The sequence below is a fragment of the Hemitrygon akajei genome, chromosome 6, assembly GCF_048418815.1.
Source record: "Hemitrygon akajei chromosome 6, sHemAka1.3, whole genome shotgun sequence".
NCBI classification, from domain to species: Eukaryota; Metazoa; Chordata; class Chondrichthyes; order Myliobatiformes; family Dasyatidae; genus Hemitrygon; species Hemitrygon akajei.
Window position 1 is genome coordinate 151,241,884 of NC_133129.1, and position 288,358 is coordinate 151,530,241.

The 288,358-nt window shown below is 40.1% G+C and overlaps 5 protein-coding genes and 1 long non-coding RNA gene across 10 annotated transcripts in view; 4 read left to right on the forward strand and 2 right to left on the reverse strand.

Annotated features, from left to right (window-relative positions):
- Positions 1-2,721: 2,721 nt before the first annotated feature.
- Positions 2,722-36,229, reverse strand: tmem41b (transmembrane protein 41B). Of its 2 annotated transcripts, none has more exons than XM_073049570.1 (7): positions 35,933-36,229; positions 20,205-20,319; positions 17,555-17,683; positions 13,809-13,902; positions 10,035-10,139; positions 7,280-7,418; positions 2,722-4,712 (listed from the first exon to the last, which is right to left on the reverse strand). In XM_073049570.1, the coding sequence occupies exons 2-7, from the start codon at positions 20,288-20,290 to the stop codon at positions 4,543-4,545; spliced, it is 723 nt and encodes a 240-aa protein (XP_072905671.1). In that variant the 5' UTR covers positions 20,291-20,319; positions 35,933-36,229; the 3' UTR covers positions 2,722-4,542. The 2 variants fall into 2 exon arrangements, with proteins under 2 accessions (XP_072905671.1, XP_072905670.1); XM_073049569.1 differs by lacking the exon at positions 35,933-36,229 and adding an exon at positions 26,544-26,786.
- Positions 36,230-36,364: 135 nt separating this feature from the next.
- ipo7 (importin 7) lies at positions 36,365-89,906 on the forward strand. The gene is made up of 25 exons (XM_073049571.1): positions 36,365-36,680; positions 40,156-40,237; positions 53,722-53,875; positions 55,400-55,558; positions 55,999-56,155; positions 59,944-60,033; positions 61,311-61,405; positions 61,972-62,056; positions 62,757-62,891; positions 64,710-64,809; positions 65,607-65,683; positions 72,234-72,350; positions 72,835-72,924; positions 74,720-74,885; positions 77,311-77,471; positions 77,668-77,796; positions 77,963-78,029; positions 78,109-78,234; positions 79,189-79,286; positions 80,640-80,735; positions 81,604-81,824; positions 84,572-84,777; positions 87,235-87,438; positions 88,503-88,619; positions 88,765-89,906. The coding sequence occupies exons 1-25, from the start codon at positions 36,597-36,599 to the stop codon at positions 88,860-88,862; spliced, it is 3,114 nt and encodes a 1,037-aa protein (XP_072905672.1). The 5' UTR covers positions 36,365-36,596; the 3' UTR covers positions 88,863-89,906.
- Positions 77,958-97,080, reverse strand: LOC140729613 (uncharacterized). Its single transcript, XR_012099369.1, has 3 exons — positions 97,005-97,080; positions 86,037-86,353; positions 77,958-80,304 (listed from the first exon to the last, which is right to left on the reverse strand). It is a non-coding gene; the product is annotated as an uncharacterized lncRNA (long non-coding RNA).
- On the forward strand, positions 96,452-149,498 carry LOC140729611 (zinc finger protein 143-like). Of its 2 annotated transcripts, XM_073049573.1 has the most exons (17): positions 96,452-96,498; positions 97,671-98,073; positions 108,735-108,845; positions 109,528-109,620; positions 110,198-110,281; positions 115,100-115,180; positions 115,268-115,464; positions 115,802-115,876; positions 122,966-123,088; positions 126,687-126,762; positions 130,485-130,610; positions 135,389-135,568; positions 137,059-137,283; positions 138,799-138,953; positions 141,951-142,112; positions 145,329-145,511; positions 148,165-149,498. In XM_073049573.1, the coding sequence occupies exons 3-17, from the start codon at positions 108,737-108,739 to the stop codon at positions 148,252-148,254; spliced, it is 1,959 nt and encodes a 652-aa protein (XP_072905674.1). In that variant the 5' UTR covers positions 96,452-96,498; positions 97,671-98,073; positions 108,735-108,736; the 3' UTR covers positions 148,255-149,498. The 2 variants fall into 2 exon arrangements, with proteins under 2 accessions (XP_072905674.1, XP_072905673.1); XM_073049572.1 differs by lacking the exons at positions 96,452-96,498; positions 97,671-98,073 and adding an exon at positions 97,482-97,624.
- Positions 149,499-163,046: 13,548 nt separating this feature from the next.
- On the forward strand, positions 163,047-181,176 carry wee1 (WEE1 G2 checkpoint kinase). Of its 3 annotated transcripts, none has more exons than XM_073049574.1 (11): positions 163,047-163,757; positions 167,392-167,618; positions 169,273-169,342; positions 170,201-170,373; positions 170,760-170,881; positions 171,034-171,180; positions 175,281-175,379; positions 177,097-177,182; positions 177,697-177,867; positions 177,966-178,111; positions 180,305-181,176. In XM_073049574.1, exons 1-11 carry the CDS (start codon positions 163,281-163,283, stop codon positions 180,456-180,458), a joined length of 1,872 nt encoding a protein of 623 aa, XP_072905675.1. In that variant the 5' UTR covers positions 163,047-163,280; the 3' UTR covers positions 180,459-181,176. The 3 variants fall into 3 exon arrangements, with proteins under 3 accessions (XP_072905675.1, XP_072905676.1, XP_072905678.1); XM_073049575.1 differs by having other exon boundaries at positions 169,285-169,342; XM_073049577.1 differs by lacking the exon at positions 177,966-178,111.
- Positions 181,177-199,402: 18,226 nt separating this feature from the next.
- swap70b (switching B cell complex subunit SWAP70b) overlaps positions 199,403-288,358 on the forward strand; it is a 116,628-nt gene continuing 27,672 nt past the window's right edge. The window contains exons 1-7 of the mRNA XM_073049578.1: positions 199,403-199,584; positions 217,492-217,632; positions 226,238-226,414; positions 231,078-231,305; positions 253,565-253,711; positions 269,523-269,631; positions 275,812-275,993. Of these exons, the coding sequence (XP_072905679.1) occupies positions 199,489-199,584; positions 217,492-217,632; positions 226,238-226,414; positions 231,078-231,305; positions 253,565-253,711; positions 269,523-269,631; positions 275,812-275,993 (1,080 nt within the window). The 5' untranslated portion in view covers positions 199,403-199,488. The remainder of the gene's footprint in view (positions 199,585-217,491; positions 217,633-226,237; positions 226,415-231,077; positions 231,306-253,564; positions 253,712-269,522; positions 269,632-275,811; positions 275,994-288,358) is intronic.

Sequence of the window (288,358 nt, forward strand, 5' to 3'; positions counted from 1 at the left end):
AAAAATGTGTTCATGCAGCAAAATATTCAATTTTGCATATAATCCCAAAAATGAGCTTGCTGATAATGTGAAGGGAAGGTCTAGGTATGATCTCCAGAAAGCCATCTGACAGGCAAAGTGGCAGTTCTGAACTAAACTTGAATCAACGAAGCTTGAATGCTATCACCTCTTATAAAGTAAAAATCAAGCGACATAGGTGACAGCAAAGCTTTGCTTCTAGATGGGCTCAATGCTTTCCATGCTCGCTTTGACTGTCAAAACATAATGAGGAATAATGACAAACTCCCACAGCCCCTGATAATCCTATGATTTCAGTCTCTGAGGTCGTCGTGTGAGCAGCCTTCAGGAGGGTGAACCCACAAAAAGCACCCAGCCCAGTTGGGGTACCTGGCCAAGTACTAAAGACCTGTGCTGATCAATTGGCTGGAGTGTCCACTGAGGTACTTAATCTCTCACTTCAGCAGTCTTCACTTATACCTGTGCCTAAGAAGATTGTGGTAATCTGCCTCAATGATTACTATCCAACAGCACTTAAATCCACAGTGATGAAGTGCTTTGAGAGGATGGTGATGAAAGACATCAACTGCTGCCTGAGAAGTGACTTAGATCTGCTCCTATTAGCCAACCAGAGCAACAGGTCCGCAGCAGATGCCATCTCATTGACACTTCACTCAACCCGGTAACATCCGGACAGCACAAATGCATACATCAGGGTGCTCTTTATCAACTAGAGCTTGGCATTCAATACTATCACCTCCTCAAAACTAATCATTCAGATTCAAAACTTTGGCCTCAATACCTCCTTGTGTAATTGGATCCATGATGCTAACACAAGAGGGCACAGTTTTAAGGTGCTTGGAAGTAGGTACAGAGGAGATGTCAGGGGTAAGTCTTTTACACAGAGAGTGGTGAGTGCGTGGAATGTGCTGCTGGCGACAGTGGTGGAGGTGGATACAATAGCGTCTTTTAAGAGACTCCTGGATAGGTACATAGAGCATAGAAGAATAGAGGGCTATGGGTAACCCTAGGTAATTTCTAAGGTACGGACATGTTCAGCACAGCTTTGTGGGCTGAAGGGCCTGTATTGTGCTGTAGGTTTTCTATGTTTCTGATTTCCCACTTGCAGACCCCAGTCAGTTCAGATTGGCAACAGCATCTTCTCCACAATCTCCATCAGCACAGGTGAAACACAAGGCTGTGTACTTAATCCCCGCTCTGCTCACTTTACACATGACCATGTGGCTAAGCAGAACTCCAAAGGCACACTCAATTATTGACTTCAGGAGGAGAAAACCAGAGGTCTATGTGCAAGTCCTCATCAATGGATGAGGTGGCGAGGGTCAGCAACTTTAAATTCCTCAGCAGACCTGTCCTGGGACGAGCACACAAGTGCAATTATGAAGAAAGCATAGTAGCATCTCTACTTCCTTAGGAGTTTGCAAAGATTTCACATGACATCTAAAACTTTGACAAACTTCTATAGATGTATGGTGGAGAGTATATTGACTGGCTGCATCACAGCCTGGTATGGAAACACCAATGACCTTGAAAAGAAAATCAAGGCCCTTAAACAGAAAATCCTACAATTGTGAATATGGTCCAGTTCATCACAGGTAAAGCCCTCCCCACCACTGCGCACATCTACATGAAACATTGTCACAGGAAAGCAACATTCATCATCAAGAATCCCACTACCTAGGAAGTGCTCTCTTCTCACTGCTGCCATCAGGAAGGTGGTACAGGAACCTCAGGACTCACAGCAACAGGTTCAGGAAGTTATTACCCCTAAACCATCAGGCTCTTGAACCAAAGGGGATAACTTCACTTGTCCCATCATTAAAATGTTCCCACAACCTATGGACTCACTTTCAAGGACTCTACGTCTCATGTTCTCAATATTTATGATTTCTTTCTTTTTTGTACTTTCACAGTTTGTTTTTGTATTGGTTGAATGCCTAAGTTGGTGCAGTCTTTCATTGATTGGATTATGGCTATTATTCTATTATGGATTTATTGAGTATCTTCACAAGAAAATTAATCTCAGGGTTGTGTATGGTGACATATATGTACTTTGATAATAAGCTTACTTTGAACTTTGAACCTATCCCTAGAAAGTGTTCAAGCAAAATTTCTCTACCACATGGCATTTTTTAAACACATACAAGGGCATTCAAGCCAGGGATCCCAAAAAAATCTGCTACTTTCCCAGCAATATTTGCATTTATATGACACTTTCTGAATCAGTTTTGCAATATTCCAAAACATTTTATAGCAGTAATTGAAGTACACTACTAAATGTGGGAATTTAAATTGCCACAGTGTTAATGACCAGGTAACTCAATTCAGTAATTGACTGAGACATAAATATTGATCAAGGCACTGTGTATAACTTTCCTGGTTCTTCAAAATGGTGCCTTCAGCCTGTTGAGACCAAGTTGCACTAAATGAGATACTGCATATGGATAACACCTCATTTGAAAGGAGACACCTCCAGCAGTGCAGCATCCCCTGCGTCTCATACTACACTGCAGGTCACTTAAATGAGATTGGAGCTCAGAATACTTCAACTTTCTGAAGGACTGCTAACAACTGAAGTGCAGCTAAAATAAACCAACTTAAAAACATCCATACAGCTTTCCCTTTCTATCTCTATGTCCAATTAATGATGAAGGGATACGTAGAAACCACAGTGGTCCAACAAAATTCCAATCAACTCAGCAGTGGCAATTATAATATCACAATACAATGTTTATTCTAAAAGTCCATCAGATTGTATCAGATTATCATTAAAATCACATTGAAGACAGGAGCCTAGTTAGCACACTTTTATATTAGCTAGAGTTAATGACAACAGGCTGGTTTCTGAATGCTTTTCAAAATGTACAATGCAGGGCAACACACACTGAATGCTGAAGGAACTCAGCAGGCCAGACAGATCCTATGGAAAAAAAATAAATTGTCTACGTTTCAAGCTGAGACCCTTCATCAGGACAATGCAGTACTTGGTTTTCTTCAGTTGATTTGACCACAATTGTTAAGATTTCCAATCAAAACAGAAATGTTAGAGCAAAGCAGGAAACTTATCAGCATTAACAAACTTGAGCTTTTTTTTAAGCCATTATCTTTTCCCTTTTAAGAAGTCAATTGCCTTGCTGGAAATTCAGGCAGTTTGATATTTGTTTTCAGCATTTACAGTTTCTTCCAGGATTAAAAAGTGGTCTCATTCTGCAAGAATCATTAAGAATCTGTGAATCATTTCCATGGAATATTTGGTAGTTTGACAATTAAATCATAGAGGTTATTTGTTTTCCCTACAGATATACAGCTACAAAGCTTGTATTGTAAACTCTCAAGTATCAGTTGTGATACTATTTTTATTTTATTCCATTGTCTTTGTTCATTCATACACCAATTCTCGAGCAAAATGGTCCTCCTCAGACCCTTTCAAACTGCAAATTGATATTATGGGAAATTGACTGAATTTGATTTTTTTCTCAACCCCCCCCACCCCTAACTGCCATGTTTGAAGGAGGAACATCAGCTATTGTGTCATACCTCCTCCCAATTAACTAAGATTGGATGAAAAATTCATCTCATGACTTTTATTACATCAAGTTTCTGGAATCACATGCCACCTAGTGGGCATTTAAAAATTTCAGTACAGAAGATAATGGATTTTTAAGAAATATTTTGTGCACTTTTACTTATTCTGTACAAGTCAATAGACATGAAAATTTACATTCCATAGCGATATCTGGGGTAGAGAACAAGTCACATATAGTACATGGGGACTGAATGCAGAAACAACAGTAACCAATTCAGCCATCATTCTTTCCAATAAATACTTGCATCAGAATGTTACAAGTTGTGATAACATGTAAATAATTGAAGTTCAAAATCATGTATGATTTCAAATAATTATACACCATGAATGTGAATTTATTGCCATTCTTAATACTGTTAAAGGCATATGTTTGCAGATAGCTACTTCTTACATCTAAGAACCTTGCATAAATGTTTCCACAACATTGAACCACAAAAACCAGGGGGGAAAAAATGTTAACAAAGTCATCCTTCAACATAGTGTTAAAATGGAAAGCAGTAGCAGTCCACATTTCACTCCACTCCTCCAAAATTCTATTAGATTGACTTCAACCGACACTATATTGTGCTTTTAGCATGTGGTCAAGGAAAAATTTATTTCTTTGAAGTGAACTGATTTTGGTGCATCTAGAATTGGAAGAGACTTGCTGCAATCATGTGCTTCACTCTGCTTAGCTACATTATATAATAATTTATATGTCCAATAATAAAAGCAAGTCATTTGCAGTATATTATGTGACTTAATGCCAATGCTGAGAAAGAAAAACGGAAAGGGCAAGTTTTATAAAACTTAAGTCACATTTTTGTATGTGCACATTGATAATGAAAAAATGATTAACCTATTAAATCCAAATATATTCTTTACTACAACCCACTTAGTGGACATTAACTTAAAGATAAATTCTGAGGCAAGTTATGAATAGTAAGACCGTGTTGAGGTTATGAAAACTTTTGCTTCAGTTTTTTCTGGAAAAATACTGGAAGTAGGGAGACAACTGCCAAGAACATGAGAACAAAGACTGAATTCCAAGAAACAGCTTCTCCTGCTGTTGTCAGTTGATAAAGGGTTGTGCCAGCTTTGATAGCCACAAATGATGGAGGTGCTACACCTAAAGGGAAACAGAAAACAGTATTTTTAAGATTTTCTTCCATGGCAATAGTCTATAATACCTCTATAATGTGAACTTTGATAAATAAGTTAAATGGTTAAGATTTTTTGGATTAAAAGTTGTCCACAACTTTCCAAGCTTCCATGTTTGTGCTGGATCAGCTAATCTCAGACACGGGAATGAGAAGAACACTGCAATTAAATTTGGTATCTTGGACCAGCAGAGCAAAAAAAATAGAATGCTTGATCACTACCATTGCAGAGGAGGTACAGAAGTCTGAAGACTCACATTCATCTTTTTAGTGATGATTTCCTCCTCTCTGCCATCAGATCTCTGAACAATCCATAAACACGACCTCATTATTCTTTGTTTGCACTATTTAGTTTTGAAATTTAGAGTAATTTTTATGTCTTGCATTGTACTACTGTTGCAAAATAACAGATTTCATGATAAATGTAACAATAAATCTGATTCACTAATTACTGAAGAGTGAACTATAACAACTGGTATTACTGCAATTAGGCCTAATCTCTTTTCAGTTTCTTAGGACACTTTCCTTGGCTAACCATCTTTGGCAGCTTCCTCTATGACCTTCCTTCAGTAATAAGGTCAGAAGTTAGACTGATCGCCGATGATTGCTCAATATTCAGCACATTCTTGACTACTCTGATAATGAAGTCATCTACTCCCAAATGCAACAAGATGTCGACATCATCCAAGCCTTTGCGAACAAGGTGCAAATAATATTCATGCCACGTGCACTAGCAATGATATTCAGAAAGAGAAAATCCAGCCATCACCCCAATATTCAACCACATTACCCCCACTGTCAATATCCTCAGGTTTGTAATTGATCAGAAACTGAACTGGAACAGACACATTAACTTATTTTATTTAATTAGCAGTACAATGCAGACCAGGCCTTTCTAGCCATTCAAGCCACACCGCCCCATAACCCCCTTCAAATCCAATTAGCCCTAACTTAAATGGGACAATTTACAATGACCAATTAACATACCCTATACATCTTTCGACTGTGGGAGGAAAACGGAGGACCTGGAAAAAATCCACACATTCCACAGGGAGGACGAACAGACTCCTAACAGAATGTCACTGGAATTGAACTCCGAGCTCCAGAGAGCACTGAGCTATAATGATGTTGCACTAACTGCTACACTACCGTGGCAGCCACAAAAGGTCAAAGGCTAGGAACTGTGCAGCAAATAAATAAAATAACTAATTGGATGGATGAACAAAATGAAATGTTCTTCATAAATGGCTATTAAAGAACAAAACCTAATTAATAGTCAGGATTCTCTTTATTTGGGACACTAATTGGGGCAGCAGACTGTTGCCAAACATTTTCCAACTAGTGTGGCCATTAGAAACTACACCATGCTTAGAGCAAAGTTTTTTTAAATAGCATCAGTTGCGTGTGCTTATTTTCAAAAAGCAATGATTATTGTCAATGAAAGTTGGCAAAAAATAAATAAAACAATTCAAAACTGTTTTGCTCACTGCAGTTTAAAGCGTTCGGGCTTGGAGATGCCAGAAAAGAACAGGAGTGAAAATAAAACGACTTCAGTATTTCAACAAGTTAGGATCTATGAAGAATTTGAAGGCATCAACACCATCTTGAATGTTACAATGAAAATGAAGATTTGGAGGATGCAATCGTTGACAGCACTGTATGAAGGCAGTCCATTATCTGCACTGGGTGTCTGCACTGATTTTGTTCATTTACAGTCAATCAGAAGAACACGGCAAATGAATTCCTCCATTGATAACTTTTAGAAGCTAATACACAGTTTTATAATACTGTAGTAGTATTAGTAGTGTTCTAATTTGTTCTGTATTTAATTTAAATACATAATTGTTACTTATTTAAATGATAGGTGGTCTTTTTTTTTATACCTTTTTAACTATTACCATGAAAATTTGGATAATTAGAGCAGCTGCTTAAGTGGGCCAAAATGTACTGGCCCTAATTAAACAGGATCCACAGAATATAAAAATTACAATAAATAACTAGTACAAAAAGAGAGCAAAAAAGAGGTATCGTACATATAGCAGAGGGGAAGAAGCTGTTCCTAAAACGTTGATCGTGTGAATTCAGGGTCCCACACTTCCTCTTTGATGGTAGCAATAAGAGAGCATGTCCTGGGTAATGGGGGTCCTTAATGATGGATGCAGCCTTTCTGAGGCATCGCCATTTGAAGATGTCCTCAATGCTGGTGAGGTTAGCACTCATGGTGAAGCCGGCTGAGTTTGCAACTTTTTGCAGACTTTTCTGATTTTGTGCAGTGACCCCTCCATATTAGACAGTGATGTAATCAGTTAAAATGCTCTGCATGGTACATCTGTAGAAATTTGCTAGTCTTCAGTGCCATATCAAGTCTCTGCAAATTCCTAATGAAATATAGCTGCCGTTGTTCACTAACTAAACTGGCTGGGTTTGATGGATCAAATCGCTTCCTAACTTTGTTCAAAAGTTCCATTCTTTTCTAAAAAGGAGCACCATCAAAGCCATGATTAAAAAAATCTTGCCATAGATCATATGCACTTACCTAAAAATGTTCCAATGAAAAATACACCCAGAGGTACATCTATTACAGGACTTGTTATATTAATGAACCAGTTTGGCAGGAATGGAGTTATTCTTAAAAAGATTATATAATTAATAAGGTGATCCCTGTGCTTGTCAACCTGCAAAAAATACATTAAAAAAGGCAATTTTAAATTATCTGCAGTTCACTGCTTTCAGCCATGAATATTTCTACCGCATTCGCTTTAGTAATCAGTAACTTATGTAATAGATTACAAAATATCAATAGTATTGTCACACTGTACAAACAGCAACTGATGCCTCCATGCTCAACATAACACCCATGCCTCACAATGCCTGACAACAGATAAGCCAGGTAACCCAAGGCCCAACCTCTTCTGATGCCACTTTGATCATTAGAAAACACCTCGAAACAGAGCAATGATTTCACACAGTTATAATGTTACTATGAGGAAGCACCCAGGATTCTGGAAATTTGTTCATTTGCTTCAACCGACAATATTGTGAAAGTCAGCAACACATACCACGCAGGTCATCAGGACTGAAGCCTAATTTATGCATGTGCAAGCTCTACACAAATTGCAAATTGAATTGCAAAGTTTTGTAGCTGAGTTATGGATAGGACAGACAAGTCTGCAGCAATAGAATAATTAAATTTGGGAAGTATTTGGGAAGTAATGTTGGGAAACCCAAGCACAAGATGCAGACCTTTTAGATGCGAAGTTAGGAAACATGCAGTGAGAAGTTTGGAACACTCTTACTCAAACAACAAATAATCAGTAGTTCATGATTAGTTTTAGGGGTTGGTAGATTTTTGTTAACTAACAGTAACTTCACCCTGAGCTCTAAGATTGTCAACAAAGTAAACAGGACAAAGCAAATAGCAGAAGTCAACATGAATAACGCTCTCATGAGGCATCCATAAAACAGAGAAAGTACTCAAAACACAGGTCATCTGTAAAGAGGCCAGAGAATTGCATTTGTGGATGTAATCCTTCACAACTGTAAATGAGTACTGGTGGGAATGTGCTTGTCACTATAAAACACTGGGGTACAGTACTGGTTTGGATAGGTCTGTCACTTAATAGTAAGAAATTGTCCCTCATAAATCAAGTTTTTTTCCCCAAAGAGGAGACAAAAGGAATGACAAAGGCAGGGCAATAGACATTGCCTGCATGGACATTGGCAAGGCCTTTGACAAGGTTCTGCATGTTGGCTGGTTGAAAGGTTAGATCACATGGGGTCCAAGATAAGCTAGCCAATTATATAAAATTGCTTTGGCGGAAGGAATCAGAGGGTGATAGGAGAAGGTTGTTTCTCCAATTGGAGGCTTCTAATCAGGGGAGTGGAGTAGACATTGATGTTGGGTCCTCTGTTATTTGTCATATATATTGATCTGGATAAGGATGTAATTGGCACAGTTAATAAGTTTGCAGATGACACTAAAACCTGTGGGACAGCGGACAGTGAAGAATACTGTCTAAGGATCTAAATAAACTAAGAAAGTGGAATGGCAGATGGAATTTAACTTAAAAACAAGTGTGAAGTGTTAAACTAATGTAGACATACACAGTGAATGGAACGGCCCTAGGGAGTGCCATAGAAAAGAGAAACCTAAAGCCTAAGGTTAAAGTACATATCTTCCTGAAACTAATGACACAGGCAGACATTGTGGTGAAGGTGTATGGTATGCTTGCTTTTATCAGTCATAGCATTCAGTACAAGAGTTGGGACAGCTGTACAAGGCACTGGTGAGACCTTGCCTGGAGTATTATATGCACTTCTGGTTGCCTTACTATAGGAAGGATGTGATTAAGCACAAGGAGACACAGAAAAGATTCACAAGGATGTTACCAGGACTGAAGGGCTTGAGCTACAACGCAAGGCTGGATAGGCTGGGACTTGTTTAACCCTGGCATGAAGGAAGTTGAGGAGTAACCTACTCATGTTTATAAAATCATGAGGGTCATTAAAAAGGTTGATGGCCGTAATCTTGTTTCCATGATGGAGGGGAGGATATAAAGGGGACCCAAGGAGCAGGTTCCCCCCACATTGGGTGGTGTGTGTATATGGAAGGAGCTGCCAGATTAAGTGGCAAAGATTGTACAATTACATATAAAAGACATTTGACAGCATTACTGTAGAGGCCAAACTCAGGTAAGTGGGACTAGCTCAGGTAGAGTCATTAGTTGGCACAGAGGAGTTGGGTCACAGGGCCCATTTCCATGCTATATAACTCTATTATACTATTTTGAAATTTTTCAGTATTTGGTTGTAATGGAATGAAGTTATTCCACCTCTTTCTCAAATTTTATCAGTATGTCTCTGTTTTACAGTTTGACAGGTTTACAATGGAAATGTAAACTCACATGTTTACTCCAGAATTACTGACTGATTTTCTATTTTTCTGCTCACATTTCAGATTTGCTGAGTCAGTAGAATTTTGCTTTTGTGCCAGAGTGAAAAATGTTTCTTTAGCTTGCAGTCTTATAGCTACTAGTTGAAAAATGGCAGATCAGATAAGGCAGTATAAATAATTTCATACGATGCACAAATACAGTTCTTTAAGAAGATTAAACAGATCCTCAATAAGCAGTCTCACAAAAGCAATTTCTAAAGCATCAGGAACCATATCTTTCCATTATCTCCAAAAATGTACTTAAGCTCTTAAATTTTTGAGCATTTTTTAAAACTACACATTTACCAACTTCACTCAGTATAAAGTCCAAGTTAAAAAATAGATTTAAAAGGGTTACCTGTTGTGACCACTTTGTTGCTTTCTCTTTTAAATATTTATAAACAATTGGCCGACCAACTAAATATGACAGCAGGTAGCAGAAGGAAGCTCCAAGACCGGAACACTGGAATTCAATATTGGAGATAGCATGACTCACATGGTTTTAAAACAAAGAAGTTAATTTACAAACGATGGTTAGCAAGGATATCAACTTGGTTGTTCTGCAGGAATTATTCTTCTGTTTAAGTTATTCACTTACCTTTCCACATGCAAAGCAGTTATTAAACCTCTATTTTCCCTTTTACTAAAAACTTATGTTACATGTGAACATACATAAGTTGGCAGTAATTCAAGACTTTCATTTAAAAAGCCAAATTTCAAGAATGAAGTGCTACCCTCAAACACAATCCATGAGTCAAAGGAGAGAAATACAAGAAAACTATTTTCAATGATGAATAACAAAGCTCTAATTCTAGACCCAATATTCATATTACACCTGCAATTTTTATCAACAGGCATAGAATTTTAAAAATTCTAACTAATTCTCAATATAGCACATAACACAAGACAGCACGTTAGAATTATAACTGTTGAACTAAGAAAATTAAACAAAGGATTGAGATATAGGAAATTAGAAATTTAAACCAGTTTCTGGTTTACATGCTACTTTTACACCACATGATACTTGCACTGGCCCTGTCAGTTTCTGACAACTGTCTGGGTAAACATGCTTGCTCAATCTGATAATAAAACAGCTGTTGAAAACCCTACTTGCAGATCAGACTGACCAAAAAACTCTCGTGTTATTTTTGTGTGATCACTCAGATAAGAACTGAAAAAGTGACAAAATAATCAGAAATTTGCTCTTTAATGTCTGCCCACTGTTAGAATGTGCACAGTTGAACTTTGCATAAGTAAAACAATTGAATTCAACAAGGATTTTACAAATGGTGCATTTAAACAGTTCCTTAACACTTATAGCTGTATCAAAGTTGTGAAGATAATATTTGTTTAAGACTGTCATTGGAATTGTACCCCAGCTTGATTTGAGGCTCTCTGTTAGTCAGGGTTAACCATGGATGTGGAGCCCCAGCGGTCTATGAGATATGTAAGCCAGCACAGAACATTATTGAGAGCTAGCTGTTGCACATGAAGCAAGCTCCTTCGCTCCATGCAGCTGATGAATCCACAGGAACTACAAGGACTGATACAGTTTGGCACCAGTGGCATTGCAGGAATTGCCAGTCAGTGTTGAACTTAATGTAGGAACCCTTAGGGAATCCAGCTCTGGATTTTTTCCTCAAGGTTTATTCCCAAAGCCTTCCCCATGAGTGGGTATTTGAAATTAAGAGTTTTCCATCTCCTAGCTAAGCTGCCAACCATGGCTGACGAGTCCCATCTGCCCAAACTGACTGGTTTTAAGACACCAATAACTCACCTTTGCCCCATCTCCTGTCAGTAGAAGTAGTGCCACTGATCTTAATAGCTAAGTCACATGCGAAAGCCAAGAGCTGGAATTAGTGGTCAGAGGCTATTTGAGACACTGCATTCACAACGCAAGTTAGAGTAGGGAAAGAAAGCACATTTCATTCTGAATTACATTATTGGAGAACTGCTGTGCAATCATGCACCAGAAAAAGCCAAGTATCTGAATTAGTATTTAGTTCAAGACCCAACGAGAAGGTGAAAATGAAGATGGAAGAAGATATCAAAGTCATATGAATGCCAGCATGGACTGATTGGGTTGAATGGTTCATTTCTATACAAGCACAAGAGATTCTGTAGATGCTAGAAATCCACAGTAACACACACAAAACGATGGATGAATTCAGTTGACATTTCAGGCTGAGACCCTTCATCAGGACTCGTAATGAAGGGTCTGATGAAGAGTCTTGGACCGAATTATCGACAGTTTATTTCTTTCCATAGATGCTGCCTGATCTGCTGAGTTCCTCCAGCATTTTGTGTGTGTTGTCCTTCGCTACTGGATTGTCATATAAATCTCACGGTTTGTTAATGCCCTACAAGGAAGGAAATCTGTCATTGATACCTTGTTTATATGCATTTCAGACACACCTGTGCAATTGACCAGTAACTATATGCACAGTTCAAGGGCCATTATAGAAGAAATAACAAAAAATGCCAACAATGCCATGATATTTTAAAAAAAGCTGTCATTAAAAACAATGGAGCATAAATACCGGCATGAAGGTGCTGGGTAGAACAGACTACTTCTATGCTGTAGATAAATGACATTTCTCAAAAGAAATTAAACTTTGCTTAATCCAATACATATCTTTTAAAATGTCGTAGGGATAGAATTAATGTATATTTGAAAAGGCGGAGATGAATTAGGGATAGTCAAAATAGCTTTGTGCAGGTGATTCCTATTTAACTAATTGAGTTTTTTTGAGGTACTAACAAGCAGGAATGATGAAGGCAGGCATAAATGTTGTCTAAATGGATTTTAGGAAGGCATTTGTAAAAGTCGCACATAGTTGACTGGTCCAGAATGTTAAGGAAAATGGGATCTAAGGCAAGATGGCTAATGGAATCCAAAACTGGGCTGATGATAGGAGACAGAGCATAATAACTGAAGGATGTTTATGTGATTGGAAGTCAGCGACTGATGGTGTACCACAGTGATCAATGCTAGGACTTTGCTGTTTATGAAATATAATAATGACTGTATGTGAATGTAGTAGGTATTATTAGTAAGTTTGCAAATGACATGAAAATTAGCAGTAATGTGGATACATACAAAATTGTTTACGGCTTCACAGGATATAGATCAGAAGGAAGGTTAGGCAGAGCACTGACAGGTGGAAATTAATCCTGACAAGTGTTGAATAATGTGTTTCAAATAGCAGGGCATATACAGTAAATGAAAAAGCCCTAAGAAATGTTGAGGAGCAGACCTTAGGGTCCAAGTGCTTTCCTTGAAAGTTGCGTAATAGGTCGATAGGTTAGTTAAGAAGGTATATGGCAGGCTTGCGTACACAGGTCAAGGCAAGGAACATTAGAGTTAGGATATTATGCTGCAACTTTACAAAACACTAGTAAGGCTGCCCTTGGAGTAACGTGTGCAGTTCTGGTTGCTACACTGCAGGAAGGACAATACACTCAAGGGAGAGTGCAAAGGAGATTCACCAGGATGTTAGCTGGATGGGTGGACTTTAATTTTATGGAGCGATTGGATGGGTTGAGGTTTTTTTATTTTTACAGTGAAGGTGGCTGAGAGGTGACCTGATAAAGAAATATATCTGGTTCTCAGAGGCACAGATTGAGAGTCAAAAATCATTGTGTAGATAAGATTTCTACACAAAAAGTGATTGACATCTGGAATGCACTGCTAGAAGAAATGGTGGAATCAGACAAAATTATGTTTAAGAGGCATTTAGATAGACAAGGTAGAAAAGGATAAATGGGATTCGTGTCAATGGGCAAGAAGGTTGCCATGGTCAAAGGACCCATTTCTGTGGTGTATGACTCTGACTCCAGAATGTTTATCTGTATTCATGAATGATCTTACAAATTGGTCACATAGGGAATTTCATTTTTGATGGTGCTACTTTAATTATTAATGAAACATGCTGGCCATTTTCTGACACACTTGTCTCAATGAACAATATCCTTAGTCAACAGCTGTTTTACTGCAAGGTGCAAGCAATAGGTATTTCTTAAATGCTCCAAATATTTAGGTAAAATAAGATCAATCTACTGAACAGATAAAACAGCACCTGATTCACTATTCCAGGATGACAGAAGATATATTTTTGAAGCTTCAACTTACCAGGCAGACGAAGAAAAGTGCCAGTGGGAAAGGGTACAGAAACCCAGAAAGGATGCTGAGAAATATGGACCCTGGTATGGCAAATGTTTGTAAACTGGAGAGAATGAAGTCAAGGATTGTTTCCTTTAAAAAAAATGCAACTGCTGTGCCACATTCTGATCACAAGATAACTTCTAAATCTGTTTTACTATTATTGTCACAAGTGCCAAGGTGTACACCATCCTGCTGTACATTATAGCATGTTTCAATTCTTAAATATTGCCATATGCATAAGAACTGGAAATCACAGAAAGTTTCCTTATTCTCTCAACCCAAATGTATTTATGTTTGCAATACAATTAGAACAGTTACCTGATCATTGTTGAATCAAAGTTAAACAACTTTTTACATAATGTCAAAGTGCAGATAATGAAATTAAAGTGTTTAATCAAATGAGAGTCTCGTGGGCAGCATGGTAACATAGTGATTAGCACAACGCTTTACAGTACCAGCAACACTGGTTCAATTCCTCCTGTTACGATCCAGCAACAATGAATATATAATTGAGACAGGCTTCTTTTATAACAAATAAAACATTTATTAAACACTGCAAAAAAAAAACCCAAAAGTAAACAAATGACTAACTTAACCGGAAGTCAGCTGCTATACAGCTTGAACAGTTCTTGAAGCGATAATGCGAAAATAGTTCTTAGTAGTAGTAATGCGGAAGTTCAAAGTTTACAGTCACTTAGGAGAGACTTTCCTTGGAATAATAAATTCTCTTTCGTGGCATTACTGCTGATCCCAGATGAAGCATGCTTTACCGAGGGATTTACAATTGAAGGAAATAAAACGGCTTAAAGGCACTAACCTTTCCTTGGTGAAACTCTGCATCCTACTCTTTCTGGGTTTTTTGGCAAAGCTGGAGTAAACACGGACACAGGTTACTAATTCCTTGTGCGAAGATTAAATAAAGGTTGAACCTGCTTCACAGCCGACATCAACTTTCCTCGAGCTTTCAGCTTCCCAAACTTTGACAAATCTTCACTCTCCGACTACTTTTTAACTGGCAGTATTGTAGCAAAACTGCTGGCAATAACCCCTGACTTAAGACAGAAAGTAAAACTCCACGTTTAAACGAAACTGCATCATAACATTGGAATACACAGCAACATGGAGTCAGTCGCGAATTCAGCCACGAACTGCCCCACCTCACAGGGAGGGGTTCTCCTTTTATACCCTGTTGAAAAAAAAACTATCACATGACCTCTCACTGGTGGGAAAATAACAGTCACTCCACCATCACAAGACCATTACCTCATGCCCAGCATAGCCTCAATTACATCATGGTCACGTGACAGGTACAAGATACCCACAGGTCTGTAACACTCCACTGACTGTAAGGAATTTGTATGTTCTCCCTGTGACTGTGGGGGTTTCCTCCAGGTGCTCCAGTCTTCTCCCACAGTCCAAAGACATACTAATTGGTAGGTTAAATGGTCATCGTAAATTGTCCCGTGATTAGGCTCGGGTTAAACCGAGGGCTGCTGGGTGACGTGGCTCATAGGGTTGGAAGGGCTTGTTCCACACTGTGTCTCAATAAAATAAAATAAAATTACCCTCCTAGGTTTTCCCTTTCCTCTTGTCTTCCAGATTTAGGTGAGAGATCTTGTACCATGACTGTTAAAAGTAAAACCACTTAACTACCTGACACATTAAAAATATATTTGAAACTAATAACCACCTTTATTCCTGCTTTCATACAAACATATGAAAAACCAATAAAAGAACTACCTAAACAGTAAACCCAGTCTGAAACTAAACAAAAATGAAGAAAGAAATCTGTGTTACAGCAATAAAGATCAAAACTCAAATACTAGTACAGGTAGTCCCCGAGTTACGAATGTCCAACTTACGGACAACTCCAAGGAAGGAGAACGCCGTCCGCCATTTTAAGTCATTGCCATTGACACTGTGTTGAGTGTGTAACTTTGTATTTGGCTTAAATTTTTCTTAGTAAGATTCACCCTGACCCTGGTCCCCCCCCCCCCCCCCCTCCCGTTCCGGTTGGCTGGTGGTGCAGTGAGATCAGCGAGTTCGATCTAGTGACAGACCGCTCCCGTGCCGGGTTGATGTCGATCCAGTGACTCCCGTACCATCCGTGCTGGGTTGATGTCGATCTTGCAACTCGATCTCGTAAAACAAAACACTGCCACCTCCAGTTTAAATACCCGTGTGGAATATCGTGGAGGATCAAATTCCCAAACCCAGCACAGCCCCCACTTGTCCCATTTAGCCTGTCTCAGTGTGGTGGTCCTTAGGACCCAGCGGACCTTGGGAGCTGGTGGAGGCCGGGACCCGCCGCCCGCAGTGTTTCTGTTCCATTGACAGGAAGCAATCGGGATTGAAAATAAAGTGGAAATAATAAAGTGTTTGGAAAGAGATGAAATGCCATAAGTCATTGGAAAAGCGTTAGGCTACAGTTGGTCAACAATCGGAACAATTTTAAAGGATAACGGATAAAGTGAGAATAATGGAGCATGTGAAAGGCCCTGCCCCGATGAAAGCTACAATTATTACTAAGCAACGCAGCGGTTTAATTATTGGAATACATATGTCTCTTAAGTTTTTTATATGCATAAAGAGGTAAAATATATACTATATACTAAGACAAACGTTTGACATAGAAACATAGAAAATAGGTGCAGGAGTAGGCCATTCGGCCCTTCGAGCCTGCACCACCATTCAGTATGATCATGGCTGATCATCCAACTCAGAACCCTGTACCTGCTTTCTCTCCATACCCACTGAACCCTTTAGCCACAAGGGCCATATCTAACTTTGACGAACTGACGCTAAATAATACCGGATGTACTTGTTCTGACTTACGTACAAATCTGACTTAAAGCCGGACTCAGGAATGGAACTGGTACGTAACTCGGGGACTGCCTGTACATGTGTCCTCCCGCTTTACAAATGTTTGCTTTACGCCACTTCGCTTTTACAAAAGACCTACACTAGTAACCTATTTTCGCATTACAAAGAGGATTTTTGTTTTTATGAAAGTTTTCCCCATATAAATTAATGGTTCTTCGCTTTACGCCATTTCGGCTGAAGAAAGGTTTCATAGGAACACTCTACCTTTGTAAAGGGGGGCGGGACACCTGTAAGTTACATTGACCCCCGAGTGCACCAAGTTTTTATACTTGGCCACCAAGCGCATCTGGCATGTCACACTATTACACATTCAGCACCGAATCAGCAGAAGTCTCTGCCAATTCAATTTTAGATTGTTTCATTATCTATCAAGCTTAAACTCCTCTGATGCCATTCCTTTCCTTGGCTACTCTGTAGGGCTGATGTGAACAGGAGATGTAGTGGATACTCCCCACCTCACTTCAACCCCACACACACAAAAAAAACAATTTAACATATTCTTTTAACTTTCTCCAAAACACCATCTAGCTTCAAGGGTTTTACCATTACTACCTCATCCTACTGCTCAGAATTGAAAATGTAAGATAGATTGTTCAGCTACCTTTTCTGCAACCCACAGAGATACGCCTCACATCTGCTCCAGGCATCCCCCAATTGCATCAACAAAATCTGGAACTTTTCTGTAGTACAAATCCTTACATTCTAAAACGATACATTAGACATAAGCACATTACACACATCAAAAATGACCAATTATTTAACAGATAGAGTTTCTAATGCTCCACTCTTCTGCTACATAAACATTGTCCTAACTGCACATGAAAGGATACAAAATATACGTGGTAAAGTACGCCACTAACACTTGTACATAGTAAGTGTCCTTGTATTTGGAAAGAACTTTCCCCAATGCCTTGGCATCATCCATGTCCTTAGGAATTACAATAGTTTTTCGTTCCTCTCTATTAAGATCCAAAAACAAATATGATTAAAGTTCAAAGTAAATGTATTATCAAACTATGTATATATTACCATATACTACCTTGACATTCATTTTCTTGCAGGCATTTACAGAAAAAAATACAGTAGAATTGACAAAGCTATACATAGACATACACAAACTAACAACTAATGTGCAAAAGAGGACAAAGTGTACAAATAAGATTGAGAATATGAGTTGTAAAGACTTATTGAACTGTAGGGCATAGGATCCATTTAGACTAATAGTGATTGAAACTATCCATGCTGGTTCAGAAGCCTGATAGTTGCAGGGTCACAACTGTTCCTGTATCTCGTGGTGTGAAACCTAATGCTTCTGTACCACCTACCTGATGGTACCTGTGAGAAGAGAATGTGTCCTGGATGGTGAAGGTCTTTAATGACGGATCTGCTTTCTTGTGGCAGTGCTCCATGTAAATGTATTCAATGGTTGGGATTAATATCCTTTTTAATATGATTAATAAATAGTTTAAAGGCAAATATTCTTAAACGCAAATAAATATTTTTCTAAAAAGTTTTCCAGCTCGTCAATGTGCAAAAAAGGACAAATATGTGCAAATAAAATATGAGAATATGAGATGTAACAATTCCTTGAACGTGAGATTAATTTGCAGATATAATGAAATGTTAAGATTGATTGCTGATTATTTATTCTGATTAATAATTATCTGGAATACAATGTAATTTAGGGCTGGAAGGGTGAGGGGAAAGAAGGGGGAAAATTATGCAATACTCAATATAGCAAAACTTAACAATTTACGTGAGTCAATCAAACAAAAAGCCTGTGCTATAGCAGAGGATGGAATTGAATAGCTTTTTTTCAAAAAGTTAGCACAAAAATAATGTGCTGAATAATCTCTTATGACTGCACCAAGCAATTAATCATTCATATAATCACTTGTAACAAAGACATTCAAATCAAAGGAAATTAACAAAGTGGGAAGGAAAAGACAAACAAAAATCAACAGAAAATACGGTAGTAAAGATAAAAAGACAAATTCTGTAAAAGCTTAAAAAAAGCATTAAAATAGGAGAGTGAGAGGTCATTTGATATTGATAGAGATAAGGGCTTGTCACTAAAGGCATAAAGAAAGGATAGGTATAGAATGTACAAAAAGATAGATTTAGTAGCCCAACAGTCAAAGACAGATATGGAAGCCTGGGGGAGTTTCCAAGGAAGGGTGCTGGAATGGCATAGTAAGGCTTGAAAATGAGAACAAGGAACAGAAATTAACACTTCAGGAACAAAATGATTAGTTAAATAAGCTTAAATAGCACTAGTTAGCAAATCATAGCAAAACAAAGCTACGTAACAGTAGGAACGTCACAACAGTGTGTGGTTCTGATTTAATCTTCAAGAATATAACCTTGCTAACTTAAGTTATTGGATGGAATCAGAAATTATATGCCAGTTGGATCTGTATCTTTCCTGAGTTACCAGGTTCAGAGCCATCACAGATCACTAACCTGATCAAGAGTAAATAACTTCTGGCTAAGATCATCTCTTATTTCCGGTAAGACATTTCTGGCTTATACTGAAGTAATGACCCCATGAAAGTAACTTCACTGAGAAACAATTCTTGCAGATGGTGGCATAGTCTTTAATTTACACAGTACTTTTAGTAACATCCTTAATGACTGAGATCCAAGTTTTAAGGAGCTTGCAGAATTAGATTATACAGCACCGGAATAGATTTGAAGAACAAAAATCACATTTTAAATTGTTCTTAACACAAAGATGGCCTGCACGTGAATGACACGAGACATGCTCAAAAATATTGGGCCAACTAATTGTAGAATTATACATTCTACAATTGCTTATGGATACTATTATTACTTACTACATTTCTTTTGGCTAGGCATCGTAACAGAATAGAAACGTTTAACCAAGTTCCTCGTAAATCTTTTGTAGAAAGGGTACTCCTTTTGCTTAGCAATCCGTCATTCACAGATTTACACTTGAAGAAATAATCTGTTTGTATTTTGCAATTATTATTTGAATTGTAGTGCAAACATTCAGAGGAAGAATGCAGAAGTGAAGCAATTTTGAGAAAATACACCCCAAACTTAACTAAGTTGGAAGCATGCTCATCTCTAGATCATAAGCATGTTTCTGACCACCCTATCAGCATTTAGAAAAATAATTTGTATCAAATCCAATGCAAAATGGCACATTGCCTGAAATATTATCATTGGTGGGAAACAATAAACCAATAAGTGAATGTTAAAGGTAATTTGGTATTACCTAAAGAGCAAGTTATTACTTTGGCTGGCCACTGATCAGTTCTACATTAATCGATAGAATAACATTAAAAAAAAAAGGTCCATCAGTAATTCGATTGTACAGAATGATCATTGTTCTTCCCTTTGAAGCAGTAAAATTAAACAATTCTTCACAGGAAGTGCTTAGTGTTTTAAATTGATAAATTCAAATTCTGTTAACTTGGTGATCAGACTTTTCTTTGTAATTTTATAGATACTTACTCATCAAGTTCTGGAAAATTCCTGTACACTATGTACATAACAAAAGCAGCTGAAAGGAAGGTAGATAGAAGAATGAAGAGAGACATTCGAGTCGAACCCCCTTCTGATGTTTTCTCTTAAACAAAAGCAGAAAAAAGACTATCGTTAGGAGGAAATAACATGACACATTAAAAATCACATGGCATTATATCTACAGGTCGAGTTAAAAGACTTAAACATCCAATGATAGATATGCTCAGTTTCTAAAGCAGAGCCCATTGGTGCATTCCCATTTTCCTCAACACTTTCCCAGATCAGCAACATTCATTGCTCTGGCCATAGTGATCAGGAAGCCAGGCAGCAAGCCTTTTAGCAGCCCCAAGGCCTTGAAAGATGTAATGGGTGATATGGGCAAACCAAATGTGCGCTAACCAAACAACATCCTGGATAATTTAATGTGGATAAATGTGAGGTTATCCACTTAGGTTGCAAGAACAGGAAAACAGATTATTATCTGAATGGTGGCCGATTAGGAAAAGGGGAGGTGCAACAAGACCTGGGTGTCATTGTACACCAGTCATTGAAGGTGGGCATGCAGGTACAGCAGGCGGTGAAAAAGGCGAATGGTATGTTGGCATTCATAGCAAAAGGATTTGAGTACAGGAGCAGGGAGGTTCTACAGCAGTTGTACAAGGCCTTGGTGAGACCACAGCTGGAGTATTGTGTGCAGTTTTGGTCCCCTAATCTGAAGAAAGACATTCTTGCCATAGAGGGAGTACAGAGAAGGTTCACCAGATTGATTCCTGGGATGGCAGGACTTTTATATGAAGAAAGTCTGGATCGTCTAGGCTTATACTCACTGGAATTTAGAAGATTGAGGGGGGATCTTATTGAAACGTATAAAATTCTAAAGGGATTGGACAAGCTAGATGCAGGAAGATTGTACCGATGTTGGGGAAGTCCAGAATAAGGAGTCACAGTTTAAGGATAAAGGGGAAGCCTTTTAGGACCGAGATGAGGAAAAACTTCTTCACACAGAGAGTGGTGATTCTGTGGAATTCTCTGCCACAGGAAACAGTTGAGGCCGGTTCATTGGCTATATTTAAGAGGAAGTTAGATATGGCCCTTGTGGCTAAAGGGATCAGGGGGTATGGAGAGAAAGCAGGTACAGGGTTTTGAGTTGGATGATCAGCCATGATCATACTGAATGGCAGTGCAGGCTCGAAGGGCTGAATGGCCTACTCCTGCACCTATTTTCTATGTCTCTATGTTTCTATAACTTTGACAGATGACAAAACCACACCCTGGTTTTGCCATCTGTCAAAGCTTTTAACATGCTTTAGAAAGATATTCATAAAATTATAAATGAACAATTCTTGTAAAAGCTAAAAAAACTAAAATCACAAAAAAACTCAAAATAATTTAAAATTCTGTCAAAACACTCTTAGCTATACCAAAACAGGATGATCTTTTAATATCTTTATCTTAAGATATTTGAAATTAAGAGAAATGCAAATCACATGCAGCTTTTTAACAGAACCATGATATATGAAGTAAATACAAACATAAGGCAGTAAGAAAGACAGCCAATACTTAGTTTTTAAGTGTCTGAAACAGAAGGCGGAAACCTAACTTTATCTTGTAAAAATATTTGTTATGAGATCCGATGAATGGTTACTGTCTTGATATCAATATCCTTCCCCCAAAGCTGTCAATCTTTTGCTTCTCCCATTCATATTTCTGAAAACTCAGGACCAACTCCTACAGGGCTACCAAGGCACAGTATTACTACAGCCCAATACTTACCTGATAGCTTCATAATCCATTCAAGACCACAGCCATTCAATGCATCTCATAACACAAGTACTTGCCAGATTTTTATCAAAATATCTCTTTCAGAAGCAGTTAAAGACTGTAAGTATTAGTTTCCTGACAATGGTTTCATCACACATATCGTATCACATCACACATAATAGCTCCACGAAAAAGCTGCATCAGATTTGCTATTCCTCTTGATTTTAAGCCTGACGTTTGATTTGAGTTAAGCTTTCAAGCCCATATTCACTCCCTTCTGCCAAAAGTTGCTGAAACTCTCACCTATTGCAACCAGACGTATCTACACAGTGTTGCCCTGTCTGACTTCCAACCGTATCCCTCTACACAAAAACTTGCCATGAGTTAGAATACTAGTAGCTAATGCTCATTCATTCATTACTTCAAGTTTTGACCTCCACCAGCTCCAGGCCTAACAATGTCTTACTTTTAAAGTTCTCATTGTTTTCAGTTTTGTGACTTCTTGTAAGACCATAAGATATAGGAGCAGAATTAGACCATTTGGCCCATCAAGTCTGGTCCACCATTTGGCTCATCAAGTCTGGTCCACCATTTTATCATGGCTGATCCTTTTCCCTCTCAGCTCCAATCTCCTGCTTTCTCCCCATATCCCCTCATGCCTTGATGAATCAAGAATCTATCAATTTCTGCCTGAAGTATACCCAATGTCTTGGCCCCCACAACCATTTGTGGCAATGAATTCCACAGATTCAACAATCTCTAGCTAAAGAAATTCCTTGTCTTCATTCTAAATGTTCATCCCTCTATTCTGAGGCTATGTCCTTTGGTCTTGGACTCCCCCATCATAGGAAACAACCTCTTCACATCCACTCTATCGAGGGCTTTCAACACTCGATAGGTTTCAATGAGATTCACCCCACAACATTCTTCTGAATTCCAGTGAGTACAGGCCCAGAGCCATCAAACGCTCTTCATATGATGTCTTTCAATCCCGGAATCATTTTTGTGAACTCCTTTAAACCCTCTCCATCGTCAGCACATCCTTTCTTAGACAAGGGACTCCAGTCCTAGCTCCCCAGTTTTCTCTGGAAGAAGAAAGATGGAAGAAGAAAGCCTTCCAAATGTTTGCATCCAATAATTCATTTTTGAACTATCAATTATCCAGATAAAAACAGCGACGAGAGAGATATATCTATAACCAGACTGAGAGATACATGTTCCCTGGTCTGTATTTCTTCAAACAATGCCACATAATAGTTTATAAACGATCAGCCTTAATTCAACCATACTTTTGAAGAGTGGCATCTAGAATACACCACTCCCTTTGCTCTGCACTGTGAGTTTAGAATAAGTGTTTAAGTTCTGAACCTACAATCTTCTTTGCCAAGTGCAACAATATCGTTAATATACTTGTAAAGTTTACATCCCATTTGCCAGTTCTAAATCAGTAATACCACTAGTTGCATAGAAGTTGTTTTGCAAGCTGTGTCACACTTGCAGTTATTCCCTTGTCTGTTTCTAAGAAGTCTTGTGACCAAGAATCTCAGGTGTAAACATCAAACTATAATAAAAACAAGATAGTTATCCAGCAGAAAGTGAGTCGTGAATTCCTTTATTGAGAGTTAGGATAAATTTTGAATCTTCAAAGGGCAGAAAAAGGAGGTTGCCCATGGTGTTTTGGAAAAGTCACTTCTCGAGATAACAAGAATGTTGATGAAGGTTTCAATACGCACACCTAATCAGGGATGGAGTCAAGCAATGCTACAGAGGCAGAAGTATGTGATCCTAACTTTGTGTCTGAAGATCATCTTGGGGTGAAATGAACAGTTCATAATCAATTACTTAGGAAAAGGTTACTAACTGATGGTGAAACAGAGTTTGTGATGGTGACTGAATCAGAATCAGGTTTGTTATCACTGGCATGTGACATGAAATTTGTTAACAGCAGCAGTTCAATGCAATACATAATATAGAAGAGAAAAAACAGTAACTAAATAAGTAAATCTTATTCCGTATACTTTTTATGGTATACATATACTGAATAGATTAAAATCATGCAAAAATCAGAAATACTATATAATTTTTAAAAAGTGAATTAGTGTTCAAGGGTTCAATGTCTATTTAGGAATCGGATGGAAGGGGGAAGAAGCTATTCCTGAATCGCTGAGTGTGTGCCTTCAGGCTTCTGTACTTGCTACCTGATGGTAATAGTGAGAAAAAGGCATGTCCTGGGTGCTGGAGACAACAGCATTTATCTTTCCAATATAAAGCTGAAGAAAATTTCTGCTGATCCACTAGAGATAAAAGTGAAAAAAAAAACTCAGACAGCAGAGGAAAAAATAAATTAGCGGTAAGGTTCCACTGGCTTCTATCAGCATAAATGGGGAAATTAGTATTTGGATTATGGATGATGTGATACATAATGACTGGCCCAATTCTTCTGTTATTCTTGAAGATTCTGGCCAAGCATTTGATGACTACAGTTGTCCTTCACTGTCATCAGAAGGGATTTGTCCCAGCATCCTCAGATGCAATGAAAACATTGCTATTTTAAACAATTTCATGAATAGGGTCAAGAGGAACCGTAAGAGTCTAGCTATAGTTGTTAATCTTGCCAAGGCATTTGACTCCATCGGCCATGTTGTGATGGAAATAACTGGTTCTTTGAGTCTCAACAGTAGAGGCCTGGACACACACAGTTTTAATAATAAGGAATTTATTATTAAAGGGGAAGTCGGGTCAACACAAGCAACGACAATACACAGGAAACGGTGTGGGGACAGGGTACGGTTACACAGACAAAGAACAAGGGAAAAGCACTACAACAGCTATCCCCCTTGACCTTGGATAGCTGCGGCTCCCTTACCAGGACAAATGATAGACCTTCCCAAACATAAATCAATGCACTTACCTTCAATGTGGTGGTCTGAAAGAGAGACCGAGCCAGGGACAAGTCTCACCTTTTATAGCATGGGGCTGGGCAAGATAATCCAATTAAGTTGACCAATAATTTAGGTGTGTATTGATTAGTTAGGAGGGACCAAATGTTGATTGGCATGTAGTGTGTCCTCCAACCAGCAAGGTGGCAGTGCGTCTGTCACGTGGCCGGTATCTCCGGATACAGGCCATAACCTTATTGTTAAAGCTTTAGGCCAGAAGGTGGCTGGTGCCCATTTTGTGAACCTCATTGTGGACCTACATACTAATACCAGGATAAGATCTATTCCCATCTGAAGAGGGGTTAAGCAGGGAGACCCACTTCCCCTCATTTTAGTTAACATTGTAATAGACATTCTCTTATGTTCATTATGAGCGACAAGAGCACTGTCAAAAATCTCAAGGTTTTATAATCATTTTTGTAGGAAGACAGGACTTGAGGTTAATCTCAAGAAGACTGCTGGATTCTATATGAAATACAAGAACAAAACGTTCCTTTTTAATTCTGCCAACAATTGGTCTTTTAATGGTGTAGTGTAGAGAAATATCTTGGCACCAGGACTGATTCATGGATTGGGTGTTCCAGTCACGACTGGATTAATAAACTCCAGTTATAGGGTATGAACATCTTGAAGGCCAGGCTGAAACCAACCCAAAAGGTGGAGATTCTGAAAACATACTCCATACCTCATCTTTATTATTCTTTAATCCTTCATGAGGCATCCCAGAATGTTCTATCTGAGTTGGATGGATAATCCAGGCCTTTGTAAAGGAGTTACACCTCCTATTTTGTTGTAATTACAGTATTTTATAAATGAGAAGTAGAGACAGTGGATTGTCAATCCCTAAATTTGAAGTTCAAATCCCATTGGCTATTACTAGAAAATAATAGAAGATTATTACTAATTCAAGAGATAGCATGATTACGTTGAGCTTCGAGTTTGCTAGAACTGACATTTTTGACAAGATTATGAAGTACAGAAAACTCAATTGTCTTAATGTCACCACCTAATCAATGATATTGTGAAGAATGAGGAAGACAAGGTTCCAATAGCAACTGAGCAAAATAATTGGTGAGTTCAACCAGTCATGCGGGCAAGGTCGTCTGGGGATTGGGGTTCATTATTTTGGTAATGAGCCCCAATCTCATAACTGGCTCAAAGACTTTATGCCTTTCAGGCATTCTAACTTGATGACTGGCCTGAGAAAGAGGCTTGGCAGGCAGAGGGGAGAGGAGAGAGGGCTCAGCGGGCGGGGGGGGGGGGGCGAGAAGGGGAGGATGGGGGGGCACGGCGGGCAGGAGGAGGGAAAGAGGGGGGCATGGCCGGCAGGAGGAGGGTGTCACGGCGGGTAGGAGGGGGTCACAGCGGGCAGGGGGGGAGGAGGGGGTCACAGCGGGCAGGGGGGGAGGAGGGGGTCACAGCGGGCAGGGGGGGAGGAGGGGGTCACAGCCAGCAGGGGGGGAGGAGGGGGTCACGACGGTTAGGAGGGAGACGGGGACACGGCGGGCAGGAGAGGGACGGGGGTGGCACGATGAGCAGGGGGCTTTCATTTCTCTGTTGGGTTCAACAAGATCCGCCGTACATTCCCGTTAACGGAAAGCCCGCCCTGCACCCGCACTCCGCTCACCTCTCACAGCCTCTTGACTGATTCGGGCGCTCGGCTCGCTCGCCGGCTCCGTTTTCTGCCGGTTCACGGTGTTCACGACCGCGCTGGACTGACTCTTGGCATCATCACTTCTCTTTCTGGCCATTTTCGTAGTGCGGTCGAGGCCGAATCGACGGACTGGTGAACTGACGGCAGCAATCTGGTCACAACCCGGCACTTGTGCCCTTTCACCCTCCGACCGAGGCGGCGGCAAGAGAAGCAGGTTGGAAGTGGCCGTGTCGGCAGCTGTGGCGCCCCCTCTGGCCTGGCTGTACCACTGTCAGTGTGCATGCTCTTTCTGCTTTGCAAATGCAGCTCTCACCACACAAGACCACAACATTTTAATTCTCAGTATCACAATATCGCAGGCGCAATTAGGAACTAGAATGTCTTCAGACAGGCAACGCTGCTTTTTTTTTGCAAAGGTTACTCGTAAAGAGTTTAAAGAGGTAAATATTAAATAAGTGAAGTGAACAAGACGAGTAGTTAACATGAAAAAGTATTCATAAATCTGAATACCTATAAACAGAAAATGAGGCAACTAGTGGTGAGGCGAATGATTCACACCCCCAAAAAAAATATTTCTTGCATATTCCTACATTCCTTGGTCCCCTCAGATTCAGAAATTTGTTCTCTCTTTTGCATGAATTCATTGACGGCATGAAAATCAGGTTTACTATCACTGGCATATCTCATGAAATTGGTTGTTTTGCAGAATCAGTGCATTGCAATATATAATTTAAAAACTAAACATAACAAAAAGATAAATATATATATAAAAATTAAGTCAATAAGTACAGCACAAAGAGAGCAAATTTCACTCGGTCTTATAAAAAAGAACCAGAAAAAGAGTGCAACGCCCACAATATGCTGGTGGAACGCAGCAGGCCAGGGAGCATCTATAGGAAGAAGTACAGTTGACGTTCTGGGTCAAGACCCTTCATCAGGACTAACTAAGATTTGTTCAAAGAGAAAGACATTGCTAGTAAGGAGAAACACTTCTAGGATGGGAAGCTGCATCTGATTTACAATTTCAAATTTCATTTTTATACAAGTTTTCAGGCAATTCTTTGGCTGTTACAAGTTCTGGAAGTCAGCTCCTCTGCTGCAGTACTTTAGGCCAGTGGTGTATGAACCTCCCCTTAGTTACACAGTGAACAATGATCAGGACATTACATGCCTCTTGACACGTACACACTTAACTTATGGCAAAGCACTTATGGATTATACAGGTTCCATTTAGTCACATTACAAGATTAAATACATAACAATCTCAAAGCTTTGAATATATTTCTACAGAAAGCTGTTCCTGAAATATTGAACGTGCATCTTCGGGCTCCTGCACCTTCTCTTTGATAGTAGCAACAAGAAGAGGGCATGTCCTGGTTGCTGGGGGTCCTTAATGGTGGATCAGAATCAGGTTTAATATCACTGTTATACATTCTTTGAATTTGTTGCTTTTGATGCCTCCTTTTTGAGGCATCATCTTTTGAAGATGTTGTCAATGATGGGGAGGCTTGTGCCCGTGATGGAGCTGGTTGAGTTTGCAAATTTCTGCAGCCTTTTCCAATCCAGTGCAGTGGCCCCTCTATATCAGATGGTGATGCAATCAGTTAGAATAGTCTACACGGTACATTTGTAGAAAGTTTGAGAGTCTTCTCAAACTCCTAATTAAATATAGCTCCTGCCATGCCTTCTTTGTAATTGTACCGATAGGTCGGGCCCAGGAAAGATCTTCAGAGATGTTTACACTCAGTAACTTGAAACTGCTCACCTTTTCCACAGCTAATCCCTCCATAAGGACTGCTGTGTGTTCCCTTAACTTTCCCGACTTGAAGTCCACAATCAATCCCTTTGTGTTACTGACGTTGAGTGCAAGATTGGCGTTGTGACACCACTCGATCAGCTGCTCTATCTCACTCCTGTACTGTATGCCTCCACGTCACCACCTGAAATTCTGGCACAATAGTTGTGCCATTGCTCGGCAAATTTATAGATGGTGTTTGAGCTGTGCCTAGCCACACAGTCATGGGTGTAGAGAGCGTAGAGCAGTGGGCTAAGCAAACATCTTTGAGGTCTTCACAGTGCTCCAGCTTGGGAATACCATCCTCTACCTAAAGAAACTTATTATTATAATATATTCTCAGTCTGTGACTGCATTTACAGGGCAGTGGTGTGAGAGTGCAGAGGGAGCATCTGGCTTACTCTGGCAGAGAGCTAGCAGACATTCAATGGACCTTTCCATCACCCTTCTGCAATTCCAGAAAGCGGAGCAAATTTAATGTTCCACCAACACTTGATGTGTTGCACTTTGGGAAGATTTACACAGTGAAAGGTACAGACTGAGGGGGATGGTAGAATAGAGGGAGCTGGGAATTTGGATCCATAATTCTTTGTGTAAGGTTTCACTGCAGCAGTGTTTGGGTTATGGCCAGAGATAACAGGGGCTTTGGAATGTGTGCTGGCCAATGAAGAGAGATGTTTTTCTTTCTTGTGTGCCCGAGCGAAGATTTCGCGGGCTTTTGTTCGGCAGAAGATGGAGAGAAGATGCCAGAATGGGGAAGTCATAGTCTGCAGGATGGAATAAACTTGGAAAGGGGTTGGGAGTCCATGGCTGTGGTTTAAAAAAACGATGGAGAATGAACAGACAGGAAAACCGTGAGCTCCAATGTTGCGCATTAGACTGTTTCATGAGAATGGGCCCTTTTTCTTTATTGTCTCTTTACTAACCCTACAGCCAAATTAAGAATTAGAAAGCTCAATCATTTAATTGCATACTGTGTACTGTTTATTTCATGATACTGATTTGTAACAGGGGAACACATCATGCAGAATCCACCCAAACAAGATCTCTCAAGCTTGGCCGGGCTGTCTTCCCCTCGATTAAGCTGCTGGCTGAATCTGAGGGTTACGATTGTGGGGGCTTGTCTGGGACAAGCTCTTCCTACTCTGCCCCCCACCAAATTTTGTCATGTCCTCATGACATTGAGATAATTCGCCAACCCTTCCTGCAAAGCACAAAGTCCAATTCAGGTGTAAAAGGCAGAGACATGGCTCCCTAAAATGGTAGGAGCCACACTCTGTTCCCCTGGTGCAACATAGGCCAGCCTATCTGGTGGTCTCCTAATTCTCTGAGACCTCTATTCCCCCTCACCTAAGTCTTCAGGTTCCGACGCTACTAGGGATACTTCTGGTCTACCTGGCGAGGCCTCCCTCAGTCTATCACTCGTGCCCACTGGCAACTCGGACCACTCTGTCCCGTAGTCAAGCCTCACTTCATCCCTTACAGGGTCCTGCTGCAACCCAGGCTGTCCACAGATAGACCCCCAATTTCACCTGACTCATCTGGAGAAGGGCTGGGAGTCTCTTCCTCAATTGATGGGGAATTAGCAAATGGCAGCATATACCACACATCCAGGCCCTCATCCTCCGAATCAGCATCCCTCTCAAGAGTGGGGGATGGCCTAACCTCTCCCGCTGTGGGTCCTGAATTTCCACAGAGTTCTCTTATTAGGTGTAGTCTCCAACTCAGGCTCTGGGTCTGCCTGCACCTCTTGTCCTGGGGCAGCAGGTGTTTTCGATGGAGAATCTTGACAGGCCCATTCCCATCCTCTGGTTTCACCCAGAAAACTGGTAGGTTTGGCAATTGTAACCCTCAGGTTCGGCGAGCGGCTTAAACGAGGGGAAGACAGCCTCCATCCCAGCAAACTTGAGAAATCTTGTTTGAGTGGATGCTGTGTGATGTGTTCCCATTACACATCAGTACCATAAAATAACAAACAGTACACAATATGCAACTAAACAATTGAGCTTTATAATTCTTAATTTGGCTGTAGGGTTAGTAAAGAGACAAAAAGGAAAGGGCCCATTCTCACGAAACAGTCTAATGCGCAACGTTGGAGCTCACGGTTTTCCCGTCTGTTCGTTTTCCATTGATCTTCCCACCGGGCGTCGACTCCCAATGCCATTCCAAGTCTACACTGTCTTGCAGACTATGACCTCCCCATTCAGGCATCTTCTCTCTCCATCATCCGCCGAACAAAAGCCTGCTAAACCTTCGCTCAGGCGCACAAGAAAGATAAACATCTCCCCTCATTGGGCAGAGCACATTCCAAAGTCCACATTATCTCCAGACATAACCCAAACACTGCTGCTACAGAGAAACCATTACATTAGCAGTGAAACATTACGGAGAGGCCATTACATTAGCAGTGAAACCTTACAGTGCGTCGCACTTGAACTTGTCGTCACAGGTTGGTTGGGTCATACAGAGTGCTTTAGGCACATTGGCCTTTGTAAATCAAAGTAGTGAGTCCAGGGATTGTGATGTTATGTTGAAGGTGTACAAAACGTTGCAGCGCAGAATTTGGAGTATTTTGTGCAGTTCTGGTCACCTATCTACAGGAAAGAGATCACCAAGACGGAAATTACACAGAGAAGATTTATAGAGTTGTTGCCGGACTTGATATAAGTATACAAAAATAAGGGGGGTGCATAGATAGGCTAAATGCAAGCAGGTATTTTCCACTGAGGTCAATAGAGACTAGAATTAGAGGTGACAGATTTGGGGTGAAAGCTGAAATATTTAAGGGGAAGCTAAAGCATAACTTCTTCACTCAGATGGTGGTGTGAGTATAGAATGAGCTGCCAGTAGAAGTGGTGAATGTGGGTTTGATTTAAACATTTAAGAAAAATTTGAATAGGTACATGGATGGGATGGGTAGGGTCCAGGTTCGAGTCGGTGGGACTAGCTGGAGTAACACTTCAGCACAGACTAGATGGAGCAAAGGGTCTGTTTCTGTGATGTACTGCTCCAAGACTTTCTCAGAGTTCTGATGGTAGATTGTTGACACAGATACCGCCTAATCTCTTCAGCGCTTCCCATTCTTCTGTTTTCACTTTGAAATTCACCTTCATTTTTCAACAACAAATTTTTTAAACGTATATTAAAATAACAACTTTATTTATTCACCTCTTCCATATCACAAATACCTAAACGTTCTTGCGAGCCGAAACATTCAAACACAGTCCTTCCAGGTGAGGCAACGTTCACCTGCAAGTCTGCCAGGGTCTTCTACAGTATCCGTGCTCCTGGTGTGCCCTCAACTACATTGGTAAAAACCAACATAGTTTGGGGGACCGCTCTGTCAAACACCTTCATATGTCCGCAGCAAAAGGACAGAATTTCTGATGGCCACCCGTTTCAATTCTACTTCTCACTCCCAGTCGTGTTGATCCAGCATCTCCTCTACTGCCACGATGAGGCCGCTCTCAAGTTGGAGGAGCAACAACTTATGTTCCATCTGGGCAATTCTAACTTGACAGTATTAACAATGATTTCTTTAACTTCCGGTAATTACTCCCCCTCCCCCTTCTCTCTACTTCCATTGCCCATATGCCCCTCCTCCTCCCCTTTCTCACGTGGTCTACTATCCTCTCCTATCAGATTTCCAATTCTTCAGCTCTTAACCTTTACCACCCATCGCCTCCCAGCTTCTCTCTTCATCTCCCCTCCCCCCACCTTTCACCCAACACCTGCCTGCTCGTGCATCTTCCCCTCTCCCCACCCCACCTTATTCTGGCTTCTTCCCCCTTTGTTTCCAGTCAAGATGAGGGGTCTCGGCCTGAAACAACTGACTGTCTATTCCCCTCCATTGCTGCTGCCTGACCTGCTGAATTCCTCCAGCGTTTTGTATGTAGTTCTGGATTTTCAGAAACAGCAGAGTCTCCTGTGTTTAAACTTTACGTGACTTCATGTGTTAGGCCATTATCAGCTCAATAGTTCAACGATGTTCACTATAAGATGCCAGATAAAACAGAACCGGAAGACCTGTGAGAAATGTCATTAAAGGAGTTTGGAGTGCAAAGTGGGGGAATGAAACAGTGGCTGAGAAAAGAGAGATATCTTTTTTGTCACAGCAGAGTGCAGCAATACATCACATTCCAGAGTAGAAAATGAGTCATCAAGAATGAACGGTCCCAAGGTCAACTTTCATTGTGTAGAGTTGGCTGATCTTTGCTGTGTCAGTGGTAAGGGTGAATTCTGAGTCAGTAAGGTGAAATCTTCCAAAATTATACTTTAAAAATCCTGTGAAACAATACTTCAGCATTTGCTATCATGATGAAGTGAGATAAAATTCTAACATTTATTCTCCTTAATGGCTCAAGCTCTGACTAGTTAATTCTCTGTTCTCTTGTGACCTGACTCAAATATGCATGATGAATTACAATTCTTACCAATGATTTTAATTTCAATTTTAAAATATAGGATCTTTCATTCTATTGAAAATATTTGTGTCTGGAGTATGCTTTCAGATTGATGACACATTTTAACATAAGAATTGAGTACATTGAGACTGCTTGACCATTGTTTTTTAAAAAAAATTTGAATTCCCTGCCCATTCATTATATTGGGTAATAACCTTCTTCTTAATATAACAAACATCACCATTTCAAACAGCTTAATTTGTATCTCTGATTTTGTGAAACAATGCATTTCACATCCTCTGACATGAATGTAAAATTCCAGCTGGTAAAAATTAGAAATTTAAAACAGAAAATCCTACAAATATTTAGCTTGTCAGACAGCAGCTGTCGAGAAAGGAACACTTTCAGACAATGAGCTCTCATCAGAAGCAAGTGCAATTTCTAGTCTATATCATATTTGCTTCCTTGGTTTAATGTGTGTCTCTGGCACAGTATCTTTGTTTTCATTGGGAAATAAACAAGCAAAATATCCAATTAAGAATGATTTAATTCTTATGTTCCAATACTGGAATATCCACATTTGTTTTAAAACAGGGTCAAAAGCTCCTTAACATGTTTGACATGTTTATTGTCCAACCAGCCAAATAATTTTAACTTTCTTTCCTCTTTACTTCTACTGTTTCATTTAATCACTTTCTACAACTTTCTTAAACCTCATTACTTTTCTCTGAATGATGACCTGAATCCTTGGGCTCCTAAAGGAATGTCTACAGAGATTTCATTGAAATTAATCTTCTCAAGTTCCCTGGACTCTAAAAACAAGATGCTAGTGGATTACTAATCAGAAAATGTAACATCATAATACAAGAATTGAATACTGACATTCATTATGAAGGAGGTAGTTAGATTACAGAGATTTAGAAAACCAAATTAATCAACATGGTGAAAGGGAAATATGGTAAATAAGTGTATTGCCCTTTGAGGTTGTTGTGTATTTGGATTAATAGAAGGCGCACAATCGGTACTGCAAAAGTTAAGGGTTTATTATGTTGATTAATACATTAGTAAAGATATAGTGATGTAAAAAAAGGAACTGGAAGGGAAAACGATTGCAGTCCCTGAGGAGAGACTGGGTGAGTGGGACCAGCTTGTGATCAGATCAGCACCTTACAAAGTCTCAGCCTTGCTTTTACATTCTAATTTTCTCAAAGTTAACACTAACATTGCATTTGCCTTCCTTACTACCAACTCAATCTGCAAGTTAACTTTTAGGGAATCCTGCACTCGGAACCCAAGCCCCTTTGCATTGCCAATTTCTGAATTCACTCCCCATTGAGAAAATAGCCTACACCTGCATTCCTTCTGAAGTGCATGGCCATACACTTCCCTACACTGTGTTCCATCTGCCAATTCTTTGCCCATTTTTCAGATCTCTCCAAGTCCCTCTGCTTACTCCTTGCTTCCTCAAAACTACTTGCTCCTTCACCACTTTGTATCACTCACAAATTTGGTCACAAAAAAATAAATTCTGTTGTTCAGATCATTAACATAAGATTGAAAAGCAGCGGACCCAACATCAACCCCGAAGAACGCTACTAGTCAGTAGCAGCCAAACAGAAAAAGACCCCCTTTATTCTCACTCTTTGCCGTCTGCCAGTCAGTATCTTTCCTGCTTCTCATCTTATTTAGGAACTTCATGTGCAGCACCTTGTCAAAGGCCTTCTGAAAATCCAAGTAAGCAAAATTCACTGACTCTCTTGTCTATCTTGCATGTTATTTCTTCAAACAATTCCAACAGATTTATAAGGCAAGATTTCCCCTGAAGGAAACCATGGTGGCTTTGATCTATTTTATCAAGTGCCTCCAAGTACCCTCAAACTTTATCTTTAATAATCAGAATCAGAGTCAGGTTTAATACTGCCAGCATATATCGTGAAATTTGTTGTCTTTGTGGCAGCAGTACAGTGCAATACATAATAGAAAAAGAAACCATAAATGACAGTGAATATATATAGTTAGATCAGTTTCAGTGGTGCAAAAATATAAATAACAATAAGTAATGAGGCAGTGTTCATGGGCTCAATGTCCACTCAGAAATTGGATGGCAGAGGGGAAGAAACCATTCCTGAATCAACTCCAACATCTTGTCAACCACTAAAGTCAGTATAACTAACTTATAATTTCCGGCCTTTTGCTTCTCTCCCTTCTTACAGAGTGTACATTGAACCCATGAACACTACTTACTTTTTAAAAACTATACATTATTTCTGTTTTTGCACAATTTTTAATCTATTCAATATACATAATACTGTAATTTATCCATCTATTTACTTTCTTCTATATTACTTATTGCATTAAACTGCTGCTGCTAAGTTAACAAATTTCATGACACATGCCAGTGAAAATAAATCAGATTCTGATTGATATTTGTGATTTTCCAGTCATCCAGAATTATTCCAGAATTCAGTGATTATTGAAAGATCACTATTAAGTGGATTTCTTCTGTGTGCTCCGGTTCCCTCCCATAGACCAAAGATCTATGTTAGTAATTAGTAGGTTAATTGACCATTGTAAATTGTCTTGTGATTAGGCTGGGGGCTAAACTGGTGGGTGGTACAGCTCAGCCTGCCAGAAGGGCCTGTTCTGTACTGTATTTCTAAATTAAATTAACAATGCCTCCATAATCTCTTTCAGAACCCTGGGTATCCAGTAAATGTAGATGCGACCAAAGTTAGTTTTGTGCTTAGACAAATAAAGATTTCATAAAATATTTAATATTCTTAAGTAAACTTTCAGGCTAGAAGTTGGGCTGCCTTTTGTCTGATTGGAGGATTCAGAGCTGGAAGTCACACCTAAAGGAGAGCAAACTCCTCAGAAAAATAAAACATTTCCACCACTGACAATCAACAACTTTACCATTACTTAGGATCACACCATAAACATCTCAGGGTCACTACAATAAAATATTGGGCCTACAAATGCAAGTCACAGACTAGTTATCCAGGAGTAAGTGATTCACCTCCTGACTTCCCGAAGTATTTTGGACACCTTCAAACCTGAAGCACAATACTGTACAACATTCTCTAGTTGCCCAAACCTGTGAAGCTCCAAAACATTAAGGAAACTCAACACCATTGTGTACAAGTAGACAACTTCTTTATTACCTCATTCAATACCTTAAACGTCCACTCGTTCTTCCACCACCATTACTACCAAACACGATATGCAGTGAATACCACAACTGCACACCCTAAACCTGCAACCTCTGTCACCAACAAACACGAGGGCTCATTGGAAGCGCCGGGTCCAGGTCTCCTTCGAAGACCCCTGACACGGAAAGGTAGGGCTCTGCCTCCATCGTCGCAATTGCAGAACACCCGTTACCCAGTATCTTCAGCAGGACTCCAACAGAGGAACCAAACGCCGCCTTCGTCCAAAGCACGTCCTGCATGAAAATTTTCTGTCGTCCTTCAGCCGGCAGGGGCGCGCGAGGGATGAAAACTACATTTCCCGAGCGTCCCTGCGCCGCGTTATCACTGGCGGAAGCGGAAGGCGGTGAGTGGGTGGGTGGGCTGGCTGGTGTCGGGCCGCCTCGCGCCCATGTATCCGGCCTGGGCGCGCGACGCTCTTCCCTTTGGCGCCGGCGGCTGTTGAAGCGCAGCTTCCATGTGCGCATCGGTGGGCCGCTAGCCGAGAGGCCAATTTAACAGCAGCCAGCAAGGTTCCAGCTCCTGTAAATTTCCTTTCAAAAAGGAGAGGGACGCGACGTTTTTAATATATTTTAATTGAACCTCAGTTTTCCTCGAGAGCGCGGCGGAGAAACTTCCCATGGATCCGAACAACATTATCGAGGCCCTGAGGGGGACCATGGACCCTGCGCTCAGGGAGGCGGCCGAGCGCCAACTTAACGAGGTAACGAAAGAATTGCTGCCCAGGCCCCGGTTCCTGGCAGGTGACGGTATGCGCTAAGGATGAAATCAAGGCTTGGGAGCAGCCGACCAGGCCTCGGCGACAGCGCCAGCGCCGTGTTCGGCCTGGGCCCGGCAGTTGCGGCAGACCTATCCCACCAGTGTCGCTTTAAATGTTCTAGTAGTCAATTTACTGGCCTTTGATCTGCAGATATATGGTCGTTGTAGTAAATGGAATGAAAGTAAAATTTGTCCTTTGGGGTTTGTTCTCACTCCAGGCCAACAGTTTCGCATTTCTTGTTAACGTATCCAGTGAATCATGAGTTTTAGAGCGAGCATAGCATTTGTCCCTGAGCTCTGGCACACATACATAATCACTTTCTCGCTCGTCTATATGAGGCAAACTCATGGATTTTAAAATGTTTTAACCACGTGTACGTTTCTTGCATCTCTTGTTTATCTCTCGTGTAACTTTTTTCCAGTTCTATCAACGCATTAATGAGTAAAGAATACACCTCGACTCCTCCTGCCCATAAAGCTTTCATTGTTCAACGGTAATGTTGGTTGATGGTGTTAGTAGTTGGGGTAAAAGAAGGAAGTGTCAGGTTCTGAGCAGATCTGAATTAGTAAAATTGTCGCTGCACCTTCTCTTGACAGTTTTGATAGTCCGTTAGAGCAAGCTAAGTTTTTTTTTGCTGAGTACATCTTGATGTCAATAAGGCATTTCGGAGCCTCTGATTCGTTATCTTTTGTTATTCCACTGGCTTCCAATAAACAATGTTTATTAAAATTTGTTGCAATGTTATGGAGTCTGAGTTGTCCTTGAGGACAATACTAATTTTTCTTCCAACTGCAATTTTTAAAAATTGGGCTAGGTTGACACCATTTTTTTAAAAGAAAGCTCATCAAATTAACTACTGCACGAATGAATGCTGGTGATCTTTGACCATAATGATATCCCTGGTGGTCGAATTTGAATTGGCCATTAAGGATGGGAAGCATAACCTTGATCTGTATATAAACATACAAGTGGGGGATAAAAACAGGATATATTGGACTGACTTGGGTTGGCAGCACACCTGTGGAGAAGTAATTAATATTTGATGACCTGATAAGAAATTATTGCACATTCGGTTCTAGTACTTGCATTTTGTTACTAATTCCTAGTTCTCAAATTCATGTTAATCTTTGATCAGTGTTTTGCCTCAACAAATTGTGTTTTGGAGAATTCTATTTATTCTACATGCATTCTGTTAAAGAAGGCACTAAATAACCTACTGATTTCAAACCACCAGTTCATATCATACTTAAAAGCAGAACCTGCCAACATAATGTAAGTTGATTAGTCATTTAGTGAAGGTTATATTCTGATTTTTAATCATTATATTAACACTAAAATTAACATTAAATATTTTGGGTATGTGATTGCTGCAGCCTTGTTAGATCAAAGGAGCTGGATATTTCAGTAACATTTTCCGAGGTTTCCCTCTTTTTGTTTAACAGAATTAGGTGTGTTGGATCAAGCTGATTATGAGAAGTACGTTTTTACAATAAATGTTTAAATGAGATTAGTGCAACTTAGCTTTTGGTTGCATTAGATTTTAGCTGTGTGCTCATCATTAAATTGTCTAACTGCATTGGATGGATGTTTGGAATTGCCTTTTGGGTTTTCTGCTTTATCTGTTGTTTATTTTGTGAACCACAGGTGGCTAATTTTGGTTACTTGTCTTTACAATGCCTTTCTCATTGTTTTAATGTATGTCTGTTTACTATTCATTTTTGGGGGGAAAAAGTCTGTACACGTGCAGTAAATGGAAGGATATGGGCATTATGTAGGCAGAAGGGATTAGTTTAGTTCGGCATTTGGTTCCTAATGTAATTAGTTCAATGCAATATTGTGGGCCAAAGTGTCTGTTCCTGTTTACACTTATGTTCCATGTGCATTTGAAATGCTAAGTTGCCTTATATTTGCACAGAATGATCTGTTTCTATATTCTGTTTTTCCTTTCAAACTGACTGCTTAGAGTGAGTTTGTACTAAGTTAGCATCCCTCAAACAAGATTATGATTGCAATGTAAACCTTATTCCTTCCATTCCTGTTAGAAATTGTGCCCATCTGATGGGTTTGAAAATGAATAATTTGAATAATAATTCAAATAATTTCTTAATCCTCCACTGTCAACCTCTTAATTAATTGCTACTCACTGTTTAACACATCTAGTAGTTGTAGCCTTAATCAGTAATTTCATAAGGCAGAATAATTTGGTTTTTAATATTTTATGCAAGAGCAGATCAATCCAGTAAGAAGAATCAAAACTTGACTGGCAGGTGAATTGTTACATTTTTTCAGTACTTTCATAGTCCACTTTAAGATTTGTTTTAGTTAATGTTGGGGGTGACAGTCTTTTGCACTGTATTTTGTAACTTGTATTTTTTTATGTATTGTGCTGTACTGCTGTTACAAATCAAAAACAATTCATGGCATATGTGGTTAACTTGCAGTTTGAGTCAGTGTTAACATTTATTTCAAGAGGTCTAGAATACGAGAGCAGGGATGTGATGCTGAGGCTTAATAAGGCACTGATGAGGGCTCAGCTTGAGTATTGTGAACAGTCTGGGCTCCTCGTCTAAGAAAACATGTGTTGGCATTGGAGAGGGCTTAGAGGAGCTTCACAAAGATGATTCTGGAAATGAAAGGGTTATCATACGAGGAACATTTGATAGCTCTGGGTTTGTACTCGCTGGAATTTAGAAGGATGAGGAGGGATCTCATTGAAACCTTTTGAATGTTGAAAGGCCTAGACATTGTAGATGTGGAGAGGATGTTTCCTATAGTGGGTGAGTTTAGGACAAGAGTGCTCAGCCTCAGGATAGAGGGGCGTCCATTCAAAACAGTGCTGTGGAGGTCAGGTCGTTGGGTGTATTTAAGGCAGAGCTTAATGGATTCTTGATTGGATGCAGTATCAAAAGTTACAGGAAGAAAGCCAGGGAATGGGGTTGAGGGGTGGCGGGAGGATCAGCTATGATTGAATGGTGGAATAGACTTGATGGGCCAAATGACCTAATTATGCTCCTATGTCTTTTGCTCTTGTGTCAGTGACAGTTGATCTGATTCTGAAGTGAGTTAAGGATTATTGATCTTGATCTGGAGAAGAAACTAGTATAATAAAAAGCTGACAGTTGCCTCTCTTGAGGCAAAATGATTACAGATTAGGAAGTAGAGAAAAGTATTACATTGGTATTGTAGAGGCTGCTTATTTAATAAAATTAAGGTTAATGTTCTTTAAGATTGCAACATATTGGCAGGATGGGTTAAAACAGAAGGTTTGCAGCACGATCAGGTTTCCTGGAGGAATGGTTGGAACTTTGTTTATATCTAGTGTTTCCACCATTGAGTCCTCTACTGTTTTTTTAAACCTTTGGCCTGCACTTCTCTAAGTTGGTATATTATTAATACATTGTTTTTTTTGTTATTACAGGCAAACAAAGCCATTACATTTGTATCGACGTTGCTTCAAATCACAATGTCTGATCAACTGGATTTGCCTGTGAGACAAGCAGGTATGTGGTCAAGACTAGTTCAGGAGTCAAAGAAGATCTAAATTGGATATTCCATTTTATTCATTATGTATTTTCTATCTGTTCTTCATGTTGCATCAGGTGATGGTCAAAAGCAAAATAATTAGGAATCATAAAATAGTTTGTATATTTGAAATTTTCCACATGTAAGAGTGAAATGTTTAAATTAAATGGGTCTATTGTCATATGTACTCAGGTACAGTGAAAACTTTGTTTAGCGTGCCACCTATACAAATACCACATCAGTGCATTGAGGTAGTACAAGGGAAGACAATAACTGAATAAAGTGTTAAAATTTTAGAGGAAGTGCAGTTAAACAGTAAGATGCAAGGCTATAGTGAAGTAGGTTGTGAGGCTAAGAGTCCATCTTATTGTTCTTGGGGACTGCTCAATTGTCTTAGATCAGTGTGGGATTGAAGCTGGTGGTATGCACTTTCAGGCCTTTGTATCCTTTTGATTGGGGGGGGGGGGGCAGAAGAGAGAATGCCTAGGCTGGATTGGGTCTTTGGTTATGTTGGCTGTTTTACTGAGGCAAATCCATGGCTGGTTTTCATGATGTGCTTAGTTGTGTGCACAACTCTCTTCAGTTCTTTCCACTCTTGGGTAGGGCAACTGCTTTGCCCAATAGTCCAATTAAAAGTTAGAGGTGCAACAGTAAATGCTACAACCACATAGCTGCAGGGACTTGGGTTCAGTTTTGGATACTATTAAAAAGCTGTTTGCATGTTCTCACTCTGACCAGATGTTCTGGTTTTCTCCCATATCCCAAATGTATATTAGTAGGTTAATTGGTTACTGTAAATTAATGGCTAAAAGAATCAAAAAAGATAAGTTGCAGTTTTCCAGAGAAATAAAAGGGGAATGTGTCTAAATTGCACCCTGGTAGTTAACACAGTCCCACTGGACCAAATGTAAGTAGGTTGGGATAAACAAGTACGTGTGCCAAGAGTAGATTTTACTTTTTAAACGATCACATTTTACAAATAGATTGTTTAGAAACTTTAAGTCTCTATTTGTCTCCAGTTTTCCTTGTTTGTTTTCTCATTTTTATTTCATATGTATAATTTTATTCTCAAATCTTTGCTACTCAATTGTTAATTTTATGGGGTTTTTTTGCCTTCTGAATATCTATTTTTGTAAATATATTCTTAGAAGAGGTAAATACTTTCCAAAATAAAAATTATTAAGTTGGGAAAGGTTTGGAATTAATTTATCTTAAAGATAAACTCTAAAGACTTGGAAGAATTTTTCTCAACTATCAAATTGCTGGCAATCAGTAATGTGTAGTAATGCGTTTGGCTTTCACATTGCTGTACAAGTCCTTCAAAAACTATGTTCCTTGTGTTAGTGGTGTGCTCCAGTGGGTGGGGGGGGAGGGGAGGGTAAAAGCATGGGCAAAACTGGGGCAAACGTGTAACGTTATGTGTGATTACATGAAAGACAAAAATTTTGCTGGAATTGTTTAGTTTAATGAATTTATTCTGGAGGCCGTGTTGCCTAGTAGAAATTTTATAATCGTCTGTCTTATCCAACTGGGCACTCAATAGCTTGGTAAAAGAAAACCAGTCAGACATCATGTCTGATGGGATCACTTTTCGTACTAAACCTATTTTGGAGCTAATTGCAGAATAGGCTCACTTAACTCCTGTACATATTTCAATAGAGCACCAGCGTGAGTAATGTAATCCATTGCTGCCTCAAAGAAAGAAGATTTAAATCTACTTTTTATTGTGGTAGCTAATGTTGCAAGTGACCTGCATAGGTATTCTGAAATCATGCTAAGCATATTTCAAAACTTGCCACTTCAGCAAATGACTTTATGAATTTGTTAAACTTCACAAAAACAATATTACCAGGAAGAGGGAATTGTATTGTTTAAAATTTTTGTGTTAGCCATTATTGTATTCCCATTTTTGTTCTTGTCACTGGGACTCCCAAAGCCAGATCACCATGCATATCAAGAGTTTTATCAAATGGTTTATAATACTCTCCATTGTTGTTTGCTGTTGAAATCATTTTCAGACGACTGGCAATTGTTTGTCGTAAAGTTGCTACATGGGCAGTTTTGCAAAATCACTCAGAGGCACTTCTGCTTTATTCACCCTTGTTCCTGATGCACTGTTGACTCATTAAATTCACAAAATAAACCTTCCTCTTGTGCTTTGATTTCATTTTAATTTCTGTAAGAAATTGTTGTTCTCTCAAATCTGAGACTGGATTAAAAAAATTAAATGTGATGCTTTAAAAATTGGTGGCACTGAAATTCTTAATATAAGGAAATCTGTTGAGGTACGAGCAATTAATTAAATTTTTGTTTAATTTTAAATTTTGTTATGCTTGGAGAGGCCAAAAGATAGTACTCCTTATTGATTGAAGTTTTTGAACAGTCAACAGTAATCCATTTTAATACCCCCTTTAGAAAAAACTGAAGCAGAAGTAAAAATATGAAAATCTCTCCTAATGTTATGGAACCTTAAAGGTTAAAATGAGATGGGGAGAATACTTAATTTGATGCCCATTTTTAGTTACAGGCATGGTCTATTGTAGCATTGATAATCAGCCAAGTTTAGTTTCCAGTCTTGAGTTGACTGCTTAAACTAGGATTTGAATTCAGCAGCTGTGTAAATGACCATGTTGATCTTTGAAACTGATCACTTCCTGCCATGCTTTATCCAATTCCATCACAGTAGAAATAAATGCCATTGTGTGGCTTGCTGCTATTCTTCCTATTAAAGTTTACTTTTGTCAGTGTGGAAATGTATTTTTCAGGCTCATTAAGACATATCTACTTTTGTTCCCTGTATTATCTACATCGACGGCAAAAAAAATAGTTGCACGTTTAAATTTGTACACCTGATTACCAAGCCCAAATACTTTGTATACATAGTGACCAATTTCCCCTTGAACATGTGGGATTTCTCCAGCTGCTCCAGTTTCCTCCCACAATCCAGACATGGTGTGGCTCATTGTGCTGGAAGGGCCTACTCCATGTTGTATCTCTAACTAACTATAGTGTTCAGTACTAAATTCTTCCTATTTGCTATTGAACTGAACCTTGTTGAAAACTCCCAAGTAAATGTTTTTAATGTATCTATGTTTGGGTGTTGAAAATGACCAGATCTTTGTCTTTCAGTTCATTTGCCTGTTGGTGACAAAAGAGTACAGCTTGGACAGAATTTGTGAGAAGTATTTTGTGGATTACTGATTTTATTCAAGTTCAACTTTATTTATCACCTGTATGTTAAAACATACAGTGAAATGTGTCATTTGCGTAATTTACTTTTTTGGGGGGGATTTTAGAATCATCGGTAAAGAACTAAAGTTACTGTAAACCTTGTTTAGGAACTGCATTTTGACAAAGTCATTCCAGTTTCATATAGTGGTGCAGAGGCATCATTAAACTCACATATTAGAGCCGGTGCTTGAACTGTGAAGCCAGAAGTGTACCTGCTGATTAGACTGTGCTACGTCCCCTGCGTTATTGCAATTAATGTAATATTGTGTATACAGAAACTGCACACAGGCAGCAAATCAGACCAGGCTCATGTAACCTAACTTTATTGGTTTTTCCCCATTGTAAAATGACCACTGATTCTCACTAAGAACTAGGTTTAATGGAGCAGTTTAGAAATCTCCTAACAGATGACATTTTAAATGGAATTTTCAAAAATGGGGAAATACATCATCAGTCATTAGATTTTCATATTGAAGTCTTTGACAGTCTCAGAGTGTGAGGGGTTTGTGGGCTCTGAGGTGGCCAATGAAGTCTCTATGGGAGCTGCAGAAGCTTTCATAAATTGGATAGTTCATTTGGGGGGTGGGGTTGCTGCAGGCAGTGAAGGGACCATTCTGTATAGCTACTGGATAACCTCAGAGTTCTTGGTTGTATCCCAAATGCTACTCCACTTCAGGAAGTAGTGACCATTTTCCAAATGAAAAACATGACTACTTTGTAAGTACTGTATATAGCCCAGTGCATGATTAAACAAAGATAACAAACAGGATGCCAATGATAAATGGCATAATGAGTTGAATGAATTAAACTGGCTAACGGGATCAGAAATTGGACTGGAAGGAATTAATCTGGGCGAAGGACAACTGAACTTAATAGTGAAGATAAAAATCAGGTTTAATATCACCAGCATATGTTGGAAATTTGTTATGTGGCAGCAGTACATTGCAATATTTAATAATTAAAACTGTAAATTACAATAAATATATATTAAAAAGTTAAATAGTCCAAAATGGGCAGGGGAGGAATAGTGAGGTAGTGTTCATGGTTTCAAGACCCATTCAGAAATATGAAGGCAGAGGGGAAGAAGCTATTCATGAATTGTTGCGTGTGTGCTCCTGTACCTCCTCTCTGATGGTAGCAATGAGAAGAGGGCATGTCCTGGGTGATGTGGGCCCTTTTTTGAGGCATCACTCCTTGAAAATGCTCTGAATGATGGGGAGGCTAGTAGCTCATAATGGAACTGAGTTCACAACTTTTTGCAGCTTATTTTGATCCTGTGCAGTGCCCCACCCAAATTCCAGAGGGTAATGCAGCTGGTTAGAATGTTCTCCATGGTGCATTTGTAGAAATTTGCGAGTGACATACCAAATCTCCTCCAACTCCTAATGAAGTATAGCTGCTGTTGATAACTTTGTAACTGCATTGATATGCTGGGCCCAGAATAAATTCTCAGATGTTGACACCCAGGACCTTGAAATTGCTCACTCTTTCCACTGCCGATCCCTTGATGAAGACTGGTGTGTGTCTTACACAGTGGTAAGAGTGAGCTTAGCAACAAGACACGAGGTGCTCACCCTGCATCAGCAAGTTGTAGTCCAAAGCAGAAATTTTGCGGCAGACAGGAATTTCAAGATGTGCTGCCTAAGCTCTTCTGAAGAAGCACAAAGAAATGGGCAATGTTGGGGATCAGAAATGCAGTGGTTGGCTACAGAAACTTGAGTGCAGCAGAGAGACACATCAAAATCAGAAGTCATCCTGCACTGCTATCAGCTCTGTACTCACAAACTATTAAAAACCAAGTACCCCCCCCCCCCCGTCCTGAGAGCTCATGTCAGAAGTAGTCTTCGTGAAAGAGCTGCTGCTAAAATGCCATTCCTCCAAAATTAAAACAAAGCCAAGAGACTCGCCTATGCTCAAGTACAGTAGGACTGGGATGTTGAACAATGGCAGCAAGTGCTTTGGTCTGATGAGTCAAAATTTGAAATTTTTGGCTCAACAGTAGACCATTTGTGGAAGAGCTGGAGAGTACTGCATGAATGAGTGTCTGTAGCCAACAGTGAAGCATGGCAGACGTTCCCTACAGGTTTGGGATTGCATTTCTGCAAATGGACTTGGTGATCTGGCTAGAATTAATGGAATTCTCAACCCTGAGAAGTACAAGCAGGTCCTTCTCTGTTACATAATACCATCAGGGAGGCATTTCATCGGTCCCAATTTCATTGTTCAGCAGGACAGTGACCCCTAACACATGGCCAAGGTCATGAAGAACTATCTTTGGTGAAAGAAGAACAAGGTGTTCTGTATCAGTTGGTGCAGCCTCCACAGAGCCCTGATCTCAGCATCATCGAGGCTGTCTGAGATTACCTGGAGAGACAGAAGCAAGTGAGACAGCTAAAGTTTGCAGAAGTACTTTGGCAGGTTCTCCAAAATGCTTGGAACAACCTACCAGACAATTTTCTTATACAACTGCATGGCATGGTAGTGTACCTAAGAGAATTGATGCAGTTTTAAAGGCAAAGGAGGGGGTTTCACACTAAATATTAATTTGATAAAGTTTTTTTTTACTGTTTACTGCTCTCTAGTATTAGAAACTTCACATTGTTATTTTTGCTTTATGGATTTTTTTCACATATTGTGACTTCTGCACAGTACTGTAGGTTTGGATGTGTTCCTGAAATGGAGGTTGTGATCTTAGTTAGCAGATGTGTACTAAGAAGTTGCACTTGAGATCAGCTGTGACCCTAGGTGCAATTGCTAGCATGAGGAATGGGTGGGTTCGGGAAACAGTTTTGTAAGAGTCCAAGTGGTCATGCCTGTGGCTGTCCTGTTCCCCAATTCAAAGGTACTAACATAGATTGAGAATTGGTTATTGGGCTGATACTAAAGATGGGAAATAAACCATTTGTTCTTAAGTTGGCAGGTTGTGATCAGGTGGGACAACAAAAACTGGTGTTTAAGTCCCAGCTAGTCATAAACTATAGCTGGCTGGTATAGTGGTATCAGTACTGGACTTTGAGGAGAATGGTCCCGAATTCGAGTCCGGCTGGTCCCTTGTACCGTTTCCATCTGTACTGGGCTGAGCATTGAGCTAGCAACTCTGTGTATCATTTAAAAAAAAGTCAAATGCTACGAAAACAGTAAAAATGCTGCCCGATGAGCCACAAAGCGTGAAAAGAACAACAGCAATTCATAATCTATATTAACAAGTGGTTTACAGTGTGACAGGTGGAAAATAAGTTTATAATTTTGACACAAAAAAACAGTTCTTGTTAAATATTGACATGTTGGTGTGTATAAGCACATCTAAGTATTTTAAATAAGTTACCGTTGGCCAATTTGTAGATGCAGTAAGTAATTGGGAGAGAAAATGGTATTTTAGCTTTTGTTATGAAGGCGTTTCATTATGGAAGTAAAAAAAGCTTATTGCAATTGTGTAATAATTTTTGAGACTGCATCCAATATATCTAGTGCTGTTTTGATCTCGTGCAAGAATTGATAAACTTACTGTGGAAGGAGAATTTTGCTGATGTCACTTTTTCTACTTTCAGTATTTGCAGTTTTACTTTGGAGCTTCACTTCCATATCTGAAAGTTTATCTGCTTTAATATAAAAGGGTTATAAACATTTTACTTTCTCTTAATTGTCAACTATTGTGGCATCCAAAGAACTTTTGTTTCAATGGCCAATTTTTATGTGTAAATCACAAGGTGATTCTTATGATCATTACCCACACTGAACTGTCTATTCAGAATAATTGTCTTGAAACTACAAACAGATGTGCCTATACATAATGCAAGTGTGCTTTGTAACTCCAATATCCTCTGTTTCAAAATTAGGTCTAAAAGTACAAGAGACAGGAATGAAATTGTGATTATCTAAACTGTGGCACACTGCAAAAGACCTTTGATAAAATTGACCAGAGCATTCTTGGAGATGAGCTAAAATGGAGAAAGTTCCCAAAGTGTTTTCTGAGTTTTAAAAAAAAATTCAGTTTCAGCTGATGGAATGGCACATGCACGTGGGTTTGTTATACCTCTTGTGCACAAGATAAAATGGTATTAATATACTGCATATGTGAAAGACAGACTGAATAAGTACTCAAATACGAGGAAATCTGCAGATGCTGGAAATTCAAGCAACACATACAAAACGCTGGTGGATCGCAGCGGGCCAGGCAGCATCTATAGGAAGAAGTATAGTCAATGTTTCAGGCCGAGACCCTTCGTCAGGACTAACTGAAAGAAGAGATAGGAAGAGATTTGAAAGTAGGAGGGGGAGATCAGAAATGATAGGAAAAGACAAGAGGGGGAGGGATGAAGCTAAGAGCTGGAAAGGTGATTGGCAAAAGGGATACACAGCTGGAGCCCTAGGGAGAAAGAAAGGGGGAGGGGAGCACCAGAGGGAGATGGAGAGCAGGCAAGGAGTGATTGTGAGGGGCAGAGAAAAGAAAGAGGGGGGGGAAGAGAGGATAGATAGATAAATAGGGGATGGGGTAAGAAGGGGAGGAGGGGCATTAATGGAAGTTAGAGAAATCAATATTCATGCCATCAGGTTGGAGGCTACCAGACAGAATATAAGATGTTGTTCCTCCAACCTGAGTGTGGCCTCATCTTGACAGTAGAGGAGGCCATGGATAGACATATCGGAATGGGATGTGGAATTAAAATGTGTGGCCACTGGGAGATCCTGCTTTCTCTGGCAGACAGAGCGTAGGTGTTCAGTGAAACAGTCTCCCAGTCTGTGTTGGATTTCACCAATATATAGAAGGCCGCACCGGACGCAGTATATCAGACCAGCTGACTCACAGGTGAAGTATCGCCTCACCTGGAAGGACTGTCTGGGGCCCTGAATGGTGGTGAGGGAGGAAGTGTAAGGGCAGGTGTAGCACTTGTTCTGCTTACAAGGATAAGTGCCGGGAGGGAAATTGGTGGGAAAGGATGGGGGGGTGTCAAATGGACAAGGGAGTTGCGTAGGGAGCGATCCCTGCTGAAAGCAGAAGTGGGGGGGGGGGGGAGATGTGTTCGGTGGTGGGATCCGTTGGAGGTGGTGGAAGTTACAGAGAATTATATGTTGGACCCGGAGGCTAGTGGGGTAGTAGGTGAGGACAAGGGGAACACTATCCCTAGTGGGGTGGCGGGAGGATGGGGTGAGAGCAGATGTGCATGAAATGGGAGAGATGGGTTTGAGAGCAGAGTTGATGGTGGAGGAAAGGAAGCCCCTTTAAAAAATGAAGACATCTCCTTTGTCCTGGAATGAAAAGCCTCATCCTGGGAGCAGGTGTGACGAAGATGAAGGAATTGCAAGAAGGGAGTGGCATTTTTGCAAGGGACAGGGTGGGAAGAGGAATAGTCCAGGTAGCTGTGAGATTCTGTAGGCTTATAGTAGATATCAGTAGATAAGCCATGTCCAGAGATAGAGACAGAAAGATCAAGAAAGGGGAGGGAGGATTTGGAAATGGACCAGGTAAATTTGAGGGCGGGGTAAAAGTTGAAGGCAAAGTTAATGAAGTCAACCAGCTCAGCATGTGTGCAGGAAGTAGCACCAATAGTACTGATGAGATATATCTTGATATAGGTTAAATTTTACTGCAGAAAGCAACTTCATTCATAGAGCAACTTGTGTTTGACTCACACTTTAAAAACAAACCAATCTGACGAAGTATCAATGTTCCCATGCTTTTCTTACTTTAGAAGCTTTTTTCAAATTGAGAATATCTGTGGGTTTTCCTGCATTCGTAATCTTGTATCCAATGTTCATGCGCCTGCTTGTGTGTGTTGCTCTTGTTATCTACGCCTATAATAAAAGCTCTTTCCAACTCCTCCATTATTGGTTTGGCCACTTTTTTTCTGTCAGTACCGTAGCATGCTAATGTGCAAATAAACACTGGTTGTTTGCATATGTGTAAATCAAGCTGTGAAACATTCACTAACCTGTGCACAAATAGATGGTAGTCGGTGAGCTTTTTCAGTGTTCTCAGTTGCAAAGGATTTAACCCTGCCAGGGTTACATTGTGAACGTTGAATGAGGATGCAGTCCTGTGATACCTGAGAAAACCAGATCCTCGTTTAGTTATATTATGTGTTAATAAATAATATGTTAATAGAAGTGAACTTGAGTAGCAACATGGGGGAGGTGAGAAGAAATATTGTAGGTGTAGGAAATCTTCAAAAACAAAAATAAAAGAAACACAAAATGCTGGAACTCAGCAAGTCAGGCAGCATATTTGGAAAGATTGGGTCAGACAAGATCTTTATGAATAAAGTGTTAAACATTTCGGGTCAATATCCTTATTAGAATTTGTCAAGTATAAAAGTTGATGTCATAGTTTGTCTTTGCTTTTGTTTTCATTCTCTTGTTCTTTTACAACTGAGGTTCAACTGTTAAAATCAAGAACTTATGTTAATTTTTATGTCTTATTCTGTATTGCTGCTACAAATCAAAAACAATTCATAGCATATGTGGTTCACTTGCAGGTTGAGTCAGTGGTGAGGAAGGCAACTGCAATGTTAGCATTCATTTCAAGAGGTCTAGAATACAAGAGCAGTGCTATGATGCTGAGGCTTTATAAGGCACTGGTGAGACCTCACCTTGAGTATTATGAACAGTTCTGGGCTCCTCATTTATGAAAAGATGTGCTGGCTTTGGAGAGAGTTCAGAGGAGGTTCACAAGGATGATTCCGGGAATGAAAGGATTATCCTGCGAGGAATATTTGTTGGCTCAGGGTCTGTACTTGCTCGAATTTAGAAGGATGGGGGGTGGGGGGGGGGCATCTCATTGAAACCTTTCAAATGTTGAAGCGCCCAGACACAGTAGATATGGAAAGGATGTTTCCCTTGGTGGAGTCTAGGACAAGCGGGCACAACCTCAGGATAGCGGGGCATCCATTGTAAACAGCTGCGGAGAAATTTCTTCAGCAAGAAGGTGGTAAATTTGTTAACACAGGCAGCTGTGGAAGCCTGGTCATTGGGTGTATTTAAGGCAGAGCTTGATGGGTTCTTGATTGGACACAGTATCAAAGGTTAGAGAGAGAAAGCCGAGCAGTGGGGCTGAAGAGGACTAAAAAATTATGTCATGATTGAATGACGGAGCAGATTTGAATGGCCAAATGGCTAAATTCTGCCCCTATGTCTTATGTGATTTACCTCTGATTCATTCAGCATAATCAGTTTTAAGGTCTTGAAGGCCAAGTAATCATGATTGTCGTCATTCAGAGTTGAATGACAGTATGTACCATTTACAGACTTATTTGTGCTTCTGCAACAGCACCTCAAAGTTCAAAGTAAACTTATTATCAAAGTACATATATGTCGCTATATATAACCCTGAGATTCATTTTCTTGGACTTAACCAGGGACTTTGAAAACACTAAGAAGGACAAAGTTGGCAATATATAGAAACACCATCACCTGAGCGTTTCCATTCCAGTCACACATTTTGACTTGAAGAATGTTGGTTTTTTTAATGGATCCAACTTTTGGAACTCCCTTCCCAACAGCATTCATTGGTGTATTTGCACTAGGAAGGCTAGTGCTTCAAAATGGTGGCTTACCATCACCTTCAAGGACAGTAACTGCTGGCCTTGCCAGCAGTCTTCACACCCTAAAGAAGAAATGAAGAGTTAACTACTGAAAATTATTCAAATTCTTTGCTCTTCGATTTAAAGTTTTATTTGCTTGCAGAGGCATCTGGCTGTTTCATAGTATTTGGAGCATTTATTTCAAAATTAGCTTTTACATAAGCAATCTCAATTTTGAGATTAGTACAGCTCTGCATAAAGATCAGTATCGATGTTGTGGGCTATTTAAAAAACACTTCTGTACTCGACAACATTGGTACAGTGCCTTTTCATTTTTATAGAACATAGCATAGTACAGCACAGTAAAGGCCCTTTGGCCCACAATGTTGTGCCGACCCTTAAACCCTGCCTCCCATATAACTCACCACCTTAAATTCCTCCATATACCTATCTAGTAGTCTCTTAAATTTCACTAGTATATCTGCCTCCACCACTGACTTGGGCAGTGCATTCCATGCACCAACTACTCTCTTGAGTAAAAAAGCTTCCTCTCTTATCCCCCTTGAACTTCCCACCCCTTACCTTAAAGCCATGTCCTCTTGTACTGAGCAGTGGTGCCCTGGGGAAGATGCGCTGGCTGTCCACTCTGTCTATTCCTCTTGATATCTTGTGTACCTCTATCATGTCTCCTCATCCTCCTCTCCAAAGAGTAAAGCCCTAGCTCCCTTCATCTCTGATCATAATGCATACTGTCTTAAACCAGGCAGCATCCTGGTAAAACTCCTCTGTACCCTTTCCAATGCTTCCATATCCTTCCTATACTGAGGCAACCAGAACTGGACACAGTACTCTAAGTGTGGCCTAACCAGAGTTTTATAGAGCTGCATCATTACCTCATGACTCTTAAACTCTATCCCTCGACTTATGAAAGCTAACACCCCATAAGCTTTCTTAACTGCCCTATCTACCTGTGAGGCAACTTTCAGGGATCTGTGGACGTGTACCCCCAGATCCCTCTGCTCCTCCACACTACCAAGTATCCTACCAAAGTCTGATTTTATTGATGTTAGCAAAGACAAAGGGTATTTTCCTGTTTAAATCATATTGTTTTGCCTTATAAATACAATGTGGGTTTTAATGTTTGCTTTTCAGAGTACCAACCTTTAGTACAAGTAGCTAAATTTTATGTAAGCCAAGGGGAGATGAAAAATGTGATTTAAAAATTGAGCAGCAGCTGACAGAAACTACACAAGCTACTGCCTTTCTACCCAGAGTTTCCTTTGCAGTGCGTCTTTGTGAAGAGAATTAGGATAGAAACACATAGAGCACAGTACATGGCTGAACTTGTGTGATTTCTAGATAAGCTTTCAAGAAAGCTGGGACATATCAATTCAGGTTAAGTCACCTTTTAATGTGATATTCACTCTTTTGAAAATAACAAAAATGCTGTCACCTTCCTTCAGTATTTTATGACTGTTGCAGCATTAGAGTAAAATCCTGGCTTTCTCATCTGTTTTTTTACCACCGTCTTTCCCTTTTTTTCTATGATTTGACATTGAATTAATTGTTCTGACTGGTATTTCCTGGTTCATACCCTACGATGCTCATTAATGATTCTTCTATCAGCCTCCTAAAGTTAGTATACAGTTGCTGAACCTGTTTGCACTGGTTTCAGATTTCCAATAGAGGGCTCCTTTCTGAAATGGTATTTAAATACAGTAAATTGCATTGCAAATTCTTTTAGACTCATGATGCACACAACAGGATCTTCCTACTGAAAATGGTAGTTCCTATTGAGCAAAGCTTTGACAGCTGGTTAAATCATGTTCTAAGACTTGCCAGTTGTTAAAAGACTTCAAATGTCTGGATATTCATAAACATTCAAAATAACCAAAAACTGTTAATTCATCAGTTTTGCTACTTTTTAAATACATCCAATTGAAATTTAAGTGTATTTAATTATTTTACTTTATTAAAATTAGTTTAAGAAATTTAAATTATTTGAAACTGCCTATCATCATAGAGCTGTTTCTTTTGAAATGAAGCTTTGAAACTATGCTGGGTTAAATTGGTGAGTGGATTTCTTGGTGTAACTTCTAGAATACACCAGAAGTATCGAGGACAGTGAGAAGATTTAGTCTTCAGTCTTTGCATTAAATGCACATTTGTATTTTGGATTGATGATATGGCCTTCCCTATTCTTAAAAAATATGCCATTGTGATAAAAGGTCTGGATAAGCAGATTAACAATGAGCGATATTTAATTTGTTACTGAGAACTAAATGCAACATGTAAAAGATGTGGAAATTTCTGATTCACTCAAATAATTTAAATCATTATGATTTTTGGGTCTGTATGTTGATCTGCTTCTGAAATTACCAGATTACAACTGTGGTTTTACATCTTGAATTTGGGTCCACTCCAGAGACATAAACATATTCTGGTGTTTCAATTCTGCATGAGTTTGCATGAAGAAACTGGTTGTGAAGCCCAACCGATGTATTATTTAATTCAGTTTTACTTTCTGTCATCTTTTTTTACATAATTTTTATATTCCTTGTTCGTTTGTGGGGTTTTGATCAATTCACATGCAAATGCAAATATTTAGTACCATATGTAGTCTTTTCTACATCATTTTTTCTACTTCTAGAACTAGAAATCATTAACCATTGGTTGCTGATGTGATATAATTTCAAATCTATTAAATCTCTCAGGTGTAATTTACTTGAAAAATACAATTACACAATTCTGGGCTGAGCGTGAAGCTGGTTCAAGTGATGTACCATCATTTACAATACCAGAGGAAGATCAACAGTTCATCCGTGACAATATTATAGAAGCTATAATTCAGTCACCGGAGTTGATAAGGTTGGTAATTTAAAAAAAACTTTATTTGTAGTAACCATACTACGAGGGGTGATTGATAAGTTTGTGGCCTAAGGTAGGAGTCAATTTTAGAAAACCTAGCACATTTATTTTTCAACAGTCCCCTCCTACATTTACACACTTAGTCCAGCGTGGTGCATACGGATCTTGGACCTTCAGAAAGTGTCCCCAGCAGGGGTGATTGAGGAGTTCATGGCCTAAGGTAGAAGGAGATGAATTATACAGCTCTCATTACATGCACGTGCAGTTCAACTCTGAGTGATTATGCAGAAAGTTTGAAGTTAATAACTCATCAGGGTGATTGATAAGTTTGTGGCCTAAGGTAGAAGGAGTTGTACTGCATGTGAATGTAACAAGAGCTGTATAACTCATCTCCTTTTACCTTAGGCCACGAACGTATCAATCACCCTTGCTGACGACACTTTCTGGAGGTCCAAGATCTGTATGCTCCACGACCACTGGACTAAGTGTGTAAATGTAGGAGGAGACTATGTTGAAAAATAAATGCTAAGTTTTCTAAAATTGACTCCTACCTTAGGCCACAAACTTATCAATTACCCCTCGTATATGTGCGGCTAAAAAAAATAGGAAGAGTAAATTGTTGCTATGATGCTCTCTAAGTGCTTGATAGATTTAGGCTCTTACTGTTTGAAGTACTTTTCAGCTTGGACCAAAATGTCTTCTATCAAAGTATAAGAGAAACAGTGGGCAACTTTTAAGCTGATGGAGTTGAATTTGCTAGTGGCAATCTTAAATATTACTTCAAAGCCACCTCTCCTTGAGTCCTTTTTTACCTTTCCAAGGTCCATAATGGATCTTCATATATCTTTTGGCAGTAGCTTTTATGGTACATGTTGAAGTCTTGTAGCTGGAGGTCAGGGCCTGATTTGACCACATTTTTTTCTGATATTGTCATACCCGCATTACTGTAGAAGTCATGGCCAGAAGTCCTGATTTCTTTTTATCTTCACTGGCTTGTTATTCTATTACTGCCCGTATCCAAATCCATAAGCATGTTTCATTGCAAGAAATTTTCATTCCACTGCATGTTGGTTGGAATGACAAGTTGATGGAAGTAGCTTAATACCCATAGTCCCATGCTCTTTCAGCCAGCCAAGGCCCTATTTCCCCACTCCCTTCAAAAGTATTTAGCAGAATGGCTACTTGAGATGGACACAAGAAATACTTTAACTGGCATAAACTTTTTGTAAGCGATATGAGAAAAGTATGAAAAAATAAAATGACGAAAAAGGATTTTAAAAACTGCATCCAAGCTGAGTGTAATTTGTACTTGGGGTAGTGGGCAAATGCCGTAACTATTTTTGTGACATTTGTTATTTTGAATGTATTGGGATTTAGAATTTAAATGTGATTTATCAATACTAAAACAGTTAATTTTGAATTCCATATTTTGTTTAGCTATAGAATTTAGATGCAATTTATTCTTGAAAATAGCTTGTGTTTTCTCAAATATTTTGAATTAATGCTGATCTATTTTTGTTTTAGGGTACAACTCACAACATGCATTCACCAAATAATCAAGCATGACTATCCTGGCAGGTGGCCAGCTGTTGTTGATAAAATTGGCTTCTACCTTCAATCTGACAACAGTGCCTATTGGCTTGGGATCCTTCTCTGTCTTCATCAGTTAGTGAAGAACTATGAGTAAGCTCTAGTATATATATTTGTTTGGAATGGTCTTGCTATGGTTATTACAGCTGATAGTATTTAGTTTAGATCTGTGTGTAAAAGATCTACTTAACATATTTCCCAACCATGTACTCAACTTTCTCCAACCCTCATTTCCCAAAGTAACATTTCCAAGCAGAATGGGCTAAATGGCCTAGCATAAGTCTGCTCCAACGTGTTATAGTCTAATGACATTTTGGTAGGTGGTTATTATTCATGCCATTGACATTTAAAGGATGCAGCTGTAAAGATTGCTGCAACCTCAGGCTCAGCCAGGACACAGTCTATGTGGGGAAACTGTTCAAAATGGCAAATTGACCCTAAATGAGAGAATGCACATTGCACATGTCTGAATAATGATATTTTTATGGTGTTGCTTTTCCTTTAATGCTGAATTATATTATGTGTGTTAACAGGTACAAGAAATCAGATGAGCGCAGTCCATTGGTGGCAGCTATGCAGCACTTCTTGCCAATGATGAAAGATCGATTTGTCCAACTTCTCCCAGATCCTTCAGACCACTCTGTCCTCATTCAAAAACAAATCTTCAAAATTTTCTATGCACTTGTTCAGGTATTAGAATAGAAAATGAAATGGCTTTATTAACACTATATATTTCCTCAGTTAACTAATCCAGCAACTTTGAATATGGTTACTCTCTCCATACCCAATTAACAAAATGTTTACTTAAAGGAAACTGTCAGTCTTGAGTATGCACGGACCATCCCTAGTTCATTGTTTTGTGTAAGTTCCTCCCATCTGTTTATGAAAGGCAACTTCCATTTGGAGTAAAGGTCCTTGAGCCATGGGGCATATCTGGTAATGTTCCTTGTCCTGTAGTCACATCTCTGTCAACACATTGACTTGCAATATTTTTTAGCAGGACAGTTGAAAAATTTTGTGTCCTACACCAAAAAAGTTATTTGAGGTTATGTCATTTGTATAATAATGAACAGATACTAATTTTGGATGACATAATGGTCTAATACAATGTCTAGTGGTCCAGGGGATCACCTGCTGACTCTTTGCTCCATCTTTCTTAGAGGTTTGCATAGATGCAGCATGTCACCTAAAACTTTGACACACTTCTATACATACACAGTGGAGAGTGTTCTGATTGGTTGAACACAGCCTGCTATGGAGACGCCCAAGTCCAGGAACAGAAAAAGCTTTAGAAAGCAGAGGATACAGCCCAGTCCATCACAAATAAATCCACCCCAGCATTGGGCACATTTACATGGAGTGTTGCGACAAGAAAGCAGCAACCATCATTATGGACCTTTACCATCCAGGCATGTTCTCCACACCAACAAATTCAGGAATGGTTATTACCCTACAACCATCAAACTTTGGAACTGGCATGGAAACTTCACTCACCACAACTCTGAACTGATTACACAACCTACAGGCTCACTTTCAAAGACACCACTGCTCATTCTTAGGATTATTTAGTTTTTTATTTATATATTTTCTTATTTTCCACATTGGTTGTTTGTCATAAATTCTACAGCATGTCTATATTTTTCTGCAAAAACTTGCAAGAAAATGAATCTCAAGATAGTATATGGCAACATATATGTACTTTGCTAATAAATTTACTTTGACTCAGTAAGGGACACCTGCTCTGGATGTTCTGTTATGTGATGAAGCTCACTTTTAGGATGACACACAAGATTTCTTACATTTTTGTTGATTATTCTTAGTGTCTGTTTCGAGCATTGAGAAAGCAGAAGGTCTCTTCAGTCCAAATAGCACTTTAATTTCACTTTACATGTGAAATTACTAAACTTTGGGAGATGAAATGGAGTTTGAAACTAAAAAAGGTCAATTTAAAAGAAATTGAAATATGTATCGTGCATGCATATTTACTTAATCCAAATTGCATGTATTTTCGTAAAATTGTAAGACCAAAATAACATGAAAGTTGTAATAATTATGGAGAAAGGAATGGAATATGTTGATGGAATGAAATGTGTAGTCAGAGGAGACTTGTCTGGGCATAAGCACAGGTATAGATCTTATGATGTTACCAATCTTAGTCTGTGCTGTAAAATTACATGTGTTTATATACTTGATTCTGTTTTTAGATTACTTGCTAGAATGGTGAGTAATAATTCAAATCCTGGGCTTGATTGTTAAATCACCAATGTATGAGTAGAGAATTCAGTTAATTTTTTGGTAACTGCAGCTGAACTAGCAAACAATGTATGGATTGATAACAAGAATGCTTAACAATCCTGCAAGAGGACCACAACCTTGTGGTTTGGAGGCCTGTGTGCCTTAATGACCAGTGGCTGGAGTCGGGACTTTGTGCTTTGCTCTTGCTAGGGTCACTCAAGTCAAACAGGTCAAAGGGTAGAGGCCAGACTAAGAATGGTCCAACGATCCTCCAGGTTCGGGAGTTCAGCTCAGGACTAACAACTTCTACATCTATGTGCAACGATATTCCTGAGTCTCAACTTGGGACTTGCATGAATGGCAGTAAACTGAGAGGGAGCTACTGACAGGATGAAGGAAGCCATGAACACTAGCAGAGATGGAGGCTCATTGCTGGCTCTAAACACTAGTGGCGTAGTGGGCAAAAGAAGAAGAAAGTGCTCAACAATGAGTTGGATTTTTGAACTGTGTGGGAGTAAAGGATCATGGGACAGGGTGCAGCAAGGTGATGATCAGATCACTTATTTGTATTGTGATTGTAGTTGCTTGGTGTCGTTAAACTAGGGAGCTTGCCTTGGTGTGTCGACATTATTCTTCTATGCTGCCTCCTGCTGCTGTTTATAGAATCTGGGTAATACTGGCAAAATCAGTATCTATTTCCCATCTTAGGCTGAGGGTGGTGGTGAGTTGTTCCCTTGGATTGGTGTAGTCTTTCTGGCAATATGTTCATTATGTTGTATCGTATATACAGTGGATTCCAGTTAATTGGGGCACATTAGGATCAGTACATTTTGGCCTAATTAGCTGAAATTTCATGGAATTAGTTAATGGTATAAAAAAAGACAAAACAAATTATGTATTTAAAAATACAGAACAAATTGGAGCGCTACCAATACTACTAGAGTACTATAAAACTGCATGCGTTCCTAATAGTTGGAGGAATCCATTCAGTGTATGCTGCCATGTTCTTCTTACCTGCTGTAAATGAACAAAATCAGCACAGGCACCTATTGCAGATAATGGACTGGCTTCATACAATGCTGTCAATGATTGCACCCTCCAAGTCTTCATTTTCATTGTAACATTCAAGATAATTGTCAATACCTTCAAATTCTACATAGTTCCTAACTTGTTAAAGTAGTGAAATTGAATCATTTTACTCCCAGCCATTTCTGCATCTCTAAGCCTAGAATGCTTGAAGCTGCAGTGAGCAAATTGTTATGCTGCTTATTTCTCGTTAACTATCAGTGACAAAAATAACTGCTCTTTGAACACAAACACATGCAACTGATGCTATTAAAAGCTGTTTGTTCTAAGCATGGTGTAATGTTTAATGGCCACATAAGTGCATGCAACTGAGGCTAGTTAGAAAATGTTTAACAACAGTCTTCTGACCCAAATAAATGAAAGGAATCCTGGCTATTTTCTAGATTGGTTTTTGTTCTTTAAGGGCTGTCCCAAATAAGCGACTGCCCCGATTATCCAGAATCCACTGTAGTTTCAGCAATTTGGCGTGGTAACTGAAAAAGCAGTGATTAATCTTGAAGTCACATGAGGAACTTGTAAGTGCTACACTGCATCTACAGCATTCATCATTTTTGGTAGAGGTTGCAGCTCAGGAATAGATTGGCTATTTCAGTGAAAATGCTTGAGAATAAGACTCGTCAGTAGATGAGATATTTACCACATGATACCCTGCTTCTGAAGCAAAATGCTGAAAATACTCAATTGGTCAGGCATTTCTCTGTAGAGAACAATAGTTAACATCTCAGGGCAATGGCCCTTTGAATCCTGCCTCCGCTCTTCTTGGCACAATATTTATGTGGCGAATCAAGTTTTTGATTAATGTCAGGAGCAGGTGGTTTGATTCCTCCTTATTGGAGATAGCCAGTACCTAAAATTTATATAGCACAAATGTTACCTTGCACTTATCATCCTGTGCTTTACACCCTGGTTTGGAGAAACGTTGACTTGTTTTGATATACATTATATGGTTATACACGTTATATACATGTATATAGTTAAATGACAACAAATGCACCATGTAGCAGGCCCATTTTGACTTGTTCTGTTGTGTTTGTGCCATGGATCAAAAGTGTAATGGGATATTTACGGTAATTATCCCATCAATTACTCATTTTGAATGAGGTGAAGAGTACGGACTGAACTTGAAACTTCTAATGAGTTTTATTTTCTGATTACAGTACACTCTACCATTGGAGCTAATAAACCAACAAAACCTTACAGAATGGATGGAAATTCTGAAAACAGTTGTTGATAGGGATGTTCCTCCTGTAAGTTACTCTTTCGTTTTTATTTCTCTTCCTTTCTTAGTTTGCTGAAATATACTGTACAAATTGTATATTAATACCCTCTTAACTAAGGTGTATGGTTACTGAATAAGGGTGAAGTGAAATTTTTAAAACAACTTTTTTTGGGGGGTGTAACAGAATTTAGATTTTAAAGTTTTGAAGCCATCATAATGAGGTTAAGTTCTAAGTTTGTGGGAAGGTGATAATATTCATTAAAATGTTGTTAAACCTCATTAAGTGAGATTTTAACTATGGTGTTTGTAACACTCACCCAACAGGCTGGTATATGTCTAGGGGAAAAGGAGATCCAGCCACTCACCAACCCCACCTCCTGCACACACAGGTGCTGTGGGAATCAAGTTTATGTCACGCGCACACATACACAGTATCAAACTCACACCAGATACCGTTATGAAATACACTTTAAAGATTTTACTAAAACTAAAAGAGTACTATGCAATACAGTATATATGAAAGAAAAGAAAAAGTAAAAGGCGCCAACTTACCAAAGTTCAGTCAGTTTAGTGCACATCGTTGGAGCTCAACCATCGAAACATTCGACCCCTCGTCACTTTCCTCCAACCTCCATGTCCTTGCACCTGGGACCACCCCGGTGGTCAACCAAGCAGTGCAGCGCACGTCCACCTTCCTCGGCGTCTTCTTCTCGACTCCCCTGAAAAAACCGCGAAAACCCCCCAAGCTCCCAGCCTCACAAGACAAAATAATATTCCCCATTGGTTAACAAATGAATACAATCCCCATATCAGCAATTCTAAAGCTAAACAACTGCGAGAGAAACACTTATCAGACAAAGAAGCATTCCTACTCTTAACAAACCAAAGAAGCCATTTTGAGTAACATACACAGGACATTGTACATGTTTTTCATTCCCAAGTAACAAACTTATACTAACAATTAGTTATTAATACAAGTGAAGTGAGCTTATTTTTGAGTGACCCTGTTGACCAGTCTAGTACAAGTAAAAACTAGCATTTTAATTTTTCCCTCTTTTCCTATAATGTTTCTTAAATAACTTTGAAATGCCATTTTTTATTTAGAAGTAAGTATTCCTTGGTTTTTCTTTTCTCATTTTCTAAAAATAAGCAGTAATACATAAAATAAACTTGTTCTTAATTGACTTATTTGCTCTAAAGATTTATTTAGTAGTCAGTTAATGAAACCAAGCATTGCATACTATTCAGACATTTTGGTGGTATGGGTGTGTTTTCTATAGGCATTTATAATTTGTTTATTTTAAGGAAACACTCCAAGTTGATGAAGATGATCGACCAGAGCTTCCTTGGTGGAAATGTAAAAAATGGGCATTGCACATCTTGGCCAGATTGTTTGAACGGTGAGAGTTCTCAGTGCGCTGTTTTGTGAATATGAAGTTATACAAATTTGTTTCTTTCTCCCAATTACATCACTTTTACCCAAAATAATAAAACAAGCACTTGAATCAAATTATTCATTCTTGTGTCAGATTCAGGTTCACATTTATTTATCATGTGTACATCAAAACATACAGTGAAATTCATTATTTCTTTTAACTACCAACACACCCAAAGATGTGCTGGGGGCAGCTCGCAAGTGTCACCACACATTGTGGCATCGACCGAGCACACACACAATATTCAGAACAACACAAGTAGCAGCAATAGCAAAATAAGTTAAGAACAGCAAAACAAGCCCCTTTCCCATCCTTCCCACTCACAACTACAGAAAGGCCTCCAACCTCAGGACAGTCCATCATGTCAAACTTCAGTGTCCACATTGGAGCCACAAGAGTCCCTGAGTGATCAACAAGCAAAATTGGTATTATACCGTCACTTGTTGGTGAACTCCTTTCAAATGAACTGCATGAAAAACTCAAAAGGGTATTTAAAAGAATCACTTCTAAAATATGTTTACATTCACCAGATATGGAAGTCCGGGTAATGTTTCCAAAGAGTACAATGAATTTGCTGAAGTATTCCTCAAAGGTTATGCTGTCAGTATCCAGCAGGTATGGTGTCATTTCAACCTTCTATTTCTTATTTTTCATTTTTCTGAGAAGTGATGCTTTGTCCTGTTTTGCCTTCAGCTTATCCCTCCCAGTTAGTAAATACCTTAGTATTTTTCAGAGTAAAAAATATGCAGAATCATTTGGTGGAGAATCTGCTTTCAGAGCTTGGTGTTTATTTTCATCCAAAGCTGTTTGTGGTTAAATTAACATACGTCTACTTAAAACTTACACAAGCTGTAACAGCTGTCATGCCATGTTGATCTTGTTCTGGTATTCATGGAGACAGTGAATGAAGGAAAGAGTCTGATGTTTGTGCGGTGGCTTTTGTTTCGGTTTCAGAATGTCCCAAAATGCTTTGCAGGTGATAATTTTAGTTGCAGTCATAGATTATGTGCAAGAGTAGTCTATTCTTACACAGCCAGTTCCCACTAAGCCTTGTGTTAATACACAGAAAAGTTGTTGGAAGAATAAAATTTGATCATAACTCCAGGTAACTCCAGTTTTAATTTAAAATATTTTCATTTGATGCACTCATCAGGTACGCTGTTATATGTCTTATGTCTGTATTATTAGACTGTCCCAATGCTCTCCCAAATTGTTATTCTGGATTAATCTGTTTTGACCATGTGATTTCAAACTTCCATACTAAATATTATTATAGTATGTGTAATAATGATATTAATCATTTCTCCTGTTACAGGTACTGTTGAAAGTTTTGTATCAGTACAAAGAGAAACAATATGTAGCTCCTCGTGTATTGCAGCAAACACTGAACTACATTAACCAGGGGATTGCTCATGCTGTTACTTGGAAGAATTTAAAACCCCATATTCAGGTGCTTGTACTACTTTTGTAGTTTAATATGTTTTCTAATTGGTTCTGAACAGTAGCTATATAGAATACACTAAGTATTATTTTAAAATATTTAGTTTTTATATGTTTTTATTTCTACGTTCAAATTAAGTACACACGACTACACAACATTGAAATTCTCAGCTCCAGGTTCAGGTTTATTGACGTGGGCATTATACCCAGCATATAAATTCATTGAAAATTAGTGTTTTGCAGCTGCAACACAGTACATTAGAACCATGAAAAACATAAATTTTATAAATGTAAATTAACATGGTTCATAATCTAGTGTTAGACATATGAGCCCTGTGTACAATACAACCTTGAACTGTAAAAGGAAGTGGTGAGCACATAGAGAACTTGAATTAACTGACTTGAGAATTGAATCCCAAACCTCGTCGGACAGAGGAAAATTTAAATCATGCTCCCAGGCAGTTTTAATTTTGTCAAAGGAGGCACACCTCAACATCGCTAACATATCTCAAATAGTAGATATTAAACCTTTACCCAGTGGGTTCATACGAAGAAACAAGTCCGCAACATTTTTATCGGGTACCTCAGGAAAGTTTGGTATTAAAGGGTTGATTAAAATGTCTAATTTGGAGATATCTAAAGAAGTGAGTGTTGGGTAGGCCAAACTTCACAGACAGTTGTTTAAAAAGTAAACTAAATTAAACAAAAGATAACTAAATTATCACGGTTCTATCCTAATATTTGTCCCTGTTGCAACAAGTGTAAAGGGAGCGAGGCTTCCCTTATTCATATGTATTGGGCTTGTCCTAGTTTGGAGAAATTCTGGAGAGAGGTCTTTAACTTTATCTCATATACTTAATTGCTACTTGGAACCTAACCCTCTGATTGCTCTTTTCGGCACTTCGGTAGAAGATGACACGTATCTGATTCTGACTAAACGTCATACGTTGTCTTTCGCCTCTCTTTTGGCCAGACGTGCAGTCCTTCTTAGGTGGCGAGGTGCTGCCCCGTCCACTCATGCTCAGTGGCTCAGAGACATTATGTCTCGCTTAGACTTTGAAAAGATTCATTATTCACTTCTTAATTTGGACATAAAGTTCCAAAAGGTGTGGGGACCTTTTCTTGAATATTTTCATAATTCCTGTTTAGATTAAGGGTGCATTCCTCCCTTTTTTCTTTTGCATTTAAATCCCTTACTTCCAGTTTCTTTCGGTTAAGATTTACGGGGTTTTTTTATGTGTAAACATTATAGTTCAGGTAGTAAGCAATGTACTTTTTTATAAATACAGCTCTGTGGTGATAAAAGTTCTGATCAGCTTTTTTATATATCATAAGGTTGACTTGGAGTTGGGTAGCAGGAGGGTGGGGTGGTAACTAACTTTATATGATTCTACTATGGGTGCTTTCTCTTAATTGTTATGAACTGTACATTTGATAACGTTTGTTTTGCACTGTATAAACCTTTTTACTTTGTTTTGTCAAATTGTAGAAACTTATTAAAAATTAATTTAAAAAGACATGGTTCATAATCATGGCTCTGAGGAACAGTAACTGCTTTCTGAGATGAGGTTTCTATTATTAATCAGATAATTCTGGTGAATATATTGAGCTGTGGTAATGTTAGTATCTATTTTCGGAAAACTGTGGGCAGTCGTGATTTGCTCATGAGGAATTTGTGTAAGTTATAAAAAGGCTCTGATATTGGTTGTGCTGTACCTCAGCAAGAATTGTCTTTAGGAAATTGCAAGCAATACTGAAATTGTTCATTAGTTTTACTAACTGCTGATTTTTATTTTGTTAGATTAATTTAATCTATTTGATTTCATAGGGCATTATCCAGGATGTTGTCTTCCCCTTGATGTGCTACACAGATGCTGATGAAGAGCTCTGGCAAGAGGATCCGTACGAGTATATTCGAATGAAGTTTGGTAAGTGATGCTGTTTACTCAACTTGTGGGAATGAAAATTAAGTGGCTTTTTGAAATAATGGCTTTTGCATCAAATATCTTAAAGTTTTAGCTTTACCAATTTGCTACTGAAATTATGATTTCTTCAGTATTGGTTTGGTTGTTCCCATCTTCATCATTATTGACTGTAATATGGTTTCACTTGCTATGTGTTGCTAATGGAATTTTTTTAAATCCATGTAGGCTTAGTTCATGTTGAGTATAAACAATGTGTAGCAGTAAGGTCTCATTCTCATTTATAAGAGTTCTTTACTTTGAATAATATTGAGCTCCAATATATCTTCAGCTCTAAGGAAGCTAAATTTGTCTGATCTCCAAGACAAGCATGATCTCCCTGTCTCCGTTTCACCATCTGCTCCTATCCACACAATCCCGGGGGTGGGGGCTTAAGACCCATGTGACATTTTAGAATTGATAACTCAGCTCTGTTAAAACAAGCATTTGCTAATTTTTTAATTAACCCCAAGAAAAGATAGTTGCCACAAATAGTTTAGTATTTACTGTTTATGTATGGAATAGCCTTACAACTCTTCAGTTGTTAAATTTAAAGCTGTTTAACAGACCAGTATTGTATAATGCAGTTAATATGTATAAATTGTAGAAGTAATTTAGTTTGAGTTCGGCTCATTTCATGTTGTACTTAAAAAGTTAAAATTGGTAATGAGATTGGTGTTATTTTAACATTAAATGTTATGTACTTAAACATGTTTAATATGTAAACTGGTATTTAACCAGAATTTAAATTACTTTTGATATAGATGTCTTTGAAGACTTCATCTCTCCAACAACAGCTGCTCAAACTTTATTGTACACAGCCTGCAGTAAGAGGAAAGAAGTTAGTATTTTGAATTAGTGTTCTGAAGTTGCTATTACACCAAGGTTTACAACAGTCCCTGCTATATACCATAATATTTTACAAAGTAATTTAAAATTGTACTGAAAATACAGTGGATTCTGGTTAATTGGGACACATCAGGACCAGTACACTTTGACCCAGTTAAGCGGTTGTCCTAAGTTAGCCAAAGTTCCTCATGGACATATTTAAAGAGGTATAAAAAATAAACTATTGTTTAATTGAGTAACAAATTATGTACAGTGCCTTGTAAAAGTATTCAGCCTTCAACTCTTTGTTCACATAAATGTTATCACAACCAGGGATTTTGATCAATCTAACTGAGCATTTTTATTTTTGAATCACATGCAGCTTTTTTACACAGTAGAGCTCAAAAACCAGGAAAAATTGTAAAGCATGAAAAACTAAAAAAAAAATCAAAAACTGCAATGTCAGCAGTTGAAAAGTCTTCATCCCCCTTTGCTCAGTACTTAGTTGAACCACCTCTCGCAGCTATGACACTCAGTAGTCTTTGTGGTAAGCTTATTAGCTTTGCACAACACAATGGCGCAGGATTTGCCCAATCCTCGCAAAATTGCACAAGCTGTGCCAAGTTATTTGGGGAGTGGCAGTGGACAAGAATCTTGAGGTCTTGACGGAGATATTTGGTTGGATTAAGGTCAGGACTGACTAGGACACTCAAGGACATTAATTTTCTTCATTTGAAGCCACTCCATAGTTGCTCTGGTTGTATGCTTTGGGTCGTTGTCCTGCTGAAAGGCAAACTTCCTCCCCAGTTTAAACTTTCTGGCAGAGGCTAGCAGGTTTTTATCTAGGATCTTTCTGTATTTAGTAGCATTCATCTTCCCATCAATCCTGACCAGATTTCCCGTCCCTGCTGCTGATGTGCAATATTAGATTTACACCCTTTCTGCTGCTTAGTTCTACCTTAGTCTCATTTGTCCTCAAGACCCTCTTCCATATCTACAGTACCTTCTAAGTGATGCTTTGCAAAGTCTTTACCGGCAAGGGTATGCTTTTTTAGCCTGGGCTGCTGCTTTGCCACTCTTCCATAAATTTATCTTTTTTGTGCAAGGCCTTAGAGATTGCGGAGCCATGAACTTCATCTTCAGTTGCTGCCACTAACTTCTGCAGCTCACTCAGTGACTTTTGCTGCCACAGTATCCTCTCTTACAAGTGCCCATCGTCTCTGGCAACTAACTTTAGTGGGGTGGCTTGAAAGATGCAGTGTGGCTGTGGTTTCATAATTTTTTCCGCTTTTTCACAATGGACACCATGGAGCTCTGAGTTATATTCAGTACCTTTGAAGTGATGTTGTACCCTTCCCCAAAAACGTGCTTCTCTATAATCATTTCCCTGACTTGTCCTGAATGCTCGTCAGTTTTTATTTTGGCTTGGTCTGTTGAAAATTTACCATATTGTTGAACCTTGTAGAGAGATTTATTCTCAGTATTTCTCAGGAATTCATTGAAAACAGGTGATCCTCCAATTTTCTGCATCAGATTGAGTGAGTTGGTAAGGTAATATATTACACCTGAGGAAAGTTAGTGAGGTAATTATGAAGGATTTTAATACTTTTTCAACCTCACAATTTTGTTTTTTAATTTTTAGTAAATTGACAGGTTTTGTAAGTTTTCTTTTGACATGATCTACAATTTTTGTAGATTAATTTAAAACTTCTGACTTCAATATATTTTCAATTTTAAAAACTGAGAAAATACAGGTAGTCCCCGAGCTACGAACGTCCGACTTACGGACAACTCGTACATACGAACCGAGGTAGGAGAATGCCGTCCGCCATTTTAAGCCGGATCACGATGCCTTCCGCCATTTTAAGTTGTTGCCATTGACACTGTGTTGAGTGTTTAACTTGGTAAACTTTGTATTTGGCTTAAATTTTTCTTAGTAAGGTTCACCCTGAACCCCCCCCCCCCCCCCCCCGGTTCTGGTCAGCTGGTGGCGCAGTGAGATTAGCACCGTGCTGGAGAATGGAGGTTGCTGAGTTCGATTTAGTGACAGACTGCTCCCGTGCTGGGTTGATGTTGATCCAGTGACTCCTGTACCATCCGTGTTGGGTTGATGTCGAGCTTGCAACTCGACCTTGTAAAAAAAAACACTGCCACCTCCAAGTTAAATTCCCACACGGAATATTGTGGAGGATCAAATACCCAAACCCAGCACAGCCCCCACTCGTCCCATTTAACCTGTCTCAGTGCGGACCCGGGGAATTCAGTGCGGTGGTCCTTAGGACCCAGCGGACCTCGGGAGGCAGCGAAGGTTGGGACCTGCCGCCCGCAGTGTTTCTGTTCCATTGACGGGAAGCGATCAGGATTGAAAATGAAGTGGAAATAATAAAGCGTTTGGAAAGAGGTGAAACGCCATCGGTCATTGGAAAAGCGTTAGGCTACAGTCGGTCAACGATTGGAACAATTTTAAATGATAACGGATAAAGTGAGAATATTGGAGCATGTGAAACGCCCTGCCCCGATGAAAGCTACAATTATTACTAAGCAACACAGCGGTTTAATTATTGGAATACATACGTTTCTTAAGCGTTTTATATGCATAGAAAGGAAAAGTACATACTATATACTAAATCAAACGTTTGACTAACTGCCACTAAATAATACAGGATGTACTTGTTCCGACTTACGTACAAATCCAACTTAAAGACGGACTCAGGAACGGAACTCCTATGTGACCCAGGGACTGCCTGTAGTTTTGGTTGCTGAATAATTTTTCAAGGCACAGCGTTTAAATGAAATGCAGAACAAATCAGAATATTATAAATACTGCTACAATGCTATAAAACTGTATTAGTTCCCAATAGTTGGTTTGGTGTTTGTCCGTCATATGTGATGATGTCAGAAAACCTGTGCGGGAGAACTTTTAAAGTAAAAAGAACAGTTGCACTGGGTCAGTTCCACTCTCTTGACCTCAAGTCCTTGTCCAGATTGTCACAACTGGGGTCTTCCTTGGTTGTGGTTGACCATGACTACTTCTAGGTAGTCTCAAATGGATATTTTTCATCAGTAGTTATCTTGTAAGCCAGTGAGTTCAGGGGAGGGAGTAGCAATATCCTGAAAAATATGAACATTATGTAGAGGAGGTGTTGGGCATCTTGAAGCACAAGTCCCCAAGACCCTGTGACAAGTGTATTGTACGATATTAAGGGAAGCAAAGGAGAAGATTGCTGGGGTCTTGGCAGAGACTTTTGTATCTTTTGTTAGTCACTTATGAAGTACTGGAAGATAGATGATATGCCCTTCCTAAATAAAGAAAACAATCATAAGCTATGGTACCTTTCATCAGTGCTGGGGAAAGTTTCTGGATAGGATTCTCATGGGCATTGTTTATATTTGAAAGAGGTCTGGTTTAGGGATTGTTAGCATGGCTCTATGGGGGCGGGGAATAGTTTCACAGATTTGTTGTTTGTGGAAGTGACCAAGGCGATGGCAGGGTCGTAATTTTTGTGTACGTGTACTTTAGTAAGGTTGCTTAAAAAATGTTAATTACACTGCACTTGGAGTATTGGGTGCTGTCTGGTTACTACACTGCAGTAAGGATATGTGTCTTAAGTTAGAGAGGGTGCAGAAAAGAGCAACAAGAAATTTGCCTCAATTGGAGGCCTTGAGCTATAAGAATGGATAGCGTGGATCTGTTTACCCTGGGCTGAGAGGTGACGTGATAGGGATAAACTGTGTATAAAATTATGAGATGCATAGATAGGGTTGCTAGCCAGTGCCCCTTTTACATGGTACAATGTCTAAAACTAGAGGTCATGGGTTCTTGGTGAGGGTGTGAGGGGAAGTTTAAAGGGGATTTGAGAAATAAAATTTTCGCATAGAGAAGTTGGTAATTGGAATGAGCAGCCACAGTAACAATATTTACAAAGCATTTTGAAAAATATTTGGCGTGGCATGATTTGGTATTAAGGTAGACAAGTGAGATTTGTATAAACGTGCAATATGGTTAGTATAAACATGGAGAGCTGAAGGGCCTGTTTGTGTCCTTTTGTAGCGGTATGATTGAATCACAATGCTTTTCCCAACATTGTTGATGGTAGGGAAGTATTATATAGTCTGGCAAGTTGAAACACCATCTGAGTTCCAGCATGCTCTCCAACTTATGTAACATTAACCTCTTTAAATGGTCAATAAATTTTTGGAATGCGAATTGCCAGAATAGCTCGAATGTTTCAATAAGGAGGGTTTTGAAAAATACTTCCAGTTTATAATTTGGCTGTGATGGTGATATTAAAACAATTGAACATGAATAAGGTGCCTATAAAAAGTATTCACCTCCCTCAGAAGTTTTCATATATTATTGTTTTACAGCATTGAATCACAGTGGATTAAATTTGTTTTTCTTTTTGACACTGATCAACAGAAAAAGACTTTCATGTCAAAGTGAAAACAAATCTCTACAGTGATCTAAATTATAAATTTAAAACAAAATAGTTGATTGCATAATTACTCACCCAATTTCAAGTCCGTATTTAATAGATGTACCTCTGGCTGCAATTACAGCTTTTGAGTCTGTGTGGATAAGTCTCTTCTCAGCTTTGCACATCTGGACACTGCAGTTTTTCCCCATTCTTCTTTACAAAACTGTCAAATTTCATGGAGGCTGTGAGTGAACAGCCCATTTCAAGTCCCACCACAAATTCTCTGGTCTGGTCTTTGACTTGGCTGCTCCAGGATATTAACTTTGTTGCTTTAAGCCATTCTTATGCAGCTTTGGCTTTATGCTTGGGATTGTTATCTTGCTGGAAGTCTTCTCCCAAGTCGCAGTTCTCTTGCAGACTACATCAGGTTTTCCTCAAGGATTTTGCTGCATTCATTTGACCTACCTTCACAGGTATATTTTTACTACAATCAGTTGAAACATCTTGACTGCTCACGGTGATCTCCGTTTAACTAATTTTGTAATGTTACGAAACCCCGTAACTGGGTCACTTACCAGCAAAGATAGAGAGGTCCGTGGAAGTCTGATGGTACTATTTTTAAACGTTTTTATTTATAAAGTGGCACAAAAGTAAGGTTAATACAAACATTCAGATAATATACGTCATCAATACTCAATCTAAAGCGCGGGTATAGTAATAATCAACAATAAGAAGTAGCTCTATCGTTTGTCTAGGGGTAAAAATATTGTCCGATGGAAATATCAAAGTCTCTGGAGTTCATGCAGGCTTTTAGCCTTTTCGGGACCGCTGGGGTTTCACGTGTTGGAGAGAGAGAGAATTTTTGGTGAGAAAATAAACTTGCCAGCCTTTTGGACTCAACTCGTTGAATCGGGAACGTGGGTTCCCCGTTGTCAGTTCGAAGTCCTTTTCGGGGTTATCAGCCACTCGTTCCCCAGGTTAGGGGAACCGAATCACACGTGGCTCCCGAATAGCCTCCCGTCATCACGGGAGCGATGAGCGATGGTGTCTCCTTCTGGTGCGTCGTTGGGGTACTGCCTCCTGCAGTCCCCTTTTTATCTTGACTTGCAGAGTTGTAGATGTCAATCAAGGTAGGGTGATACAATCCCCACCCCACATTGCCCGAGGGTGTCCATGTAGCCATGATAGCTGGCACGTAGTATAGAGTCGCTATCCACACAGGTGTCTCTAAGAACAATGGTCAAAATCCGTTGCATTGTCTCTCATTTCCTGAGTCCAAGGCCCGAATTAATAGCGATCTGGCAATTCTCAGGAAGGAGGGGGCTGGTATCATAACAGTAACTTCTAAACCAATTGGCTACACCAGGGTTGATATGGTGTATCATATTAAAGGGGTGAATACTTATGCAATCAATTATTTTGTATTTTATATTTCTAATTAATTTCAGTCACTTTGTAGAGATGTTATCACTTTGATATGAAGGTCTTTTTCTGGTGTTCAGTGTCAAAAAAAAGCCAAATCCACCATAATTCAATGTAAAAACAAAAGTTTTTTTTGGGGGGGTGAATACTTTTTATAGGCACTGTATATCAGATGAAATGAATTGCAACTTTTAATAAAGCACAGAACTCAACTGTAGGGTGCTGACTCTGGTGCATGAGCAATACAGATTATGGTTTAGATGGGTATTTGGAAACATTACAAATGAGTATCTGGTTAGAAAATTTTATTAGTTTCTCCTTAGACTTGATTAGTTGAAACCAGTGTATTATCCACTTATCATTATTGGTGTAATGTATTTATTCCCAAATTTCTATTTAATAATACAGCACATTAATATTATCAACTTTATTGAAGCAACACAGACAAAATGCTGGAGAAAGTCAGCAGGCCAGGCAGCATCTATGCAAAAGAGTACAGTTGAAGTTTTGGGCAGAGATCCTTCTGCAGGACTGGAGGAAAAAGAAATTAGGTGTAGAGTTAAACCTTTTAACTGTATTTATTTTTTTCTCCAGTTCTGCCGAGTTCCTCCAGCATTTTGTTTGTGTTGCTTGGATTTCCAGCATCTGCAGATTTTCTCTTGTTTGTGATTGAATTTCATTAAAGGCTTTGTTACAAGTATTAATCTTTTTCTTATGATTTAGGTGTTGCAAAAAACAATGGGATTCTGCTACCAAATACTGACAGAACCAACAGTTGATCCCCGGAAGAAAGATGGAGCTTTACATATGATTGGTTCCCTAGCAGAAGTACTACTAAAGGTGATTAATATGCCAGCATGATAAAGTTGAACAGTACTTATTTGCCTAGTTATCTGTGCTACAGTGTCTGTTGTGTAAAGAATGTATTCTGCTGCTTTTGTTCTATAAAAAATTCAAGGCTTGGTTTTGTAGAATACTGCAATTATAACTTTTGCTGAGGAATGCATTCATATTTCTCTTTTGTATGTCACACATCACATTATCACTTTTCCCCTGTTTGGGGGTATGTTAAATGGATAACAGCTGTTGTAAATGTGTAAACCAAAAATGAGTCTGAATCTATTCTCATTGGGCGACTCTTGCACGATTCCCAGAAAAAGGATTTGTTTTGGCAGGTGATGTTTTTGTTTAGATTTGTGCTGGAGAAGGGTCATTCAGTTTAAATAATAAAGCTGGGTTTCATAACATGCATTTCTTCCTTTATTTTGTGTCCATGGTCTCATCATCAAATCTGCTGAATCTACTTTGTTTGCTTCTGAAACAGAAAAAGATTTACAAAGATCAGATGGAATTCATGTTACAGAATCATGTCTTCCCTTTGTTCAACAGTGAGCTGGGCTACATGAGAGCAAGGGTGAGTTACTCGAGCATAACTCATTTCATCCCTTTTGTAATTGTCCCAAACATTAAGCAAGCTAAGATCAGTTCAATCTGTCCCTTTATTGTATTCATGTAGCATTCATTGAATTATTTACATGAAAGCTAAGATGTGACACAGCTATGATCAGAATCATATTATTGTAATAATTGGAAGTATTACAGGATGTTCTCAAAATCTGTTCATTATTTTAAGGTTGAACTTGTTTGGCAAGAAACTTATTTGTGTTTTGTTTTGCCTTTCCTTTATACTTGCAAAGATAGTTCAGTGTGGATTTTGACATTATTGGGTACAGCTCTTGAAGTTCCTGAGATAGAACATTTTGAAATTAGGCAGCCCATTGCTTTTTATCTTGGAAAAAGTTGAGATCCTGATATCAAGTTAGTGGATCCTTTATTTTAAGAATCAATGATCAAAGTGCTCTTTGATTCTTGGTGATACTGGGAGGTGGTGAGCTAGAGGTATGATGAAACCAGGACAAGGTGACCAGCAACCTTGATGTGTATCTCTCTCTTACTCTGAGTGAGCTGGAACTTGCCAGTGCTGTTAACTTAATTTTAGTTGTAATTACAGATCTTGGAGGTGAGAGGGATGGCTGATGGGGAAAGTTGGATTAGTAGTTACAGCGTAACCAATTTGGGAATTTTATGTTATCTGATATGCAGGAAGTTATTAGGTTAAATTTTGGATTCTTTTAAGCATGGTGCATTCAGCAATCTTGGGTATGGAACAGAAACAAATAAATTTCAAACATGAAAGTTACATCTTTCATTATTTACAATCAGCTCAACATTATAATGCATTGTCATTTCCTATTAAAGCCAAGAAGTCGTATTGCAGTTGCTTAAAACTTCAGTTAGGCCCCATTTGGAGTACCATGTGGAGTTCTGGTTATCACATATAAATTGGGTTATTGTCGGTAAGTTGGTTTGCCATCCATATAGAATCATTTCATTACAACAGTAAATTCAGGTAGTACAAGGGAGAGCAATAACAGTGTGTTACATTTTCAGAGAAAGTGCATTACAAGCAGAGAATAAGGTACAAGGCCATACTGAGATTAAGAGTACATATTATTGTACTAGGGGACCAGTTAACAGTTTTTAATAGGTTTCTATGTGGTGCTGAGCTGTGTTCACAACTCTGCAGTTTCTTGTATTCATAGGGAAGGCAGTTGCCATATTGTTCTTTTGTTTTATCTTCAATTAAAAACTTGACATAAGTACTAGCTAATCTGCACTTCTCCCCACCTCATCACAATTTAATTTTTCTGATAATATTGTATTAAATCCAATCTATGTTTAAGACACTTTTTAAAGTGTAGTGAGCAGAATTAATCATAATTCTGCAGTTGAAGTTGAACTATCAATAAAATTCCAGTTAATTTCTTTGCATTTATGTTGTATAAAGTACAGCTCTTTTATTTAGGGGAAATTAGGAAATTCCAAAACCATGTTTTTTTTAATCAAAAATCTTGTACTCAACCTGAAGTGGATAAATTTATGGTTATATACAACCTAATAGTGTTCTACTCACATCAATTTGCAGTGTTAGTCATATTTTAACTTAGCTGTAGAGGATAGAGCCAATCATTTATAACAGATAACCTACTTTGGAAATTATGGTCAGAGGGCTTAGCTCATGAGTTACTGTTTATGTTAGTGGAAGTATGATTATGATTTAGGAGTATTTTCTATTTTTAATTCAATGCATTTAATCGGTGGGTACCATAACAAAGGTTGTAAAAACTTGTGGATCTGTGTTACTTCAGGCTTGTTGGGTGCTTCATTATTTCTGTGAGGTTAAATTCAAGAATGACCAGAACCTTCAAACTGCACTGGAGTTGACACGAAGATGCCTGATTGAAGATAAAGAAATGCCTGTGAAAGTAGAAGCAGCTATAGCTCTTCAAGTTCTCATCAGTAACCAGGAGAAAGGTAATGATAAACTAGTGAGAAATGAATTTTTCTTCCTTTGATGTGCATTTATATTGAGGGAGAGATTATTCACTACTTTATTGAAAAGGCTATTATTCTATGTAAATGTTCCACTAACAAGTAAGTACCTTCTAATTAACATTAGTTCACTGTTTGAAATTAGAATTAATGCTGTCAAAGAATTTGAGCAGCTGCAAGGTTTCTCTCAGTTTTACCTTGTACTTTAATAAAAGTGAATTTGCAATTCATTGAAATTTGTTACAAATTGAAAAGTGCTTAGATAAATTACTTTTTAAAATATTATTAAACGGCTCTGAAACAATTATGGATTTTGAAGATATCTAGGATGCTATCAAAAGGCTTCTTTTTTCTTTTCTCTCTCTACTGATAAGAAGGGTCATCTTAACTGGCTTCTTGTAAATCCAGGTAGGATTCACTGGAGTCTATGCCAAATCTGCCTCTTTTTTAAAACTGGTTTGAAAGGTTAAGATTACTTACTGTTTGGCGTATTCTGTATTACAATTCATTGTGGCGCAGATTGTTTTCTTGATCTTCACATTTCGAAGCATAGAGGTAACCAGACAGTCATTGGCCACTACAGTGCAGAAACAGACCCTTTGGACCATCTAGTCCATACCAAACTATTTATCTGCCTAGTCCAATCAACTTGCACCTGGACAATAACTTTCCAACCCCACCCCCCCATCCAAGTATTTATCCAAATTTCTTTTAAGTGTTGAAATTTAACCCACATTTAACACTTATGCTATCAGCTCATTCCACACTCTTGACTACCCTCTGAATTAAATTCCCCTTCATGCTCTCCTTAAACATTTCACCTTTCATCTTTAACCCATGACCTCCAGTTCTAGTCTCATTCAATCCCTGTGGGAAAAGCCTACATGCATTTACCCTATCTATATCCCTGAATTTTGTGTACCTCTATCAAATCTACCCTAATTCTTCTGTGCTCTGGGAAATAAAGTCCTAACTTATTCAACCTTTCCTTAGAACTCAGGCCCTCAAGTCTTGGCAACATCCTTTTCAATTTTCTTTGTACTCTTTCAGAAAGTCTTATTGACATCTTTCCTGTAGGTAGGTGACCAAAACTGCACACAGTACTCACCAATGTCTTACACAATTTCAACATGACATCCCAGCTCCTATACTCAGTACATTGACTTATGAAGGTCAATGTGCCAAAAGCTTTCTTTACAACCCTATCTACATGTGACATCACTTTCAAGGAATTATGGATCTGTATTCCCAGAATCTCTCTGTGAAAGTCCTATCCTGGTTGTCCTCCCAATATGCAACATCTCACACTTGGCTGCATTAAATTCCATCTGCTGTTTTACCAGCTGATCCAGATCCTGCTGCAAGCCTTGATCATCTTCATTGCTGTCCACTACATCCCAATCTTCATGTCTTATGCAATTTGCTGATCCAGTTTACCACATAATCACCCAGATTGTTGATATTGATAGCAAACAATAATGGACCCAGCACTGATCACTGTAGCACACCACTCATTACAAGCCTTTAGTCAGAGAGGCAACCATCTACTACTGTTCACTGGCTTCTCCCGCAAAGCAAATGTCTAATCCAATTTGCTAACTCTTGTTGAATGTCAAGTGACTGCACCTTCTTGCCCAACCTCCCATGCAGGATCTTGCTAAAGTCCATGCAAACAGCATGCAATGCCTTGCTTTCATTAACTTCCCCGAAAAACTCTCTTAAGTTTGGTTAGACAAGACCTACCATGCATAATGCCATATTGACTATCTCTAATCAGTCCCTGATTATCCAAGTACTTGTACATCTGGTCCCTTGGAATAACTTGTCTACAAGTGATGTCAGGCTCACCGGCCTTCAATTTCCTGGCTTTCTTAACAACAGAACAGCATTAGCTATCTTCCAATTCTCCAGCCCTCACTATGGATGTTTTAAATATCTCTGCTAGCACCCCTGCATTTTCTGCATTAAGGGCATACTTTGTCAGGCTGTGGAGATTTATCTACCCTAGTTTCCCTCAAGAATCCAAAGACCTCTTCCTCTAATCTGTTTCTGGTTCATGACCTCATTGCTGCTTTGCCTCACTTCTATAGGCTCTATTTGTCTCCCAAGTAAATACAGATGCAAAAAATTCTTGTAAAATCTTTCCCATCTCTTCCGGCTCCATGCATTTCACTAGAAAACACTGGAATACTGAAGAGAGTATCCTGTTAATAATATCTGTGATTGAAATAATCCCAATAGAAAACTGCTTGTATTATGTGTTTAATGCTAATTTGTTTAAACAGCTTGCATAATCTTTCTTATCAGCTATAAGGAGATTTGACATGGAATGCATATGTTTAAACCTTTACCTTTGATTGTCGAATCATTCTTTGCAGAATAAACTATATGTTAGTTTCCTTTACAGCCAAGGAATACATCAAGCCATTTATCCGACCTGTGATGCAGGCCTTATTACATATTGTGAGGGAGACTGAAAATGATGATTTGACCAATGTGATTCAGAAAATGATTTGTGAATATAGTGAAGAGGTAACCCCCATTGCTGTGGAGATGACCCAGCATTTGGTAAGCAGTTAAGTTTATTATGCTCCCAGATAAAATATTATGTCTATGACAATAGTAATCTTGTGACCCTTAAGTGCCTTAATCAATTCACTGTTTTATATAGCTGAACAGTGACAATAAAACTGAACTAACAATGGCCATTTCCTTTAAACAGATTTTTTTTAAAAATCTTAACGTTAGAATCGTTTTGTTCCAGGCAATGACCTTTAATCAAGTCATACAGACTGGCCCAGATGAAGAGGGCAGTGATGATAAGGCAGTCACAGCAATGGGCATCCTTAATACTATTGATACTCTCCTAAGTGTTGTGGAAGATCACAAGGAGGTTAGATAGTTTTATTGGAATCTTTAACTTTTGCCAGTATTCTAATATGGACATATGCTATTGAAGTCTTGAATGGGATGTTTTCCCCCAGTGTACAATTTTAATTCTATTCATATCTATCTCTGAGCAAGGTAATAGGATTTTAAAGTTTTGCATTTTTGTTCAGATTACACAGCAGCTGGAAGGCATCTGTTTGCAGGTTATTGGAACAGTCTTGCAACAGCATGTGTTAGGTATGTGATACCTTCAATCATATTAGACCAGTTCATTGGGTCATACATTTATGTAATGCTGAGTTTATTTAAATTCCAGAATTTTATGAAGAAATCTTATCTCTGGCACATAGTCTAACATGTCAACAAGTCTCACAACAGATGTGGCAGCTTTTACCTCTTGTGTTTGAGGTCTTTCAGCAAGATGGTTTTGACTATTATACAGGTAAGAAAACACAGTTCTTATGTGTTTGAACAAGGAATTAACCTTCAAAACAGATTTATCAAAAATGTCTTTATAATAATAACAATGATTGACATGAGTTCCAAGTATTTTGTAATCCCAATAAGTTTGAGTTTCCTGAACTGAGGGGAATTATGAGGGAAAACTCAGTAAATTTATCCCAGAATTGTCATACTGAACTTTATAGAAGAGGATAGTTAGTTGTATGTTGAGCATGTTTTTCATAGGTGTACTAGTAGGTTTGTTTAAAAATACTTCTATTAAACCAACTTTTGTTGGCAGTGTAAATTTACCAAGCCCATGTTTCTAGTTTACTACTTCTCAGCATAATTTTGAAGTTGGATTTTTGCAAATATGCAATTCAAATGTTCCCAGTGGAAGAAAGTAATATTTTGGAAATCTAGTTTCATTCAAGCTTAAAATAGTTAAAATAGAAACGGGGAACCAATAAATGAAAACTAAATACATTCAAGTTCCACTGCAGCGTAGATTAGTGCAATGTTATTACAGCTTGGGGTGTTGAAGTTCGGAGTTCAATTCTGGTACCGACTGTAAGGAGTTTTTTATGTTCTCTCCGTGTCCGCATGGATTGCCACCACGTGCTCCAGTTTCCTCTCACAGTCCAAAGTATACCGGTTAGTAGGTTAATTGGTCATTTTAAATTGTCATGTGATTAGGCTGGGGTTAAATAGATGAATTGCGGCGTGGCACGGTTCGTTGGGCTGGGAGGGCCTGTTCTGCACTTTATCTCTAAGCAAAGTAAGTAACTGGATCCTGTTCAGCCCACTGTGTATTTACAGAATTGTTGATATTCTTACCTTCCCTTTGTAAGTTCGTTAAAATGTTTTTTACTACTATTTAAAGCTGCGTGTCAAAGAAGGCAAAGGCATTAATGAACTTCAGTGGATTTAGTTTGAAGCTTTTTTGTGTTTTCAGATATGATGCCTCTATTACATAACTATATAACAGTGGACACTGATACACTACTTTCTGATACCAAATACTTGGAAATGATTTATAGTATGTGTAAAAAGGTGAGTTATTTTGTAACATACAATTGTGTAATTTTTCTGAAGTGCGATTGTTGTAGATAATTCACTTTTATTTTGCTCAACAAGGCCATGCCGTCCATGGTGCCCACCTGTGTTTAGTTCATTTTTCTCTAAGCCACACCCTTCCATGTACCTGCCTGAGTGCATTTTAAATGATACTCTTGTACCTGCCTACTACTACTAGCAACTTATTCCATACACATTCTGTATTTAAAAAGCCCCTGGTGTCCCTTTTAAATCTATGCCCCCTTATTTTGGACTCCCCCTACCTTGGAGCAAAGACTGTTACCATCTATTTTGTCTACCTCTCATAATTTTAAAACATTTCTATAAGGCTGTCCCTCATTTTCCAATATTCCAAGGAATAAAGACATAGCCTGGTTAACCTCTGCCCTTAACTTAGGTCTTCTAGTCATGGCAATATCCTGGTAAGTCTTTTCTACATAGGACATGTTTAGACATGGGATCTGGGTGTGGCTAGTTAAGCCAGTATTTTAGTGAATCCAACTTCAGACTGACTGGCTAACATATTGTAACCTAGACCAGGACAGAATATTTCATTCTCAATCTCATGGGTAATTCAGAATTCTGGTAGTTTATTATTTTGTTTCTGATATTAGCTTATTCATTCTAGATTGAACTAAATCTCCCAGCTTCTGTGATGGGATCTGAATTTGTTTTTAAATAATTAGTTTAGCCCTTTGTTTAACAGCTGTGCTAAGGTGTTCCAATACATGCGTTCCAATACATGCCTTCCAATGTGGGATTATCTACAAGTTTCAATGTCTCCATGCTTTTATACACAACTAATCCAATAATAGAACTACCTACATTCGAACACATAAGAACACATGCTATTGTTTTCTCACAATTTATCAGTTTACTCATTTCAATTTATTTTAAATGTTTTCTTCCCATTTGTTAACCTTTGATTTTGCATCCACTGCATTTTAGTGTACGTTACTGAGTTCTGCTATAAAAAATTCAGATCAAGCAGCATCTGTGGAGAGAGAAAGTTAATGTTAATGATTGACCTTTAATCATTTCTCTGTATTAACTTGTTTCCCTTTCTACAAATCCTGTACTGTATTTCAGTAAATTCTTGCTGACTTGCTAGCATATTGCTTGAGGGAAAAAGAAAGATTAGCAGAGACCTGGCAAAGTTGTCTGACTACATACTTTGCTGAGGTATAATATTTAGCCTGAGAAATCTTTTCTGGGTACAAAGTAAGTTGTGGAAGGTCAGTCATTTTATTGGGGGCAAACAGGGAACCTGTCATTTCCACAACACTAATTTTGCAAGTTTTTTTGTGTGCTGTTTTATGTTTTATTCAGGTGTTAACAGGGGATGCAGGAGAAGATGCAGAATGTCATGCAGCTAAATTGCTTGAAGTGATTATTCTACAGTGCAAAGGGCGAGGTATTGATCAGGTTAGTACAGTGGAAACTGCACTCGAACCTAGAATATCTTCTAATATTTTTGGACCAAAGCATCAATTGTAAAATGCAGTAGTATTATTTCACTTGGTGTTGTTTTCATTAAACTAATAGTGAGAATTGTTTTGGCTTATTTTGCTCTAACTATAAGGGGGGGGGGGAGCTTCCTTTTCTGGACGATGGACTTTGGAGGCACTCTGTTACCACTGAATGTGACATTTTTACTGGCTGTGGTAGCAGCGTGCGGAAGTTTTACCAATGCATCTTTGTCTTGTTGTTTGAGTATTCTTTTAATTCAAAAGAAAAACTCACCTGAATCTTTAATTTTCTATTGGGATAAAAGCAATAATTAAATTTAAGTATCATCCAATAATAGAAGTGCACTGTACTTAAGATGGCAGTACATGCTATGTATAAGTGCACTGCAATGGGTCTAGGTTGGTTTTAACTTCTCCCAAGCCTGTGACTCTTTTTATTCTTGCGAATAAAGTGACAAATTAGTGTTCCACTACCGCCTAGTTTCCCTCCAAGTTTCACACCAGTCTATTTAAGACATATTATTCTTCACTGTTGTCAGATAAAAATCTGTAGACTCTCTGAATGACACTGGGAATTGCTTTGTGTGGAGGACTGCAGTAATTGAATGAAGTGGCTTGGCAGCATTTTAAGGGTAAATCTGAAATTGTCAGCATGTCCAAAGCATAAATTCAGTTGCTTGTCCATTTTGGACCATGTCTACGTATTTACAGTACAGATTTAATGTTGCATAAATAATGGGATATTTTGAAATACTGGTTTGTTGTCTTAATATTTTCTGGTTCCCATTTAAATCTTTGAAACTTACAGACTTTTTTTTTTCCAGTGCATACCTCTGTTTGTGGAAGCTGCACTTGAGAGGCTGACAAGAGAAGTCAAAACCAGTGAACTAAGGACTATGTGTCTGCAAGTTGCCATTGCTGCTTTATATTACAACCCACACCTGTTGCTGAGTACCTTGGAAAACCTGCACTTTCCCAACAATACTGAGCCAATCACCACCCAGTTTGTTACTCAGTGGCTGAATGATGTAGACTGCTTTCTCGGGTAAGGCTTTAGAGAAAACAAGACAAAGTTAGATTTGCTGAAACTTGAAGAAGGTGCGGACTGTGAAGAGACTTGAAAATGAAAATGAGAGTAGGCTGTTGCTTAACCAGGTGAAAGGCACATTGAGTTATGATATGAATAGCAAACTCTTTGGTTACCCCAGCATACAGTGAGAGGTCATACAGAAAACCTAGGAACAGTAACATCCAGAGATATTTCTTGTTCCTGAACAGGGTTAAATCAATATATTAGGGTGCAAATATACAATGTCTCCTTGACATTTAATGAATAGGTTTTGAAATGCTAAGAGATGGGGAGCAGTTGTCTTGGATTGAGATTTCACTGCGGCAGACAAATGTGTGTGGATATTGAAGAATGAGCATTGTGTTAAGGTATCTTGGTGTTATTCCCTGGATAATTGTGAACCCCTTTGCATCTGATCACTAACACGAGAAAATCTGCAGATGCTGGAAATCCAAGCCCTTCACACACAAAATGCTGGAGGAACCCAGCAGGCCAGGCAGCAAGTGTGGAAAAGAGTGAACAGTTCACGTTTCGGGCCGAGACTCTTCATCAGGACTGGGGGGGGGAATGATGAGGTCTGAGCAAGAAGGTTGGGGGAGGGGAAAATGTAGTACAAGTGGTAGGTAAAACTGGGGGGGTGAAGTCAAGAGCTGGGAAGTTGATTGGTGAAAGATAAAAAGCTGGAGAAGAGGGAATCTGATAGTAAGAGGGTAGAAGACTGGAAGGGGAGGAGCACCATAGGGAGGTGATGGGCAGGTAAGGAGATGTGAGAGAGGGAAACAGGAACAAGGGAATGGTTGGGGAAGTGGGGGTTACCAGAAATTGAAGAAATCGATGTTCGTGCCATCAGGTTGAAGGCTAACCAGGCAGAATATAGGGTGTTGCTCCTCCGACCTGAATGTGGCCTCATCGCAGCAGTAAAGGAGGCTGCAGACTGGCATATGGGAATGGAGTGTAGAATTGAAATGGGTGGCCACTGAGCGATCTCGCTTTTTGCGTATGTAACATGGGTGCTTGGCAAGGCGGTATTCCAATCTACATTGGGTCTCACAAATATACTGGAGGCCACACCAGGATCACCAGATACAGTAGATGACCTCAATAGAGTCACAAGTGTCTCTTTACCTGGAAGGACTTTGTTTGGGGCCCAGAGAGAGGAGGCGTAGATATAGGTATGCCACTTGTTCCACTTGCAAGGATAACTACCCAGGAGGGAGCTCAGTGGGGAGAGACAATTGGACAAAGGTGTTGTAAAGGGAGCGATCCCGGTGGAAAGTGTGCTTGATGGTGGGATCCCATTGGAGATGGCCGAAGTTGCAGAGAATTATGTGCTGGATGCAGAGGCTAGTGGAGTGATAGTTGAGATAGATAGATAGATACTTTATTCATCCCCATGGGGAAATTCAACTTTTTTTCCAATGTCCCATACACTTGTTGTAGCAAAACTAATTACATACAATACTTAACTCAGTAAAAAATATGATATGCATCTAAATCACTATCTCAAAAAGCATTAATAATAGCTTTTAAAAAGTTCTTAAGTCCTGGCGGTAGAATTGTAAAGCCTATCCCTGGTGGGGTGGCAGGAGGATGGGATCAGGGCAGTCGTGCATGGAATGGAAGAGATATGGGTGAGGGCATTGTTAATGGTGGAGGAAGGAAAGCCCTGTTCTTTGAAGAAGGAGGACATTTCATTAGTTCTGGAATGTAACACCTCTTCCTGAGAGCAGATGTGGTGGAGGTGAAGGAACTGATTGAAGGGGGTGGGATTTTTACACTGACAGGAAGAGGTATAGTGCAGGCTATCACTAAGTCTAGAGATATTTAAATATAACTGTCTGAACACACAGTTGAAAGTCTAATGACACTATGTCAAAACATGCTGAATTTAGTGCAACAAACTTTGAGGTGCTGTATAACCAGTACACTAATTTAAACTTGTTATTTACAGCCATTAGTTTAAACAATAAGTTGCTTTATCTTTCATCTTGCATCAAGCTGTGTGTTAGCTCTGAATGCAGCAAGAGGCACAAAATTCTTTTAATGAATGCTCCCATTGTTTCTGAAGTCCAGGTGAGGAGGGAAAGTAGCAGGGTTGGCAGTGGGAGTGCCGAAATAGAAATGGTGAGGAGATAGTCTGTTTTAAAAAAAATAAGATTGATATGTATTCTGGGTAATGCATTTTATGCAGTCAGACCAAGATAGGGCTCGTACAGTGCAGGGCATTGACAAGTGCTGTGGAATAGAAGAACCTAGTACGGTGCATAGTTTGCTGAAAGCAACTGTACAAACAGGTGTTTAGCATGCTGGTCTTTATCAGGCAGGGCATCACATTTAGGAGTAGGGACATTATATTGCAGATATACAGGTTGGTACGGCCACACGGAGTATTGTGTATAGTTTTGGTCACCCTGTTGTAAGAAAGACATTTTGAGCTCCACAAGCTGGAGAGGGTATAGAAGAGGTTTAATTTACAAGGATACTGCCTGGACTAGAGGGCCTGAGTTATAGGGAGAGGTTGGGGACCTGGAGCACAATGTTACTTAATTGAGTAATTTTTATAATTTTTTGTTTAATGGTGCCATCTGCTAATATTGTTAGCGTCCAATTACCTTTCGTTACTTCCTGTTCACTGTCGAAATGGAATATTGTGCTTTTGAACTGAACTTGATATCCAAGGATTTGTTTGTACCTAGTCAATGACTTCCTCTTCCTTTTATCAGTTTGCATGACCGGAAAATGTGCGTCCTTGGTCTTTGTGCATTGATTGAACTTGAACAAAGACCACAAATTGTGAACCAGGTTGCCGGACAGATTTTACCAGCTCTGACCCTTCTCTTTGGTGGACTGAAGAGAGCATATGCATGTCGCGCAGAGCATGAAAATGATAGTGATGATGATGATGAAGGAGATGATGAGGACGAAAATGGTATGGCTAAATTCCATTTGAATTTTCATCTCCCATTTAGAATAATTGATACCTGGTAATAAATTACATAGCAAACCTGAGTGACAGTGAGTTGACATGTTCAGGTGCATAGTAACTGTAAAGTAATCTAAGAATGCTAACCTTGAGGAATTTTACACTGAGACAGAATTATCTGGTTCAGATTTTATACACAAGCTTCTCATTTTAAATTGTAGTTAACAACTCTTGGAAGCTGATAGGAAGTGTCACTTCAGAATTTTTATAGGTTAATACACTTGTATTCTGAATATTTAATATAAAAATACTATAATATGTTACTCATAGCCATTGAGGAAGGTTTAAAGGTGCTCTGTGTCCTTTTGAATTCCACTATGAAGCTGTTGTTGCGTTATGCTGAGTCAATGCATTTGCTTTTGTTATGTGACTAGTTCTTGAAAAATATTTAATCCAGTACCAGCTAAAATCTAAAGTGGATAGTCATGTGCTATTTGGCCATTCCTACTGAAACTGATTGTGATCTGTAACCCTATTCATTCATTCACTGCTAAAAGTGCAATGCCAACACTCTGGCAGCTGAAGCTGGTCATCTTATTTGTGATTTCTTTTTTCCCCCACTGCTGTTGTCATTCTGTTGCAATGGAGTGTATCCAGTCTTATTGCAGCTAAGACACAGGTCAAGTGTTGAACTTTATCTTCTGTGCTTGTGCAACTCACAGCTACTCATTGAATAAATTTTATTAATCACTTATTACTCTTAAGAGTGTGTAATGCTTATATTATTTTCATTATTTTATGAGAAACTTTTGCAAGCAAAAGAGTACCAACAAAAGTCTTTAGATGGTGTGGCTTCACCATTAACTTTTCTCAAATGTTTTGAAGGTACATTTAATATCAGAGAAATGCATACAATATACATCCTGAAATTCTTTTTTTTCATAGACATCCACGAAAACGGAGTGCCCCAAAGAATGAATGACAGTTAAATGTTAGAACCCCAAAGCCCCTGCAGCTCCCCCCCCACACATAATCAGCAGCAAAGCAACGATTCCCCCCTCCCCCACCGGCAAAAAAGCATCTGCACCCCCCACTGAGCACTCATCCATGCAGCGAAGCATCAATAAAGACACAGACTTGCAGTACCCCAAAGAATACTCATTTACCCGGTAATTCTTCATACCACAGGAACTCTCTCTCCCTAATAAGGGAAAAAGAGGTGACCCCGTTTTACAGTGAGAGGGGTGACATAACAAACAACTCACTGATTTATGATGTTAAAAGTCTGTTGCATTGCTTCTTCCAGGCTCTGTGCACACGGGTCTCTGGCACATAGCCAGCAGCACGCTTGCTGCTTTCGATCTTCCATCTCCCACGACACACCAGTTTTCTGCAGTGGCACCAACCTCGAGTCTCCCCGCCTACAGGGCCACAAAATTCCAGAACCCTGAAGGCATGCGTCTTCTTGCCCGCGTCCCTGGCATATCAAATAGTGGCCAGTCGTGAGACTCCAAGAGCAGGTCCCATTCCCACAAAGAACCGAAATGAGTGGTAACTCCAGGTCAGGGTCTTCTAAAGAACCCTGAAAGGGAAAAATTGAGATATTAAAGATAGAAATAGAGCTGTTTCCAAAGATGCAAGCAAAGAGTCGCTGTTAGGCCCCATCATTCTCCTAAGCTCCTCCTCCTTTGTCACACTTCCTGTTACAGGATCATAAGTGATTATAAGTTCCTTGCCATTCATATTCTTGTTCTTCTCTTAACCTCAATTATTTCTGAAATATAAGCAGAAAATAAATCTCAGGTTATCTGCTTTGTTAATCCTCCCCCACTGGAACTCTTACTCTTTACAGAGCTTGCTGGGAGTGGGTAGACACTTCCTGTGTGGCATTATGCCAAAGATATAAAAACAAAACTATTTACTAGGAACAAACAGAAAAACATATGTTGCCGTATCCAGTCTTTTAACTTCAGTAAGTTTTGAAACAATCTTGTCAAGGGAATCTATTTCTTGGCTGATATCTTAAGTGATGATACGCAAATATTACAGACCATATTACTGAAGAACAGTAAGATGTTGATTAGTAAATTTGAGTCCATTGTATAGATTCACTTTGGCAAGTACTCAGGAGGAAAAAGGTTTAAGTTCTCCAGCTAAGGTATAATGATGCACTATCCTACCACAGTTATGGAAATGATTTGCTATGAAATGTTCCCTTACTATGTTATCTATGTACTCTGCCCCTTGGATCAACTGAGGACTTGGTCTAATGTAAGCTATTAAACTATTATCTTTAATTTCTATGTGTGGTTTGAGGGGGGTAGAAATTTAAGATAGAGTTAATCTACCTCATTGACTTTGTAATTTCTTCAAGCAATTCAAAACAAAAATTAAACCTTACAGATTTCGGTACAAATTCATTATTTGTAGTAGAAAAGCCAACAGCTTTATTTCTTTTGTCAGAACTGGGCAGTGATGAAGATGATATTGATGAAGATGGACAGGAGTATCTAGAAATGTTGGCAAAACAAGCTGGGGAGGATGGTGATGATGAAGAATGGGAAGATGACGATGCAGAAGAGACTGCTCTTGAAGGATATAGCACCATTGTTGATAATGAAGACAGCAATATTGATGAATATCAAATATTCAAAACCGTACTGCAAAGTATGTTTGGCTTTTGAGTTTACTGTTTGAGTAGTAATCTTTTATGTATAGATTATATTTGCCAAAGGAAGCTCTGCTGTTAAGCAGTGCACATAAACTCAATACCAAATAAAATTGTAAATAGAAACAGTAAACATCAGTACAAGAAAATTACAGATTCTCTTCCTGCCTATTGGGGGGAGCTTTAGGATCTATGTGCAGTTTAAATGGATAGTTTTGATTTTGAATGTAATGTAAAAATGATTGGAATGATTAAGGTATCTTCAAGCCAACTTACCAATTTTGATGCACCCTGTTTTTATAAATACTCCCAGTACCAATTCCAAATATTACCAGTGACTTGAGAGATCTTCATTAACAGGTGGGGGGTTAGAGAGCACAGTATTAACCCAACTGTGGCATTTGAGATTTCTTGATAAACACAGATTATGACTGGTGGCATCTTCATTTGAGCAAATCGTGACCCGAAATAACTCCCATGGTGTGCTCCACAAATCACTTTGGCTGTTAGATGGGCACTTCTATGAATAGCAGGGAGTGAAAAGAAAATGTTTCTCAGCTTCTGCTAGTATATTGTGTGCAATATGGCTGGGGTTTAGGAACAAGATGGATTTAGATTGTGTTTTGACTTGATCTTTTGTTTTTCTTTGTAATGAGCACTCTAGTGAGTATTTAGCTGTTCCATTTAACTTTTTGTTTCCAGTTAGATTTATAATTATCATTTTAACAACTAGTTTATGTTAAAAATGCATACAAGTAATAATTTTCAACTCAACTGGCATTTTGGGGGTTGGAGGGGCTACCTTTTTGTTTCAGATTTGTAGCATACAAAATACAGGAAACAGCAGATCAGGCAGTATCAGTTGAACAAGAAAAAATAACAGTTCAAGTTGAATATCTGCATTCAGAATTACTTCAGTATATTATTGTAAATTTTCATGAAATGTTTTGTACATAGATCTTAAAACTGTTGCTTAGTTCCTCATTACTGTTGCAGTGATCTCTAATAGTATTGGAAGAGTGACTTAGTGTGCCATGTAAACAGTCTGACTTTCCTTACACAGCTATACAAAACTGTGATCCTACCTGGTACCAAGCTCTTACATGCAGTCTTACTGATGAACATAGGAAGCAGTTGCAAGACATTGGAACTCTTGCAGATCAGAGGCGAGCTGCACTAGGTATTTATGCTCCTTACTCCTGTTTCAACAGGATTATAATTCAGATAAATTTTAGTGCATGAACTTTGTATGTCAAATATTAATTCCTCCAGCCTGTTAATTCCTAAAGAAATCTTATTTATGTTTGTTGTTTCCCCAATTACAGAGTCCAAACTGATAGAAAAACATGGTGGATACAAGTTCAATGCTCCAGTAGTGCCAACTTCATTTAATTTTGGCGGTTCTGCTCCAGGAATGAATTGAGTTCGCTTTTGATTCATTGTACTGTGTGACTGGTTGTAGTAAAAGCTTGTGTTGTTCCTTCCAGTAGTGGTTCCAAACAAACAAAAAATCAGTTGTATCATCCACAAAATCCACTCAACTTCCTACTACGTGGAATGGACAAAATGACCGGAGAAGTGGGAATTTGATCATGAGAGCCCTCTGGAGAAGAAAAACAAGTTTCAGAGGAACATCGGCCTGAGAGAGACTAATGTTAAGAGAAATAAATGTCTCCAACCATAGGAAACTGAAAAGCAAGGAAAAATGTCACGTTGACAGCTTATCCTTGATTTCATTTCAGGCAGGGAAATCATTGGCTTCTGGAATAATTTCAACACATCTGTAGTTTAGGCTAGCAGGCTCCTTCAGTGTTTACATCCCATAATAGTGTTAGTATTAGTCTGGTTTTCCACATTTCAAGTTAATTTTTAATGTAAATACAACAACAGGTAGATAACGCTCAATTGTCTCCAAATTTTCCTGTTCATGCCAAGATTAAAAATGATTGTATTCAGATGTAGATTATCGGACGCTGAACATAACACTACATAATGGCAGGTGTGTATTTGTAAATGCATAAATAGCACTTTGATAATACTTAAGCCTTCTAGCCTTCTAAATTGAACAGCAAATTTGTTGTTCTACAAGTTCAAAGAATATATGATCTAAATATAAATGGAGACATTATGTTTTAAAAAAAAAGGTGTCTTGCCTGTAGCCACCATTTCCATATTTGATTGGGATTTTTGGCTATGTGAGAGTCAATGATATTTCCATTGCTGCTGAAAATGGCAGTGCCCTCAGTGCCCTTTTTTAAGCTCTCTATGTACAAGTCTTTTTTTAAATAATAAATAAATTTGAATACATTGATATCATAAGCACTGAGTATTTCAGTACAATCTAGAAGCATGTAAAATGGACTTGAACATAAAGCTCTAATCTGAGGAAAAAGTACTGTAATTGGTTGAGTGTATGGATGAGCCATCTGTATATGCAACAAGCTATTAAAACAAAATTGGGTTGAAATTTTGTTGTTTAAAAAACTTGTCTTTGTTTAACTTTTAGTGTTAAACTTCAGATCTTCACAATTAGGAGAAAATACATTGGTTATCCTTTTCCAGGCACTTGTTTTCTCATGAGTAAAGAGTTCATTCTCAGCACACAATTCTAATTGCAACTTGCACTGTTAACATCACAAATTGTAGATGTGCTTGTGTTAAATAAATGCACGGTGTGGCTTGTGTGCAAACTGATATTTAAAAATCAAATGGTTATCTGTGTGGTTGGCTTGCAGAACAGTTCTGGCTGCTCTTTGATTTGGTGAACAAGATAACTTTTGGGGTTTCTTTTGAACACGTTTATTTAATGTTGCATTATGCTGCACTTTAACACAGGTTGTGATCAAGATGTGTCACAATTGAGCAGTGGTGATGATTGTGTGCTTCATTGCAATAAAGTGGCAGTTGTTTACAGAAATGAAAAAAACGAAGGAATAGTGTTTGGAATGCAGAAAATCATACTGGAAGGCTGATGAGGAATTGGATGGAAATATCAAACTGGTTGAAATTGACAAAACTATTGTTGAAAATAGTCTGGTGAAATTCAGAACCAAGGATGAAAAAGTTGGAACTTTGAGTATCTACTGTTTTTTTTAAAGAAAAAACATGCGGTGATATCGCAGAGCATTAATAATTTTTGCAGATTCCTGTAACCCTGTGGTGATATTCTGTTACAGAACTTTAATAAAAAAAAATTGAGCATTCAAGACCAAACTTAAAGTTAATTGTCATTTGTCTGCAATCAAATGAAATGAAGTGAATTGACAGTGCTACCAGATATTTCAGGAAGTTCACTATGACTCTTCATACATGACTGTCAAACCATTTATTATTAAACTAGTAAAGCACATTGCTTGTTGTAATATTAGCTTATAAATTTAATTTTAATTACACTAGCACAATGTATAGGGTATTTGATTATTTTACTTCATTAAGAGGCACTTGTTCTATTCTGCCTTTTATATTTTGCCTTTCCTCCTAAAATTTGACCACTGTCACTGCTGCAGAAGAATGTAAAGAATTCTGGTCACAATTATGACAGGATTCATTATACAAGCTTTGAAGAAAAACCCATGGATCTTGTTTTCTCATAAATTGGTCAGTTTTAGAATCTGAAAGTTAATTTGTTTTAAACTGAGGTGATATTATAATAAAAATTAGCCCAAGAAAATGGAAGGAATTTTTACAATTAGTCTAATTTGTAACTGCTTAGGAGGAGCTTGGATCCAAGTTGGTAATGGATTTTAATGTGTATTGTAGTGTCTAAATTCGGCAGAGTAGTAAAATTCTGCATGGTTTTATGTATGTGATTCCTGTCATTGGATTGTGACCTTGCAACATTAATGCATTTCAGGTTTGCATGCTTAATACTTCCACGAGTCACAAATGTGTATGTAATTCTACTATTGCTCTTCCTGATTTTCCCTTCTATTCCTACCATTGTTGAAAGAAAGGTTGGAAGGAAATTGAAAAAACTTTGAATTGTTGCATTATATAGATATACTTTTATGCTCTACCTATGGCTCTTTGAAATCTTAACTTCCAAGGTTAAAATGGATCTTTCCTTACTACCTTTTTTACTCGAGGGGTACTGTTCTTTTCAATCAGATTCCAGGCAAGCCTTTGCTATGGGAACCGAGCTAATACATGTTGACAAAATTTCCTTCATCTTCAAAACAATTCAGCTGAGTTCGTAATGTTTCCAAGAAGGGCTTGTGGATAGTGACATGTAGTGTATGGCTTGAGAAATCATAATTAATTAATACAGCCCACTTTTGATATGTGTTGAAATCAACTAAATGCAATCTATTATGTATTGTTTTTGTTAAATATGACTATTTTATAATTCTTTACTGGTTTCTAACCAGGTATACTGGATGGTAATTGTTGCAGAAGAGTTATCTATTGCAGAAGCTACACCAGAAGAGAGAAAGTTTTTAATACATAATAGTGCTAATTAGCGAGTTGCTGAATGGGAGATGGGTAGTTGAAGGGACAAGTAGGGACCTACTATAAATGAGAACGTTGGTGGAAAATGAGTTGATCTAACCTGGGTATGTTAAATGAATCTAGTCAATGGCCCTGTCAGAACTGGGGGGGGGGGAAATTCAATATAGTTTCAAGTTTCAGAAAAGTTGGGAAGAAAGAAAGAAGACAAAAGGAACATCAAAAATTTTCAAGTAGTAATGATAGATCCAATGTTGTATTGCCTTGCTCCATTACAAGAACAGTGTGGACCCTTTGGAAAAGCGTCCAGAGTAAGGTTTACCAACATGTTGCCTGAATTTGAGCTACATGGGGAGGTTGGTTGATTTTTCTATGGAATATTAAGAGGCTGCAGGGAGACTTACAAGTTTATACATTTATGAGAGACATGGATAGGGTAGATGGTCAGTTTTTTTTTGCTAGGCTAGATACATCAAATACAAGAGGACATGCATGTAAGGTGGGGATAAATTTCATTTTACGTGATAGTTGTAGGTACTTGGATATGGCTATTAGGAGTATTGGTGGAAGCAGAAATGATAGGTGTTAAAGGGCTTTTTAGGGACATGAATAGAGGGATATGGACTTGTGCAGATAAGACTTAGTTTGATTTGCTTGGCATAGATGTGGGCTGTAAGGCCTGTTCCGGTACTGTTTTATTGATTCATTTACAGTATGCTAATACAATTTTCCTTTTTTTTTGCAAACGTAACATCTTCAGGTACTGATTTATATAACAGGCAATTTCTCCCATTTTCAGTGAGATTTTAACAGCTGATTTATCTTCCCCTGTCCTTTCAGCATTTAAATGGACCATTCACTTAATGATCTACTCTTAGATCTTCACCAACCGCTGTCCTTTAAAAACCACCCTTCTGTATAACTAGTCATTTTATCTGTTCCTTTCCTGCTAACCCAAGACCTAAAGAGTTATTTAAGGTAAAGTAGCAATTCCAGTTGCATCATTTGCAAACTATTGCATCGCATTAGGTACTCATGGTGTGATAGTATTTGCATTTGGAGAAATCAAACTGGGTATTTGCAGAGCATCTTTCTCAAATTGCACAAGTCACTCTGATATTCCATGAACTGTCCCTTTAGTTTAATTTACCATACTACTATTCCTTTAAACTATGTGACTCACTGCGCTGTTCCAGCAAGGTTCATTATAAGTTTGATGAATAGTGCCTGTCTGAGCATATTAGATTCCTTTGAGACCAATGATAAGTTCAATTTTGGGTAACTCACTTTCTCTAAATGTCTCCATACTGGTAATTTCTGATGGTCATTTTGTCAATATTTATTCATGTTTGTTTCTATGTCCCTTTGTTTCAATCCGTCTTTAATCTATCAATGGTTTGTCACTGTCAATCCTTGCCTTGGCCCATCAGAGACATTACTTTTATCCTTTTAAAATCCCTCTCCCTCCTGCAATTTAAAACCAAATGGTTTTTTTTTCTCATTCAAGATTGTTTAATGTCATTTCCAGTACATAAGTCTAAAGGAGAGTGAAATAATAGTTACTCTGGATCTAATGCAGCATAAAAAAGCGCACTAAGATGAACACAAAAAACCTCAATAAATATAAATATGTAAGATAGCTTATACATTGATAATATATTCATAAAGTGATGTGAGGCACAGGATTCTGTATATAAAGTGATGGACAAGAAATTATAAAGTGGTGGTGGGATGAGACAGTGGGTGGAGGTGTTGCTCAGCCTTGCTAACGGAAAGTAATTATTTTTTAATCTAGTCGTCCTAGTGTAAATGCTACGTAGCCTCTTAAGAGAGTGGGACAACCTGTCCATCAGCATGGTGGGTGAGATCCTTCATGATATTGTTGGCCTTTATCCAGCACCTTTTTGTATATATGTCAATATTTTCCCATTTGTGATCATCTTCAACCTGAAATGTGTCCACAGATGGTGCCTGAATGTATAATACTCATTTCCTACTTTGTCTATATTCCACTATAAATGCTGCCTGGCCTGCTGAGTTCCTCCAGCATTTTGTGTGGGTTAGCACAGTTTCCATCAATTTACAATCTCTAAGCACAATGAGTAAAATTTCTCAAGTTCACAATTGTTTAAAAGGAATGGATAACTAAAACTAATTGGTGGAAATAGTAGCAAGGTTTCTCCAAACTTCCTTGCATGCTGTACATTTCCTCTGGTATTTCTCTTAGTAATCCATAAGGTCAAGTATTAACACATACTACATTGGAGAAATTCCCTGCAAATCTGAGGTTTGTTAGCCACTTCCAAAAGGAGTCTGATGAATCAATGGAAACTAGATTCCAATGGAGTGCACTTGCTGATTTATGCTGACTTTAAAACATTTATTGACATCCCACTGGTTTCCTGCTCTCTTCCCCACACACCCAATTATAACCTCTGCAGTGCTTCCAGATTTTCATGCATGCTTATGTAATTGGCTCTGCATTCCTTTCCTGGACCACCCTCCTTTCCTCATTTAAAGTGCTTCTAAGACATTGATGCACCATCAATAACTCTCCGAGATGTGAGGCGAGATAAAGGCTTTTATTGACTGGAAGAAAGAACAAGCAGCAATTGACCACCATGCTACATCCTGGAGACTGAGGGCAGGGCTCAGGCCCCAATCGCCTTTATACCGGGGTCTGTGGGAGGAGCCACAGGAGCAGTCAGCTGGGGGGGGGGGGGGGGGCGTGTTCAGACAGGTATATGTAGTTCACCACAGACGTTATACCCTGAACAAGCCTTAATATCTCAAAGTGTGACCCAGTGTGATTTTTTAAAAAAATCTTTTAACCAATTGGATAACTAGACTTCCTTGGTTGGGGAGATTGAGACAGCAGCACAGTCCTGGTCAAGCAGTTTGATAGAATAAAGACCTGATGAAGCTGGCAGAGTTTGTTATCGAAACATTAATTATAATCGATACATGTACCCAGCTGGAAACCTGGAGGTTTATTCACCATAGAAGGTTTTCTAAATTTTTGGGGCCCCTCTATGGAACAAAGGGTGTGCTGGCATTTGGAGGTTTATGAGAGTGCTGCAAGAATGGAAGAGTTAATGCGTGAGGAATGCTCTGGGCCTGTACTTGCTGGAGTTTAGAAGAATGAGTGGGAAGGTGGTTCTCAATGTTGAATATTGAAAGGCCTAGTGGATGTGAAGATATTTCCTATGGTGGTGGTGGTGGTGGGGGTGGAGTCTAGGACCAGAACATCAGAAATAAGGGAGCCTCTTTTAGATTAGATGAGGAACTTCTTTACCCAATGGGTGGTGAATCAGTGGAATTCATTGTCACTTATGGCTCTGGAGGCCAAATAACTGGGTATATTTAAAGTCAAGTTCGATGGTACCCTAATATAAGTTACCCTAATATTCCAATGAATCACTTTTACAATCAAAACAAGCTGAAGAGTCTGTTTATCTAGTTGTTAATAAAGACTGAATACTCCCACTAGTCGGAAGAAAGATGTCTCCACTCTGCCTTTGATGTCAATTTCTCACCAAGCACTGTTAGCATGCTGCACAACTCACCTTTGTAAAATTTCTCTCTTGAAGCTGAGCTTTTTAACTTCCTACCTCGTGGTTATGTCGGTAGACACTTCCACTATGGATATTGTTAACCTAAGAATCTAAATGAAATTATTCTGTTATACTTCCTATATTTGTTGCTCTACTGCAAAAGCCACTTCTACTTCCTTCTTTTGTATCTTGAAACTTGTTTTACTGCCAACCTCTTCTAGTTCTGATAAAGGTACAACTTCCTGCATAGGCAGGAAACTGAGCATTCAAGCAAAGAAAAAATACAGAAAGTGGGAAACAGACAAAAACTAGATAGTAATGGAAATACTTAGCAGGTTTTGCATTTTGTGGAGGAACAATGTTAATATATCAAGTCAATAACCCTTCACCCGAAGTGAAGAATGAAAATTTACATGTTTTAAGATGCCTGGTAAGAGAGATTCAGAAAAAATCAGGTGTCTTGATATTGTGGAGACCAAGGTCTCAGTAACACAATGCTGCAGAACATCTATCTAGGCACATTGTAGTCATTGGGACTTAAAAATTTTGGATAACCTACTTTTGCTGACTATATCTAAACCAGCTCAGGTAACACACAAAATGCTGTTGAAACTCAACTGGCCAGGCAACATCTATGGAAAAGAGTACAGTTGACGTTTCGGGCAGAGACCCTTCAGCAGGAGCGAAATATCCAGACTTAAGTGCGGTTTTTGATTATGTTAACAACACACACAAAATGCTGGTGGAACACAACAGGCCAGGCAGCATCTATAGGGAGAAGCACTGTCGACGCTTCGGGCCCTTCGTCAGGACTAACCGAAAGGAAAGATAGTAAGAGATTTGAAAGTAGTGGGGGGAGGGGGAAATGCGAAATGATAGGAGAAGACCGGAGGGGGTGGGATGAAGCTGAGAGCTGGAAAGGTGATTGGCAAAAGTGATACAGAGCTGGAGAAGGGAAAGGATCATGGGACGGGAGGCCTCAGGGGAAAGAAAGGTGGGGGGGGGGAGCACCAGAGGGAGATGGAGAACAGGCAAACAACTAAATATGTCAATGATGGGGTAAGAAGGGGAGGAGGGGCATTAACGGAAGTTGGAGAAGTCAATGTACATGTCATCAGGTTGGAGGCTACCCAACCGGTATATAAGGTGGTGTTCCTCCAACCTGAGTGTGGCTTCATCTTGACAGTAGAGGAGGCCACAGACAGACATATCAGAATGGGAATGATTATGTTGGTCGCTTTACCGAGGCAGCAAGAAATGTAGACCAGTTTACCTAGAGGATAAATGCCACGAAAATGCCCTTTTTGCAGCATAACCGCAGCGCAAATCATCCCAAACGTAACCTTTCTAATGAAGGGACACAGGCCGAAACGCAATTCCTCTCCATCGATGCTGCCTGACCTGCTGAGATCCTCCAGCATTTTGAGTGTGTGTTACTCAGGTTTACCAGCATCCGCATAATCTCTTGTGTTAAACTTGAGCTAACGTAATGTGTGTAATACCGATGTGGCTGGATGTATTCTCATATTTTCAAAGACTGAGAAAAAAGAGATTCCTCGCCTCACCCGTCCCTGCAACACACGGGGCCGCGCGTGAAGCGCGGGCACGCGGTCGCCGAAGCCAGCAGAGCCCCGTCGGGTCACGTGCACTGCCGTTGACGTCACAAACGGCGGCCGAGCCTTCGCGCACCGCCATCGGGTCCGCCAAATCGGCAAAGAATTGGGCCTGACATGCTGCTTTCGTTCGCTTTAATTTGTCAAACACTGTAAATGCACATTCTGGGAGTTTTTACGCAGCGATTATGAATTGAATTAATCTTGTCGCATCCCAATTTTTTTAAAATGGCGTCTGGTAGCACCCGGGAACCTGAGTAACTGTGATCAGGGCAGCCATCCTTTACGGCACCAAGTCCCAGTCGAATTAAATATGCATGACGCGACCCTGAGTGACGTACGGTAGCGACCAATGAAATGTGCGTCTGTTGAATAGTTGGCCAGCGTCCTCCGTCGAATGAGAAATGTGGATGGCGTGGTCGAGCCCAGGGTGGCAGCCAATGGGAGTGGCCGAGGGAGGCGGGCACGGCGGGACGATGTGCGATTCAGGGTGCAGGGCGGGCGCGGGACAGCAGTGTGTTTCCGCTCCTGATGCATGGTGGTCGAAGGGAGGAATTGTTGGAAAAAAAGAGGTTAGTAATTTTTTTTTACCCAGTGTGCCCTATTTCTTTTACCCAGCTCGGCCAAGGTTTGAGCTGTGAGAGGGGCAGATGTGTCCGGGAGCCGTGCTGCCGTTCCCCGGTGCTGGCGAGCTGGTGTGGAAGTTGGTTCCTGCAGCTAAATGATGAAGGGTCTCTCGTCTCTGCCTCTGGTGCTCAGCTCATTTTCAGAGCTGTCCCTATGTTCCCGGCCGCCGGCTCAGGGGCTGCCTTGCTTCTCATCTCCAAGCCACCGAACACCACCGTCCCCGGCTGCTCCCTCTCCCTATCTCTCTCGACAGAGGATTGCCTCTCACCACGCCGCCAGCAAATCCGGGAGATGTCTTTTGTGATCGGTAACTTCATGGATCGAAATGAATCAGCTCGCGCCTTGTAGCCCTTAAGAACTGCTAATGTTGAAATAAAAAACGATAATGTGCCAGGTCTGTCACCAACTGTACTGATGGAAGCTCGGTCATTTTGTTTTACTTCCCAGGTGTTTACTGTGCAACAGTTTTGGGTTCCGTTTTTTGTATGAAATTTGTGTTTGATATCTCCGTTTTCGTCCTTGCCATAAACTAGATAGAAGTATTTCCTGATCAGAAGATCGTTTAATCAAATATTCCAACGTGGTGTTGTCATTGATGGTAAACTTCAAAACTTTACAGCGAGAACTTTCTGGTTCTTTCACTGCCAGAATTATACTGGTATCGATTTGTTTTGCGTTCAATTGACAAAATCTGTATTGAACTACTTGTAGGTTAATAGTTATTTAATATCACCTTCAATATTGGTATTTCATCGTAGTGGACCTTACAGAATTTTGTGCAACTATCTCGTGGTCGAAGTTTGTAAATAAAGTGAATTCCAGGAAAAAAAAATATTTAAAAAGCAGTTCCCACGATAGCCTGCCTTCCTTTTATACAAGGTAACAATAGGGTTAGTCATGCGGTCCATACAGTTCAGCTAATTATAACTTGACTCTTTGTGGAGTTTAACTCGTTGTCTTGGATATAAACAATATTATTAAGAATAATTTAAAGAATTGATTTTTTTGGGGGTGGGGAATATGTGACATGGATACCAGGAACTTTTCATTTATGATATGATGTTAAATCAGGGTCCAATTCAACCTGACCTTAATATGGTTAAGGACAATTAACATAAACATGTGAATGAAGGACTCATGTTGATATTAAATTATCAGTATTAGGACATTGACAGCTGACAAAGTTGGAATCAAGGGTGAAGTTAAACACAAATTACACTGCAGATGCTGGGGTCAAAGCAACACGCTGGAGGAACTCAGCAGGTCCGGCAGCATCCATGCAATGTTTGTTTTCATAGATGCTGCCCTACCTGCTGAGTTCCTCCAGCGTACTGTAAGGGTGAAGTTAATTTTGGTTGCATGTGACCCAAAGCCTTGTCACCACTGCCTGAGTTTTCAAATCACTTTTCTAAGAAATACTGGTAATGCAACTTTGAGGCACATCTGTTTAGAACAGTGAGTACAGGAAAATCTAGGTTTTTTTTGTCATATCTTAGGCATGCCTACAGTTATGCTGATTTGGGTACCTTCTGAGGTTTCTGATCTAACAGCAGTGAGGTCACAATTAGAAGAACTTGAGGAGTTATGTTGTTGGGAAACTGGTGCTGGGCAATTGTTCAATGCTGTCTAGTTTTACCATGCCAAGACTTTGTTGAATCCATGTGGGTAGCAGGAAAAAAGTTACTTCATTTCACCAAATATTAGCCCTAAGTGCGAAGAGCAAACCAACTCTCAGTAGTGTAACCATGCAGCATCTTGCAAAGAGAAACTAAACCTGTCGGATTAGTGACCTTCAAGCAGAATTAACCATATTATTTCAAATCAACTTCAAAGAAAAAGAGAGTCAGTAGAAACTGGAAATAGGCTAAAGTGGAAGCAGCCAAGGGAAAAAAAATGAAACAGTTATGTGTGGAAAGAGAAATTGAGCCTATATTTCAAGTACAAGAGAAGAAACAGTTTGAAGTTGTGAGACATGGAGGACTTGAGAGAATAAAGGGGATGTCTGTATAGTGTGAACGCCTAAAGTGAATGAGGAAAGTGAAAGAATACACCGGAAATGAGAGGCTGAACATAACTGTTTCTTACATTTTTATAATTTAAAAAGATACGCCTTTCTAAGGAAAAAAACACCCCCTGAGTAACATAGATCAAGGAATCATGAATAATTTCTTATTTATCAAATCGTTATTAAAATTGTTAGTGCTAAAAGGGAGTCTTGAGCAGGCTGAGGATTACTGAAATCAGTTGGCTTTGTGCGGTTGCAAGAAAAGGTTTGTGAACCCTTTGCAATTAACTGGTTTTCAGCGTTAATTACTCATAAAATGTCATCTGATCTTCATCTAAGTCACAATAATAGACAAACACAATCTGCCTAAAACTATTAACACAAACAGTTGCACTTTTCATGTTTTTATTGAACACATTGTTTAATCATTCACAGTCCTGGCTGGAAAAAGTATGTGAACCCTTATACAGTCGGCCTTCCTTATCCGCGGATTCAACCAACTGTGGATCGGGAAAACCCAGAAGTTCTCTCTCCAGCTCTCGTTGCTTGAGCATGTACAGACTATTTTTTTCTTGCCATTATTCCCTAAACAATACAGTATAACAACTATTTACATAGCATTTACATTGTATTAGGTATTATAAGTAATCTAGAAATGACTTAAAAGTACAGGCAGTCCCCAGGTTATGAATGAGTTCCATTCCTGAGTCCGTCTTTAAGTCGGATTTGAAGTCGGAACAGGTACATCCAGTATTATTTAGTGTCAGTTAGTCAAATGTTTTTCTTGGTATATGATACTTATTTTACCTTTGTATGCATATAAAACACTTAAGAAACATATGTATTTCAATAATTTAACCACTGCATTGCTTAGTAATAATTGTAGCTTTCATCAGGGCAGAGCCTTTCACATTCTCCATTAAAATTGTTCCTATTGTTGACTGACTGTAGCCTAACGCTTTTCCAATGACTGATGGTGTTTCACCTCTTTCCAATCGCTTAATTACTTCCACCTTATTTTCAATCGCAATCGTGATTATTTTCGTGAACAGAAACACTGCGGATTCAGAGCTGCGCCACCAGGTCCTAATGTCCACCGCACGGAGACATGTTAAATAAAGTCCGGGATTCCGCTGGGTCCTAAAGACCACCGTGTTGCTACGTGTTAAATAAGGGACTTGAGCATCCGCAAATTTTGGTATCTGCAGGGGGGTCCCGGAACCAATCCCCCACAGATAAGGAGGGCCGTCTGTATTTAAAAAGTGGTAGAACCTCATTTAGCAGTGATAACCTCTATCAAACATTTCCTGTAGTTGATGATCAGACTTGCACAACATTGAGGAATTTTAGAGCATTCCACCTTACAAAACTTTTTCAGTTCATCAATATTTCTGGGATACCTTGCATGAACAGCGCTCTTCAGGTTATGCCACAGCATCTCAATTGGGTTAAGGTCTGGACTCTGATGAATCTTCTTTTTAATCCATTCTGCTGTTGATTTATTTACTCTTGTGTTTTGATCATTGTCTTGTTGCATCATCTGATTTCTATTAAACTTCAGGTGATCGACTGCTACCCTGGCATTCTGTCAAGTGTCTTGATACAATTTTAAATTCATTGTTCCGTCAATAATTGCAAGGTGTCCAGGCCCTGGGGGAGCAAAGCAGCCCCAAACCATGATGCTCCTTCCACCATGCTTCACAGTTGGAAAAAGGTTTTTGGTGGTAGTGTGCAGTGTCCTTTTCCCTCCATGGCAGTGTGCATTTCTGCCAGGTTCAACTTGTGTCTCATCTGTCCACAGAACATTGTCTCAGAAACATTGTGGAACACGGGATCAGCCATGATGGAATGGTAGAGCAGACCTGATGGACTGAATGGCCTAATTCTGCTCCTTTGTCTTATGGTCTTGTGTAAACAGCAATAATTCAGGTGGCCTTTTGCAAGCTTGAGACATGCAGCAATTTTTTTGGGAGGTGGCAGTGGCTTCCTCCATGATGCCCTTCCATGACACCACCCTTGTTCAGTTTTTTTCTTACTGTGGACACATCAACAGGTTCTAGAGATTTCAGCAGGTCTTTTGCTGCTGCCCTTGGGTTCTTTTTCACCTCCTTCAGCATTCATTGATCAGAACATCTGACTCCAAATAGCTTTTGTAGAAGGCAATATCCCAGAGGTTCACGAGCATTTTTGAACCTATGATTGTTTAAATGGTGTAGTCAGTATTGATAAGGAGTACAATTGTTAGTGTGTTATTGATGTAAGCAGATTTTGTTTGTCTATCATTGTGACTTAGATGAAGATCAGACCACATTTTATGAGTAATTAATTGCAAAGGGTTCACAAACCTTTTCTTGTAACTGTGGATAGAAATTGTGGATTAGAAGATTATGATTTTAAATTTGAACAAAGGTTGGAACAATTTAGATCAATTTGTCTTGCTGAGTGATGCAGCAGTCTGAAGCAAAACAACGTCAATGAAGAGGCTCATGGTTAAATTTCTAGTTTGTGCTCAATTATCTGATCTCTGACTCTGGGACAGCAGTGCTTCTATGTTAGTGAGCTCCCAATGGATAATTGGGTAATTGCTATTGGGAAATAAACATGTATGAACAATGGATGAAGGCTTATTCTGAAGGAAAATGTGTCCGTCACCATCTCTAAACCTCTTAAGTCAGCACTTTCTGGAAAGAAGCATGAATAAAGAGACATTTTGTAAAAATAGAGAAAAATAATGTGAAAATGAGTAGTATTCTATATCTTTCAAGGCAGTCTGATATCCTACTCTAAAAATGCACATTCTGGATTTGGTGCAATATATTACACTGTCCAATCACCTTGAAAATGAGGCTGTATTCTAGCTCCGGTTTGTTAGGTGTCATATAAAGGGAAATGCAAATACTGAAGAAGATGCATAAATGATTCTCAAAGATACTAAAACAAAGATAATATATTTTCCAGGTAAGTTAAACAGGCTAGAGTTTCATTCTCGCTCAAAAGACTGAGGATAAATAACCAAAAGAGTTGTAATGATAATGGAAGAAATAATTGCTAGAAATTATTCCTCCTTTGGAATACTACAAATCCAGAGGTCATATAAATGTATTTGTAAAGTGCAAAGAATTCATAAAAATGTGGATATACTACTACAAGGAATATTTAAGAGCAAAGAGAGAAAGGATGTAGAAGTGGGTTCTTAATTTTAGGGTATCAAGCCAGGGAGATGATGAACTCTGACCCCTGGTCTTCCTCAAGTACACCTTCATTTTGCACAATGTCATGAGGTCAGCTTTCATGTGAACACTGAAGTCTACCCACAGAACACATACTGAAGGGAAAAGTACCTAGTAGATGAACAAAAACTTATGGACACCTTGAACTGTCACAATTACTGTGATATAGCTGTCCCACATTTGTGTTGAGCATGGAAGGAGCAATAATATCTATGTAACCAAAATGGCATGGAATATGAAGGAATGTTTCTTAGGCAGTTACTTGGGTTGAGAGTGGCTTGTATCCACACCAGTTCAGGAAGTCCTCAGAATTTGCAAACAGCCAAATGCTGCTTGAAGTGGCTGATGAGTCGTTGGAGAAGTTGTGCCTGTTCTTCTGTTTACATATGATCATTGGCAGTGTGGTATAATACAAACTTTAGAGCACTGTTGAATTGAGGGAACGTACTGCTCTGTGGTTTCCACAGTACTGCTTTGAAGAATAGAATAGTTGTCCCACAAATCCAATTTAATTAAAGCATTTTACATGGTTATCACATTGTTGATTGCAGCAATAAATTAGCTGCTACAATTCCTACAGCAATGATAAAACTTAAAAGTTTAAAATTAGCTGCAAAGTGTTCTAGATATCTTGAGGTTGTGAATGTTGCACTCTTCACATTCTGCAACCAAGTGCAATAGAATGTGGATATTAAGCTCAGGGATAGGGTTGCTAATCAGTCAAACCATGTTGAATATTCCTTACAGATGGAAGATCACAAACTAAGAAAACAACCTCTCCCTCAATGTCGCAAAAACAAAGGAGCTGGTTGTGGACTGCAGGAGGAATGGAGACGGGCTAACCCCTTTTGACATCAATGGATCTGGGGTTGAGAGGGTAAACAGCTTAAAGTTCTTCGGCATCCACGTCATCGAGGATCTCATTGTCTGTACACACCAACTGTCTGGTGAAAAAGACACAACAGCACCTCTTTCACTTCAGACAGTTGAAGTTTGGTATGGGCCCCCAAATTCTAAGAACTTTCTGCAGGGGCACAGTTGAGAGCATCCTGACTGGCTGCATCAGTGTCTGGTATGAGAACTGTACTTCCCTCAATCGCAGCACTCTGCAGAGTGCTGCGGACAGCCCGGCGCATCTGTAGATGTGAACTTCCCACTATTCAGACATTTACCAAAACAGGTGTGAAAAAAGGGCCCGAAGGATCATTGGGGACCCGAGTCACCCCAACCACAAACTGTTCCAGCTGCTACCATCCAGGAAATGGTATCACAGCATAAAAGCCAGGACCAACAGGCTCCGGGACAGCTTCCACCAGGCCATCAGACTGATTAGCTCACGCTGATTTGAGTGTATACTATGCTACATTGACTGTTCTATTTATTATAAATTACTATGATGGCACATTTAGACAGAGATGTAACATAAAGATCTTTACTCTTAATGTATGTGAAGGATGTAAGAAATAAAGTCAATTCATAACCTACTCACTACTGCTTATTTGTCATCCACGGTTCTCCAAACTGGAATGGCTGCTCATGCATTTGAGCTTTTACAATGCTTATTTTTTGGGATGATAGTAGTGGTGGAACCATAGAAGATTAAGGAGAAATTGTGCAGCCTTGTATTGTTTGGTATATAGCCATTATCTGATTAAGAGAACTAGTAGCCAGCCCAGCCTTCACCCTGAAGTTGTGCTCTTGTGCACGAGGGATCATTCTGCCAGCAGTTGAAACTACAGCTTCTATTAGGAACTGAAATGCATTTTGATACTGTTTCTGGCAAATATTGGAGTGTGAAATTAATAAGAATATCTGTAGAGTAATTAAAATAAATATTTTTCACTCGTTTTAGCTTAAAAATGCATCAAACTGACTATTTGGAACAGCAACCAATTAAATCTGTGACCTAGGTATTTGAATGTTTGCAAACAGGAATTTCAATAGATTGGCTAGATTATTGCCTTCTCAAACACTGTCTAAACAATTCCAGTTTTATTAAATTAGATGGAATGGAACTGTAATAATAACATTTAACAGCTGAAATAAAAGGCATTGGACTTAGTTTGTATGCCTACTGGCTTATCAAGTCTTTTTAAGGGCTAAAACATATGAAGAAATCTGATGCTGATAGTCATTTTGTGCCTTTTATCTTAGTAAGAACTCAAAAATAGAAATAGAGTACCAAGGTTAATTGTATCTTCATTAATGCTAAGTGTGGTAAACCCTGAGAAGCTATACCAGTTTGTTATTGTGAATTATCTGTAGTATAAATTCAATGTAATTCTTAATTGTGGTCTTGCAATGTACAACCTTTTTATTGAAATCTGAAATACTTCCAAAATTATAGTGGAAGTAGTTATAATGTTGTCAAAATCAGAATCGGGTGTAATATCACCGGCGTAGAGGCAGCAGTACAATGCAGTACATGATAATATATTTTTAAAATGTCATTTAGGGTATATTAAATGTATATTAAATAGTTAAAAATAGTACAATAACAGAAATAATAGTTTTTAAAAAGTTCAATGCCCATTTATGAGTCAGTTGGCAGAGGGGAAGAAGCTGTTCCTGAATCGCTGAGTGTGTGCCTTCACTCCTTCCTCATGGTAATATTGAGAAGAGGGCATGCCCTGGATGATGGGGGTCCATAATAATTGATGTAATATTTTAGCATTTATTGCACTCTTGTATGAATCTCATGAACTTACATACACAAAGTAACTTGATTCTCCTATTTAATTTTGGGGCTTTAGCACAAGGCACGTTAAATACATAATTAACATAAAATACTAGTATTTTAGCATTTTCTATTTCAAATGCATCAATTTTTTCCTTCCATTCCCGTTGACTCAGACAAATACTTGTTGCCTTCATCTGTAGGATTTTGAGAATTTTAGTACAAGCTTTACAGTGGTTTAGAAAGCAATTAAATGGTTAGTGTTGAGCTGTAAAAATGTGGTAATTTTACCCTTTTATTAACCATTGGCATGATTATGCTCACAATATTGTAAGCAATACAACATTGCAATTCTTTCTCTGATACAAAGAGAGTAACCCATTAGTTGTTTATCCACAAAACACAAATGCTGCCAGAAAGACTTGAACTTAGCATATTAGTCATTTCAGAGGATGGTTAAAATGGGACCTGATGAAGGGTCTTGGCTCAGTGTCAACTGTTTACCTTTTTCCAAAGATGCTGCCTTGTCTGCTGAGTTCCTCCAGCATTTTGTATGTGTTGTCAAAATCAACTACTTTGCTGTGTTTCTGGAACCACATGTACAGCAGACCAGTTAAAAATGATGGATTTTCTTCCCTGTAGGACATTAGTATATTTGAAACTACACATTTAATTCTAACTATTTAATTGGTTCAATTAATTTATAATTTAAATTATATTTAATTTGAATTTCAGCATCTAGATTATGGATAGACAACATAACTGACATACCGATTGAATTGTGTGAAATAATCTGCTCATTGGAAAGAATACATAGTGATTGGATCAGATTGATTTCTTCAAAGAATTCTGAAAGATTTAAAAAAAAATACTGGCTAAGATTACTTCAACAGTGGCAGTGAAGCGGAAATTCCAAAATTTGGCAGTACAACAGGACTAAGTCACATTGCACAGTAGGATAAATCTTTATTCTGCATCATGGAAGTGGAATTTAGTGAGGAGGTGGTGTATGGAGAGGATTTTATGGGGGATTTGAGTAGAGGATCGTCACTGGAATCCACATGATCACACCTGTATGGAGCTACATGAGTGGGGAAGAGGTGCCCAGAAAGTAATGGTTGGTTAGTAAAGCACGTGTAGGAGGAAGGACTGTGCTGATAGTCAGCATCAAAGTTGTGATGACAATCATTTTTAATGAAAATTTAAAGCAGCACATTTGTAGGAACTTTTCTGTCTGTGGACCATGTGGGGTGGAGTTGTTTAACACAGGCTTCAAACTCCAATTAAAGCTGTGTTCTTTGGCTTGGTATTCTCTGTAAAATTTTATGTAAATAGTATTGAAAGACACTGTTGCCATTATTCATATGCCTGTATTATTAATATTCAAATCTGTAAATATTTTACTGTTTCTAAATGTAATTTCAAAAACATTAAAAACCTTTAATAATGGAATAAAGTGTATTTTTACATTTAAATTAAAAAGTAAAATCTGCTAAACTATTCAAGACAGTAAACATTAAAACCAACATGATTTTTTAAAAAGTCGATTATTTCCATTTCATTTCCATAGCTTTACAATCCCAATTGAAATCAGCGGGATCTCAGATCCCACCTCCATTTTAACATTGTACATGCTCTAGTAACTGTTTTTCAAACCATAAGTGCAGAGTCTATCAAGACTGAGTTCCGCTGCTCGATTTCACTTGAAATCTAGTAATGAAGACTTTTTGGCGGTAGTGCTTAAAGGTATAATGTGTATGAAGAGGGGATATGAAATTGCATTGAAGGTAAGAATAAGGAAAATCCCAAAGTGATTTATGTATATTAAAAGCAAGAGGGTAAACAGAGAAAGAATAAGGCCTATTTGAGACCAATGATGCAACCTCAGTTGGTAGGTTATTTGGTCATTGTGATTGTCCTAGGATTGCTGGGCAGCATGGCTCGGTGGGGTGGAAAAGTCTATTCCATTCTGTATGTCATTAATATATAAATAAATCACTTCTATATTCTATACAGAGAAAATGTTGCATTTGGGGAATTACATATCTTAGCAAATTTAGAGATCAGTAAATCCCTAGGACCTGATTAGATGTATCTTAGTCTGTTAAGGGAGGCAAAGAAAGAGATTGCTGCTGAGGGACAAGATTAATCTGCAGTAGCAGAAACAACATGGCTTTGTTAATGAGCAGTCCTGTCAGACTAATGCTGAATTTTATGGTAATTAGCTGTGTTGGTGAGGGTGTATTATTGATGTTGCCAATATTGTCTTAAAGAATGGAAGATCCCATTCATCACAGGATACCCAGCCTCTGACCTGTTGTAGTACACTAGTTTGTGTCTAATCCAGTTGAGTTTCTGGTCCATGGTGATCCCCAAGACGTTGTTACTTGTGAATTTGACAAAAGTAATGCCATAGAATGTCAGAAGTGATTAGACTTGCAGAGATAGAAGCTGGAAATAGGCATATAGGAAATATTTTTATATAAATGTAATTAACTTTAGATTTCATGAATTCAAGTTTAATTTTGTCCCTCTAAATAAATATGTCACAATTTATTTATTCAATACGACCAAAAATATTTTGGTATCCAGATGTAGCTCACCTGATCCTCTTTTGAATTTGATTAATGAATATTCATCCATGCCTGGGGTTCCCAACCTGAGGTCCACACGCCCCTTGCTTAATGGTATTAGTCCATGGGATAAAAATTGTTGGGAACTCTTTGGTTTCCACAATAAATGCAAGCTGGCTGCTGGCTGATTGGAAGGAGGCCTGACCCAGTTTAGAAACTGACATGGCACATCAAAAGAAAGTTGAGGCGTTGGGTCCATGAAAAGGGTTTAGTGGTTGATGCCAGTTGTAGACTTCTTGCCATGGGACCTCCTCTGTTATGCCCTGCCAAAGCATCTTTAACCAAGCATTAACTGTTGTGATACAGTTTATTGAACAGAGGTAAGCATAGGTTTGAAATACGTTCCTGAACAGTTTGTTGAAGTCCATCTGCTAATATGAGGGGGAGTGATTTGATTCAGAACCAGAATACATGCGTGATGAACTAGTTTGTGAATTCTTATGCTGTGGATACTTGAGTGACTTGCTCTTGTTAATCAAAGAAATCCTAATTCATGTGTTATTTTATTAGATATGTTATTGGCACAAATAAACAGAGAAGCCCAGAGTATGGCAGAATTCCAGGGAGTGGGTGATGGTCAACATGTCACACTGTGCCTGACAGAAACTGTAGCAGTAGCAGGTAAATTGTTATAACACTTGCTTCTTCTGATGATTTTGAATATTTTCACATTGAGCAGAAAAAAATAAGAGAGAACTTTCAAGCATATTTTACCGTACTATTCTAAATAATATACAGTGTGTTTTATCTCAGCAGGTGTTATATTCACTTGTTTAAAATTTTACTTCCAAATAAATAAATGTTAGTATCAACTATGTTCTTTCAGTGCAAAGTTCTTTTAGCTGTAATTTATGTATGTCACTGTCTTTCATAAGTCTGTTCTCCAGTTGTCTGGGCGATACCATCAACATTGTTGATTGAACTGGTGAAGGAAGAAAAGGGAAAAACAATATCCATTGACAACTTAGTATCTGACAGTTTCTCAGGGAGATAAGTGAAAAGAGGAATGATGCAACTTCCATGAATGGAGTGGAATTTGACATACAAGGTTGAGTGCCTATAATCAACAGTAAAAATGGCACCAGCATAATCTTTTGATTTGCTCTTTTGAGGAAACGTATGTTAAATGAATCAACTTAACAGGCTAAGACAAAAGAATTATTTTGTTTCTCATTTCCTTCAATGGCCTTTTCTCAGTGAACTTGACTTCATGTGTTAATAGAGATAGTGAGAAAGCCGTTGGATTTCTATGCATTGATTTGTACATTATGTATCCAGAGCAGTAATGAATCTTTTTATTTAGATGGTGATCGATTGGAAAATATGGATGGTGTGAGTTTACAAGCCGTTACCCTTGCAGATGGCACAACAGCATATATTCAGCACAATCCTAAAGGTGTAAATTTTCTTAGCAATATTCTCTTGTGCAGCAGTTCTATTGTTTAATGAATGTGGATTTTATGTAGATTGCCTATTGGCATGACTTTGCCTGCAACTCTATAAGTATTTTAAGTTGAGATTAAACAATATATTTTAACATGCAGGAATTCTGAGGAAATATGTACTCATCATAGAAAAATAAAGTATAACCTCTTACCTTTCCCCACCACCTCCCTCCCCACCTCTCCCAATTTTGTTTGTTTTTTGTTTCAAGCCTTCTGTTGGGGTTCAATCCCAGAGGCACCAACCGTATCTCATTCAATAGATGTGGGCATTAAAACACATCTGACCCTTTCCTGTAGGTGTTTACTGATTAGAGGAGGAAAAAAAATACAATTGACTTTCTTTACATCATTTTACTGTTCAGATGGCACAAGTTCTTGAACCCCATTTGTTCTTAACTGAAAGTAGATGACTCAGACCTGATTGATTATTAATAGTGGTTGTCTTCCTGATCCATATGGCTCAGTAAGACAGCTGCATTTGAAAGACCCTATTATGTATTGTGTGATTACGTACATCATCTATTGCAGATGGAAAGTTGATTGATGGACAGGTTATTCAACTGGAGGATGGTTCTACAGCATATGTACAACATGTTTCAGTACCAAAACCAGGTGAGTGATAATATAATGGTCTACTCAAGAAACCTATATATCTTGCTATATATGAAGTTTGGCAGCAGCTACATGCCTGATTGTTAACCATGAATAATACTTTTAAAATATTAAAAGCAACATTTGCTGTTCTCTCATTGACCTTGCATTTGCAGTCACTGACATTGTTTCCCATTGAAGGGAAAATAAATAACCCCCCACAAATATTCTGCAGTATTTGTGGAAATTACTTGTTTTCGAATGCCTCATGGTTTCAGACTGGGTCCTTGCATTCAGCTAGATATCTTTACACTGCAACATTGACAAAAACTTAAGAATTTTCACCAGCATAACTTAATGTGGAAAACTCAAGGGTTGACAGTAACTGTGCGCCTGTTCCTTTAAAAATTGAGTTTTAAAAATTTGGAAGTGTACAAGAATCATTAAAGATGTATGTGACTATCAGGTGTAATCATTTATATCAAGTATAAGGTGGCATAATTGTAAATTCCATCCTTGGCTAGATGAAACTTAAATGCGATTTTATTGGCGTGCCAAGCCATTTTTAAGTGTTTTGGATTATTTTATGAAAATAGTCAAGTTTAATTTATTGACATATGCACAATTACCTTTATGCACAAGTGCAGAGAAAAATGCAGTATCATTACAGGCACATGATATTAGAGGCACACATTCAGAAGAAAATGTCAATTAAACATAAATTATACATGAATTGTACAAGAAAAGAACACAATTACAGCAAAATCTAAAGTCCAAAAACAAAAGTACTACTTCATATAAGATCTAAACTCTCATCTTGCAATTTATGTTAAATCTGGAAAAGAAAAAATATAATGATTGCAAACTGCATAAGCAGTGAAATTCACACTGTCATTATCAAAGTTCATAAGATTTTTAAATTAGACTAAAAATAATGAAATCTCACTGCTGTCAGTGTCACAGTTATAGTGTAATAGCAGTGATCAGCATACTTCTGCTGTCCCGACTGTCACAAAATCCAGGTCAGCATTTTGAAATCATTGTATAGATCATAATTCTGATTTAGACCAGAAAAGACATGAAGTATGGCACTATGGTATCATGCAGTGAGCCAAATGATAGTGGGATTAGGGAAAGTTCAGTTAACCTCTTCTGGTATGGGTTTCAGCTGTCAATAGTTGGTGACTTCAGATTATTTTGGAGACAATCACTACCTAGCTTTTGTTCTCTAAGTTACTTACAGAACCTAAAATGAGAAAAAGATAAAGTTATCAGTTTTGAGTAATTGCCCATACTTTGTGACCTGGATGTAACATAATACTGCAAGTATCAATTTATTATAATTAATGGTAACCTCATGCTTCTGAATCAAAAGTTAGTAGGCTCAAACTCAACTAAGAATCTGAGTACAGTCGGTCCTCCTTATCCGCAAGGGATTGGTTCTGGGACCCCTCACGGATACCAAAAAATGCAGATGCTCAAGTCCCTTATTCAACCTGTCTCAATGTGGTGGACCTTAGGACCCAGCAGAACCCCAGACCTGATGTAACCTGTCTCAGTGCGGTGGACATTAGGACCCAGCGGTTGAGCTCTGAATCTGCAGTGTTCCTGTTCATGAAAATAATCACGATCACAATTGAAAATAAAGTGGAAATAATAAAGCGATTGGGGGGAAAAAAGGTGAAATGCCATCAGTCATTGGAAAAGTGGTAGGCTACAGTTGGTCAACAATCGGAACAATTTTAAAGGATAAAGTGAGAAAGACCCTGCCCCGATGAAAGCTACAATTATTACTAAGCAACACAGTGTTTTAATTTTTGGGGTTTTGGGTTTTTGATCCTCCGCATCAACCAGGCACAGATGGAGAGTGCACTCAGAAGTGGTCTGTCACTGGGTGGAAAACGGGAACTCCCCGAGCCCGGCGCTGAAACATACGTTCTGAAGTGTTTTGTATGCATAGAAAGGTAAAATATATACTATAAACTAAGAAAAACGTTTGACTAACTGACACTAAATAATACCGAATGTACCGGTTCCAACTTGCATAGTAAGAACTTCCGAATTTTTTTTGATCCCAATCCACAGTAACCTACACACATCCTCCTGTATACTTTAAATCATCTCTACATTACTTATAATACCTAATACAATGTAAATGCTATGTAAAATAGTTGTTATACTGCATTGTTTAGGGAATAATGACAGGAAAAAAAAGTTTGTATATGCTCAAACAAGTGCTGGAAGAGCACTTCTGGGTTTTCTCGAGTCACAATTGGTTGAATTCGCGCGTGCGGAACTCGAGGATAAGGAGGGCCGACTGTATATGATCTGTTTTGACTGCTGTAATACTGAGAATGCTGCATGCTGGAAATGTTGCATTTTGGTTGCAAAGTTAAATGAGGTTTGCTGACTCAAGTGATAGTAAACCAACCTAGACTTGCAGGGAAATGGGGGTTCTCTTTGTGTCATAATCAAGTAAGAATCAAAAACGAAGTTATTAGTTTTTAAATGTGACGTGGACAACCATTGCACAGGGATTAGATAATTAGCATAATTGACGATAGAAACTATAGAAAACATCAAATGGATACTGGTCCTCGCTCAGTTCTACCTATGATACTTACTGCTTGTTACGCTGCTGCGTTTAGGGCAGCAGTGAAGTTTCTCAGTCTGTTCTTTGCTGTCTTCTCTATTATGCCCCAGGTATGGTTCAGGGTCCTCATTTCTGCCTCTATGGTACGGTGCCAAGTTGTCTTTGGTCTCCTGCATTTCCTCCGCCCTTCGGGGGGTCAGCTGTCTTGATGATGAATTTGGCCTTAGCCTTCTCCCCATAACCTTTGATGCCATGTCCAATCAAGAACCTATCAAGCTCTGCCTTAAATACCCCTATTGACTTGGCCTCCACTTGCCTGTGATAATAAATTCCACAAATTTACCACCCTCTGGCTGAAGAAATTTCTCTGCAGCACTGCTTACAATGGACGTCCCTCTATCTTGAGGCTGTGCCCTCTTGTCCTCAACTCCCCCACGATGGGAAACATCTTTTCCACATCTACTCTGTCTAGGCCTTGCAACATTTGAAAGGTTTCAATGAGATCCGCCTCAACCTAAATTCCAGTGAGTACAGACACTGAGCTATCAAATGTTCCTTGACTGATGACCCATTCATTCCTGGAATCATCCTTGTGAACCTCCTCTGAACCCTCTCCAATGCCAGCACACCTTTCCTCAAATGAGGAGCCCAAAAATGTTTGCAATACTCAAGCTGAGGCCTCACCAATGCCTTATAAAGCCTCAGCATCATATCCCTGCTTTTGTATTCTAGACCTCTTGAAATGAATGCTAACACGGTGTTTGCCTTCTTCACCACTGACTCTACCTGCAAGTTAACCTTTAGGGTGTTCCCAAGTCCCTTTGCATCTCAGATTTTTGGATTGTTTCCCCATTTAGAAAATAGTGTGCATATTTATTTTTACTACCAAAGTGCATGACCATGTATTTTCCAACATTGTATTTCATTTGTCACTCTCTTACCCATTCTCTTAATCTGTCTAAGTCCTTCAGTATCCTACCTGTTTGCTCAACACTACCTGCCCCTCCACCAATCTTCATATCATCTGCAAACTTGGGAACAAAGCCATCTATTCCTTCACCTAAGTCATTGATATACAACATAAAAAGAAGCAGTCCCAATGCTGACTCCTGCAGAACACCATGAGTCACTAATAGCCAACCAGAAAAAGATATTTTTATTCCCACACACTGCCTCCTACCAATCAACCACTGTTCTAACTCTGCCAGTAACTTCCCTGTAATGCAATGGGCTCTTAACTTGATAAGCATCCTCAGGTGTGGCACCTTGTCAAAGGCCTACTGAAAGTCCAAATATGCTTCCACTGAGTCCCCTTTATCTACCCTACTTGTAATCTCCTCAAATAATTCCAGCAGGTTGGTCGGGCAAGTTTTTCCTGTAAGGAAATCATGCTAACTTTGTCCTATCTTGACCTGTGTCACCAAGTACTCCACAACCTCATCCTTAACAATTGACTCCAACATCTTCCCAATCACTGAGCTCAGGTTAACTGGTCTATAATTTCTTTTCTGCTGCCTTCCTCCTTTCTTAGAGTGGAGTGGCATTTGCAGTTTTCCAGTCCTTTGGCACCATGCCAGAGCCCAGTAATTTGTGAAAGATCATTACTAATGCCTTATAGCCAAAGTAGGCTATAAGGACATTTCAGCAGTTATTTGTGCTAGCATGCCAGTGTTGCACATGGTTAATACATTCCCGAAACCAATTTTGGTCTGGTCTTTATGGTTTTCAGGGCCGCCTTCATCATGCCAGTAGCTTCCTCTTGGTTTTCACTACTGTCAGCCATGTAAGTGGCGGTTTAAGAATACAGTCGCACACGGATGTAGAAGCATTCTTCATTACAGTGTCTGCACTAGTCTTGTTTGACCAGCCAGAGTTATTAGCCATGAGCTGAACTCCCGAACCTGGAGAACCAGTTGATTAACCCGTTGGGTTATGGCCTCTACCCATTGATCTGACTGGCATAGGTAACCCTACCAAGAGCATAAGGCTTTGACTCCAGCCAGTATAGCTCTCCAGGTCATTGAGGCACGCAACCCTCAAACCATGACATGGCTGTGGTCCTCTTGGAAGATGTGACACTTTAACCTAGATATTATTAGATAGTAGTTTGAAGCAGAGGCTCAAGCTGACATTTTTGTGAATCTCTAACTCAGTGGTATTAACAAATGCTGTTATGTCTCAATAATTTTTCTGTAATCCAGAAGAATTAATCAGAAATTCCTTATACTGAATTTGCCCTATTACAGGAGATTGTTTACGTTTTGAGGATGGACAAGCAGTTCAACTAGAGGATGGATCAACTGCATTTATTCATCATTCACCAAAAGGTAACTTTGTAAAGATTTATATTCTAAAGTGATTATTAGAGAAAATTAAAACAATTCATTATTTACTTTGTTCTCTCCATGATTAAGATGGCTATGATCCAAGTGCAGTGCAAGCAGTCCAACTGGAAGATGGAACCACTGCCTATATCCACCATACAATACAAGTTCCACAATCTGACACCATCCTCACTGTTCAAGCAGATAGTACCTTGGCAGGACTACACACAGGAGAAGCCACAGTAGATCCTGAGACCATCAGTGCGCTTGAGCATTATGCTTCAAAAGTAATTGTCTGTTTAAATCTCAATTCTGTAAAATTACCCGATGCCTCAACTTGACTTTGAATTATTTTTATTTTTGTTTTTAATTTAGGTGTTTAGTATAATGTTCAAAAATTCACTTGCTGCATGGTATAATCTTTAATAATTATCCAATAAACACCATTGGAACATCTGAGTTTAAGGGACAAATTTAATTTGGGTGAGGACTGAAAGAGTGAAATATTAGTTAGTTGGGTCAATGCCAGCAGTTATGGAAAGTAAAATCATTAAGCATAAATGATATCACCTTTTTGAAAATTGCCCATTTTGTCTAATAGCATACAATTTTGTTTTTCTAAAGGTAACTGCTGAAGGAAATGATAGTGTCAGCAGTACAGGACTGGTGAATGAAAACGATCATGAAAAGAAAATGCAGGTAAAGAGATCATTGCTTTTCAGTAAGCACTAGTGCATTAACAGTGATACCATATCTTATAGTGCAGTGATCCTATGTGTAATACTCGAACTGCAGAATAGGGTTAATTTATTCTAGGCTTTCTAAGCCAATAGGCAAGTATTTTTTAAGTAAAAAATAAACACTTGGTGAGAGCTGAGTAAACATTCTTCAGAAATGAATAACAATGGTGTTTTAGTGGCCATTCCAATGGAAAGGATGTGTGGAATAGAGAATCTAGAATCTTATCAGTCTTCTGTGGACTAGGTGTATAAATCTGATTGGGATGATGTTCAGAAGAGTTGTAAACTCATCAGTATTGGTGAATATAATGCACATCGAACCTTTGAATTGTTTTGAACTTTGCAGTTAAACTCATTTGGTGGTGATAAAGTATTTGACTTAAGTTTTTAAATGATCAACTCATAGCTGTCTACATGAAGAAGAGGAACTTTTATGTGAACTGGGGGTTAATACTTGGTCAATTTTTGACTACTTGTTCTGAGTTCTTCTGAAGCAAATTTTGAGAAAGAAATTTGAAAATTAAATATGCTTGTGGCTAGGCCAAGTAGAAGGAAAGAATAGCAGAGTTTATTTATTTAGAGATACAGTGAGGAATAGGCCCTTCGACCCTTCAGGCTGCACTGCCCAACAATCCCTGATTTAACCCTAACTTGGTCACGGCGCAACTTGCAATGACCAATCAGTTTACTAACTGATACATCTTTGGGCTGTGGGAGAAAATCCACGCATTCTATGAAGAGGACGTACAAACTCCTTATAGAGGACAACAGGATTGAACTCCAAACTCCAATGCCCAGAGCTGTAATAGTATCACACTAACTGCTAAACTACCATGGGGCTCAGGTTGTTTATTAACAGCTTTATGTTAAAATGTTTGGGTCTTTTTTAAATACGTACTGTTGGGCTTGAAATTCTGCCCTGTGTTCGTTTAGGAAGAGAGACAACCAACACCGGAATATTACAAAACTTGGGTTTATTGCAGAATACGTAACTGGCACAGCGAATCCACGGAGTCGCTGGAGAAGGCGCGTTCCGACTTCCCCTTACAATCTGCTCTTATTTATATCCCTTTTCCCCCCAGCACAACCCCCCGCTACATATTAGGTAATATCGGGCACTTGTGTCCATCTTATTGGCCCGACGCCATACACTCACGAGTTACCTGTTTCTTTTGTTTACTGAATCGCGTGACACTGGTAGTTTCGGTGTAGCGGAGTCCCCAGTTTCGCTTCCCCCCTCCCTCGCATTACGTGAGCCACTCCTGACCTGTAATGGCAGTCTCGAATTAACCCTAACATTAACCCTAACACTCCCTCCCTTGGCCTCCCAGAGGCCACATCCCTTACAAGCTTTTCCGCGGCTGTCGGGATCAGGCAGGGAGGTGAGCGTCCCCCGGCACTCTTTGGCGTGTCCTCCCTATTTGCTTATCCTGATTTGTCCGACCTAGGGTCACAAAATATGGGTAGGGGTTCCCTAAACATCCGCAATTTTTACAAGTAGCATGCAACATTTCAGAAAACTTATTCAAGAACAAATTCACAATCCCCCCCCTTGCCATGGTCCATTTCAGTCCGTGTCCTCCCATAGCGCGTCCGCTTTCCGGGAGGGCCGTGTCCTCCCCTTCCACCGGGAACAAGGGTGCCTGGTACGCCGGTGGAGGTCCATCCTTTCCGGTCAAGGCTCGATCTATAGTCCCGCAACAACAACCACACGTAATAAAGATAGCAATTGAAATAGACAGTCCTAGAGCCGACTGTCCCAGAAACGCTCCCCACTTGCCAGAGGTCTTATTTAGCCAGTAGAAAATGATGCCAGTTATTGTCCCCCTCCCTTCTTACCTTTTAATGCCCTGTTGGAGAGCTCGGTGACAGGGTATGGACCATGCCACCGTTTTCCGTTCCAGGTGAGCTTCCCCGGGTCTCGGAGGAACACTTCCAATCCTACCTTGATGGTGTCCGACCCCTGCGGCTGCTCACTGTTAGATTATTGAACTCGCACAGTTATCAATTTTACCATATTTCTAAAAACTCTCATATACTCTGTTACTCAACACACAAATGTCTGAGTTTCGGTAACTCGAAATTGAAGTGCTCCATGGCTCCCTAGTACACAGAGAGGATCAAATGTGGGACGGTCGCCTTTCAAAACCTGACCTTCGCGTGGGAGATTTCTCCTCTTAACAACCAGTCTAAGGTAGGCGCCGTCAGTATCCCTGTGTACTACGGTGTACCGCGACACTTTTCTCTTCTCCTCCTCACTCCTGAGACTTTTATGCCCATCGTGGGCGGCGGGTACCCTCACTCAGAAGACTTTTCCACGGGCGGAGGATCTTCCTAAAAACAGATAAGAGTTAGTACTTACCAGTCACGATTCTGCACCAGGAATGATCTCTCCCAGGGTAATTTGGGGTTGGTGAGGATCCGTCAGCAGACAAGATCTAACTCAGTGATTTAACTATCTAGTGGAAGTCTTCGATATAACAGGCACTTCCTGACCTTAGTCGAGCTTGCGGCCGCAAGTTGTCTGCTGTCAGACCCGCCAGCCTGTGTTGTCTCTCCCTCCCCACGTCGGGGTCACCAAATGTTGGGCTTGAAATTCTGCCCTGTGTTCGTTTAGGAAGAGAGACAACCAACACCGGAATATTACAAAACTTGGGTTTATTGCAGAATACGTAACTAGCACAGCGAATCCACTGAGTCGCTGGAGAAGGCGCGTTCCGACTTCCCCTTACAATCTGCTCTTATTTATATCCCTTTTCCCCCCAGCACAACCCCCCGCTACATATTAGGTAATATCGGGCACTTGTGTCCATCTTATTGGCCCGCTGCCATACACTCACGAGTTACCTGTTTCTTTTGTTTACTGAATCGCGTGACACTGGTAGTTTCGGTGTAGCGGAGTCCCCAGTTTCGCTTCCCCCCCTCCCTTGCATTACGTGAGCCACTCCTGACCTGTAATGGCAGTCTCGAATTAACCCTAACATTAACCCTAACAGTACCTACACAAAGACATATTTTGTAGTGAAACTTAGCAAAGAAATGAGCTAATGTTGGTTTGTAAAGAAAAATAGAAAGGGACAAAACATAGGAACCTTTTTCTTTAAGGCTTAAATGTGGAAGATTAGAAATAACTTTGAGGGTGAGCAACACTAGGGAAGATTGTAGTGTGTTGCCTTTGAATATTTGAGTTAATCATGTGGTATCTGATTTAAAATATGTTGAAAGGCAAAAGGAATTGAATACTAAAATGGCTTGCATGTCTCTGGCTCAGCTATCTACAGTGAAAAATAATTGGGTACTGGCATTTAAAGTTATAATAACAAAACTATGCAAAGAATGACATTTGCAGTCCCTTTAATATAAGAATTCAGATGTGGTCAGTTGGAATGCTGTGTGGTTTGGTACCTCTACATGGCAAAAGAATGAAGAAGGTGACAAGATTAACCATTTCTCTGAAGATCCTAATCTATTCCATCAGGAAATTCTCCAGAAAAATTGCTTGAAATCTCATTGAAATTTTCAAGATGATGAAATTATTAAGTGATGAAGTGGAAAAGTATTGGGACAGTGACAGATTTGTGTGGGATTGGCTCTGATGTGGACGAGATGATTTACATGCCAGTATTTCTGCAAGCAGCTGATAAATTGTATCATTCTATTACTAAGTAGCAGGGCGCTTGTACTTAGCTCCACATAAAACATGGCTGTTTGATCCATAATATCCATGCTGGTTCTCAGGAGTGCAATCCCATTAATCTAAAGCGCCCTGCTTTATCCCATACTTTTACATTATATTCTCCTTCACACATGCCCAGCAATACTCCTTAAATTCTTATTATCATTAAACTACACCACAATTAAGTAACCAGCCTATTGTTATGGGTAAGAAAGTATATGTGGTCATGGAGAGAATAAGCAAATACCCACAGATCTGAGATGAATGCCAATCTCATCCATGAAAGGTGGAAATAATAATTGGGTTAATCAGAGTCATCATGAATTGTTAGAGGTAAAATCTATTAGATGGGTCTGTTAGAATTTGTGATTGTAACTACCAGAATAGATGAGGGACGAAGTTGGGGGGGGGGGGGGAGGGGAGGCAGGTGTGCACATATAGGTGTGATGTATTTTGTCTTCCAGGAGATGTTTGATTAGATGTTACATTGGAGGTTATTAATTCAGAGGACATGCAAATTGGAGTAATATACTGACATGGGTGTAGAATTAATAAACAGAAAATAGTTGAAGTAAATGTGTCATTTGGAAGTTGATTTGCTGTGACTTACGGAAAGCATTGAAGAATTTATTGCTGGGACTCCATCTGTTCAAAATTTTATCAATGACAGGATCATGTATAGCATAGCCATGTTTGCTGAAGATGCAAAGCTGGGTGGCAGTGAAAATTGAGAGAAAGATGCAAAAAAAACTTTTGGGGCTTATAGGTAAGTTAAGTGAAAGTGTGAGGTCATGGCACATTGAATATGCAACAGTAAAGTGTGAAATCACCCCGCTTCTAATGGTGATTGTAAGAAACAGAATTAGAAGTACACTAGCTCCACCAATCACTAAGAATATGGCTAATATTTTACCTTGGTGCCACTTTCCTATACTAACTCATTATTTCCTTAAAATGAAAGTTTGACATTTTTGTGTTCTCCCAGGAGATTATATGGCCAGTGTGTAGACTGTGTTGAAGATCAAGTATTTTAATCATTACATGATGAATAACCAAACTAGACAGACCAACTGTTTTTTTTTCCCTGTTCATCTAGTAGAAATATACTACTTACTATGAACTGTGAAGGTTTTTGTGGAAGGTTGGGCAGCAGCATTTCGGAGGAGGGAGGAAGGAAGAATAAGAAGGGCAATCTAGACACAAAAGTCATGAAACACCAGGAGTTGATGGGCTGCCTTTGGGCTTTGTCAACATTAGAAATAAAAAGATAAAAGGCGAAATCCTGGAACTGCTCAAGAGATGTTGGAGCAATGTTCCTCTAAGTAGATGTTCACTATCTTATATTTCAAAGGGAAAAATATGGGTGTTGGAGACATGAAGGTACTCCTTGCTAACTTGTACTAATAATTCTACTAGGGAATGAATACTGCCTAAATCTTTGATCAAAAAATAAACTGCTGCTGTAAGAACTGCAGCAAGCACCCCATATGGAGGCAAAAAAGGATGCATCGCCATTCAGTTTTGTGACCCTGTGTCAGGACCCAATATATTGAACTATCCCATTTGCCACTACAGATGTTCTTGACTTACTGAGTTTTCCCTGCAGATTATTTTCTGCTCCAGTTTCCAACATCTGTATTCTATCATTTCTCCTGTCTTAACTCTTGATTAACCTGGTTCAAGTAGAAGCATATCACAGAGCAAGAATACATGATTTGTTACAGGAATTACATTTGTGTAAAAGACTTCCTGCCCATGTAGCACAGTAATCTGTTTAATTAAGTGTCATTAACAGACAAAATGATTACGGATTTATTAAGAGAGAGATGAGCCTGATGAGGCTGGCTGCTATTTTTATTACAATGTGTGTGTTGTATTAAATGTTGTCAGAGCAAAGGAAGGAAGAAAGGCAAAAGTGAACTGGTTAAAATATTTGTTTAAGTAGAGATTGTAGATGTATGTAATTAATATTGATACTCATTCGCTTTCTGAAGTAACAGGGTTACTTTATATCATACTTTATATAAAACTTGGTGGCATACTAGGGTTGCCGGCTTCTTGAATGGAGCTTTTATGCTGACATAGCAACAGGTTTCTGCAATTCCTGATGCCACTGGATGGAAAAACAGTCATCAACTTTGGTTGATTTACTTTCTAGGTTGTTTATTTGCACTGTACTAACCAATGTAAACACTTTTTAAAACAACTTCTAGAGTTTATTTATAGTCAATCTTTCCATAGAAGGGTTTCTTATTATTGGCTGTTTTCCTCCAATTAGGAAAGGAACATAGATCACTCAGTAAGTTCCCTGAAATTTAATTTTACCAATTACCCCTCTTCTTTCAGATAAGTAACATGCTGAGATATTCTCAGTGCAATAATTAGTTTCTCCACCCCTCCCCCCCGTGCCATTTGAAAAGATGGGCATTATCATTCATTCAGAGCTGGTGTTATGAGATCAAGAAATATCACTAATCTAGCAACATTGTACTGTAGCTGATCAGTCTGCTTGAAATCTAGCTCAGTATCTGATGTTTGCCATGCTCCCTTCTGACTCTGGGGTTCCATTTCTCATGCTCCTTAACAAGTCATAGGGGTCCCAGTTCCCTCATTCTGTTCTGACTCACTGGAGCTCTAGTGCCTAGACTCCCTTTAAACTTAGCAGGTTCACCAAAGCATTTATTGTTGTATTATATAACATGGTTAAAAAATTGTTTTGGAGTACTAATGAGAATAACAAACAGAATTCTCTAATATCTTTGATCCAGCATCACCAAAGCCCCATCAATAAATATATATAGCTAGGGTGTCTAAGACTTTGGCACAGAACAGTATAAATTATATGTATTGCACTGTACTGCTGCCCCCAAAAAAATTCAAATTTCATGACAAACCTATTCTGATATGGGTCTCTAATATGAGCTTAGAATGAGAAAGAAGCAGGGAGAGGGGGATGAGGGTTGGGAAAAGGGAAAGGAAAGTGGGAGGAAGCAGGAAGCACCAGAGAGACTTTCTGTAAAGATCAATAAACTAATTGTTTAGAATCAAATGACCTTGTCTGGTATCTCAGGGCTGAGTGTGTCTGCACCTGCGCCACCCCCTGCCTCTGGCACTCCTCCTTCTCCGTCACCTGTCCCACACTCCTGTGGCGCTCCACCCTTGCCATTCCCAACATCCTTTGCTCCTCCAGAAATTCACTTGCTGCTCCACATTGACAAATACAATTCTGTGCAAAAATCTTAGGTACCCTAGCTATATATATGTGCCCAAGACTCGCCCAAGGTTTGTGCAATTTCAAAGGCAGAAATGATAAATTATTAACAGTACTATAGTGGAAAGTTAATACAATTTGCTACTGTTCTTTTTCCTAAGATTGTTCTTCAGGGTCATGTGACTGGACGGGTGAGTGCCAAGGCTCAACAACTAGGAGAAAAGGCATTTCGTTGTGAATATGAGGGCTGTGGAAGACTCTATACTACTGCTCACCATCTTAAGGTAGAATTCAAATGTGCTTCAGCTGATATTGATTCTTACTTTCTAAGTAAAAAGCTTGTGAAATGTATTATTTACTTCAGTGACCAACACGGTCTGTGGATTGTGCTGAGGACAGCCTGCAACTGTTGCCAACTGGCATGCCCACAGCTCTCTGACCCTTATTAATTTGTACGTTTTTGGAGTGTGGGGTGAAATCAGAGCAGCTAGAGGAAACCCAGATAGTCATATGGAGAATGTAAAAGCTTACATACAGTGGCAGGAATTGAACCCCAATCATAATTGCCTACCTTCCCCCCTCTCTCCTCCTCCTCCCCAACCCCAGGTTCCCCTTGAATATTTGACCTTTACCCTAAACCTATGATCCACGACCTCCAATTCTAGTCTCACCCTACCTGAGGTGAAAAAGCCTCCATGAATTGACCCTATCTATAACCTCTCATAATTTGGTATACAGGTAGTCCCCGAGTTATGAAGGTCCGACTTATGGACAACTCGTACTTACGAACCGAGGAAGGAGAACACCGTCCGCCATTTTAAGTCAGATCGTGATGCCATCCGCCATTTTAAGTCGTTGCCGTTGACACTGTGTTGAGTGCTTAACTTTGTATTTGGCTTAATTTTTTCTGAGTAAGATTCACCCTGACCCTGCCCACCCCCCACCCCAGTTCCAGTCAGCTGATGGCGCAGTGAGATCAGCGCTGGGCTGGAGAAAGGAGTTTCCCGAGTTCGATCCAGTGATAGACCGTTCCCGTGCGGGGTTGATGTCGATCCAGTGACTCCCGTACCATCCGTGCTGGGTTGATGTCAAGCTCGCAAAAAAAAACACTGCCACCTACAGTTTAAATTCCCATGCGGAATATTGTGGATGATCAAATACCCAAACCCAGCACAGCCCCCACTTGTCCCATTTAGCCAGTCTCAATGCGGTGGTCCTTAGGACCCATCGGACCTTGGGACCCGCAGTGTTTCTGTTCCATTGACGGGAAGCGATCACGATTGAAAATAAAGTGGAAATAATAAAGCGTTTGGAAAGAGGTGAAATGCCATTGGTCATTGGCAAAGCATTAGGCTACAGTCGGTCAACGATGGGAACAATTTTAAAGGATAGCGGATAAAGTGAGAATAATGGAGCATGTGAAAGGCGCTGCCCCGATGAAAGCTACAATTATTACTAAGCAATGCAGTGGTTTAATTATTGGAATACATACGTCTCTTTAAGTGTTTTATATGGATAGAAAGGTAAAATATATACTATATACTAAGACAAACGTTTGACTGACGCTAAATAATACTGGATGTACTTGTTCCGACTTCCGTACAAATTCGACTTAAAGACGGACTCAGGAACAGAACTTTTTTTTTTTTAATTTTTTTATTAGTTTTTCCGAAACATTTTACAAATTAAAAACGCCAAATCCCAATGAGGAACATTAATACAGTGCAAAATTAAGCATACAATGGAACAGAACTTGTACGTAACCCGGGGACTGCCTGTACCTCTGTTAGACCTCACCTCACTCTCCTGACCTCCAGGGAATAAAGACAGACAGACACACTTTATTGATCCCGATGGAAATTGGGTTTCGTTACAGCCGCACCAACCAAGAATAGTGAAGAAATATAGCATATAAAACCATAAATAATTAAATAATAAGTTAATCATGCCAAGTGGAAATAAGTCCAGGACCAGCCTATTGGCACAAGGTGTCTGACACTCCGAGGGAGGAGTTGTAAAGTTTGATGGCCACAGGTAGGAATGACTTCCTATGACGCTCGGTGTTGCATCTCGGTGGAATGAATCTCTGGCTGAACGTACTCCTCTGCCTAACCAGTACATTATGGAGTGGATGGGAGTCATTGTCCAAGATGGCATGCAACTTGGACAGCATCCTCTTTTCAGACACCACCGTCAGAGAGTCTAGTTCCACCCCCACAACATCACTGGCCTTACGAATAAGGTTGTTGATTCTGTTGGTGTCTGCTACCCTCAGCCTCCTGCCCCAGCACACAACAGCAAACATAATAACACTGGCCACCACAGCCTCGTAGAACATCCTCAGCATCGTCCGGCAGATGCTAAAGGACCTCAGTCTCCTCAGGAAATAGAGACGGCTCTGACCCTATCGTAATCGTAACCTATTCAGCCTTTCCCTACACCTCAGGTGCTCAAGACCCGGCAATGTCATTGTAAGTTTTCTCTGTACTCTTTCAAGCTTATTGATATCGTTCCTGTAGAAGGTGACCAGAACCACCCTCTAAATTCAGCCCTACAACTTTACAACTACAACTACAACTTTAGCGTTATGCCCCAACTCAACTGCCCTGATTTATAAAGGCCAATGTTCTAAAATTTCTCTTTACTGCCCTATTTTCCCATGAAGCCACTTTCAAGGAATTATGGATTTGTATTCCCACGTCCCTTTGTTCTGTGCCACGCCTAGGAGCCATACCATTCACTTTGTAAGTCTTAGCCCCCTGAAGTGCAACACCTTACACTTAACTGCATTCAATTCCATCTGCCATTTTATCAGCTGGTCAAGATCATGCTGCAATCCTTGATAGCCTTCCTCGCTGTCCACTTCACAAATTCATAATCAATGATGCTGATGACACCTGGAGTACTAATTGCAGTTAATGTTATCTAAATTTTGTCTCAGATGACAAGATTAAAGTTCTTACTGTTTCCACATTAGATTTGATCAACACTGAACAAGATTCAGATTTATGTACTTGTCACATGCACATCAAACAAGGGATAGAAAAATGAGATAGAAATACAGGATGAATAACTGCTAGCATTGTTTAAGGAAAGCTGCATGGGTCAATACACTGACTGGCTGGCTATGAGAAGACTGTCTAGCATTCTTTCTATTTAAAAGGAAAAGATAAAATTCCAAAAGTTGAAAAAATTATTTTCTGGGATTATCAGTTGCTTGCCTTTGCTTCAAAGAGTAGGCCTGTGCCTTTAGAATGACAAAAAAAAAAAAAAAATCAAAGGTGTACTTGGTTTTCTCTTACTCTTTAGGGGTCCAGCCACTTTCAAATGAACGTTCAATAACTTTGGGCAAGCAGTTATGCTGCAGCTGTACGTGTGCATTAAAGCAGCACTCTGCAATGATTCTATCCCTGTTCGTCCAAGGCCACTCAACAGAGAAATTGAATTGCACGAGGCCGTCTGAACCATTGAGTCACACTGTGCATAATTAAAGGCTTTTAAATGCACATTGATCCCTCTTCTATAAGCACTTGCTATTGGACTGCAGGGGATGGATTCATTTAGAAGAAGGCATCAATCTGCAAGCTAAAGACTGCATGTTTCTATAGAACAATTTTTGCAGAAATGATGTCAAAACCTGCATTGCTTGCTATTTAACATCATTCAGTATTACAGTGGTCCTTCTGTACTTGCATCTAATACACAGAGAATGTGGAACAAAAATTAGGAAGTTCCGTGCTACTGTAGTATAGACAGTGTTTTGTAAACTTCTGTTGTGTAACTTATACAACTAATAACCACCTGCAGCAGAAATAAAACTTTTAATTTAGTAGCAGTACATAGATTTCTTAATGCACTTCAGCTTTTATTATATTGTCACAGGTACATGAAAGGGCACATACTGGTGATCGACCATACAGATGTGAGCACCCAGGTTGTGGAAAAGCATTTGCTACAGGTATACCTATTTCCATTCTTCATAGCATGAAAGTAAAATTTATGTATTAAGTGTGAGAAAATTTGTAACATGAAAGAGATTTAAACTAACATAATAGTATGAATGCAGCACACACAAAATGCTGGAGGAACTCAGCAGACCAGGCAGTATCTATGGAAAAGTGTAAACAAACAATATTTCAGGCTGAGACCCTTTCAGTATTAATACTCTCTTTTTGTTGGCTCTCTATTATAAGCAGTTGTAAGATCAAAATTGGAAGAAGAACCAGGACATTATAAAATGCAGGGTATCAAAGGTCAATGACTCATGATAAGATAAAATTTTAAAAGTGTATTTGGTGTAATACTCTTCTTTTAAGAATAAGAATTTGAATATAGATCAATAATAGTTAATTTTTTTTATGACCTTCACACAGCTACATTTAGGTGATGGAGAGCAAGATCCTGGAAAAATCTTAGATGGATAGATAAAGATTTAATGGGCTTTTAAATATGATGGACTGAATGAGTTGAATTTCTCTTTTATTGATGTATTAAAAACAATTAGTCTTAGTCATATTGGATTTGCTATTTGAGTTAGAGGTTAGACAGAATCAGGAGTCAGTAGGTTGCGCAAGAGTAAAAGTCAGTTATTTGGTAAAAAAAAATGCCTTTACAGAAAGTGATGTATCATTCAGCAAGCTGACGGAACCATACTGAATTTAGGTTCACTGGTTGATTTTTGTAAGGAGTTTTCAAAAGTTCTGAGATTAACAGTTTTCTCTAAATCTAGAAGGTAAGTTGCATCTCCCAGAGTTAGTTGAATTTTCTTCATAGGTGGAGTGGAATTACACAATGTTCTGCTTTCAGTTAGTCTGAAGAAATTTATCTCATGTCTTTTTCTTCCTCCTGATGATTCTGTGGGAAGGAGAATATAAGGATATGTGAATGTGCAGATTCACATATGTGAAAGTCAGGATTGAACCTGGATCCCTGGGTCTGTGAAACAACACTGTGCCACGCAATTAATTTTCTTTATTTTACTTCTGAAAGTTCATTAGATGAAATGAATTAACATTTAATTTTGATCATTTGAGAAAGTTTTCATTTATCTGTTTAAGTATACCCATAATAGCTTAAAATTTATGGTGGGAACTGGGGCTGACATCAGTAAGGAAAGTTTAGATATCAAAATATTAAATACAGTGCATTCCACTTAATTGGAAACATTGAGACCAGTATATTTTGGTCCAAGTAAGCGGCTGCCCCAATTAACCAAAGAATCGTGGAAGTAGTTTAAAATGTATTTAAAAAGACAAACTACTGTAATTATGTATTCAAATGAAATACATAGCAAATTAGAATATTATCAATACTACTCCAGTGCTATAAAACTGTGTATTAGTTCGTATCAGTTACCTATGGAGGAATTTATCCTATGAACACTGCCGTGTTCTTATGACTGTAAATGAACAAAACCAGTGCAGATACCTAATGCAGATAATGGGACTGCCTACTCCAGATCTTCATTTTCATTGTAACATTCAAAATGATTGTGGATACCTTCAAATTTTTGATAGTGAAATGGTTTTTTTTTTGCTCCCGGCTGTTTTTGGCAACTCCATGCATATAAATACTTGAGACTTCAGTGAGCAAAACAATTCTGAATTTTCTTACTGCTTATTTCTCACCAACTATATGTAACAGAGATCACTCCTTTTTGAACACAAACACACCCAAATAACATTATTTAAAAACTGTTTGTTCTAAGCACAGTGTGCTGTCTAATGGCCACACAAGTGCACATGACTAATGCTAGTTAGAAACTGGCAACATTCTCCTGTCCCAAATGAGCAGCATAGTTTCCCAAATAAATGAAAGGAATCCCAGCTTGATTTTCTTGTTTCATTTTTGTTCTTTAAGAGTTATCCCAAATAAGCGACTGACCCAAATAGTTCTGTGATTCTTCCATCTTCACCTAATGAACTTCAAAATCGTTAGATCTGATAAGCAATGGTTCTATCTTCTACTGTTGATTTTATGTAAAATGGGAAGTGCAAAATACTCAGTAAGCCAGATGTTTGAGAAACAGTTACTGGTTCAGTTCACTGACCTGTCAGCAGTAAAGTCATTATTTCACATTTCCAACTTCTACAACAATTTGATTATATATGATTTTGTGTTATTTATAAATGTTGACACTTCTCACTAAACTATAAATAGTGTTGATTTCCGGTATAATTTAAACACATAAACCTCGAGCTTTTGTGTATCTATATTCTTTTAATGATAAAGCTTAATATTCAAGACAGAAGTCCTTGTTTCTGCATCATTGCCTTCACTTGGTGTCGTGATTTTATAACAGTAATAGTATGGTACCAAATCTGGATTATGGATCAAAAATAACTCCCTCTTAGCAGATGCATTCAAAATTGATTTCACAAATAACATGAAATTTTCTCGACATTCTTAAATATTGCTTCACAACATAATGTTGAGGTAACAAAAATAGGCTCTATTAGCATCCTTAAGACTCTTCACCTGCACATTTGCTGTACAGACCTGGAGTGTGAAAGTCAGTGGGCTAATTGAATGTGGGAGTATTTAGCAAACCGTGACCTGTATTCATCCACACCACAGAGCAGCAATGTTCTTCACTTCTTAGCCATAGGTGCTGAGACCACTTGTCTCTGCTGCCGTCCTACAGATTTAAGATAGTACAGCTTAGCACTGTGAATTGTGATATATTTACGTATCAAACTAATTTAGGATACTGATGTTCTACCTCATGTTAAAGGAATTGAAAGGCTTACCAGTACCTTCACTTTCTTTTTGCAGACTCCCTTTCTCTGATTTTATTTTCTCTGTTCTCCCAAGATCATAACTAAATTCCCTTCTTTTAGCCAACTTTTTATGTGAATCTGGAGGCTGATTATAATTGGACTAAATGAATATCAAAGGACCCCAGCTTTCACTCAGAGTTAGTGTTTTTCCTGAGGAAAAAGTTAGTCAGTAAAACTTCTGGTTAACTATCAAATTTAGAACTCAGTGCTTTAGGCTTAAGTTACTGTTAATTGAATAATCTCCAACTTTGGTAATTGCTTTGATTTACTAGTTGAGACAAGTGAGATCAAATAACTCAAAGCTGATTATGGCTAATTAGTGTGTCCAAAATTGTGGGGGGGGGAAGCATTTTATTACTCCAGCTTGCTACTGAATTTATCGTTTTAGTGAAGTAACTAATTGTAATGTTTATAAAAAATAAGTAACATTTTATGTTGTTTTTGGTACTTTAAAGTTGTTTTCCTCCCACATAATGACAGCATTTCAAAATGAAATTATATAAATTTGATGTAGTACAGTTACTCTAACACTAAGTACTCCCTCCTCTCTTCCCACACCTGCATATAACAATTTTTATTATGGTAATCATTAGCTTTTACCTGTCGGGTAGTTTGTATGTTCTCAGGTTTTGCAATGAATTTCCAATTTTCCATTTATTTAATAATCTGTAAGAATTTTTTTTTAAAACTTCACATCGCATTAAAAATGAAGGTAGACTACCAATATAATATGCTACCATATCTGACAGCTGTGGTATTTGAAAAAATCACCAAATCATGTTTAGCAAATATCAGTTCAGTGATGCTTGCATATGTTCACCTACTGTTTTACGTACACTATGGCACTTCAAAACTATTTCGCAGACAGACCTTTTCATGCCATTATGTGTTTGTATTTTAGGCTATGGATTAAAAAGCCATACAAGAACCCATACAGGAGAAAAGCCATATAGATGCCCAGAAGAAAGCTGTGACAAAGCATTTAAAACCTCAGGGGACCTACAGAAACATATCCGAACACACACAGGTAAAACAGGATATAAATTTAAATTGTCATGAAAATGCATTTTTTATTGTTTGTGAATTCCCATAGCATCATTTCATGTTAGCTTTTTTTTTACATTCTAAATGAAAGATACAAAATGATGTAGCCTGATTAGCTCCCTCGTTAGTTCCCTCCCGTCTTTTACTTATGGACTAGTTCAGTGCTCTGTAATGACAGCAGTACTTTAAATAAATAAATAAATGCATGTAAACACACATGTGTGTGTGTGTGTATATATATAGTCACTTGCTGTCGGGGGAGTCTTGCCTTAAACCGTAACACTTGATCATCCTGACTATTTTCTCTATATTTTACAATTATCCATGCATACATTACAAATCAATGTTAACTGCTATGTAGTTTATGTAATTCATGGAAAACCTGATAACACTAGTTTCCACCAGTCATTTGCAGTGACACTGCTAAGCTTGATCTTTTTATTTATAGTGTATTAAAATACACCCAGGAGCTTTGCAGCTGCATTATTGAACAATATTTTATGGAGTGAATCATGTGGTAGATGTGGCAAGGTAGGAATATTCTAGAAGGGGTAAAGAACAGTTAATGAAGGAATATCAAACTTCTGGAATCTTGAAAGGATGCAGTGATGAAAATTGTAGGTGTTTGTTAAAGACAGAATTGGAAGTGTACTGATATCTTGGTTGGAAGAAATTAGAAATGATGAAAGCAAGGTTATAGTGGCATTTCGAAACAAGGATAACACTAAAAATGCTGCATTGCTTAATCAGGAGCCAATGTACTTGGTGTAAGTTAGGGAATGGGTACCTGAGTTTTCAATAATCTTCTTTATTTTATTTATTAGAGATACCGTATAGTAACAGGCTGGTAGAGGTTAAAATAAAAAGGGCAGAGTGCAGCAAACTGCCCATTCAAAAGCTCACATCTGCACCGTACTAGATTGTTATCTTCTTTGAAAGCTCCTAAACCCATTTGCCCTTATGCCTACCAGTTTTTGATTTCAATCCACCTGTTCTAGATTCTTTTCAACTCATTGAAATTAGTTAAATTGTTTTATGAAAAAGTTAACAGTTAATTTAATTAAATTGATTCAGTGGTTCTAAATCTAATGATAATGTGATTGATATTAACCAAATATTTCTTTAAGTAAACTCCATTTGCTCTATTTAATTTTGCAACTATATCTATCCATGCATTCTCCTTCTTATGAGTGTAAACTCAAGTGAGGAAGTGCTGTACACCTATCAGATCATTACTGTTTTTTTAAACTGTTGCCCTGTGTTTATATAAATATTACCACTCTGTCATTCTTATTTGTCTGGAAGTGTTCTCTTTTGTCTTCTTCCTGTTCGTATTTTTCATTATACTGTTTTTATGAAATACCAAATTTAAACTTTTTTTACTGATGTAGTTTGATGAAACAGTTATTGATAGCAGCAAGATTTTAACCATTGAAGAGAGCCTAAAATTTTTCTAGACCAACTACCTTGCAGGCTCATCATTTCTAATGCAATCAAACCAATCAGGTAGTAAGAGAATTCCATTTACCCAGTTTTTAACAACAAAAGAACAGAATTTTGATTAGTGTTTGGATTTAGCCAGAGTAGCATATTTATTTTAATACATAGTTAAAAACTCTTGATTGGGGATTTCAGTAATAATGAGGCAGACTTGGTGTGAAACCACGTGTCAAGCATGAATCACTAAATAAGTAGTCAATTTTCTATCTGAAAACACTGATCACAGAGCTACTGCTATCTCATCAAAGAATTATTGATTTCAAGAATACTCTAGGCACCGTGAGTGAGATGATTGACTTTTTGTTTTTTAACAATATTGGTGGTGTTGTCTGTGGTTGGAATGGGTTGTCTTCATGGAGCACAATGTGAAAAAGCAGCATTAAATAAAGCATATTTGGACAGAGCAACAAAGTAAATTTGTTACTTTAATATTACTAAATACACAGACATTACATTCAAAAGCAAAGCCAAATAAGAAAACTCATAATAAAAATATTTAAACAGTTTCAAAGTTTAAAGGAAATTAATATAAAATATTGAGGAAAAAGAAGAAAAAATAGAATAAAGTAAGAAAAATGAAATGCAAGAGAAAGGATATTGTCAGGAATTAATAAATTACAAAGAATATATTTTTACAAGGGAATAAGGTAAAAGTAGAGTATAACCTTAGTTATTGTCAGTGTACCTTCATTGTCAAATACAGTATGCAGAAGTCTTAGGCACATATTTATAGAGGGGGTGCCTAAGACTTGATGGTAATTGTATGCATTGCACTGTAATGCCACCGCAAAAAAAAAAATTCATGATGTGAGTTGAAAGTAAATTTAACGTCAAAGTACCTGTATTGTCACCATGTACAACCCAGAGATTTATTTTCGTGCAGGCATATTCAATAAATCAATAATAGAGTATTAACTATAATATAATCAATGAAAGACGACACCAACATGGGCATTCAACCAGTGAGCAAAAGACAACAAACTGTGCAAATGCAAAAAGAAAACATGAATACATAAATAAGTAATACATGTTGAGAACATGAGATGAAGAGTCCTTGAAAGTAAGTCCATAGTTCGTGGGTGCAGTTCAATGATGGGGCAAATGAAGTTGAGTGAAGCTATCCCTTTTGGTTCAAGAGCCTGATGCTTGAGGGTTAATAACTGTTCCTGAACCTGATGGTGAGTCCTAAAGCTCCTGTATTGCCTTCCTGATGGCAGCAGCAAGAAGAGAGCGTGTCCTGGGTGGTGGGATCCCTTGTGATGGATACTGCTTTCTTGCAACAATGTTTCGTGTAGATGTACTCAATGGTTAGGGGGGGCTTTACCTATGGTGGACTGGGCCTTGTACACTACTTTTTGAAGGATTTTCTGTTCAAGGGCATTGGTGTTTCCATACCAGGCTGTGATGCACCCATTCACTATACTTTCCACTACACATCTATAGAAGTTTAAGATGTCCTGCCAAATCTTTGCAATCTCTTAAGGAGTAGAGGCACTGCTGTGCTTTCTTTGTAAAGTAATGACAAGCCTAATTCTGATATGGGTTTTCTATTGTGGACCGAGAATAGGAAAGGTGCAGGAAGAGAGGAATCATGGTTGGGAAAAGGGGAAGGGAGAGGGAAGGCACCAGAGAGATGTTCTGTTATGATAGATAAACCAATTATCTGGATTCAAATAACCTTGCCTGGTGTCTCAGGGCTAAGTGAGTCTGCACCTGCACCCTCCCCTGCCCCTGGTACTCCTCTGTCATCTGTCCCACACCCCTCCTGTGGTGTCCCACCCTCACTATTTCCAATAACCTTTGCTCCCGCTAGATTTACACACAATTCACTCTACATTGACAGATACAGTACTGTGCAAAAGTCTTAGTAGCCCTAGCTATATACATGTCTTTAAGACTTTTGTACTTTACTGTATGACGCTAAAAGGTTGACAGTGAAGTCGACATGTAACTTCTAAGTCTACTTTGTTAACTTGAGTTTTGATTAATGCAAGGGGATTGCCTGTATTTCTAATTATTGCAATTGGAGCCATGAAATATCTGTCTCCAGTCTCAGTGAAAAGCACATCAAACCAGTGTTTATGGCAATACCTCAATTTCCAAAGCTGCACAGGAACATCTGTCATTGTTAGCTTGTTAATTCCTGAAGAATACTTTGAACTAATAGTTTTTAACATAAAGCATGTATGCTACCACCTAAGCCAAATTAAGACTAAAGAAACATTTTTAAAGTTAGTATGCATGCTTCAGTTGTATTAGCAGAGCAGCTGGACATTTATCAGTTTGTCTGCTAATGTTAGGTTGTTTTAATATATAGTAAGTTGATTTACTGCCAGACATGTTGCCAGACTGTTGGCCATGTAGTTATAAATTTAAGCAGATTCTGTTTTCTGATTCTTTGCATTTTTCCAAACTGTACAGTCCTACACAAGAGAGATTGAGTTGGTGTAATGGCCAGTAAAGTGAATTCATATGAGGCACAATAACAATTAGGTTTTGGTGTACCATGATCAATATTATGTTCCATAATAATGAATTACTTGGCTGAAGTGGTCAGTGTTAATGTATCATCTCACATACAGATTCCAATTTGCTGCTGCTTCATTTAACCCTGACCCTTCATTAACCTCTACTTTAGTAATCAGCGTTCTTATTTGTTTGAATTAAATCAATTTCAGTCACTAATTCTTGTTTTCTGTTATCTCAGAACCCTATGTATATCAAATTCCTTCTGCTCTTAAATTTTTTACATTTAATTTTTAGCTACCATGATTCTCTTATTCTAGACCTCTTCATGCCTGGAAATAGTTTTTGTACTCTTCCTATAATAAAATCATCCCTTCATCTTCTGTTTTAATGGGAAAACCTTAATTTTTCATGGAATATCTTGAACTTTGACAGAGTGGTAAATATTCAGAACATCTCCATGCAACTATAAAAACAAGAAACTGAGTGGCAGCAATTTTCTATCTATTTGGTTGTCTTTACTAACCAGCTAAATACCCAAAATAACTAAGCCTGTAATAATAAAGTCTTTTGTTTTGTTTTAGTGCTGTAACTTCAGATTATTATTGTAAGGACATCTAATGAGATGTTACCGTATTCCCTTGTTCTCAGATGACTTTTTATTACGTATGTAGCTATAAGGTAGTAAATTTACTTGTTGACTAATAATTGCAAATACTTTACTGCAATAACATGCGTTTTATTGAGTTGTGTCTATTTTGGTTTCACACATATCACATTTTATCTGACAAACAGGTGAAAGGCCATTCAAATGCCCTTTTGAAGGTTGTGGAAGATCATTCACTACATCAAATATTCGCAAAGTGCATATTCGGACTCATACAGGTGAAAGGCCTTATTTCTGTCCAGAGGCAGGCTGTGGGCGAGCCTTTGCTAGTGCAACCAATTACAAGAATCACATGAGAATACACACAGGTATTGATAAGAGTAAACTATTGCTAGTCATTTCAAATTATGTTTTACTTATCTATTTAAGCTGTTTGATATTAGGTTAACATCTAGGAATGAGTAATTACCATAACCTTCAGTAAAGATAGTTATAGTTTTTCCCCATTTCCCCAAATGTCAGTGGGTGAGAAAGTATTTTGCCAATAGTAAGGCTTTAACCAACATAAAAAGAAACAACTATTAAGAAACAATATGTAACAGCTTGGGAATAGAGTGTGATTTGTCTTGCATTTCCCACCCTACTACAGATTTTTAAAAAATTTTAATCCAATAACTGATTTTTTTAAAAAAAAGATAATCACTATAATCATTTGTTGCACACAGAACAAGGTTGCATTTTGATTTGTATTCTCTAATCATAAAAGGTTCACTTTTTTAATGTTCAAAAGAATATGAAAACTTTATATCTGTAGATTAGTAAGCAAGGAGTTTATATTGTTAGTATAGTTGGTTACTCACTTATCAAGCAATGATTAGACCTAACTAGCAGTAGCTTTGCAGGTTTGACTTTAAAAACTTCGAACCTAGATTCAGGAACACCACGTGAGGCACAAAACCTGTTGACTGTTAGTCCAGTTATGGCAGCAATGCAGTGAACATTGTCTCCTTTTACAATAAAACCTTAAGACATAAGAGCAGAATTAGGCCATTTGCCCCATCAAGTCTGCTCCACCATTCGATTGTTGCTCATCTGTTTTCACTTTCAACTGCTCTCCTGCATTCTTTTCATAACCTTTGATGTCCTTAATAATTGAGAGCCTATCAGCCTCTGCTTTAAATATACCCTATGACTTGGCTTCCACAGCCATCAATGCAAAGCATTCCACAGATACATCACCCTCTGGCTAAAGAAATTCCTTCTCACCTGTTCTGAAGGTATGTCCTTCTGTTCTGAAATCATGTCCTCTGGTCCTAGATTCTCCCGCTATTATAAACATCCTCTCCACATCCCATTTATCTAGGCCTTTCCCTATTTAGTAGGTTTCAGTGAGAATTCCCTTTTTCTTCCAAACTCCATTTAGTACAGGCCCAGTATTAAACTTGCTTCATAATTTAACCCTTTCATTCTCAGGATCATTTTCATAAACCTTCTCTGGACCCTCTCCAACGCCTGCATATCTATTAGATATGGGGCCTAAAGTTGCTCACAGTACTCCAAATATGGTATGACCAATGTCTTAAAGGCATTTAAGATACGTCAGTAGCCAGTAGATCATCCTACTGATCTTTCAACTGCTAGTCTCTACATTAGTTGGACATTCGTAAACTGGGGAGAAGCTGTACTGTAAAATATCGATTGTAGAGCATTGATAGATCTTAATCCCTTTCAAGCTATTAGTTAGCAAAAATATTGTAAAAATTTTTATTGTAGCAAATTACATTGACATTTCCCTTTTATTATCACTGTCCTGGCCCTTATTTGAAATTGTGACAATTTCATTTATTTTGATTTTCAGGGGAGAAGCCTTATGTATGTACGGTACCTGGCTGTGACAAGCGATTTACTGAGTACTCCAGTTTATATAAACACCATGTGGTTCATACTCATTCCAAACCATATAACTGTAACCACTGTGGCAAAACTTATAAACAGACCTCAACATTGGCAATGCATAAGCGAACTGCACATGGGGATAGCGAGCCAACTGAAGAAGAAGAGACTTTCTTTGAACCTCAGGATGGTGAGTCTAATTTAGATAGATTAGTATTTTTCTCTATGTAAATTGTCTTGGACCGGCTAATAATACTAACAGGTGACTAGCAGATAATATGAAGCAATGGCCTGCTCAATATGCATGAGGGTTAGTCTTGTGCCATTGAATCCTTAGCACTGGGGCCACAGTTAAAATGCATGTTAGCCTCCTGTGCCTTGAATGCATCACTTGTTTTTGTACACACCAGTAGAAACGAAGACAGCCTTACAAACCCTCAGGTTTATGTCGATTTGTATTAGATCAGTATAAGGCCATGAATGCAGGACTGGGAATGGAGTCAAATAAGGTAAACAACAGGTGACTTCAAACATTAAGTCATGCTTGTAGATTGAACATAAACAGAATATAACAAGTGAATAAATTTTCCATTTTGGCAAAAGGAGTAAAGAAACATCTAAATGATAATAGATTGTAGAGTTATGAGTGCTTGATTCATACACAGCTTGTATGCAGGTATTATAAGTGGATGTAGAATTACGCAAAGTTCTCCTTTCAATTAATACAAAAAAATTGCTCACATGCCCTTTGTTTCCTCCTGATGATTCTTTGGAAAGGAGAGAATTTGTGAATGTGTAAACTCCACACAAATAGCAATGACTATCAGGATTGAACCTGGATCATGGATCTCTGAAACAGCCATACAACCGTGTAACCTGTAAATTTTCTTCATTTCTTTTTCTTCTGAAAGTTCATAAGATGAGAAGAATTAATGTGCCTAAAGTAATAACATATAATTTTGATAATTTGAGAGTTTTAATTTAAACTTTAAGTAGACCATAATGGCTTAAAATTTATTGTGAGAACTGGGACTGTCATCAGTTGGGAAAGTTCAGATATCAAAATACTAAATACAGTGGGACACACTGTTAATCGGGATACATTGAGACCAGTATATTTTGGGCAGTTGCAATTTGCCACCTTTACATGGAAATAGTTAAAAAGGTATTTGGAAGTGCATGCCTCAGCCTCTCATGTAAACCTTGAAGGGCTGTTTGTTAGACCCTTTATATGGTGGTGAGAGAGGGGTGAAGGGACCAGTATTGCATCATATATAGATTGCAGGGGTAAGTATCAGGGTATAGGGAGGGGTGAATGGGAAGGAATGAGGAGATCAAGGAGTCATGGAGAGAGTGATCCCTGCAGAAAGCAGAAGTGGGTGGGGGTGAGGTTTGCGGGCTGAAGGGAAATGGATTTTTGATGGTGGCATCCAAATAGAACTGAATGCAGAATGATGTGCTGGAGCAGTGGCTAATGTAAAGTTGCAGAGAGAATGGATGGGAAGTGGATAGGACAAAGAGAATGCATCAGATATAGTTTCACCAAGATGGCTATTATTTATAAAGCCATCTGGTTGGTAGAGTTTCTGTGTGATGCAGAACATTTGGCACTTATGGCTTAAATTAATCTTTTTTTCCTATTAAAATACTTCTAAAATAGAAAAATAAAGTATCATTCTGTTTTTGTATAATTTTATTTCAAAAGTTTCTTCTGGGGATGAAATCCTGAAGGGCCAACCAATAACTTATGTAACAGGAGTTGATGAAGACACTGCGTTATCTGGACAGGTTACCACTGTTACCCAGGCAAATGTCAGTCAACACATGGCTCTTATTGCTCAAGATGGTACGCAACAACAGGTAAGAATAAAAGGAAATGTGGGATTCCATCTTGGAAATTTACCTCGAGTCCACCTTTGCTTTGCTTGCTTGATTTTTTTTCCATTCTTTTCTAATCCAAGTTCTTTTCGTTTGTTTTCCTTTTTGAAAAAAATGCAGTTTTCATGCAAACAGGTCATAAAATTACAAAAATATTAAGCAGTACACAACCAACTTCTCTCAGATTGTAGGGTTATCCAGAAGGTTAATGGTATGGTAGTTTTTATTTCATGGGTTTGGGGCTCTACAATACATACAACAAGCTCCATTGAGAGGACTTAGTCACTTTATTTTAAAAGTAAGTTTGTCATTCACGTTTCTGGGTGTCAATATTCCTGAGAATCTATCCTGGGTCCAACATAATGATGCAGGTACAAAGAAAGTACCGTAGCTATATATATATACATACAAACCCCATTTCCAGAAAAGTTGGGATATTTTCCAAAATGCAATAAAAACAAAAATCTGTGATATGTTAATTCACGTGAACCTTTATTTAACTGACAAAAGTACAAAGATTTTCAATAGTTTTACTGACCAACTTAATTGTATTTTGTAAATATACACAAATTTAGAATTTGATGGCTGCAACACACTCAACAAAAGTTGGGACAGAGTTAAAATAAGATTGAAAAGTGCACTGAATATTCAAGTAACACCGGTTTGGAAGATTCCACATTAAGCAGGCTAATTGGTAGCAGGTGAGGTATCATGACTGGGTATAAAAGTAGCGTCCATCAAAGGCTCAGTCTTTGCAAGCAAGGATGGGTCGTGGCTCACCCCTTTGTGCCAAAATTCGTGAGAGGATTGTTAGTCAGTTCAAAAGGAACATTTCCCAACACAAGATTGCTGAGAATTTAGGTCTTTCAACATCTACAGTACATAATATTGTGAAAAGATTCAGAGAATTCAGAGACATCTCAGTGCATGAAGGGCAAGGTCGGAAACCACTGTTGAATGCGCGTGATCTTCGAGCCCTCAGGCGGCACTGCCTAAGAAACGGTCATGCTACTGTGACAATTATAGCCACCTGGGCTCGGGAGTACTTTGGAAAACCATTGTCACTTAACACAGTCCGTCACTGCGTCCAGAAATGCAACTTGAAACTGTATTACGCAAGGAGGAAGCCATACATCAACTCTATGCAGAAATGCCGGCGAGTTCTCTGGGCCCAAGCTCATCTCAGATGGACCGAAAGACTGTGGAACCATGTGCTGTGGTCAGACGAGTCCACATTTCAGCTAGTTTTCAGAAAAAACGGGCATCGAGTTCTCCATGCCAAAGATGAAAACGACTATCCTGATTGTTATTAGCGAAAGGTGCAAAAGCCAGCATCTGTGATGGTATGGGGGTGCAACAGTGCCCATGGCATGGGTGAGTTGCATGTGTGTGAAGGTACCATTGACTCTGAGGCGTATATTAGGATTTTAGAGACAGATGTTGCCATCAAGGCGACGTCTCTTCCCGGGACGTCCATACTTATTTCAGCAGGACAATGCCAGACCACATTCTGCACGGGCTACAAAAGCGTGGCTTTGTAGATAGAGTGCGTGTGCTTGACTGGCCTGCTGCCAGTCCAGATCTATCTCCTATTGAAAATGTATGGCGCATCATGAAGAGGAGAATCAGACAACAGAGACCATGGACTGTCGAGCAGCTGAAGTCCTATATCAAGCAAGAATGGACAAAATTTCCAATTGCAAATCTACTACAATTAGTATCCTCAGTTCCAAAACGATTAAAAAGTGTTATTAAAAGGAAAGGTGATGTAACACAATGGTAAACATGCCTCTGTCCCAACTTTTGTTGAGGGTGTTGCAGCCATCAAATTCTAAATTTGTGTATATTTACAAAATACAAATAAGTTGGTCAGTAAAACTATTGAAAATCTTTTCTTTGCACTTTTGTCAGTTGAATAAAGGTTCACGTGAATCAACATATCACAGATTTTTGTTTTTATTGCATTTTGGAAAATATCCCAACTTCTCTGGAAATGGTGTTTGTATGTATGTATATATATCCCTCTCTCTCTCCCTTCCCCTTCTGCTTTGTGGGCATCACTTATTTTAATTTTTACAGTGCTAGGCTTGGAGGAGCCCATGACTGCTGATTGTTGGGACAAGGTTTGAGGAGTCAGGGTATTTGTGAAGCTTTGAAATTTGCATCACCTGGCCTTTCCTAACAATGACTGTGAACAAGCCATAGCCCTAACAAGCTAATTAAGATCTGAGACCTTGGTAAAAGTTATCTGAGAGCTGAAATCTCTTGGGGTGCCCAAACTTTTTCATGGTGCTCCTTTCCTTTTTTTCACTCTAAAATTGTGCTAAACAAAAATTTTACACTGATCTTGCTTAAAATGTTAAAAAGAATGTTTCATCTTTAACTTTATGACTTTTGGAGATCAGTTCATCTTCTACTCACTTAACTATTCACAGTAACAGAAATTTTGACCGGGGTGCCCTAACTTTTGCATGCCACTGTATGTATATTTACTGTAATTCACAATTTTTTCTATTATTATATATTGCATTGTACTGCTGCTGCAAAGACAACATATTTCACGACATATGCCGGTGATATTAATCCTGATTCTGATTCGTTGGAGGCAGTTCAGAGAAAGTTCAATATAATGATCCTAGGCATGGTCTGTGTTCTTTGGAATTTATAAGGAAAAGCATTCCTATTGACCCAAGACTCTTAGTGGGGCTGCAGAAAATAAATGTTGGCAGGGTGTTTCTACTCATGAGAGTTTAAACCAGAGTAAGAGGACACACACTTAAGACTAAGTTGAAGAAAAAGTTATTCTGTCAACTGATTAAGTATAAGATCAGTTGGGTTACTCTGCAAGGATTTTTAAAAATTCCTTGTAGACTTTTACTTAATCGATCTTGTTCTAGAGCCAAAGTAGTGGGCTGATTGTAGAAAAATCTTCAGCTCTGTATGCAAGAAGTTTTTATCTGCATTGTTTGTTTCTTTCAGGTTAGCATTTCTCAGACAGATCTCCCAGGGATTGGCAATACTATAACAATGGTAACACAAGATGGTACTACCATCACAGTCCCCGCACATGATGCAGTTATTTCAACACAGGATACCCATTCAGTTACAATGGTAACAACAGATGGTTCAGATGGTCAACAGGTAAAGCAATTGCTTTGTATGTTTGATATCTTTGAAAGCAATGACATTCAGGATGTTTTTGTAAACTGTTGCCAGTCAAAGGGTCAAACTCATGCATTAACCAACTGGAAGTTATAAGTGCTACCTTACAATATTTTTCTGAAAATGCTGTTTTATCTCTTCCGTAAACCTATCTACAGTATTCACAGTTGCACATTTGTGCCCCAAATATTATGATCTTTTCAGACTTCATGCTTAAGCATGATGATCATTGCAAGGTCAAGTATATTATGCATCCAGAAGTCTTTGGCTTCCACACTTAACCTGCAAGTCAGCAAGATTGTTGACTTAACTATTGGATATGAAAGCATTTCCCAGTTCACAGCACTATCCCTTCCCTGCCAGTCGCGATTATCATGCTCCCTGTCAAACCTAATTTAATTAGTTGCTATATTTAAATAATGAATAAATTGCCAGAATGGACAAAAAAGTGGCAAATGGAATACAATGTTGTAATGTGTATGGTCATGCACTTTGGTGGAAGAAATAAGCGGTCAGACTATTATTTAGATAGGGAAAAAATTCAAAATGCAGAGATGCAAAGGGTCTTGGGAATCCTAGTGCAGGATACGCTAAAGGTTAACCTCCAGGCTGAGTCAGTGGTGAAGAAGGCAAATGCAAGAACAGGGATGTGATGTTGGGGCTCTATAAGGCACTCATGAGAGCACACTTGGAGTATTGTGTGCAGTTTCTTATTTTAGAAAGGATATACTGACATTGGAGAGGGTTCATAGAATGATTCCAGGAGAAAGGGTTACCATATGAGGAATGCCTGGCAGCTCTTGGGCTGTATTCCCTGGAATTCAGGAGAATGAGGGGGGATCTCATAGACACATTCCAAATGTTAAAAGGCCTGAACAGATTAGATATGGCAAAGTTATTTCTCATGGTAGGGGAGTCTAGGATAAGAGGGCACACCTTCAGTTAGAACAGAGATGCAGTGAAATTATTTTAGAGGGTGGTAAATCTGTAGAATTTGTTGCCATGAGCAGCTGTGGAGTCCAAGGCATTGGCTGCATTTAAGGCAGAGATAGATAGGTTCTTGATCAGCCAGAGCATCAAAGGGTTTGGGGAGAAGACAGGAGTGGGGATGACTGGAAAAATTGGATCAGCCCATGGTTGAATGGTGGAGCAGATTTGATGGGCCAAAAGGCTTACTTCTCCTATATCTTATGGTCCAAATTATTTTACCCTCCTTTTATAAACCTTCCCAGATTCTCTCAAGCCATGGACTATTGTTTTAAAGTTGACTAGAGGCAGACTCACTAGCAGATTAGTGAGAATGTTTCAAGATCATTGTTGTGCTCTCCCATTTGCACATTTTTGTTCATCTCCTAGCCATGAATTATTTCACTAGGAGTTGAACAATGGGGTGTCAGAAAATATGCAAACTTGCATTGATTTTCCAACAAAACACTTTATTATGCTACCTGGCTTAGTTCCATATTAAACAAAAATTTTAATTCACTGTCTTTTCAAAAGGATCTGTTTAATATACTTCAGTAATTTAACAAATAATACTTGGGCCAATAATGTGTACTTTTACTCTGAAACTTCACTCTTTTCTCTTAATACAGTGGACCAAAATTCCTCTTCTGTGGTTTTAAACTTCCCTTTCTCCGTATTTTCTCCTAACACCCCTTGTGCTCTCTTCAAATTCATCTTGTTTATGAGAACCACTTTCTACTTACTTACTGCCCATTATGCCACTGGCAATCAGGGCAGCAACGAAGGTCCTATCTCTGGCAGTGTGCAGAGCATCTTTCGTCATGTCAGCTTCCTCTTGGTTTTCACTACTGTCAGTCATGCAAGTCCCAAATAGAGACTCAGGAATACCATCGCACTCAGATGTAGAAGGATTCTTCATTGCTTTTTCTGCAACATTTTGTTTTACCAGTCAGTTTTTAGTCAAGCTAAAACCCTGAACCTGGAGGACTGCTGGACCACTCTTAATCTGGCCTTTGACCTGTTTGGCATAGGTGACTAACCAAGAGCCAAAACTTAAAGCCCTGACTCCAGCCAACATAGTTCTCCTGGTCACTGAGGCATGCAAGCCTGCACACCCAACAACAAGGTTGTGGTCCTTTTGGAGGCACTTGCTACTGATTCTCTCTATCCTCAGGTCCCCTTTTTTTAAAAAAAACAACTCTTTCATCTATGTAAACTATCACATCATTGCCCTTACTTATTTGCTTATTTGGATGCCTTCAATCAGGTTTTCATCTCTGCCGAGATAGCCTTGCTGTTCAATATGATGTGATGAAAATGATTGATTGCCCTTTGTCCTTCTCAATCTGTCTCTGTTTGTTACCTTTTACATTTGATTTTTCAGTGCACTCAGGTCCACATACTTTGTTCTACCCTTCATAAACTTGAGAGTGTGCTAAATATTTTTACTCATACTCTCATTCACATTATGTAACATGCACTCATCAATTCTGTGATCATTAACTAATATTAGCTCATAGTTAACATGTACCTCCATTTTGAAATTTTCACTTTTCTTCTTAAAATCCTGTGGTCTTGTCCCTCCAGTTTTAGAATCTGGTTTAACTCCCAGAGATCTTTTGATAATCCAGATTCTTCATTGCTCTTCCTAATGGCAGCCATACCCTCAGAAACAAATCCCAACTCTGGAACTACTTCTTGCTAAATCCCTTTGCCTCATTACCCCTCTTTAAAAAAAGTTCTTCAAAAGCTTTTTCTTTAACCAAGGTTTTGACTATTCATCTTATCATACTTGTTATCAATCTTTTAAATATTTTGATAATGTTCTCTGTTAAAAGCTTTATACAATACAGTGTTGTAATTATATTACAACAAACAGTATTCAACTCATCAGACTAGAGACAGATAAAGAGTAGTTGACTGTTGATCAGCAGCTGTCTTTGGCATAAAGTTAAAAATACTGGGAATACTATGAGTCCAGATGGAATCTTTGAAAAGAAAAACATCTTGGCATTTTAAATCTTTTGTCTTTTATCACAGTCACAGATGTCACTGGCAAACCAATTATACACTCTTTAAATTTCTTTTGAACTATAATCACTTCTAACTGTTTAATCAACAGTTCCATTCAAAACAATCATTGTCTACGTAACTTTTATGGAATGAACTAAATTTGACCCATACAGGTTCTGCAAACTTTAGTTAACTGAAAGCATCTGTTTCCTAAAGGTTGCTATCGTGACTCCAGATTGTGTGATGAGAGGTGAGACAACTATTGCTGCACTACAGGCTACGTCTGTTGAAGTGGAAAAGATGGTTACCCAACAACACCATGAGCATCATTTAGTAACTGGAGGAGCAAGGCCTGTTACGCTACTCGCCACAGCAAATGGCACTCAAATTGCAGTGCAGGTGGGTTTTGAGCATTCTGTCTTCATTTTAAAAATAGACAGTATGTTTTATCTACAGCCGCTATTTCTAATTATTTTAAGAGAACTTAGTTTAAATTTTTAAAAATTAGAATAACAGGAATATATGATAAATTTTGTGTTGTACTGCAGATGCCAATACACTTAAGCCCTCAGAATGACTGAATGCCAACACTCATTTGTATTGAAATTTTGACTCCCATCTCCCTTTAATTATATTCTTCTATTTTTAGGATGTTGCTACATTGCACGTATTTTGAATGTAGAGAAGGAAAAAAAGTACCACATACATGCTGTACACCAATAAAGTTTGAGAGACCATGTATGTATTGCTATAAATCAAAGCCCTACTTGTATCAGCAGAATAGTTTGTGGCCACTTTAATAGTTAATATTTAATGATTTGTAGATATTATTGGGGAAAAATTAAGTTCCCTGTCTGGGCATCTATGAACATTGATACTGTTGTAAATTGATGCTTTCAGTATTGTGATTGGAATCAGTCATTGAGTTCACTGACCAAATCATAAGCCTTTATGCAATCCAGTTCTTAATGAATCTGAAACCATTATATTTAATAAAATAGTGTCAAAGCTAAAGCATTTGAAGGTATATTTCCTCAGAGCCTCTCCTGTTATAATATTGATAACTTAACATTGTCTAGTAATAAATGTGCTTTTTAAATCAAACTAACTTCTGTAATAAAGTTCTGACTAAATTCCTGGCCTTAGTCATTTTATAGCTCCTTCAAATGCAAAATAGAAGAATAAATTTTTCACAATTCCCATACAATTTTCTGACCTGCCTTGCAGACATGTTGAATCTTACTGAAGTATTAAAGTCCTAGATTATTTGTTTAAGGTCAGTGAATATCCTTGGCCAGTATTTATTACCTATTCTGACTTAACCTTGAGAAGATGTAAACATGTAAAATTGAAGAATATTTGCAAACAGAAAATTACATCTAATCTCTATTTATCCCAAGTTTTCTTAATGATAAACATTTGACTTGTTTTTGTAGATATAGGGTTAGGGTTTAGCATTAGGGTTAGGTTTTTATTCAGCACAAGCAGCAATTCAGGAGGAAACCTGGTGTACAATGACCCTTCTTGCTGTAATCATAAGACAGGAATACCACCGTATATTTTCTGCATTTGTTCAAGAGGTGTGGTCATTACCATTTTAGCCAGCATTATTAACCATACCATAAATAGACTCCTAACTGCTTAATTGTATAAAGTCCAGATGAGGTTTTTCTCCTCAGAAGGGTATCAGTAACTATGAAGGGCTTTACAATGATCCTGTAATTTAATGGTCACTATTAAAATTGGATTCCTCAATTGTTGTGGTAGCATTCAAATTTATAGAATGAGTTCTATACATGGACTAATCCATTACCTCTTTGTTAAGCTACTATTCCTGTTTTTTACTGTTATTTCTAAAGTAAGGAAATATAAATTCATTTTAGTTGTTTATTTCATTAAAAAACATTACTGATACAGAAGAAAGCTGTACATTTATTGTGTTATCAATATTATTTTCAGTACTGGCATAAAAAAAAAATAAAGTTCAAGGATAAATTTTACTATTCAAATAGCTTAAACAGGTTTGAATGCCACCACAGCAGATGAAAAATTTAAATCAAAATTATTTGAAATTAAAAAATTAAGCTGTGAGTATTGAGTTGTTTGTATTAATATTAAGTGCATTGAGGTTTTAAGACTTTTATACCTTCTGCCCAATGGAGGGGTGAGAAGAGAGAATGTCTGGGATGGGTGAAGTTTTTGATTATGTAGGCTGATTTACAGAGGCAATAAGAAATTTAAACAAAATCCATAGTGAAGAAGCTAGTTTCTGTGAAGTGCTAAGCCATGTCCACAACCTTCTGCAGTTTCTTGCAGACACATACAGAACAGTTACCATACATACCAAGTCAAGATGCATCTCGATAGGATGCTTTCTGTGATACATCTATAAAAATTTGTGTGAATCAAAGTTGATGTGCCGTATGTCTTTAGTCTCCTGAGGAAGTAGACGCACTGGTGAGCTTTCTTGGCTTGGCATTTATTGCAGTGTTGGTGGAGAGTGAAACTGTTAATGTTGCAGGAATTGTTTTGATGAAAGATCAATGACATTTTTATCTCCGCAAATAGTAACTGATCTGCTGATTATACCCAGTATCTTCTGTCTATATTTGTTTAAGTATAGTATGATGGAACATCAAACTGTATAAATGACACATGTTGGCGCGTGGCCTAGTGGATAAGGCATCAGACTAGTAACCTGAAGGTCACTGGTTCGAGCCTCAGCTGAGGCAGCGTGTTTATGTCCTTGAGCAAGGCACTTACACATTGCTCTGCGACGTCACCGGTGCCAAGCTGCATGGGTCGTAGTGCCCTTCCCTTGGACAACATCGGTGGCGTGGAGAGGGGAAGGCCTGCAGCTTGGGCAACTGCCGGTCTCCCATACAACCCTGCCCAGGCCTGCGCCCTGGAAACTCCAGGCGCAGATCCATGGTCTCTCGAGACCAACGGATGCCACCACCATAAATGACACAATGAAGAGAACTAAGAATTGCAGTTTTTTCCACAAGACCTATTTAATTTTACAGCTCATTTATTACATTTTTTTTTACAGCTTGGTGAGCAACAATCATTGGAAGAAGCAATCAGAATAGCATCTAGAATACAGCATGGTGAAACCTCAGAGATTGATGAACATCAATAAAAGTTAATTGGAAGTGTCAGGGTTGCAGTTCTGCCTATTTCTAACAATAGCTGTACTGTTAAAAAGTATGCAGATTGTATCACATGCAGGCTATATGTGGCTTTTAAACTACATATTTAAAGTTGCAATATATTGTGAATTTCATAAATTTCATGAATTTCTTCAACCATTTAAAATGGTAGTTGAGGATAACTTACTGACACAAAGTATGTGATTACAAACTGGTTCTGGGAATCTCAGAATTAATTTATCTCTATTTTTTCCCTCTGAAATGTATACTATTCTAATTTATTTTGTTTTTACTTAGATGCTTTAAATACACCACAATGTTTTAAAAAATCAAACCACAAAGGTAGAAATGAATGTGAGACTGAGCAAAATGTTTGCTATACTACTGATTAATAAATGTGGACATTATTCCAAAGTTTACGAGATACATAAGTGAATTTTCCTCATCATTTTCAGAAACGTTTGTATAAACATATCTTAATGGTATATTGCAGCTTTAGAATATAAATCATAACCGCCTGCAGACTCTGCACAGTCTTGACTAGACAAATCAGGTTCTTGATATTAAGGTACTTTAAACTGTAGGCCTGAAAATGTGGGGTGCCTGAGCATGCTTTGAAAACTTAGATCTGCATGAACTTCCACAAGTGGGAATATTATATTCTAGTACAAGCATTAAGGAATCTAACATGTTTGGGACTACAGTTTTACACTTATGACAATTGATTTCTTACTATAAAAAGATATTTGATCTTTTGCCTGTGACCAATTACCTGTAAATACATACTAATGCCTCAGATGTAACCTACATTTTACTTTTTACATATGATCATGTAAAAGTTTAAAAGACAGATTTTGGTTGTGCAATATTAAAGACATACAATCTAATTTCATGTTGCATTATTCTCCTTTTGTCAGGTGTTATTCTGAAAGCATTTTAAATTCTTAAAGCACAAAGGGGAAAAAAGCACAATAAATGTTTGAATGACCTGCTGAATATATAGTGATGAATCCTGTGCATAGGGTTTCAAACCTGCTAAAACTTGAGCAATAATTCCCATCTATAGAAAATCTAGTTGATATACTAAAAGATGAAAGTCAGTTTAGTTAGAAGTTTCAAACAAGATCTTGTTTTATATTTTAAAGGTAAAATTAGGGGGAGCGGAATTAAAATGTCTTGAAATAGCTTAATTTATCAGTAATATTGTTAGGGACTATTTTTTGTATATTAAAACTTTTTTGAAACTATTTTGCTTGTGAAAGTTTTTTTTAATTTTGTTGTGACAAACTTGGAAAATCCAGTATAACATTGGTTCTTGTGAAGTTGAAGTGGCTGACTTTGAAGAAAATTTAGGAGCTGCATTGCTTTACTGGTCATTTTTCTTTTACATCAAAACACTGTTATATTAATAGCTGTTTATTTTCTTGAGTCTATTTTCAAAATGAATAAATAAAATAAAAGGGCTGATGGATTTTGCTGGCAAGGTAGCTACCTAAATTTTGAATAATTTCTAAGGTGTTCCTAATGTGCCAAGGTATCCATTGATTCAGAATAATTGAATTTATTTACTAGATAGGAACATTTCAGTGATCCTCTACTGTAAGGTCATTGCTGATCTTTACCAGAACTACTTTCTAATATGGACCCTTAATATCCACTATTCTTTAATATTCTTATAGTACAAGTTGAATTGGTAAATCATGAGCCATATTGCTGCCAGAATGAATTTTATACACTTTTGAACACTGTGATTGTGGACTATGATTAGAAACAGCACACGTAATGAGCTTTTACAGTAAGAGTAATTGTTTAACCAACAGGCTAATCAATATATTTTTTAAAAACAGTATGGTCAACTTGCAGAAGTTTATGGTCCTATTTGAAATCAAATAATTCAATTTATCCTGATTTTTTTAAAACTGTTTTTTGATATACTTTCACCTTGGTCTGTGGAGCAGGAGATCATGGAGTGAGTTGGAGACAGTTCCTTGTGGACTTTATGCACCAGCATTAAGAGGCAAGTGGAGCCTGTCAGGACTGGTCTGTGGAGTGGGAGATTGCTTGGTCATTAGTAACTGAGCAAGGGCCAATAAAAAGAAGGGAGGTGTAAATGGAGTGGCCATTGTGTACAAGGGTTAGTGTTAGAGTGGTCAGGCTTTGGTGAGAACAGTCAGAAACTAGAACTTAAGCTTGAGAAGTTAGAACCAAAGGAATAACACACATAGGCAGGATGATAGTGAAGGCTGGGAATGTGAGATTGCAGGATACCCAACATTCTCCCTAATGATGACATCTGCAGGAAGTGCATCCAACTTCAGCTCCTGACTGACAAGGTCAAGGTGTTGGAGCTGGTTATACTCCATCTGAGAAGCTGAAAACATCATTGATGACTCTTTATTGAGGTGGGTCACACCCAGAGTGCAGGCCTCAAATAGCAGGACCAGAAGTAAAGGGGAATAAGCAGTTGGTGTAGGCATCCCCCCAGCAAACAAGTATATGTACCCTTTCGGATACCGCTTGGGGTTGAACTTTCAGGGCACAGCATCAGCAACGAGGCCCACAGCACTGTGGCTCAGCAGGGAGAGCGATAGTGGTGGGAGACTCAATAGAGGGAAGGACAGGAGATTCTGTGGCTGCGAAAAGAAATGCCAGGATGGTGTGTTGCCTCCCAGCTGCTAGTGTACAGGATGTCTGAGTGACTGCAGAATATCCTCAAGAGGGTGGGAGAGTAGCTAGAGGTCCTGGTGCACGTTGGCACCAATGACAAGTAGAAAGAGGGAAGAGGTCCTGTGCAGAGAGTCTAAGGAATTAGGAAAGAGACAGGACTTGCAAGGTAGTAATTTCTGGGTAGGAATAGGATGATAGTACAGATGAATGAGTGGCTGAGGAATTGGCGCAGAGGGTAGGGTTTCAGGTTATTGGATAATTAGAACCTTTACTGCGGCAGGGGTGTGCCTAAACGAGGTGAATAAATATCTTGGTTTTGAGGTTTGCTGATGATGCTCCAAAGGGTTTAAATTAGTTGGGCAGAGGGTTTGGAACTGGAGCACCAGGTCAGAAAGTGGAGGGGTGGAGAGGAAGGTTGATGTCAGGGCCAGTAAAAACAGGAGCAAAGTAATAGATACAATGGGATGGATAGTTTATAGTGTGTGAATTTTTAATATTGGGAGTATTATGAGTAAAGGTGATGAACTTAGAGCATGTAACTATGATGCTGTGGCCATTACAGAGACTCGGTTGAGAGAGGGGTGGGAATAGGTGCCTAATGTCCCAGCTGCACTCAGAGGGACTTGTCCGCTGAGTCTATATAGGTACAGCTCAAATATAGGAAGGGTGCAATCACTCTGATTGGGTTGTACTACAGGTCCCCCAATAGTAACTGGGACAGTGAGGAACAGATATGCAGGCAGATTAAGGAAAGGTCTAAAACAATAGGGCTGTTGTTAAGGTGTCTTCAACTTCCCTAATATAAATTGGAACTTTCTGAGCACAAGAGGTTTGGATGGGACAGAATTTGTTAGGTACATCCAGGAGGGTTTCTTAAATCAATGTCTAAATAGTCCCAACAAGAGGAAGAGCTGTATTGGACCTGGTGTTGGGCAATGAGCCTAGCTGGATGACTGACCTTTCAGTAGTGAACAGTTCGGGAATAGTGACCACAACTCCTTGAGTTTTAAGATAGCTGTAGATAAACTATGATAGCTATGGATCATTAGAAAACAAATTTTACAAAAGAAAGCACACACCACCATCTTACCAGAAGAATCTGCAATTTCAGTGAAAAGTGTGGAAAACATTTTAATACCCCTGCTATTTGAGTATTGTCCCATGGATTTATCTAATCTCACTTTCATCTTATCTTAATTTTATACTTGCTAAAAATCCTTTGCATATTACCTAATTATATTTTAATCTTTTCTATGATCATAAGCTTTTATTGCCTGTACACTTTCATTTGAATTTAATTTTGACAACCTTTGAATTAAATTTCTACATCAGGATGTCCTTTATTGGCTACAGCTCAATGTTCAATACTACCATCCCTTCAAGACTAATTAATAAGCTTCAAGACCTTGTCTTCAATACCTCCTTGTGCATTTGGATCCTTAATTTCCTCACGCGTAGTCCCCAGTAAGTTCGGATTGACAACAACATCTCCACAATCTCCGTCAACACTGGTGCACCACAAGGCTGTGTTCTTAGCCCCCTGCTTTACTTACTTTACATCTGTGACTGTGTGGTTAAGCACAGCTCCAAAGCCATATTTAAGTTTGCTGATGGCATCACTGTTGTAGGACAAATCAAAGGTGGTGATGAATCAGCTTATAGGAAGGAAATTTAAAATCTGAGCGGTGCCACAACAACAACCTCTCACTCAAAGTCAGCAAGACAAAGGAGCTGATTATTGACTACGGGAGGAACCTGTATGTCTATGAACCAGTGGCAGAGAGGGTCAGTAACTTAAGTTCCTTGGTGTTATAATTTCAGAGGACCTATGCTGGGCCAGAATTTAAGTGCAATAACAAAGAATGCGCAGTAGTGCCTTTATGTCCTTCAGAGTTTGTGAAGGACACCTAAAACTTTGACAGACTTCTATAGATGTGTGGTGGAGAGTATATTGATTGGCTGAATCACAGCCTGGAATTGAAGCACTATTGCCCTTGAATGGAAAATCCCACAATAAGTAGTTTTTATGGCCCAGTCCATCATGGGCAAAGCCCTCCCAGCCAATGAACACACGTACATGAAGTGTTTGTTGCAGGAAAGCATCATCCATCCATCATCAGAAACCTATAGCAGGGGTATTAAAATGTTTTCCCCACTGTTCACTGAAATTGCAGATTCTTCTGGTAAGATGGTATTGTGTGCTTTCTTTTGTAAAATTTGTTTTACAATGATCCATAGCTATCATAGTTTATCTACAGCTATCTTAAAACTCAAGGAGTTTTGATCCAAATGATCCAAAGACAATTATACTCCGAGAACATTGGGTAGTACAGGGCTACTCCATCGGTGAGCTAGTCTAATCAGACTAGCTGGACTGGTGTCAAAGGGGCTGGCTGGGATGGTGGAGAAGGGGCCAGTTGGGATATCAGAGGAGCTGGATGGGATTTTGGAGGAACCAGTCAGGATATCGAGAAAGAAGCTGGTTGGGATATTGGAAGACACTGCTGGGATGGCAGAGGAGCCGGTTTGGGTATGGAAGAGCTGACCTGGCTGCAGACCGTGTTGCTGCTGCTACTCAGAAGCATTGGAGTTGGCACACTCTAACTATGGGAGATAATCCCCGACACTTCACTTGCAATCGCAAGTCTCTGTTGAGCGTGATAATGTAAGTTGCTAGTCCTATTACCCTTGTCTGGTGGAGGGACAGATGATACAGGAGCTGTGTAGCCTCAGTTACAGTGAGGACTTGACCTCAAGGTTGAGGGAGTTTGGTATGGACCCCCAAATCCTAATAACTTTCTACAGGGGAACAATTGAGAGCATCCTGACTGGCTGCATCACTGCCTGGAATGGGAACTGTACTTCCCTCAATTGCAGGTTTCTGCAGAGTGGTGCCAACAGCCCAGCGCATCTGTAGTTGTGAACTTCCTATGATTCAGGACATTTATAAACACAGGTGTGAGAAAAGGGCCCAAAGGAGCATTGGGGGGCCTGGGTCACCACAACCACAATCTATTCCAGCTGCTACCATCCGGGAAGTAGTACTGCAGCATAAAAAGCAGGACCAACAGGCTCCGGGACAGCTTCTTCCACCAGGCCATCAGACTGATTAACTCACGCTGATTTGAGTGTATTCTATGTTACATTGACTTCTATTTATTATAAATTACTATAATTGTATATTGCCCATTTAGATGGAGACGTAACATAAAGATTTTTACTCCTCATGTATGTGAAGGATGCAAGAAATAAAGTCAATTCAATTCAAGCCTCATATATATGATTTTTGAGTAAATATGCTTCTTTTCTAGCTATTCTGAATTATGTTACTTGCTATTTTTAAATGCTTGCTTGCTATTTTGAATGATTTGCACCTTGGCCCCAAAGGAACACGGTCTTGTTCAGCTGTATGTATGTATGGTTTGAATAATAATTAAACTTGATTTAATTTGAAGAACTTGCAATGCTTAATAATAATGTAATGACTATTACTAGATGAGTAATCCAATGGTCTGAATCAATTACATTAAACTCTACTCAGCTGCTGGGAATTTAACTAAGCCATATAGGATTTTCAATAAAAAACAATGGTATCTATTATGACAGAGCAACTACCTTTTGTCCTGTCCATAACTCAAGGTTATGGAGGTTTTCAAAGTTTCAAAATTGAGTTTATTGTCATACGTATAAATATATGTGCGGACAGATCCAATGAAAAACTTACTTGCCACAGCATCACAGGCATATTGCTTCAGAAAACATAACATTTTACAAGCAGAACACAACTGGTTTAATAGTAAATGAATGAAACAGATGTGGTTGCGCTGATATGCAACAAGTGAAAGCAACACACTGAGTCGAGCAGGGTTTGGTTGAACTGTTTACTGTTTCAATCCACATGTGCTTAAGCACCCGCTCCCAGCATCCCCCGCTCTTTGCAGGGCGGAAGTGACGTCGGCTGGAGCCGGTTCGCTTGCCACGTGGGCGAGCCACCACATGACCCCCCCCCCCCAACCAAGAACCGGCGCTAGGAGGTGCAGGGTCCACAGCCTGCACCGTGTCAGTTCTTTTAGGTGGCCAGCCTCGTCATCTTGGGGGTAGCATGGCAACCAGGCGTTCAAGGTCCAGATGTGCCAGTTTGAGGTCAATGGTAAAAGTCTCTTCACAACTGCTGATGTCGAGAACGCAGGTCGTCCCATTATGACGCACCACCTTGTAGGGTCCTTTGTATGGTCGCTGCAGGGGTGGTCTGTGTGCACCTCGGCGAACGAAAACATACTTGCTCTGTTGCAGGTCTTGAGCATGAAAGAGGGTGTTGTTCCGTGATGGGATGTCAGGACTGAGGCAAGTGTTCCAAGCTGCTCCCGGAGTTTAGTTAGGACCGTGGTAGGCGTGTCCTCCTGGCCTCGGGGTGCTGGCACAAACTCACCGGGAACTGAGCGGGGCACTGTAAACAAGTTCGGCCGATGATGCAGCAAGGTCCTCCTTGGGTGCCGTGCGGATGCCAAGCAGCACCCAGGGGATTTCGTCAACTGGTCTGGCCCTCGGAGGCGTGCCATCAGGGCTGACTTCAAGTGGCTGTGGAAACGTTCCACCAGGCCATTGGCCTGCGGGTGGTAAGCAGTCATTCGGTGGAGCTGGGTTCCGAGTTGTGCCAGTGCAGACCACAAAGCCGATGTGAACTGCACACCCGTCTGAAGTGATGTGGGCTGGGAGTCCGAACCGTGCCACCCAGCTGGTAATCAGGGCTCTGGCGCATGTCTCCGTGGCCATGTCAGTGAGTGGGATAGCTTCTGGCAACCTCATGAACCTGTCCACCATGGTGAACAGGTAGCTCGCTCCTCTCGAAACCGGCAGTGGGCCAACGATGTCCACATGTACATGCTCAAACCTCCTATGTGTCGACTGGAAGGGTTACAGTAGGGCCCTCATGTGCCTCTGGATTTTGGAGGTTTGACAGTGCGTGCATGTCCTGGTCCAGTGCCTGACCTGCTTGCGTAGGCCATGCCACACAAACCTGCCTGCGATCAGCCAGATGGTTGCGCGGATGGAAGGGTGGGCTAAACTGTGCAAGGCGTTGAAAACGCAGCGCCTCCAAGTGGTCGGGACAATGGGCCGAGGTTGCCTGGTGGACACATCGCAAAGGAGCTCATTACTTTCGGGCCCAATGGGTATGTCTTCGAGGCAGAGTCCAGAGACTGCGGTTCGGTACGCCGGCATCTCGCTGTCCAGTTGTTGCGCCTTAGCTAATGCCACATAATCTACCCCCGGAGACAGAGAGTGAACTGATTGGATGGAGGTGCATGACAGTGCGTCAGCTACCACGTTGTTCTTCCCGGAGATGTGACTGATCGTGGTGGTAAACTCCGAGATGTACGACAGGTGGCGTTGCTGGCGGCCTGACCATGGGTCCGACACTTTGGCAAACGTGAAAATGAGCGGCTTGTGATCTGTGAAGACCGTGAACTCCCTCCCTTCCAGGAAATACCTGAAGTGCCGGATCCGGTGTCCCAAGAAGTCGTGGCGGGTAGGTCGAACTGGCACTTGGCGGGATTGATAGCCAGGCCATAGTCGCTTAGGCGGTGGCAGAGCAGCTGTAAATGTGCTAGATGTTCCTGGTGGGAGCAGCTGGCAATAAGTAATGTCATCCAGGTAGATGAACAGAAAGTCCAGATCTTGCCCTACTGTGTCCATCAGGTGCTGGAACGTCTGTGCCATGTTTTTGAGCAACTCAAACAGGCCAAAGGGGGTAATGAGGGCGTCTTGGGTACATCGTCTGGGTGGACTGGAATCTGATGATACCCTCGGACCAGGTCAATCTTCAAAAAGATGCAAGCCCCGTGCAGGTTGGCCATAAAGTCCTGGATGTGTGGTACCGGATATCGATCGGACATGGTGGCGTCGTTCAGCCTCCTATAGTTGCCGCACGGTCTCCACCCTCCCACGGACTTGGGCACCATATGGAGTGGGGAGGCCCACAGGCTGTCGGAATGCCGCACAATCCCCACCTCCTTGAATTCCTCTTTTGTGAGGCGGAGCTTGTTGGGCGGTAGCCTGTGGGCCCGGGCATGAAGGGGAGGTCCCTGTGTGGGGATGTGGTGCATCATGCTGTGCTTGGGGTCTGTTGAGGAAAACTGCGGCGTGATGATAGATGGGAACTCCGATAACACTCTGGCAAATTCGTTGTCGGAATACATGACAGAGTCCAGGTGCGGGGCCGGTAACCTGGCCTCATCGAGGGAGAAAGTCTGGAACGTCTTCACATCGAATAATTGTCGTCCCTTCAAATCCACGAGCAGGCAGTGCACACAGAGGAAGTCCGCACCCAGAAATGGCTGTGATACTGCGGCCAACGTAAATGTCCATGTAAAGCGGCTGGAACCGAACTGCAAGGGGATGGTTCTTGTGCCGTAGGTGCGGCTGTAAGTTCTGGTCCTGTTCTTCTAGTTCGGGTATCATGGCTCGAGGTGGGGTAGGACACTGATTTCTGCCCCCATGTCCACCAGGAATCTATGCCTGGAGTGCTTGTCCCAAACGTAGAGGCTATCACAGTGACCAGCTGCCGTAGTTATCAGCGACTGTTGGTGCTGGCGTTTCTCTGGAACAAGCATGGCGGTCGGCAGCGGCAGGCCCCGGAAACCAGCCTTTGATGATAAAAACACCAAGACTCAGAAGTGGTGCCGTCCCTTGGTGTGGGTGTTATGCGCTCTGCTGCTGGGGTGTGGGAGGGCTGGGCTTTCGGCCGTGCCGCAGCACTAATTTCCATGGTGGTTCCGCCATTTTGTTTGGCGTGCCAAAGCACGTCCGCGCGGGTCACTGAAGTCTTCATCTGCTAGCATGAGGCGGATGTCTTCTGGCATTTGCTCCAAGAAGATCTGTTCAAAAAGGAAGCAAGGTTTATGGCCGTCTGCCAGTGCTAGCATGTCGCTCATCAGGGCTGATGGCGCGCGGTCGCCCAGGCCGTCCATATGCAGTAACCGCGCGGGAGAGGCCAAATGTTGACAGTTTAAGGGAAACTGCATTCTGCAGAGCCGAGTCGTTCATGCTGGGTCCAAATGCTGTTCACCAATGTGCTCCCGCTGATACGCAACGAGTGAAAGCAACACACTAGTCGAGCAGGGTCTGGTTGAACTGTTTACTGTTTTAATCCGCGCGCGTTTTAGCGCCCGCTCCCAGCATCCCCCGCTCTTTGCGGAGCGGAAGTGACGTCGGCTTCCTGGCCGAGGTTTGCCCCGCACTCTCGGTTGCCGCCGGCTGCGGATTGCTGGAGTCGGTCCGCTTGCTGCTTGCCGCTTGGGCGAGCCGGCACACAGACTTCTTCTCTTTGTTATTTTCAAAAAAAATCTAAGTGCTTAAATGAAAGAAAAAGAAATAAAACGTTTAATGTTGTCATGGTTTATCTTCTAGTTCCTTTCAGTGTTGAATACTGAAATTAACCTTTGATTGCCACTTTATTTGTTCACTGTTCCTGTTCCCAAAGTAACTTGAAGTATCAAGATGGCACTGGTGGACCTTGTAGGCTGATTACTCAACTTTGAGTATAGGTCTACTGAACTACTCTCACTGCAGTCTGCAATTTCCCTTTAAGCAGTGTGCTTTTGAACCATATAATTCAACTTGCAATTTCACGATCTTCTGAAGGACTAGGCAGACGTAACTCTCAAGCATACAGGTACAGCACCTTTAAGCAGAGAAAGGTACAGCACATTGCTTTGACCGGAAGAGAGGGAGGAATGAACTGACTGAAATGACAAGCAACACAACTTCCTCTACCCAGCATCTTGTTAGCAAATCTACAGTTGATGAAGAACAAGATTATGAACCTAAGGACAAGATCAGAGGGAAATGAGGAATTGTTGTGTTTCATGTTTCCTAGAGACATGGCTCACTCTGGACACTCCAGATGCATCAGTAAGACACAGGTGGGGTACCTGGCTGAGTACTTAAGACCTGTGAATACTCACCAGTATCTTTAACCTCTCACTTCAGCAGTCTGAGGTCCCCACCTTATTCAAGCAGGCTTCAATGATACTGGTGCCTAAGAAGAATATGGTAATCTGCCTCAACCTGCCACTTACATCCACTGTGAGGTAGTGCTTTGACAGTTTGGTGATGAAGCATATCAACTTGTGCCTGAGAAGCAACTTGAAGCCACTCCAATTTGTCTACCAGCACAAGAGGTCCACAGCAAATAGCATTTCACTGGCTCTTCACTCAACCCTGAAACATCTTATCAGCAAAAGTGCATACATCAGGATGCTCTTTATCAACTACCACTTGGCATTCAATACTATCATTCCCTCAAGACTAATCAGTAAGCTTCAAGACTTTGACTTCAATTCCTCCTTGTGCATTTGAATCCTCAATTTCCTCACTTGCAGACCCCAGTTAGTTCGGATTGGCAACATTTCCTCCATCAGCGCAGTTCCACCACAAGGCTGCATGCTTAGCCCCCTGCTCTACTTGTTTTATACTTGTGACTCTAAGACTAAGCACAGCTCCAATGCCATAGTTAAGTTTGCTGATGGCACTATTGTCATTGGCTGAATCAAAGGTGGTGACTAAGAGATAGATTGAAAAGCTGGCTGAGTGGTGCTACAGCAACAACCTCTCACTCAATGTCAGCAAGACCAAGGAGCCGATTATTGACTTCAGGAGGAGGAAACCAGAAGCCCATGAGCCAGTCCTCATCGGGGGATCAGAGGTGGGAGAGGATCAGCAGCTTCAAATTCCTCAGTGTTATTATTTCAGAGGGCCTGTACTGAGCCCGGCATGTAAGTACAATTCTGAAGAAAGCACAGCAATGTCTCTACTTCCTTAGGAATTTGTGATGTTTCAGTATGACATCTACAACTTCGGCAAACTTACATGCATGTATAGTGGAGAGTGGTTGCATCATGTCTGGTATGGAAACATCTTGAATGGAAAATCTTACAAAAAGTAGTGGGTACAGCCTAGTCCATCACAGGTAAAGCCCTCCCCACCATTGAATACATCTACATGGATTGCCGTCACGGGGAAGCAACATCCATCAATGACCCCCTTCCACCCACCACACAGGCCATGCTCTCTCTTCGCTGTTGCCAGCAGGAAGAAAGTACAGGAGCCTCAGGTCCCATATCACCAAGTTCAGGAACAATTATTACCCTTCAACCATCAGGCTCTTGAACTAGAGGGGATAACTTCACTCATCCCATCACTGAACAGTTCCCACAACTCTCGTTCAAGGATTCCTCATCTCATGTCTTCGATGTTTATTGCTTATTATTTTTTTTCTCTTTTGTTTTTGCAGACTGATTGTTTGTCCTGTTGGATTGATTCTACTATGGTTCTTGGATTTACTGTGTATACTCGCAATAAACGAATCTCAGGATTGTATATGGTGACATATATGTACTTTGAAGTTTGAAATCAGCCACCATCATCCCTGTACCAAAAACTTTACCCCTTCGGAATTAAATGAGTACTGCCCAGTGGCCCCGTCGCTAATCATCATGAAGTGCTTAGAACAGCTGGTAATGAAGCACATCCAAAAGTATATTCCCGCCACACCCACTAAAATGCTTTCCAATAGAGCCAGTCTACGACAGATACCATAGCATTCGTCATGTACCCGGCCCTGACACTACTGTCCTTCAGAACTCCTCCTCCTCGGTCTGCCACGGTGCGACCGGGTGTTGGACTTGCTAACCAATAGATCTCAAATAGCACAACCGCTACTCCCTCCCCAGCAGCCTCAACACCGGTGTTCCCCCCCCCCCCCACCCCCAGGGCTGTGTCCTGATCCCACTGCTCTACACTCTGCGCACGTACGGCGCACGGCCAAACACCTGAGTAATGGACTTGGCCGAGGACACGACGGTGGCGGGGGTCGTCACCAACAACGATGAGTCGGCCTACAGAGAGGAGATGGATGAGCTGGGGGCCTGGTGCCAGGCAAACCACCTCTTCCTCAATGTCAACAAGACGAAATTAAAAGTAAATCTATTAGCAAAGTACACGTATGTCACCACATGTCAACCCTGAGATTCGTTTCCTTGTGGGCATACACAGCAGACACAAGCAGGAGATGGTTCTCCGTTTCAGGAGGACTTGTACCACTCACACCTGCTTTACACCGAGGAAAGTGTAAACAGTTTCAAACACCCGGCAGTTCACGCCTCACACAAACTCTCATGATCCCAGAAACTGTCTCCACAGTCAAGTAAGTTCACCAGCCCTCTACTTTCTGAACAGAGCTGGACTGTGCACATCAGTATTCAACATCTTCTGCAGGTGCACAGTTGAGAGAATCTCAACACCGTGCGGTATGAAAACCACACTGAAACAGACAGGGAGGCTCCGCTACGGTCAGTCAGCGCATCGCCGGCACCAGCCTACCTGCCACCACTACATACAGAAAGGTCCCAGCACCCCCGTGAAGAATCCCACCCACCCTGATCGTGTGGACTGTTTGTCCCACACCCACCAGTTTAGTAGCATCCACGCCAGGACCAGCAGACTCAAAAACAAGTTGCTTCTCCCAAGCCGTCAGGCAGATCAACACCTCCATCCCCCCAAATGTCACTGCTTTATTTCTAGGGGAGTCTTGTTTCGAGAGAAGGAAATAGAGATATAAAGGAATTTTGAACGAGGATGCTCAGGTAAACACCGGCATTCTTCTGTGCTACGGAGTCAATGTACTAAATCTTCGATAACCTGGCGCCTAGTTGTTTGGAAATTTGGCAGCTGGCTCAGTTTGTCCGGATTGTAAAACGAGGCTTCAAAGTGTGAGCGAAATGCGCAGACTGAAGTGAGGAATCGGACAGTACGCCGGGGCTGGCGTTGAATTCCCGAACACCAGCGAAGGGATCAGGAACTGAAATTGTCGCTCCCTTTAAACGATGTGGTTTATCGTATGGCACTATAGCACCGGGATTATTTATTTTTCTATTGAGTTACAGCGGGGAATAGGCCCCTTGAAGCCACGCCACCCAATGATCCCTAGATTTATTCCTAGCCTTAATCACAGGACAATTCGCAACGACCAATTCACTACCGACCGGTAGCCACTCGAACACCCGGGGAAAACCCATGCGGTCATGGGGAGAACAGCATAACTCCTTTCCCGGGAATTGAATCCGGTTACGCTGATATTGTCACAAACAAGAGAAAATCGACAGATGCTGGAAATCTAAGCAACACACACAAAATGCTGGAGGAACTCTGCAGGCCAGGCAGCGTCTATGGAAAAATGTACAGTCGATGTTTCAGGCTGAGACACTTCATCGTAACCTGCACGTGTGTGTGTGTGTGTGTGTGTGTGTGTGTGTGTGTGTGTGTGTGTGTGTGTGTGTGTGTGTGTGTGTGTGTGTGTGTGTGTGTGTGTGTGTGTGTGTGTGTGTGTGTGTGTGTGTGTGTGTGTGTGTGTGTGTTCGCTGATTCTGTGAAGTGTTGTTAAACACCATGCGACCGTGCAGCCTGTTTATCAGAGTTTTATTAAACATATCTAAATGACTTTAAAATAAATCCATTACAGCAAACGGTTTATAGAATAGCCCCCGGGGGAGGGGCTGCGTTAGCAATACAGTATATTTAACTCAATGTTTAGCAAAAGAGTATCCAGTTGTATACATAATTCACCATCATTTGTAAATACAATACTGGTTTCTTTGTAAATCTGCAATTTAATGACAACGAAGCGACGGGATAGAAACAGCAAACAAAATCACGCTTAAATGGCATTTGATTAACTTTGAAGCAGTATGAAATGGCAGACTTTGTCAAGTCGCTGTTGATTAGATTTAACATGTTTAACCTGATTAAAAAGATCGTTCGGGGAAACAGCTTTAACAATGAGACGTAAAAAGGAATACTAGGCTCCAGTTTTATCTTATAAAGAGCAGTATTGACTGTTTATTTGTTTTTTTTTCTGAAACTTTGCAGAATTAGTTGCAAATGACAAGAGTGAAGCTCCCGAACAACGAGGGGAAAGGAGTAGGCGGTGCCAAACGGAGGTTGAATCAGGTCAAGAGCGTTTGGCGCGAAAATGACGCCGGCAGACAGGCTGCGCGCGCAGCCGGGGACCCGCAAGTCAGGTGACCGAGTGTTTTTTGAAAAGTAGGAGCGGCGCCACTATTGGCCTAAGATGGCCACGTGACTAACGGTCGCGGGAAAGCTGCGGTGTTGTGGCGTGTGCGCGGGTCGAGTGAGTGGGAGAGGCGTGAGCCGAGTAACCGACACCGACCGACCGACCGGCCGCTTGGTTGTGTGACCCACGCTGGTCCCAGGTCGGCCAGTTTCTGTTCGCCCGAGTTGGGGCCGCCGCCTCTCGTTCTGCCCCTGCCCGAGCTGCTGGTTTCCAGTCGATATGAGTTTCCGCCGAACCTGTCTGAAGGCCGGCACCAACCCCGACCCGGCCTCCCGCTCCCTGGTGCAGAAGCTGAACTTCTCCGGCAGCGACGAGGAGGAGGAGGACGGCGGTAACAGCACCGAGGATTCGGCCTTCCAGGAGTCGCCCGACCCCGAGCGTAAGTACAGCGAGGGCGCCGACGGCCACCGTGCGGAGGACGAAGAGCTGGAGATGGCCAACCTGAGCTGGGAGGACGGGTTCGTGAGCAGCCCCTCCCCCCTGAAGGGCCGCCGCGACTACCGGGACCGCCGAGACATGGAGGAATCCTCCAGTTCGCCGCTGCGAGAGGGCGGCGAGCGCGAAGAGTGCAGCTCGCCGATCCGAGAGGGGGGCGACCAGGAGGAGTGCAGTTCCCCCATCCCGGACTGTCCCGACACTCCCCCTCATAAAACCCTGAGGAAGCTCCGGCTCTTCGACACGCCGCACACCCCTAAGGTGAGAGGCTCCGTGATTTGCAGTTACACTCTTCGATTCCAAAGCATTTAAAGATCCTCGCTTGTCAGAGAATCAACTGTCGATCTAAGTTTTAAAATCGAGTTTTGTCTATTAAGAAGGGAATAGTTTGCTCCTCGACTCCAAATTTGGAGTTTTGATATCTTCTCGTTTTATTGCCCGTCTGCATTGTCTCCGGACGGAGATTTTTCTGAGACCTGTGCGTGAATTGTTAACTTTAACAAATTGCCGTGTAGTTCTGCCGTGATGAACTGTGGCAGTGATCGTTTCTGTTGCCAAACCAGTGGAGTTTAACTCCTTCCATGTTTAGGCGTGATCAGCAAAGACAATGGGGATCGCTGTACTTTTGTCTGTAGGGACAAAAAGCGTTTTGAAAGTTGTCCGAAAGTTTATGTTTAGTCAGTTTTTCTATCAATTCGCATATCTCCAGGCAAAACACATTAGATTAAAGGGAAAACATTCATAACAAGTGGATGTCTATGTTCCCTCTGCTTAATTTTCCATGGACAGTGAAGGATTTTTATTGGTGGGTGTGGGATCACGTAAGGCTGGCAGATTTCTTTCCCTGCAGTGAACCAAATGTTTTTTTGACAGCCCAGTGTTTTCACTGTCACTACCACTGAGACTAGCTTTAAAACAAATTGAGTAACCTGTGGATTGAAATTTCTTTGAACTGCCCATGGTGGGGATCAAACGTTTGTGAATCACTGAGCTGGGCCTCTGTCTATTAATCTCTTAACTGCTACACTGGATAGTAAATAGCATTGACTTAGCTGAATACTGACATTGTACACTACTGTTGGGTTATGAAGTAATGGAGCCCCACTGCCATATATACTTAAAAACAAACTTTGATCATTTGATAAAGTTGGGTTTTAAGTGTGAGTTTTTGAAGGAGAGTGTTTCACTCGAGCTGTAAATAATTATACTACTGTGAAAATTTGCTAATTTTCAAGGTATGTTTATAAATTTGAAGGAAGCATTTGTCTCCTGTCATAGTTTCATGATTACTGTTGGATTGCTACAGCATTTTGACTGTCAAGATTGTGGATATTGAGTAGGTTTTGCTTGTAGTTTATTGATCTATTTGTGAATTTCTTCTAAATACTATTTCTAAACATTTTGTCTTCAAAGGAAGGGTAATCAGACTAGATTCTCTTGTCTCAATTATATGAATTAACAATGCTAGGGAGTTCAGCCAATTAATGTTTCATGTTTGTAAATGTTGATTAGACTTCTTCTCCCAGAGAGTTGTGGGGGCCTGGAATGCACTGCCTCGGAAGGTAGTGGAGGCCAATTCTCTGGATGCTTTCAAGAAGGAGCTAGATAGGTATCTTATGGATAGGGGAATCAAGGAATATGGGGACAAGGCAGGAACCGGGTATTGATAAGGAATTGATCAGCCATGATCTCAAAATGGCGGTGCAGGCTCAAAGGGCCGAATGGTCTACTTCTGCATCTATTGTCTATTGTTTAAAAACAAAGAATAAACTTAAAAATGAAATTGTAAATGAATCATCAATATAGTTTCATCCCAAGGTACTGGCAAGTGCTCTTCATGAGCAGATATTAAGTTAGTGACCATTTGTATATTGTGGGATTTAGAGAAGGAACTTTGAGTTTCAATTCATTAAGGTATAGCTTCCTATTTGTTATTAAGTAATGTATGAACCTTAACCATGTTTTTAAACACCAGTAAATATTCCTGAATGTACTTTCAGATCCAAGTTCCTTTTAGCATCCATCTGCAGGATGTTAACCCTTTAAGACAATTTAGCTTTTGTACTATCTGACTGTGCTGATGTGTTGACCTAACCTGTGTGAATGCGCTGTACATGTGACAACGATGAACCTTTTGCCTTTTCAAACTAAGACACAGTATCATAACAAGGGTTTAAGATGAAACTGAGGAGGACTTTCCTCTTGCCCCAAATCTTTGGAATTCTCTAGAAAGCTGTGAAGACTCAATTATAAACAATACTTAAGGAGAATTTGGACAGAATTTTGGTTTGAGTTGCAATTTGAGGGTACATAATGGGAAATGGTAGAAAAGTGGAACTAAGATAGTAGTTGCATGTAGGTGAATGAAGATGTAGATATGAATTTTTGTATTGAATAATATTTCATATTTAGAAGAGTACTTAATTAAATTAAACTTTTCTTTTGTAAAAGGAGTTGGTTCTTTAGGATGGGATGAGGAGAGGTTTCTTCAATCTGAGAATAGTAAATCCATATGATTCTCTATCCCAGGGTACAGTGGGTAATCAGTTATTGAGTTCATTCCAAATGGAGACTGATAGTGGTGTGACATGGACTGATAACCAATTTCCCATGAGATTTGCTGTACCCCCAGTATCTACTGTTACTGATTTATTATAGAGGTGCTGAATTGGCTGAAAACTGGTTTGTATAATGGCTTGGCAATTCTGGCTGTATATGGTTCTGCCTTTTCTGGGTTTGTGCTGAGCCTTTTGTTAAATGTAAAATGGTTTTTGGCTATTTGTGCTGGAAGTGGTAGGACTTCATATTGTCTGTTGATTGTGGAATTGCTCAAACCATTGCAATTATTTTGTTATTTTACTTGGCTTCAGGATGTTCCAAAACTATGGAATTCTCTTCACCTACTAGTTTATTTGTTGATTTATGAAACAGACTGTTATATAAACTGACTGTTACTTTAATTAAATTGTATAATGTTTTGGTAGTGGCAAAATATTAGTCAATAGCAGAAGGCTATCATTATGAATATGTATGCCAAATGGTGTTGTAAATGGCATAAAGCAAGTTAAGACCTACAAGTATCTGGGAGTACAGTTAGACGAGAAGCTAGACTGGACTGCCAACACAGATGCCTTGTGCAGGAAGGCACAGAGTCGACTGTACTTCCTAAGAAGGTTGGCGTCATTCAATGTCTGTAGTGAGATGCTGAAGATGTTCTATAGGTCAGTTGTGGAGAGCGCCCTCTTCTTTGTGGTGGCGTGTTGGGGAGGAAGCATTAAGAAGAGGGACGCCTCACGTCTTAATAAGCTGGTAAGGAAGGCGGGCTCTGTCGTGGGCAAAGTACTCGAGAGTTTAACATCGGTAGCTGAGCGAAGGGCGCTGAGTAGGCTACGGTCAATTATGGATAACTCTGAACATCCTCTACATAGCACCATCCAGAGACAGAGAAGCAGTTTCAGCGACAGGTTACTATCGATGCAATGCTCCTCAGACAGGATGAAGAGGTCAATACTCCCCAATGCCATTAGGCTTTACAATTCTACCGCCAGGACTTAAGAACTTTTTAAAAGCTATTATTAATGCTTTTTGAGATAGTGATTTAGATGCATATCATATTTTTTACTGAGTTAAGTATTGTATGTAATTAGTTTTGCTACAACAAGTGTATAGGACATTGGAAAAAAAGTTGAATTTCCCCATGGGGATGAATAAAGTATCTATCTATCTATCTATCTAAACTTTTCAATTTAACTTTTCTGAAAACTGTTGGGGTTTGATTCTGACATGGAGTTTTTTAAATGGAACTGATATAAAACCCATTATTAGAACTTTTAAATTTTGAATGTGGTCTATTAATAATATTTATTAAAATGAGGCTGCTGTTATATATTTTCAGAGTTTATTATCCAAAGCAAGGGTTGCAAGTTGCCTGGGTTCCAGCTCAGTTAGACGTCGAGGAGGGGCACTTTTCAGGAATGTTGAGCAGTCTGAGAAAATGCCATGTGATTACAACAAGAATAAGCACCCCCATGTCAACATTAACCCTTTTACGCCAGACTCCATGTACATCCACTCTTCTTCATCTGTGCACTGTCGAAGAAGGAAAAGGACGTATTGGGATGGGTAAATATTGAAACTCTTCAGTTCTGGAAAATTTTTTAATTAAGATTTGCACTAAACACTTTGATATGAAAATGTTTACCTTCTGACATACCCTTCTGACATTCTTGCGCCTAATGTTATCTCTTGAAGAACGGTTAACAGCTGTTTTAGATATGTTGCATGCACATAAAACAAATCAAACTAATGTGGACAGTTAACGATGACTGGTCACCTTTGTTTGACAGCTCTTTGACTACTTGAGCTACACTTTGCATTTACTAAATGGAGGAGAAAGTACACTTAACCACTGATGTCACTTTTTTTTTACCAAGTCATGCAAACTGCTGAAGGAACTTGGCAGGTCAGACAGCATCTATGGAGGGAAATTAACAGTCAACATAGGATAAGACTCTTAACACTTCATGGGTCTGTATGCTGCCTGATCTGAGTCCTATTGAAAATTGTTTCTTATCAAAATCTTGTTGTGATGAGGAGAAGGCGTTACATTGAGTCCCATTGTTTCACACATCTCTTTAAAACTATTATCCACTGTGTTTGACACCTAAATGCAATTTAGTACTGCATAATTATTTTAAAGTAGATCCTTAATTATTGTGATACAGAAAGATGCCATTCAGTCAGTACCAGCTGAGGAATTCCATCAGTCCCCTAACCCTTGTGGTCTCATCACAACAGCTGCACTTCGGAAATTTTCATCATGTAAAGTGAGGTTTAATATATGGTTGACAATTAAGATACCAAGATGGAGAAAAACCAAAGCACCTGATAGATCAGAATCGGGTTTAATATCATTGACTTGTGTATTTTTGTTATTTTACTGCAGCAGTACAATACAAACTATAAATTACAGTAAGAAAAATAAAAAAATAAATGGAGTAGTGCAAAAAAGGAGCAGAAATAATGAGGTAATATTCATGGATAGGTTAATTGTCCATTCAGGAATCTAATGACCAAGAGGAAGGAACTGTTACTAAAACTTCGTGTGGGTGTCACTCCTGTATCTCCTCCCTAGTGGTAATAAAAACAGCATGTCCTGTGTGATGGGTTCCTTAATGATGGATGCCACCTCTTTGAGGGATCGTGTTTTGCAGATGTCCTTGATGCTGGGGAGGCCAGTGCCCATGATGAAGCTGGCTAAGTTTGCAACCCTCCAGCTTTTTCTGATCCTGTGCAGTGGCCCTCCATACCATATGGTGATGCAACTAGTTAGAATGCTGTCTATGATAGATCTGTAGAAATTAAATCATTGTAATAATCTAATTCTATATTTAATTGTAATGTTGTATATGCAATAGGATAATTACATTTAATATAATTTAGTCTTTATTATGTATTGCACTGTTTTACTGCCACAAAACATTTCACCACATGCATCAGCAATAACAAAACTGATTTTGATTCAATTACTCAAATATACGTGCTACAGAACCTTTTCTTCCAGAAGGTGGCAAAACTTAATCCATTTTATGCTAATGTTTTCTGTGACGTAATTTCCATTTTTATTAGATACAGGGATGCAATTGCTTGTGCCTTTACTTTGATATATCACATGTTTGATATACCATTTGCAAATGATTGACAAATCATTTCATATTTATACCATAATTAAGTAATTATCTGCGTACTGCTTGGTTTTATAATCTAATTGTTTTAGGTTTCTGTGCAGAGAACTAATGGATGGAAGTGATGGGGAGCTTGATGATGAAAGTATCCGGCCAGCAAAGGTATTAATAAAGTGCTTGTTAAATATATTGCTGTGTATACGTGAATGAGAAAATTGGTGTCATGCCAAAAATGTTGGGGTTTTTTCTCTAAGTTCAGTAACAGCCAATCCCTTCATACAATCCATAGTATGAAGCCATGTCAATAGCACATGGATCAATGATTGAGAGTCAGAAAGCAACGTTTATTTAATTGATCACAAGTTCTGTAAGGGTGAATTTCAGTAACTTTGTACACTGTTCTACAGGGGTTGCCTCGGAGTTAGGAAAGTAGGACAGTAAGAAATAGTGCTAGAAATACTCAGGTCAGCAATGTCTGTGGAAAAATAACTAATATTTCAGATTGAAGAAAAAAACAATTTCTGGAGGGGGTTGGAGTGGAATTGATGAATGGACCAAAAAGTTAGATCTTGTCAGGCTTAAATAGATTGAATGTGGGGATAGTGCAATTTGAGCACCAGATTTTAATATGATTGTTCCCATTTTCTCATGACAAAATTTCTCGTTGAACGGCAGCAGGTCAGTGGCCCTTGTTAAGAATCATTGATCTGGAAAAACAACCCTGGTTCTCTATACATGTTGCCTGAACTGAGTTTCCAACACTGCTTCAGGTTTCCATCACTGTATTCCTTGTTCTCAATTAAGCTTATAAGTGAGCATAACAGTGCTACATTTAGACTGGTTTTATTTTTAACATGCTGCATCTAAATTTGAGCCAAGGTTGTGTTTTAGTTGATTGTGGTGCTATTGAATAATCAACTGAAAATTGAGTTTTCACCTCATTATTCATATTTATACAGTAAACCATAAAACAAGTTGAGCTTAACTTAATGCTTCTGATTTTTATTCCATTCTTCATAGAGAATTCCAATTACTGAAAGCAATATGAAATCGCGATATACAACAGAATTTCATGAGTTGGAGAAGATTGGATCTGGAGAATTTGGTTCTGTTTTTAAATGTGTGAAGCGACTCGATGGCTGTATTTATGCCATAAAACGCTCAAAAAAACCATTAGCAGGTTCAGTTGATGAGTAAGTAGTTTCTATTTACACGTACACATCTGCAGCACTATGTACAATTCAAGGTCAGATTTTATAATGCCCTTCTAATGTGATAGAGTAATGGTTATGGAAAAAGAAAGAATACAGCCCTTTCCTCTTTCTGTGCTCGTGAATTGTTTGTATCACTTTTTTGAGTCAGCTTCTTCATTTACCACCTAAAATTAATAATTGTATGTCTTAATGCTATGAGGATAACTGTCCCACAAATAGATCATCTTCTAAGTTTGAATTCAGCACTTGATCACATTAGTCTTCTGGTTTATAGAATGTGCATAACTGAAGCAAATACTTCTGATGATGTTACTGCAATACTGGTTATGATGAAGATCTGATCTTATTTCATCTTCTACATATAGACAGAATGCTCTACGGGAAGTCTACGCACATGCAGTCCTAGGTCAACACACACATGTAGTTCGCTATTATTCAGCCTGGGCGGAAGATGACCATATGCTCATTCAAAATGAGTACTGCAATGGTATGGTTTTAATCCAATATTTTTAACTTGGACGGCATGTGCTGTCAATATGAGAAGAAGAAAATGTACTTTTTAAAACTTTAAACGTATTTTACAATTTATTAATTTGGGACATCTTGAGCAGTGACATTTTGTATATTTTTATTTGAAAGGTGGAAGCCTATCAGATGCCATAGCAGAAAATTACAGGAATAGGCGATACTTTAATGAGCCAGAGCTAAGGGACCTGCTACTACAGGTTGCACGAGGTCTAAAATACATTCACAGTATGTCCCTAGTACACATGGATATAAAGCCAAGTAAGTGGATAGATCCCTTAATGCTGTTCTTTTACTGCTTTTGTCCACATTTAACTTTTTGTAATTAAGTACAATGTTTAAAAATTTTTTGTTACCAATATGCCAGTTCAACATGAATAGACTACAGTTTTCCTTGTGTTTTTAAATTACATTAAGCCCTGTATCCTCAGCAATCCCTTTTTATAGACTTACTACATTGGCCCCGATTTCAGCAATATTTTGTGCATCAATCTTGTTGGCAGCTATCTCAGTGACCTCCGCCTCCCTATTTCTCCTTTAGTTTGGACCTCAGAGGCACTTCTGACTTCATTCATTCTTCAGTCATTCTGACTTCATTTGTTCTTTCAACTGCCTAGGATTTATTTTGGTTACAATCTGTCATGCACCTGGCCCTGACACATCTTGTAATGTAACTCTTGTGTTAGAATGCTGGTTCTGGATTTCAGCTCAGCATTCAGTGATATTGTCCCACAGATTTGGTGAACAAATTCCTACTGCTTGGTCTCAATACACCACTGTACAACTGGATGTTGGACTTTTTAACGAACAGACATTGGATAATCAGGATGCACAACTGCTTTTCCCTGCCCATTGTCCTCAACATGGGTGCCATCCCCAGGGCAGTGTGCTGAGCTTATTGCTGTACACTCTGCTCACATGCAACTGCCCAGCCCAACAATCACATCGTCAAGTTCAATGTGATGATACAACAGTGCTAGAGCTCATCAATAACAATGAGAAGGCCTACAGAGAGGTGGAAGAGCTCGAGGCCTGGTGCCAGAAAAATGGCCTCTTATTTACAACAAGACAAAGGAGGTGGTTAACAACTTCAGGAGAACTTGCACCACTCACACTCCTCTACATCGTTGGCACAGCAGTGGTAACTCTGAACAGTTTCAAACTTCTGGGATACACATCACGCAACCTCCCATGAACGTAATCTACACAGTCGAAAGCTCGCCAACAACTCTACTTGGAGGAGGCTGAAGAGAGCTGAACTATGCACATCTATGCTCATGGCATTCCACATAATGCGCAGTAGAGAGTGTTGTGACAAACTGCATCACTGCTTGGTACGAAAACTGCACCACGGCAGACAGGCAGGTTCTACACAGATAGTTAAAACTGCTCATGCATCATCGGTACCAGCATACCTGCCATCAAGGATGTATACAGAAAGGTGGTGGAAGAGGGCCAGTAACATCATGAAGGATTCCACTCACCCTGCTCATGGACTTTGTCCCATTCCCATTAGGGAGGAGGCTACATAGCATCCGTGCCAGGACCACCAGACTTCAAAAACAGTTAATTTCCCCAAGTAGCAAGGCTGATTAACACTTCCACTCACTGACTTGACCACTACTTTATTTAGTCACCTTGTATCCAGCCTAGCATCATTTTATGAACATACATTTAATCTATGTATATAAACTGTCTTGTGTGTTTATATTTATTGTGCATTTATTATTGTGTTTGTGCTGCATGAGATCTGGAATAACAGTTATTTTGTTTAACTGCTGTACAGGAAATGACATTAAACAATACAGCGCAATACAATACTAAAATACAGGTTTCCCCTGCTATTTGAAGGTAGAGCGCCCCTATGAAATAGTTCGTAAGCCACAATGTCATAAAGTGAAGAAGCAATTACCATTTATTTATATGGGAAAAATTTGTGAGTGTTCACAGACCCAAAAAATAACCTACCAAATCATGCCAAATAACACATAAAACCTAAAATAACAGTAACATATAGTAAAAGCAGGAATGATCTGATAAACACACAGCCTATATAATGTAGGAATACTTTTCTGCAATTATTGCAGCACTGTCCACTGTAAAGAAAATCTCACGCAAGTGCTCTCGGCAGCACCCGCGGCCAAAACACTCAGTGCAAGCGCTCTTGGTAGAAACACACGGCGCAAGCGCTTTCGGCAGAAGCACTCTTTCCAGTAACCTTTAAGCTATGAAGCTGCCAAATCATACCAAATAACACATAAAAATACACAGCCAATATAAAGTAGAAATAATGTACGTCCAGTGTATTATCACTTAACGGAATCGGGAAGACAGTGAGCACACTGACGATGGTGTGTTAGGCTGAGTCGTCGGAGGTTGGGGTGGTGGGAGATACAGGAGACTGGGGTGTCATCTCATCGTCGTCTTGTTTCCATCAGGGCAGGCAGATCACCTTTGTCTGTCTGCCTGGATGTCGAAGGTCGAGGTTTGTCGTCTGCTGTGGCTGATGTGGAAAGCTTAAAAAACGACAGTATGCTTGACTGCTTAGACTCGCGCATTTTTCTATCATACAGTTCTTGGTAAGCATTCAAACCATCCTGCAAGTATGCCCTAAACCTATGTACCCTTTCAAAATTAAAGTCATACTTTTCTGCAGTCATTGCAGCGTTGTCAATCGCAGCGAAAATCTCACGCAATTGCTTCCCGTTCAGTTCCTGGACAACTTCACTTTCGGGCTGTTTGCTACTGCGTTCGGCTTCAATTGTTATCCTTTCCTCTTCATCAGCTCTTCATCTGTCAGTTCTTGGTCATGGGATGCCAAAACTACTTCAACATCATCTTCATCACTTCCACAAACCCTTAGCCAAACTCACTATATCCTTACTTTGTTCAGCACGATCGAAACACTTTATTATGTCTAGTTTTAAGCTGAGTGTAACACCCTTGCGCGTTCTTTTAGGCTTTTCCGATACCTTAGAACTCATCTTGCTAACGGATGCACAAAATAAATCGACATAAAGCACAGATGCTCACAGGCACGTGTTTAAGCAATGCCGGTTAGAATGTAGTTCCGGGGGAGGAACTCGTCTGCTCGGGGCGCGCTGCCTTTTTTTGTAATAGTGAAAACACCTTCTGTTAGTGAAAACAAGTAACTAATGTAGGTCTTTCATAACAGTGAGGTGTCGTAAAGTGAATGTTTGAAAAACAGTGGATACCTGTACTGAGTTGCTAACCGTAGGTTTAAGTCCTAAATTGTACTAGGAAATGGTTAGTGTTTTAAATTGAGTGTGGTTGAAATGTTTTTCAATTAATTTAACTTCAAATTGTATGGTACAGTTTTTGCTTTTATGAATCTCATTTAGACTTATTGCTGATTATTTGGTATTTCATGTAATCCTAATAAGTTTATCAAAATATAATCAATGTATATACTTCCATATAAAGTAATTTGATACATGTGCAATAATTCTGATTTTTTTCCCTTTATTTTCGAAGTTCAAAGTACATTTATTATTGAGGTACGTATACATCATACACCTTGAGATTAATCTCCTTTCAGGCAGCCACAAAAAAAGAAACCCAAAAGAACCTATTTTTAAAAAAAAATGCAAACACCCAATGTGCAGAGAGAACAAAAATCATGCCAACGATAAAAGTAAGCAAACGACATTCGGAACAAAGGAGTCCATTTGCATGTAATTCAGAGCAGGTGACCTGACCCAAGCCTCTGGTCTTGACACCCTTCCTTTTCAATCCATCTGGCCCAGCATTTAAATTGTCCAAACATCAGGTTCTTCTATGCACTGGGACCCATTTCCTGGTACACTCTGGGCCTGGATCCTGCTGCCACATTTCAGCCCGTACACAACCTTTTCAAATTGCCCTGGCACTTAGGTTGGTCAAACCTCGCTCTCGGTTTTGGTGGATGGGCTTCGAATCTGCCTCACTTTGCCTTGACTCTCTCGACTGCCTTGCACACGTACGTTTCAACCTTCAACTCATCCTTGCCTCTGCTCGCCATTGGTTTGCAGTGATCATTTACTGTAGATTTTCCAAGAAGTTTTATTAATAAGTGTTCAGTTGCCACCAGTAAGCAGTCATTGGGTTTCATCAGCACCATCTTAAACTGGAACACAGTGTCAGTCAAACATATTGAAGGGTGCTCATCCTTATTATTATACCTGTGATTAAACTGTTCAGTCCAGTTGTCCAGATATTAAATTTGGAGGTTTCTGCCCTTCTCAACAAATAATTTTCAAAAATTCTAACTTGGAAAATCATTTGTAAATATATGTACAGAGCTGCCAGAATAATGTTTTGATTTCTGTAATGTTAAAATTCATTTGTATTCTTATTTTTAGGTAACATATTTATATCCAAAAAATTAGTAACTAATACTGTGGCAGAAGAGATGGATGATGATGACTGTATATTGTCAACGAATATTGTATACAAAATAGGTAGGATAACTTCCAAATGTTAAATGTGAAATATAGGACTTTTCTGTTTGTCAATGTGGCAGTAAATGCAGAATAAACAGTATTGGAAAATTTGCTTCAGGGGTAGTGGGTTAATTTTTCTGTAGAAGGATGCGTTAAGGCGAATTATAAAGGTGGTAAAGGTAAATTTAACAATTTTCAAGAAGGGAATCGTGCATGTACACTTGGCCACTTTATTAGGAGTGGAATCTGGTGTAGTTTTCTGTTGCAGCCCAGCCCATTTAAGGTTTGTATTGTGTGTTCAGAAATGCTCTTCTGCATACCATTGTTGTAGTATGTGGTCATCTTCCTGTCAGTTTGAACTAGTGTACCAATTTTCTCTGACCTCTCTCAATAACCAGGCATTTTCGTCCACAAAACTGCCGCTCACTGAATTTTCACACATTCTTTCTAGAGATCTGTTGTGTGAAGGTCAGCAGTTTCTGAGAAACTCAAGTCTTTTTTTTTGGCACCAGCAACCATTCCAAAGTCACTTAGTTCACATTTCCTCCCCATTCTGGTGTTTGGTCTGAACAACTGGTCACCATATCTACACGCATGTATGCATTGAATTGGTGCCACATGATTGGCCAATTAGATATTTGCATTAATGAGCAAGTATACCTAATAAAGTGGCCACTGAGGCTACATCCGCACTAGACCGGATAATTTTGAAAATGCCGGTCTTGCGTAAAAATGATAGGCGTCCACACTATGCATTTTTAAAAATATCTCTATCCACATTGAAATGGAGATTTCGTCAAATCTCCTCCTATTGGGCATGCGCAGGACACATCTACCGAAAACAAGCGACGTGTTTGGTGTTGAATCTCGCTGTGAAAGACGGTGTGTGTTTGTTCAGTTACAGACTAGAAAAACTTAAACGACGGGCAGCTGTTGGCTCTCACGCAGGAAGATTTAAAAGTTTTTAAAAAAAACATGCTGAAGTGTATGGAGGCAACCGACGGGGAGTTCACAACTGTATGACCTGGTTGACAACAAACATTGAAAAACTGACTAACTCTGTTCCATTAATAAAGCACCTTGTTAAATGTATAAAACATGTCTGCATCAGTGTTATCTTGCATTTCCATACAATGTTACATTAGGCTGTTACACATCTATTGTCAGAGAAGTATTTGCATAAATAGGTAAACCACCTTCATACAAGCAAGGACAGAAAACAGGGCAAAGTGAGTACAGTATACTTAATTATTCAGTAAGTTCTGGGTCAAAGTATTTGGTGAGTACATTTCTAACTTCTGGCGTCAGTCTCATTGCCGTCTGTTCTGAAATTGTTAGGTTGCGTTCAAGAAAACAAAGAAATGGCGCGCTGCCATCTGACAGCGTTTTCAAAAGTCTCCGGTTACCCCATCCACACTGATCTGCCTGAGCAGCGTTTTCAAAAGTACCCACCCTGAAAAGCTCTGGTTCGGGGGACGAAAACGCTGTTTTAGTGTGGACGGAGGGTAAAAACGAAGAGAAAACCCTTCGGTTACAGATTTATCTGGCATAGTGTGGACGTAGCCTGAATGTATTTAAAATGGAAATAAGGTGGTAGACTACTAAAATAATGGGAGAGTGGGACTAATTGGGAACCTTTTCCAATAAAAAGAGCTTGATGATGGACTGAATAGCCTCATTTTAGATTGGAAGATTTGATGGAAACATGGTAAATGAATTATTTTATTAAAATTAGGTGACCTTGGACATGTTACTCGTGTATCCAATCCTCACGTGGAAGAAGGAGATAGTCGATACCTGGCCAATGAAGTACTACAAGAGGTAAGGTTTCTTTCTGTTGTAGTAGGTGTATAGAATCTGCGTAAGTAAGTAAACCTAAAGAAAGATACTAAAATTCTAACTCCTCCCCAGTGTTCAAAAAAAGTTGATTTGTAACATAAAATGTGAATTTTCACTGTCAGCAATTTTCATGCAAGCATCGGTAGCATTTACATTGATCTTTGAATGCTAATAGAAGTGGAATATTTAGGCTGATTGAATCAAGTGAGGATATTTAGTCAGGGAAGTGGACCTATGAAGCTTGAATCAGGTAGCCTGTTTGAGTAATGTTAATATTTCAAAGTAAAATTGACCATTTCAGTTTGACTGCACCTGTATGAACATAGAAATACTTCCTCAATTTTTACCTGACACTTTTGTCTGTCCCATCATAGTAGCTGGTCTTTGTGCGAGTTGAAGTGATTAGCAAATAATCACTGAGTTAATTTCATTTGAGTTTCTTTCGTGGTTCCATTTATTCTCCCAGTGACATTCTTTCAAACATTTTATATTTCAGGATTACAGACATTTGCTAAAAGCAGATATTTTTGCTCTAGCGCTCACTGTTATATCTGCTGCTGGTGCAGAGCCATTGCCAAGAAATGGGGAAAAATGGCATGAAATACGACGAGGAAAGCTTCCTACAATTCCACAAGCATACTCTCAGGAAATTTTGGATTTATTGAAAGTAAGATTTGGTTAGAAAATTTGTTTTCTCTATCAAGATTTTCAACTATGTCAGACATTGTATTGTGAATAATTGATGTTTCAATTGTTTTTTTTAAGTTAATGCTTCATCCAGATCCCGAGAAACGACCCACAGCAGGAGCTTTAATCAGACATTCAGTGCTGCTCCCGACTGCAAGAAAAAGTGCAGACCAACTTCGGTTAGAACTAAATGCAGAAAAATTCAAAAATGCACTGTTGCAAAAGTAAGCACACTAGCGAACTATACTTTGGATCCCATGCACTTGTTTGTCACTTGAACTCCCTTCATGCATGAATACAGGATGTCCCTAAGATACAAACACCTGAACTATGGACTCTTGCATATGAATGAGCTTCCATAATATTTTTAAATTCAGAAGTCCAACTTGTGTATATGTGTTTGTTCTTAGGAATGACAGAACTGGCTTTCACTCTCCACTTCTAGTTCTTATCAGTCTTGTACTTTTTATGCTATTCATTACAATACTATGGAGGTGTGATGCTGAGTGATTTTTTTTATTGTGCATTTTCTCATTATAGACGTTTATGAAAACATAACTAGTTTGTAATCCCAGGTGGCCTGTAAATTAATGTTGATCATAGAGTTTGCAAATTTCATGATTATTTTAGCTTTTTCTGCAAAGGTAGAATCTGATTTTCAGAACAGTTATTTTGTTTAAAAGCTTATTGTCTCAGCTCTCCAGTGAAACAAGGGATGTTAGATAATGAATAACAGCCATTCACATAAGAAATGTATGAAGCCTAACATGTATATGTAGTGAATAGGCACATCTGAGTTGTTGTGGGCACAAGCAGATATCCTGAAAATGTCAGCACTTCTGCTCTTGCTATTTACATTGAAACTGTATAAGTCTTTAAGACATTGGAACAGAATTAGGCCATTTGGCCCATTGAGCCTGTTCCACCATTCCATCATGGCTGATTAATTATCTCTCTCCACCTCATCTGTGTGCCTTCTCCCTATGTGTAATCTTTGGCATGTTTATTAATTAAGATTATTATTGATTATTATTAATCAACCTCCACTTTAAATATACCCAATGACTTGGCCTCCACTTTGTGCGTGGCAATGAATTCCACAGATTCACGACCATCTGGCGAAGGAAATCCCTCCTCATTTTTGTTCTAAAGGGCATCCTTGTTTTCTAAGGCTTGCCCTCTGGTCCTAAACTCTCACACTATTGAAAATATGCTTTTTCTGACCACTCCCATCTAAACCTTTCACTATTCAGTAATTCACCCTCATTCTTGTAAACTTCAGCAAGTACAGACCCACAACCATCAAATGCTCCTTATATGTTGACCCTTTCATTCCTGGGATCATTCTCGTGAACTTTTTCTGGCCCTTTCCAATGTGGGCACATATTAGAAAAGGGCCCAAAACTGTTCATCGTATACCAATGCCTTATAAAGCCTCCATATGTGCGGATGGAAGTAGAGGAATTGTCAAGGTTTGCACTAATTTTTGTTTCATTAGGCTTAATTTTTTTGTCCAGAAAAATGTACATGCATAGGATTATGGGGCTTCTAGTCACTGAGACCACATTAAGTCTGAGATTTCTGTGCATGCACAGTCAGATACAGAAAACCAGGACTCATGAATTTGGAAAGCTAAATGTACAGTATGTCATACCAGCATGGGGTTTCTGGTGTGTATTCTAGGGCTAAGGAGAAAGAAAATAATATTTAACTTTAATGTTTTAAATTGTTTTCAGTTTTGAGACTTGAATGCCTTGAAATCTGATTTAACTTAAAATCCAATGACTTTTTATAGCTGTCCTAGCTTTACCTGGTTTGGGATTGGGTTCTTTTCTGCACTACCTGAGGTGTATTCGGGGGGGAAAAAGTGTTACTGCATTATAGCCGGCTAGTGGTGTAGTGTCATCAGCATCAGACTACGAGGCAAATAGTCCCAAGTTCTAATCTGGCTGCTTCCTTGCACGCTCTCTATCCATGCTGGGTGTTACCTGATGCGCTACAAGGTATAGAAAGGAACAACAACACTACTGCATTCCCCTATGTGGAGGGCCAGTGAAATTACACTGCTACATTTTGAATATGCAATTGTGGATGAACCAGACCATGAGTGGGACTCAGCCAGTAAGATCTGTCCTTTGTTTTTTAATTTTTGCATTTGTTGCTCATGCCCACAGCTGCTTTGGCATCTGAAGATTGTCCTTGGACTTTCCAGGTCTTTGATTCATAAATCTGAAATGATGCTTTGTAGATATTGAGTGATTAACTGGTGCATACAGTTGCAATGGGGTATTTATCATTATTAAATTGTAAAACTTTTTCAGTGCTTACTGAAAAAATATTATTCTTCCAGCTTATTTTCTAAGATTTAAGGAAAAAAAAACACCTATCCTTTCCATAAACTTTTTTTTTTATTTCAGAGAACTAAAGAAGGCACAAATGGCAAAAGCAGCAGCGGAAGAGCGAGTGTTGTTTACTGACCGAATGACAACAAGGTCTACAGTGCAAAGTAACAGAAATGCTCGGCTCATTGGGAAAAAGATGAACCGTTCTGTCAGCCTTACAATTTACTGAAATTGTGTAGGTGGTTGTAACCAATTTTATCTTTTTTTTTTAAAAATTGGATTTTTTTGGCAAGACATTGGCAGTTTAGTTATCACACAACTGTAGGACCCGTTAAGGATACTCGTATCTGCACGATTTTATTGAAATGTAGCATTTCTGCTGCCTATGGAGTCTTAATTTGTTTTTTTTATTTTTGGATTTTGGGGTTCCTTTTGAATAAAAAGGACAGATTGATTAAAGACTATATTGGAACATTTTATTGAGTGGCTCATGCACCATAAATTTTGTAAATTTTCTGGGGTTTAGATTTTAAACCCATGTTTTGTACATTGGGAGGATGTACTGTAACCATGTTGTACATTGTACTGGGAGCACTTTGTAGACATTTGAGATCCATGGTAAGAGCCCATGGGTGAACTTGTCTTGAGAAAACCGCTGCTATATTAGTCAGTGTTGTACACTTGCTGTAAAATTTATTAGCATTTTAAACAATCATTGCTGTATTAGAAATAGGCTTTTTGGAATATATTTTTAATTATGTGATTTAAGGCAAATAACAGTTGTTCACAGTTTACTACTTGTGTTTAATAGCAGTTTTGTTTTATTAAGCTAGTGCATTGTAGAAAAACATTGCACCTTGTGTTTCTTTAAGTGTTTCTATTTACTATACTGTAAATTGTTCACTGTCACCGTCTTGTCCAATAAACTGTACATTCGTGAATGTAAATTTTTGGTATGGAGTCTGTTCATGTGAGCATAAAATTACTTGAATGTATGGATTTGATATCTTAAAAATCCAGAAAATGGGTATTTGGAGAATACCTAACCATTTAATTAATGGAACCATTGATGGAAAGTTCATTAATTTTATTTTTGCCAACTAAGATGCAAAAAAATTAATACTTTGATTTCTCATGCAAAGATTTTAGATACATAGAAAAAAATTTCCTCACCGCCAAGAACTTAGACTATATTTTGAGTGCTTTTATTTGGAAAGAGAATAAATTGAAACTGATTGTAAGATAACACATCTAATCCTCTTTAAAGCAGTGAAAAGGAAAGTGAGTTTGCAGAAAATATTCCTCCTCCAACCCCCATTCATAAGTGACGCGCTATGCCCAATTCTTAAAGTACAAGTACAATGAATTTCTTTGCCTTGTGATATCGGTAGGAAATTTATTGAAACTGTTATTGGAAACAACTGCTTGGAGTGTACCAGCATAGAAAGACTAACAAATCATGATCTGTTAAGGAAACTATTGCAGCTAACTTCTGGAAGTCATTCGGCATAATTCTGTATAAATTAGCAAAATTGATATTAGAAGCAGCCTGTTAACTTTAATAGGGAATTGGTCTGGAGGTAGAAACAAGTTGGAGTTGATGGCTATTCAACTACCGGTGTCATGGTAGTGCATGCTCACATTTGTATAGCTTCGGGCTGCAGAGTAAACCAGTCTTTAACTCTTTGGCAAATATACACAGGTGTATATTATGTGGATCATACAAGCCTGTATCTATGTACATTCTGCTCTGAAGTTGTCTGTGCTTGGCAACTATTTTGCGGCAGATACCAAGGGCCTCCTGAACTGTTCAAATGGCCCAGGTTGTCAACCCCATTCAAACTGGTAAGATTGTGCATAAGTATAGCAACCATGACTGAAATAAAGCCGAGGGACAGGTTGCAAAATGCTTCTGGTGACTGGACTTTGAACAACTGAACCCAGTGGTGGAACACAGTGCTCTGCAGCCAAATCAGATAGCACTTGAGTTGGCACTTGATCTTAACTCTCCTTTGACTTCTGTACTGCTGTTTGTAAATTCATTAATGGGATAAAGAGCACTCTATCTGGCTAACTACAGGCAAAAATGTATGACTTAGATCTGTAAGGACAAGCGAGCAAAGCATTTCATTACAAACAAGTGACTTATTACAAATGGCTTTGAGCAGCATCCAATTAGAGAGATCAGAAGCCTGAAGATATAGTACGTTCAGGTTCACCAACTGAGTAGAAAAGGCAGCAACTCATTGCAGTTTGGAGCTTTGAGCAGCACCCAATCAGCATACAGGATTGATTGACAAGAAAAAAAGGAATGGTCAGAGTGGGGTGTTTTTTTTAGGCTTCAGTAAGAAAAGGCAAAAAAGCTGTCATTTAAAAAAAAATCTCCTGCACAGTTCTATTGTTTTTCTTTTATAGTTAATTTAGGAACAGTAGAGATGCCAGGCAGGATAGTGGAATGCTCCTTGTATTGGATGTGGGAAGGCAGAGACACCTCCAGTGTTCCTGACTACTTCACCTGTGAGAAGTGCATCCAGCTGCAGCTTCTAACACTCCACGTTAAGGAATTGGAGCTGGAACTGGATGAACTCCTGATCATTTGAGGGGCTGAGGGTTTAATAGGTAGGACATGTAGTAAGGTAATTACACCCAAGGTGCAGGCCTTGGGAAACTGGGTGACAGAAAGGGGTTAAACAGCCAGTGTAGAGTACTTTGGGTACTGTTTATGGGTGGGGGGGGGGGGTGGAGAATGGCCTAGCAGGGGAAGGTCACAGCGGTCAGGTCTCTGGAACTAAGTCTGGCTCTGAATTCCATAAGACAATAAGATATAGGAGCAGAATTAGGCCATTTGGCCCTTCAAGTCTGTTCTGCCACTTTACCATGGTTGATACATTTTTCCTCAGCCCCAATTTCCTGAATTCCTTCATGCCCTGACCAATCAAGAATCTTAAAAACCTCGTTCTTAAATGTACAGAGACTCGGCCTCCACAGCTGCTTCTGGCAATGAATTCCACAGATCCACCACTCTGGCCAAAGAATTTCTTCCTGATCAGTGTTATAAAAGGACGCACCTCTATTCTGAGGCTGTCCAATGACCCTTGACTTTCACCATAGGAAACATCCTCTCCATATCCACTCTATCAAGGCCTTTCACCATTCGATAGGTTTCAATTAGGTTACCCCGATTCTTCTGAACTCTAGTGAATACTGGCCCAGAGCCATCAAATGCTCTTCATATGACAAGCTGTTCAATCCTGGAATCATTTTCGTGAACCTCCTTCAGTTTCAGAATGTCCTTTCTATAATAAGAGGCCCAAAACTGTTCAGTGCTTTATAAAATCATTACATCCTTGCTTTTATACTCTAGTACTCTTGAAATGAATGCTAATATTACACTAGCCTTCCTTATCACAGACTTAACCTGCAAATTAACCTTTAGGTAATGGTGCACAAGGGCTCCCAGGTCCCTTTGCACCTTAGTTTTTTGTATTTTCTCTATATTTAGAAATGTCAACTTTTTCATTTCTTCTACCAAAGTGTATGGCCATACCCTTCCCAACACTGTATTCCATATGCCACTTATTTGCCCAGGTCCTTCAGTAACCTCTATACTTCCTCAAAACTACCTACCTCTCCACTCATCTTCGTATCATCAGCAAACTTTGCAACAAAGCCATCAATTCCATCGTACAGATCATTGACATATAACATAAAAAGAATCGGTCCCAACACAGACCCCTGTGGAACACCACTCACCACCAACAGCCAACCAGAAAAGGCTCCCTTTATTCCCACTCTTATCCATGCTGAATCTTTCTGTAATACCACGGGCTCGTAACTTGTAAGCAGCCTCAGGAGGAAGAAACCGAATGTCTAATAGCCAGTCCTCGTTTAGGGATTGGAGGTGGAGAGGGTCAGTAATTCCTTAGCATAATCTTATCAGAGGATCTTTCCTGGGATCAGCTTCTAAGTGCCATCACAAAGAAGGCATGAGGGCACCTCTCCTTTCCTGGAAGATTGTGCGGATTCAGCAGGTCGTCTAAGTCGTTGACAAACTTCTATAGATGTATAGTGGAATGTATCCTGACCATCAAGGCAAACACTGCCCCCACCCCCAACCACTGAGCATATCTACAGGGAGGTATGCCACAAGAAGGACCCTACAATCCAGCAATCCATGACATGATCCCTTCTTGCTACTGCCACCGGGAAGGAGGTACAGAACCCTCAGGTCCTATACCACCAGACTGAGGAACAGTTATTACTCTGCAAGCATCAGGGTACCAGCATAGATAACTTCACTCACCTCAACTCTGATCTGATTCCACAACGTTTCAAGGACTCTCCGACTCTGTAAGTATATAGCTATTTATTTGCAATTTGTCTTTGCCCATTAGTTGCTTGTCAATCCTTGTGTGTAGATTTTCATTGACTCAATTGTATTTCTACTGTGAATGCCTTCAAGAAAATGAATCTCAAGGTAGTACATGCTGACATACCGTATACATACTTTGATAATAAATTTATTATTATCAAAGAATAAAGACTTTGATTTTGACTTTGAATACTGATCACAATACTCCAATCATGAGAAAATCTGCAGATGCTGGAAATCTAAGCAACACACACAAAATGCTGGAGATACTCAGCAGGCCAGGCAGCATCTATGGAAAAGAGTAAACAATCGATATTTTAGGCCAAGACCCTTCATCAGGTCTGAAAAAAAAAGAGAAGTCAGAGCAGGAAGGTGGGGGAGGGGAGGAAGAAGTACAAGGTGGTAGGTGAAACCGGGAGAGGGAGCCAGGGTGAAGTAAAGAGCTGGGAAGTTGGCCTTCTACCCTCTCCTCTCTGATGGAAGAAAGGGAAGGGGGAGGAGCACAGAGGGAGGTGATGGGCAGGTAAGGAGATAAGGGGAGAGAGGGAAACGGGAACAGTGAAGGGGTGGGGAGGGGGGATGTGTTGGCAGTTACCGGAAGTTTGAGAAATCAATGTTCATGCCATCAGGTTGGAGACTACCCCCAGACAGAACACAAAGTGTTGTTCCTCCAACCTGAGTGTGGCCTCATCGCAGCAGTAAAAGAACACTATGTTGGAAGGAGAATGTGAAGTAGAATTGAAATGGGTGGGCACCAGGAGGTTCTGCTTTTTCTGGCGGATGGAGCAAAGGTGTTCAGCAAAGCAGTCTTGGAATCTACATCGGTTCTCACTGACATACAGGAGACCTCACTGGGAGCACCGGATACAGTAGACGACCCCAACAGACTCCCAGGCGAAGTGTCGCCTCACCTGGAAGGAGTGTTTGGGGCCCTGAATGATAGTGAAGGAGGCGGTGTAGGGCAGGTGTAACACTTGTTCCACTTGCAAGGATAAGTGTCAGGAGAGAGATCAGTGGAGAGGGATGAATGGACATAGGGAGCAATCCCTGTGGAAAGCAGAAAGTGAGGGGGAAGGGAGGGGAAAGATGTGTTTGGTGGTGGGATCCCGCTGGAGATGGTAAAAATTATGAAGAATTGTGTTGGACGTGGAGGCTGGTGGGATGGTAGGTGAGGACAAGAGGAACCCTATCTCTGGTGGGGTGGCGGGAGGATAGAGTGAGGGCAGAGGTGCGTGAAATGGAAGAGATGTGGGTGAGGGCAGTGTTGATGGTTGAGGAAGGTAAGTCTCTATACTTGAAGAAGGACGACATCTCCTTCATTCTGGAACGAAAAGCCTCATCCTGAGAGCAGATGCACCGGAGGTGGAGGAACTGAGAGAAGGGGATATGTGACAGGATGGGAAGAGGTATAATCAAGGAAACTGTGAGTATCAATGGGCTTATAAATGATATCAGTATTAGACCATCTCCAGAGATAGAGACAGAGAGATCAAGGAAGTGGAGGGAGATGTTGGAAATGGAGCAGGTAAATTTGAGGGCAGGGTGGAAGTTTTAGGCAAAGTTGATGAATTCGACAAGCTCAGCATGGGTACAGGAAGCAGCACCAATGCAGTTGTCGATGTAGAGTAGGAAACGTGGGGGAGTGGTAGTGGTGCAGGCTTCAAACATAGACTGTTCTAGGTAGCTGACAAAAAGGTAGACAATACAACTATGGACTGACCAACAACTTATAAAGCCTCAGCATTATATCTTTGTCTTTATGTTCTAACCCTCTCAAAATAAATGCCAACATTGCCTTTGCCTTCTTTAATATGGACTTACCCTGAAGTTAACTTTTAGGGAATCTTGCACTTGGACTCAATTTCTGAATTTGCTCTCCAATTAGAAAATAGTCTACACTTTTATTCCTTCTAACAAAGCGCATGACCGTATACTTCCCTATGCATTATTGCATCCACCACTTCTTTGGCCATTCTCCTAATTTGTCCAAGCATTTCTGCAGACTCCCTGCTTCTTCAACACTACCTACTCCCCCAACTACCATTGTATCATCTGCAAAACTGGCCACAAAGCTGTCAAACAGCTCACCCTGCTGTTCTTGGGCACTGGTATGACTGCCGCCCTTCCTTTTGAAGCAGGTGGGAACATCTGACTGCAGCAATGAGAGAGAGAGCTTGACAATGTCTTTGAATACTCCAGCCAGTTGGTCAGCACAGTTTTCAGTGCTCTGCCAGGTACACCATCAGGCTCTGACACTTTAAGTGGGTTCACCCTCTTGAAGGATGTTCTGATGTTGGCCTCTGAGACTGATCGCAGGGTTGCTGGATTATGTCAGGATTCACATAAGTGAAGTGTTATTCTCCCTTTCAAAGTATGCATAGTGGAGGGATGGGTTAGTAAGTTTGCTGATGACACAAAGGTTGGAGGTGTTGTGGATAGTGTGGAGGGCTGTCAGAGGTTACAGCGGGACATCGATAGGAGGCAAAACTGGGCTGAGAAGTGGCAGATGGAGTTCAACCCAGATAAGTGTAACGTGGTTCATTTTGGTAGGTCAAATATGATGGCAGAATATAGTATTAATAGACTCTTGGCAGTGTGGAGGATCAGAGGGATCTTGGGGTCCGAGTCCATAGGATGCTCAAAGCAGCTGCACAGATCGACTCTGTGGTTAAGAAGGTGTACGGTGTATTGACCTTCATCAATTGTGGAGTTGAATTTAGGAGCCGAGAGGTAATGTTGCAGCTATGTAGGACCCTGGTCAGACCCCACCTGGAGTACTGTGCTCAATTCTGGTTGCCTCTCTACAGGAAGGATGTGGAAACCATAGAAAGGGTGCAGAGGAGATTTACAGGGATGTTGCCTGGATTGGGGAGCATGCCTTATGAGAATAGGTTGAGTGAACTCAGCCTTTTCTCCTTGGAGTGACGGAGGATGAGAAGTGACCTGATAGAGGTGTATAAGATGATGAGAGGCTTTGATCGTGTGGATAGTCAGAGGCTTTTTCCAAGGGCTGAAATGGTTGCCACAAGAGGACACAGGTTTAAGGTGCTGGGGAGTAGGTACAGAGGAGATGCCAGGGGTAAGTTTTTTACTCAGAGAGTAGTGAGTGCGTGGAATGGGCTGCTGGCAATGGTGGTGGAGGTGGATATGATAGGGTCTTTTAAGAGGCTTTTAGATATGTACATGGAACTTAGTAAAATAGAGGGCTATAGGTAAGCCTAGTAATTTCTAAGGTAGGGACATGTTCGGCACAACTTTGTGGGCCAAAGGGCCTGTAGTGTGCTATAGGTTTTCTATGTTTTTATGTTTTCTATAAAAGGTGTTCAGTTTATTGGGGAGTGAAACATCACTGCCATTTATATAACCATACAACAATTACAGCATGGAAACAGACCATCTCGGCCCTTCTAGTCTGTGCCAAACGCTTACTCTCACCTGGTCCCACCGACCCGCACTCAGCCCATAACCCTCCATTCCTTTCCTGTCCATATACCTATCCAATTTTACTTCAAATGACAATACTGAACCTGCCTCTACCACTTCTACTGGAAGCTCGTTCCACACAGCTACCACTCTCTGAGTAAAGAAGTTCCCCCTGGTGTTACCCTTAAACTTTTGCCCCCTAACTCTCAACTCATGTCCTCTTGTTTGAATCTCCCCTACTCTCAATAGAAAAAGCCTATCCATGTCAACTCTATCTATCCCCTTCATAATTTTAAATACCTCTATCAAGACCACCTCAACCTTCTATGCTCCAAAGAATAAAGACCTAACTTGTTCAATCTTTCCCTGTAACTTAGGTGCTGAAACCCAGATAACGTTCTAGTAAATCTCCTCTGTACTCTCTCTATTTTGTTGACATCTTTCCTATAATTCGGTGACCAGAACTGTACACAATACTCCAAATTTGGCCTTACCAATGCCTTGTACAATTTTAACATTACATCCCAACTCATATACTCAATTTATGCCCATAGGTTTCACATTATAGGAAGTAACAGCACGCAAACCCTGTCAAAGCAGCCATGTATATGTGCCTCTGCCTCCCTTGACCAATAATTTGCTTTCCTACTAGACGTACTGTGGTTCTCAGCCTCTGCCTAGATGCTGGGAGTAGAACTCAATATGTTGAACAGCACTTGCTGGAGGGAAGGATTTGTTCAAACAACACGTACAAAATGCTGGTGGAACACAGCAGGCCAGGAAGCATCTATAGGGAGAAGCACTGTCAGCTTCCCTTCTTCCACCATCAACTCTGCTCTCAAATGCATCTCTCCCATTTCCTGCACATCTGCCCACACCCCATCTGCCCGCCACCCCACTCGGGATAGGGTTCCCTTTGTCCTCACCTACCACCCCACCAGCCACCAGGTCCAACGTATAATTCTCCGTAACTTCCGCCATCTCCAATGGGATCCCACTACCAAGCACATCTTTCCATCCCCCCCTTTCTGCTTTCTGCAGGGATCGCTCCCTACGCGACTCCCTTGTCCACTCATCCCCCCCATTCCTTCCCACCGATCTCCCTCCTGGCACTTATCCTTGTAAGCGGAACAAGTGCTACACCTGCTCTTACACTTCCTTCCTCACCACCATTCAGGGCCCCAGACAGTCTTTCCAAGTGAGGCGACACTTCACCTGTGAGTCAGCTGGTGTGGTATACTGCGTCCGGTGCTCCCGGTGCAGTATTCTATATATTGGTGAGACCCGACGCAGACTGGGAGACCGTTTCGCTAAACACCTACACTCGGTCCGCCAGAGAAAGCAGGATCTCCCAGCGGCCACTCATTTTAATTCCATGACCCATTCCCATTCTGATATGTCTATCCATGGCCTCCTCTATTGTCAAAATGAATCCAAACTCAGGTTGGAGGAACAACACCTTATATACCGGCTGGGTAGCCTCCAACCTGATGGCATGAACATTGACTTCTCTAACTTCCATTAATGCCCCTCCTCCCCTTCTTACCCCATCACTGACATATTTAGATGTTTGCCTGTTCTCCATCTCCCTCTGGTGCTTCCCCCCCCACTTTCTTTCTCCCGAGGCCTCCCGTCCCATGATCCTTTCCCTTCTCCAGCTCGGTATCACTTTCCCCAATCACCTTTCCAGCTCTCAGCTTCATCCCACCCCCTCCGGTCTTCTCCTATCATTTTGCATTTTCCCCCTCTCCCCCTCCTACTTTCAAATCTCTTACTATCTTTCCTTTCAGTTAGTCCTGACGAAGGGTCTCGGCCTAAAACATCGACAGTGCTTCTCCCTATAGATGCTGCCTGGCCTGCTGCGTTCCACCAGCATTTTGTGTGTGTTGTTGTTTGAATTTCCAGCATCTGCAGATTTCCTTGTGGAAGGATTTGTTGATGGTTTGTGTTGAAATCTTGCAGGAGATTTTTGTTGCTTCAGATTCCAGCAGCTGCAGTCTCTTATGTCTGCAAGGCTGGAGATGTGCTCTGAGTGAGATTTCCTGTTAAATTATGCCTGCAGATGGAGGCTATTTCCACTAGATGGCGTCAAAAGAAAAAAGTTTCTCCAGCCTTCTGGAAATGTTTAACATTCAGTAGGCATGGTTTATTTTAAGTTACATACACTGCTTAATAAGTTGAATAAAGATCCTGATCCATGATGGATGGAAGTTTTTAATCCCATGTTTCTATGCAAGCTTGGCCAAATTTCTATTACTTAAAACAAAATTCTGTTCCATTTCTGAAGTGCCTGTTTTAAAGTATTTTTGGTAGATGCCCACTTGGAAACAAAATGTCAAATATTGTTCATGTACTAAAATCAAGGGGTACTTCTCATAACCTGCACTGAGTACATGCGTCATTTCATGTTGTTTGAATATCTTTTGGGAACACAACATTAAGATAAAGCCAAAAAATAACCTTTAAATTAATTTATTTCTCATGCCGTATTTCAAATCCTCATGACTAAAAGCAATTGGACCCTGTAACACAAATTTCTTCAGTGTCTGACAAACTACATGCTATAGATGTCACATTCTCTGTAGAAGTTTACAGGCTTTTGCATGCTCTACAATTAAAACTAATTCACTGGCCATTGGACGCTGCATGGTGGGGTCCTTATGTTGTGATGTAGTGAGTGACCTTTTGTAAATCTGGAAAGAGCTATGCCTTGTTGAAGATCGATGCTGGACACCTCCATGCCTTTGATGGCTTTTGCAGAAGGCCAACAATATGCCAAAGTTGCATTTATTTACCCATGAATTCCCTCTTTGTATCCTCACATGCACTCCTGACTTTCTTAAGAAATACCAATTCAGTTATCATCTACGTTCCCTCTAAGTTTTGTTTCACAGCTATGCAGATCAACCATTGCTTTGAGCAGGAGATTTTTACATAATCAGAGTACTGTACGGCACTTTATATTAACATTACAGGAAAAAAATTCCAGCTGCACGGCACTGAAGGCTATGTGTGCAGGAGCGTTTCTGTCACTGCGCGGGAGCGTTTCCGTCACTGTGCGGCCACACACCTGTGCAGAGGGAATAGTGGTCAGCATTTTTCTACCTTGCAGGATGCAGGCAGTCATGACTAGTGAGTCACCTTGTGCAGTTCCTACTTCAGTGCTGACTCTAGGATATGTGAAGATGTGAACTAGTAACTGTAAGTGTCACATCGCTTGTTCTGCAGGGCTACTTCCTGTTCTTGGGTATCTGGAAGGAGTAAGCAACAATGGAGAAGTTATGATGAAGAGGAAGAATGATTGCATGTTGTGTATAACTACGTCTATAGATTGTAAATCAGGAGAGATTCTGGGATGAAGAGGAAGTAGGATATTAGGAAGTTTACCAGCATTATCTTGGGTTTGTGCCCTATTACAGACTGTAGATTCATAGAAACAAAAACATAGAAATATAGAAAACCTACAGCACAATACAGGCCCTTCGGCCCACAAAATTGTGCCGAACAGTAATGATTGATCAGCTGTATTGAAACAAAGTGTCCTCTGGAATGACAGCAATAATTTGTATAATGATGCACTGTTCCTAACCCTGCTGGGTTCATGCTTCTGATCGCAGCTCTTTACTAACTTATCCTGTAAGTTTATCTTTTAACGAATTGGTATGCAACGTGCTTGATGTGCTTGAGTGCAAATTGTGAGTTGTGGATGTGAACAGCACCGGAAGTATATAAATGCTAGCTCCTAAACCTGATTGACAGATTATTATGTTACGAATGATGAACAACTCTGATGGGCAGAAGGGTACAGAATCGCCCCCGCCCCCGCCCCCCCCCCCTTTTGGAGAATCACAAATCGCTACTACTTCGATGCTGTTATCAAGGAAGTAAGAGAGACAAAAGGGACTCTGCCAGGGCAGTTGTTATTGATAACAGCTCATGAAAGTTAATGAGAGAGAGGCACAGCTAAGGTGGAATGTCTCCTCCTAACAAAAGGAGAGCGGAACCATTGATTACTGCTATTGTCTTTTGGAGAAGAATTGTTTACTTGGTACTGTTCTATTCATTGAAACCCCTCAGGGGGCAACCAGAGTGGGCTGGTTTGATGGGTTACATCATCTCAACCTGATTGACACCTGAGACCCCGTGAGTGGGGATAAAAGTGAGGTCTGGGGAACACCCCTCAGACGCACCAGGAGAAACGCTAGTGAGCATCAGAACCCCCACGAGACAGGGTGGGAGATCGGAGACCAAACGAAGGTTCGGTGAATTTTAACTCAGTGTTTTGTAGCGAGACCGGTGGGGGCTTGTGTGTGTGTCCACCCTTGCCTGGGTGATAAGTCCACCATGGAAGAATGGTCTAGCTAAAGGACGGAGGGGTCATATGTGAATGACCACAACAACAACGCATCGACGGACCAAAATTGTAAAGGAAGGTTGGCAAGATAATAGCTATTACTGTTCACACGTTTTCTCTCTCTCTCTCTCTCTCTCTCCAACAATTGAAACACCGTGACCAACAACTACCGCAGCCTGCATGAACTGAGTGAACTTTATATTTCCATCTGACAATTCATTATCCCCTAGACAACGATAGAGCTTGTTTCATTAGTCATTATTATTATACCCGCACTTTTAGGTTTAGTATTGCTAACGTATATTCTCTGTATATTCGCATTGATATTATTTTGTATATTTTTGCTAATAAATATTGTTGAAAATAGTAACACCAGACTCCAGTGGACACTTCTATCTTTGCTGGTAAGACACCTAGTTACGGGGTTTGTAACAATTAGTAGAAAAAGACGATTGATTGTAGTGTGGGTATTGGCTTATTATTGTCACATGGACCAAGATACAGCAAAAAAACTTTGTCTTGCACACTGATGGTACAGATCAAAACATTTACACAATGCATTAGGGAAGAACTAAATAAAACAATAACAATGTAGAAAACAGTGTAAAAACTACAGAGAAAGTGTAGTGCAGCTAAACAATAAGATACAAGATCATAACAAGGTAGATTATGAAGTCAAGAGTCCATCTTAGAACATAGAAAACCTACAGCACAATACAGGCCCTTCGGCCCACAAAGCTGTGCCGAACATGTCTTTACCTAAGAAATTACCTAGGGTTACCCATAGCCCTCTATTTTTCTAAGCTCCATTGTCCCTATCCAAGAGTCTCTTAAAAGACCCTATTGTATCCGCCTCCACCACCGTTGCCAGCAGCCCTTCCACGCACTCACCACTCTCTGAGTAAAAAACTTACCCCTGATATCTTCTCTGTACCTACTTCCATGCACCTTAAAACTGTGCCCTCTCGTGCTAGCCATTTCAGCCCTGGGAAAAAGCCTCTGACTATCCACACGATCAATGCCTCTCATTATCTTATACACCTCTATCAGGTCACCACTCATCCTCCGTTGCTCCAAGGAAAAAAGGCCAAGTTCACTCAACCTATTCTCATAAGGCATGCTCCCCAATCCAGGCAACATCCTTGTACATCTCCTCTGCACCCTTTCTATAGTTTCCACATCCTTCCTGTAGTGAGGTGACCAGAACTGAGCACAATACTCCCAGTGGGGTCTGACCAGGGTCCTATATAGCTGCAACATTACCTCTTGGCTCCTAAACTCAATCCCATGATTGATGAAGGCCAATGCACCATATACTTTCTTAACCACAGAGTCAACCCACGTAGCAGCTTTGAGTGTCCTATGGACTTGGATCCCAAGATCCCTCTTGATCCTCCACACTGCCAAGAGTCTTACCATTAATACTATATTCTGTCATCATATTTGACCTACCAAATCTTAGAAACATAGAAAATAGGTGCAGGAGTAGGCCATTTGGCCCTTTGAGCCTGCACCGCCATTCAGTATGATCATGGCTGATCATCCAACTCAGAACCCTGTACCTGCTTTCTCTCCATACCCCTGATCCCTTTAGCCCCAAGGGCCATATCTAACTTCCTCTTAAATATAGCCAATGAACCGGCCTCAACTGTTTCCTGTGGCAAAGAATTCCACAGATTTACCACTCTCTGTGTGAAGAAGTTTTTCCTCATCTCGGTCCTAAAAGGCTTCCCCTTTATCCTTAAACTGTGACCCCTCGTTCTGGACTTCCCCAACATTGGAAACAAACTTCCTGCATCTAGCCTGTCCAATCCCTTTAGAATTTTATACGTTTCAATAAGATCCCCCCTCAATCTTCTAAATTCCAGTGAGTATACGCCTAGTCGATCCAGTCTTTCTTCGTATGAAAGTCCTGCCATTCCAGGAATCAATCTGGTGAACCTTCTTTGTACTCCCTCTATGGCAAGAATGTCTTTCCTCAGATTAGGGGACCAAAACTGCACACAATAGTCTTGGTGCGGTCTCACCAAGGCCTTGTACAACTGCAGTAGAACCTCCCTGCTCCTGTACTCAAATCCTTTTGCTATGAATGCCAACATACCATATGCCTTTTTCACCGCCTGCTGTACCTGTATGCCCACCTTCAATGACTGGTGTACAATGACACCCAGGTCTCATTGCATCTCCCCTTTTCCTAATCAGCCACCATTCAGATAATAATCTGTTTTCCTGTTCTTGCAACCAAAGTGGATAACCTCACATTTATCCACATTAAATTGCATCTGCCATGAATTTGCCCACTCATCTAACCTATCCAAGTCACCCTGCATCCTCTTAGCATCCTCCTCACAGCTAACACCGCCGCCCAGCTTCGTGTCATCCGCAAACTTGGAGATGCTGCATTTAATTCCCTCGTCTAAATCATTAATATATATTGTAAACAACTGGGGTCCCAGCACTGAGCCTTGCAGTACCCCACTAGTCACTGCCTGCCATTCTGAAAAGGTCCCGTTTACTCCCACTCTTTGCTTCCTGTCTGCCAACCAATTCTCTATCCACATCAATACCATATCCCCAATACCATGTGCTTTAAGTTTCCATAGGCCGCTCCGCTTGAGGTAACCCTCTATTTATTTGTTTGAGCTTTTCAAACTGCTTGGTCACCTGACCTCGATTGCCCAATCAGCTGCTTTCTGCTGAGTCTGAGCTATTCAAATCTTGATTGTCTAATCAACGGCTTACTGCTGAGCTATTCAAATCTTGATTGACTTGATTGCACAGTCCAACTGCCAAAACTGCCAGAATCTCTCGAGTCAAAGCCTCAAATCTCCACTCCTTCACTGGCCCACTCACTCATCACTGAAAGCGATGAGGCCAAAACAGCAATGGTTGGCATTTCTGAGAACAATTGAGAAGGCTCAGGATCAGTTCATACTAAAGAAGATGAAGCATTCTAAAGGGAGAATGAGGCAATCATGACTGACAAGGCAAGTCAAAGACAGTATAAAAGCAAAAGAGAGGGCAGACAATATAGCAAATATTAGCAGGGAACTTGAGGATTGATTAGCTTTTAAAAACCAACAGAAAGCAACTAAAAAAGCAATAAGGAGAGAAAAGGTGAAATATAAAGGTAAGCTAGCCAATAAAAGAAAGAGGACACCAAAAGTTTTATTCTGCTATGTCTTATGCTCTTTTACACATGGACACAATCCACTTTAGAACACTTATGATTGAAACCTCTGATTCACAGCAGTCTCACCGCTCTGATAGCACATTTACACCTCTGAGTTTTGAATTTTCTCCCTAATTAGAAAATAGTCTATGCCTTTATTCCTTCTACCAAATTGCATGACCACAAATTTCCCTCCGCTACATTCCATCTGCCACTTTTTGCATAGTCTCTGAATCTATCCAAGTCCTGCTACGGACTTCCTGATTCCTTAATATTACAGTGCCTATAAAAAAGTATTCACCTCCCTTGGAAGTTTTCATGTTTTATTGTTTTACAACATTGAATCACAGTGGATTTAATTTGGCTTTCTTGACACAGATTGACAGAAAAAGACTCTCTTGTGTCAACATGAAAACAGATCTCTACAAAGTGATCTAAATTAATTATAAATATAAAACACAAAATAGTTGATTGCATTAGTATTCACTCCCCTCAAGTTATTATTTAGTAGATGCACCTTTGGCAGCAATTACACTAGTCAATGGCAACCAATACCCTCTTTATTCTGACTCCTTGCCTCCTACCAGTCAGCCAATCTTCTATCCATGCTCCTTCCTGCAATACCATGCCAGTTTAAGATGGCACTGGTGAAGCACAGTGACGACTTGCTGGCAGTAAACAAAACTACTAGTTACTTTATTAATCATCCTTTTACTCAAACACGATCACTGCAACCAATTTCCTTTTCAGAGTTGAGCTCTTGAATGGCCTGCACGACCTGGCATTTTTGCAGTGTGAACTGAAGTTTGGAAGGTGCGGGACAATTGTGGCGCGATGTTTGTGGCAGTATCAAGGTGGTGGGACCTGGACCTGAGAGCAAGGAATGAGCCAATGTTTGACCATCGCTGGAGCAGACAGAGGCATTTCGAAGTGGAGGAACTGAGATGAGGCGGCATTGAGGTGGTGGGGCCTGGGCCCAAAAGCAAGGGAGTTTATGGTTGACTGATTTAACCACTGGACCAGACTGGAAAGGTCGGGTACGAACTGAAATGAGGCAGTGTGTCCCAGGCCTGAGAGCATACCAACATGGCAGGGTCTGGGTCTGAGAGCAAGGAACGACCACTGGTTGGCTGATTTAAGCAGGTCCGGAGAAGAGGGACAGGCTGGTGTTTAGCTCGCTGCTTGCGAGGTTTAGAACTGAGATTATGGATCTGCGTCAAATGAGCTCCTAGACCGGCTGCAGTGATGACCAGCTTCGTGGCTGTGAACTCACTTTTGTGAACTTTCGTTCTGAATGTTATTTGCTTACTTTTATTGTTTGTACGATTAGTTTTTTTCCTTGAACATTGGGTGTATGCTAATTGTTTTTTAATGGGCTTTATTGGATTTCTCTGTTTTGTGGCTGGCTGTAAAGAAATGAATTTCAGGGTTATATACATAACTTGATAATAAATATACTTTGAACTTTGAAAATCCAAGGAAACAACATCCACTGACTCTCATTTGTCTATCCTGCCTGTTATTTCCTTAAAGAATTCCAACAGGTTTGTCAGGCAAGATTTCCCCTGAAGGAAATCATGCTGACTTTGGCTAACGTTATAATGTGCCTCCAAGTGCCCCGAAACTTCATCCTTAACTAAAGATTCCAACATCTTCCCAACCACTGAAATTATAACTGGCCTATAATTTCCTTTCTTCTATTTCCCTCCCTTCTGAAAGAGTGGAGTGACATTTGTAATTCTCCTGTCCCTCAGAATCATTTCAGCATCTAGTGATTCTTGAAAGATCATTACTAATGCCTCCACAATCTCTTCAGCTACCTCTTTCAGAACTTTGGCGTGTATTCCATCTGGTCCAGCTGACTTATCTACCTTCAGCTTCCCAGCACCTTCTCCTTATTAATAGCAACTATAATCACTTCTGCCCCAACACTCTCAAATTTCTGGCATGTTGCTAGTGCCTTCCAGAGTGAAGTCTGGGGAAAATGCTTATTCAGGTCATCTGCCATTCCTTTGTTCCCCATTACTCCCTCTCCAGCATTGTTTTCCAGCGGTCCAATACCCACTCTTGCCTCTCTCTTACTCAATGAATCTGAAAAAACTTTTGATATCCTCTTTGATATTTTTGGTTAGCTTACCTTCACTTTTCATCTTTTCTTTCCTTATGGTCTCTTTAAAAATTTCCCTTCTGTTGGTTTTTAAAAGCTTCCCAATCCTCTAACTTCCCACTAATTTTCATTATATTATATGTCTTCTCTTTTGCTTTTATGCTGTCTTTGATTTCCCTTGTCAGCCATGGTTGCCTCATCCTCCCTTTAGAATACTTCTTCAAGTTTGGGATGCCTGTATCCTGCATCTTCCGAATTGCCCCCAGAAACTCCCCCTATTGTTGTTCTGCCATTATCCCTGCTAGTGTCCTCTTCCAGTTGACTTTGACCAGCTCCTCTCTCAAGCCTCTGTAATTCCCTTTATACCACTGTAATACTGATGCATTTTACTTCATCATCTCCCTCTCAAACCGCATGGCAAATTCTATGTTTCTATGATCACTGACTCCTAATGGTTCCTTTACCTTGAGCACCCCAATCAAATATTGTTCATTACACAAAACCCAATCCAGAATTGCCTCTCGCCATGTGGGCTCAACCACAAACTGCTCTAAAACCATCTTGCAGGCTTTCTACAAATTCCCTTTCTTGGGATCCAGCACCAACCTAATTTCCCCAATTTACCTGCATATTGAAATTCCCCAGGACTATTATAACATTACTCTGATTACATGCCTTAGCTATTTACCTTCGAAATTTATATCCTGCTCCCTGGCTACTGTCTGGGGGCCTGTATATGAGTTGCATCAGGGTCTTTTTACCCTTGCAGTTTCTTGGCTCTATGCACAAGGATTCTACATGTTCTGATCCAATGTCACCTCTTCCTAAGGACTTGATTTCATTTTTTAAGCAACAGAGCCACTCCATCCCCTCTGCCTACCTGCCTGTCCTTTTGATACCAGGCGTATCCTTGGATGTTAAGCTCCCAACTATGATCTTTCAGCCAGGAATCAGTGATGCCAACAACGCCATACCTGCCAATCTCGAACTGCACTACAAAGGTCATCTCCCTTAATCCAAATACTGCGTGCATTCTAATATATGTCCAGTCCCCGTATTCATCACCATGTATTCAACTATGCCCCCATGTTACAAATCAACTCATCCACTGATTGCAATTTTGCCCTATTATCTGCCTGTGCATCATCTTGGTCTCACTACACAGAGCATCAAATTGGACACCAACTACTGTTCCCGCTAAACTGCACATGTGTATGGTTACAGAGTGATTGAAATGTTCCTACGCACATTGCCTTGGTCGCCGTGCAGTGTTAATTTTCTTTTACATAATGTTAACACAATATTGAAATTATGCTAGAACAATTTTGAAAGCTATGTTATAATTTTGACAATTTGTAACAGTTGCATCTTGAAACACTGACAATGTAAATACATTAAAGCTCTAAAGTCTGTGGTACGTTTATGATTTTTAGAAAATTTATGGATTATATTCATTAACACATAATGACAGCGGTGCATGCAAAGACATAAATTAATATAAATTACTAAACTAAATAGATAGTGCAAAAAAGAATAACGTGGACCTTTCAGAAACTTGATGGCATGTCAAGAATGATCTGTTATTAATTTTTTTCCTTCTAATTTTGACGATCTTATTGGGGATGTGCCACAAGGACCCAGAGCGCTACCTGTTACCTTGTGGAACAGGAGGAATTCCAGGCTCTGGCCGCTTGGCGGTGGGAGCAGTGAGCCGAGCCGAGCGAGAGTCAGTCCCCGGAGGAATGCGTGCGAGGCGCCCTGCCTCTGACTGACGTGCGGAAGAGGCAGGTCGAGGCACCAGCAGCGAAACCGGACTAACTCGGAGGCAGCGATGGCGCTTCGAGAGGAGTTGTTGAAAGTTATCTGGCATGCGTTCACGGCCCTGGACGTCGACAAATGCGGCAAAGTGTCGAAGTCTCAGCTGAAGGTGAATTCGCAACTTTCTGCTCGGTTTTTGTCGTGCGATTTGAAGCTGCTCCCACCGGGCGGGCAGCTCGGAGTACCCCGGCTGTTTCTGCCCCACCTGCAGTCACCTCTCCCGTGGTTCTGTGGGATAAAAGGGATCTGAAACTGAAAATAATTAAAATTCTTCAATTAATTGATCAATATGATATTACTTTGTGAAATTGGAACATTTTAGTTCCAGTTAAATGTGATCCGAAATCAAACGTAGAAACTAACGTTTAACACTAAGCTACTTTGACTGTCGATTCACCGACTGGGTTTTCGGTAAAACTCAGCTGGCTAACTTCGGCCAAGTGAAACCTGTTGGTGTTTTGACCTTGCTTACACGCTCACGCCGGTATTGCGTTGTGATTTGAGGGGCGGCCGGCGTTCTGGGAGTCGGTCACCTGCTGACCCGCTCTGCCGCTGCTCTTGTTTAAGATTTCCAGAATTTACATGTGTTTGGATTTGTGTGCGCGCTGATGGATTCTTTAAATTGCCGACAGGGGGTTTGACATAACTTCCTTTGGATAAACCCCAAGGTTGCAGTGAGACTGCCCGTTGGAGCGTAATTTGCTCTGATTTTACACCAGAAGCCTCTGTTATCCTACACCAGGAACTTCTGTATTCGAGACATAACCAACAATATGCAGTGTAAAATTTTCATTGCCATGGCTGAATATCTGAGCCCGTTTACACTGTGAATCGAGTCCCACGCCCGAGTACATTTTGGCCCACTACAGTGACTCTGCCTCCTAGCAACCACACACGAATCTCCCCCACTTCCGCGGGTTAGACACTTCTTTTCTGATTGCCACTTCCACAAATGTTTCATGATTTGTGGTTAGGTAGCTTGAAAATACAGCATAACTTTACACTTAAGGCACTCGTATTCTAATATGGAGTAAGTTTCTTGCTTGTTTTGGGCCACAACCGTATTTGTCAATTTTTAATGAGATTAATCGAAATTTAACATTAGAGAGCAGGAGTAGTCTATCACCTTCTGAACCTGCCTGATATAAAGTACGATTATGGCCGAACTGATCACTGGTGTCATCTTCACTTTCCGTCCTGTTTTCTCCAATTTATTTATCTTTACTCTCAATATACTTAATTACTTGGTATTTACAATTCTTTGGTAGAGGGAATTCTCAAGATCCAGAGCATTGCTTCCTTCATCCGGGGAATCAATCTTTTGGGACCTTTTTTGCAGGACCTCCAAGTCAGAAATATCCTTGTTTAAATAATGGAGAGGCCTCTTTAAAGCCTCTGGGCATTTGCAGAAGCACTCTCTGGCACTCCATCTCTTTCAATAAAGAACAATCTAGTTGAAAATAGATTTTGCCGCATGATCTCATGAATAGTCATAATTTTGGCTGTAATTTCATCATCACGCCTATTAATGGAAATCTCACAACTTTCCCGTTAGACATATTCATTCTTTTGCTGTGGTGTATATTCTAGACCACCTACAACAGTGGTGATTTTGTGAATAAATAAATTTAGGCTGTATAATAGTTATAACCAATTCAGTAACTCGGGCTCAGGCAGTTCCCTTTGTGATGAATGAATCAATATCTTTATTGCTCTGTTTGTGGCTGTATTTGGTACTGACATCTCAGGAATTGGATTTATCATTATCACTAATGCATGTAATGAAATTTGTTCTTTCCTGGCAGCAGTACAGTACAAGGTAAAACGTTTACTGTAAGTTAGATTAAAAATAGTGCAAAAAAGAATGGTGACATAGTGTTCATGGATCATTCATAAATTTGATGGCAGAGGGGGAAGAAGCTGTTCCTAAGACATTTGAGTGTGCGTCTTTTGGCTCCTGTACCACCTCCCTGATATTTGTAATGAAACGAGCACATTTCCAGAATGGTGGGGGCCCTTAATTATGGAAACTGCCATCTTGAGGCATCGCCTTTTGAAGATGCCCTCTGGTGGGGAGGCTTGTGCCCATGATGGAGTTGGCAGAGTTTACAACACTCTACAGCTCTTCTGATACATCACTGCCTGGCAGCGATGCAACTCGTCATAGTGTTCTCTACAGTACACCTGTTTTTAAAAAAAAACTTCCTGGAGTCTTTGGTGACATACCAAATCTCCTTAAATTCGCAATGAATAAGGAGGGATATAAATAACCAGATTTACTTACACCAGTACTCAGTGACTATTGCGGTGAAAAGGCTCTCATCAATGTTGAGGATTGCGCTTATCTGAGATGTGTCATGTCGCAAAATTGTCAAACTTTCTATGGGGCCTTGACTTGCATCTGAAGTATCATGGTTATAGGTTACCTTCTAGGGGTTAATTAGCATTGCTTTCCGTATTAAAATGAGCAGAGGATCGTTTGTTCGCTAGCTAAATGATGGAGTGATTTACTTATTATTCTGTACTATTAGACATGATGCTTAATCTCCAACAAAACACTGTAATAAACAGCTGGTGACGGTGAGGACAATTGTGCAAAAATTTGATAGATTTGATTTGTTATAATTTGTTTTTGTTCAGTTTGTATCCTCAGTTAATATACTCTTAATTAAGCAATTAAGGATTTATTGAGCCTTGTCTATTGATAGAATGTGAGGAGATGTATTGATTTTACCTGGAGAGAAGTTTCTTGAGATTCTTGGTGTAATGACGTTGAGAGGTTTTGACTGAGTATTTCTACATATCGGAATATTGTAACAAAGCAGAAAAATGTTGGAAATATTCAGCAGGGATAGTGATTGGTCACCTGAAATGATAGCTGTGTTTCTCGGTGTAGTTCTGCTGAGTATTTTCAATATTTACTGATTTATTTCAGATTGCCTGAATTGACAGCATTTTACTTTTGGATGTGTAAATACAGTGATCTTTTCAGTGCACTTTCAATCCATATTTTTTAAGAAATGATATTGCAACAATGGGAACATTCTGCTCTTGCATCTAAATATCCTTTCAAGTGTGAGCCTTGACTTGAGTGCCAACAACCATAGATCTTAGAACCATTACACAATGCATTCATAAATCTTATTTGGCCTCCATTTTAAGAGAGTTCAGGCACACAATATTTGAAGCTAATTTGCTTTGGGTTACCAGCAAGTGTAACTGTATGCATTGTAAACAGGAAGGGAGATGGGCTAGGGTTAAGAAATCCAATAGTTTATGCTTCAGATGTGAGGAGGGTTGGAAGTGAAATACCCAAAGACATAATATGGATTTGGAGAGGGAAATATTTTAAGAGAATATAACAGGATAGATAAGATTTTATGGGGTGAAGGGAGAAATACTGAGAAGCTAATCAAATGGCCAAGCAGGTGGAAGATGCAGGCTAAAATGGAAACATCTGTCTTATATTTTGAGGAAGATAAAATGGAAAGCATAAACTTGATTTATACTAAGTTTAAAAAAGATTACTTAAAAATTTTCCAAGTTTGAGTGTGGTTAACTACATATACCTGTCTGGACATGCCCCTCTGCTGACTGCTCCTGTGGCTCCTCCCACAGACCCCTGTATAAAGGCGATTGGAGGCACTGCTCCCCCCTCAGTCTCCGAGATGCTGTGCTCCGTTTTGCTGCTAATAAAAGCCTATCGTTTGCCTCCCGCCTCCGAGAGTTTTTGATGGTGCATCAGTGAGGCAAGACTGACTCAATAAGTAGAGGTTTGTTTGTTTTGTGCCGTGCTGTATGACGTGGACAATCATGGCCTTTCCATGACCATGATTGTTCTTGGCAAATTTTTCTACAAAAGTTGTTTGCCATTGCCTTATTCTGGGCAGTGTCTTTACAAGACAGATGACCCCAACCATTATCAATACTCTTTAGAGATTGTCTGCCTGGTGTCAGTTGTCGCATAACCAGGACTTGTGGTGTGCACCAGCTGCGCATATGACCATCCACCACCTGCTCCCCATGGCTTCACGTGACCCTGGTCGGGGGGCTAAGCAGGTGCTACACCTTGCCCAAGGGGGACCTGATGGCTGGCAGAGGGAAGGAGCACCTTACACCTCCTTTGGTAGAGAGGTATCTCCACCCTGTCACCCTACAAATAGAGGACTAGAACACAAAAAAAGTAAGTTTGAAAAAAAAATGAAGGCAGTGTTTAGGTCACTGACTGTTGATTTCAGAAGTCCATTACATAAAAGACTTTGAAATTATGGACCATACATAATAATAGAATTGTTATAGTTGAGACCAATGGACAGATTTCCAAATTAATCCCACCACTTGGTACTTGGTCCATTGCTCTCTCTACCTAAGCAATTCAAGCAACTCACCTTCAACCATTCTCTCAGACTGTGCATTCCAGGTACTTGACATTCTCTGGATTAAGATAGTTCCCTTCATATCCTCTCTAAATTTCTCCTTCCTTTCCCTAAATCTACGTCCTCTAGTTTTATTTACATCTGCTCCAGGGAGAAGTTTGCTTATCTATACCCCTCATAATTTTATATTCCTCAGCCGTGTTCTCTCTTGGCCTCCTGTGCCCCAGGGAGAATGGACTTTGTATTTTTAGTGTATCCTCATAATTTGAAGTGTTCCATCCCAGACAATAGCCTGGTGAGTTTCCTCTGCACCCTCCCCAGCAGTAACACAACCTTTTTATATCTGGTGTCTAGGACTACACGCACTACTTGAGATGATGCACGGTGCTGATTCAGCAGTAAATGCCAGATTGGGACATGTGTTTATGAGACAAGACTCGATGGTTTAGACTTATTTCCATTGGAAGAAAAGCTGTGGTGCTCTGACTCTTTCTAAATGTGAGAACTGTTTAGAAGGATGAGTAAGAATCATGTTGTCCTTTATGTTTCAAGAACAGAAATGGGTAAAAGTATGAGAACAAAATTGGCTTTGCATTGTGAGGCTCAAACTGACAGAGTTGTTGGACTTAACGTAAATGCCTTTTAGTTGCATTTCATCTTGTGCAATGAATGAATGTTCAACACAATGCCATTGTCTAGGCATGATTTAGAGCTGGATTTGTTTCTGTTCTGCTGGTGGTTGTCACATGTAAGTTGGTATGGTTGGACATCACTGTACTTCAGCTGTAATTAAATGCTCATTCCAGCCTCACCGGCTGACTGTGTGCATCAACAATTATAGGTACTCACCTAGCATTGACATTCAAATCCACAACCTCCAACACCAGAAGTACCAGGGCAGGATTTTTTTCTAAGTCATATGCTGTCATGACTTGGAAATATTTCTGTTCCTTCATCATTATCTGGGGCTAAATCATGTAACTCCCATTTTGCACTGGCTCAAAAAGCATGGCATCACCAACTTCTGGGGAACAGTCAGAGTTGGACAATAACTCTGGCCTTCCCATTAACACCCAGATGCTGAAGGATGATGAATAAATTAAAAGAAAATCCTATCCTGAGGCTTGGTACAATGCTTCTAGTATGATGAACAGAATTTTGATCCGGACCTGGAGGACTGTATTCATTATTTTTTAACATTACCTTGATAAGCTAATAAAGAGAATAATATTTCTTACCACTGATCTTGGCAGAAATGGGATTATATGAGGAAAACATTAATGTTTAAAAAATTGAGACAATAAATTCATTTGCACTTAGAAATCTTGTCTCATAATATTCCCAATGCATCCTACACATTTAAACTGAAAACACTTTCACTTTGAGTGAAGATTGAAATAGAAAAATGAGAAATACCATTAAGAACCTAGATTTGGGAACTGATTTCATGCTGTAATCTGATGTAACATATATTGGGAACTGGCATTTCAGTAGACATGGAATGTTGAAGTAACAGTAATTAGGTCATAAATCAAATAAACTCTTCACCTGGATTCCAAAGTGTCATTCTAAAGTTATCTTGAAATTTAAAAATAAATTTTACCTCAAGGTTCTTTTAAAAATATTGAAATGAGAAGATATTTTCTAATTTGCTCTTTATAATTGTTAGACCATAGGACATAGGTGCAGAATTAGGTCATTCAGCCCATTGTTGTTACCTACTGTCAGATTCCACAGACATCAGCAGAGAGGTTTTCTGAATCTGTGTTTGAAAAATTATAACTTGTCAGGATTTATCACAGAGACAGGCTTAGCAAGCCATTCCTGAGTCGCTAGCTTCCTTCAGTCCTGCTCCACCTCCTTAGGTAGAAATAATAACCAAGTCATTAAAGAGGAAATAATGACTTATTTCCTCAAGCTTTATTTTTGTTTGCAACACTTAAAGGAGATGATTTTGGAGCCGTGTATAGCTTTTTGTGTTTTTAACGTAAATCTTTCCTAATTCATACACCAGGGATGTACGCACCGTGACACTTTTTGAAACAAGTTATTAAAAACAGTCAAAGGTTTAAAAAAAGTACTAAGTAAACATTAAAATGGATCTTCATGTTTGAATTATGTTAATACATACGAGTAAATGTTAAAAATCTATGTGTGATGGTATTCAAATAAAGCTCTATTTTACATAGTCCTTCGCACTGGCCTTGAAAGCTAGACTGTGGAAAACTTTAACAGGTAGCTTTGGTGGCAGATAGTCAGACAACTGATCCATAATGCTCAGTGGGAATTTATCGCGATCATAAAGAAGGATTTCCACGTGAAAGAGGCACAATCTGTGGCTCACAAAGGAGGTGAGGGATAATGTTAAGTTGTAAAGTAGGGCATACAAAGTGGCAGGGGCTGGTCGAAGGCCAGAGGACTGGTACATTTATAGGATCCACCAGTAACAGACTGTAACATGGACAAGAAGGGAGAAAATTGATTTTGGGAAGAAACTTCAAAGGTTTCAAAGGCACATTTAATGTCAGAGAAGTTTATACAATATACATCCTGAAATGCTTTTTGTTTGCAACCATCCATGAGAACAGAGGAGTGTCCCAAATGAATGAATGACAGATAAATGTTAGAACCCCAAAGCACCCCCCCCAGCTCCCCCCTCCCACACGTAAGCAGCAGCAAAGCAGTGATTCCCCCTCCCCCCACCGGCAAAAATAAGCATCGGCCCCCACCTCCGAGCACTCAAGCATAAAGGAGAAAGCGGTGCTTCTGTTTCACAGCTGGTCTACGATGCTAAAACCCCCAGCTCAGTGCCCAAAGATCTCGGGTCTCTGGGCACGTGGCCTGAGGTCTTCCCACTCCCATGACACACCAATTTCCTGCTGGGACACCGACCTTTGACCCGCCTGGTCTCCAGAGCCAGGAGATCCCGGCCCTCTGAAGGCGAGCTGAGCTCTTTCGGCTGCACCCTTGGCTTGTTGGATAATGGCTGGCCGTGAAACCCCAAGAGCGAGTTCCATTCCTGCAAAGAACCAAAGTCAGCGTGTAATTCCAGGTCAGGATCTTCAACAGAACACTGAAAAGGAAAAATAGAGATATTGAAGATGGAAATAGAGCTGTTTCCAAAGATGCAAGCAAAGGAGACGCCGTTTAGCGCCATTGTAACTAAGCTCCGCCCTCTTGTGTAAGAATTTCTGTGAATGTATACACAGGAAAAGGTGGCCAAGGCAGGTATGGGACATAAAGAACAAAGCTGGTTAGTTAATAACAGAAACAGAGAAATGGCGGGAATGATAAAACCATCAGTCTTCACTGTAGAGGAAACTGCAAATATCCCAAAGATAACAGATTCAAATAATAGGAACTTGTGAAAATGCCAATCACATGAGATAAAGTACAGTGGATTCTGATTGGAGATATCATGGCCAGTACATTTTGGCCCAATTAGCTGAAGTTTAATGGAAATAGTTAAAAGTGTATTTAAAAAAAAACAAACCATCATTTAATCAAATAACAAATTATGTATTTAAGTGAAATGCAGAACAAATTAGAACACTATCACTACTACCACAGTACTATACAACTGTGTTTTAGTTCTTGATCGTTATTGTCAGAGGAATGTGCTGTACACTGTGCATTCTATTGATAGACGATAAATGAACTAAATTAGCGCAGACACCTGGTGTGACACCTGGATAATGGACTGCCTTCATACAACGCTTTCAACGATTGCATCCTCCAAATCTTCATTTTAATTGTAACGTTCAAGATGATTGTTGATACCTTCAAATTATGTGTAGTTCCTAACTTGTTGAAGTCATGAAATTGTTTCATTTTCACTCTTGGTCATTTCTCACAATTCCAAGCCAGAATGCTTGAAGCCGCAGTGAGTAAAACAGTTCTGAATTGGCTTACTGCTCATTTCTCACCAGCTATCTGTGACAAAAATTTGTTTTTTGAGCACAAGCACATGCAACTGATGTTATTTAAAAACTGTTTGCTCTAAACATGGTGTAGGGTCTAATGCCCACACAAGGGCACGCGACTGATGCTAAATAGAAACTGTTCAGCAACAGTTTCCTGTCCCAATTAAGTGGCACAGTGGACCAAATAAACAAAGGGAATCTTTGCTATTTTATCAATTAGTGTTTGTTCTTTCAGAGTTGTCCCAAGTAAGCACTGCCCCAAATAACTGATGGCCCAACTAAGCATAATCCACTGTATGAAAGAAATTCCTGGGACTGAAGGAGAACAGATACCCAGGAGCCAATTGACTGCCCACTAGGGTTTTAAAGGAAGAAATAATGGACTCATTGCTTTAAAAATTTCAAAACTTACTAAATCCTGATGGGTACCATAAGATTGGCAAACTGTCAATGTGACCCCTGCTCAGAAAGAGGAGAAGGTAGAAGGTGGAGTATCTTTGGCCAGTCAGTTTAACAGCTGTTATTGACAACAAGATGCTGCAGTCAATAACGAATGAGCAAATAACTAATCATTTAGGAAAATTAAACATAATTACACCCACTCCACATCACTCACCTTCTCTTTCCCAATCTCCACGTAAGCTGATAGCCTCCAACCTGATAGTACGACCATCAATATCAAACTAATTTCTTCCCTTCCCCCTTCTCTCTTTTTTCCATTCCCCATACTGGTTCCCCTCTTAATATTTCTTCTAACCTGTCCATCTCCCTCTGATGCCCCTCCTCCTTCCCTTTCTCCCATTGTCCACTGCTCTCCTATCAGATTCTTTCTTCTTTAGCCCCTAACGTCTTCCACCTATCACCTCTCCTTTCCTTACTTCATCACCCCCCCGCACCCACATTCCCCCTCACCTGGTTTCACCTATCACCTGCCAGCTTGTAATCCTTTCTCTCTCCCCCACCTCCTTACTTTCAGTCCTGGTGAAAGGTCTTGGCCCGAAATGTCGACTGTTTATTCCTCTTTTTAGTTGCTACCTGTCCAGCATTTTATGTTTGTTAATGATTAAAGACTGTCTCTTTTTCTAGAGTGATGACTTTCTTTCGTCTCTACCCTTTTGAAATCTGCCATCAATAGACTCATTAATGAAAAATAACTCTTTTGCTCTCCTTTCATTGAGTCTATGACATGACTTGGATGCGATTTTCAAGTCCCTGAAAGTCATGTCATCTCCCAAATCTGTTCTCAGCTTTCCTACAGTTCCATGTTTAGCCATTTCTGATTAAATTTCTGGCTATGACTTTGATTAGGATGTGATTGAAATAGTCCTAATCTATATCACAGTGATATGGAGTATGACTGACTTCCTGACTTTGTTGAGATGCTGAAACAGTTCTTCATTGACAGTCCACCTTATTGAGCCATTGCTTGGTTCATTTCTGGTAGGAGATGAAGAATCTTAATGACTTATGTTTGGATCTCAATGCAGTTACCTCTGTAGTGTTTGGCCCTCTGATTTCTCATATAAATTATACCCCCTTGTTACAGCATCCAAAGTAACATCCTTGTAATAATGATCAGGGAGGCACAGAGAGAATCTGTAATTACAGACAAGTATCTTTATTGTCTTAACAAAATAACACATGAACTTACACAACCAAATACCTGTGTGCACATCCGCTAAGTTTTCCTGACCTTCCATGAACAGTCAAAGAACAGAAAATATAATACTGGTTTAAAAAGGAGTTTCTGCTGCACACCACATATTCCCTGCAGTCCCACTTGGAACAGCTGTTCCAAGTAGATGGTAACAGATTTGATCAAGGAGGAATTTTTCCATTCCCTCATTCTGACAATTGGGAGTTTTGTCAAGAAAAGGAAACAAAAACATGTACGTAGGTTTTTGCCTCCCCATCCTGAAATGAAATAGGGTGAGGAAAAAAAAGATTGAAGGCTTGAGTTCAAAGATAATTGGGAACATGGATTGGATGGGCTGGAAAACAGATGGAAAATATGGACTTAAAATGATTTACACTTGAAACTGGAAATAAGAGCAGAAATTACATGTGTGTGTCACAGGTTTAACTCAATATGATGGGAATAATGTGAAATTGACAACCCCACAACCTCAAGCAACTGGAACTACACCAGTCTAGATGTAGTGAGACCCAGTATAGTACAAAGGGATAGGATTAGTGTTGGGAGATACAGGGGAATTTGTCACTTTGGTACCAGCATATGCAGATAATTTTTAATATAACTGAAATAATTGTGCCTGAATAGTGTTCGTCTACAACGAGGTAGTTATTTTCTTGGGAGGCAACTAAGCAGGAGTGAGTTTAAGCCATCAAAATTAGAAGAAGAGGGGACTTTTGGAACTAGTGGAATTATGTTATGGGTCAATGTTTGCAATGTCTATGTTTTAGATATAGCAGAATTAGGAAACCAGACATAGTCTCTTCAACAGAAAATGTGGGATATTACTGGAGAAAGTTAGCAGAATCAGATACATCTCTTCAAGATACAACAAATTTCATAATTGACTACATAGACCTCCTTTCTAAGGGAATGCATAATGCTAAGATTTGAGCTACGTATGCTAATTGTTTGCTCGCCATGATTGGCACAAAGTTATTACAACTTGATGCACGTAAAGCACCAAATTGGGTGTCAGATGAGCAACTAAATGAAGGGGTTGGGGAAAAATGCCCTTGTGTCATATTAGAAGTCTAATATTAATCAACAGAGTACTGGGTACCTGTGATTACAGTAAAGGAAGGTTTTATGTCAGTGTGGTATTTCATATTCCCTGACATGGAAATACTTGAATCTACTCTTTGAAAAGAGTTCACATTGTGCATTAATATCATGAGAAGACTTGGATATTCTTAAGTAACCTACCAACACATGCTATTGTTATGAATGGTCCCGGGAAAGGGATGGATTTAAAAGGGGAAGACCACTGGGCTTGTCCAGAGGAGATGACAAGAAAAAACTTTTAGATTCTGGTTTCAGTACTCATGAGAATTGTTCATTGTCTATTCTACCTGTAAATCATGAGCTTTTCTTACGAAGTGCATTGGTGGGACAGACATATTATACAAAGGGATGGAAAGAGTGTCCTTTGGAAAGTCACAATGTTGTAATTGTGAGTGTGACTTTAGATTTAGCTATTGCCTTAGCCACAGGAGACACAGTAATGATGAAGGAGAACTTCAAGATCCAACGCACTCATATGGATTGGTACCTGTGGGATTACGCTGTTGCCGAGTTGCCAACTTATTTGGCTGTAGACTGGACATGAGTTGTGGAGGAGGCAAAGGAGATAATCCATCAATAGACTAAACATACAAGAGTTATTAGGACATGACAATAAAGCAAATGAAATATTGAGTGACTCAGACTCGTGGGATAAGGTTTGGATTTGGGGATCAAATGTTCAAGTACATCCATGGGTGAGGATAGTATTGTATGCTGAGGTGCTATCAATTATATGTACCCTGTTAATGGTGGTGTTCAATGTGTATCACCTTAGCAGGGGAAGGCTGAAGTTGTGCAAAAGCAAGAGGATGATGGTTTTGTACTACAGAGAAGCTGATTGTAGACAGAGTGTATGAATTTCGTAAGTAAATGGTACTTTTATCTTTGTATAGTGTAACTGTTGCATACCTGCTGGGGGTTCATGGTAGTCTTATCAGTAGTCAATAGAACAGAGAAGGATAATGATCCTAAGATAAATATGTTTGGATCAAGAGGAGGGGGATCTTGGCCAGAAAGAACTACAGTTTACAAATCAGTGAATTTAAATGAATCCAGGACAATGGAAGCATACAGACCAATTGCCTTTGTTCTTGCCATGAGGAAGGAGAAGGAGTTGCCATTTTATGAAGAGACTGTGCTCTCTATTTTATGAGCTAAAGTCACTTGGCTTGATCAGTGTTTTAAAGTTGACACAATGATGCCTCAGGTAATCTGCTGAACTACGGATAGTTTCCAAATTAGAAGTTATTTGTGAGGTGGTCTTTGGTTGGATATAACATGCGGGTTTTTGACTGTTGGGGTCTGTATCTGTTCTGTGTGATTCAAACTGGTTGCTGATTGAGAAAAAAGAGCCATAAATTCCCGATTGTCACTTGCTGGGAAGAAGAAGGCAGTAAATAGACGCTGGCTTGGAGCAGAGCCAATAGGAAGGTGTTAAAGGTCAGGCACATGATCTACAACCAATGGCACTGGAATGTAACATTGTAATTGGTAAGGAATGAATATAAAAGCAGACACTTCAAGTGTGCTGGCAGCAGGAACTCTGTAGGAGACCAGACTTGGTGGATGTGAGCTGCCCCACAAATACGTGCGGGTTCTGTGCCTCCCTGATCATTATTACATTGTCAACTTGCAATGACCAACCGGAAAATCCCTCTTTATTGTACACCCGATGACTCAGTGCATGCTTATCACCTGGCCTGATTCCCAGTGAACCGTCTTCCAGCACACGGAGATGTCCGTGGGGGAATGCTGCCAACTGGCACATTCTCGGCTGCAGGAGTACGTGCTGAGGGACGCACTCAAACTTGGTGCCGCCACCGCAAGGGCCCGGTCGGGAAGGACCACAGTCTAGGGTTCTTCTCGCGCAGGAGTTGAGGGGCGGTGGGGGGGGGGTGTATACCCCTGAACAAGTGTATGTAAATATGAAGTAACAGAGTGCCACCTGGGTGGCAAAAGTGTGGGAATGTAAAGACTGTAATGGAAACATTTGTAAAGGACTGAGAGTCATTGAATGGTTTATTGTACATAATTTTATTTTTGAATGAAGTATATTTTGTTTAATAAAAAAAATCTCTTGATTACGACTCTCAGGCTGATCCAGAGTATTTGCAGGTTTGACATGCAACACAGAGTGCGGAATCATGTTGCTTCCGTTACAAAACTGAGTATTGCAAATCCATATGTCCCACATTGTCACTGGGGGGTACAAGAAGATGGATGAGGGTCACCTGTTGCCGTAACCCTCAAGCTCCATAACTTGAGCTTAATCCAAGACTCTGTTTTGCTCAGCCAGCCTCCCTCTGCTTGTGTTGGCTTCCCTTCTACTGACACCTTGAATCTGCAGAATTCCAAGTCTAGTTTTTTTGGATGTCCATACTTTTCAGCCTGCCTTTCATGTTGTTGCTTTAGTTGCCTTGGCGATAACCTCTCCCAAAATCTCTCAAAGTTCAAAGTGAAATTTATTATCAGAGTACATACATGCCACCACATACAACCCTGAGATTCTTTTTCCTGTGGGCATATTTAGGAATAAATAACTGTAACTGTAAACAGGATCAATGAACAACAAACTGTACAAATACAGATAAAAATAAATAGCAAGAAATAATGAGAGCATGAAATCTAGATTAAAAGTGTCCTTAAAGTGAAATCATCAGCTGTGGGAACACCGGAAATAGAATGAGTGTAGTTACCCCATTCTGTACAAAGAGCCTGATGGTGTGATTCCTGAGGCTCTTGTACCTTCTACCTGATGGCATTAGTGAGAAAAGAGGATGGCCTAGGTGGTGAGGGTCTTTGATGATCGATGCTGCTTTTCTACGACAACTTTTCATGTTCGTCTACATTTGATCTGGATTTAAGATGCTCATTAAAGCTTTGAACAGGATTTTATCTAACTGCTCTTGCATCATTTGACACCCTTTTGATATTTCTCTAAAGTGACTAGTGACAAGTATTGTCATGGTATTAAGACTGGTTTATAAGTCCCAGATTTTGTAATATTACCACAGTGCTTGAGTCTTTAAGCTGTATTCTGGTTTTAAAATTTTCCTTGCCAAAGTGGATGACCTAAGACTTTCCTGCGTAGTGTTCCATCTGTCTTGTCCTCATCTTTTCGTTTAACCTGTCTATATGGCACAGAAACTCTTCTGCCTCCTCAACCCATTTTTGTATCATGGTTATACAGGTGGCACTCATCCAATATTGATCCTTGGGGCATTTCCTACCAGCCAATCCATGGGAACTGTTCTAGAATTAGCAGACTTTTGGAACATGAAAAACAGTGTATCCACTGTGTTCATTGCCACCAGTTTTGAAGTTGGTGCAGGTCATCGATTTCTGGAGATTTATCAGATTTCAGTATTTTCCAAAAACTGCTTTCAGCTCCTTACTCATGTTAGATTGGAATTATATAAAACTTTTACTGTACCTCTGTGAAAGCAGACGCAAATTTTTTAGGAGCGCAAGTACTTAGTTCCCTGAGCGTGTTATCACTGGTAGACAGGGTGGTAAAGATGGCTTCTGGCACCTTGAACTTCCCCAGTCTAGGCACTGAATACAAAAGTTAGGATGTTGCTACACTTGTACAAGACATTGATGAGGATGTATTAGGTTCAGTTTTGGCCACCTTGCCATAGAAACAACATCATAAAGCTGGAAAGAATGCAGAGGAGATTTATGAAGTTGTTGTTGGAGAATGAGGGATGATCTTGTAGGATTGGGTATCAGGAAATTGAGGGCTTGGGTTCAAGCAGAGAAGGGAAGAGTTTTAATAAGAACCTGCGGGGCAACTTTATCACCCAGAGAGTGGTCGGTACATGGAACGAGTTGCCAGAGAAAGTGGTTGAGGCATATACATTAATAAACATTTAAAAGGTTCTTGGGAAGATAAATGGGAAGGAAAGATCTAAAGGGAAATCAGAATTAGAATTGGGTTTATTATCACTGCTTATTTGACGTGGAATTTGTTGCTTTGTGACAGCAGTACAATGCTAAGACAAAATTGCTATAAATTATATAATAAATAAATAAATAGTGCAAAAACAACAAGGAATAACAAGTTTGTCTCCATAGGTTCATGGACTGTTTAGACATCTGCCGGCAGAGGGGAAGAAGCAGCTCCTAAATTATTGATGGTGGAACTTCAGGCTCCTGCCCCTCCTCTCTGTTGGTAGAAATGAGAAGAAGGCATGGTGACGGTCCTTAGTGATGAATGCCGTCTTCTTGAGGCACTGCCTCTTGAAGATGCCCTCAATGGTGGATTTGGGCCAAACATGGGCAAAGTGACCAGCTTAGATGGGAATCTTTATCAGCATGGACCAGTCAGGCCATGACTTGTGTGACTTATGTAATTCACCTGTCAGTCAACTTATTCTCTGGAGATACTTTCTCTTGCCTCAGATTGTAAAATGCCCTTCTTGTTTGGTAATCTTTTCCTTTTCACATATCTATAGAAATTTGACAATTCTTTTACAATATGTTTCTCACTATGTTGCTCTCAAATTCCACTTGTCAGTTTTATGGTCCTCCCTTGTCAAATTCTGAAATGCTTCTGATCCTCGGGCTTGCTGCTTTTGTTGGCAACATTATAAACTTCTGCCTTTGAATGTCTTTGTGTGGTATGAGCAATAGCCTTACTTTCGGTTTTCTCAGGCACCCATTTTTTCCTCGTCCATTGATCACTCCTACTTCCTGTTCTCACGTACAATTCATCCTTGCTGCCAGCTCCACCCTGCCCTCTCTTTCACATGGGCTATCTCCTCACTCTTCCCTTTACTTTCTAGTTTACTTCCATTTCAGGATGCAGGTTAGGAACAAGTATGGACTTGCACAGGTGGTCTACACACCTTTCCCTCTCCATTGGTTGTGGGTCTTGCATTCCATTCCATTCTCCCATTCTTTCCCTTGCATGTGTTCTGATGGCTGTACCTCCCACACCAGATTTCTCTTGTCCTTTTCCATAACCATGGTTTCCTCTCCACCGTAGTTGACCAGGGTCTCAACTCATCTGTCATTTCCCGGTCGCACTCTCTTGCTTTCCACCCCAGCGGCCTCCACAGTCAGTGGGTCACTCTGTAATGTTAAACTTGTGCTTCCTTTCTGCATGTGCTGCTTCACTTGCTGAGTATGTCAAGCATGTTGTGTTTTTGCTTAAAATTCTTGGTGATAGTTCTTATTTTTGAATTAACTAACAATATTTGAAGATTGGTTCTGGTTTTGGACATAACTTCATCTTTTGTGACCACCAGCCTTTTTGTCCACCCTTGTCCCATCCCCTCTCAGTCAGAACTCACTTCAGAATTCAAAATTTAAATCCTGAAAACCTGCAATTTCAACATAACAACCACCACGGCTATTGCACAATTTGTGATAAAGTTGACTTTGCTGTTTGGTTAAAAAGTTATTACGAAGCCCCATGCTTCACTGTAACTTCACAGGTGGAAATCTGAAGTCAAAGAACGATCTGGTTACCACCCTCAATTTTGCCCAACAACCAAGATGTGCTCTTAGATTTTGTTTTTACAAATGAGACGACAAAGCTCGCAAGCTTTTAGATTTTTAAGAAAGGAATTGATAAATAGAAATCAAACAATATAAATAAAAGTGCTATAGCCTCCAGAGCTGGGATCAAAGTTCACAAGCAGATGAGATGGCCTAGAGCTCCACAGCACCAAAACAGGCTGTTTAGGCCATCTCATCTGTGCTGAACTGTTACTCTGCAAAGACTTTGGGCCGAGAGTCGCAAATACGTGGAATTGAGTCAGTAGGTTGAATAAGTGGCTGGATGGTGGTGTAACTCACTTTTATTGAAATCAGTGGGACTATCTGTCACTATATTAGCACAACTCACCAAGCACGTCTGTAAGACTGTATGACATAGGAGCAGAATTAGGCCATTCGGTCTATTGAGTTAGCTCCACCATTCCATCATGGCTGACTAATCAAGAACCTATCAACCTCTGCTTTAAATATGCCAGTGACTTGGCCTCCACAGCCATCTGTGGCAATGAATTTCACAGATTCACTACCATCTGGCTAAAGAAATTCCTCCTTAGCTCTGTTCTAAATGGATGTCCCTGTCTTCTGAGGCTGTGCCCTCTGGTCCTAGGGTCCCCCACTATAGCAAGCATCATCTTCACATTCACTCTATCTAGGCCTTTCAATATTCAATAGCTTTCTATGAGATCCCTCCCTCATTCTTCTAAACTAATGAATGCAAGCTCAGAGCCATTAAACGCTCCTCGTATGTTAACCCTTTCATTTCTCAAATCATTCTTGTGAACCTCCTCTGGACCTTCTCCAATGGAAGCACATACTTTCTTAGACAAGGGTCCCAAAACTGCTCTCAATATTCCATTTGCAGTCTGACCTATGCTTTAGAAAGCATCAGCTTTACATCTTTGCTCTTTTATTCTAGTTCTTTTGAAGTGAATGCTAACATTGGATTTGCCTTCCTTGCCGCTGACTCAGCTTGCAAGTTAACCTTTAGGAAATCCTGCACGAGGACGCCCAGGTCCCTTTGTACCTTCCGATTGATGCATTTTCTTTCTGTTCAGTCTACACCTTTACTCCTTCTTCCAAAGTGCATGACCATACACCTCCCTACACTATGTTCCATCTGACACTTTGCCCATTCCCCTGATGTCTTAAGTCCTTCTGCGGACTCTCTTCTCCCTCAACACTCCCTGGCCCTCCAACTATTCAGTTACAACCCAACTGAGCATGAATTTTCAAATGTACCTGCATGGCAATTTTAAATGTTCATTGAAAGAAACCTTTAAATAGTGCTGGTGGGGTCATGAAAGGTGCTATAGTAATGCAGATTATTGTTTATAAACACTAGCACCCTGAGTCAAATTGGATTTTCTTTCCAAGGATTAGAGACCATATCTGCTTTTTGTATCCATGTCACTCGGAGGATATAGTTCTTAAACACTTCTTTTTAATTGGAACAGGTCCTCTCACACAGTCTGTGCACAGTATTGAAAGTACCTCACAATCCAGTGGCTTTGGAAAACCACTTTAAGGACGATGATGAAGGCCCGGTTTCCAACCAGGGATACATGCCGTATTTGAACAGGTTTATCTTGGATAAGGTATTTTATTTTCTATGTTTGTATAAAAACCTGTTAAACTCTGATATATATTACAAATATAGAGTTTTAAAAAATATATGTGGTCTAATGGAAAGCCAACTCATAGTAAAATTGAAGCCTTTTAATTGTGAGTAAAGCAATATTTTGGATTTTTAAACATATGTGTTTTCAATTGGTGAAAAAAAAACTTCATCCACAGCTAACTACAGAGTTTAAGGATTGTACTCAATCAAAAGAAGAGCCTTGTAATATTGCCAGAAAGGCGTGAGAATTGGGAATGTTTATGATCACTATGAAATCCACAGTGGGGGACTGTGGTGTGAGAGTGTGAACTAAGGGGAAAAAAAACAGAGAAAGAAGTTATACATTCAGTGGCCATTTTATTAGGTACTGACAGTATGTGTTGATATATATGTTAGGCACTTCTGTTTGTTCATAGTCTTCTGCTGCTGTAACCTATCCATAGATCTGGCGTGTTGTGCTTTGAAAGACGTTTTTCTGCATGAGCTGTTGTAACATGTGGTTCCTCGGGTTCCATAATCACCTTCCTGTCAGCTTGAACCAGTGTGACCATTCTCCTCTGACTTCTTGCATTAGCAAGCCATTTTCATCCACACAACTGCTGCTCACTGGGTGTTCTCTTTTTATTTTGGCACCGTTCTCTGTAAGCTCTTCCAGTTGTGTGTGAAAATCTCACCAGATTTCTTTATTCTGCATTCCTGGTCTGTTAGGGCACAGGCAGTGCGGTGAGAATGGCCCTGGGGCTATGTTTTGTTCTGTGTGTGAACTGGGGGAATTCTGGGAGACCCCAGCCTCTCGGATAACCACATTTGCACCAGGCCTGCCGAGCTGCAGCTCCTCAGAGAGCATGTTAAGGAACAGGAGCTTGATGACCTTTGGCTCATACAGTAGAATGAGGAGGTAACAGAGAGGAGCTACAGGGAGGTAGTCACCCCTATGTTGCAGAAGGCAGGTAACTGGGTGACTGTCAGGAGAAGGAATGGAAATGGACAGCCGGTGCAGAGTGGAGTTCGTTGCCACAGGCAACTGTGGAGGCCATGTCATTGGGTATATTTAAGACAGAGGTTGATAGATTCTTGATCAGTCAGGGCATGAAGGGATATGGGGAGAAGGCAGGAGATTGGGGCTAAGAGGAAAATGGATCAGCCATGATGAAATGGTGGAGCAAACTCGATGGGCTGAATGGCCTAATTCTGCTCCTATTTCTTACAGTCTTATGGAGATCAGCAGTTCCTGAGATACTCAAACTACTCTGCCTGGCACCAACACTTGGTCAAACTGACTTGGATTACATTTCTTTCCTATTCTGATGTTTACTCTGAACAAGGACTGAACCTCTTGACCATGCCTGTATGCTTTTATACTTTGAGTTGCTGCCGCATGATTAGCTGATTAGATATTTGCATTAACGAGCAGGTGTACAGGTATACCTAATGAAATGGTCTCTGCGTGTATATGTACAAGGGAGATATCACAGGCATATCAGATATGAGGCTCAGATTGGAAAAATTATCTTAGATCAAAGGGAGATAAACAATTTTTACCTATCCTCATATTAGAAGGTACAATAAGGGTATTAGAAATTAAGGGATCCAAGAGTACAATAGGTATGAAAACTTTAGTAATGAGATCAAGAAACACGAGGGATAATTTTCCTGTATAATCATGACCTAATCCTAACATAATCTTAAGCCTAATAAACCCAAACCAACCCTTGCCTACACTCCCCCTCACCTGAGCACTCATTCCCTACAATACAACATCATCCCCTCAACTATAAGTGATAACTCCTCCACCAACCATAAGTAGTAACTTCTCCACCTTAGCATATTCATAACCATAAACCTTAGCACTTGTGTAAGGAGGAGGAAGATCCCAGTAAAAGCAAGTTGTCGGACCAGGTTAATGAAGGTATGGGCCAGGTCAAAGTGGCAGACTCATGTTGCACTGAATCTCCAGTAATAAGACCAAAAAACACGAGGGATAATTTTCCCACCACCCGCATAATTACAACATTGTACTGCTTTCGCCAAGTTAACAAATTTCACAACATATGCTGGTGATATTAAACCCATGACAATTCTGTGTATTCAGTTCCTATTCCAGAGCACTAGAGTCTCAGGGAAGTACCAGGAAGTGGTGCACAATTGGGTGACAGTTTAAACTGGTGCCTTGTCTGTTCTCTCAGGTCAATGTTAGAGATGCTGAGGCAAAATTCCTATCTATTTCAATAAAAAAGGGACAGGAAGTCATCCTTTTGTCTACATATCTGGTAGTATCACATTGCTACCTGTGAGACCTTGCTAAGCACACATAGTCTGCTCTATGTCCTTCATTATATATTGAATGTACTTAGCAGGCTATAAGATGTTGTTGGGTGTTGAAGGTCATGTAAGAATAATAGATGCTAAAGAAAAGAAGTTAGAGTAATTTATGGGACTATAGGCTGACAAATTCCCTGAATCAGATGTCCATAACCTAAGTTTCTAAAAGAAGGTATTGAACATTTCAATGATGATCTTCCCATATTTCCTAGACTGTGTAGTTCCATTAGGTTGGAGCCTTGCAAATCTATCAACTCCCCAAGAGTCAGAAAATAGGGAGCAAGGGATCAATTAACATGACATCCTGATATTATGACAGTCCTGATGAAGGGTCTCCACCTGAAATGTCGACTCTTTATTCATTTCCATGAATGCTGCCTAACCTGCTGAATTCCTCCAGTATTTTGTGTGTGCTACTGTGGATTTCCAGCATTTGCAGAATTTCCTGTGTTTATAACATGGCATCATCGGTATTCGGGTCTATAAAGTGCCTGGTAGAAGACACTGAGAAAATTGCAACATGTTAGGGAAGTCAACGTGGCTCGATGGAATTTAAAAAGCTGCAGATGCTGGAAATCTGAAGTAGCAGCAAAAACTGCTGGAAACATGTAGAGGTAAAGCAGAGTCTCTGAAGAGCGAAAAATTAATGTTTCTTGTCTGATTTCTTTTAGATTGTAAGACCATAAGATACGGGACAGCGTTAGGCCATTTGGCCTATCGACTCTGTTCTGCCATTTCCTCATGGTCCATTTTCTCTCTCATCCCCTGTCTCCTGCCCTTTCCCCGTACCCCTTCATGCCCTGACAAATCAAGAAGCTATCAGCCTCTGCATTAAATGTATGTAAAGACTTGGCCTCCACAGTCACCTGTGACAATGAATTCTACAGATTCACCACTTTTCATTCCTTTACATTGATGCCAAAGGAGTTGACAAAAAGTGAAGAAGGCCTAGTTTTTAATTTAAATGTCATCTCAAGTATGTGTTTGAAAAGAAAGCTGAAGAAAGCTATTTCTTAACTGGGAATAAATTTTTCCGATTTCATGTCTCACAATTGAAAATATATTATGAGAATTGAGAGAGTAAATACAATAGTTGAAAATTATCCAAACTTTTCCTTCTGTCCCCATCTCCTTTACTCACATTTTAAAAAATTATGTCTGTTGCTCTTTACTTAGTTGTTTTGTAATGACTGCAAGAATATTTTTGTACTTTTTTTTGTAAACCTCAGGAAACACGTTTTTCCTCTTCTGTCACACACCCAGCTAAAAGCAAAGGTCTGGGCATTACTCCATAATTGCCTTCTACAAACAACCAGTGCCTTGTTAAATGATAGGCAGTTTGCTGCTTTCTGAGATAAACAAATGATTTGCATTTGCTAAGGCAAAAAAGACCAGTTGATGTTTCAAATTGGCAATACGGCACAATGTAAGAACTCTACTTTTTAAAATCTAATAAAGTAATGAATAAACTCAATTGCTTTGAACTCAAAAAAAATGTAAGGAACAGAACTGTGCTGTTTCTTTACAAGAACAGAGTAATTTGTTCAAAGTTTCTATTACACTCTTTATACATTGAAAATTCAAGTGCGATTTTAAAGTGAACAATTCATCCTAAGAACATTATTTGTTGTTGTGCAATCATCAGTGATGTAACCTGACTCCTTTCTGAAATGACAGATATTACTTTTTGAGATGAAACCCATTATTGTTATATATTTTTTAATATTGAGAATCCAGTGGGTGAATAGCATTGTGTTGTAATGTTATCTGGATGATTAGACAAGATAGGCAATTTTATCTTTTCAAACTCTTTAGATTTGTTTACATGTAAGTTGAGTTTACTGGGGGAGGGGGAACTTCCTTTATTCTTTTGTGGTACTCTGATGCCATTGTCAGGGCTGTCATTTGTTGTCTGGCTCTAATACCATTAAACATGGTGACTTACTGGGCCAGTTCACAAGGCAATTGAAATGAATCGCGTTAATATAGCACTAGAGTTGCAGAGAAACTGAATTAGGCAACAATGTTAGATTTCCTTCCTTAAAACTGATGGTTTTCTTCTGAGAGTTTCCTCATCACTATTATCTTAGCTTTGCTCTCAAGATTTAGTCAGTTAAGCAACTTAACGTTCCTAGTTGATGAGTTGATGTGAGATTTGAAATGTTGAATGCAGATTAAATGTGTAACTACTGTACAATTTTGTGGGACTCCCACCCCTGAGATGGGCAAAAGGTTTAATGGTGCATATTTGAGATAATAACCCTTTAACAAATCCACCTGATCTTATTTGAATCAAAGGAGTTGACTTGCTATTATATTATATTTTTTCAAGACTCCAAGTACACCAAGGTGCAATATGGCAGCCAACTTGTGGGCAGAGCAGTCAGCCATTTGAACAGTCAACTATGGAGGGCATACCTTATGAAAATAGCTTGAGTGAACTTGACCTTTTCTCCTTGGAGCGACGGAAGACGAGAGGTGTATAAGATGATGAGGGGCATTGATGGTGTGGATAGCCAGAGGGTTTTTCCCAGGGCTGACACGAGGGGGCATAGTTTTAAGGTGATTGGAAATAGGTACCAAGGGGATGTCAGGGATGTTTTTCATACAGAGAGTGGTGGGTGTGTGGAATGCACTGCCAGCGACGGTGGTGGAGGCGGATACAATATGGTCTTTTAAAAGCCTCTTAGATAGGTACATGGAGCTTAGAAAAATAAAGGGCTATGCGGTAGGGTAATTCTAGGCAGTTTCTAGAGTAGGTTACATGGTTGGCACAACACTGTAATGTGCTGGAGATTTCTATATTGGTTCGATACCAGCATGGTGCCTCCGTTCTTTCTTCTTCACTGCTCTCAACAATGTAGAACTCATTACCATGGTCCAGTCAGTTTAGATCATACATTCATATGCCTAAAGAAGGACCTGAACCCATGGCAACCAGTGGGCCACAGCCAAAAAACGTACCCTTACACAGATAGGTAGAGATATCTGAATAGTTGACTGAGCTAGAGGACTCAAGCATTTAATTCCAAGTTTAGTGTGTTGATTACTCTTGGCTCTACATCAATGTTGTGAATTTTAAGCTTGAGATTCACATTTAAATTATCTTTAGTGCTGTTTTCTCTCGCACCAGGTTTGTTTAAATTTAGTACATTGCATAGGCTAGAAATACAGTTAAAGTCAACAACAAGCTACCTCAAGGATAGTTAATATTTCTGGCACCATGTCCAGCTTTTATTATGGTGCAGACCAATAGAATCAAGTATTTTGTTGTGACCTCTTGAGAAATAGTAGATTATTATTTATAGCCTCAACTTAGGCACTGATGCAATTATTTAGTACTGAGATCAGAGAACATCTTGTTCAGGCACATATTGTAACCAAGGATTGAAAAAAAATCATCAATTCAATCATCATCTCTTCCACTAGATTTTGGGAAATTAATGTCTTCCACACATTATCGAGATTTTGGGCTGATGAGGGTGCATTCTGGACCACAGGGAGGAAAGTTATACAAATAGGAGTGAAATTAAGAGAATTGGCCCATAAGAATCTGTGGTAAAAATGAAATTTAAGCAATTTGTGAGTATTGTTTCAAATAATCTGGGATCTTCTTAAAGTATGAACTTTGCTTTTAATAGACAGGCTGTTAATATCAAACTCTTTTTGATTTCTCATTTGCTAATATCAAAATGTCATCAACATATGCAGCTAGTGATGTTACACATCCGTTTATGGCTCTGATTTTGTTCACTAGCGTAGTGTGCACATTGCAGAGCAAGTTGACTCATCAAGACAATGTAACTTCATCTGCATTATAATTAAATGCCAAGCAGGGCTGGGTGGTATGAATTGCACAATACAGAGTTGTAGGTCAGAAAGTTTATCTTGAACTTTTTATAAGGGGATTTCAAAGACTGATGGAATACCATAATGGTTCTTGTGGTAGCTACCCTGATAAGCCTATACAAGGGAGTGTTTCAAGTGTATTTTACATAATGATTTTCTCACATAAAAGGAATGAATTGATTTAAAAATTGCCGTTTTAATTTAAGAATGAATTTAGAGAGACCAAAATTAACTAACCCTTTGGTAGTCATTTCATTCTGCAAAGATTGGAGTGAGAATTTGATGTGAGGAGGGATTTATTTTTCTCCAACACTTGAAAGTTTTAACTGTTTATATGATTTGAAATTGAAAAATGAGTAAATTATTTATCATTATTCTTTAACTACAAAAGTGAAATAAATTATTTGATTTTCATTTGAGCTGAAGTATATTGTGGCAGGCTGTGGTTGTATGAGTTTGTTTGGGTCTGAAGAAAATTTGTTTTGGTATTACATTTTTAAAGCTTAATTAGCTGGACAAATAAAATGTCAAGTCAAGTCACTTTTATTGTCATTTTGACCATAACTGCTGGTACAGTACATAGTAAAAATGAGACAGTGTTTATCAGGACTATGATGTTACATGACACAGTCCAAAAACTAGACTGAGCTACGTAAAAAAACAACACAGAGAAAAAAAACACACAGCAACTACACTAGACTACAGACCTACCCAGGACTGCATAAAGTGCACAAAACAGTGCAGGCATTACAATAAATAATAAACAGGACAATAGGGCAGTAAGGTGTCAGTCCAGGTTCTGGGTATTGAGGAGTCTGATGGCTTGTGGGAAGAAACTGTTACATAGTCTGGTCGTGAGACACCAAATGCTTCGGTGCCTTTTCCCAGACGGCAGGAGGGAGAAGAGATTGTATAAGGGATGCATGGGGTCCTTCATAATGCTGTTTCCTTTGCGGATGCAGCGTGTAGTGTAAATGTCCGTGATGGCGGGAAGAGAGACCCCAATGATCTCAGCTGACCTCACTATCTGCTGCAGGGTCTTGCGATCCGAGATGGTGCAATTTCCAAACCAGACAGTGATGCAGCTGCTCAGGATACTCTGAATACAACCCCTGTAGAATGTAATGAGGATGGGGGGTGGGAGATGGACTTTCCTCAGCTTTGGCAGAAAGTATAGACGCCGCTGGGCTTTCTTTGCTATGGAGCTGGTGTTGAGGGACCAGGTGAGATTCTCCGCCAGGTGAACAAGAAATTTGGTGCTCTTGACAATCTCTACCGAGAAGCCATCGATATTCAGCGGGGAGTGGTCGCTCCCATCTGTTTTGTTTTGTTCACATTCAGAGGCAGGTTGTTGGCTCTGCACCAGTCCGTTAGCCGCTGCACCTCCTCTCTGTAAGCTGACTCATCGTTCTTGCTGATGAGACCCACCACAGTCATGTTATCGGCAAACTTGATGATATGGTTCGAGCTGTGTGTTGCAGCACAGTCGTGGGTCAGCGGAGTGAACAGCAGTGGACTGAGCACGCAACCCTGGGGAGCCCCTGTGCTCAGTGTGATGGTGTTGGAGATGCTGCTCCCGATCCAGACTGACTGAGGTCTCCCAGTCAGGAAGTCTAGGATCCAGTTGCAGAGGGAGGTGTTCAGGCCCAGTAGGCTCAGCTTTCCAGTCAGTTTCTGAGGGATGATTGTGTTGAATGCTGAACTGAAGTCTATGAACAGCATCTGAACGTACATGTCTTTTTTGTCCAGGTGGGTTAGGGCCAGGTGGAGGGTGGTGGCAATGGCGTTGTCTGTTGAACGGTTGGGATGGTACGCAAACTGCAGGGGGTCCAGTGAGGGGGGCGGCAGGGTCTTGATATGCCTCATGACGAGCCTCTGGAAACACTTCATGATGATGGATGTGAGTGCAACGGGACGGTAGTCACTGAGGCAGGACACTGAAGACTTCTTCGGCACGGGGACGATGGTGGCTGTCTTGAAGCACGTTGGAACGGTGGCGCTGCTCAGGGAGATGTTGAAGATGTCAGTGAGATCATCTGCTAGCTGGTCTGTACATCCTCTGAGCACTCTACCAGGGATGTTGTCTGGTCCAGCAGTGCACTAATCATTTTATTTTATTCTCTATTAATGAGTGGCTATTTCAAAAGTAAATCTTATGTAGTAGAAATAATTAAAGAGTTTGTTTTTGAAGTGTACTTGAGTAGAATATATGGTATAAATCTTTAGAGAAAACATATTTCAAAAGTGTAACTAAAATAAAGACTGTCTTTAAATGGGAAAAAACCCTGACCATTGAAATATCAGAAATTCTAAAAAACTTAGAATTCTAAACTACTTAGTATTTTTCCTCTTTTATAGCTTTTCCTGACTTTTTATTCTTCTTCTTCCTTGCCCTCCCTATCTTCTTAAAGGTTCAACCAAACAGCTTTGATAAGAGTGACTTTAACCGAATGTGCTGGACTCTGTCTGTCAAGAAAAATCTGAACTGCAATATCTTACTGATCAGTGATGAAGATGCCTTTAAAGTGTGGTGTATCTTCAACTTCCTCTCAGAAGATGTGTATCCGCTGATCATAGTCCCAGAGGAGGTAAGTTTGAGAAAGTTAGACATCAACAATTTGATTTTCACACCTTATTGGACACAAGGTGAACATTTTTCAATAGTTCTTGTTTCGTATTGCTATTTCGCAATCAGTGTCTGAAAACCATCCTGTGTTAGGGTGGATTGGATTTGATTCTGCTATGTGCAGTCAATAAAATGACTTGCAGTTAGTATTGTCTGGTTGAAATGGCTCCTTAAGTGAGGTGTTGAAGGTCCAACCATCATGGCACTGAAATTTAGGCCTCTGTACAACATGTAAACTTTTTTAAAAATCAAGCGCTCTGAGTTATTGATGATCACATTTTCTCAATCGCCAGTTGCCTTCAGATGTTGATGTGCCCCTTCAGTGTACGAGAGTTTATGACAGTGTCTTGGCAATGCTAGTGGGTATGTGTGTCAGAATATCAAGTTATCAGCTATGAGGAAAAAATCCAGCAGAATGGAGGGGAGCTTGTAGATGACACTGTTACTGCTCATGTCTTTCTTGGTGTTAATTGTTATGTTTGTTCTTTATAAAAGATGAACTTAGGGTTTTCAAACACTAGCACATTTATTAACAATCATGGCTTCCAGCTCCACGCTTTAGTGTGCGCTTCAAGTTCACCAACATCACTTCCAGTTCCCGGTGAACCGCCTGCACCGCATACTGGGAACTGGAGTTCTTTATTATGTCCACACATAATTAACACATTAATAACCAATAGGAAGGAAGTGACATCAACATGGCAGCAAGTTGTTCTGTAGACCATAGTTTAGTATATGTATCATCCACTGTGTGTTTTTGGTGGAGGGAATGAATATAGAGACCAGTTGTGTAAAAGCTGTCTGATTAGATGAGCTGTATTGATCTGAACTGTGGTGAATTATTTTTATTTGTGCTTGACCCTCCCCATATGAGTATTTCCTTCTTGGCATGAGTCAGAGAGTTGGTGAAGAGACTTTGAGAATTTGGGTGTGACTGAAACCCAATTATGTGAATGTGCGAGGAGCAATTCATTCCAGTTGTTAACTAATTCATTTGTTATCATTAAATATCATTAATTCTTTAATTGTGAATGTGTGGAAAGAGATGGAAATTGTAATATTTTATTTCTAGCCATTGCTAAGGAGAAGGTAAATTTGTGTAGGGATCAGCAAAAAAAAAGTAGATGCTGGAAATCTGCAATGAAAATCAATACTCAATGGCTGTGGCTGGATCTGTGAGGAGAAAAGCAGAGCTAATGCTTATTGTGAATAACTGAAGGGAGAAAACATGTTTCAGGTTGTAGAGAAGAGCAGTAAAGAGAATGAAGGGAGTGTTTATGATCGGATGGATTGCTCAGATGACGCAGTTATTTTTGGCACTATTTTAACAGAGTCTATTTAATCACAGTGGACCTGTCTGTAAGAGTGGGCCTAGAGGAAGGTGAGTCAAGGCAGTGACAGAATAAAAAGCAATGAGTATGCTGGAAATCTGAAACATGCCAGCATGCTGGAAACACTTCGCAGATCATGTGCCATCTGTGGAGGAGAGGGGAAAGCTGAGATAATGTCACTGATGGATGACTTTAAATCAAAACTGGCTATTTTTGATACACGTGGGAAAAGCTAGTTATCTAAGTTAGTTGGATTACTTTTGAGTCTTGATGTGTGCAGGTGGAGAGATGCAGTGCTGTTTCTCGAGTGTCTGCTTAGCTTCATTGGAACGGTCCAGTTGAGGGGTCTTGGCCTGTCCATTCCCCTCCACAGATACTATCCCGCTGGGTTCCTCTTGCAGTATGTTTTTTTTGCTTCATTAGAATGCTGTTTGTTTATTTTCCCAGGTAAACTCCTGCAGTTTTGAACTGACTAATGCAGATTTTACTGCTAAAGTGTGAACTTCTCTTGCAAAGCTCCACAGTTTATCTGACATAATCCCAACAGGACAGTGTAAGGTGTCTTATTTATGATCAGAAGCAATGTGCAAAGGTAGCACACAAATACTTTTATTGAACTTGGAAACATTCAACTGTCTCGTGGCCTTCCTGCCATTTGGTGGGATGATTACAGATGAGGATTCCCATGTAGATGTGTTCAGCTTTATATTTCAGCCAGTTCACTATCTCTGTGGTGTCAGATTCACAAGCAAGGGAGTTCCCCCCTCCATCTGTACACTAGAACGGCATTGTCTTCAGCTCTTGTCACAACTGTACATCCTTATTACTGATTCCATTTTCTACTCTCTGGGAAATCCTCCAACACAGCCGGACAGTCTGCAGCTTTGCCACATTGATCTCTTTACCATAGTGGTTGTCTGCCTACTCATCACTACTTCCAGGTTATCTTACTTCTCATTCATAGCTAATTCCATACTCAATATTTTGGTAATTCCAAACCCAACCTGTCTATTTCTGTTCACACTTCCCCAGCATTGATGGTATTGCCCGTTTAGTTCAAACTCATTCCTTCAATCTGAAATAAAAATTGAAAATGCTCAGCAGATGAGGGAGCATTTTTTGGAAGGAGGAACTGAGTTAATGCTTCCTGTCAATGACTTTTCATCAGAATCAAGAAAGAGCTAAAAAACAACTTTTAAGTTGGAGAGAATCAGGCTGTCCAGGAGAAACTGAAAGATGTGCTGCCCAAGAAGTGCCCTTTAAATGCAGATGTTCTGTCTGAAGGAGGCACAAATCAAGCGATCAATGAAGACTCAGGAGAGTGAGGAAAACAACTGCTGGAATTGGCCACGTCTTTGAAAGTGTGGAATTCAGTGCCGAGTGCTGAGGATCGTAATGTGTCTGGTCTGAAGATGAGGTGCTGTCCCTTACGTCGGGCCTAGTTGCGTTACTGCAAAGGCTGAAGACAGAAAGGTGTGATTGGGATGGAGAATTAAGAAGACCGGTAAATGGAAGCTCGGGGCTTGTGGACTGAACAGAGGTGCTCCACATAGTTGTTAATCTGTTTGTATTTGGTTTCCTCATTTTGGAGGTGACTACTCCAAGTACTGAATGCAATGCTCTGAAGTGCAAGATGGACGAATGAATCACAGCCTCACCACTCTAAATCCCTCCCTCAAAGAGGAGGATGTTGTTTTGTCTACAAGGCTATGATTTTAGTTAAAAATTTCCTGTTAAGATTTTCTGTGATTTGCACAGTCTTTCAAAAACTGTGTAAATACTTCTCACCTTTTCAACTAAAGTGATCGAAGTATTGATGTAAAATGCTGAATAGGATTTCCTTCAGATACAGAGCCTTTATTTCCTGCTGTATTAACAGTTTAGGCAGTTTTGCTTCTGATATGTGTGTGACCCAGATCTTGTGTTCCACTGATTATAGCATCCCTGGCTGTTAAACAGCTCTTTATAAAATTACTGAGAAACGATCATTGTTCATTTTTTTGAAAATGAACAAGTGCATTCACTTGAATTATGTTGTTTACAAATGTGAGGATTTACAGATAATGCAGCTCTTATAGCACTGGGGCTGGGCTCTCTGGATTATAAATTTAGATCAGAGGAAGTTTAATTTTTACAGCTGAAGAGAAATTACACTCAGCTCCTTACTCCTTTGCTCACAGACTTTCTGAAAACATTAAAAAACACTCTTCCTTCCCAAGGGCATGTGCTTTTATCAAGGACTAAATCCAGCCTGTGAAATGTGCTAGATTGTGCTTCCTATTCTTTGTTGATTTCTTTTGAGGAGAGAAGTATTGTCAGTGTTGTCTTGCATTTGCTTGTGGATAATGGTGCAGAAACGCATGTCAGTTTTGCAGTCTTGATGTTGGAACTGACATGTGGGAATAGAGGTTTGCTGACATTGGTCTTCTCCATCGTAACTGTTTCCAATCCTGGTAATTCCCATTTATTCTACATTTTATTCAAGGGCCAAGAGAAATATGGAATTGTCTTAGGGATGTGCCAATAAGGCATTAATGGTAGGCTATGTCTTAAACATTGCAATATAAACATAAAAAGTAAATCCCTTCTTTTGGTCTTACATTTTCAAGTTCAAGTTGCTTTTATTGTCATTTCGACCATAAACTGCTGGTACAGAACACAGTAAAAACTAAACAATGTTTCTCCAGGACCATGGTGCTACACGAAACAACACAAAACTACACTAGACTATGTGAGACAGCACAAAGCTACACAAGACTACGTAAAACAACATAAAAGCTATGCTAGACCACAGACCTGCACAGGACTATACTCTCTCACTGTCTCCCCACTGTAATATCTACTTTTCCCTCATCTCCACCTTTCCACTATTTCCCATTTCTGTTAACATCTATAAGGAGAAGCACTGTCGACGTTTCGGGCTGAGACCCTTCGTCAGGACTGGGGTCCTGGACGAAGGGTCTTGGCCCGAAACGTCGACAGTGCTTCTCCTTATAGATACTGCCTGGCCTGCTGTGTTCCACCAGCATTTTGTGTGTGTTGTTTGAATTTCCAGCATCTGCAGATTTCCTCGTGTTTGCTCCCGTTTTTGTTAGTTGTGTTCAGTCTTAGTCTAGCAATCTCTTCGCCCTCCCTCTTATTCTTAAAAAAAATCCTCTTGGTGCTGAATTCCCTTTGAGTGACATCAAAGCAGATCAATTGATTACAAATGGAAGTAGTTATTTAATTTGCATGAAATTAGGTTGTTTGTGGACATCACTGTGCTAACACAATATTCTTGTTCTCACTGCTCAGGTAGAGTATTTCTTCCGGAAGCTGACCGAGGCAATGGGGATTAATTGGCAGCAGGAGAACTTTGAAGATTACAGAGCTCAACTTGGAGCCAAACAGAGTGGCCTCTCTGTTTGGGAATTCATCAGACTAGTTGGCTCAGGGTTGTACTTGAAGGGCATGAACAGACAAACATTATCAATGGCAATCAATGAAGTTTACTGTGAACTCATCCTTGATGTGATAAAACAGGTAAGAGCAATTTTCATGACTGAGAAAAGTCATCGGTCAATCCCAATGCACATTTTATCCTGCCTATTTACCATAGTCTTCACCCTAATTCTTTTTTCAAAGTGAAATACTTGGAAAATGAAGGTATGAAAATGTATAAAGCAAGTATTTTTGTTGGAAGTAAACTTACCGTTGCACTCTGTCCTTAGTCAATAGAACCATTGTACACATAGGAATTAACAGCATATTTCTGTCAAGGTTTTAGTGGTCATATGTGAAGCATCAGTGGATTGATGGAATGTGAAGTTCATGATTTCAAGTGTTCCTGTTGTGGTTGTTATGTAGAAATCAGAGCCCAGTAGTCTGATTTTTTTTCCCCCTGGTGTCTGATATTTTTATACTGGTAGAGGTGCTACCCTGATCTCTCCATTCAGTCCCTATTATTTTCTGACTACTTCTGTGGAGAGAAATATTGTGAGTTTTGAACTGCATTGGCTTTTTTTTTAGCTTTCTATTCCATCTTCTTGATGACTGAGGGAATGGAACTAATAGGTGGAGAAAACTGAGTCAGCAGTTGTGTTCTGTTGTAACATTGTGGCACAATTTAGGAGCTGCACCTTATTTATGCGGCATCATTACGGGAAAAGAAAATTACCAGCATAGAATAATTTGCTCTTCACTGCTCCATCTTAATTTCCTGACCCATTTTCACTTTAATGTTCTTGCATGTTGATTTACAAAATGTCCTGCCAATCTCTCATAAGCAGGATGAACTTAATCAGAATAAATAAAGTGTTGAGCAATGCGAGTCAAGATCTTGATATTTCTGCATTTTTTTCTGTCATTTTGGCACCAGCAATTGGGACAAATCACTAGGAATGTTAGAATCTTAAAAACAGTGAATGTGGAGAAAATCAATCATATTTATTTTGAATTTTTGCTTAACTTTATAACAAGTAAACACCAACCATAGTAATAAATGAATACACTTTTACACAGTTTAGTAATGTCATTTACATGTCCTTGATGGTAATTTCAAAAGGCAAGCAGGTTTACTGGGACTGCAAAATATTACCAAGCTATTTTAAAACTGATTACATTTATAATTAATGCTCAACTTAATTGGAGATAAGCTATCTGCTTCAATGATGAGGTTCACCTGGCCCACCCTGCCTTCTCTGACCCTACTCTCAGGTGCTCCCAGGCTCTCTCTTACAGACTCCTGGGTCCTGTTATTTGGTTACCTATTCCCAGACACTCAGCTCACCAGCAGACCCCATGTAACCAAAGGAATCAAGTCACTCTTTTGGATCATTGATCTGCAGTGCACTATGTGATGAGTAATGAAAGGAGAAATGATAACTACTGGACAGTACACTTCACAGATGCAATTTAACAACATGATTTTAAGTATTTTATAAAAATACTCTGTAGTCTGCAGGTGATGGATGGAATCTGTAGGAAATGATGGTGAATAGAGTGAGAATATGAACATTGGATTAGTATAAATAGGGGCCTGATGGTCAGTGTGAACTTGGTGGGCCAAAGGACCAGTGTCCATTTATATAACCTGGTGTTTCTTTGAAACAGGTGACTTTGACCGATAATGTTTTACTCTGTGCTATTGAGAATGATGTAGCCCTCGGCTCTGGCCCCACCACTGAGTGGTTAATAAAAAAGCCATGGCTCCTCTCAAGAGCAATGTCAAGCTAAATTAGATATCAAGTAAGCTCTGAGGAGGATGTCCTCTCTCTCCATCCTGATGCAGGATCTCAACCCAAAACATCAACGACTGATTCTCACCTTCCCTCCCCCCCCATGAACCACCCCCAAACCAAAAAGATGATGCTGCTCAATGTGTTTGTTTTTATATCTCCAAAAATGCTCAATCACCCTTAATAAACCCTAACGGAACATCAAACCTGATTTTTGTATTCTTGCAAATGTAATATTTCCTCCTCTCTTGGGGGGGGAAAAAAGGTAATATTTTAACACAGAAGAAACTTAAAGGGGATTTGGTCTCTCCAATATCCATGTGCAGTTGTAATCTACTTTTTGCTACCGACGTTTAGCTGCTTTGTTCTAATTCTCATCTTGGTCGTCTTTGATCTTGCATGCTATTCCATGGTTCAGCCAACCTGGAATATTCTGGAACAGTGATACTCAGAATCAATAGACAGGGTTGCAATCATGAGCATTACATGTCTCTTTCTTTCCCTTTTCAAACTCGGGATGGCTATGTCCAAATTTTAGGGACCATGTATCATTGTTTCACTGATCTCATCAGTCCGAATAGCTGTAACTACTGGAAATCACTGAATTTCAGCCTTTACTATTGCTGCCTCCTCCTTTCTGTAAGTCATGGTTTCAAAGTAGTCCAGGAACTAGAAAACCCTTGGCACTTTCTTCTTTACAAAATTGGCGTACAGAGCACTTGCAGGAATAGGTGAAACCATAACAAACCAAGCAGACAAATGCTTGAAATTGAAATGAATAATGAGTTACTGTCACATAGCAGGATAGATTACATTACAGTATTTCTATGTTATTGCATATAATTGAATTGTTAACCTGACCCCAATACGCGGGCCACAAACAACAGATCAGAATCTGATTGATTTGATGCCTTTTTCTGTGAGATTTGTGTTTTCAACAAATCAAAATAAATTTATAAAAACAGTTGTAAACATCTATATCTTAATTGCAACTGGTGTGAACAGATTAAAAGTTTAATGCATCAGTAATTTCAGCAATCGTTTTCCAACTTCACTCCCATGTTTCTTGACTGAAAGTAATGATTAGTGCAAAGGAATTCTGTGGTTAATTACAGGAAAGGCAATTCTTGATTGCGTGTTGTGTAATGAACAAGATTTGCTTAAGGAACCCTAAGGAGGCAGTGACTGTAATATGATAAAATTTACCCTACAGTTTGAGTGGGTGAAGCTAAAATCTGATGTATTGGTCTCACAGTTGAATAAAGGTAACTACAGAGGCATGAGAGAGGAGCTGGGCAGAGTTGATTGGAACATGACCCTAGCAGGGATGACAGTAGAGCAGCTGTGGTTGGAGTTTCTGGGAGTTAATTGGAAGATGCTGGATTGGTTCATCCCAAAGAAGAAAAAACATTCTAGAGAGAGGCTGAGGCAAACATGTCTAAGAAGGGAAGTCAAAGACAGTATAAAATCAAAAGAGAGGGCATATAATATAGCAACGATTAGTGGGAAGCTTTTAACAACTAACAGAGGCAACTAAAAAAGCTAATACTAGAAAAGAGTATATCAAATGTTTTTTCAGATGTATAAAGAGGAAAAGAGAGGTAGTGGATATTGGACTGCTGGAGAATGATACTGGAGTGGTGGCAATGGGGGACAAAGAAATGGAGAATGAACTCGAAGTATTTTGTGTCAGTCTTCACTGTGGAAGGCTCCAGCAACATCCCAGATATTCGAGAAACACGGGAAAGAAGTGAGTGTGTTGCTAATATTAAGGAGAGATGCTTGGAAGCTTAAAGGTCTGAAGGTCACCTAGACCAGATAGACTGCACCCAGGCTCCTGAAGGGGTAGCTGAAGAGATTCTAGAGTATTTGTAATGATCGTTCAAGAATCTCTGGATCGTGGAATGGTTCCAGAGGGCTGGAAATGTGCAAATGTCACTCCACTCTGGGAAGGGAGGCAAAAGACAGACATTATTGGCCAGTTAGTCTGCCTTCAGTAGCTGGTAAGATGTTAGAGTTATTAAGGTTGATGTTTCCTGGTACTTGGAGGAGAATGACTTTAAAAAGACTGACGTTCGTTCATTTCCATGGATACTGCCTGACATGCTGGGTTCCTCCAGCATTTTGTGTGTTGCTTTGAAGTCAGCATAGTTTCCTTAAGGGAAAATATTGCCTGACAAATATGTTGGAATTCTTTGAGAAAGTCACAGGTAGGATAGACAAAGGAGAGTCAGTAGATGTTGTTCAGTTGGATTTTCAGAAGTCCTTTGCCAAGGTGCCACAAAGGAGGCTGCTGTGAAAGATTGGAGCCTGTGGTATTACAGGAAAGGTACTAGCATAGATAGAAAGTTGGCTGACTGGCAGAAGCAAAGAGAGGCTATAAACAGGACCTTATCTGGCTGGTTGCCAGTGACCTGTGATGTTCTGCAGGGGTTGGTGTTGGGTTTGTTACTTTTCATGCAGCATGTTAATGATCTGGGTGATACAATTGATGGCTTTGTGGCCAAGCTTTCAGATGATGCAAAGGTAGATGAAGGGCCAGGTAGTGCTGTGGAACAAGGAGGTCTTCAGAAGAACTTTGACAGATTAGGGGAATGGTACAAAAATAGGTGGCAGATGGAATACATTGGAAGGAAGTGTATGGTCACGCATTATGGAAGAAGGAATTGACTCTTTTCTTAACAGGAAGCAAATTCAGAACTCCGAGGGATTTGGGAGTCCTTGTGCAGGATTCCTTAAAGGTTAACTTGCAGGTTGAGTTGGTAGTATGGAAGACAAATGCAATGTTAGCTCTCAAATCAATAGGACTAGAATATTAAAAACAAGGATGTTATCCTGAGGCTTTATAAGGCATTGATCTGTCCACATTTGAATTATTGTAAGAAATTTTGGGCCCCATAGCTAAGAAAGGTTGTGCAGACATTGGCAAAGGTCCAGAGGAAATTTACAAGAATAATCCTGGGAATGAAAGGGTTAATGCATAAGGAGTGTCTGACGGCTCAGGGCCTGTACTCGCTGGAGTTTGGAAAATTGGTGGTGGTGGGGGGAATTTCATTGAATGTTGAAAGGCCTAGAACGTGTTGAGGAAGTTTCCTGTAGTGGGGAGTCAAGGACCAGAGGGCACAGACTCAGAATGGAAGAATATCCCTTTAGAACAGAGATGAGGATAAATTTCTTTGCACAGAGGTTGGTGAATCTGGAATTCATTGCCACAGATGGCTGTGGAGGCCTCATCATTGGATATAGTTAAAGTGGAGGTTGATAGATTCTTGATTAGTAAGGACGTCAAAGGTTATGGGAGAAGGCAGGAAAATGGGGTTGAGGGAGAAAGTAAATCAGCCATGATCGAATGGAGAAGAATCGATGGGCTGAATGTCCTAATTCTGCTCCTGTGTCTTATACAGTTATGGTTGAAAGAAAATACTGTTTTACGCAAACACTCTACAATATGGGTTTTAAGGAGTTTATCACAGGATATATCTTTGGATCTGCGTAATCGTATGTGACCATGGTCTATTAATAATTTTCATTTTGACCATTGGTGTCAAAGGGGAAGACCAGGCAGTCATGAGTATGATGCAACTTTAGGCTTCCTCAAATTCATTACGATAGCTCAAGCCCATTACTGGTAAGATCCTAGTGATCTTTGCACATGGTGATGCTAGCCGCAAATAACACTTCGATGGCTTCCTTTTTGAATGTTTGCAGTAAATCTCCATTCACGTTATGTTAGCAATAAATTCTAAATATCAGATCGACTCTTGGAAAAAGAATATTGTTTGACTTTCAACTTATTTACAAGTTGGATTACAAGTTTTGTAATCCATCTAATTAAAAAAAGCCACAATTGAAAAATTCTGATCTTTTCATAATTTTAAAGACCTCGTTCAAATGTTTTTACCATATTTGATCTTCTAAAGTAAAACATCCTGCCTTTTTCAAGTCATAGTACCTAGGATCCTTCGAACTAGGTACTTCAGTAAAGTCAGTGACTGTCATGCTTTTCTTTTTGACCCTGACATAATTACTAGCATGTAAATAAGCAGCAGACATAGACCACTCCTCCCCTCACACATGCTATACCGTTTAATAAGATTGTGTCTGATTGGATGTAACCATAGCTATGCATTCTTGTCTGACCCTGGTAACCTTTCATTCCAAATCTCTCTTCCTTTAAAAAAACTAATTGAGGGCTCTACTTCCACTGTGCGAATCCAAAAGACTCGAGACCCTCTGAGAGAATAAATTTCTCTTCCTCCCTGTTTTAAATGGGTAATCCTTTACCCTTAAGTAGTGAACTCTCAGTTGTAAAGAGAAGACTCCACTGCTTTAGAAGAGCTGGGGTAAGTCTTAACTGAGGAAGTAGTAGACATCATCAAAAAACTTTGGTCACTTGTCGCAGTGCGAGGGGAATTGTGGTCTGCAGTTCCGTGTACTCTTACTTCATTTGTATCAGGAAGTGAGATTAGCTCTCATGAAGGAAAGTGTGTGTACTCTGGGAGTGTCTTATCGATTAAGCCACTTGTGCTGCCACCAGATAATACCAAAGAGCATGCAATCTGGCTGTGTGGTTTACAGTTAAATAGAAATATTTGGGGTTTATTTGAAATGTGGTTAGATTTCAGTATTGCAGGCTTTCTGTTTAGATTTTTGAATGAAATATTGACTCCTTTAATGTCAAAATAAGAGACATATTTGAAAATCTAGATGAATTTCAGTATTTTTATTTAAACAGTCTAACAACCAGGTAGTTCTTCTTTAAAGGAACTTGAGAGTAGAGACTAACATGGAAATAGCAAATTCAGAAGACAATCTCAACGTGCAGAGTAACAGGGGATTTCTCTTCCTTCCCTATTCAAATGAATAAAGTCTAAACCATTTATTTAAAGAACTGCCAGTAAAAAAAAAACTTATCTAAAATAATTTGTATAATTTTGACCAGATTTCTCTAGTTAGGTGGTATCTCAGGCAACATGAAAATATTTAAGTAATAAAGGAATGCAGGTTAACGTTTTTAGAAGCTCAAATAAAAGAATAATGATTAAATGATACACATTAACTTTTGAGTATGTTAATCACCAAGGTAATTGTGATCAGGATTGTCCCTGCATTGTGAAATAGCTCATTTTACAAACCTGTGTATTTGAAAAACAACTTCCTTGTACTCTTGAGCAATATACTCCAGAGGGCTGATGGGCCTGTTTCTGGCCTGTAGTTTTCCTTGACTCTAGGACACCAATAAACTTCTCAAATGTATAATGAATAAAAAAAAGTCAAGAGTGGGTATTGGGCGACTGTAAAATGATGCTGGAGAGGTAGTAATGGGGGACAAAGAAACTAATAAGTATTTTGTGTTAGTTGTCACTGTGGAAGACACTAGCATTATGTTAGAAATATGAGAGTGGCAGGGGGCAGAAGTGAGTGAAGTTGTTGTTACTAAGGGGAAAGTCTGAAGTCACTTGGACTACAACCAAATGTTCTGAAAGAGGTATCTGAAGCAATTGTGTAGGCCATATATGTCAAACTCAAGGCCCGCGGGCCAAATCCGGCCCGCGGTGGAATTATCCTTGGCCCGCGAGATAATATCTAATTACTATTAAAGCTGGCCCCAGTAATCGAAGCGCCTATGGCGTATGATATGGCTAATGCTGAGTTTATTCAGGTACCAGGTTTTCAGGGTTTTTAGTGTTTATTCGGCAGTCTTGCTCGGCAGTCTTCTTCATAAGAAACGGAATTTGTAAAGTGAACCACTTTGTAGTTATAGCAGAGACTGAGACACATGAGAACAGGCTGAAAAAACGGAGGCAATGAAAGCTGCGTTCGCACGCGTCCGACTGATCCGGCCCGCATGAAGCTGCATTTTGCTCAATCCGGCCTGTGACCTAAAATGAGTTTGACACCCCTGGTGTAGGCATTAGTATTGATCTTTCAAGAATCATGAGATTCTGGGATTGTCCCAGAGGACTGTAAAATTGCAAATATGACTCCATTCTTTAAGAAGGCAGTGAGGCAGAAGAAAGCAAATTATAGGCCAGTTAGCCCATGGTAATATAGGAAAGGTATTGGCATAGAAAGAAGATTGGCTGACTCACCTGTGGTTTGGCTCCCTGGTGGAAGATTGCACTCAGAGACTCGGAGACTTTGAGGGTAGGTGACCGGGTAGGTGGGAATCAGTGGAGGGACTGGGCTGATGAGTGACTGTGGATAGTGTAGTGAGGGCCAGGATGATGGATTGCATAGTGAACAGTGTGGCGGGAGATCATGGACGTCCAGAATCTTAGTGCCTGAATTGTTGGGAGTTAGAATGGTTCCACAGAAGCCAAGATTTAGCCTTGCTGCTGGCCTCTTTGATCACAAGTCCAGGACAGGTTACAGGCTTACTGACTGACTGCTGACAAGGTTCAACCCATTAACTGGGCTGGAGATGTCATAGTGAGGGCCAGACAGCTGTGTTGAAACATAAAATTCTACAGTTTTATTTTTCCATAGGCTAGAAGCCAAAACTTCTTACCTTGATTGTAAAGAGCATTGTTATAAAGTATTTAAGCCCTCCTTAAAACAAAGTAAGTTTGCTTTTTGATTTCAGTATGTTGAGCAAATGTAACTTGGGGCCCAGACTCTGTTCTGTAGGATGAAAGAAGCTAACAGTATGGTAGAATAAATGCATCTATAATTAATTCTGAACAAGAAATTGACTTTTTAAAAGAAGTATTTAACATAGTATGTGCGCAGATACATAATAATGATGGTAAGTAATCTAAACTAAATAAACTTTAGTTATGTTACCACAATGTTGCTGTTAAAACTTTGGGAGTATATATATTGTAGGATAATTAAGCTGGTGGTCCAGTTTCAATATTTGTTCACCAATGTATTGAATATTGCTTTAAAAATATAGGATAAGTAGCCAGGTGGTGGTGGGCAAGTGACAGTAGGTGATACAGTACTGGCACTTGGGCTAGATCTGTTTTTCTTGGAGCAGAGGGAACTGTTGGGTGCCTGATAGAGGCATACAAGATTATGAGGGGGGGTTAGATGGTCAGAAAATTTTCCTCACAGCTGAGGTGCCTAGAATTTGGACAAGCTGTGTCGAAGGGCTTGATAATCCTCCAGCTCAGAAGAAATGGGATAAGTGTGTTAAGTTTGGGCTCTGTGAGAGGAGATTGTTATCCAATGACTGCATTGGGAAGACGGTCGAGAATGGGGAGGAAAGGTGTATAATTTCGGAGAGAGCTTTTTCCATGTTTGGGATTGTTAATGGTGATGGATCTTGGAGTGCTGGGCGGTTATTTAAATGTGGTCCGGTTGGAGAATGTAAGTGTTGGTGAAGAATTTGTAGAACAGGGTGCAACGGATTTAATGCATTCTGCACTGTTAGGGGAGTTTCAGATTGCAGAGGTGTTGAGGAAAATAGTTTTGTATTTGTGGGTTGTGGTGAACTACATATACCTGTCTGGACTGCTCCTGTGGCTCCTCCCACAGACCCCTGCTGACTGCTCCTGTGGCTCCTCCCACAGACCCCTGTATAAAGGCGATTGAGGCCTGATGCCCGGCCTCATTCTCCAGGATGTAGTGTTGTTCATTCTTCCAGTCAATAAAAGCCGATATCTCGCTTCTTACGTCTCAGAGTGAGTTATTGATGGTGCATCAGGGGTATTACTATTGATGGACAAACTGAATACGATTGCTTTGAGTGCCAGCGGTATTGCTAGAGGTTGCAGCGTGAAGAAGCCTGAGGCTTCACAGGTTCCCTCGTACAAACTTTCTGACCTGTGGTGGGGTTTCTATTTAAGATCTTGTGGCACGTATATTTGTTGACTGTGCATTGGCAATTATAGTTTTCGTTTAGTCCAAGGAGCATCAATAGAGTCCATATATGGACATTTTCTCAAGGCAACATACCCGTCCCTATGAAAGCATTGTGCGTTTAGAACCATGGCCTGTAATTTGGCTTTCTCTCCTAAGTGATAATTTAGCATTCAGGCAAAGCTGGAATTAGGGAGCTCTGGAATTATGTGGTGGGGATTTGTGGACAGAGATGTGGAATATTTTATATTGGAGAAAATTCCTACGGGCGTTTTGGGAGGTAGCTCATGACGTAGTTTGGATTTAACAGGATTTATAAGTGATATAGCAGTTTTGGAGGATGTGGTGGCATGTCCACAGCCCTATTCATCAACTTGTTTTAATCATATTGTGTAAGTAATAGAATGCTGCGCTAGTGAACTTGGAAAAGCTGCTCAGGAAGGAGCAATACAGGGTCTTTTCTTGGGGAACGGGGTGGCTAGGAAATGGCAGTCGGAGAGCACCTTGAGTCCAGTGACCATAATTCTATTAGATTTTACTTAGTTATGAAAAAAGATAAAACAGGTCCACAGGTTAAAGTTCTAAACTGGAGCAGGGCCAACTTTGAGGGTAGGTAGGATCTAGCTGGGGTTGACTGGGTGACTCAATTTAAAGCCAAAGGAACAGCTGGCAAGTGGGAGGCTTTTAAAAGGGTCATATCAAGAGTCATAAAAAGGCACCATGTTCCTTTTAGGGTGAAGGATAACTTCTTTATAGGGAAGGTAGTGAATACCTGAAATGAGCTGCCAGAGGCAGTTGGGTACAATTGCAGCATTTAAGTGCCATTTGGACAGGTACTTGGGAGAAGTGATTGGTGAATTGTGGGCTTAGTGCAGGCAACTGGGACTAGCTGGGCAGATGCTGTGGTCGGCACGAACCATGCTGGTTTGGCATGGACCGTAAAGGGCCTGTTTCCATCTGTGTTAATCTACAACTCTATGAAGGTGTTAATATTTTAGATACAGATATCACAAAGCAAGTAGATTGCCCCTTGGTGCATTCTTTAATGGCCATAATTGCCTTGAAAATACTTCAGAAATGTGAGATTTGTATTAGAATTTTTAGTTTTTAAATCATAAGAGAACTCAATCTATGAAACTACGAAGAAACTATGACTGTTATAATAAAATGTACTAATTACAATATTATTCAGCCATTTCATAGAAAAGACGTTGATAATAAATGCAAAACTTTGCCAAGATTACAAGTTACCAGTTTACTGGTTTTCTAGAAATGTATAAGTACTTTCAAAGCATCACAGTCAGGCAGGACATCTTTAAATCTGCAAATTAAATGGTAGAAATTCTATCAATCAGTTGAAATGCACAAAAATGGTCAAATATCTCAAAATGGTTCTGAATGTATTTTGCTAAAGTTCAGGATTTTGAGCAGATTTAATTATGTGGTGTATTTGTGGGCTCTGAATCTTTTTTTTCCTTTCACTTTTCTAAACAAAAAGCCTGTTCAGCATTAGGCAACAATTTGTGACAAAATTTTATGGGTGATAATTCATGATACACAATAAGTATGCCCTGTAAGCTTTTGACTATATTTTTGCACTTAAGGGTAATTTTGCAGTGCAAATTGGAGTTCATAATATCAGCCACTATTTCAGTCATGGTTGAAAGATGCCAAGGCAAATCTTACCTGTAAAGTATTTTCAGTTTGTGTATTTGAGTACCTGGGCAGGGATCAGTAGCCAGTTTACAGTATCTAAGGATATTGAGAGGAAAAAGAATTCAAAGATAAATATAGTTTGTAAGGGAAGAGCTGTTGGGGCTGGGGAGACAAAATATAGAGACGTTGGTAGTTTTAGAGGTACAAGGGTCACTCAGTATGGATCCCAGTGAAGGCCATTCACTATGCAGCCCCTGTCTCAATCATGCTCTCCTGACATGAAACATCTGGCAGTCAAGTGCTTTCCGCCATTGTCGTGGTTGGAATATACATTTTATCCCTGGCTCTGGAGGGGCTGAGCACTGTGATGTACCGGCATGAGATAGTGCATCCTGATGCCTTCCTGATTGTTGCGGAGGGCTTCAATCAGGCTAACCTGAAGAAGTGTTTGACCAACCACCACCAAACTTGTCACCTGTGGAACGAGAGGAGCCAACACACTTGACAAATGCCGCCCCATGCCTGCGCTTTGGCAGGTTCGATCGCCTGCCTCTTATGCACACCTTGGAAGGAAGACTATGTGAGAAAACCAGCGGCGTCTGGTGACCTTGTGATATCTGATGACGTCAGGACATCTTTCAAGAGGGTGAACCCTCACAAGGTGCCAAGCCCCAATGATGTACTTGGCTGGAACATTGACGAATCTCTTCAACCTCTTGCTGCTGCAGTGGGAGGTTTCCACCTGCTTCAAAAGGACATTGGTCACACTGGTGCCCAAAAAAGAGCAGAGTAAGCTGCCTCAACAACTGCTGCCTGGTAGCACTCGCATCTACTGAAGTGCCTTGGATTCCCTTCTGTCTGAGCAAGGACCTGGACCTGCTGCATTTTGCTTACTACCACAAGAGTCTATAGCTGGCACAGTCTTACTGGCTCTTCACTTGACTGTAGTGCATCTGGACACCATCAATGCGTTCATCCTGCTGCTCTTCATTGATTACAGCTCAATATTCAACACCGTCACCCCCTCAGTACGAATCAACAAACTTCAAAACCTGGGCCTCTGTACCTCCCTCTGCAACTGGATCCTGGACTTCCTCATCAGGAAATCATAGTCAGTGCAGATCAGAAATAAAACTGTTTGCTTGCTGACGATCAACAATGATACAATTCATGAATGCGTAGTTGGTCCACTGCTCTACTCTCTCTACATTCATGACTGTGTGGTTAGGCACCACGCAAACACCATCTAAAACTTGATTAATGAGACAACTGTAGTTGACATAATCTCAGATGGTGATAGATTGGTTGGTTAATTGGTATCACAACAACAACCTTGCACTCAAAGTCAGTAAGACCAAGGAACTGACTGTGGACTTGAGGAAGGGAAGATCAGAAGAACATACAACTGTCTTTATTGAGGGGTCAGCAGTAGAATCGGTGAGCAGTTTTACGTTCCTGGACAGCAATGTCTGAGAGGATCTGTCCCGGGCCCAACATATTGATGCAATCACAACCAGCATTATGAAGGACCCCACACACCCCTCATACAAACTCTTCTCCCTCCTGCCATCTGGCAAATGGTACCAAAGCATTCGGGCTGTCAAGACCAGACTGTGCAATGGTTTCTTCCCCCAAGCCATCAGACTCCTCAATACCCAGAGACTAGACTGACATCTACATCATTCATTATTATATTGAAATTTGTCCTCTACTGTGCCTATTGTCTTGTTTATTACTTATTTATTAATTATTGTACTGCCCTGTACTGTTTTGTGCACTTTATGTAGTCCTGTGTAGGTCTGTAGTCTAGTGTAGTGTTTGTGTTGTTTTACGTAGCTAGGTGTAGCCTTGAGTAGTCTCACATAGTCTAGTTTAGTTTTGTGTTGTTTCATGTAGCACCATGGTCCTGGAGGAACGCTGTTTGGTTTTTACTGTGTACTGTACTAGCAGTACTTGGCTTAACTTGAAGAAGACTTGCCAGCAGCTATACTTCATTAGGAGCCTGAGAAGATTTGATGTCACCAAAGCTTCTAGCAAATTTCACCAGATGTACCATGGAGAGCATTCTTACTAGTTGCAGTACTGTGTTCTGTGGAGACACCAATGCAGGGGATCGGGAAAACTGCACAGGGCTTATAGACTCAGCCAGCTCCATCGTGGACACTAGCCCTCTCATCATTGAGGACATCTTCAAAAGACGATGCTTCAGGAAGGATCCTCGCTGTCCAGACTTAACTTACTCTCATTTCTCCGTACGAGGAGGTGGTGCAGGAACCTGAGACACACACTGAACATTTTAGGAAGAACTTCTTCCACTCCACCGTCAGATTTCTGAAAGGTCCATGAGGCCATGAACACTACTTCACTGCTTTTGCTCTTTATTTGTGCTAATTTATTTTTGTATATCCTTATTGTAATTGATAGCAATTTTAATATATTGCACAGTACTGCTCCTGCAAAATAGCAAATTTCATGGCATGCATTGGTAATAGTAAACCTGATTATGAAGTTGGGTGATCGGGAGCTGAATGGGGTCAGAGAAACATGAGATTCTTCTCAGAGTCAAAAGAAGAAATGGTAGGAAACAAAAAGGAAGTGAAAGAATGAATGACTTTTATGCTGTCTGATTTTTGCTGGGTGTTTGCAGCATCTTATTTTATTTCAGATTTCTAGCAAACAGAAGATTCTTTGATTTTCATGAGGCATGATCATGTGCTTTAGGTGGATTCATACTCTTCAACCACTCTTAATGGCCAGACATGGCAATATCTTTAACTGCAGCAATCTGCTGTTGTGAAGAGCATTTAAGCCCTTAAGGGGTCCAGCCATTAACAAAATCGGCTGCAAATGAGAAACAAAATCTTAAATATAACGTTCAGAATTTTGACCAACTTAATTGAAATTTGCAAAGACCATGTTTGTTCAATAATAACAAATTTAATCATATCTTCTAATAGGAAGTAATGTTTTTGAATGGTTTAAAGGGAAGATGTTGTCATTGAGGGAAAGGACTGTATTGGAAGAGGAGAAAGAGAGGAACAAATAAAGATATGTAGAAGCCAATCTGAAGTCTGAGGTAATGGACTCTGCCCTCTGTGTGATTCACTGAGAGGTATTTACCTCGAGGCTGAAAGGGTCCAAACCATTTACAAGTAGTCCTGAAGGAACGCAGGCAATCCATAAGACTTCACAAGTACAAAGACAAGAGATCCTGCAGAAGCTGGAAACTCAGAGTAACACACACAAAATGCTGGAGGAACTCAGCAGGTCTGGAATCATCTATGGAAATTAATGAACAATCGATGCAATTGGGAAATCCTCATTTTTGTGGATAAGCAAAGGTGCTCGACAAAGAGTCCTCTATTGGGTCTCACTGAGGTAGAGTAGGCTGGTTCGGGAGCACTGGATACAGTAGATGACCCCAAAAGATTCATGGGTGAAGTGTTGCCTCACCTGTAAGGACAGTTTGGGGCCCTGAATGGAGGCGAGTGAGGAGGTGAATGGGCAAGTGTAGCACTGTTTCTGCTTTTAGGGTTATGTGCCAGGAGGGAGATTAGTGGGAAGGGATGAATGGACAATGGAATCACAGATGGAGCGATCACTGTGGAGAGTGGGTGGAATGTAAAGCTGCGTTTGTTTGTAGGGTCTCATTGAAGCTGTTGGAAGCTGCAGAGAATGATGTGATGGGTGCTGAGAGTCATGGGAAGAAGATGGAGTGAGGCCGGATGTCTGGGAAATGGAGGATAGGTGGGTGAGGGCAATATGAATGGTGGAGGAAGGGAAACCCCTTTCTTTGGAGAAAGGGGGACATCTCTGATATTTAAAAAGAAAAGCCTCATCCTGGGAATAGAAGCATCGGAGATGAAGGAACTGAGAAAAGGGAATGCTGTTTTCACAGGAGACAAGGGAGACTTCACACGTATATAGATTTGTTCCATGCTTCCAGAATTCAAAGCGGTTGAGTGATTAATTATCAGAGCAGTCATCAGAGTTAATGAGACCATTACATTGTGTGGTTTTATCCACATCCAGAATCTTGCTAAAGAAACTCAAAAAGATTTCCCTGCAGATTTACACGGCAGAAAAATCAAAGTCAGCCTTGACCCTCCATTGTCCCGTACATTATAATATTTACACTGTCTGACTTCTTTCAGCTCCCCTGAAGCATGACTAAATCCTTTTTTCAATCTTTCTACAAAGTCCTACCTTTTCCTCTCAAATCTAGGCTAGGAGGTATGCCTCTTGCTCCCCCTGACCGCCTTAATTTCCAGACTATTATATGTGGTCGTCATTTTTACTGTTTAGTAGAAAACATGTGTTTGTATGAAAGTAATTCCAGGAATGAAATATAACACCTAAAACTGCACTTCAGTACTTTGTTAATGCGAATATGTTTGGTTGATAGAATATACTACATTGCTATAGAGTAAATAAAACTAATTGTATAAATTTGAATTGGTGTTCTCTTGAACCTAGATTGAGCAAAGAGGGAACAGAATATCAAATGTGTAAACTCTGAAACAAAAACTACTGTAAAAAGCATTAGGGCGGGGTGGGAAGGTGAATTCCCAGCTGGTTTCCTTCAGTTTTGTCATTGCATTCTCAAAAAAGAAATTAACTGTTCCATGAACTCCAGCACATAGCATGTTTTGCAGAAAATGTATTATAATAGTTTAAAAATGTCCCAGTACTGCCTCCAAATTAGTTGTATCCCAGATTAAAATACCAAATTTCTGCCATTTCTTTGCAAGAAAGGCCTTTGCATGGGCATTTAATTAGAGACCTTCATAAGATTTAACATTTTTAAAAAAAGATAATGACTGAAATGAAACTGTTAACTATATCCAAAGTGAAAACAATACTCAGTATAGGAACTAATTGAGTTTAATTTGCTGATTAGTTTATATCTTCTGAACTGTGACCTTCTGAAAATGTAGGATGGTAATGCTGTTGTAAACAAACAGGCTGTCAGTGTACTTCCCCAAGTGCTCTACTTTCCCTTGTTTCTAAGCTACTGGTTGTTTCCTGGTTGGACCAGGAAATCCAGTTAGCTATTAAGTTCAAATTTGTTGTCATAGGCATATGTACAGGGGTTATAAATACCAAGAAAATTAGCTTTTTGCAGCAGCACCAGATGTTACAGACATGACCAATGTAAATTAACGTAAACTTAAAGTAACAAATTATACATAACCGAAGTAATGATACTGGTGTAGGCAGAGAGAAAGGAAAAGGTTTCTGGTAGCTTGTCTCTTTTAGGTGAACTCAAGAGCCTGATGGGAATGAGGTAGAAGCTGTTGTGAATCTTGAACTGTGGGTTTTCAGGTTTCTGGTGTACCTTTGGTTCAAGGTTCTAAGTAAGAAATGGCAATAAAAGGCAAATTCAGTTAAATATCGGTTTGGCCTTGTACTGATTAATTGATTTGTTTTTGTGCTGGTCTCTATTTGTGCACGTTTTACAAGTGGGCTTGATTCATCCTCTCCTGGAGTCTAAAAGAGGTCCTTTGAAAATATTATGCAGGAATAGAATAGCTGTTCTTTCCAGTGGTATTCTGCTGTCAATGTGAAGCTGCTGAACTGTGACTGGGCAGTTACTAAGTCTGTAAATTTAATGATTTACAGGTTGCCAGGCCATTACCAATAAATCTTGCAAAGAAATTCTTGAGAGCCCCATGCTTTGAACCTGAAACCTTTGCAAACTGCAGATTAACATTCTATTCAGAAACGTAAACCAAGCCATCTTTAACTTTACTGACAATCTGGAGTTTGGTTTACTCTCCCACTTACATCCCAGCCTGGTTGTGGAACATCGGAGTTACTTATACCCCCTGGATTTTAGATGTATCCATGTCAAAAGAAGTTATTTCAAAGGTCAATAATTTGATGTCAGGGAAATGTATACAATATACATCCTGAAATGCTTTTTCTTCGCAACCATCCATAAAAACAGAGGAGTGCCCCCAAAGAATGAATGACAGTTAAATGTTAGAACCCCAAAGCACCCCCCCAGCCCCTCTCCCTCCCACACGTAAGCAGCAGCAAAGCAATAGTCCCCCCCATCGGCAAAAAAATACCATCGGCACCCACCACCAAGCACTCAAGTGTGAGCAAAGCAACAGCAGAGACACAGACTTGCAGTTACCCCAAAGACTACATTGTTCACCCAGCATTCAACATACCACAGGCTCTCTCTCTCTCTCTCTCTCTCTCCCTGATAAGGGAGAAAGAGATGTCTCCGTTTCACAGCGAGAGGGGAGACATCACAAACAACTCACTGATATACGATGTTAAAAGTCCATTGTGTCGCTTTTTCCGAGCTCTGTGCCCAGAGATCTTGGGTCTCTGGGCACACAGCCTTAGATCTTCCGACTCCCATGACACACTGGTTTTCTGCTCAGACACCGACCTCCAATTCTCTCCCCCCGCACCCCCCCCCCATCTCCAAAGCAACAAAAGCTCAGTCCTCCAAAAGTGAACGAAGCTCTTAGGCCGAGCCATTGGTGTGCCGAACAATGGCCAGTTGTGAAACCCCAACAGCGGGTCCCATTCCCGCAAGGGACTGAAGTCAGCATGCAACTCCAGGTCAGGATCTTCAAGAGAACCCTGAAAAGGAAAAATAGAGATATTAAAGATGGAAATAGAGCTGTTTCTGAAGATGCAAGAAAAGGAGTCACCATTAGGCGCCATTAACCCTCCTAGTCTGGTAAATGAATGCTTTGTGCACAGTGTTCGAACAGACAGAAAAACATCTGTAACAAAGAACATCTCAAGTTGACGGAGTGAGAAGCTGAAATAATGGATGAAAACTCAGTAATTTCTTATATACTTGTCTGGGCAACATGGTGGTTGCACAAAAACAGAAAATTCACTTTAATAGTTAAAGTGAATTCCACTGTGCAAGTTAAAATAAACTCAGGTTTCACTGCGTTCTTGGTTTAGTTACTAGTACTATTTTGATTCTTCACAGAATACCAGGCTGACTTGTAAAAAAAAAGTCTCCTAATCCTAGTAAAACAATATTCAAGCAGAATAGTATGACTATTGGAAATCTGAGATGAAACTGTACTAACAAATGATCATTGTCCTCCATAGATGCTTCTGAGCTACTCATTATTTCTAGTGCTTTCTGTTCAAATACAGAAAGATTCCTGAAATCCCTTGTATCAATGTTGAACATAAGTTATTCCATTATCCTATAGCTTTGAAGACAAGGAAGACAATTCCCAACTTGCCTTAAGAGTATTTGTTTTTTACATGAATTTATAGATCAACTTTTGAAAGTTTTCTGGTTTGTGTGTTGTGAACTAGACTGCGGTCAAGGTTTTTTTTCCAATTTATTTTAAAAGATCTGCATACTGCCAAAGTCAGCATTTTTTTTTGGATCAACCTAAATAGGCTTTGGATAGATGGTGGGGCCCATCTTGAACCACTGTAGTTCTCCTTGGAGAGAATCGACAATGTTCGAAGGTGTGGACCCCGTGATGTTGAAGGAACACTAAAATATTGTCATGTTAAGCTGGTATGGTGACTTAGTCAGGATATCAGAATCAGAATCCGATTTAATATCACTGGCATAAGTCGTGAAATCTGTTAACTTTATGGCAGCTGTACAATGAAATACATGACAAATAAATATAGAGAGAAGAACTGAGTTACGTTAAGTATATAGATGTCTATTCAATAGTGAAGTTAAAATAAGTAGTGCAAAATGACAAATTTAAAATAAGTAGAGAGGTAGTGTTCATGGGTTCAATGTCCATTTGGAAAACAGATGGCAGATGGGAAGAAGCTGTTCCTGAATCACTGAGTCTGTGCTTTCAGGCTTCTGTACTTTATTCCCGGTAACAATGAGAAGAGGGCATGTCTTGGGTGGTGCGGAAACTTAATGACGGACACCGCCTTCCTAAGGCACCGCTCCTTGAATATGTCTTGGATACTACAGAGATACTACTGTTACCCATGATGGAGCTGACTAATCTTACAAGTTTCTGCAACTTATTCCAATCTTGTGCAGTAACCCCCCCCCCCCCCCCCCCCATACCAGACAATGTAGCCAATCAAAGTGCTTTCCATTGTACATTTGTAGGATGTTTTAGTTGACAAACCAAATCTCCTCAAGCTCTTCAGGAAATATAGCTGCTGTCTTGCCTTCTTTATAACTGCATCGATATGTTGCGTCCAGGTTAGGTCCTCAGATATTGACACCAGGATTTGAAATTGCTCACTCTCTCCACTTCTGATCCCTCTATGAGGATTGGTTTGTATTCCCTCATCATATTTTTTTTGAAGTCCACAATCAGCTCTTTGGTCTTGTTGATGTTGAGTGCAAGGTTGTTGCTGTGACATCACTCAACTAACTGGTACCTCACTCCAGTATGTTAGCTACCCTTGTCATTTTGAGTTTGGGAGAAGCTGTCAGAGTAGGCAGGCAACTGCAAGGCTGCTTTATAGATGGTACACACCACAGCAACAGTGGACCAATGATAGAGGAAATCAGTGTTCAGGCTGTGTGATACCATGCTGATCAGCAAGGCTGTTTTCCAGTAAATGGTGATGTGCTACTTGGGTGTTCATGGAGCAGTGAGGAATGCTCCAAAGAAAGCATTCCATCACACTTCTGACTTGTGCCCTGTTGATAACACAATGGCTTTGAGAAGTCTGGAGGTGAAACACTCTTATCCTGTCCCTCAACTGATCTTGTGTTTTTGCATGTGGACCACTTGCATTCTTGCTCAATCCTCACAAATGTTGATTGTGGAGTAGTCAACAGTTGTAATGGCATTGAGTGCCAAGGTACTTAGACTCTCTCTTGGTCTTTGCCTAGCACTTTTGCAGTGGTGTTTTTTCTGCTTGTCTAGAACTGACTGCATGCAGGCATAAACAGCTGTGCTTTCTGAGAAGTTGGGAATGGAGTCGAACATGATGCATTTATCAATGAACGTCCTCACTTCTGATGTTATGAAGGAAGGTCATTGATGAAACGCCTATAGATGTTTAGGTCTCGGACATTGCCCTGAGGATCTCCTGAAGCAATGTTAACTACCTCAACGATCTTTCTTTGTGTTTGTGTTTTCCTGCAATTATTGAAACTCAGTAACTTCAGTTTTACGTGGGCACCTTGATGCCACTCTCAGTCAAATCCTGCCTTGATCTTGGGGCCTTTACTCTCACCTTGTCTCTGATATTCAACTCTTATGTCCTAGATTGTGAATAGGTCTGGAGTGGATCAAATTATCTGGAGACTTTTCTCTTAGTAGATCTCGGGAAGAAGCAGACATGGATAATCCACACAGCATTTCTGACTGAAGATGATTGTGAATGCTTCATAGAGTCATAATGTCATAGAATACTGCCCATCTTTGGCCCATCTAGTCCATGCTGACTTGATCTTCTGCCTAGTCCCATCTTCCTGCACCCGTGCTGTATATTTTTTTAGTTGGTCAGAGATTGGGAAATATTGATATTTATGGAAACCTAAGTGTCCTTGTACACAATCACTGAAGGGTAATGTGCAGGGGAAACAGGCAGCAAAGAAGGCCAAGTGGGCTGGCTTTTATTTTTGAGCACCAAAATAAAGATATCTTACTGAAAGTTAGATTGAGCTTGTTGAGACCACTGGCAGTATTGTGAAAAATTCTAGTCTCTTTATTTAAGGGTATTCTTACTATAGAGGGTGAGAGTGAAGGTTCACCAGACTCATTCCTGGCATAATAGTTTGAATATGAGAAGGAATAAGGAGCTAGGTTTAAATTTTCTAGGACTGAGAGAAATTAGAAGTGACCTCGTATGACATGTGCGATAGAGCAGACCTGTTTAGGAAGGTGTGAAGAGGATGTTTCCCAGGCAGAGCGATGTCATAGTCCCAAAAATAGTGCTAGGCCATTTCCGAGCGAATTGTGAGATTTTTTTTCACTTAGCGCAGGGGTTCCCAACCTTTTGTATGCCATGGTCACCTACCGTAACTGGTGGGTCCATGGACCCCAACTTGGGATTCTCTGACTTAGAGGGTGGTGAATGTTTGGAAATTTTTTCCCTGGAGGATCTGTAAAAGTTCACCCCTCATGTGATTACATTTAAAACAGCTTGAAATTAGGGGAAAAAGATCAGCAGCTTTTGGGATGGGGCAGGAAAATTGTGTTGAGTGGAATGCCAACTGGTACCTTGTTGAATGGTGGAGCTTGTTGAGAAGCTTTCTTGCAGGTTCAGCAACCCAAGTTCTGTCGTCACCTCCCTGTGACTATGTGGGTTTGCTCCATTTGTTCCCACATACCAAGGGTCTTGGGATTGGCGGGGTAACTGGCCGCTTTAAACTGCCCCTTAGTGTGTAGGCAAGTGGTAGGTTCAATGGGGGAGGGGGAAAGGAGTGGAGTTGATTCAGATATGGGAAGAATAAACTGGGATTGTTATAGCACTATGTAAAATTAGCAAGCACTAAGGAGCAAGTGTTTTGTGAGCCATTGGATCAGTAATAATATTCTGGTGAACCCATAAACACAGGAGATTCTGCAGATGCTGGAAATCCTGAGCAACACACACAAAATGCTGGAGGATATCAGCTAGTCACCATACTGCAAATCCATGTTACATTTTACAGCTTCTGTGGCCGGCTTACAACTTCCATGGCTTCAAATTTCAATGCATTTAATTTGTTCATGAATATAGTAACCTGAGTATAGATCCTAATGGAATGTCATTACTTGCAGTGAAATTCTGATGGTCCAGCTTTGTTGGTGCCCTTTTGGCAGATTTTCTGAATTGCCGTATTGCTTTCCTATAAGTAACCCAGTACATTTTTAATTTGTCTTTTTTTCCCAACGTGTTCTACAGCTTAGTATATTTGACTGTAAGATTAAAGGGTGCATGGGATCTTGGGCCCCATTGCATCTCAAAGGAGTGCAGGCAAGACCAGTTGTAATGTAGATGTTGTATTATCAGAACTTGTGTATAGTTGAACAGAAGATTTTCAGAGGCTTGCTGTATTTCTCACCGATATTCTGCCTTTCACCACTCTGTTAATCAGGTCAGCAACTTCCCTCAATGTCATTAGCTTTAACTTTCTTGTATGTTATTCAAATTAATACAGAATGTTTATCTTTTATATAGGGGTACATGTGGAAAAAAGGACATAAAAGAAAGAACTGGAATGAGCGCTGGTTTATACTGAAGCCTGATTTAATTTCGTATTATGTTGGTGAAGATCTGATGGAGAAGAAGGGAGACATTGCACTAAATTCTAAATGTTATGTGGAGGTAAATGTTTTAAAAACTGGATATGTGACACAAAACATGATCGTAATTATCTTTTGTGAAGTGCTACTGAGGTAAAATTTGAAGTTTACCTTTAGACTTTCAAGTTACCTATTGTGTTGTCAATACTCTTTAATATTTACAACATTAATCAAACTGGAATATTCAAAAATGTTTGAAATACTCAGAACTGTAGCAATTATAATCAGTGTTATGTTTATTTTTAGTGAGGCAAAACTTTGCAAATCAAGCCCAATAATACAGTAGATTACAGTAAAATTCGCCCATCAGTTAATTGAGGCAGCTGCTTATCTGGGACGACTCTTTATGAACAAAAACTAAATGAGAAAATAGCCAGGATTCCCTTTGTTTATATAGGATACCTTGTGGCTTAATTGAGACAGGAAACTGTTGCCAGACAGTTTCTAACTAGCATCAGTCGCAAGTGCTTTTGTGGCCGTTAAGACCACTGTGCTTAGAGTGAACAGTTTTTAAAATAGTGTCAGTTGCATGAGTTTCTGTTCAAAAAGCAGTGATTTTTGTCACTGATAGTTGGCAAGAAATAACAATAAGACAATTCAGAACTGTTGTGGTTTCAAGCCTCGAGGCTTGCAGATGCCAGAAACGGCTGGGAGTGAAAATGAAACAATTTTACTACTTCAATAAGTTGGGAACTATGAATAATTTGAAGGTATTGACAATCATCTTGAATGTTAAAATGAAAATGAAGGTTTGGAGGATGTAATTGTCGATTGTATGAAAGGCAGTCTATTTTGAACCTGGTGTCTGCACCGATTTTGTTCATTTACAATCAGTCGAAAGAACACACCAGCATAAATTCCTCTATCAATAACCATTAGGATCTAATATGCAGTTTTATAGTACTGTCATAGTATTGGTGATGTTTTAATTTGTTCTGTATTTTATTTAAATACATAATTTATTGCTGGTTAAACAGAATTTTGTCTTTTTTATACCTTTTTAACTATTTCCATGGAATAGTTGGGGCAGCTAATTGGGGCAGCCGGTTAATTGGGCCAAAATGCACTGGTCTTGATGTGTCCCAATTAAGAGGAATCCACTGTATTTGCTTATGATATATTTTCACATATGATATATTGGAATTTAATTAATTATCTGGGAATGTGACAGTATAACTAGAATTAAACAGAAGATGATGGAAATACTCAAGAGAAAAATGTATTTACAGCAATGAATTTTCATCAAAGCTGGAAGGCAATTGCCAACTGCTTTAGCATTAATTTTCTTGTTACCCAGCTTTCACCTTAACAATGAAGAATGATAAGTTGTTTTGCTAGAAGTTGCTTTCCTATTCTATTACGCTGTTCCAATTAATTAAACAGAAAGCATGCACAAGACACATCCTGACACTAATATGTTTGCCAGTGAATGAGCTGCAACTGCTTTCTGTATGTGACAGTACAGGTGAGAGTCCACCATGTAACATGAGTTTTCACCCCTCAGTGTGTGCCAGCTTTGACTGCATCACTGACTCATGAATGACATTGTTTTTTGCAAATGTTATGCCTCATACAGCGTCATTTCAGGTAGTCACTCCAGTCGGTCTTCCCTTCTTAACAAGCACTAATGAATCAGTTTTTGTGAGGATTCAATGGTTTCAAGGTCCCTTTTACAATACTGGACAAATCCAAATTCCCATCTATCAATGATCTTGAATTAGAATCTGACTTGTTAACTCAAAACCCCACAGACTTCCCCACATATTACCTCTCTGCCCCAAAAGAGTCTTTCTTACTTTTTTCTTGTTTAATTTTTCTCTCATGGTTGCTAAATTAAGCTTATCAAAAAGATGTAATGAGTTCTGATTACAACTCGTATGGACACAAGTCGGGGGTGGATCAGCCCTGGCTGCGTCGCCCGGGTGAGGGTGTCTGATGATTAAAGACCCGAAACAACTTACGACTCCGGGTTCATTGCTGAAGACGTGTCCAAGTAGCACCAGAAGGTGTATTCTACAACTACTTGTCATTGAGTATCCTCTGATCTGTTCATTGTTGTGACTTTAACTTCTCTATGCTTTTATGTAAGCTTCAAATCTTAACAAACTTTTGTAACAAATAGTGAATGAGCAATTCCAAGGCAAAGTACTGAAATAAGAAAATATTGAAAATACTCAGCATGTCAGGAAACATCTGTGATGAGAGAAACATAGTTAATGTTTTAGGCCAATGACCTTATTGGCTCCAATGGAAGTTAATTGATCTGAAGCTGTTTCCTTCTTATTGCTGATTCAACCATTTTGATACCCACCAGTAGGTGCATAAATGCTCTTAATTGTATAACTGAATCGTATGAATGTGACTTTCGTATAGCACCAGCATACTTAACCATCTGTTGAATCACTCTTTAATTGAGAGGAACGTGATTGAAGAAGATAAAGGCATTTTGCCTGTGCAAAGCATAATGAAGTATAAAACACAGTTGTATATAGTAGGGTATATATGAAATAATTCTTAAAGTTGACTTGTTCCCCCTCTTTAGTTGTTTTCATGTTATTCTGTTTTTTAAATCTCAGTTTTCAGCCTTGAGTAGCTACACAGCGTTATGAAAAAAGTACTTGTCCTTATTTAGTATTTCTTATAACCTTGGGACTTTCTATCTTCCTTCATAGACAACAAAATAGTTTTGGAAGTGTTGTAAAGAAATGTAGTAGCAATTTTGAGCATAGCAAGGTCCCCCAGATGGCAAGAAGATAAATAACTCGATTTGTTTGTTGATGTTGAAAAGGGATGGAAACTGTTTGTTCAGAATAGCACTGTGAAATCTTTTACATTCAGCTGGAAGAGCTGATCTGATGGCTCCAGAAGATTGCTTTGGGTAGAGCAACAGTCCATTGATTCTATACTGAAGTTGGAATTTGGGTTGCATGCGCAAACCTCTCAGCTCAGAAACTTATTGGCAACTACATTTGCTTAGCTGAAAGAAAATAGCTTCTTTAGTTCCTTGTAACTTTTGATGACTTCTGGATGCCAGTGAGATATATTGAACTGAGAGCAGCCAGTTTTCTCATGGTAATAGAGTCACAGAATCACAGGCACTACAGCACAGAAATGGGACCTTTAGCCCATCCACTCCATGAAGAACTGTTCATTCTGTTTGGTCCCGTTAACCTGTACCTGGACAAGAGCCCTCCCTGATCCTCCCATTCATGTACTTATCCAAACTTCTGTTAAATTTTGAATTCAAACCTGCACCCACCTCTTCCACTGGCAGCTCGTTCCGCACTCTCACTTTCCTCTGAGTGAAGAAGTTCCCTCTCACATTCTCCTTAAACAGTTCACCTTTCACCCTTAACCCATGACCTCTAGTTCTAGTATAGGAATTCTAACTCTGCAATTTGTTTTCATACAGATAATAGTTCCCCAAGTTCAGCACTGTGGTTTGAAGTCACTGTTGAAATGCTCTAAATTATTTATCAGTACTTTGTATAGGAGCTCGAATCAGAACAGTGCTGGGGATAGAATAGTGGAGCTTATTTTGGAACTCAAATGCTGACTTATAAATCTTTGATGACGCTCACACTGCAGGACTCGTGGAAGATTCATGGGCTTGCAGAAACAGGCTCTTCAGAATTTCTTCCCTACTTAGGTTGTTTGGAAAGTTCAACACAGAACCCATTGTTTCTTTATGCCAGCATGGTAAGACTGGGGATTTTGGACATTGTGGGCCCATATTAGTTTATCATCAGTTAAGCATACTTGCTGTAGGTTTGGGGCGCGGAAATCCATACCCAAACGGCTGCTGTCCTGACTTCTGACTATTTTTAGACAGCCTTCTTTTGTTCATGTTGAGCCAGGACCTCGTGTCTAAACTTTTGTTGTTTCTTCTTTTATGTTTGTTTATTTTGCTGTGGTGCAATTAACCAAAGACATGCTTCTTAACTGTGGATGTATCTCATCCCCCAATTCCTTTCCTGATGCCTCTGGGAGTAAAGTGAAAGCAAGTGACATTGGTAACAACCGGGCTTCGCTTCCAGATGAGCTCCGTGCCTTCTGTGCTCACTTTGACTGTAAGACCCCTGTGATTTCAGTCTCTGAGGTTGATGTGAGAGTGAACCGCGGAAAGCATCCACCCCACGCGGTATACCTGGCCGAGTACTACAGACCACTGCTAATCAGCTGGCTGCAGTGTTCACTGGGACCTTTAACCTCTCACCTCAGCAGTCTGAGGTCTCTCCCTGCTTCAAGCAGGCTTGAATGATACCAGTGTCTAAGAAGAACGTGGTAACCTGTCTCAATGACTATCACCCAGTAGCACTTACATCCATGCTGATAGTGTTTTGAGAGATTGATAATGAAACATATCGACTCCCGCCTGAGAAGCAACTTAGATCTGCTGCGGTTTGCTGGCCGGCACAACAGGTCCATAGCTGATGTCACTCCATTGGCTCTTCACTCAACCCAGGAACACCTGGACAGCAAAAATGCATACATCAGGATTCTCATTATCGACTACAGCTCAGCTTTCAACATTATCATCCCCTCAAACCTAATCGATAGGTTTCAACACCTTGGCCTCAGTACCTCCTTGTGCAATTGGATTCTCGATTTCCTCATTTGCAGACCCCAGTCAGTTCAGATTGGCAACAACACTTCCTCCACAATCTCCATCAGCACAGGTGCACCACAGGCTGTGTGCTTAGCCCCTGCTCTGCTCGCTTTGTACTGAGAACTGTGTGGCTAAGCACAGCTCCAATGCTATATTTAAGTTTGCTGAGGACACCACTATCACATACCGAATCAAATGTGGTGAAGAATCAGCATATAGGATTGAAAATCTGACGGACTGGTGCCACAACAACAACCTCTCACTCAATGTCAGCAAGACCAAGGAGCTGATTATTGACTTCAGGAGGAGGAAAATGGAGGCTCATGAGCCAGTCCTCATCGGGGGATCATAGGTGGAGAGGGTCAGCAACTTTGAATTTATCAGTTATCATTTCAGAGAACCTGTCCTGGGCCCAGCATGTAAGTGCAATTATGAAGAAAGCACAGCAGTGCCTCTACTTCCTTAGAAGTTTGTGAAGATTTGGCGCGACACCTAAAACTTTGAAAAACTTCCTTAACTGTGTGGTGGAGAGTATATTGACTGGTTGCATCACAGCCTGGTATGGAAACACCAGTGCCCTTGAATGGAAAATCCTACAAATAGAGTCCAGTCTATCACAGGTTAAGCCCTCCCCACCATTGAGCACATCTAAGCAGACCATTGTCGTATGTCGTAAGAAAGCAGGGGAACCCCCCCACCACCCAGGGCATTCTTTCTACTTGTTCTACCATCAGGAAGGAATTACAGGAGCCTCCGGACCCACACCGCTAGGTTCAGGAACAATTATTAACCCTCACCCATCAGATTCTTGAACCAGTGGGGATAACTTCACTCAATTTCTCCCGCCCCTTCTCTGAACTGTTCCCACAACCAACGGACTCACTTTAAACACTCCTCATTTCATGTTCTCGATGTTTATTCCTTATTTATTTACTATTATTATTTATTTTATTTTGTATTTGCACAGTTTGTTTTGCACACTGGTTGTCTGCCCTTTCATTGATTCTATTATGGTTATTGGAGTTACTAAGTATGCCTGCAGGAAAATGAATCTCAGGATTGTATATAGTGACATGTATGTATTTTGTTAATAAATTTACTGTGAAATGTAATTCTGATGTTTAGTATGGGCTTCCCAATTCAGTTTTGCCATTATATTAATTCCCATAAAATATACCATATGGCATCAAGATCACTCTGCATTTTGGTTACTTCAGTTAGGTTCAAGAAATTTAACGTTATATCTAAATTGTGGAATACTTTTTTCACTTTATGTTAGTTAACCTTTGGGATTTTTAAGTGGTTGGGAGATTTTATGTCCAGTTAACACTATCTGAGTGGTTGAGTGTATTACTGGATATGTCAGATTATTTCAGCGAGTAAAAGATTTTACTACACTGGGTTCACGTACACTCAGTGATCACTTTTTTGTGTAGACCTGAACACCTGCTTGCTGATGCAAATATCTAATTTGCCGGTCACGTGGAAGCAACTCAATGCATAAAAGCATGCAGACATGGTCAAAGAGGTTCAGCTGTCGTCGTTCAGGCCCAGAATGGTGAATGGTGAAGAAATGTGATCTATGTGACTGACTGCGGAATGATTGTTGGTGTCAGACAGTGTGGTCTGAGTATCTCAAAAGCTGACTTTTCACATACAACAGTCTCTAGAGTTTGCAGAGAGCTGGTGCAAGAAACAAAAGACATCCAGTGAGCAGCAGCTCTGTGGGCAAAAACACCTTGTTAATGAGAGACAACACACACAAAATGCTGGTGGAACACAGCAGGCCAGACAGCATCTATAAGGAGAAGCACTGTTGACGTTTCAGGCCGAGACCCTTCGTCAGGACTAACGAGGGGTCTCGGCCCGAAACGTCAACAGTGTTTCTCCTTATAGATGCTGTCTGGCCTGCTGTGTTCGACCAGCATTTTGTGTGTGTTGTTTGAATTAACAGCATCTGCAGATTTCCTCGTGTTTGCTTGTTAATGAGAGAGGTCAGAGGAGAATGATCAGACTGGTTCAAGCTCTCAGTAGCCACTTTATTTGGTGCTTCCTTATCTAATAAAGTGCACACTTAGCTTACACCACTTATTGGGTGCGGTTGTGAACATAACTCTGAAAGGGAAGACAGAGAAGAGTGTTGATTCTTAAAGAATGCAGAACAATAGCAAGTATTATACAGCAAAACAATAGATTAAAATCGTAAAACTATATCAAGGTCTTATAATGTTATTATTGGAGCAGTTATTACCCTTCAACCATCAGGCTCTTGAACAGAGGAGATAAATTCACTTGTCCCATTACTGAAATGTTCCCTCTGAACTGGACTTGCTTTCAAGGACTCTTCATCTTGTGCTCTTAATATTAATTGTTTATTTACTTTTTTCCCTCTTTCTTTTTGTATCTGTACGGTTCGTTGATATTTTTGGCACACTGCTGGTTGTCCACCCTGTTGAATGCAGGTTTTTATTTATTCTATTGTATTTCTTGTACTTACTGTGGTTGCCTGCAGGAAAGTGAATCTTGAGGTTGTAATATACTGTATGTACTTTGATAATGAATTTACTTTGAACTTTCATGACTCTTCAATTCGCAAAATTTACCTACCCTCTTTTAGATATAAATAAGAAGACCCGCAAGATATTTTAATTCTTAATTGACTCCTTATATATTTAACGTCTCCAAAAGTCTTTAAACCCTTTTTTTTTGCAAGTCTTTAAGTGACTCTTTAACAGCAGCTTGGCCGCTTCACCCAAGTTAAAGTTATAGTACTTGGAGTTGTTTATAAATTCATCATAATATAAAATCTGATACAGATGGCTGTATTGCCATTGGCAATTTATCATCCTTCTAGATCATATATGTCAAACTCAAGGCCCGCGGGCCAAATCCGGCCCGCGGTGGAATTATCTTTGGCCCGCGAGATAATATCTAATTACTATTAAAGCTGGCCCCAGTAATCGAAGCGCCTATGGCGTATGATATGGTTAATGCTGAGTTTATTCAGGTACCAAGTTTTCAGAGTTTTTAGTGTTTATTCGGCAGTCTTCTTCATAAGAAACGGAATTTGTAAAGTGAAACACTTTGTAGTTATAGCAGAGACTGAGACACATGAGAGCAGGCTGAAAAAACGGAGGCAACGAAAGCTGCGTTCGCACGCGTCCGACTGATCCGGCCAGCATGAAGCTGCATTTTGCTCAATCCGGCCCGTGACCTAAAATGAGTTTGACACCCCTGTTCTAGATCCATCATTTTGCAAAATATATACACTAGCTGTTCCTTTTACTCTCTTTTGATTTTTCTCTAAGGTTTGTGTAGTTTCAACTGATAGATGTGAAACAATTTTACTTTTTATGTACAGCATGAAATATTGAATGAACTGTCCCATGATGTTGGGTAAGCCTATATACCGTGGTTGAAATACTCCTTCCACTCATACTTTCTCACATCGACTGATCTATGTCCTATTTTTGTGGTTTGGGTAGCTGTAAATTCATTTTATTGGGTTGATGTTTTCTGACATATTGTGGCCATAACAGAATGAGGTTGAGAGAAGGGCAGGACTGGTAGCTCAGTATTCTGGGATACCAGTGTTTTAGGTGTGACAGGGAAATGGGTATGAGTGGAGAGGGTTCAATGCTTTCTTCATAAGGGAAGACATAACAGAAATGGCTGGAGAGGATATTGCTGAGGGATCATCTAATGAGGTGATTTTAATCGAAATAAGGAGATGGTTGCCCTGGTAGGGCGATATTAGAGACCACTCCCCTGAGGAGCAGCTGTATTTGAGGGATTGCACAGAGTTGTGAGAATAGTGGGGGGTGGGTTTAAATTTTCCCAGTACCGACTGGGCCATCTAGTGTGCATAGGGCCTGGATGGGGTGGAGTTTGTGTGGTGCGCCCAAGAAGTTTTCTCACGTGAAACATAGGGAATCTACTCGAGAAGGAGCAATATTGGATCTCCCCTTCATTATTTATTAAAGAGGTGAGGCAGGTAACTAAAGTGGTAGTGGGGGGGGGGGAGCACTTTGGGTCAGGAAACCCAATGTAGTTATGGAGAAAGATAGAACAGGTTAAGGAGCAGAGCCAACTTTGAGGGCATTAGGTAGGATCTAGCTGGGGTCAGCTGGGTGATTCTATTTAAAGGCAAAGGAACAGTTGTCAAGTGGGAGGCTTTTAAAGGGGTCATATCAAGAGTCTAGGGGCAGCCTGTTCCTGATCAGGTGAATGACAGATATTTCAAGTTTGGGGAAACCTGATTCTTGAGAGATATTGAGGCTGTAGCCAGGAAAAGAAAATGTACATCATGTTTAGACAACTGAGTGCAAATGAATTTTCAGATGTGAAATGTTTAAGATCAGGCTTAAGAGGTGACTGGTAGACAAAAAAGTGTATGGGCTGGATTTGGCAGGCAGGGTTAAAGATAATCCCAAGAGGTTTTATCAATATTAACAATAAAAAGAATGACTAAGGAGAGACTAGGTCCTCTTAAAGACCATCAAGACAACGCACATGTGACGCCAGAAGAGATAGCTGAGATTTTTAATGTGTATTTCTTTATGTTTATACAGTAAAGGGGAGGTGCAACAAGACCTGGGTGTCATTGTACACCAGTCATTGAAGGTAGGCATGCAGGTACAGCAGGCAGTGAAAAAGGCAAATGGTATGTTGGCATTCATAGCAAAAGGATTTGAGTACAGGAGCAGGGAGGTTCTACTGCAGTTGTACAAGGCCTTGGTGAGACCGCACCTAGAATATTGTGTGCAGTTTTGGTCCCCTAATCTGAGGAAAGACATTCTTGCCATAGAGGGAGTACAGAGAAGGTTCACCAGATTGATTCCTGGGATGGCAGGACTTTCATATGAAGAAAGACTGGATCGACTAGGCTTATACTCACTGGAATTTAGAAGATTGAGGGGGGATCTTATTGAAACGTATAAAATTCTAAAGGGATTGGACAGATGAGATGCAGGAAGATTGTTTCCGATGTTGGGGAAGTCCAGAATGAGGGGGTCACAGTTTAAGGATAAAGAGGAAGCCTTTTAGGACTGAGATGAGGAAAAACTTCTTCACACAGAGAGTGGTGAATCTGTGGAATTCTCTGCCACAGGAAACAGTTGAGGCCAGTTCATTGGTTATATTTAAGAGGGAGTTAGATATGGCCCTTGTGGCTGAAGGGATCAGGGGGTATGGAGAGAAAGCAGGTACAGGGTTCTGAGTTGGATGATCAGCCATGATCATACTGAATGGCGGTGCAGGCTCGAAGGGCCGAATGGCCTACTCCTGCACCTATTTTCTATGTTTCTATGTAAGCAAGATTTGTAAGATTAGCATTATTTGTGACATGTACATCAAAACATACAGTGAAATGCGTTATTTGCGTCAGCAATCAAAGTGTGAGGATGTGCTGGGGCATCCCACAAGCACTGTCATGTACGTGACTGCAGCATAGCGTGCCTACAGCTTACTGAGGAAACCCAGGCAGTCACAGGGAGAGCATGCAGACTCCTTACAGACAGTGATGGGAGCTGAACCCCAATTACTGGGCACTGCAAAGTGTTATGCTAGAAGCTCCACTACATTTCCATCCTAAGGAGAATTACTAACGAGAATAACATGGGTACCAAAGAAATGAATGTTAAAAATAGTGAAGTCTTTGATCATTTTCGATATTATAAGGAGATATTATAAGTGAAGGGGTATCATATGGACCCATCATATGGATATTAGAAGGAGGCATTGGAACATGTTGAGGTGGGAAAACCCCCAGAGCTTGAACAAGTGCACCCTGGACATTATGGGAGGCCAAGGAAGAAATCTTGGAGGCCTTGGTAGAGATTGTCAGCTCTCACAAAGTTCCAAAAGGCTGGAGGGTGACTAATGTTGTGGCCGTTGTTCAAGAAAGGCAGCAAGGACAGGCCAGGGAACTACAGGCTGGTGTGCCTGAATTCAGTTGTGGAGAATTCATTGGAGGGAATTCTGAGAGTCAGGATCTTCCGTCACTGGGATGGGCAAGGCCTGGGCTTCCAGAGGAATTGGTCAGGGTGGGTACAATTGCTATTTTTAAGAGGCATTTGAATAAGTACATGAGGGGAAAGGGCTTGGAGGGTTAAAGGTTGAACATGGGAAAAAGGGACTAACAGGGAGGATGCTGTGGTCAGTGTAGTCCATTTGGGCCGAGGAGCCCGTTCCTATGCTGTATTACTCTTCTACACCTATAAAGCTCAGCCAACAGACTTTCCAGTTTCCCTATAAATCTACCACTTTATCCCAGTATAATTCATTATTAACAAGTATACTGGTGCTCGAATGAGTCTTCAATAAATCATAACCTGCCTATCTTGTGATATCCATTAGCAATGTGGCTATACATCATCCCATTGCTTTTTCTTGTGTTCGCCTGTTAGTTTATCAAATCTTTCTTTTATTTTTCTGATTATGTGCTAAGCCGTTCTGAAGGCTTGAATATCACTTCCCAGGCTTGAATATCACTTCCCTTCTGTACCCACCATCTACTTCAGTTCAGTTTCAGTTTATTGTCATTTAGAAACCATAAATGCAATGCAGTTAAAAAATGAGACAACGTTCCTCCAGAATGATATCACAAAAGCACATGACAAAACAGACTACACCAGAAAATCCACACAACGTTTGGCAATCCCCAATCCAGAGTCCGGAGAGGCTGCTGCGTATTAATATCGTGCTACTATCTTAGTGCGTTCCCCGGAAAGGAGCTCCAAACTCACCAGACAAAACAAGACCAAAAACTAAAGCTACAAGACCTGCACAAAACCACATAGTTACAACAGTGCAAACAATTGCATATTTGATAAGAAACAGACCATGGGCACAGTAAAAATAGTCCAAAGATGTTAAAAGACTATAAGTTCAAAAGGAACCACCACACAGTTTCCACAAGTCCTCAGGGTCCCCAATTGACTCGTCATCCCACGTTGGCGGCAGAAGGGAATACCCCCGCTATGGACTTCCATGGTGCCGCCAGACTCAGCCTCGCACGCACAGCACACAATGAAAGCTCCGTCGAACCCAGCCTCGCAGACACAGCACACAGTGAAAGCGCCCCGACCGCGGCGGATTCCGAGTCAGTCGAACCTCCGAGCCTCCAACCATTCCCTCCGGCACAGCTTCTCTGAGCACCATCCTCTGCCAAGCATATTAAGATGCCGAGCCCATCTGTAATACAAAGGGAGGTGTGGCTGTGCCAGCATTTCATGTTTTCTGTTTTGTGATGCATTTACACAACTTGCATACTCCTTTTTCAGTCGTGCGTCCTCCTGATCACTTTTTGGAGAGGTTCAAGTCTTTAGCTACAGACCAGGTGAAGTAGGCAGCTGAACATAAAGCTCAGCATCCTCTAATAATTTTCTGACACATTACACCTTATTTTGTTCCACCACTAACCAGCCATAATGCTGATTGTACTACTTGAGAAAGACTTGGTAATCAACTAAATTAAATGTGCCTAGCGTTTCTGTGCAGAACCAATTATTTGCATACCTTCATTCAGCAGCTATTCTTGACTGTTGCTGTTCCTCTCCATGCCTTGCGGTGCAGCGGGCGGTGACCTTGCTGTTTCTTCAGTATTTTTGTTTGTTTTGTATGAGGCCAAGTTGCTAGCTCTACACTCAACTGGAAAGCATGCAAGGAGCTGGCTGGATTTGAACCAGCGACCACTCACCTCGAAGTCCAGTGCGGATGCCACTACACCGCCGGCTATTCTTGACTGTAACTGAATCAAAAACAAGTCTCTCCAAAAGATCTCCAGGTTATCAGAATGGAAAAAAAATGTGATTCTCCACCCTTGTCAATTGTTCTACACAATTGGCAAAAATACCAGCTCAGAACTCCTAATTTTAACACGGGAATTGGAGATTATTAAATGTTTCATTACGTTAACCCAGAGTTTCACATGACCATTGTGAAATTGAGCCCTTATTTCCTCCATTGATAACTCGGATAACAAACACTAAGAAAACCAAGAGGCAATTAAAGAATGTAAACTTAAAATAGAGAAAACAAAATCCAGGTCTTTCATTTTTTGGGAAGCTTTGCAAATAACTATAGAGCTTTTGAAAATGTTTTATTTCACTGTGGAAATTAACCTTTAACATATTATTATTGCCAAGTACACCAAAAAAAGGAGCAGTAGATGGAGCTTCATACAGCTTTCATGCTCACAGAACTTCTTAAAGAGATACTTCCTCTAAAAACAGAAGAGTTCCTGCAAATTCATTTCAGATTAAATTACACAAAATCTTTCATCACATCCTGTTCGCTAGACTTCCTAACAGTTGAGATTCAATAAGCTTTGAGCGGCCTTCTCCTTTTCTCTCTGTCTCACAGCTGAGAACACCCACCAGTGCCTCTACTTCCTCAGGACACCAGCGAAATTTGGCATGTCCCCTTTGACCTTCGTCACGTTTAATCAATACAGCACAGAAAGCATCCCGTCTGCTTGGTGTGGTAACAGCTCTGTCTGTGGCCGCAAGGAACTGCAGAATGTTGTGGACACAGCTCAGCACTTCATAGAAACCAGGCTTCCCTCCACTGGCTGACTATTCTTCTCACTACCTCAGTGAAGCAACCAGCATAATTAAAGAATCCAACAGCCGGACATTCTCTCTTCTCCTGCCTCCCACTGGGCAAAAGATAGAAAAATGCCTGAAAGGACTGTTATAGAAATATTGAGTGATTCCCTAGTATGATAGGGTGGAGTCCTGACTTCACTGTTCATCTAGCTGTGACTTTGCAGCTAATTGTCTACCTGCATGACTCTACACTTTCTCTGTACTGTAACACTTAATTCTGCACAATGTTTCCACAATGCACTGTTGTAATGAATTTTATGGACAGTGTGCAAGACAAGATTTTCCACTGTGTCTCGGCACCTGTGAGAAAAATAAACCAATTTATCAATTGAAAGTATAATCACGCACACTTCAATGAGAATTTTCATCTTTAAGCCTTTAAAGGTTGACTATATATCAAAAAAATACTTTTTGAAACAGTTTGAAATTGTAGTTTGGTAATTAGACATCTAAATGTAGGTTTCCATTGTCAAGTTTATGGTTGTGCACAAGTATGGTGAGGTATGGGAACGGCGAGAAGCTTGTTTGAAGCAGCGTCAATGGCAGGTAGGTGCAGACAGCATAATTGTACAAAAACACACAAAAAAACATGCAAGAGGTGGTTGGTAGTGTTCCATTGCTGAGGTAGGATTACGTTTGTGCAAATCAGGCCTTGCACAACCCTAATTGATGGCTTTAGAAAAGTAGCTGTTTATAAATTTGGTGGGTGGGTCTTTCGGCTTCCTGCCCGATGGTAGCAGTGAGAAGAGACCCATAGAGTGGAGATTCTTGATGCAGTACCTCCTGTAGATGCTGTTATTCTTAGGTAAGGTTGTGTCCACGATCGACTGGGCTGTGTTCATGGTTCTCTGCATTCTCCTGCAGTCCTGTGCATTGGAATTTCAGTACCAGGCCCTGATATAACCAATCTGGATACTCGTAATGGCACACCTGTAGAGGTTCTTTGGAGTATTTGCTGGCATGTCAAATCTCTTCAAGGTTCTAAGAAAATAGAGGACCTTGTATGCCGCCTTTGTGATTGCATCTATGTGCTGGGTCCAGGATAGGTGATGCTAACACTCAAGAATTTTCGGCCCGAAACGTCGTCACTACCTCCTCCCATAGATGCTGTCTGGCCTGCTGAGTTCTGCCAGAATTTTGTGTTTTTACCCAAGAATTTAAAGCTGTTTCATCCCTCCACCTCTGATCTGCCAATGAGAACTGGCATGTGGTCTCCCGAAGTCAATGACTAACTCCTTGGTTTTATTAATGCTGTGTGTGAGGTTGTTATTGTGGCACCACTCAACAAAATATTCTACCTGACTCTCGTATGCTGCCTTATCACCACCTGTGATTTGGCTGGTGGCAGCAGTGTCAGTGATGAATCTGGAGGTGGTATTACAGCTATGCTCAGCCACATTATCGTGGATGTAATGAGAGAAGAGTAGGGGGCAAAGCACTCAGCCTTAAGGTGCACCTGTGTTGTAGTCAATCTGTGCTAATTGAGGTTCGTTGATGAGGAAGACTGGGATCCAGTGGTAAAGGGAGGTACAGAGGGCCCAGAACTTAAAGCTTGATGATATTTAAAGGGGGCGATAGTATTGAATGCCGACCTGTAGTCGACGAGTTCTTGTTGTCCAGACGGTACAGACCAGAATGAAGAGCAAGTACAGTAGCACCTTTTGTTAACCAATTGTGACAACAGGCATTTTAAAGGAGGTCCAGGCCATTTCTGAGGCTGGAGTTGATTCATGTCCTAACCAACCTCTCGAAACCCTTCACTGCAGTGGACGTAAGCCCTACCGGGTAGGAGTCACTGGACAGGTCACCATGTTTTTCTTGGGCACTGGTACTGTAGATACCCTCATGAAGCAGGCAGGAGGCTCAGATTACAGAAATTGGTTGAAGACGTCTTTGAATGCTCTGGTCAGCTGGTTCGACATTGGGTAAGGTATGATGCCTAGGCCTGGTGCTTTTCGTGGCTTTGTTTTCTCTGCATCTCCACCAGTAAGGCAGCAGATGATCTATACTGGTTTTTCTCTGGAGGCTGCTTGTATGTGACTCATAGCATTGTGCTGTTTCTAATACCCCAAGTGTTAGTTGAAATGTATTAATGTTTCATTGTGGGATCGTTCCTGATAATATGAACTCTAAGGTAAATTAATAATATGGTGTTTGTTGTCGGTGAATGTATGTTCACTGGAGCTATTAGAAATTATAGGGAGTTCCCAGGTTATGGAAATCTGACTTTACACAAACATTCCCATGAAGTTTTGAAGTTAGTAATAAGAATAAGAGAATGCCTTGTGGTATTCATTAATAATGAAGAATGCAGTAGGTATTTCATTAGTTTAATTATGTGTAGTGTTCAGTTGATTATTCAATGATTTGCAAATAAATTCCAGTATGTACACTTAGACTGGCTACATATTGTGGGTTGCTACAGAAAATGGATGTTTATGGAGAAATCAGCTCATAAAGACTTAACTACAGAACCCTTACATAACCTGGGGGCTACCTGTAAAACACCAGGAGTTGTAGTCTGTTTTGGAATTAACATGTGATGATGCCAAAATTAATGCAAATTTGTCAAAAGATTGATTACCTTGTAAAATTATATATTATTTCTACTGCAGTCCCTACCAGATAAAGATGGAAGGAAATGCCTCTTGCTGATAAGAAGTTCTGACAGGAGTTTTGAGATCAGTGCATCTGACAAAAAAAAGAAGCAAGAATGGATCCAAGGTAAGGGCTATTTTTTATGCCATATCTTTGCTGTTGGTGGTGTTAAGTTTACAAATGTCATCACTTGCAAGCCTCATCAACATCATTCTTCTTCTGGATCATGACCCCAGCCTAGTTCCACTGCAGTTATTCAACCATCCATTCTGCTGAAGAAGCATTTTTGGGCCAGCTATTCAGAACAATTTTCTGATGAGCTGAGGAGTAGGCAACTGTACTTCCTTCCTCTTCTCAGTTGTTTCACTTCATTTTGGTGTCTGTAGGCCAAATATTAATTTACTTGCTCACTTTATTCTGTAGCACTTCGCTTGATCACTATTTTCTCTTTCCTTTCTAAAAACAACCAGCAGCTTATTGTTCATCCTCTGTGAATGAACTGACCTTTGAAAGTCCAGTCTGGCTTCCTTAAAGTGCTTGAATTGCACTTGGGGACTGAAGGGGAAGAGCAAAAGCTGAAGAGGAATGGGGGAAGAAGGAGCTTGAGGCGTAAGCAGGTGTTAAAAGAGTTGAATGAAAAATGCAAAAGAAATAATATAATAAAATATGAGATGCACGGAAACAGAAACTTGCAGATAAAACAAAACTGAAGAGATAGTGAACTTGCTTAAAAAAATCTGCTGTGTGTTAAGGTGAGCAACTTGAAGGGAGAGCATCTATCCTGATGGCTTCTTGTATTAAGAAAATAATACCAAAATTTGCTTTATTTTGTAAATATTTAATATTTTGCTACAAGAAGAAATTGTCATCCATTGCACAACATAAGAATTGGTGTTATGAACGAAGTTTGAACATAATGAATATATATTTATATTTATTGTATAGGATGTGACCATGTGTTCTGTTGGAACTGTTTGTTCTGTTCTCTGTTGGGTAGAGATGATTTGAGTGTGATTTGAGTTACCATAGTTACTTGGTGGTGCTGTGGTTTAGTTGCCATACGCAGAACCACAAGAGCTGGATCCATGGGTCCAAATTCAAATCCTGCCCATCACAGCAGTAGAATTTGAATTTGGTTAATTATTTGGAATTTGGGGGAGAAAAGAACTAGTCATACTAATGATAACCATGAAAAAACATCCAACTCACCAGTGGCTCTCTGGGGAGGAAACCTGGCAACTTGTAGTAGTTTGTCTGACAAGTGAGTTCAGACCAGTCCCTGTGGTTGACCATTAAATGATTTCTAAAGTGGAGTCATAAACCACTCAGTTGTACCATGTTGTTTAAATTGAAAAGAAATAAAGCTGGCATTGATCTGGATAGCTATTTGAACACTGTAACATCACTCCAGTCCAGTCAGCCAGCCTTGCAGAGTTCTCAGAAGCATCCAAGTTCAGCCTAGTATTGTGGTTCTCTGAGAATAATATGTAGTAGTCATTACAATGCCTGCTAAACCCACCAGAGGTCATAATGCATTGGTATAATGTGGGAGAGTATAGTTCTCGGAGTCCTTAATATTGATCCGAGGACCCACAAAATCGCATGTTGTCAAGTCAAACAGTGAATGTTAAAAGGGAACAGAATGTACTCTCGGTTACTTTAATATCTATTCCCAATAATGTTTGATACCACCACCACAGACTTAGCTAGCTGAATCCTGAAGATACAGCTGCCAGACTAGATTCAGGGCAGGTCGTGTGTGAATAAGCCTACAGAATGATAAACCTTGAGGGTCTGTGTTTGGGCACCAACTTCTGACCATTTACTTAAACCGGTTGGCCCAGAGGACCAGATATCATGGTGGTTAAAGCAGGTGGGATTGGGAGAATGGAGGATGTAAACATACTTCAAAGGAAAATGGCAGGTTAAGTGAATGTGACAGGTGGCATATGATGTGGGAAACATGTAAAGTTATCCACTTTGCATCACATAGTAGAAAAGTTGGTTATTTATTGAGTGGTGATAGATTGGGTAGTGTTAGTGCCCTTGTACACAAGTCACTAAAAGACAAAATGCAGGTGCAGCAAGCCGTTAATGGATCAAATAGTTATTTGGCTTTCATTATGATGGTATTGACTTTTGGACAAAGCAAGCAGGGCATGGAGTATTGTGTAAAGTGTTGGTCTCCATATCTAGGGAGGGATAACAACAAGGGAGTACAGTGAAGATTCCCTAGGTTGGTTCCAGGAATGGTGGTTTTGTTATACGTGCTAGTGAGGCCAGGATTAGGAAGATTATACAGTTTAATACATGGCTAAGGAGTTGGTGTAGGAGGGAGGTCATAAGAGTATGGATCATTGGACACACTTCCAGGGAAGGTGGGACCTGTATAGAAAGGGCTGTTTGCACCTGAACTAGAGGGGGACTAACATCCTAACGTTAAGGTTTGTTAATGCTGCACGGTGGGGTTTAAACTAGAGTTGCAGGGGCTGGGAGCCAGAGTGTCAGAACAGTTAGTGGAGAGGTTGTGGAGGTAGATATTGGTAAGATCTCAGACAAAGTTAGGAATCCAAGGGTTGAGCATGGTGTGACAAGTGTCCTGAGCTGCATATATTTCAATGCATGAAGTATCGTAGGAAAGGCGGGGTAATAGTGCTGAAGATGAGGTAGCTGGTTTACAAGCAGAGGCAATGGGTAGTGAGGAGAGGCTGTTGATAGGGCAAAATTGCAGTCAATGGGATGAGTTGCAAAGTAAAAAGTGGACAAAATCGAAAAGGGTGAATTCAAGACTGAAGATGAATTTGAATGCATGTAGTGTACGGAATAAGGTAGATGAATCTGTAGCCTGGTTACAAATTGGCAAGTATGATGTTGTAGGCATCACTGAATCATGGCTGAAAGAAGATTATAGCTGGGAGCTTAATGTCCAAGGGTATGTACATTATGTCAAAAGAACAGGCAGGAAGGCAGAGGGTGTGACATTGTTCTGTTGGGGGAAAAATGAAATCAAGTCATTAGAAAAAGTTGACATAGGTGTCAGAAGGTGTTGAATCATTGGGGTGAGAGCTAAGGAACTGCAGGGGTAAAAAGACCCCAAGGGGAGTTGTATACAGGCCTCCAAACAGTAGTAAGGATGTGGTCTACAAGTTACAATGGGAGATATGTTACAATAGTCATGGAGACTTCAATACTCAGGTAGATTGGGGAAATCAAGTTGGTGCTGGATTTCGGGGGAGGGGGTTGGTGAAGAGATTTCTAGAACGCTACAAGAGAGATGGTTTTTTAGAGCCACTCATGGTGAGCCCATTAGAGGATCAAATTTTCTGGATTGGGTGTTATGCAATGAACCAGAATTGATTGGAGAGCTTAAGGTATAAGAACCCTTAGTGGCAAGTGATCATAATATGATCAAATTCACCCTGAAATTTGAGAAGGAAAGGTTAAAATCAGATGTATCAGTGTTACAGTGGAGCAAAGGAAATTACAGAGGCATGAAAGAGGAGTTGGCCAGAAAGAATTGGAAAAGGTATGATGGCAGAGCAGCAATGTCTGGAATTTCTGGAGGCAATTCAGAAGGCACAGGATATATACATCCCAAAGAGGGAAGAAGTTTTCTAAAGGAAAGATGACAGAATTGCGGCTGACAAGAGAAGTCGAAACCAACATAAAAGCCAAAGAGAGGGCATATAATTGAGCAAAAATCAGTGGGACATTAAGGAATTAGGAAGCTTTTAAAAACCAACAGAAGGTGACTCAAAACATCATTAAGAAGGTTAAGATAGAATATGAAAGTAAGCTAGTCAATACTATTAAAGAGGATACCAAAAGTTTCTACAGATACATAAAGTATAAAGGAGAAGCAAGAGTGGATATCGGACCACTGGAAAACGATGCTGGAGAGGTAGTAATGGGGGATGAGGAAATAGCGGATGAACTGATTAAGTACTTTGCATTAGTGTTCACTGTGAAAGACACTAGCAGTATGGTGGAAGTTCCAGGTGTCAGGGGGCATGAAGTGTGTGAAGTTACCATAACTAGAGAGAAGGTTCTTGGGAAACTGAAAGGTTGGAAGATAGATAAATCATCTGGCATTTTCAAGGGTAAATAAGAATGAATAGTAAATGATGGTCTTGCCATGATGCCCAGATCCCAATGATGAATAAAATGAAACCTAAGAAAAGGCCGTCTCCAGCGGGATCCCACCACCAGGCACATCTTTCCCTCCCTCCCACTTTCTGCTTTCCACAGGGATCGCTCCCTATGTGACGCCCTTGTCCATTTGTCCCTCCCCACTGATCTCCGTCCTGGCACTTATCCTTGCAAGCAGAACAAGTGCTACACCTGCCCTTACACCTCCTCCCTCACTACCATTCAGGGCCCCAAGCAGTTTTTCCAGTGAGGCAACTCTTCACCTGTGAGTCTGTTGGGGTCATCTTCTGTATCCAATGCACTAGGTGTGGCCCTTGTACCCCTTGTGTTTCTTTCTCCCCTCCCCCCATCCTCTTACTGTGACTCCTTATCTCTTTTTTCACAATCCTGATGAAGGGTCTTGGCCCGAAAAGTCCACTGTTTGGGGCCTTTCCAGATGAGGCGACACTTCACCTGTGAGGCAGTTGGGGTGTCATCTACTGTGTTCAGTGCCCCCTGTGTGCCCTCTTGTATATCGGTGAGACCTGACATAGATTGGGGGACTGCTTCACCGAGGATTTACACTCCGTCCGCCAGAACAAGCGGGATCTCCCAGTGGCCACCCATTCCAATTCCACTTCCCATTCCCATTCCGATATGTCCATCCATGGCCTCCTCCACTGTAGGGATAAGGCCACACTTAGGTTGGAGGAACAACACCTTATGTTCTGTTTGGATAGCCTCCAACCAGATGGCATGAACATCGATTTCTCAAACTTCCAGTGATGCCTCCCCTCAATCCCCCTTCACCATTTCCCATTGTTCCAATAATGTGACCACATGGGAATTTGATGCCAGTAGACTTGGCAGCTTTGTGTTAGGTCTGTTATTGGCTATTAAATTTCTATGAGCTAACCCTAACCTTATTCACCAAGTACACACTCCAAACTCACTTTGAACTGCTTTATATTTTCTGTTTTTATGATTCTTTCTGTTCCTGAGGTTGTTAGTTATGGCTAAATTGACAGGAATGGTACATGGATGCTACGAGTATGGAGGGATACAATCCCGGTGCAGGTCAATGGGAATAGACTGTTTAAATTGTTTGACATGGGCTAGGCCAAATGGCCTGTTTCAGACAGACAGACAGACATACTTTATTGATCCTGAGGGAAACTGGGTTTCATTACAGTCACACCAACCAAGAATAGTGTAGAAATATAGCAATATAAAACCATAACTAATTAAATAATAATAAGTTAATCATGCCAAGTGGAAATAAGTCCAGGACCAGCCTATTGGCTCAGGGTGTCTGACAGAGTTGTAAAATTTGATGGCCACAGGTAGGAATGACTTCCTATAATGCTCAGTGTTACATTTTGGTGGAATGAGGGTCTGGCTGAATGTACTCCTGTGCCTAACCAGCACATTATAGAGTGGATGGGAGTCATTGTCCAAGATGGCATGCAACTTGGACAGCATCCTCTTTTCAGACACCACCGTCAGAGAGTCCAGTTCCACCCCCACAACATCACTGGCCTTACGAATGAGTTTGTTGATTGTGTTGGTGTCTGCTGCCCCAGCACACAACAGCAAACATGATAGCACTGGCCACCACAGCCTCGTCTGGCAGATGTTAAAGGACCTCAGTCTCCTCAGGAAATAGAGACGGCCCTGACCCTTCTTGTAGACAGCCTCCGTGTTCTTTGACCAGTCCAGTTTATTGTCAATTCGTATCCCCAGGTATTTGTAATCCTCCACCCTGTCCACACTGACCGCTTGGATGGAAACAGGGTTTCTGTGCTGTACTTTTCTATGAATATGAATTGTAAAAAAGAAATCCAGTTAACATTTGTTCTTTTAGGTTAATAGACTTTGGTAGCACCATTACTAACTTGGTCCTCAAGGATACAACTTGTTATGCTAGTGTGGTGTCATACAGGATTTAAAGAACTATAAACTCCATTCTGGGAATACATTTTCAAGCAATAGAAATCTGTTGATCATATGGTTTCTACACTCTGATCATACATATTCACCTTGGGGATTGGCATATAATGGAAGACTAATTCATGGAGATGAGGACCAGGCAGTAGAGGCTTTGATTTTTTAAATATATATGTATATATAATCCCTGCTACATCCAGCCTTGTCTTCTCTTTCTGACCTTGTGAATAGCTATTCAAACAACCATCAACCTACTGAAGGGTGAAAAGCTTCCTCCACACATAGAAGGACGTCAAAAACGGCGAGAGCTGCGGCAGAAACAACAAGCAGAGCAGGAAGAGATAGCACAGAGAATGAAAGAACTGCAGCTAGCAAATGAAGACAAGCAACAGGAGTTGGAAAAAATGCGTAAGGTAAGGACAACTTGATCCAAGCCATTGTCAGATGAGAATTCACAGTGGTGCTAGAAGGTTTGTGACCCCTGTAGAATTTTCTCTATTTCTGCATAAGTATGACCTAAAATGTGATCAGATCTTAATGTAAGTCCTAAACCTAGATAAAGAGAACCCAATTAAATAAATAACACCAAAACACTACTCTAATTCATTTATTTATTGAGAAAAATTATCCACATTACATGTATTTGTTGGAAAGCATATGTGGACCTTTGCTTTCAGTAACTGATGTGACCCCCTTGTACAGCAATAACTTCAACCAAGCGTTTCCGGTAACTGTTGATCAGTCCTGCTCGTCGGCTTGGAGGAATTTTAGGCCATTCCTCCTGGGATGTCAGTGGACTTCCTTGCATGAACCGATTGCTTCAGGTCCTTCCAGAACATTTCTATAGGATTAAGCTCAGGACTTTGCCTCACCATTCTAAACCACAAATGTTCTTCTTTTTAAACCATTCTGTTGTTGATTTACTCTTCTTTTGGATCATTGTCTTGTTGCATTATCCAACTTCTATTAAGATTCAGGTGATGGACTGCTACCCTGACATTCTCCTGTAAGATGTCTTGATACAATTTTGAATTCATTGTTCCCTCAACAATTGCAAGCTGTCCAGGCCCTGAGGCAGCGAAGTAGCCCCAAACCATGATGCTCCCTCCACCATGCTTCACAGTTGGGATGAGGTTTTGGTGTTGGTGTGTGGTGCTCTTCTTCCTCCAAACATTTCTGCCAAGAAGTTAAACTTTTGTCTTATCTGTCCAAAGAGCATTGTCCCAGAAGAATATCCAGGTGGTATTTTGCAAACTTGAGTTGTACAGCAATGTTGTTTTTTTTTTTGGAGAGCAGTGGTTTCCTTCATGGTGTCTTTCCATGAACACCATTCTTGTTCAGTAATTTTCCTATAGTGGACACATGAACAGAGAATTTAGCAAGTTCTAGAGATTTCTGCAGGCCTTTTGCTGTTACCCTTGGGTTCTTTTTCACCTCCTTCAGCACTGTACATTGTGTTCTTGGTGTGATCATTGCAGGGTGCCCACTCCTTGGAAGACTGGCAACAGTACTGTTTTCTCCATTTGTAGACTGATGAGCATTTAGGTCTTTAGAAATGCTTCTGCAGCCTTTTCCAGCTTCATTCATCTCTACAATTCTTCTAAGGTCCTCTGAAAGTTGTTTTGATCGAGGTGTGATGCACATAAACAGATCTTTCTTGAGAAGAGCAGGTTCGCTCAGTAACCTGACTATGTGCTTTTTTTATAGGGCAGAATTTATAGGTCTACAGCCCACACCTCCAAGCTCATCTCATTGATTGGAACATCTGACACCAATTAGCTTTTGTAGAAGGCAGTACCCCAGAGGATTACATACGTTATCCAACAGATTCACCACTCTCTAGGAAAAGCAGTTCCACCTTATCTCCGTCCTAAATCTGCTCCCCCGAATCTTGATGCTATGTCCCCTAGTTCTAGTCTCACCTAGCAGTGGAAACAACTTTTTTGCCTGTATCTTATCTGTCCCTTCCATAATTTCTATGTTTCTATAATATCTCCTTTTATTCTTCTCATATATAAGGACAAAACAGATGCAGAACTCTTGTGACATTTCTTCACTCTCACATTGGAAACTGGAAGGTTTATTTTGATAACTCTCAAGCAGTTAAATAGTTTGTTTTTCCCATAAGCCAGATCCTTTTCTTTCATATTGAAAAGCAAGTGATAAATCAGTTTTTAGATGGGTTTGAGAATATGTGATTTAAAAATGCTCGGAGAATCAGAATAGTAGAACTGCTTTCACTGATTTCTTTGTGTCCTCTCTAATTTTAATCACTTAAGATTCTGTGAGTTATTTACAAACATGGATGTGTTGTAAGATTTTGTTTTCAACATCAATCATAGCTCTCTAACGCACTTGAAATACTCTTTCCAGGCATAGCATGCCTTTTAAAATTAATTTCTTCCCAACTTGAATTCACCATCCATGGCCTCCTCCACTGTCGAGATAAGGCCACACTTAGGTTGGAGGAACAACACCTCATATTCTGTTTGGGTAGCCTCCAACCTGATGGCATGAACTTCGATTTCTCAAACTTCCAGTAATGCCCCCCTCCTCCTTTTACCATTTCCCATCCCCTTGTCCCTCTCTCATTTTATCTCCTTCCTGCCCATCGCCTCCCTCTGGTGCTCCCCCCACCCTTTTTCTTTCTATTATGGCCTTCTGTCTCTTTCACCAGTCAACTTCCTAGCTCTTTGCTTCATCTCCCCTCTCCAAGTTTCACCCATCGCCTGGTGCTTCTCTCTCCCCTCCCCATACCTTTCAAATCTACTCCTCAGCTTTTTATTCTCCAGTCCTGCCAAAGGGTTTCAACCCGAAACGTCGACTTACTCTTTTCTTTGGATGCTGCCTGACCTGCTGAGTTCCTCCAGCATTTTGTGTGTGTTGCTTGGATTTCCAGCATCTGTGGATGTTCTCTTGGTTTTGAATTTTAAACCCGTGGATCATTTTTGTCTTGAAAAATGACAAGTCTGTCTTGAGACTACATGGTCGTTGCAGATTACCTGGTCAGTTTGCGCAATCAGACAATTTTGTTTCTTAATCATAAAAAAGGCTGTGTCTAGGATTCTTCCTCCCCACCACTTTTCTCCCCCTTTACATGAGCTGGAATTTATTAGATGCATTTTAGTATTTACTCCTGAATGCTAGTATCCACCAGCTTCACAGAGCAGCAGGCAAACTTGAAATTTTGGTGAATACACAGATATTTTGATAGAAATTGTGCTTTTTTAAAGTAAGATGTTGAGCCTGTTGTAGTTTACATATTCAATAGAGAGAGATACTACACATCTCAGGATTCAGGGCTCCTCAGAGGTCATTCTGAATTTTGGATAGGTAAGTGGAACAGCTAAAAAGAGGGTAGTTGGGAAATTAGACTGAGGGAGGGGAAACAGTGGCGTCAGAGACTCCTTGCTTTCTTAAAGGTTGTCACTCTGTCGACAGTGTGAAGAAACTGAAGAGAATAAGTTATTTTTCTAAAGGGAACGTAGACAGAAAATGTCAAGTCCGTCTTGTTTCATTTTTGGACTTCTTGAGAAGATGTAATTGAGGGTCACTATTTGTTTTGTTTAATCGTTTAACTTTCTCGCTTACCGAACTGATCACTCACTGCTACCTTCATTCCCAGATCTGAATGATGAATGCTAGATATTCTCACCAGTTCAGTTCATCACCCTGAAACACTAAACGCATTTATCTCTCACAACATTGCCTGGTTTTGAAGGGTTTTTTTTCGCACTTTCTGTTTTAATTATCAGTTTCCAATGGAAGCTTTTTTTTTTGCTTTTCTATAAATTATGATTACAGCTACTTAGAAGCTTTGCCTTTGGATAATCTATCTCTTGAAGGGGAAAAAGACAACATCAAGATCCAAATATATATGGTTTCGATTTCTCCTATTTAGTTGCCTATTTATCTGGTGTTAGAAACCACTTTGCAAGAAATATCAATTTTGTGCTTTATGTGCCAGTACTTTCAAACATTCATGAAAGCCTTTTCATGCTTTCATTACATTTATCAGTTTTGTTTGTGGACAAGGTTCAAAAACTTGAACTGAAGCCAGTGGTAGGATGTCTGATCTCACTTGTTTGGAATGCGATTCTCCTTGTATTTTTTTCGGAATATACATGACTGCAAACAATGAAACTTCATATTCTTTCTTTGAGCTTCCTTTGTAAAGGAATTATTTTGTAAATTTGGGCTACAGATTATTGTTTACTTTGTTCCCCCACATATTTTCACACACTCCACTCTGTATTTCCTCTTTACGCTCTTCGATCTGCTTGTTTTGTTTTTACTTCATTGTGCTCTCTCTTTGACCTTCCTGCTGTCTGATTATTCCTGAGTTGAACAGCAAGCTTATCAATGTGATATATGTTACATAAAGGTGATGAAACTTTGAGGTGCAGCTCACAGTATGTCCTGGAAATCTGAATTGAAAGAGAATGCTAGAAATAGCAAAATATAAAAATAGAAGAGAAATGAGAGTGAATATAGGACCGCTAGAAAATGAGGCAGGAAAAATAATAATGGAGGACAAGGAGATGGCTGATGAACTAAATGAGTATTTTGCATCAGCCTTCACTGTGGAAGACAGAAGCAGTATGCCTGATGTTGTAGTGTGTGAAGGAAGAGAAGTGGGTGCAGTTACTATTACAAGAGAGAAGGTGCTCAAAAAAACCTAAAGGTAAATAAGTCACCCAGACCAGATGAACTGCATCCTAGGGTTCTGAAAGAGGTAGCATTGGAGATTGTGGTGGCATTAGAAATGATATTTCAGAAATCATTGGACTCTGGCATGGTGCCAGAGGACTGGACAATTGCAAATGTCACTCCACTCTTTAAGAAAGGAGGAAGACAGCTGGAAGGAAATTATAGACCAGTTAGCCTGACCTCAGTGGTTGGGAAGATGTTAGAGTCAATTGTTAAGGATGAGGTGATGGAGTATTTGATTACACAGGACAAGATAGTACAAAGTCAGCATGGTTTCCTTCAGGGGAAAATCCTACCTGACGAACCTGTTGGAATTCTTTGAGGAGATTACAAATAGGATAGGTAAAGGGTGCAGTGCATGTTGTATATTTAGGCTTTCAGAGGGCCTTTGACAAGGTGCCACACATGAGGCTACTTACCAAGTTAAGAGCCCATGGTATTACAGAAAAGTTGCTAACATGGTTAGAGCATTGGCGCATTGGTAGGAGGCATCGAGTGGGAATAAAAGGATCCTTTCCTGGTTGGCTGCCAGTGGCTAGTGGTGTTCTGCAGGGGTTGGTTTTGGGACCACTTCTTTTTATGCTGTTTATAAATTATTTAGACAATGGAATAGATGGCTTTGTTGCCAATTTTGCAGATGATACGAAGACTGGTGGAGGGGCAGGTAGTGTTAAGGAAACAGGTAGGATGCAGAATGACTCAGACAGATTAAGGGAATGGGCAAGAAAATGGCAAATGAAATACAATGTTGGAAAGTGTTTGGTCATGCAATTTGGTGGTAGAAATAAATGTGTGGACTATTTTCTAAATGGGAAGAAGATCCAGAAATTTGAGAAGGGTGAGGGGGTGATCTCATTGAAACCTTTTGAATGTTGAAAGGCCTAGACAGAGTAGATGTGGAAAGGATGTTCCCCATGGTGGGAGAGTCTAGGACAAGAGGGCACAGCCTCAGGATAGAGGTGCGCCCTTTCAAAACAGAGATGCAGTGAAATTTCTTTAGCCAAAGGGTGGTGAATTTGTGGAATTTGTTGCCACATGCAGCTATGGAGGCCAGGGTGTATTTAAGGCAGAGATTGATGATTCTTGATTGGACATGGCAACAAAGGTTACGGGGGAAGGCCGGGAACTGGGGTTGAGGAGGAGCAAAAAAAAAAATCAGCCATGATTGAATGGCCTAATTCTGCTCCTATGTCTTATGGTCAATGGTCTAAATAGTCAGTAGACCATAGCATCACTGGTGAGAGGAAAACTTGAATTAATGCTGCAGGTGAGTGAGACATTACTATATGAGAGCAGACTTCTTTGATATAGTGGTTTTGGATCTTCGCTAACTTAATAGGAGCAACTCATTATTTGTTGTTACTAGGTGATGATAAGGGCAGTAAAAGGATTCACTGGGAAAAAGTAACAGCTGAGAAATGGAAAGAGAAAGGCAGCCAGTGTTATTCCTGTACTGAGCATTAGGTATTGCTTACCTGTATTTGTATCAATACTGGGATATTAAATAAAAGACCAAAATTTACTGGAGGATAGAAATACTGCCAAGCAATTTTAAATTACAGTGATACACTGGATTATATGAAGTATATCTTTAACTTGGTAGTTAAGAAAACCTCCTTGCATTTTAAGCAATGGGAAAACTCTGCAGGTTCTCCCGATAGCTGAACAAATTCCCCATTGAGTAGCTGAAGTATGCAGCGCTGCATTGGCTCTGTTTCATTTTCCCATCTTTGCCAAATTGATTTTTTTTTGCTCCTCAGCTCATTAGTTTTCAATTAAATTTACTACCTGGAATGTTTCAAATCAGATCTTTTGATCAGAGGGCCAGTAGTGGATGAGAACTTGGAGTCCACATTGTTCAAGTGAAACCCCCGTGTATTGACTCTGTACTTCAGCATGCCATTGAGGTGCAAAAGACCAGCAAATCCCAGTTTGCTACAAAACCTTTGTGAGCTAGACTTCTGCTATGGTGAGAGTGGAGAAGCATTTCACAGATTTCTTGATTCAAAGAAAAAAGGATCACTTGGTTTTTGTTTCAGATTTGACATTCAGTACAACCACAATTCAACTTGATTATGATTATTTACTTTAATGAGTACAAGAGCTTGCCAATGTTTACTATTTGAGTTAAAAATGTCCTGTGCCATAGTGATGAGGGTCTGCTACTGAGGAGTGACTGGTGTTTATAATGGGAATCAACACAGTGGCAAATATAGATGGCAGTTACAGAAACCTGAGTTTAACTCTAACCTCTGGTATTATCTGTGTGCAGTTTGCATATTCTCCCTGTGAGCGCGTGCGAAATCAGTTTCCTGCCATCATGAAGAGACATAGAGGATTGCAACACAGAAGCAGTCACTTCGACCCATCCGGTCCGTGCTGGCCTGGTTTTCTGCCTTGTCCCGTCTACCTGCACGTGACAGGCAGGTTTGTCCACTGTAGATTATCCATGTCCCTGGTGTCGTAAGTGGTAGAACCTAGAGGAGTTGATGAGCATATGGAGAGAATACAAATAAGATTAATGTTAGATAAGCATGTGCTTGGGAGTTGTTGTGTGCTTGGGAGTTAGTGTTAGTTAGATAGTTTAACATCGGTAGCTGAGCGAAGGGCGCTGAGTAGGCTACGGTCAATTATGGATAACTCTGAACATCCTCTACATAGCACCATCCAGAGACAGAGAAGCAGTTTCAGTGACAGGTTACTATCGATGCAATGCTCCTCAGACAGGATGAAGAGGTCAATACTCCCCAATGCCATTAGGCTTTACAATTCTACCGCCAGGACTTAAGAACTTTTTAAAAGCTATTATTAATGCTTTTTGAGATGGTGATTTAGATGCATATCATATTTTTTTTACTGAGTTAAGTATTGTATGTAATTAGTTTTGCTACAACAAGTGTATGGGACATTGGAAAAAAAGTTGAATTTCCCCATGGGGATGAATAAAGTATCTATCTATCTATCTATCTATCTATGCTTGGTTGTTGGTGTTTATTAGGTGGTCTGTGTTTATTAGGTAGTTGGTGTGTACTTGGTGGTCTGTGTTTATTAGGTAGTCGGTGTGTACTCGGTGGTCTGTGTTTATTAGGAAGTCGGTGTGTACTCGGTGGTCTGTGTTTATTAGGTAGTCGGTGTGTACTCGGTGGTCTGTGTTTATTAGGTAGTCGGTGTGTACTCGGTGGTCTGTGTTTATTAGGTAGTCGGTGTGTACTCGGTGGTCTGTGTTTATTAGGTAGTCGGTGTGTACTCGGTGGTCTGTGTTTATTAGGAAGTCGGTATGTACTCGGTGGTCTGTGTTTATTAGATAGTCAGTGTGAACTCGGTGGTTGGTGTGTACTCGGTGGTCTGTGTTTATTAGGTAGTCAGTGTGTACTCGGTGGTCTGTGTTTATTAGGTAGTCGGTGTGTACTCGGTGGTCTGTATTTATTAGGTAGTCGGTGTGTACTTGGTAGTCTGTGTTTATTAGGTAGTTGGTGTGTACTCGGTGGTCTGTGTTTATTAGGTAGTTGGTGTGTACTTGGTCTGTGTTTATTAGGTAGTTGGTGTGTACTCGGTAGTTAGTGTTTATTAGGTAGTCAGTGTGAACTTGGTGGTCGGCGTTTATTAGGTAGTTGGTGTGTACTCGGTGGTCGGTGTTTATTAGGTAGTTGGTGTGTACTCGGTCTGTGTTTATTAGGTAGTTGGTGTGTACTCGGTCTGTGTTTATTAGGTAGTTGGTGTGTACTCGGTCTGTGTTTATTAGGTAGTTGGTGTGTACTCGGTGGTCGGTGTTTATTAGGTAGTCGGTGTGTACTCGGTGGTCGGTGTTTATTAGGTAGTTGGTGTGTACTCGGTGGTCTGTGTTTATTAGGTAGTCGGTGTGTACTTGGTAGTCTGTGTTTATTAGGTAGTTGGTGTGTACTCAGTGGTCTGTGTTTATTAGGTAGTTGGTGTGTACTCGGTAGTCTGTGTTTATTAGGTAGTTAGTGTGTACTCGGTAGTCTGTGTTTATTAGGTAGTCGGTGTGTACTCGGTGGTCTGTGTTTATTAGGTAGTCGGTGTGTACTCGGTGGTCTGTGTTTATTAGGTAGTCGGTGTGTACTCGGTGGTCTATGTTTATTAGGTAGTCGGTGTGTACTCGGTGGTCGGTGTTTATTAGGTAGTTGGTGTGTACTCGGTGGTCTGTGTTTATTAGGTAGTCGGTGTGTACTTGGTAGTCTGTGTTTATTAGGTAGTTGGTGTGTACTCAGTGGTCTGTGTTTATTAGGTAGTTGGTGTGTACTCGGTAGTCTGTGTTTATTAGGTAGTTAGTGTGTACTCGGTAGTCTGTGTTTATTAGGTAGTCGGTGTGTACTCGGTGGTCTGTGTTTATTAGGTAGTCGGTGTGTACTCGGTGGTCTGTGTTTATTAGGTAGTCGGTGTGTACTCGGTGGTCTGTGTTTATTAGGTAGTCGGTGTGTACTCGGTGGTCTTTGTTTATTAGGTAGTCGGTGTGTACTCGGTCTGTGTTTATTAGGTAGTTGGTGTGTACTCGGTGGTCTGTGTTTATTATGTATTTGGTGTGTACTCGGTGGTCTGTGTTTATTAGGTAGTCGGTGTGTACTCGGTGGTCTGTGTTTATTAGGTAGTCGGTGTGTACTCAGTGGTCGGTGTTTATTAGGTAGTTGGTGTGTACTCGGTAGTTAGTGTTTATTAGGTAGTCGGTGTGTACTCGGTGGTCTGTGTTTATTAGGTAGACGGTGTGTACTCGGTGGTCTGTGTTTATTAGGTAGTTGGTGTGTACTCGGTAGTCTGTTTTATTAGGTAGTTGGTGTGTACTCGGTGGTCTGTGTTTATTAGGTAGTCGGTGTGTACTCGGTCTGTGTTTATTAGGTAGTTGGTGTGTACTCGGTGGTCTGTGTTTATTAGGTAGTCGGTGTGTACTCGGTCTGTGTTTATTAGGTAGTTGGTGTGTACTCGGTGGTCTGTGTTTATTAGGTAGTCGGTGTGTACTCGGTCTGTGTTTATTAGGTAGTTGGTGTGTACTCGGTGGTCTGTGTTTATTAGGTAGTCGGTGTGTACTCGGTCTGTGTTTATTAGGTAGTTGGTGTGTACTCGGTGGTCTGTGTTTATTATGTATTTGGTGTGTACTCGGTAGTCTGTGTTTATTAGGTAGTCGGTGTGTACTCGGTGGTCTGTGTTTATTAGGTAGTCGGTGTGTACTCAGTGGTCGGTGTTTATTAGGTAGTTGGTGTGTACTCAGTGGTCGGTGTTTATTAGGTAGTTGGTGTGTACTCGGTAGTTAGTGTTTATTAGGTAGTTGGTGTGTACTCGGTGGTCTGTGTTTATTAGGTAGACGGTGTGTACTCGGTGGTCTGTGTTTATTAGGTAGTTGGTGTGTACTCGGTAGTCTGTTTTATTAGGTAGTTGGTGTGTACTCGGTAGTCTGTGTTTATTAGGTAGTTGGTGTGTACTCGGTAGTCTGTGTTTATTAGGTAGTTGGTGTGTACTCGGTGGTCTGTGTTTATTAGGTAGTTGGTGTGTACTCGGTAGTCTGTGTTTATTAGATAGTCAGTGTGAACTCGGTGGTCGGTGTGTACTCGGTGGTCTGTGTTTATTAGGTTGTTGGTGTTTATTAGGTGGTCTGTGTTTATTAGGTAGTTGGTGTGTACTCGGTGGTCTGTGTTTATTAGGTAGCTGGTGTGTATTAGATGGGCTGAAGGTAATGTTTCTCAGCTGTATAATGTGTCTCTCCTTGTTCATCATGCAACATTGCTTTCATAAATACTGTGGTCAGCTGAGGAGGATATTGTTTAAAAAAGGAATTTTCAGCATATTGGTGATTTTCTTTCAGCAGCAGTTCTGTGAAAAAGTGCAAGTAGCACCTACAGCCTGGCCTGATGTGACTCAGGAACCACTAATTTCACTTCTGTAAAGAATTTGTGCAGCTGCCTATGTGCATTTCTGTGTCTATTAGTTTGAAGTGATAAGTGGCCAGTTCCGAAATGATTTGACTTAAAAAGCATCTGACTGGTTAAGTATGGCATACGGCATTGAATCTTGTTGGCAGTAGATGCAAATTCATTTTGAATCATTCCTCTAAGTGCTCTTTGCCCCTATAACCCTCACTCATCCTTACATGTTCTCAACTTCTGCTTTAAGGTTGCTGCCCTGCTGGGAAACTGTTTTAATGCCTCCTGCAGCATTTTAATGCCTATTCTGCCTGATCATTTTCTGCATGTAAGCCTAGAGGATATTTGCGTGGGAAGGACGTCATTAAAATGTTGTAAATACTGCCACGTTAACCCACGAGGCCTTCCAGTTTGTGGTCAACATGCAACAAGAGATGCTGGAGGAACTCAGCAGGTCAACCAGCAGGGAAGGGAATGAACAGTCAACTTTTCGAGCTGAGGCTCTTCATCAGGACTGGAAAAGAAGGGGGAAGTTGCCTGGAAAAGGAGGTGGGGGAGAAGGAGGAGGACAGTCTAGAAGGTGATAGTTGAAGCCAGGTGGGTGGGGAGCAGGGGGATGAAGTAAGAAGCTGGGAGGTGATAGGTGTAGAAGGTGAAGGGCTGGAGAAGAAGGAATCTGACAGGAGGAGAAAGTAGACTGTGGGAGAAATGGAAGATGGAGCTGTACAAAGGGAAGAAGGTGTATAAAGCCAGAGTGGGAGATAATGATGTTCATGCACTCAGGTTGGAGACTACCCAGATGAAATATGAGGTGTTGCTCCTCCGTCCTGAGGGTGGCCTCTATGTGGCAGGAGAGCTGGCCGTGGACCGACGTGTGGGAACGGGAGAGGGTATGAATTAAAATGTTGGGCCACTGGGAAATCCTGCTTCTTGTGGATGGAGTGGAGCCACTCGATGATGCGGTCCCCAGTCTATGTCACGTCTTGTCTCAGCAGTGTAGAGGGGGGCCGCATCAGGAGCACTGGATACAGTAGACAACCCCAGCAGGTTCATAGGTGAAGTGTTGCCCCACCTGGAAGGACTATTTGGCACCCTGAACGGAGGGGAGGGAGGAGGTGAATGGCAGGTGTAGCACTTCTGCCACTTGAAGGGTTAAGTGTCAGGTGGGAGATTACACTGGACAACAAAGATTTTCCTTCCTGAACACCTTTAGGTGTATCTTATGAATTTTGGGCTACTAATCGTGAAAATCACCATGAAATTTCCCTATCATGCACCATTTTTTAATAAATGTATGTTTATTATTTCAATTCGTAATTCAAGTCAATTGAAATGTTGCCTACAATGTAAGCTGGCAAGTTTCCTATCTTGTCCAGGCATGCTTGGGCATGTTTAGGCGGCACAGCTGCTGCGTGGCAGGACAGGTTTTAGTAATAATTATTGGGTTCAGGACTGTAAGGATGGAATTTGTTATCACCAGGCACAAAAATTTCTACAAAGGATTTTGATATTTGAGACAGATGCTTCCCATATTAACTGATGCCAAGATTAAGGAAAGCATTTTTGTTGGTCGACAATAGACAATAGACAGTAGGTGCAGGAGTAAGCCATTCTGCCCTTCTAGCCAGCACCGCCATTCACTGTGATCATGGCTGATCATACACAATCAGTACCCCGTTCCTGCCCTCTCCCCATATCCCTTGACCCCGCTATCTATAAGAGCTCTATCTAACTCTCTCTTGAATGCATCCAGAGACTTGGCCTCCACTGCCTTCTGGGGCAGAGCATTCCACATATCCACCACTCTCTGGGTGAAAAAGTTTTTCCGCATCTCTGTTCTAAATGGCCTAACCCCTTATTCTTAAACTGTGGCCTCTAGTTCTGGACTCACCCATCAGCGGGAACCTGCTTCCTGCCTCCAGCGTGTCCAATCCCTTAATAATCTTATATGTTTCAATCAGATCCCCTCTCATCCTTCTAAATTCCAGTGTATACAAGCCCAGTCGCTCCAATCTTTCAACATATGACAGTCCCGCCATTCCAGGAATTAACCTTGTGAAGCTACGCTGCACTCCCTCAATAGCAAGAATGTCCTTCCTCAAATTTGGAGACCAAAACTGCACACAATACTCCAGGTGGGAGTCTCACCAGGACCCTGTACAGCTGCTGTAAAAACTGCAAAACTGCACACAATACTC

Coding starts and splice junctions, on each gene's coding strand:
- wee1 (XM_073049574.1), top strand. CDS start 163,281: ATGAGTTTCCGCCGAACCTGTCTGAAGGCCGGCACCAACCCCGACCCG. Junction 170,882..171,033: donor TCAAAATGAGTACTGCAATG/GTATGGTTTTAA, acceptor TTTATTTGAAAG/GTGGAAGCCTATCAGATGCC. Junction 178,112..180,304: donor AAAAATGCACTGTTGCAAAA/GTAAGCACACTA, acceptor TTTTTATTTCAG/AGAACTAAAGAAGGCACAAA.
- LOC140729611 (XM_073049572.1), top strand. CDS start 97,588: ATGGTGGTCGAAGGGAGGAATTGTTGGAAAAAAAGAG. Junction 123,089..126,686: donor CTACTGCTCACCATCTTAAG/GTAGAATTCAAA, acceptor ATATTGTCACAG/GTACATGAAAGGGCACATAC. Junction 135,569..137,058: donor TCACATGAGAATACACACAG/GTATTGATAAGA, acceptor TTTGATTTTCAG/GGGAGAAGCCTTATGTATGT.
- tmem41b (XM_073049569.1), bottom strand. CDS start 26,667: ATGGCCAGAAAGAGAAGTGATGATGCCAAGAGTCAGTCCAGCGCGGTC. Junction 20,320..26,543: donor CAGTCAAGAGGCTGTGAGAG/GTGAGCGGAGTG, acceptor CTTTTGTTTAAG/AGAAAACATCAGAAGGGGGT. Junction 13,903..17,554: donor TACTTTACCACGTATATTTT/GTATCCTTTCAT, acceptor CATTCTCTCCAG/TTTACAAACATTTGCCATAC.
- ipo7 (XM_073049571.1), top strand. CDS start 36,597: ATGGATCCGAACAACATTATCGAGGCCCTGAGGGGGACCATGGACCCT. Junction 78,030..78,108: donor CTTGCAACAGCATGTGTTAG/GTATGTGATACC, acceptor TTTAAATTCCAG/AATTTTATGAAGAAATCTTA. Junction 80,736..81,603: donor AAGGGCGAGGTATTGATCAG/GTTAGTACAGTG, acceptor TTTTTTTTCCAG/TGCATACCTCTGTTTGTGGA.